Source organism: Mytilus galloprovincialis, chromosome 10 (genome assembly GCF_965363235.1).
Source record: "Mytilus galloprovincialis chromosome 10, xbMytGall1.hap1.1, whole genome shotgun sequence".
NCBI classification, from domain to species: domain Eukaryota; kingdom Metazoa; phylum Mollusca; class Bivalvia; order Mytilida; family Mytilidae; genus Mytilus; species Mytilus galloprovincialis.
In genome coordinates, this window is record NC_134847.1 from 65,465,832 (window position 1) to 65,754,189 (window position 288,358).

Below are 288,358 nucleotides of genomic sequence, written 5' to 3' on the forward strand. Positions count from 1 at the left end.
TTAACAGCTTCCCTGTGAGCATCAACCCTCTATCAAGGAAATCATGATAGAAAATATAAGCCTGGGAATATCTTATCGATTGGGATATATATACTCTGTATGCAGGCGCTGCTCGAATGGGGTTCGTGTTGTTTATTCTTTAGTTTTCTATGTTGTGTCGTGTGTGCTGTTGTTTGTTTGTCTTTGTCATTTTTAGCCATGGCGTTGTCAGTTTGTTTTAGATTTATGGGTTTGACTGTCCCTTTGGTATCTTTTGTCCCTCTTTTACTACATAGAAATGGAAAGTTCACAATGGGGAGGCTGAAATCTTCTCTTTTGTCGTAAAGTTTTGTTTCAACCGACCCTCATTGTCAATTTCTAGATGTCAAGATATGAGGCATACATAACGGTATCTGTTTGATCCTTTATCTCTAGTTCGATGGGATAGATGCGTACAATATAAACTCATCATAGATACCAGGACTAAATTTTGTATATACGCCAGACGCGCGTTTCGTCTACAAAAAACTCATCAGCGACGATCGAATCCAAAAAGTTAAAAAGGCCAAATAAAGTACGAAGTTGAAAAGCATTAAGGACCAAAATTCCTAAAAGATATGCCAAATACAGCTAAGGTAATCTATGCCTGAGGTAGAAAAGCCTTAGTTTTTCAAAAATTCAAAATTTTGTAAACAGTAAATTTATAAATATAACCATGTCAGCACAGAAAGTGCTGACTACTGGGTTGACAACATAGTCACCGAATTTTGAATTATTCAGTGAGAGAACATCATCTTTATAGCGGAAAGTAAAGTTGAAGGATATTGCTAAATTATTGTCTTTCTCACCAAGAAGATCCTGTATGTAGTCAGCCTCATAAAAATAAAGGAAGAAGTCAGCAAGAAGAGGGACATAAGGGATTCTCAAGGGAATGAAAAAAGTCCTCCAAACGTAACAAATATGTTGTCAATCAAGAAATCAAGCATCTTGATAATGTCAGTTTCATAGAATTTTTGTTTGCATCAGAGTATTCCTTACAAAGTAGGATTCATCCCTCCCCAAGACGAGATATTTGTATACGTCGGCTAATCTGTTTTAAGAAACAAAGATTACCAGCTCTTTCAATTTGTCTTTTAGTTTAGAATGGGGAATACTTGTGTAAAGTGTAGAAAAGTCGAATGTTTAATACTTCGGTGTTGTCAATATCAATTGTATAGTCAGTTTTATAAATTTACTGTTTGCAAAAGTACGAATTATTCGAAATACTAAGGATAATCTTATCCCAGGCATAGATAACCTCAGGCGTATTCGGCACAACATTTTGGAATTTTGGGTCATCAATGCTCTTCAACTTTGTACTTGTAACTATTTAGATCTGAGCGTCACTGATGAGTCGTATGCAGATGAAACGCATACCTGGCGTATTTTATTACTATTAATACTATTGCAAGATAAAAGCATCTTAGATTTAATGTACTCTAAAAGATCTTTGGAATTTAATATCTACATCTGGTTCACGCCACCTCTGGGATAGAGTTTCACAATATCTTTGAAGCCCGGGCTTTATAATATAAAAAAGAAGATGTGGTATGATTGCCAATGAGACAACTATCTACAAGAGACCAAAATGACACAGACATTAACAACTATAGGTCACCGTACGGCCTTAATCAATGAGCCAAGCCCATACCGAATAGTCATAGTCAGCTATAACAATGTAAAACAATTCAAACGAGAAAACTAACGGCCTTAAAATTTATGTTGATAATTTAGAGGTTTCGTGGAGCAAAATCAAAAGCACAAACACATCAAACGAAAGGATAACAACTGTCATATTCCACATTTAGAACAGACATTATCGTAAGTAGAAAATGGCGTATTGAACCTGCTTTGATAGGTAGCTAAACCTCTCACTTGTATGACAGTCGCATCAAACTCAATTTTATTGACAATGATATGTGAATAAAACAACTACATTAGATTTAAATGTTACAAATAGGGGAACATCTATCAACATTGTGTAATAATCTAAATTCTTAAAAAAAAAAAATAGTTATGTTACAAAGAAGCACAAAATGGCGTATTGACCTATCATATTGGCAGGACAGGAACTAAAGACAATACACAAATTTACCATAGTACAATAACTGGATGTATAAGTACAGAGCCACGTCATATATGCATCAAAGAAACATAAAAAGGCATATCGATAAAGCACAAAGCAAAAACGAAAGACAAACATACAATCATATTTTACAATAGCACAGTTATTGGGTGTATTAGTACAGGGCCAAAGTTCAATGACTTTGACATAACGAAGAATATTAGAAAATGACATGTATTTAAGGATGCATGATAAATCACGGAAAACATTAATAACTGCTTAAACATAGTGCGTTAATTTCTCATTTGCTATTTCAACCCTACAAATGTGCATATCATGGTTAGAACAATAATTAAATGATTTTTAATCTTGCAATACATATTTCGAAATATGAAGTTTAATCATGGATTTTACATGAATATGATTTATTGCAGATTGAAAATAAGGTAATAAGCTCTGTCCAAATGTAATGAATTAATGTTTGTTTATTGAATGTGAAACTTTATTTTTTAAAGCTTATTCTAAATTAAATGAATAAAAAAAGATGTGGGTTTGCATGCCATAATTAGATACGGACATCATTATGACACTGATGTTTAATTTTGACATTTGATATCTAAAAATGTAAATACGAGCTTAACGATTTGTCACTTAACACCTGTGTGATGGGTACACTATAGTTAAAACCAAATATGCAACTTAGCAATTAAGACCGAGTAGATATAGGAAGATTTGGTGTGAGTGCCAATGAGACAACTCTCCATCCAAATAACAATTTGTAAAAGTAAACCATTATAGGTCAATATACGGCCTTCAACACGGAGCCTTGGCTCACACCGATCAATAAGCTATAAAGTGGCCAAAAAATTACTACTGTAAAACCATTATAACGGGAAAACCAACGGTCTCATCTATATAAAAAACGAGAAACGAAAAACACGTATAAACTACATAAACAAATGACAACTACTGTACATCAGATTCCTGACTTAGGAGTACCTTGTTTTGTAATGAATCTCCGACTCTTCTATTTGTCTGAACTTTGAAGTTTCTAATTCAGAACAACTTTCTTGAACTTTGGTTAGAAAACCTACACATCTATCTTGCAGGTTGATTTAACTAACTTCGTGGCGCCAAATTCCCTGTATAACGTAACGGTACCCAAATTGCACCTATTTAGCAAAACTAGCAGCGAAAATCTTACAAGATTTCCTAGAGACTAAACAATTTGTATTTGATACTAAGCACATCTTTCAACATAGGTAAAACTATTTAGATAAGCACAAAACGTTCACAGTATTTATCAACAGATGAAGTATTTACTGAAAAAGCAAAATGTACTGAAACCCATGCGACGTCATCATTTTAAAATGAGCAAATACAATATGTTACAAGTATCCATTTAAAAAAATAATGAAGAGTAAGCATGGACTAATATCCAATTGTTCAAAATATTTTGAAGAAATTAAACAAAAGCTCTGTTATTAGACTTTTGACGATGTGAATTTAAGCATAAATGCAATTTGGGTACTCCTCATTTCAGAATCATTGATGGTTTGGAGGTCAGTTTAGACCAATTTTTCTATGATTCCATATGGAATAAAAATCAAATTGGTGTACCTTTATAATAAAGAAGGATACGGCTACAAAATAAACACAGAATTGACATTTTTGTCTTTATCATAAAAAAACGTAGATGAAAAAACTGTCAAAATAGGTGCAATTTGGGTACCGTCACGTTAATATGAAACGTTACGTAATGCAACTAACGCCTATTTTCATGATTTCAATTTTCCTGAAATATTTCCTTATTACCGTAAATCGTAAGCCGAGAATTATACGTCCATCAAAAACTATTCAAAAGGTAAGAATGACCCCTTGCTAAGCAGCACAATTAACACCACACTTGACCCTACACAAATAAATTTAGAATTCCAAGAGAGTAAAACATGAGGATCATTGTAATAGAGATAGAGACCAAGACTGCAAAAAATATAACAGTTTGTGAGCATAAAAACGGCATACATTTAAGAGCCAAATAATTGTAAAACTTCACAGTCGCGTTAGCCAATTCGATAAACGCACAAATTTAAGTGACGTCACATTTGAAGTTCTAAAAATTTCCCACAAAATAGGATAGAGTTCAAGATTAGGTTTGTAATGTTGATATAACATTTATTAAAATGAATGAAAATTACATTACTCATTAATATCAAATTGCGGTAGTAATTAGATAATTAATTTATTATCTAGCTATGTCGGTATTTCTTCTAAATCAAACTGTAACTCAAATATATGGTATAAAAGCAACAGTAGTATACCGCTGTTCAAAACTCATAAATCCATGGACAAAAAACAAAATCGGGGTAACAAACTAAAACTGAGGGAAACGCATTAAATATAAGAGGAGAACAACGACACAACATATGAAGTCCGAAGGAAGTTGAAGAGCATTGAGGACCAAAATTCCTAAAAGTTTTGCCAAATACAGCTAAGGTAATTGATGCTTGAGGTAAAAAAGCCTTAGTATTTCAAAAATTCAAAATTTTGTAAATAGTTAATTTATAAATATAATCATATCAATGATAATTCATGTCAGCTGACTACTGGGCTGATGATACCCTCGGAGAAATAAATCTCCACTAACAGTGGCATCGACCCAGTCGTTGTAAATAAACTCATCATATATACCAGGACTACATTCTGTATATACGCCAGACGCGCGCTTCGTCTACAAAAGACTCCTCAGTGACGCTCGAATCCGAAAAAGTTAAAAAGGCCAAATAAAGTACGAAGTTGAAGAGCATTGAGGACCAAAATTCTTAAAAGTTTTGCCAAATACAGCTAAGGTTATGTATGCCTGAGGTAGAAAAACCTTAGTATTTATAAAATTCGAAATTTTGTAAACAGAGATGCGAAAGTCAAAAACAAACCGAACCCATCATGGCAAAAAAAGAAAAACTACAGGACAAGCAGCAGTACACAAACACATATTCCCTTATTTAAATTGTATTACAGTTTTCATTTCGGGGTCTTTAGAGCTCACTATGTGGTACGGGTTATGCTCATTGTTGAATGTCCTACAGTAACCTATAGTAATAAACATGATTAACATTTTTACTCATACATGTATCTCATTTATTCTGTGGTAGAGGGTTGTCTCATTGGCAATCAAAACATCTAATGATTTTTATATTAAAAAGATTAATCAACAAAAGCCTCACAAAAATGGGTTGGTTGTATGTGCTCTGAAAGGGTAAAAATATAACTGTACAAAATCAAAGAATCAACATTGAATGACTTTCATTATTTTGTATTCAGGAGGTTGACTTATCAAAAATATGTGTTCTTGTTAAGTTCATATAAACTCTGGATGTCTTTGAACTGGGAAATTGACCATTGTCTCCCACTGGATCCAATACAGTTGGGAGTTAATCCTTTAAACAAAACGAACTTAAGTTCAACTAACTGCCAGTCCTCTCGCGAAGGCCATTGAAAAAAAAAATCCCATAGAACTGCAAAGCGACATAAATTTGACATAAGCTTGTTTTTTTTTCTATAATGTCTATAACACAACCTGGATACCAGTTATCTTGATTTGCAACAGCCACATAATCACAGTAAAATTATCGATGTTAGGTAATGGCAAATTATTGTCGTAGTCCTCCTCGTCTTCTAGTACTCAATTCTCGTTCTGTTTTTTCTTTCTTGCCTTTTTAGGTTTAACGGGTTGCATCATTTCATCATGAACTTCAGTAATAACTGATGTTTCACTATTCATGTGAATTTCCCTTAGAGTACGTCCTCCTTTTATGGCATCGTTTATCATTGTCGAACGTTCCACCAAAGGCATGTTCTGTATCCAATGCATCATGTCTTTACGATTTCTCTTCAGAAGTTGGACTGACGATTGATGGTGCATTGATGCACTAGGACGCCTTCTTTGGCTACTATCAAGGTCACCAAAATGGTGTTCACAAGCTAGATTAGTGACATGGGCAAATTTAGTGCGATTTAGTTCAGTTCCAGTATTAGCACTGTAGAATTTACCTCCTGGGAGAAAGTTAACTAGTTGTTTGTCAACACATTTAATCATATTGGCAGCAACGAGCTTAAGCAAATCAAACAGCAGTTGACGGTTTTCTTCTTGCAAGGTAAAAAGACTTGCAACATAAATGTCTTAATGAGGTACAATGTGTATATGAAGAGAATCTTCAGCAGACCAATGACAGTCCTGGTTTAGCATGAAAGCAGGATCGTCAACACAGTTTTTAAGGAAACTCTTAATTGCTATGACATGTGGATACAGTTCTGAATAGGCCACTTTACCACATGAGATAAGATTCCAATATGGTCCTGTAAGTTCTAAGTAAAATAGTCCAAAACATTCCAGCATGGCTGACACAACGGCTGATTGGAGATCTTCCATAACCGATTTAAGTTTTAAGTTTAGATTTTTTACAGTGTCCAAAACCACCAAAAAGTCTTCTTTGTGCTTAAATACCTCAGCAGCAGTTTCAAAGAGTGCATTAAAGCGATTATCTTTGTAGTTTCCAATTATAGATTTTATGCCTTAACTTGTGCAGTGTGATTCCCATCGATCGCGTGCATCATGATGGTCAGCTACAGGTCCAAAAACATCAGCTGTTGTTCTCAATACACGTTCAATAACCAATTATTTCTTGCTCCAAATTTTGAAAACAGGTAGTGAATCTCTTCCAATAGGACCGTGAACTTCAACTAGTTTTGTTTCCAATTGTTTAAGTTCAGGTTTAACATAACTATGTAACCCTAACAATACATGTATCAACAGTTTGCTTGTCACCATTAAGTTCAGCTATATTTCGTCTCGCCATTCATTCAACAATGTGTTTGCAAGTTTTTCATTGCTAGCTCTATCACTCATTGTATAAGCAAGTTTTTCCATTAAACGAGCAACATAATCAGCAGCATTTTCTCTTACGTGTTGAGGGGGAATATATTTCTTTGCGACATTTAAACCAGATAACTCAGACAAATGACCTTGAATATAGTTGCTGCAGTTTCATGTACAATTCTGTTGAGCCCTAAACTCATTAAATTACAAGAATCTAATGTTATTGTTGTATCAACAATTTTTATCTTACGTCGTGTTGTACCGTCACGATTAAGACCCCAGTTTTCAGATTGGTCTAGGTTTTCAGATATAAATGTTTTGGCAATATAGTGCCCTTCGTCAACAATTGACTGTACTGTTGTTGAACGACGCAACTGAGATTTATCTTAACCAATGTCAAATAAATGTTTGCACACTGTTTGAATAACAGGGGATATCTTTTCAACAGCAACTTCCAATCCTGATAACTCCATCCCGCACAGTCGGACACAATCAGTGAAGCTTGCATCTAGTGACAAGAGTGAAATTTGCCGCTTCTTTCAAAATGCTTATCTCTAATAATAAATTTTCAACTTGATGGTCCTTTTCTTTCAAAACAATTTTCAACGATTCAATTTCATCTTTTACATCATCAGATTTTACTTTCATTTTATTCAATTCAATTTTCAAAGAGCTTACTTTTTTGGGTACTTTCAACTTCATTTGGTTTTATCGCTCTCAACCTCTCACTTGTATTTATAATGATGCGTGAATAAAACAGACATAATAAATAAAATAGTCAAGATATGGGTAAACCAGTAGTTACTGTGTAACAATCTTAAAACAATTTTACTAAAAAGCACAAAAGCATCTTAACAAATTAAAAAAAAAAACACATTCATTGATTCGAGTGTCTGACGCCAGAAATATGAAGAAATTTTGTGGTTCAATGTTCATACAAAACAATTTTCTAATTTAACATCGGGAATGTTGTCATACAGGGTTAAAAAATCGAAATATGTTAAAATTAATTTCAGAAATAGACCGAGATTTAAAATTGTCCAGAAATTCTTAAGAATTTCTAAGAATCCACAAATGGTTTATACCACTACGCGATTAAAACAAATTTTGTCGTTTGTCGTTGAAAGTATTTTCTAAGCTATAATAGAATGGCATACAATAGAACCATAATGATGGGATTTTTATCAAAGTACAGAGTCACGTTATGAGAACCAAAGAAACACTAAAAGACGCATATACAAAACACACAAGCAAAAAAGAAAGATAATACAAACACATTGGCGGGATGTTTAAGTACCGAGCCACGTCAAATGGATATCACAGAAAACAATCCAAACAGTAAAAGTAATATTAAAAATAGTACAAAGAAAAATGAAAGAACAATATAATACGTTGTTAAGATGATAAACAACGTCAGTACGCAGAATCTAAACATCAAGACCATCATGTATTATTTGTGAAGTTGATACGGAATATTTATCAACAAGGTCTTGGTACCTTCCGATAAACTTTTTTTTTAGAAAAAGGACGAGACGTTCTTTGACATATTCCTGGTTCATCAACTTTCTGCTCAGACAATGGTGAAGTTTTACAAAGTCTTAAGTAAAAGCTGCAAGCTATTGATTATCGAATAAGTTGGAAAATGTATATCCCATATACAGGTGAAGTTGGTATATTGCTACTAAGGTGGGGAAATTTATAATTTCGAAATTAAAATGGTCTCGTTTGTCATAGATTGTGGTACTGAGATGACTGTGTATGTCAAATTCGAGATTTGTCTAAAAATGAGGCGTAGGAAGCCGTGTCTGCTTGTTTCTTTAATTTCTAGTTCTGGGGGATATATTGATGGAACCCAATCAGAAAAGTTCAGATTGTTTATGGAAAGAACATCATCAATATATGTGAAAGTGAAATTAAATAATCTGGCTTATCTTCTTGTTATTGACAAGTGTCTGAAAACAAAAAGAGGTCGGCAAGGAGAGGCGCACAGAAAATATTCGATAACATCTTTAAAATCGTTATTCCATAACTATCAACCAGCTTGTGATGACGTCCTTAAATTTCACGAAGGGATGATTTTATTAACTTCACTATTTGCAACTCTTGGATTAATAGCTTCCTTGAGAGCAGCAACGCTCTACCAAGGAAATCATGATACAAAATGTAGGAAATACAAGCCCGGGAATAACGCATCAATTGGGATATATATATTCCGTATGCAGGCGCTGCTGGAATGTTGATACCACTGTTCACACAAACGATTGATACCACTGTTTACACAAACGACCGAAAGACCTTAAGGAGGCTCGCGGGTACAAAATTTCAGCAAAAAAATTAACATTTTTTTTTTTTATAACAAGTTTTATTTATTACACTATTGGTTATTTATCATATGATACAAAAATTAACCCAAAAAAAAAAAAAACGATTCGGTTTGGCCTCGGATGACTTTTAAAATGTTTATATCATAGAAAAGCTCCAAATTATCTCCCTTTGGTGCAAAAATGCTATTTTTGGCATTAAAATTGAAATATCTTTTTTTACTCATCGATGACCTATATTTTATATTATTGTTTTCAAATACGCTATACATAAACTAAATAATTGTAAAATTTTAGCGATTTCTGTAATTAAATTCTTTTTTTATTTCGATATTAACTTTTTTTTCTCCTATTAGTTAACAGAAAAAACTACCTATACAAAAATGTATGCTTCTTTCGAAGGCAGATTGTGAGCGTATATGATCGGTGAAACCACTTTTTAATTTAATTTTTATATTAGGTATAAGATAAAGTTCATTTGTAGAAAAAAATAGCGAAATCTTATATTAAATAAATAAAAAAAAAAATGATTTAGACCCGCGAGCCCCCTTTAAGCACTGGGATTGAATAGCTTTCCGGGCAGTTAATATGTATCTTAGTATTTTTAAACAGTTATCATGAACAAACACTCGAAATATCAATTTAAAAACAAACATACCAAATATCAAAACGGAAAGTTCTTTGTAAAATGGCAAAATCGATGGCTGAAACCCATATAACAATGGGAAACAGCTACCATATTCCTGACTTTGAACTGGCATTTCGTCATGTAGAAAATGGTGATTGAACATGGTAACATCGCTAGCTAAACCTCTAACTTAAGTGACAGTCATATATAATGTCATAATATTGACATATAGTGTGAGCAAAACAGACAGACAGAATAGGTAATAACGTTTAAAACAATTAACATCGTAATATAATCTTGATCACTGTAAAAAGTAACAATCGCAAAAGTACTGAACTCCGAGGAAAATTCAATCGGCAAGTCCCTAATCCAATGGCAAAATTAAATGACAAAAGACATCAAACGAATGGACAACATCTGTCATATTCATGAGTTGGAACAGGCATTTTCAAATGTAGAAAATGGTGGATTGAACCTGGTTTTATAGCGCTAAACCTCTCACTTCGCATCAAATTTACCCTTCCGGAGCACCTGATATCACCCCTAGTTTTTTGGTTGGGTTCGTGTTGTTTATTCTATAGTTTTATATGTTGTGTCATGTGTACTATTGATTGTCTGTTTGTCTTTTTCATTTATAGCCATGGGGTTGTCATTTTGTTTTTGATTTATGAGCTTGACTGTCCCTTTGGTATCTTTCGTCCCTCTTTTTTAATACTATTGGTAATGATGCGTGAACAAAATAAACAGACACAATAAAAATGTCAAAAATAAATGTAAAAAGTCTCAATTCAGGAGGTCACACTCGCGAAAAAGGAACGGGTTTGTAGTCACGACACAAGGAACATATCCGATATCATCTATATTAAAGATATTCCATAACGGTAAATCAATCCGAGATGGTGTTCGCAAAATAAGTGGTTATTTCAGCTTCCCAATGCTTCACTATTGAAATCATCTCTTTTGTCGTAAAGTTTTATTTCCAACCGACCCTCACAGCCAATCTCTAGATATCAATCCCAATCAAGTGGCAAAATCAAGAGCTCAAACACATCAAACGAAGGGATAACAACTGTCATATACCTGACTTGGTATAGACATTTCCTATGAAGAAAATGGTGGTTTTATAGCATTAAACCCCTCGCTTGTACGAGAGTCTCATCAAATTCCGTAATAACTGTTTTAACATAGAATAACAAAATGGCATGTAGACACAGTACATAGGCAAAAATGAAAGACAAAAAACTCAAAATTGATCTGAACGAAATAACAACATGGCAGGATGTATAAGTACCGATCCACGTCCAAGGTATACAATCAAAAATTGGTTAAGGAGGCTCCTGGGTATAAATCAATTTTTTTTTCTAATATAGGATTTCGCTATATCTTTTTATAAATGAACTTTATCATATACTTAAAAGAAAAATGAAATAAAAAAATGGGGTCACCGTTCATTTAAGCTCACAATCTGCCTCCGGAAGAAGCATACATTTTTGTTAATGTCCTTTTTTTCTATTGAACTAATAGGAGAAATAGAGGTAATGTCGAAATAGAAAAATAACCTAATTACAGAAATCGCTTAAATTTTACAAATATTTAGTTTATGTATATGAAAACAATAATAAAAAATATAGTTCACCGATGAGTTAAAAAAGATATTTCTAATTTAATGCCAAAAAATTGCATTTTTGCACCAAAGGGAGATAATTTGGAGCTTTTTTTTAATGATATCAACATTTTAAAATCATCTGGGGCCAAACCGAATCGATTTTTGGGGTTGAATTTTTAACCATATCATAAAGTAATAACTAATAGTGTAATAAATACAATTTGTAATGAAAAAGTAAAGGTTCAATTTTTTGCTGAAATTTTTGTACCCACGAGCCACCTTAACAGTAAAACCGAAAATGTACAACGACGAAAATTGAAGAAAGGGAAAAAGTGACAAACCACTGTTTACAATGATACATTTCAGCCCTAACGTTTTGAATTATAATAATATTTTCGTATTTCATTTTTCATAAACAAAAGAAGATACAGTTCATAGTTTGTGCAGCTCATTGCAAATATTTTATGTTTTTCTATGAAGATAAACATAGATATCTTTCAAATTAAAACAGTGTTTTTAATCGTTTATGATTTAAGCCGCTTAAAGGAGAATAAGTTACAGCTTCCTGGAGATTTTGTAATAAAGTTATTGGAAGATTAAGATTTAAATGCAATCTCAACTTTTTTTTCACATTTGTTTGGTGTTTCTTGATTTTATGTTTAAGTTTTGACTAATGTTTTTACGAAACCGACAGTTATTGAATAAGCTTATTGTACTCACACGATTGAAAAAAGAATAATAAGTAGGGATGTCAAAAGAGCTGAAAACTGGGGTACTCGGTCATGATACTCGCGAGTACTCGGATAATTCTTCAACTTCTGGTGAAAAGTTTGGTATTTGGTTTATTACCTTTCATAAATCTAATTATATTATGATGACATCGTTTGACGTCTAAACGAAAGACATACGTATTGTTGCAGATCAAAACTGTATTACTACAAAATATAACTTGATCCTTGGTTTAGAGTATTGTTAGGTTCTTTTGTTTCAATATATCAATAATTAACGAACCAACATTTCTAACAGCATAACCTATCATAATAGGAATTATTGTTTGTGTTATCAAGAACCAAAATCACAAATATGCCAAATTCATAACGTCCGACTTGATAGATTTCTGTATAATCTGTTCCTGTATCAAGTTAGGAATATGACAGTTGTTAGTATTTGTTTAATGTTTCGACTTGTCTCATTATTTGTCAACAAAGTATGATACTTCAAATTGCTTAAACAATAATAAAGTTTCAAATTAACACTAACATTAAGTGTAGATCTCATACCAATCACGTTTACAAAGAAGTCTTGATTAACAAAGTAAGTTTACGGTTTGCGAGTTATTAAAATTCATGAAAGTGTTAATCCGTGTACAACCACCGTAACAAATGTCTCTACTCAGTTGCGAAAGGTTTCAACAGAGTGCACCTTTCTTTGGTTCTTGTTCAGAATAAGAATCTAACCCACCAATACAGATGGAAGTCTGTTATTTAGCTGTCCTGTACATGAAACAATCCTCTGGGAAGGAACGGACTATGCTGGAACTACTATATCACGTTTTACATTTATAGATAAACCTGATACAACGTTATAACACATAGAAGTCCCGAAATGATTTTACGCTAAAAATATATATATATATATATATATATATATATAAAAGTCTATAAAAACGACCAACCAGCAAATTTACTATGTACCGGATCGTCTAGAATAGGCGATACTATGCAGATAAGGAAAAAATTTTATATCAGTCTAAAGATTTGCACAACGGTACTGATATAAGATGTTATAATACGAAAATGTTGTTATTAAATCGTGCTTACAATTAAGCACGATTTAATAACAACATTTTCGTATTATAACATCTTATATCAGTACCGTTGTGCAAATCTTTAGACTGATATATATATATATTGTTATTATTATTAGTATTACTAAGGATATTTCAGAAAAGGAACCAGAGAGAGGCGAAATGTAAGGAGAGATATCAGATTTATAAAAAGATAAACGAGTATATGAGCACTGAAATTGTACTCGAGTTCTCGACCTTCCGAGCGAGTACCCGAGTACTCGTTGCAATCCCTACATACTAAAAACAGAAATTGGAATTTTGCAATTATTTCAGATTATAGCTACAATTTTTAGGCCAACAACCGTCAACTGTTAACAGATATGTAGATTTGTAATATAAGTGTCACTTATTATGTACTAGAGTATGTGACGTTTTAAATATTTAATTGATTTCGTATACTGACGGTATAGATTATGCATTGAAAACCCATTTTGTGTGATAAAAAGAAAACTACATCATATAGTTTTAATAAAAATGTAAGAAGTTAGGTTCTATAACATGCTTTCAGATGAGAATAATAAAAAGTAGGGTCATCGGACTTTATTTCTTACTACATAGTTAAAAAAGTAATTTTACAACTCTTTCTATTATAAAATCTCTACTATTTGAGATATCTCACCTTTTTTTTGAAAGTTTTAAAAACGTAATTACACAAAAATATTGTGTTGTTATAGAATATACAGTCGTTAATATGATTAAACATATAAATTTCTATATTAACATTTAAAGTCTTACTACTCTCAAAATTTGCTCATTTCATAAAAAGATTTAGACCATTTTTTCTGCTACTTCATAATCCAAGATCTGGGTAGACAACCCAGCAACCTTAACCAGTTAGGTCGTACCATTTGACAATTGAACGTTACCATACCCTTCTTGGTACAATACAATGGGAATATGAGGATGTTACAAAAAAGTTGTTGTACGAAAACACTATACATGTAATTCAAAGGTCAGAAGTTTTTGAAACATGTAAGGCACATTCAATGAATATTTAATTAATTTTAATAACATCTATCTCCAAATGTTGTTGATTTCAGTAAAGAGTTCACTTACACAAAAGGTCTAATTTTATAGGATAAAAAATAACAATGCCAGCAACTCAAATGCACCCAAAACAAAACCTAAAAATCGACATAGATTTCTCAACATAAAGACATCTAAAAATCAACAAACAAACTCCGACAATTGAAAGATAGTTGTACTATATATCAAAGATAATTGTACTATATATCAAGCTAAAACAACTGGACGTTCAGAAAGCATTAATAAATCAATCTTTAATAAAAAAGACTATCGAAGATCTGCTTTCAATACCGATTTTCCCCAAACAGACATGCACACAGTAAGAGATAACCAATCATAAGTGCTCACAATGGTGCTCACTTGTGACAGGTCTTGCCCCAAAAAGAAATAAACAAAGTGAGATATAACCAATCAAAAATTCTGACAAAGGTTTATGACCTGGAACAGGCATTCCCCCAAAAAGACATAACACAGTAAGATATAACCAATAAAAAATTCTTACATAGGTTTATGACCTGGGACAGTCATTCCACTTAAAAGCCATAAACACAGTAAGATATAACCAATCACAAGAGCTGACAAAGATCAATGAATTGGGACAGGCATTCTTTCAAAAAAAGATATAAACACAGTAAGATATAACCAATCACAAGAGCTGACAAAGGTTAATGACTTGGGACAGGCATTCCCCCAAAAAGACATAAACACCATAAATCATACAACGACATACACTAAAAACTAATACAGTACAGGAAAGGCAATTATATACATTATACAAGGTATACTAGATAGCATTGAAACAAGAGTAAAGAAAAATAATAATAAACAATATCGAAAAAGGCTCATAGTAACGGTAAAGCTATTAATATGGAATCGCATTACAATAGCGTCGAGTACATATACAGCTCATATAGCACAATTTCTTTAATCTTTGATATAATTGAGTACTATCTATCTGTAAATATCATGATTTGAGGAGACACATCATTTAGAATAATAAACATAATTACTTTTTTTTCAATACTTCAAAACTTTACAAGTTAGCGTATTAATAACGATAGTAGTTCCAACAGTAAAAATACAATTCAAGCTGTACCCGTCTGGTATAACTAAAAGTTATCATACAGCTTTATATGCTGAGCAGAAAAATATCGGTTTCTTTATTTTTCGTATTTCCCAATTCTGTTGCGAGTATTTTATCTTAATACTAATTCGATCGGATTCACTTGTTTTTCTAACTGCAAACTCATATGGCGATTTATTCAATAAATATCTTTTCGTTATAAATATTACCGAATACCGTTAGGCGTAGAAATTTGCACGGGTGGATTCACACGGATGAATTCACCCGTGCATGCTAAGCGGGAATTTAAATCATTTAACGGTTTGCATTCAATCAGTCTATACGTTTATTTCTATTGCTGAAGGTCTGTTTGACTTTTTAAATCATTTTTGTTCAATTGTTTTTGTTTGTTCTATAGGTACAGTCTTTCACACGTATGAGATTATTCTTATAGGATTGTACAATTCAATAGACGCAAATGTACACTAAAAAGTAAAATCACAAAAATACTGAACTTAGAGGAAAATCAATTCGGAAAGTCCTTAATCACATGGCAAAATCAAATAACAAAACGCATCAAAATGAATGGACAAGAACTGTCATATACATGGCTTGGTACAGGCATTTTCAAATGTAGAAAATGGTGGATTAAACCAGGTTTTATAGCGCTAACCCTCTCACTTTGATGACAGTCTCATCAAATTCCGTTATATTTACATTGATGCGTTAACTAAACAGACACAATAAATAAAATAGTCAAAGTTAAAGTATTTATTCAATTTTCTTATTTATTCATTTACATATAGTTGTGAATCTTTTTTTCATTTTTGTATTAATATTTTTAGAATGTGCATGCTGTTGATCATACTTCTAGTGAAGAGAATGTGATAAGGACTGGTGTTTGCGTAACACCTGTCATTCTGATCACATGTTGTTGAATTATGTTCCGAATGTATCATTAAACGACTTGATGCTAGAAAACTACATCTCATAGAATATTTGTGTTTTGTTTCAGTAAGCCTTGTATAGAAAAGAAATGCTTTATGTTTAGTTGAACCCGTGAAAAAGAACATACTTTAACTGAAAATATCATAGTGTGCAAAGTACTACCAATTAGTAAATATCAAATATATCCAAATTGAATACTTTTATTCCCCGCTTATTTGTACAAACTTACATCATATTATCCTCGTCTGGCCAAAGAATAGATTTGACATTATTGGATGTCTAGTTATAAAATAACATCTGTTTATTGTCATATAAGTGTTTTGCAATATTTTTTATTATCTAACATTGAAAACAAGGCAATGCCCTGTTAGTGCTTAAACAATTACAATCTGTTGCCCAATTAAAAAGTAAAAGATGAAAGGTCGCTCGTTGATTACCATTTCCTAATTCCTGAATTCTTATATTTTTTTTTACTACCGAATTACATATATATATGGTTTTGCATTTGTCTTCAAACTGATGGTTAATTTAGCTAAAATTAATAACAAATTATTACGCGATGATTTATTGACGTTGTAATGTATAATTGCATGAATTGAAAATTATTTATATTATTTACAACTTTTCTTAATTTCTATCTAATAACATTTAGTCAATTTATACTTCAACTATAATCAAATGCAAATGCATCAAGGGAGAAACTAACTGAGAGGACTTTCCAAATTAGACAGAGAAATAATTAATATACGGATATGATTCGTGTTTTATAGGCAGCGAATATAAACAGTGAGTCAAAGGTAGAATTAGGGCATTAGTCAATGATATTCGAATGAGGTGTTCTATGAAAGAACGAAACTAAAAGCACTATGAAAGTAGAAGGTTCACGAAGGTCTAAAAGAAATGCGAAAGATACCAGAGGGACAGTCAAATTCATGAATCGAAAATAAACTAACAACGACATGGCTAAAAATGAAAAAATACAAACAGACAAACAATAGTACACATGACACATCATAGAAAACTAAAGAATAAGCAACACGAACCCCACCAAAAACTGGGAGTGATCTCAGGTGCTCCGGAAAGGTAAGCAGATTCTGCTCCACATGTGGCACCCCTGTAGTTACTCATGTTATAACAATCCGGTATATAGTCTAATTCGGTAGGTCACATTCATGAAAGGGAAGAGGATTGTAGTTATGACGTAAGAAGCATGTCCGATATTATCTGTGAAACGGTTATTCCATAACGGTCAACCAACTCGTGATGGCATCCGTAAAATTTACGAAGGAATGATTTCAACTTCGCCATTTGGAACTCTTGGTTTAATAGCTTCCTAGTGAATAGCAACCCTCTATCAAGAAAATCATGATAGGAAATACAAGTAGGGGAATATCTTATCAATTGGGATATATATACCCCGTATGCAGGTGATGCTGGAATGTTGCTACATAGAAATGGAAAGTTCATCTCTTTTGTCATAAAGTTTTGTTTTCAAACGACTAAAATTGGCCTTCTTTTAGGTATATGACGTTAAAAATGAAGAAGTATTTAATAATAAGTATGCACTATTTGTGTTGTAACGTCAGTTTTAATCAAATTTTCAATAATTCTTTACAGTTTTAATAATTTACCTTAGCCGCAACCCGGGATCCAGAAAGTGTGTAAAGGTATTCAATATCATCATTGGCAAATTTTTATTACAGCACATATTAGATCCTGGTTTGCGGCCAAGGAATCCCTGCAGCTTTTACGTTAAAAAAAATCACAAAATCATCGTATTTCACCATATATCCAAAATGTGCTGCTTCTGAAGTAAAGAATAAATTCTTATGCAGAGATGTACTTAAAAAGAAGTACGTTTTTGATCCATTTAGTAGATCACTTAATTTAACATCTTTTTGATCATTATATGTATCGTCTTAAGCTTCCTTCTTTGGAATAGAACATCAACCTTTTCTTCGTGCAATAAATTAGTTTTGGTAGAAAACCAGGAAGTTTTATTGTACTTTTTGAAATAAAATACATTCAGTATTGCAACGGATATGGTCTAAATGATCTTTTCAAATATTCAAGTAAATAAAATTTGTCGGAAGAATTTTAAAAGATTGTATTTCATGATTCAACATATAATCCGATTGACCTTCCAATAATTTTTTTGTATTATATATCTATTATTCTCATCACCAAATAATTAGGTACAGATGATGATGGCGACGAGAATAGAGATATATAACAAATATATCAAATAAACTCTACATCACGACGGATATGTTCTAAATGATCCTGTCAAATCATAAAGGTCATTAATTTGTTAAGGTAATTAATTTTGTTAGTAGAATTTAAAGAAATGTACTTTATGATTAAATACACAATTTAGTTGACCTTCAAATATTTATTTTTAGTATCGATATACAAATTATAGTACAGAAACTAATACTTTTACCAATGTCTTAATTTTTATAATGATTGTTCTTTTTTTTAATTGAAATGCGATATAAGGTTATACAATTTTAAAAGAATTTTCGAGTATTTTAATTTGAAAATAAATTAACAAGAATGAAACTAGAAAAAGTTATACAATTCTTTTCTCTAGCTTCTGTTTGCAGGAAAAAATGTAAAAATAACTCCTTTTTAAGGTGGGTTTTTGTCTTTCTGATGTGGAAATCAGACAACCTGTTTGGATACAGTGAAAATAGAAAAGTTACAGAAATAATTAATAATTTAATAAATACCGTGTCTAGAATAAGAAAGAAATGTAAGTGCTTATCTTTCAAAGGTACTAGGCTTATAGTTTGATACGCCATACTTACGACTTATCAGTGACGCTCAGATAAAGTAGTTTAAGGTGGTATTGGAGTCTAAAATAAAAATGATAGAATTTGTTCATACTTTGCCAAAACGTAGTATCTATTGATATATGTTGAAAAGTATAATAAAAATGACAGGTCACCGCGAATTTTATCAAGCTACAGGTTGTGACACAATGTTACATTTTGTATGGTTTATACAGAAAAAAAAACACCATTTGGTGATTAGAAACTAAACAAAATAAAAGAATATTAAAATAAATTAAGAAAAAATAGCTTTCAGACAATGCTTTGAGAATATCAAAAGAAAAGATGGGGTCACCGTACGTTTTTTTCAGCTAAAATACAAAATAGAAAAATTCCATGTAGATTCCTTCAGAAATTGGACTGTATTAGAGTTACCTCCCCTAAAAATGCCAATTTAGAAACAACTATAAATAATTTTCACTTGTGAAAATATTAATAGTTATATTCCTATAAATTGGTTCTTTTAAATGAATTTTTTTTTAAATGAAAATTCACATTAAATATCTGCATTCCTGCATCAAATTTTGCTTTCTTGATAGACTGGACCTTAGGTTCTCTGTTTTTTACAATCCAATATGGCGAAAGACACCCATACCACCTTAAAAGCCAAAGTTGAAAATTATTCAAGACCCAAAATTAAAAAAAAAGTTGTGTCTAAGACGCGGTACGGCTAAGGTAATCTATGCCTGGGATAATGAAATCTCAGTATTTCGTATGGAACGCCACAGCTGTCTTATGTGGAATTCTGATATTACTTTATGTTGTTTTATTATTACTTAATGATAATTTGTCTTTACTTACTATGGTTTTGACATTACGTAATGATGTTTTAATATAACTCAATACTGTTATGATATTGTAATTATTGTATTTATTTATGTTGACCTGATTTGTGTTGTGTGGCCTGATAGTTGTTTACAGAATAATCTTAGAACTGTGCAGTTTAGAAATCACTGGAACAATCACAGAATGATTGGAACTTTCCATTTGAATTACATAATGATTCCAGAATGATCCTAATAAAAGATGTCTTATATAAACTTCTACATTTTACTAGAAACTTCCGTTAAAACTTTCTAGGACGTTCCATTCTAGAGTGTTCTAGAATTTTCCGTGACAACTATATATATATACAGACATTAAAGTTAAACTCACACACTTAGACTTAGACATCGATAGACATTAATATTCATAGCATTTGGGTTAACACTTTTATTCTACAATCAACATCATACTGGATTGTGACCGTAGTAGTGAACGTAATATTCAGATTGGATTCCGAAAGATATCCGGATACAGATAAAGATAAAAGATTTGACTCATATTTTGACAGTTAAGTTGACAGTAATATTTGTGTAATACTTCTTGTAAACTTTTGTATAATAAATATTGTTGAATTTTATTATTGATTTGTGTCTTTTGTTGGCTACAATTTAAAGGTAATTTCCGGCCGTAACATAGTGTTAGCGCTAAATTTGAAAAATAAAACCTTCGTGTAAGAGAAATTTAATTCACTTGGAGAATTACGCATTTTAATACAAGACTAGCTGAATTAACAGAATTTCCTCTTACGAGTTCTGGAACAATAAAGCAAAGAAAGCAAGACCGGAATTCACTTGGGGCACTTTCAAAGGAAAATGTAGTAGCTTACTTCAAGTTTTTTGTCACCAAAATCTATTGAAATAAAACCATTCATCGGTCCATAAATTTAAGTAAAATATGCCGAAAAATTCCGAATAAGATAATGATAAAGTGAATTTCTAAATATATCCATCTTAGTTTTGTAAAAGAGGTTTATTCCATAAACATGCAAGTTTAGACTAAAAGCACTATGAAATGTATGGTACATGACGTAAACATTGGCAACTACGTTCTTACAATTTATTATGTACTTCCAAATTACGATTTTAGGCAAAAATTGAGGAAATCTGGCCTTTCAAAAGATTTAGTAGATCACTTTATTAAACTTCTAATTGATCATTATACCTATCGTCTTCCTTCTATGAAATAGAACATCAACCTTTTCTTTGTGTCATAAAATACTTTTTGTAGAAAAACCAGGAAGTTTTATTGTACTCTATAGAAAATCTATAAAATAAATTCTGTATCACGACGGATATGTTCTAAATGATCCTGTCAAATCAAAAAGTTAATAAAAGTTGTCGGAAGAATTTAAAAGAATGTACTTTATGATTCAATACACAATCCGATTGACCTTCAAATCATTTTTTTTTCAGTATCGAGATACAGATTGTAGAACACAAACTAATACGTACACAAATTCATAATTTGAGTTAAGATTGTTAATTTTTTTTAAATAGAAATGCAATATAAGGTAATACAATTTTAAGGGAATTTCCGAGTATTTTATGTTTGAAAATAAACAAAGAAGGGTGGTTAACTCTGTAGTCCATACGATACAGGAATAAAATCCTGTTCTCCTGATGTTTTCACAAGAATGTGTAATCAGTATTTGTCTTTTCAAAGGGGAATTAATCCTTTTTATGTGTACATGAGGCACAAAACGATTAGATACACAAACAATACAAAAAAGAATTAAAAACCAATTCAGTATCGAGATACAGATTGTAGAACACAAACTAATACGTACACAAATTCATAATTTGAGTTAAGATTGTTAATTTTTTTTAAATAGAAATGCAATATAAGGTAATACAATTTTAAGGGAATTTCCGAGTATTTTATGTTTGAAAATAAACAAAGAAGGGTGGTTAACTCTGCAGTCCATACGATACAGGAATAAAATCCTGTTCTCCTGATGTTTTCATAAGAATGTGTAATCAGTATTTGTCTTTTCAAAGGGGAATTAATCCTTTTTATGTGTACATGAGGCACAAAACGATTAGATACACAAACAATACAAAAAAGAATTAAAAACCAATTGTTCAAAGAACAATTGAAGGTCTTTCCACAAGTAAAGATCTATTTTATTATCAATATATTAAAAATAGCAATCTAAAATGTCAGTTCCTATGGCTTTATAATGTATAAATCTGAATTTAAAGCAAAGGTCAAAATCTAGAACGTGCAAATTACCAATGACCTTGACCTCAATTTCAAGGTCACGAACAAAGGATCTCAAATCAAAACACCCTAGGTCTTTATTTTGTATGGTTAATGAGTTATATCACTTTACGCATAATTCTTAATATAAGATGGGTGAAAACTCCTATTTTTTGTTTACGCACCTTTTCAACCAAAATTTATAAGTAATGGCATGTTGCAACTAACAATTTAGTGAAAATAAGATGTTGATATGTTATAAGGTTTTGAAAATTAGTAAAAATAAGCCAAAATAAAAATTTAGAATATAACCTTGACCTTTGACCTTGACCTAATTTTAATTTTTTTTTGACAAAGGATCTCAAATCAAATGACCCTAGGTCTCTATCACAGATGGTTTACCAGTTAGAAATTCAAATCACTTATATCAAATACATAAGGGGGAATAACTCTCATATGCAGTCTCCGGATAGCTTCGGTCAAAACTAAACTCCGAATCCTGAAGATGTAACGAGCAATTTGGTAAAATAAATTTGTCGTAATCTTTTACGGTTGCGAAGGAGTAGTGGCCACAAGAAAAACAGTGTTTGGGGAGATTACTCTTATAAGTATTTAGTTGCGGGGTTGTCAGTTTAAAAGCATATAAACTATACGATATCATATTACAAATATCTAAGCGACATCTTTTGAAACAACAAAATTACGCAAGAAAATAATAAGGCGGAAGGAAAAAAAAAATAATAATAATAATAATCAGAACAAAATAAATAGGTCTTTCCACGGAAATATGGAAAGACCTAATAAATAATTTGCTTAATGTCGAGAAAAACATATGTAAAAGAGACATACCAAATAAATTGTGACATATTTCATAGATGTTTCGAACTTTTTGTTTAAAATACACTACACCCGTTTACAATCATTAATAATGCATGTAAGAACTAATCTAAATTAACACCATGTGTCTAAATAACATAATAACAAGCCCATTTATCGCGATATTTGTTTCAATTTGATATCAGATTAAAAGCAGCACTTAAAGTAATTGGATAAAGGATATAGACTAAATATGCATGTTTCTTTGCTATCGGATTTTCATTAATAATATAACTGAAACAGCCTGTTTCACATTTTAATCAGATATATCAACTTACGTAGAGGCATGTATTTGAATTGTCAAAACACAATTTAGACCTAAAACCAGATTTTAATTGTCGGTTACACGCAAACATATTTAATGTTTGTATGAAAATTGCTATTTTATAATATCGTCTCAGCGGCTTCAATTTGAAAAGCCTCATCTCTTATATTTCTTTAAAGGAAAAATAAAACAATTTTGAATGGTGCTTAACCTATTGTAATTTATCACTGTCATTCATGTATCTTTACAGAAGACATCGCATAAATTGATTTTTAAGATAAATTGATAAATTATATTGTTACAAATGGTAAATCCGCCTATTCACAACTAAAATGTTATATTTTAAAAACAATGCTCAGTCTGATCTTGCAATGTAAATATATTTTTTATATGATAATTTTATGTCCAGTTGTTTTATTTTGCTTTCTTGTTATTACGTATTGCCACTATTCCATGAGTGACCATTTCTCTTCAATGCTACAAACATGCATTTAATTATGGTTAGGCTTTGTTTGGTAATGAAAAAAGTTAAGATATTTAAATTATTGAAAGTAAAAGTAAGATGTACGTAAATGGAACAGCAATCAAATGATATAAAAACAAAGATATATGGGACAACGTTTCTTTAACTATTTCAAGCTCAGATTAATAAACAACTTGTGAGTAAAACTAGCAGAGACTATCGAGGATTAGTCATCAACGCATTTTATCTCTCCATATGTCCCAAAAACCTTTGAAATACAAAAAAAGGTATTGTCATTGATGAAGTTCCTGACATAGAGTCAGAGAAACATGTGCAAGGTAAAACAAGATTATGTTATATCTGAATCCTCTTTTTTATCTGGAACAATAAGAAAAACAAAAAAAAACAAGGGAAAATTATAAGCAAGTACAGTTATAATCAGGTCGGACATTTGAAGTCAGTTAATTCTGTTATACCTACATATAGGAACTCGTTGTATAGTGGTTGTCGTTTGTTGGTGTTGTTCATAATTGTTTCACGTATCTTGTTTTTTTTATTTTTTTATAAAACTTGGTTTTCCTGTTTGAACTGTTTTACACTACTCATTTTTGGGCCTTTGATAGCTTGATGATCGGTGTTAGCAAAGGCTCCGTATTGAAGGCCGTAATTTGACCTATATTTGTTTACTTTTTACACAATGTAACATGGATGGAGAGTGTTCTCATTGGCACTCATACAACATCTTATATCTACGTAACTACTAACTAAAAGAAAGTTCAAAGTGCATTTTTATATAAAATTGAGCTATCCTACACTGTTACAATGCTCTTTAGCTGGTCAATTTATTTCTTTTTTATTCGAGCGTCACTGATGAGTCTTTTGTAGATGAAACGAGTGTCTGGCGTAACTATTAAATTTTATTCTGGTATCTATAATAAGTTTTTTATATATATATCGGCGTATGTACTTTGTGAAAGATTGCTGACAGTAAATTTCACAAAAATAAAGGAAAAAAGATATTGTGTAATGAACATAGTTAGTTTATGCAGATAACCAACAAAGAAAACAATAGAAGCATTTAATCATGCCTAAAAACATAAATTAGAGAAATGATATAAATTCTAAAAATAACACCACAGTAATTGACTGGAAAAAACAACAACAATCACTGATACCAAGAAGTCTATTAAATGCAAGCTACCAAAACTTTTAGTAAATTACATATTGAATTACATTCAGTGTTGTTCAAAAGGAGAGACAATGTACTTTTGGATAAAACAAAGTTGTACCACAGGAATAGATAACCTTAGCTGTATTTGGCAAAGCTTTTATGATTTTTTAGACCTCAACGCTCTTCAACTTCATACTTTATTTGGCCTTTTCAACATTTTGGGATTCGAGCATCACTGATGATTCATTGTAGACGAAACGCGCGTCTGGCGTAAATATGAAATTTTAATCCTGGCATCTATGATAAGTTTATTTGAAATCCATTTTTCAATATTTTTCTTTTCAAATAGAACTAATGGCACTTTTCTGACAAAATTCAGATAAGCATTCCGTTGATTAGAAATGATTATAAAACAAGTAAAAGGTGCTGCACATCGTTTCGTTTTTTTTAAATAGTGTAGACAACGAGGAAACAAATCTGAAAACTACATTCTAAGATTTATATTACACAAATGTCATATCCGTGAATAAAACAGTTATCAGCTGGACTTATGACGGGGAATATGTCTGCACCCAGCTGAGTCACTTAAAAGACTGTCAAACAAGTTTCTCAAGTTGGTTATACGATAGAACGATAAAGCTCGATTGAGGCAAACTACATGATATTGAAACTGACAGCGCAATTTGAGTTCTGTCAATCATCTCTCCATAACATCAATAACTTCAAATTAATATTAACAATCGCATATAGACAGTGAACCAGTTGTGCTGTAATAAATCAAATGTGACAGTATTGTTTGGTTAGTGTCTGGAGTGTTGGCTATTGTCGCAATGTCACTTAGGAAGGTCAACCATTCAAAAATGTCATCAGATGCGTCAAAGTTCATAGAATATCATCAATGTAATCTCCCCGGAAATGGAAATTGGTATTTTTGTGAATAACGTTCTATTTTCATATTTATCTTTCACACATGTGCTTCAAATTAATACGAAAATCCATAACTTATATATTTTTCGATCGATGAAACTATATTAAGTAAGTAGTCATTTGCAAGATGGCAAAGCACAATTACGAATAAATAACTCGTTCGATATAAATAAATGCTTTATTTCTGTCATTATTCCCCTGTATATTATATCTAGTACAGATAATTTTACCTATTTATTCATTGAACATAAGCTGGTCCACGAATCGTATTTGGACTGGGACAGTGGGTTGATAAATGTATTGTACTGTAATGACCTTACTTTTTCCAAAGATCAGTAGAAAGAAAGAATTAAAAAAATTGTTTCAGTACATAAGCTTGAAACTGATAAAATATTTAAAAAAAACATAATTATTTTATTATCCTAGTAATCAAGAAGGAACCAATCACATTGACACCTTAGTCGTTTTGGCGTTGTTTGAATATGACACATACACATGGCATAAACTATTTTTTTCAGGTTTGAAATGAAACCCCGATGTTTTGTTTGATCAAATTACCTGTTAGTAAAATGTTGAAATGTTTACGTAACGTTGTAATGTTATGTCATTTACTTCAGATTATAACTGGTCTGGTATCCAGACTTACCACTCGACAAAACGGGTATCTTTCTCGGACATCATAGCTCTGAGCACCAATGTTGTTAGGAGCGAAATGACGATGAAAAATAAAAAAAAAAAAAAAAAAAAAAAAACCACCTGTCATCACACTAATCTTTAGTATTTAAAACAGTTTTGTTTAACCTTTAACTATTGAAAAAGATGCATACTATTTGAGGAATAAGTTTATAATTAATACTATATTTTGTTGGATATATTGGAACACAACAAGTTGAATAAAAATAATAGTTACTTTATGATTTGACTTTGATAATGTTTTGATATAAAACAGAACTAGGTTGGTAAAATATATGGATATATAATCTCAATTTCTGGTACTTACATTATTTATCAAATAGAAGTTCAAGATTCTAGATTCTCCTAAAGCACACATTACAACCTTTTACAAATTATATTTAGACTTATATAATGTAGACTATTTTATTTAAAGCCTAGGACTTTTCTGCAATGACAAAATTGAATAAAAATATAAGTGTGATGGAAAATTTACAAGTTAGTGATTAAAACAAGGATCTGAATGCCGAGGTGAAGACACATTTATGACCAGGCCACCATTATGGTAATATGAAGCAAAAGGTTTTACCTAATGAATGACCATAAATGTCAGCATATATCACTGCCGAGAGATATTTTCCTATAAAAGATGTTAATACATTCTTAACGCTTCTACACACGGAACTGGTAAATCTTACTTTATTAAATTCACGTTTTACAGTAATGGAGTATAATGACACAGGAAAGGCTATTCTGTTGCTTGCTATGCAATAGACCTTGATCAATTTATGCAGTTAGAATTGATAACACATATGATGTCTCTGATCTATAGTTGCATAAGTCGAAATCCAAGGTTCAATAAATAAAACGTTTTAAACAAAACAGATAATACAAAAAGGACACACACACACACGTGTGTTCTTTAATCTTCTTTAACAAAGTGCCCTTATATAGTGTAGTTCTAATTTCATTATCCCCTTTATAGTCATTGAATTGATTTTCATAGGTATCTTGTTTCAAGGCAATATATTCACGTATTCATATTGAGATGCAAGATTCAGTTTGGACAAACATAGTTTGTAAAGATATTTTAATAGAAGTACATTCTTAAGATGATCGGTGCTGTAGATACAATGAAGACAGTATTCAGAAAAGTGGGTAGAGTTGGTAAATTTGCCATTCAAATCGCAAAACTAATGCAATAGGATAAAAAGAGTTAATCAGTCCACATTTTGGTAAAGATGGATCTCATATCCTTTCATTTATAGTATCACCCATTCAAATGAACTGCATGTGACGAACCATTCGTTTAATGTGTTTGAGCTGTTGATTTTGTTTTTAAAATAAAAAAAATATACGTTTTGAATTTTTCTCCGAATTCGATATTTTTGTTATTTTACTTTTTAATCTATGGACATATGTAAATGGTCTTATGGTCAAATACAATTGAGATGTTTACTCTTGATAAAACTGAGAAGAATAGTGCATTAGTTTAGTCGCTGTGATAATTCTGTTGGTTTTGTGGTATTAACTCACAAAGGAAATAACTATAAGCTGAATGTGGGAACAAGTTCATCGTCTGAATGAGTTACATGTTAATAACCTGGACGTACTTTTGAAACTAAGGAGGTCAGACAGACATCGAACCTGATTGATATTCCCGACAACATTGTAGCTCATATACATACATACTCATTTATATATTTATCATGTTCCCAATTGCCATAATAGCATACAAACAATAATTAATGAGTCTCCGATGAACCAACTTGAACATGTTTAAAATAATGAATTCCGACAAAAATGTCCTCTGAATATGTACAATTTAACATTACATATCTTTAATATATTACAATGCAAATGTTTGTCTGCTATAAAATTACCAAATATTCTTTTCTTCTCATTTGTATTTTCATTTACAAAGACCTATTTGGTAGTTAATCATTCTATTAAAACCGACCAGCTGTTTAACGCAGTCTTAATTAATCGAAAAAAGCAAATCTTAAATTAATTGTTTCCATCGCCGTTATTGGTTGTTTCATTTATCTTTTGTGACCCAGCAGCTGTGATTAGAAGAAGATTAATTAAGAATGAAGTAGATGGGCTGAATAGATTATGTCAAACTACGAGTTGAACTACATAATCTATCAGATAGTAAGAAAACATTTTCTTTAAGTTTTTGTAAAATTATATTTAGAATTGTACAACGTTCGAAATCTTTCATTCAAAGTATGAAAAACAAATTGAATTTATCATAGTTTATCAGTGATCTATTTTAACTTACACAATGTTGTGGAGTAAATTTGCTCATCTAAAGCTAAAATAACACTTCGCATTTTTTTTTTAAATGCATGTTAATAATTGAACCGCGTGCTCAAATTAAACTATATAGAAACAGTTTATCTCCATAATATTCCTTTCATTGCCACTTAATAATTCGACTGTGTATAAAATGATGCAGATAAAGCAGAAAATGTCTATGTTATAAAGATTATCTGTATAGACATGTTATATATGGTGCACGAAATGCTTACCCTTCCGGAACACCTGATTTCACTCCCAATTTTTAGTGGAGTTCGTGTTGTTTTTTATTTATCATTTATAACTATTGATGTAAATGTCCTTTGGTTTTGTGAGTCTTTGTTTACTCCTTGGTTTTGATTGTTATTGTCTTTACAAACCTATCGTTCTTCACATTTTCATATAGATATAATAATATGTGGTATGAGTGCCAATGACACAACTCTCCATCCAAGTCATAATTTATAAATGTTAACCATTATAGGTCAAAGTATTTTTTTCATCACGGATCCTAGGCTCACACCAAAAAAATAAATATTTATTTTCTGTTTGCGCTTTTTCTGTATGTTGCAAAACTGACTGATTGATATTTTATTGATTGGAGCATCAGCTGTTGCACTGATTACAATTTTTCATAGATAGAAGCTCGGACCAACTTGATAAATGTTTTTCGAAGTTTACTCCTTTATAATTTGATTTGATTTATGTATATTGTCAGGGCACAAAGTAACTAAAATAAGAATGTATTTATACTACGTATATTATATTCATTCCAATATTACATAACCACGTTTAATACAAAATGAGTTATTATTGCTTTTACATTTATATCATATTTTATTCTATTTTTCAATCTTTAAGGAAGAATTCTCATTTGATTAGAACGAGTTCTTGCAACAGTCTTTGCTGCAAGGGATGACTTTCATTATTTTTTTAGAATCAGTAGGAGTGAAAATGTAATTAAATTATTGAAATAGCTGATATTAAAAATTTGCTTTCTGATTGACGTAAAAGCTCAATTTACTGTAAATTTGCTGTATAGAATTTGTCAATTAATTCCATGTTATCAAGGTTCGACGTGTTTAAAAAAGAAATGAGCTTCATAACATTTTTTCATTTTCATTTCATGTAAGCATTCACGAAACACTATTAAATGAGTCTATACGGCTATGTCAACAGCTCTGTCCAATTTTCGATCGGAGAAACTACGAAATCCAAGATGACTTATTTTTTCCAAAATGACCCGTCTCATGATGTATTTTTTTTTTATCATTCATTAAAGAGATGTAGGTAGGATTGAAATGAAACGCGTTTTCACCTCTTTTAGTTTTTTTTACAACCGTTTCCTTAGAAGATATATCTTTATCTTAACCATTCTTATTCATACTTAGTACTCATCCAGACCAGATGGTGCACTCACTATCAAATGTTTGTACTGACGATTGATTGTAATTCGCCCGGGGTGATATGTACCCAGGTGGAGACGCTTACCCTGTTTACGCACCGATCTATTTTTTTTTAAGATTCTATGCGATTTCCTCAGTTTTAATGTGTTTATCTTGATTTGCAAAGATGTATGAGAATCTAACATCAATAAGCCAATGTTGTCTAAATTTACATTCGTCAAATCTTTCAATATAATAAAAATTTCATCTAATGTATTAAACGTTTTCTTTTAGGATACCTCAACTTGAAATTAGGAAAAGCAAAATATCCCTATCAATACACCACAACCAAATTTCTCAACCTAATGATTCATAGAAGTAATTGATAAACGTGACTGCATTTCGCATAGAAATCCTATTTATTCTGAATATATTTCTTAACAAAAAGACCTGATAATTATATGATCTCTAGTAGAAATAGGTCTCGTTGACAATCATACCATATATTCTTATTTGTATATCCACAGCATATGATATAGGTTATTGTTGTATAAAATTATATTGATAAGACCTTTTCTTAACTATCCATATATTTTTATAATTTCATTAACTGCAGATCGACCTTCTAAAAAGGGACTTTTATTTGTTAACACACAATAGTACAAAAATAGGAAAAATTCAGGGTTTAGGTTGTTATATTCAATGCGTTGTATTAACATAATATATAACAACAAGCTAAGATAAGCTCAGATAAGAAAAGATTAGGGAAAAAAACCCATTTAATTTTGAAAGTATATAACATCTAACTCTTGTTTGAATGTATAAATGGAGTTACTCGCATTAAAACAGCAACACATGCAACTAAACAACATTAACCGAAACAAAAATTATCGTTACTTCCCTTATTGGAGTAATATAAAGTGACTCTTTACAATACTGTTTAACTAAAGGTACTAATCCATTGCTGTGCCACAAAACCAATTTGTCATATATGAATACAGCAGTAATTAAATGCACAATACCACAAGGAACTTAGGCGAAAAAGGGATATGCATTCAAATTAATGTTTGCATGGTGCACTCTATAGTTTAAATAAGATTGCATAACAGTACAAATGATGACGGTCAGATCATTTATTATGTAATTTAATAAAAGCTAAATGCGGTGAGATCTAAAATTCAATTTATAGACAAACAACTATAAATTGGCGGAAACATAAAATAGAAACCATATATTAAGTAAAAAGAACATTGCCGACGAGGTTCGTTTTTCATGAGAACACGTTACATTTGATCAGTCCTATTAACCGTGTTTTACAGCTCAAAAAGTTGAAAGTTAAACAACCTGTTTTCTGAGTGTTCGCGGTACAAAAAAAAGTGTACGTGAGGGATAGGTCAGACATAATTGTGCAGTTAAAGAATTCAAATGTAACAAAATCTACGAATAGGAATTATATTTCAGATACTGTCAATAACAAAGGTTATCGTGTGGGGCATTTGAAACTCGTATGTGCTTAAGAAGGATACACGGCACATCATTGACATACGTCTTTTGAATAATATTGGTCACAAATTAGGCTTTGTTGTTGAAATGTGTGTTACAGTAACCGCTTCTTTGACGTTTAGCAACTATTTATATAGTATATATATAAATATATTTGAATATATACCTTATGTTTGCACCTGTCCTAATAATGGATCCTGTTTATTCAGTGGTTGTCGTTTGTTTGTGTGTTGTTGAAGAAGGTGGTTTTTAACGATATTGAATACCCAGCAGTCTTTCTCGTTTCTCTTTTAATACATGTATATAGATTAAACTATTGGTTTTCCTGTTTGAATTGTTTAACGCTGGTAAGTTTTGGTGCCTTTTATAGCATGATGTTCGATATGAGCCGAGGTTCTGTTTTGTAGCCCGTACTTTGACCTATAATGGTTCACTTTGTATACATGGATGTCAAGTTGTCTCATTGCTACTTTACATGTAAATGTTATAGTACTGCGTTGGCTTTCGTAACGTGTTGCTTTCAAGGAAAATCACAATATTTTCGGTATGGATTACAATGATTTATCTCTGCATTAATATCTGAGTATTCTAAGATACAAGGTATGTTCGTTGATTCGTTAATCTTTCCATTACTTGGTTTGAGTAGAGGTCTATGTTGGCTGCACTAGTTACGAACCGGAAGACAAAAACAAATGCCGTACTAGTACTGTGGATTCATTAATATTGGTTGGAAACTAATTTTCGTGGATTTCGTACGTACAGGAGAATCACGAATTCAAACGTTAAACGAATTACAAATTTTCTAAAGGAATGAGTGCCAAAACCACGAAATTAAATATCCCCGAATATGTAAGTTTTCCTCCAACCACGAACATTAGTACCCACGAAAATAAATGAATCAACAGAACTTGTATAAAAGAATCCATTTTCGACAATTGCTAAAAGTACGTAATGTTATATTTAATTCCATATACATGAGGGAAATTAGTAAATTTTGCCAGTATCTTTAATAGTTATCCCACAAGGATGCGGTGTGTCAGTGTAAGATCACCCCGATGGCCGGAGGCCAGAGGGTGATCTAACACTGACAGACCAAGTCCGAGTGGGATAACTATTTTACATCCCAGCTATTTTAGATAAAACGAAAAACCATTAACAATTCATAAAATTTACTTTAGAACGCCACTTTATATATTACTATATGATGTATACCCTTTATGACCGCCGAACACGATTAGTAGATATCAAACAATGTCAACTCGCCCCACTTGCCAATCGGCCCATACAATATCGCCACTTCATAAAAAAATCGTCCCACTCTTGTTTACCGACTCGACTTTTTAACGAAAAAGGTTTAAACCCCACTGAATAAAGGTGTGCCAACTCGCCCCACTTATAAAAAGATCTTGCTTCCTTTAAGTATGTTTTACTGTTAGTTCGTATCCAGTCGTCCTGGTGTAGTGGTATGTATCGTGGCTTGATAATAAAGATAAACAAATGTATCATGGCTTGATTTGCTAAAGGTCTTGAGTTCGAATCCCAGCATATACACTGGAGTTTTTCCTACGTGAATTTTGATAGATAGTCTTTTCCGTATAATTAATTCTAAGTTTTATAGTGGATTTGACATTCCCGCCAAAATGATTCAGAACAAAGGAAAGCATGCATAACAAAGAAACTCAAACTGGGGTGATCTGGTAGGGGTGATCCGGCTCAGACCACCCTTGTTAGAACAAAGGAGCTGGGATGTAATCTTTAAAAAACTATATAATTTTAATCAATTAAATAATTTCTACTGAGTATACGGTCGATTGTGTTTTAATTCTATAAACATTATTCACTGATTTGAACAGTTGAATACGCTTTTTGACAAAATCCCGCAGGCGTTTATTTATTTCAGAAACAATTACCTTACAGTTCTTAGTAAAACAGTGTGTGACAGAATATATACCTTTAGTGTAATAATTGTTAAATAGGTAGAAAACAAATATAAAGTAATTACATTAATTGAAAATCTCAAGAAAAAATTGTTATTGGTGGTACAAGTATGATTTAATTAGATTTCCGAGCCTTAATAAAACAAGTTAACGAAAAAAGTAAAATCACAAAAATACTGAACTCAGAGGAAAATCAATTCGGAAAGTCCATAATCACATGGCAAAATCAAATAACAAAACGCATCAAAAACGAATGGACAAGAACTGTCATATTCCTGACTTGGTACAGGCATTTTCAAATGTAGAAAATGGTGGATTGAACCTGGTTTTATAGCTAGCTAAACCTCTCACTTGTTTGACAGTCGCATCAAATTCCATTATATAGTCACCGATGCGTGAACAAAACAAACAGACATAATAGGTAAAAATGTCAAAATAGGGGTACAGCAGTCAACATTGTGTTATCATCTTAATCACTATAAAAACAACAAATGTAACGAAGAAATACAAAAAGGCATACATCAAATTAACATCCTCATTTTGATTATATTATACGATTATATTTGTCTATGTAAAATGCACCCATCAAGGAAGGAGGGTATGGGTACTGGTGTAAAATTGCGCGTTTGAAATTCGCACAGGTAGACATGAAATAATTTTGTCGTTCAAAGTATGACGGGATGCACAAATACAGTCACGCAAAATAGATATAACAAACACTGACTTAGCAGTTAAAGTAATAATAATAAATAAAATAATAGTGTGGTTCAAAGTATGATGTGATACATAAGTACAGAGTCACGTAAAATGTATATCACAAAAAAAGTTGGTTAACAGTAAAAGTAATATTAATGAATAACGAGTTATTCTGCAAGAAAACACCCGGAGATGTATGCGAGGTTTAGAAAGATTGTAATAATTACGTTAGAAAAATTGTTTTAAACAACATTTATTAATATGAGTTTATTATATAGTTTTATGAAACATTTATTAGATTTCGAGTACTTTTATTTCAAGACTGCATTTTGAAGCGTAAATGATTTTAACAATATGTGAAGCTATTGCATATATCATTAACAAGAACAGAACAAAAATTGAAAAGACGAAGATTATTTCCATATTGATTAGAAATAAATAATAGTTGATAGAAATTATTTTAAAGATGAGTTTAAAATATGAAAATTTTGGGTAAACATGAACGAGTGATCACATTAAAGACATATGTACAAAAAAAATAATGATGGTTTCACTAAGGCTTCAACAATATATAGTTTGTTATATATATGGAGCGTGACCTGGAGGGTGCTAGCTTACAACTGTCACTAACTTTCATCGAAAGGAAAATATTATTGAAAGCGCTATGTCTATATATCTGTTTTTTTCTGGACACACGCTTTCTTGTTTAACTTTAGCGAAAAGTTTCATGCTATTGAAGATTTTTTTATGTGAATGATACCTTTTTTTAGAGAAAGTTTAGACAAGTGCATTTTTATTAAGAAAAGTGTAAATGTTTTGAAACACTACTCAGCATGAAAATAAAGATTTGAGTCTTGTTTACACGATAGATATTACCTAACTATCGAAGTAATGAGTATGGTGACTATAGATAAAAGATATTGGATAAAATTTTAGAGAACAGATTTTGAGAAATTGTTTTGGGGAACATCATGTTCCATTTTTTTACATGTTCAAATGAGTGAAAAAGGAAACATTTCAACAATTGAATTTATATATGTGTGCACTCTTACTCAAAAGGGAAGAAAATTGATTTTGAATTGTGGAAAGAGACATCCTGCTAGTGTAGGGAAGCCTTTGCCTTCGCTTTCATCATAAATATTGTTCAAACTCATCGAGCAAACATGTGTTAAGCTGTACTTCCCCTACCTAGTTCCATTGCCAACTATCAAACGAATGTTTAGACGCCATTGTATCTAGTTATAATCTAGGCTTTTGTAATGTATAACAAATATTTTGTTTGGATGGATTTTGGTGTGGTTTAATTGTTACGGTCACTTTTGTATTGGTGGAGGAAGCCAGACAACAAACTACTGACAATCCTGGTCAATTATGATCGGGCTCAAACGGATTTTCCCTGTGGGTGTTTAGAAGGAGAACAACTCAAACCATTTGACCAATGAGGCTCCCCGAACAAAAATAATTCAAACGGCCATGACCTGTGATTTAATAATCTTAATGCAAAAATATGAATTCTGTAACGAATGATAAGTTACAGGACCATACCATGAAGGTTTAAAATACAATTTAATTGTTTCAAAATTTGAAACGAATCCCCTATATATGGCATCAGAATTTTTCTGATCACTTTTACTTTCCTCCTCTGAATATCAAGCATATATTACTTATGGGTGCCACATGTGGAGCAGGATCTACTTATCCTTTCGGAGCACCTGAGATCACCCCTAGTTTTTGGTGGGGTTCGTGTTGCTTAGTCTTTAGTTTTCTATGTTATGTCTTCTGTTTGTCTTTTTTTAGCCATGGCGTTGTCAGTTTATTTTCAATCTATGTTTGTCTGTCCCTCTTGTATCTTTCGCCCCTCACTAAGCTTTTAAAAAAAATATTTCCTGATTTGTTTTTTGTTTTAGCCTCTGTAGTGACTTGTAATGAATCACTAATCTACTCAATTAACAAAATGTTCACCCGAGAAACCCCATGCCTTTGTATACTAGTATAAGCAGACGGTATTTGAGTCCTCGATAAACCAAATGACGCTCTTGAGATTACGCCATTACAAATTTAATAGTATTTTCTGAGGATAACTTGTATTTTGTTTTCATCCATTTGGTAAAGTAAGCAACCCGTCATGGTAGCTGAGATTTTTCAATGCAACAAATCTGCTTGAAATTTTAGCATTTAAAATTGAACACAAGGGATATCGAGTCAACTCACAAAGATCCTTTTTTAATACTGCATTCTTTAAAATTGACATTTAGAAGTTGACTGACACGGCCGGAAATATCGTGAAAACTCTCAGTGTTTGACAATAAAATTATCCCTATGATAGCAATTAATATCGACCAAAATTATGTAATCTCTTTCAAAGGCTTCAAAATAAAATATTTATCCTTTGTGCATATCAAAAGCTTGAGAAAGGAATGTGTAAATCTTAACCCCTCTAGTGATATTAATTTTACTTAATTCCCCGCAAACGAATAAAATGAATATTCAATTTTATTCTTTTACGTTATTTTAACTTCTGATATAACAAACAATAAAGGAAAAATAATACTGTTTTTTTTTCCTAAGGCTTTCACAAGTCCAGGATGAAAGCGACTTATTGTGTTTTCCATGGGAAATATACGCTAATAAAGGACAATCAGATAGTTTAAAATGAAAAAAAAAAAAAAAGATTTCAGGAACATCTTTCAGAAGGATAATTAACTTTACTTGCTTATTTGAATACGACATCGTTATTAAAAAGAGCAACGTTGATATGTCAAAGAATTTATATTTATCTATTGAATACAGAGTACAAACAGGTTATTCCTATCTTCTGATCTTGCAGTCTTCATAAATTCTGCTGTTTCTGACAAAATAGATACAAAGAAAGAGTCGGTTGGAGATTATACAGGTACCCTTATTCCAATCCCTCCTCGATTATTTTAGGTGGGTGAAATTTTATAAAATTTAAAAGCATGCTTTAAAAAAGAATCTTTAACCTAAAATTTCTGTGTTTTCGTTACAACAATTCTGGCATAGATTACCTCAGCTGTATTTGGCAAAACTTTTAGAAATTATTTTTTTGATCCTCAATGCTCTTCAACTTTGTACTTTATTTGGCCTTTTTAACTTTTTTGGATTCGAGCGTCACTGATGAGTCTTGTGTAGACGAAACGCGCGTCTGGCGTATTTACAAAATTTAGTCCTGGTATCTTTGATGAGTTTATTTATTCTTTTTAAACGTTTGCCAACATTGCTTTGGATTCAAAGACTGTTAAATTATTGAAATCTTCTGATTTAGGTGAAGTTTCAAACCTTTATTGGATCATTTTTATAATTTGAATGAGACGTGTTCTAAAGAAAAAAATGTTAAAGTGTCGTAGCGCGATCATTTTAAAACCATACTATGATGTATTGAGGATAATAATGCAGCAATGTATCAACTATTTTTTGTGTTGTAAAGAATTGGATTTTTCTTTTGTAATATTATTGGGGAATAAAACAATTGACTGACGCATAATTTGTATGAAGCGTAAAAAAAACTTTGATATTGACAATAGAAATAAAATAATAAAATTGCATTTTTTAGTGAAACATATTACTAATATTGCAAAATCAACTAAGCAATGTAGAAATTATTCGGCTGAACGTTTGTGGCAAGACAAATGTCTTAATTTATACAGTAAACAAAGACGTCGAGAGAATCACTTATACCATAAGATATTTTTACCTGACAAAGGACTTTCTTGCATCTACTACACTAGTATCACAACATATTATTGCTTTTTCAGTGTGTTCTTTTTAATCTTAAGATGTTTATTACTTTAACTACAATCATATACTAGGCAATCCTGTAATTGTAGATTGGTTATTTTGAAGTTTTGCATGTTTCTATACCAAACGTTTTGTATGTTTATAGAAATTTACATACGTATGTTATTTTGATTAGATCGTTGATATGATCATTCACTATATATATAATGGTAAATGCAAATAGCCCAACGGAAATTTGGCCACTATCTAAGAGTGAAAGGAGATATAATTAAACCAAACGATATCTTAAGGTCAGCACACGGTCAACAAAATAGACAAATGTCTATTTGTTTGATCAAGTTCTAAACCAAAGTTCAGGAACATTGTGATTGAAGTTATCAGAGTATAGTCGAGATATACAGCCATTTCAAATTTCTGTAAACACAGGCATAATTTATTTAGATTCAATATATAGGAAGTTTCGGACTTGAAATTGTAACACTAACTTGTAGCGTGAATAAATTATACCCAACAACAAAAGAAACGCACCACCTGCAGTAGATCTTAAAATATTTTGTTTTATTATTCACATAATACTATCAGAGTGATAGATATCAAATTATGTTCGATGTGTACCATCAATAAAAAAGGCTATGTAACGGAACATAAAAAAAAAAGAAAAAAGAAAATGGACTTCTGTTTGAAAACAGGTCTACTGTTTGTTTATTTCTTTTATATATAACGTACAATTATTTTATTTGGGGTAAAGGATTGGTGACAACGAGCGCAATTAACATTGAGTTCAGTTCGAAGTCCTTAAAATTAACCCTCTTTCTAAAGGATTTGTTTTTTCACACTCCTATCTTCCTTGTATAATGTTTTGTTGTCAATTGTTTTCTATTCGTCAGTTTTTGTTTGACATGCCACTTGGTATTTACTTAATAAAATTAACGGTACCAATGTGTATGCACTGTTTGCGTTTTTCGACAATCAATGTCTCTTCAGTGATAATCGAGGTCGTAAATGAGAGGTTTTTGATTGCTTTGTTCAGTCATTTGTATCTCATATTGTGTTCATGGATATTTCAGATTTATCTTGAACTTATGATTTGCCATTGTCCTATGATGTAATAAGTGTTCTTTCCTATTTAAAAATGAACACAAATATTATAAGTGATGTACGTTCATAAAAAAGGGGCAGCAAATACCAGAGGGATAGTCAAACTCATAGAACGAAAATAAACTGACAACGCCATCGCTAAAAAGAAAAAGACAAACAGACAAATAATATTACACTAGCCACAACATATAATTCAAAAGACTTAGCAACACGACCCCAACAAAAAACTGGGGTGATCTCAGGTGCTCTGGGAGGGAAAACAGATCCTGCTCCAAATGTGGCACCCATCTCAAGGTAGGATTTTTATTTGTACTAAGATATAACATATATTGTAGTAAATCATTTGTATAAAATTTATATAACTGATCTTTATCACAATAGATTGAATTATTTGAAACCATATCAAGATATAAAAGGGGAGCGAAAGATACCAGAGGAACAGCCAAACTTATAGATCGAAAATAAACTGACAACGACATGGCTAATATAGCTTTCAATTATATAAGCAGTAAATGTAATATCATTAAAAACTGTTTTTGCAAGATTGACCAATATTGAAAATTTAAGTTTAGGTGTAAAACCACCATTGTTTTCCCCTATTTGGCTTTTTCAAAATATTCTGCAGAATTTATCTTTGCTTCAAATAAAGAAATACTTAGCATAAGTAAAGTTTTGTCATGTTTAGTACTACAGTAAAAATTTCATACAACACTTCATTACAAATACGATAATAACCATGCCTGTAACTTGGTATTGCACAAGGTCTTGTTTTCTTTGGCTGTTTATGTCGTCTTTACACTAAACCCATTGGATGTTAGATGTGTACAGATTGATAGTTTAGTCTTAGTTGCATGATTTTTTTATTAGTTGTTAGTGGCTTTGAACTAGCTGTCAGATAACTGTGAGTACGCTCAGATCTGTTCATTGTGTCTTTTTTGTGTCGGGATGTATAAGTACTGGGCCACGTCCACTTGTAATTTTGTCCATCTGATGAGTTAAGCCTTTTTCAACTGATTTTTATAGTTCGTTCGTATGTTGTACTGTCATACCACTGTCCCAGGTCAGGAGAGGGTTGGGATCCCGCTAACATGTTTAACCCCGCCACATTATTTATGTATGTACCTGTCCCCAGTCAGGAGCCTGTAATTCAGTGGTTGTCGTTTGTTTATGTGTTACATATTTATTTTCGTTCATTTTTCTTTTACATAAATAAGGCCGTTAGTTTTCTCGTTTGAATTGTTTTACATTGTCTTATCGAGGCTTTTTATAGCTGACTATGCGGTATGGGCTTTGCTCATTGCTGAAGGCCGTACGGTGACCTATAGTTGTTAATGTCTGTGTCATTTTGGTCTTTTGTGGATAGTTGTCTCATTGGCAATCATACCACATCTTCTTTTTTATATCACTGGAAGTTAACCTATCAAATTCAAAACCCTTTTTTCCTCTTATAACTTAAGTAACCATGTAGCTTTAATTTCCAAAAATCTTTCTAAAGAAACACCAAATGCAATTAAACAATGGTACTTTAAAACAACCAATATATATGTTTATGATTTAGTTTTCTTTTAATGCAATGAAATTTAGGATAATTTTCCTTCAACTGTCAAATTCAAATGAATATTTTTTCTATCCTTTTCTTGTATACAACTGAGTGTTGTCAATATCTTGATGTCAACCCAACAAACGCAGACTTTGTCTAAACATGCTTGATCGTTTCAAAAATAGATTAACATGGCTGTTACAATTGGAATATCTGCGTTGAACTGCTTGAATGGTTTCATTCAATTCTCAGATAAAATATCAAATATGGGTTTGAATTGTATTTGACATTATGTTGAATTAATCTACAGCATTATACAAGTTTTGGAAAGAAGCTACACGCCATATGATGTTCATTTGATGTTAAAGTTTTACAATAATGTTATTATGATGTTATAATCTTTGTCTGCAAGTTGTCTGAAATTTTTAGGATTCCTTACGCTTTGAGTGCAAACTCGAAGTAAACTTTGAATATATAAATAAATGTTGTCTTAAGTAGACGAAACGCGCGTCTGCCGTACTAAATTATAATCCTGGTACCGTTGATAACTACTTACACCACTGGGTCGATGCCACTGCTGGTGGACGTTTCGTCCCCGAGGGTATCACCAGCCCAGTAGTCAGCACTTCGGTGTTGACATGAATATCAATGATGTGGTCATTTTTATAAATTTCCTGTTTTCAAAACTTTGAATTTATCCAAAAACTAAGGATTTTCTTATCGCAGGAAAAGATTACCTTAGTCGTATTTGATACAACTTTTTTGAATTTTGGATCCTCAATGCTCTTCAACTTCGTACTTGTTTGGCTTGATAAATATTTTGATATGAAAGAGGGACGAAAGATACCAAAGGGACTGTCAAACTCATAAATCTAAAACAAACTGACAACACTATGGCTAAAAATGAAAAAAGACAAACAAACAACAGCACACATGACACAACATAGAAAACTAAAAAAAATAAACAACACGAACCCCACCAAAAAACTAGGGGTGATCTCCGGTGCTCCGGAAGGGTTAGAAGATCCTGCTCCACATGTGGCACCCGTCGTGTTGCTTATGTGATATCAAATCCGGTAGGTCACATTCATGAAAGGGAAGGGGAGTGTAGTTACGATGTAAGGAACATATCCGATATAATTTGTGAAACGGTTATTCCATAACGGTCAACCAACTCGCTTGTGATGGCGTCCGTAAAATTAATGAGCGTCACTGATGAGTCTTATGTAGACGAGACGCCTTCTGGCGCACTAAATTATATTCCTGGTACCTTTGATAACTAATTGCAACTCTCCGCAAGAGACAAAATGACACAGACATTCAGCTTAACCAACATAACAGTTAGTCAGGCTTTTAAAAGACACTATAGTTAAATTAAAATGGTTTACATATGACTTGGACAGTGATGTTGCAACCTATCACAAAAAAAAAAAAAAAAAACATTTGGCAAGTAGTATACATCATATTTAGATCGATTAGAAAATTTTTACTGTGCTCCAAACACCCTCACACTTGGACATCGATTTAAACTATATATATTCACTTCAGCTCGATTTAATCCAATTTTAAACGACGAAATCGATCTTGAATTGGTTTATACGAAAACAAGTAATTTGAGTGTGAAAATAAAAGTATCGTTATCTATACAATATTACGTAATAAGGTCAGATCAAGTACTGATTTCCTTGAGGCGTGAATGCAGTGGTTCATATAAAGCCGATAGTGATAGTAAGGATTAAAGATAATGTGAACGCAATGTGAATGGTTTTATTTAAAAAAAAAAATGCACGAACGGAGGCATACAAACACCTTTTTGTCTGCTAATTGCATTATTTATTTTTTAAAGTATACAGTTTGTGGTGAATTTGTAAACATTAATTACTGACTTCTTCAGTGGGATACGTTATTGGATAAAAAAATCCCGCAGTCTTTTATTAATTTCAGAAAAAATATAACAAATTTCATAGGAAATAATTGTCGGATATGAGTGTAGTAATTGTAAAATACGTAGAAAACAAACATACAATAATTACTTTAATTGAAAATCTTATGAAATAAATACGGTTTATGCTGCTTAAGGTATGATTTAATTAGATCTTCATGCCTTAATAAAGCAAGTTAACGAGTTGTTCCGCGGGATAAAGTATTGAAAAAGGCCTGGAGGTTTATGCAAGGTTTAGAAAAATTGTAGTAATTACATTAGAAAATTGTGTTAAATAGCATTTATTAGAAGAAGTTTATTTGAAAACTTTAGGAAACATTATTTTAGTACAGTGCAATGGCTCTTCTACTACTTTGATGTTGTGGCTGCAAATTTAAGCGTGACAAAAATAAAAACAAAACGTCAATCTATAGCATTCATGAGTAACTTAAACAATTGAAAATACGAAAAATATGTGTAAATAGAAAATGCTCGGTATACGTAAAAAAAGACCAGATGAAATTGTAAAGAACCCCCAAGTAAAATTGCATCTTATATTTTTCAAACGCGTCGAATATTCATGTTCTAAGCGGTAATTTTAAATTAGTTTTTTACAATTTTGTCCTTTTGTCATCAATCAATAAAATGTTTTTTGTCATCTCTTGATTGGAAAATGCTATGTTCTCTGTACATTAATAGGTTTATAAACATTACAGGAGTCCGTACAAGTCCTTGAATGAATCTATGTTTACCCTTATTACCAATCGTTATCTTTCTGTGTCTATCGAAATACCATGTTGAATAATTTTGATAGATTTCAAAAACTATGTACAAATATAAAAAATATATAAATTCAAAAAAAATTAACTGACTTTTAACTAATCAGTAACATACTCGATAAACGGAATAGTGGGTTAAACCCTATGCTAATGCAAATGAGCAGACAATTAAGAGTCATCAATTGACGCCTTTGATTTTGTTTATATGCCAGAACAATTCGAGATTAATATTATTTTCAAGTGATATCTTGTTTTTAAACATGTTTTAAAGTGAGAACACTATCATGACAGAAGAGTATAGTATGTACGTCAAATACGCTTAAAATGTTGCTTTAAAATCGAAAATAGGAGATGATGACGAAAATTGTGGGCGTTAATTTTTCAATAAATGTTATGCTGAATTCTTTAAAATTGAAATTCAGAAATTTATCGCCAATAAAAAAAGTCCGGAAATAACTTTTAACCTCGCAATGTATAACGACAGATGTATCCAGATGAGAACAATTATAACGCACCTGTGTGCATATCATACTGCTACTGAAAGGAAATTGGTATTTATAACGCACCTGTGTGCATATCATACTGCTACTGAAAGGAATATGGTATTTATAATGCACTTGAGAGATTTTTTACATTATCTTAGCTTATAATAAAATGAAATGAATATGACATTTCATACTTAGAAGCTATTTTGTCTTTCGATATCACAAACCTGTACAAACATGTATAGGAAAAAAGCTTCTGTTACTGCTAAGCCTCTTTTAAAGACAGAAATGCAAACATTTACCTGTTTCATTTGCTTTGAACAATACAGGATTGAAACGTGCCACCTTAAATACTGCATGGTGAGGAAAAATGACAACCTGATATTTTAAAGACATACATTTTTCTTGAATAAAGAGTACAAATATGTTAATATATTGGTCTTTTAATCATGCAGTCTTTACATAGCAAAGAAAATAAAGTTGACTGATCGAATGAATCTTTATTGCAAAAACATAAACATGCTATGGGAAATTGACAATAAATCATGTATACCAGGATTAAAATTTTGTACACCAGACACAGTTTTCCTCCACGAAAGTCTCATCAGTGACGCTAAAATAAAAACAGTTACAAAATATAGAAGTATTACATCATATAAAACACTAATGAAAAGCAGAGAACAATAGTAAACTGCTACATCAAAATAATGTAAAGTTATATAACTATATGAACACAATTTTCATATGATTACAACATTTGATAGTGATAGACTTGTGTGAGTTGCTTGAATTTAATTGGAGAGATTATGATAATAAGGCAAAGAAAAATGATACTTCGGTAAAAATCGCACAGATGCAATTACACACATTGATCGATTTTCGCTCGAAGTATTACTTTCTCGAACAACTTCAGTATTTTACTTTAATGGTTGACTGCCTAACTTTTGTACCAGACAACAGTATTGGTAAAAGTTAAATAGTTTTTCTGAAATATTTGACTATTCTTGTTTGAAATAAATGAGGACGGAAAAACAAGCTAAAACCTGTTTATCCAATCTGACGTTTTTTCTGTGTATGTTAAATACACTCGGCTGTTATTCCGTAACCATTTTTTTTTAAAGTTTTGCTAATGATTAAAAAACTGTTAAATTATTGAAACTTCTAAAAAATCGTGGAAAATGTACAAGGCTTGATTTATATTTAGGTTCAAATCTGTTATGAATTGTCTGCACGAGATGTGTTCTGATGGACAATTGTTAAAATGTGGTAGTCACGCTAAATGTTTTACCATATTACGATAAATTAAGGACCTATTCCATAAATTCAGTATTGACTAAGACATATTTATAAAAAGTGCAGAAAACTGACATAGTGATAACAGGTATAAATCACAATGACAATCATAAGTAAAACGTTTTATTTAGATATTAAGTTATTGACAAGGCCAAACGACTTATGACAGTGATAAGACCCGGAAAATTTCCTTATTCCCTGACTATATTTGTTTACATGAAAATTATTATTGTATAACATGTTAGTGCTTTTCATATTTCATTTAATCTTTAAAGTTTATCATCTTTAACCACAATCATATCATATAAGCAATTGTTCAATTGAAAAAAAATATTAGGGCTCGTTTGATTTTATCTTGATTGTGTGCTTCTGCAATACATATATCAAAAATAGAATACATAGATATAAGAAGGTGTGGTATGAGGGCAAACCCAACAACTCGACAATTCTCCATCCAAGTCACAATTTTTAAATGTAAACCATTATAGGTCAAAGTACCGTTCTTAACACGGAACACCAAACAGCAAGCTATAAAGGGTCCCTATAATAACGAGTGTAAAACCATTCAAACTGGGAAACCAACGGTCTAATCTATATAAAAACAAGAAACGAGAAACACTTATGAACATAATCAACAATCGATAACTACTGAACATCAGATTCCACACTTAGGACAGGTGCAAATAAACTCATCATAGATACCAGGATCAAAATGTTATATTTACGCCAGACGCGCGTTTCTTCTTGAAAAGACTCATCAGTGACGACCGAATATAAAAATGTTTAGAAGGCCAAATAGAGTACAAAGCTAAAGAGCATTGAGGACCAAAAATTTTACGGACGCCATCACGAGTTGGTTGACCGTTATAGAATAACCGTTTCACAGATTATATCGGATATGTTCCTTATGTCGTAACTACAATCCCCTTGCCTTTCATAAATGTGACTTACCGAATTAAACTATTAACCGGGTTTGTAATTACATGACCATCATGACGGGTGTCACATGTGGAGCAGGATCTGCTTACCCTGCCGGAGCACCTGTGATCACCCCCAGTTTTTGGTGGGTTTCGTGTTGCTTAGTCTAAAGTTGTCTATGCTATGTCATGTGTACTATTATTTGCATGTTTGTCTGTTTTTTCCAGCCATGGCGTAATCGGTTAATTTTCGATTAATGAGTTTGACTGTCCCTTCGGTATCTTTCGCCCCTCTTTTTTAAACATGGACAAGTACACGAATACAATGAAATTTGTCATTCAAGATGTGTATCTTTTAGTTAAATCTCTTTGATATGTTTCAGTATGCGCATCATATATGAATATAAACAGAAAAAATATGAAAATAAAAATTCAAGGTGGAAATATGTTTACCCGCAAATTCTGCTCTAATCATTTTATTATCAAGAATCACAAACCAATGTTTTTTGGTGTCAATTGAATATTCTAATGTTTTAAATGTGCAAATAATCGTGCTTTCATAAACATTGATCATTGACTTCTTCCAGAGGATATGTTTTATAAAAAGGGAATCCCGCAATCTTTTTAAGCTTATAAAAAAATATTACAAATTTCATAGAAATAATTGTGTGACAGTGTCTCAACCTAGAGTGTTATAATTGGTTTATACGTAGAAAACAAACATAAACTAATTACAGTTAATTGCAAATCTGAAGAAAAAAATGGGTGTTATGCTAGAGGTAGGGTTTAATTATATCTCCATGCCTGAATAAAATAAGTTAACGAGTTGTTCTGCGGATAGATATTGAAAAACACCGGAGATTTATGCGAGGTATACAAAAACTAATAATTACATTTGAAAATTGTGAAAAATATCATTTATTAGTAGGAGTTTATTAGAAAACATTATTATAGATCATTTAGTAGAGTTAAATGCCTTTATATATTACTTTAAGCCTGGATTTCGACGCGTGAAAAAAATGATAAAAATAATTTCAAGCTGTAGTAGCAATTATTAGTAACAAGAACATTACAACAATAGGAAAGACGAAAACTGGAAAGTTGTTTACAAAGTAAAGTTTAGTGAAAGAAAAATGTTAGGTAAACATACGTTAATAGGACATGAACGTGTGTGCTTATATGTCAAACGAAAAGGAAACCGATTCTTTACTTTATAAAAAGACATGATGCAAATATAGAAAAGCCTTAAGTGCGCTTGCGTCGTATAGTGTTCAAGCTCAATCGAGCGTCCATGTGCCAAGCCCTGCTATTATCTTTTCCCCATTTTAAACCATGCTAACTTCCAACCAATCGAACACAAAATAATGTGGATTGTTAATTTTTAACGCCACTTGCACCTCCACTTGCTATTTTGTAGCAATTATTTTTTTTATTTGTGAAGAAAACTTAAGCGCCTGGAGGTAACCACAATGTATTTCTTGTCCATTATGATCGCAGTGGAATGGAACTGTCATGTGCACGGTAACAGCTAGTGATCCAGTAAACGAACTAATTAGACCACTCGGTCATAGAAGCCCCTACGAAAAATAAAGAAAACGGCCATGACTAGTGCTTTTGCTATATAAACGTAAACAATATATATATATTCAATAAAATCCCTTATTTTTTCTGAAAAAGTTTAGAATAAGGGAATATCAAGGTTCAGATTTAGCAATTTATATCCCTTTATCAAAGTAAAAAATGGAACTTCTGTTAATAGTTACAATTAAATTGCAAGTAAAAAACTTTCAAAATTTTCATAAAGTTGGATGAGGTAGATAAATACCCATATTTAGACGGTCGCCTAATTGAATATCAATGACTGTTTAACTTCCCTTTATATTTACTTTAGAAATGTAACTTTAATATTTTCAGAACATCTCTATTCTATTCTAACTAATCTATTCTATAATATATACAAACAATAAACTAAATAGAAAGTCAATATTATTTTGGACGATGGCATACTGTCTGCACAACCCTGTACCATACAGTATTAATTTTTTGTCAATTGAAAATCATAATATCATTAGTTACATAGTGTGTTAGTGACCTAATACGGTATTTATGGGGTCAGTAAATTCTATATGGGATGAAAACGAATCCCAATATGGAATTAACTGACCCCATATATACCGTATTACGGCACTAGTACACTATGTAACTAATTTATCTTACCGACTACAAATGTATATTAACGTGTGAAATTAAGACTAATGACTTACCAATATGAGCAAGTTAGCATCAAGAAACTAATTTCATTGATCCTACAAAAAGAGATGCCAACGGAAACAACTTGTTAGGTTTAAATGTTTTTTTATGAATTTATTTCAATCTTAATCGTGAATTTCTTCGTCTGTTGAAACCTTTCAGATTTTTTCTCAGTGCCGTTTTCTTTTTATATAAGGACCTAACACCACTTCTAAACGTGTATGAAATAAGCCCCGCCTCCCTTTTACCTAAAAAGGATTATAAAGGGACGTACCACCACTACTAACTGTGTATGAAATATACACGGTCTCCACGGGGAAGCTTTTAACCAATCATATTCCTCGAAACGGATAAGAGGTAAGATAAAAAAAAGATATTCGTATATCAAAATACCACGCCCGTAGTTCCTGTAATCCCTTCCAGGCAACCGTACCTCGTAGGTATAAGAGCTGTATATTTAGCTGTAGATACACAAACAGTCGAAATGGGTACATTGAATCTGATCCAGTGATTTGAGAATGCCATGCTCTCTGCACATAAAAATCTATAAACAACTGTTTAAGAAGTAACAATTTTACCCTAATTAAGAAAATACGCTATTAAAATCCAATGCTAGACTTCAAAGACTATGTAAAAATATGAAAATAAATCCCTCCAAATTTACTGACTTTTACCAATTTTAATAGTAACATAATCCATTAACAGAATTTTCACTCGAGTAGCCTTATACCAATGTAGATCAAGGGACGGTCTGCTCTGAGTAATGTGGATCAACGTACAGTCTACTCTGAGTCATCCATGATAATCCGGTTGACGCCAGTGATTTTGATTATATGTCATGACAAGGTAAATTGTCCTTTTTAATGATATTGAGCATTTTTCAAAAAATAAAAAAAAATAAATGACAAATTGATACCCTATCATTACAGATGATCATACTCTGTAAATCAAATCTGCTAGGAATGCAGGAATTAAAATGGGAGCCTAGGCGATATTGAATCAAAATCATGTAGAAAATTTACCGACGACAAAACATGCCCGGAAATAACATGAAACCTCTCCATGTATTACCATAAAGAGATCCCTACGATAGCAATTACTATCGAGTCAAATTATGTAACAACATTTGAAGGCTTCAGAATAAAACATTTATCCTTTGTGTAAATCAAATTAAAGAGTCACTGGAAGGATGTGTGATTTTATAATCCCTCTTGAGAGATTGTTACATAATCTTAGCAAATAATGAAATGAATATGCAATTTGATGTTTTGAAGTTATGTGGTCTTTTGAAATCATTCACCATAAAGAAATATTAACACACAGTTACTGCTAAACCTTTTACAAGTCAATGGATGTTTCATTTACTGTCGGAGCGACACCAGACAATTAGGTAATTTTAAGTAGATCAAAGATACATGTTTTACAAAGCCTACTTCATTTCGACATCGTTATGAAAACTTTCAATGTGATATGTAAAAGAGAATATTTTTTTTTATATTGTATAAAGAGTACAAAGATGTAACATAAGTTTACTGATCTTGCAGTCTTTATTAATCAAATCAAACACCTTTTATATCTGACATAAAATGCATATAGAATGAAAGTCGTTGGGAGAATAAGCAGGTCCGAGACCACAATTAATTCGTAGTGCCTTTTCTTTAGAACATGAATGAAAATTAAAAAAATCCCACCTGCGCTCTCTCTATGAAATTTTTACAGGGTGTTGTACTACTTTTAGGACAAATTATATCAAAATTATAGAAAACTTCATCGGCTCTAACTCAAAATATGGACAATTTTATGTTTAGGGCGTCTTGAAATCTTTTCACAGCTTCCCAAGTGCTAATTTTTAACCTTTTTCAGCTGGACCAAATCATTACTTTCCTTTGAAATTCTGGACCCAATTTTTTTTACAGTGTAATTCCCCCCCCCCCCCCCCTACTTCCAATCTGAGGCATAAAACATGGAGAAATAAATTTGAAAGGGGTATGAAAAAAATTTGGCAAGTAAGGATATTTGGTATCTATTCATCACACAAAAATCAGTACATGCACAGCAAAAAAAAAAAAAACACGCAAAAAGCAAACGAACAACGCTTATAGTGGTATTCTTTATCACATTAGTTTGGATAATCTTTTTAAGATGTACACCTATAAAATCGGGCCCGGTGAAACAAATACACCATCCCTACGAAAGCTGAGAAGTTTAATATTCAAAATTCAGAACTCAAAATTCTAAATTCAGAATTCAAAAGTCAAAAATAATTTTTGCGAAAACATAACACGTGTTTCCGGTATGATCAGAATATGCAAAAAGGCGCCAAGGAAGCAACCTGTAAGTATTAACCATTATAATTTTTAAGATTTGAAAATATACATTCCTCAGCTAAAGTTCCTGTTTTGGCGATTAATTAAAAAAAGACAAGATAGAACAACGATTCATATTCCAATACAAAAGCAGTGATAAGGTGTACCAATTCGATGAGAGAAAAAATAAAATCAATTAAGATTCCATTCTAAATGGATTCTATGGATCACTATGAATAAATATAATCTGCTGAAAGTGTTACGGCATCTGGCAATTGTCAAATACTTTACACTCGATATTATATTTTCCTCTGAAATGTTTACAAACGTATCTATCTTATAAATATGTCTATACTTTTTATGAGAATAGTGAAAATAGTTGAAAAAAGTAATGAAATGATTTAGGCTTTTCCACAATGCACATTTTAAAAACTATACAAAAATATAAACTGGAAAGGTACTGCCATCGCATGAGATATTCAGAAACACAAGGATTAAGTCAAGCTAGGAGTTGAATATAATTGTCAGTGACATATCCATCCATAGACCAAGACCATATAGCAAATACTTGAACAATAGATTATAGATAAACTCATCAAAGATACCAGGATGGAAATTTCGTATATACGCTAGACGCGCGTTTCGTCTACAAAAACTCATCAGTGACGCTCGAATCAAAAAATGTTAAAAGGCCAAATAAAGTACGAAGTTGAGAAGCATTGAGGACCAAAAGTTCCTGAAAGTTTTGCCAAATACAGCTAAGGTAATCTATTCCTCAGGTAGAAAAGCCATTGTATTTGAAATTTTTTTCAACAATCTATATGCCTGTTTCGTGTTGAATGCATGAAACCTAACAAAACATAAGAAGCGAAAGTAAACAGTGAATTGACATACATTTTATTAAACTGATACAAAGTCGAAAGAAATAAACTTTTAAATGATCTATAGACTCGTTGTCCATATCTGAAATAGTTTAATTGTCTGCTTACACAATACATTTTTAAATGAATGTGCCTGTCTTCAGCCGAAAACATGTTGCCACATTGAACGTTACGGCATGTTTATGGCGAGTAGATAAAGCAGCGTCTTCCAAACAACAGTAGATAAAACAGCGTCTTCCAAACGACAGTAGATAAAGCAGCGTCTTCCAAACGACAGTTTAAACGAAGTGTGCATTTATTATGACAGTCGATATAAAAACTAGAGACATTCTGAACCCTGTATTGGCAGGATCAGAACTCGGCGAAAACGACAAAAAAAAAAAAAAAAACCCAAATATTGACCGAGTTAATAACAGCTTTTAAACATTTGCGAACTTAGCTGTTGATTCAAAGACTTAAAAAATTGAATTCTTCTAACACTTGAAAATATGCACGAAAATTGATTCATGCATATTAGTTCCAATCTGTATTAAATTATCCGAATAGACGTAATCTAATAGACAAAAATTAAATTTCGTAGTCGCCCTCACTTTATAGCATATCATTACATATGGAGGATTAAATATTTTGTATCTAAAATGAAGAATTGATTGCCTCTTTTTGTAATTTTATTTGTGTGTAATAGCATTGACGAAATGCAGCACGTTGTAAATGAAGCGCGGAAAATTTTGATGGTGACAACAGGAAGTAAATTATACTGGAGACTGTTAGAAAATTTTAAAAGTAAATACCATTTAAAAATTAGTTACGCAATGTAGAAATAATTCAACTGAAACTTTGTGGCAAGATATTAATAATGAAATAAAAAAGACGGAACATTCCCTATTACCAATAAAATTGAGTTTCACAAAAATATCTTTAATGCATTTACCTTTGCACTACATACTATCTATATTTTTTATTTGTTCTTTTAATCTTTTATGATTATAATGTTAAAGCAGAATCATAAACAAGGCAATCCTTCATTTATAGAAAGAAATGAGTCACTCTGATTTTCGATTTTGTACCAAATGCTTATTGGTGTTGAAGTGCGAAAGATGGTTTCAATTCATTCTCACATAAAAAAAACACACACAAATATTTAATATGTACTGTATTTGGTAAGAGGTTGAATTACTTCACAGCATTAAACGAATGGTGTAGAGAAGCTGAATTCTATAATATCTACTTTTAATGCTCTATTTTACCCATGATGACATAAAGATGTTTTAATAATTATCTACAAGTCGTCTTCAATATTTTAAGCATTCTACCAGATGTTCCTTAAACCATTTGAGTACACACTCTTGGTAAAATATGAATATATCTTATGTCAGCTGATCGAGCTGTTCCAATCACACTTCTTGTGTGACATAAGAACATCGCCATTGTACAAGAAAATTCACAAATGAGAAAATCTTCAAAACACGGAAAAATAAGCAAACGAAGATACAAATTTAATGAAAGCACACTTCCGTAAATTTCATAAAGTTTAATTTCATCAAATCTTTCTATTGGTATGTAATTGTAGTTTAAATACCACATGTTAAGGTAGTTTAAGCGTGTATTACTTGGTTTATTTCGTCCTCTACTTCAATATTAATAGTATGTTTAATTACGGAATTAGAAAAGAATTGCCAACGTTGTCCTATTAGAAAAAAAAAAACATAGTTCATAGAAACTTTGATAAGTATTAATTATACCACGCCTTTGTTTGCTCTTCATATCAATTTAAAACTCGCTATCAACCGAAGTATAATATATAGCAAAAACGGTCAACTCTGTAAAATCAGTAAGCTTCGGGATGAGTATCACAACTAAATCGGGTCCGGCCAGAAAGAACCAACAAGAAAGTGTTATTTCAAACAAAAGAGTTTCTATAAATACTGTCCTATGAAATTTATAAAGGCAGATACATAATGAATGATTATAAGATTTAAAGTACATGTTGTGGTACAAACAAATGTACTACATTCCAAGCTCTGTGAACCAATACTCTCTTATATGCCTTTAAAGAATGTTGATTTTTTAAGTACAAAACACGAAATTACTTTGACACGTAGTGACTGTTACTTTATTTGAATTTGAGGAAAACGATTTGTGATTAATTGAAATAAAAAATAAATAAAAATAGAATGCAATGAGGCGATAAATTAGTTGTGTTCTCCTTGTGGTTTGCACATTTTTGTCAAGTTATATTGCAAAGGTTTTGAAAACGAAAATGAGATGTCTTAAGGACTTTATATGGTTTATCGAGGACTCAGTCATTTGTGTTTGGTTAAATATCATAAAGAAGGATCAATTAATCCGAGTGATATATGTATGAGTCCTGATTGGCCAATCTTTTATTCGTTTCATTTTCAATTTATTTCGAATTTAGAGGCACAAGATACATACAGGACAATCCTTCGCCCCAAAAGTAAACCACGACGATATTATCAACATACCACAAAACATTACATTGAAAGCTAAATGGTATGTGTGTGTTCTTTTTATTTGGGGACCCGCTGAACTGTTAACAGTTGTTAACTTGAAAGCAATGTATGAATTTGAAAATATAGCAGCGTATGTATCAATTGCATAAGTAGATTTTAAGAAATTTTAATAAATGTACACAGAGAAACAAAATCATGTTTGTTTTGATTTTATTTATGAAAAGTGTCATTATATTGTAAGAATACAGCTGATTTTCAAATGTTTACTTCTTGTTCTGATTTTTCCCTTTTTTTTGAAAAAAAAGAAAAATCTGATTTTCAAATAAAATCATAATTTACAGTTAAACATTTTTTCCAGAAGTCGGATGAGATCTTTTAGATATTTGGGCATATCCCATATTTTAACGTTCTTGTAGATTAAATGTGTTTGACTGATTATTGTTCTTAAATGCTTTTGCAGAGTAACTTCAATATTTCGAAAACTTCTCTGTTCTATTCTAGATAAGATAGATTAATTCAATATACAAAGTCAAAAAAGCAAATAAATATCGATATTAATTTGGATGATAACTCCACTGGAAATATCATATCATATATAAGTTATATTTGTCTGATGTACTGTTACACAGCTGTCCAATGTAAGGGTAGGGTTTGGACCCAGCTGGCATGTTTGGCCCCGTTGCGTTCTGTGTGTGTGTGCCTGTCCGAAGTCAGGAAGCTGTAATTTAGTGGTTGTCGTTTGTTGATCTGTTTATAATTTGTTTTCGATCAATTTTGGCCTAAAGTTTGTACACAAATTAGGCCGTTAGTTCACTTGTTTGAATGGTTTACATTAATCATTTTCGAGCATATATAGCTGACTATGCGGTATTGGCTCTGTGCATTGTTGAAGGCCGAACGGTGACATATAGTTGTTAATGTATGTGTCATTTGGTTTCTTGTGGAGAGTTGTCGCATTGGCAATCATACCACATTTTTTTTCTTTTTTGTTTATACATGTAGGACTCTGAACCGCGATGGTCACGTTGAGATGCGATGGTTTTACGCTAAAGTGCGTTTTTGATCACGCCGAAGTGCGATGGTGTTATTGTGGGTCCGTTATTGTGACGCTATCTTGTTGATAGCTACACCGAAGTGCGATGGTGGTAACGCTGAAGTGCGATGGTCTACACAAACCTCATTTGCTAAGCTTTTCTTGTCGATGTATAAGTCATGCCTCGTTCACACGTACTTTTAATTCGAATTGAATTCGAATCGAATGCGAATCGAATTCGCTAATCGCGTTCACACACTCTTCTTTTTTTAATTCGAATTGTCTAATTCGAATTAACTAATTCGCATTAGAAATACGTTTTTGTTAATCCGAATTAAAAGTTAACGTCGTTAGGACAGTAAAGCGAATTTGACGCGCATTCCAATTCGAATTAGAATTAACGTTAGAACGTTAAATGTTTCGAATGCGAATTAAACCAATTCGAATTAGTTAATGTGAATCGAATTCGAATTACGTGTAAACTCAGCACTAATGTAAAATAGAGACTGAAATGGGGAATGTGTCAAAGAAACAACAACTCGACCATAGAGTAGAATAAAACAACCGAAGGTAACCAAAGGGTTGGTCTTCAACACAGTGAAAAAAGCCTACACTTGGAGACGGACTTCAGCTGGTCAATAAAGTAAAAAGTGTACTAGTTCATTGAAAATGAATCGAACGTCATACTAAATTCCTAATCATAAAAATGAACTAAAATAAAAAAAAAAAAAAAAAAAAAAAAACAAGACCTACAAAGGCCAGAGGCTTCTGACTTTGCACAAGCGCAAAAATGCGACGGATTTAAACATGCTTAGTGAAAAATCAACCCCGTTCCCCTATACCTCTAGCTAATGTAGATTGAACAAAACAAAACAACAATAATACACACAGTAAACCTCAGTTTAAATGAAGTTTGTGTCCGATGTCAGAATAGGTAACAAAATAAACAATTGTATAAGCAAAATGACAATGATAATCTAAATTAAAAAAGGACTACTAGCAGTTACTGACATGATACGGGTCTTATAATATTTTAATACTACGTGAAACGGGGAGTATTTTTGGGTGGATAGGGGAAATCTACAAAAGGTTCTATTTAACGTACGATGGTGCATAACATTCTCTCAATACATTCGGGTCTGCAGACGAACTTTCTTCATTAAAGTGATTTTACACGAGCCACTCCTGAGAGAAACAACGTATAGGCCTAGATAAAATGATGATTTAGAATTATGTCCACATGTAGGAAATTGATGAGTACGAGCTCTCATTTAGCATATAACTGAATTAAGGACAGCCATAAACAATTATAATGGATATAAGTTAAAAACAAATATATAAAAAATTTACTTATAATGATAAATGAACGTCTGTAGAAAGGAGGTTTAATTAGCGACCATTCGTCAAATAGACAATCGCACTTCAGCGTACAGACCATCGCACTTCGGCGTAGACCATCGCACTTCAGCGTCCCCATCGCACCTCCGAGTCCTACATATATATATAATATGAGAAATTAATATTAAAAAAGGTGGTTTTCGTATCTTTTACACGAAGGGGTTGTCTGAGGTATTTTATTAGTTACAAAGTGTGGTAAAGACCTAATACGATAGATGTGGAGTGAGAGCGAAGATCGAATCCCCATATGGAATTAACTGACCCAATATACATCGTATTAGGCCCCTAGCACACTGTGTTATGAATTTATCTTACGACTATTCTCACATGTGACATTTAGAAAAGTGGCCTGTCAAAGTGATGCAGTCTTCAAAGCTAAGTATTAAAACATGCTTCTGTGTGTCTATAAACAAATTAATGCCAAAGAAACCAAATAAGCGTTAAATGTTTTCCTTTTTTTATCTATTTGAATTGTTCATCATCCATTTCTCCGTCTGAATCTTTAAGATTTTTCCTACAACACTGTGTTGTTTTATATAGGGACGCTACACCACTACTACCGTTTTTTAAACAAGCCCCGCCTACAAACTTTTATGAAATATACACGGTCTCCACGCAGTTGCTTTTAACCAATCATATTCCTAGAAATGTATAAGGGGTAAGGTAAATAATTATATAGCACTTCTTTTCTGTGTTTCTCTTCTCGTATAGAAGGACCTGTGCTTTCCGTTTGGCTTTGATGGATGTATTTATACACTGCATAAGGTCGGAATGGGAAATAGAGTTATATCCCGTGATTGGCGAACGCTATCATCTCTGGACATAAAACGTCTTGGAACAAACGTTTTAGAATTCGGCACAAATCATATTACTAAGCAACATTTTAACCCTAATTAACCAACGCTGTATAGTTAGGGCTGTCAAAATTACAGATTTAATAGTTTTGCTATGTTTCAAAGACTATGCACAAACATGAAAAGAAATACTAGAAAATATCTGACTTTTAACGAATCATTTACATACTCGATCACACAAGAAGCCCCATTCCAATGAAGAACAGTATTTGCTAGTGATAATGTACATTTTTTGTCCAAATATTCTTTTTTTAAATAGCACCCATTTTACGATCATTTTCCATAAATAAAATTTCCTAGAATTGTAGCATCTAGTGGAACAAACGAGATATGTGGTCAACTAATGACGAAAATTTGCTTGCCTTTATATTCTAATAATTTTGATACTGCATTCTTAATTGAAATTTAAAAATTTGCTGACAATAAAACATGCCGGGAAATAACTTGAAACCGCTCAATGTATAACGATAAAAGAATCCCGATGATAGCATTTAAGATCGAATAAAGTTATGTAACCACTCTGAAAGAGCTTGAAAATGTATATGATCTGCAGCATTGTATAATAGAGATTTTTAAAAGAATGTATGTCATAGAGCTTCCGAAAGGAATGTGTTAGGTATAATCCCTCGTGAGAGATATTTACCTAATCTTTGCAAACGATGAAACGAATATAGTTTCACGCTCTGGAGTTATTTTGTCTTAGCTTTTTTATGTATCATAAACACGTAAAGAAAAAAAACACATAAACCGTTACATTGCAGGCTCATCTGCATGTTCCACTAAAGATTTGTCCGTTAGATTGACTAAAATTCTGTCCGCAGTGAAAGAGGGTCTTCAGACATACTATGAAACTGTTTACTGGCGTAGTTGTATTAACCATATGTGGATTCTTAAAAACTAAAGAACTCCTGGATAACTTTAAATCTCGGTCTTTTCTGAAATAAGTTCTATCAAAACTTTTGATTTTTCAACCTTGTATTACCATCCCCCATGTGAAATTGAGAAACCGTCTAAAAGAAATAATCCACAATGCTTTTCATCATAAAAATGGTAGCATACGCTATAAATTTATTACTTTGGGATACCACAAGGCATATTTTGTTAATAGTGAACAAAAGGGTAAAACATGTTACACAGAGGAACAAGTGATCAGTATGCTGGAGTTTCTTATTGACAACATATTTGTTGAATTTGAAGGTAGACTTTTTCAACAAATTGTCGGCATTTCTATGGGATCGAACTGCGCGCCTCTCCTTGCTGACCTGTTCTTATTTTCATATGAATCGGAGTTCCTTTAGACACTTGTCAAAAACAAAAAGATCAAAGAAGCCAGGTTATTTAGTTTCACTTTCAGATATATTGATGATGTTCTTTCCATTAACAATCTGAACTTTTCTGATTGGGTTCCATTAATATATCCACCAGAACTAGAAATTAAAGAGACAACAGACACGGCTTTCTCTGCCTCATTTTTAGACTTATACCTCGAATTTGACATACAGTCATCTCAGTACTAGAATCTATGAAAAACGAGACGATTTTAATTTTGAAATTATCAATTTCCCCCACCTTATTAACAATATACCAACTTCACCTGCACATGGAATATACATTTACTAACTTATTCGGTATTCAAGAGCTTGCAGCTCCTACTCAGACTTTGTAAAACGTCACAAGTGTCTGAGCAGAAAGTTGATGAACCAGGGGTATGTCAAAGAACGTCTCGTCCTTTTCTAAAAAAAGTTCATCGGAAGGTACCAAGAAATTGATGATAAATATTCCGTATCAACTTCACAAATAATACACGATGGTCTTGAAGTATAGATTTTGCGTACTGACGTTGTTTATCATCTTAATAGCGTGTTATATTATTCTTTTATTTGTCTTTATTAATATTACTTTTACTGTTAAGTCTGTTTTTTAGATATCCATTCGACGTAACTCTGTGCTTATGTATCCTATCATACTTTGAACGACAAAATTATTTTATGATGTGACTCTGTACCTATGTATCTTGTCATACTTTGAATGACAAAATTATTTTATTTATTAATATCATTACTGTTAAATATGTTTTTTTGTGATATACATTTGAAGTGACTCTGTACTTATGTGTCCCGTCATACCTTGAACTACACTATTATTTTATTTTTTATTATTACTTTTACTGTTAAGTCTGTTTTTGTTATATTTATTTTACATGACTGTATGTATCCCGCCATACTTTGAACGACAAAATTATTTTATGTCTACGTGTGCGAATTTCAAACGCGCAATTTTACACCAGTACTTAAAACCTTCCATCCTTTATGGGTGCATTTTACGTAGATAAATAAAATCGTATAATATAAGCATAATGAGGATGTTAATTTTGATGTATGCCTTTTTGTGCTTCTGCGTTACATTTGTTGTTTTTATAGTGATTAAGATGATAACACAATGTTGACTGCTGTACCCCTATTTTTGACATTTTTACCTATTGCGTCTCTTTGTTTTGTTCACACATCGGTGACAATATAAGGGAATTTGAGTCGACTGTCATACAAGTGAGAGGTTAAGCTAGCCATAAAACAAGGTTCAATCCACCATTTTCTACATAAGAAACTGCCTGTACCAAGTCAGGAATATGACAGTTGTTATTCATTCTTTTGATGTGTTTGAACTTTTGATTTTGCCATTTGATTTGGGACTTTCCTTTTTGAATTTTCATTGGAGTTCAGTATTTTTGTGATTTTACTTTTTACATCTTAACCTCTTCCAAGTCACGAATCAAAGATTATTTGACTGTTTCAACTACTATGAACGACACACGAATACCCCTAAAAAATAAACTCAAAAACATATTTAGATCTTAGAAACATGTTTTGTAAGGAAATTTGCATTTATTTGTCTTCTCGAATACGACATCGATGAAAAATAAAACAATAATACATGTATGCAAAAGATATAAAAAAACAGCCTCTTATTTATGTTAAAAAATATAAAGAACAAAAATCAAAATAGTTGTTCAGATGGTATGTATGTGCCTTCAATCACTTTAAAATTTCGTCTCGATTATTCTTTGTGCATGAAACCGACAAACAAAAAGCTTTTAAAAGTTTATACCATACCGCGTGTTTGTGCGTCAACATTTATACGTTTGCGAACTCTGTTGATTTAAAAAAAAATGTTGAATTTTAAAACAACTTCAAACACTTCGGAAATTTGAACAAAAGTTGTTTCTTAAATAGGTTCCTGTATTTGCATTACATCATCTGAATAAGACGTGTCCAAATAGAAAAATGTTGAAGTGTCACAGCGCGATAAATTTTAATCAGTACTATGATGTATTGAAAATAAATGCAGCATTGCATCGATTATTTTTAAACCATGCAGAATTGAAAGATTTTTTTTTGTAATTTATATTGGGCTTAAAAGCATAGACTGAAGCATATTCTGTATGAAGTGCTTAACACTTTAATAGTGACAGCGGAAAATATATTACAATAATAATTTAAAAAAGCAAAAAACTATCGAAAAATCACTTAAACAATGTAAATATTTTAAACCAGAAAAAAGACGGAAGATTTTCTAATTCCAATAAAACTTACATGAAACACAACTTTCGTTCATGTTTAACATGCTATCTTAGAAAGACTTTCCGTTATATCGATGATGTTCTCTTAATTGAACTCATATATCCAATCGAACTAGAGATAAAGGATACAAGCAAGTCTGCCTCATATTTTGTCTTGCATCTAGAAATTGATAATTAGGGTCGGTTGAAAACAAAACTGAATGACAAAAGAGATGATTTCAGCTTCCCAATTTTGAATTTCTCATTCATTTCTATGTAGCAACATTCCAGAAGCGCATGCATACGAAGTATATCTCCCAGTTGATATAATATTCTCGGGCTTGTATTTCCTATCGTAATTTCTTTGATAGAGGGTTATTGCTCACAAGGAATCTTTTAACCAAGAGTTTCAAATTGTGAAGTTAAAATCCTCCCTTTGTAAATTGTACGGACGCTATCACAAGTTGGTTAACAGTTATGGAATAGCCGTTTAACAGATGATATCGGATATTTTCCTAATGTCGTAACTACAATCCCGTTACCCCTCGTGAATGTGACCTATCCAATTAGACTATTTACCGGATTTGTAATAACATGAGCAGAATCATTGGGAGCAGAATCTGCTTACCCTTTCGAAACACCTGAGATCACAACCAATTTTTTAATAGGGTTCGTGTTGCTTATTAATAAGTTTTCTATAATGTGTCTTGTGTACTATTGTATGTTACCTTTTAATCCATGGCGTTGACAGTTTATATTCGATATAGGAGTTTGAATGACCTTTTGGTATTTTTCGTCCCTCTTTTATCGCTATTTCAATCTGTTTCTATTAATATTTGATGCTGATATTAGTTTTAAAGCAGAATCATCAGCAATATGGCCTTCAAGAATTGTATCGCTCTTTCAGTAATAAAAGGAACTATGAGATATATGTATATGAAATATATATATAAAAAATAATAACCTAAACAACATCTAAAGGTCAGCACATCGTCTTTAGAAAACAACAAGCTCCTGTTTATGTTCATCAAGTTTAAACCGCCATTGTTCAGAAAAGCTGAGAAGGAGGTTGGCAGAAACAAATCAATATTTACAATCAATACAAAATTTCGTAATTACAGGCCATAAATGTTAAAATATTTATAGGTAGAAACAAACAAATTCCGAGGTCTATAATTTGAATTAGTAACGTTAACATATAGCTTGATATAACAACATGTTAACTAAACGATAGAGTTCGGAGGACGTGTTTTTCAACAGACTATCGGCATTCCAATGGGAACGAATTGTGTTCCCCTTCTTGTCGACTTGTTTCTTTATTACTATGAGGCTGACTTCATACAGGAACTTCATAGGAAGAAAGATAAGAAGTTAACAATATCCTTTAACTCTACTTTCCGCTATATAGATGACGTTCTTTCACTAAATAGTTCAAAATTTGGTGACTTTGTTGAACGCATCTATCCCATTGAACTAGAGATAAAGGATACAACAGATACAGTTAAATCGGCCTCATATCTTGACTTACATCTAGAAATGGGCAATGAGGGTCGGTTGAAAACAAAACTACGACAAAAGAGATGATTTCAGCTTTCCAATTGTGAACTTTCCATTTTTAAGTAGCAACATTCCAGCAGCACCTGAATATATCCCATTTGATACGATATTGCTTGCATTTCCAATCATAATTTTCTTGATAGAGGGTTGTTACTCACAAGGAAGCTATTAAATCAAATGTTCCAAATGGTGAAGTTGAAATCATCACTTGACCGTTATGGAATAACCGTTTCACAGATAATATCGGATACGTTCCTTACATCGTAACTACAATCTCCTTCCCTTTCATGAATGTGACATACCGAATTATACTATTTACCGGATTTGTTATCAAATAAGCAACACGACGGATGCCACATGTGGAGGAGGATCTGCTTACGCTTCCGGAGCACCTGCGATCACCCATATGTTTTTGGTGGGGTTCGTGTTGTTTATTCTTTAGTTTTCTATGTTGTGTCTTGTGTACTATTGTTTGTCTTTTTTATTTCTAGCCATGGCGTTGTCAGTTTGTTTTCGATTTATGAGTTTGACTGTCCCTATGGTCTCTTTAGTCCCCCCTTTTAAAAGAGAATAACAACAAATGTTTTTTTTTCAGTAATTGTTTTATTGATGATAAATGTCGTAAAGGTAATTGAAATGCGTCAAAATTTTGAATCTATTTAAAAGAGAAAGAGAATAAAGAAAATACACATAAATGCACCAAAACATTAACAGACAACCTATCAAATAAAATTGAGAATGGAAATGGGGAATATGTCAAAGAGACAACAACCCAACCATAAAGTAGACAACAGTTGAAAACCACCAATGGGTCTTCAATGCAGCGAGAAACTCCCGCACCCGAAGGCGTCTGAAATATGTTTTAGCTTGAAATTTCTGTTTAAAAAAACAACTATAAAACCAATAACAAGACACACACAAACACACTGGTATTTGCACGTGGTTGACTAGTTTTTTCTGCATAAATAAAACTTGCGTATTGAAATCGTAGAGAAACTTACCAAAAAAAGTAAATTCTTTAAAGTAAATCTTTACAAAGGAAAATTCAAAATGAAAATTCCCCTAATCCAATGACAAAATAAAAAGCTAAAACACATCAAAAGAGTGGATAACAACTGTCATATTCCTAAATTGATACAGGCATTGTTTTATGTAGAAAATGGTAAATTGAAACTCATTTTTACAATTGTCATTGGATTTCTACAGTTTACCGGATCTTTGAGCAAAATGTCCAGCCTACAACAACGGAATAAACGGAAACATTGTGTTGCCATCAATTACTTTAAAGATGTTCAAAATATACCGATTTATTTTCGTTACTTTTGACAATATTAAATTCACTGCTGAATCATACTTGAGCAAGTCTCTAAAGTTCGAAAGGTATCATTAACTTTAAATTTTAAGCATTATAAATAACGGAAAATGCGTCATCTGCTCATTAATCATAATACTGTAGAAATCAAAGACTTGACAAAATTGGACTTAGTAAGTGACAATTTGTATAGTTGAAAAGCATAGCTATCAATCATTCGAATATTTTGTCATTTGTTATTTCATATGATATAGGGGAACGTTAAAGAGGATCTTTTCATCTATGAAAGTCACTTTATAAAGGAAAGACATTTTTTTTTAAGTTTTGGACAACATTTTAGCTCCAGTATCACTTGTCGTTATGCAAGACGGGAGCAGTTAAGGTCAAAGTCAGACATCATCAACAGTAGCAAGTGTAAAATCATTCTGTTAATTATTTGTGTTGGTTTTAATTCAGTCCTGTACAGACAGTTTTCTTGTGGGAAATACTGTAAACAGTTTCAGACAATTCAAGTTGTTGCGTTGTACAAAGAAATTAAACTACTAAACAGTAGTAACATCGGCTGAACAGATCTTTAATTGACTGTAAGCAAATTGTATGATCAGTACAAAATTACTTTAAAGTAATTTTGTACTGATAATTTTTTCTGGTAGTGTTATTTATACAATTTTTAAATTAAGTACAATTCCGAATTGTTTTTCCTCTAAATTCAGTATTTTTGTGATTTTACTTTTTACCGCATTGCATGAATCAGAGAATTTTTGAAAAGTTTGAACATGACTCGCGTCATTTTTTGTTTAGCATTTAATGAGGAGTTTAGATCAAAATGGCCGTGTTAGGTCAAACTATCGCTTTCTGTAGCAAATTCACTCCATTGTTCCAACTTTAATTAATAATATATGAAATCAATAATTTTAATTTTAATATTTCTATTTCACAATGAAAATCTATTCGAACTTTTACGATAAAAGACACGAATTTTCATTCTATATTGCTAAGTATTATTATTATTGTTAATCTACAGCCCTTTCTTAATTTTTTTCATAGAAACAAAGATTTGTTTTGGAAGTTTGATTTTACATTTTGCAATTTCGTTACAAACTGGATTTTTTTCTGGTAGTGTTGTTTATACAATTTTTAAATTAAGTACAATTCATGAAAACTTATAAGTTCTTTGAATAAACTCAGTCTTAAAGGTTATCAATTTAACATTGCAGCCATATATTCTAAATATTTTTTTTTATCTGTAATCGTGACAAACATTGTTATTGTACGAATAAATTAAAAACATAACTAAATATGTAGTCCTTTTCAATTATGAACACATACGGTCCTACATACTATATATGTTTGAACATGCAATAGATTGCACAAAGTCCCACTTCTAAGAGTACTTATGAAGTCTGGAAACTAATTCCGCGAACTAATTGAATTTTATGTCTGGTTTATTTATTTGTTTAAATTGGGATTAAAGTAGTCTAGCTTTTATTAACAGCCATAATTCTTTGATGGTGTTTTATTGTGTTCTTTAATTTTATAACTTGGTGCGTTTGTGCTTTTATTTCAGTTAAGACCAACCGGACGAATAAAAACATTTTCATATTTATTTTATGTTAGTTTTTTCCTTATTTTGTATGCAGTCAAATCTGTTGGTGTGCATGGTCTAAATATTACAGAAAGCGGAGTATTTACTATGAAGCCATTTATCTGATATAAAAAATGTACTTGATATCTTAATGTATTCATGACAAAAGGCTACAGTGTTGCTTTCATAGTTACATAGTTAATATTGCATATTTCTGTGGATTTGATAAATTAAATTGTAATTTGATTATGGAATAGTACAACGGACAAAAATTTCTACCAGTGCAAAAAATGTTAATAATTTATTCATACATGAAAAGTGTTCATCTCTGTGAATATGCGATAAACTCGTTCCGTTTGCAATAGTTTGAAAGAATCAAGTCATTATTACCATTTTAAACATATTCAAAATCTGAATAGTATAGTTATGTGTTGATCTATTCAAACATATTTAAAAAGTATAACCAAAGTACGGAACTCAAAAGGAAAATTCTAAACGAAAATTTTCTTGTTTTATGGCAAAATTAAACGTTCAAACACATCAAAAAGTAAAATAACAAAAATACAAAACTCTAATGAAAATTCTAAAATGAATTCCCTTTAATCAAGTAGCAAAATCAAAAGCTCAAACAAATCAAAGGAACATTCCTGATTAGGTACATACATTACCTTATGTACAAAATGGTGGATACAACCTTTCTTTAAAGCTAGCTAAACCGCTCACTTGTATGAATATGGAATAAAATTCCATTATATTGACAACGATATGTGAACAAAACTTAGACATAAAAGTTGAAAATGTCAAACAATTGACCTAATCAAACAAATGGAAATCAACTGTCATATTACGGACTTTGTACAGGCATTTCCCTACGTAGACTTAGGGAGATTACAATTGATGAGTATTTACCAGTGACCAGTATTGGATATTCTGAACGACAAATTTTAAATTAGTTTAATTAATTAGGCCAAATTGTTATTATCAACTTTCCTGTGGACGGTCGGTGATTCATTCCAAATACCCTGGCTTCCTATACAACTAGTCACCATAAAATAGTAGCCATCCTGCTAAAATGGTTTAAAATACAAACAATCGAATCGACCAATCAATCCTTATTAGCAAAGTGTTATGATTTCATCGAGTAGTTATCTGAACTTACTGTATTCATCCTACTGCTTTCTATTTTGGTCTAGGTTGTCAAAAGTATAAAGACAATATAATATGATATTCCACACTAGGAAAAACGGCTAGTGGTAATACAAAAGTACATAAAAACATTGCACAGTTTTTTAGTTCTAATGTACTATAAACAATATCAAAACATGCGACTCGACCCGCAGCTAAATAATAATCTAAAAAATGTAATTACATAAAAAATTTCTAGAGGGAAACTGTTCTTTATATTACATTTGATCATATTAGTAAATAGTTATTATTACGTTTCACGCTTTCATAACAAAGGTTATATTTATTTCAGGAAAACCAGCTTGCGACATATTTCCTATAATAATGTTGGGGTGAAAACATAGAATAGCAAATTTTGGGAAAAAGGACAAATAATGTTTTGTCCGTCTGAAATAATCAGTTTCAGATAATCGTCCTTTTTTTTAAATTCTTATTGGTGGGATTTTAACTACCCATTTAATTGATGTAAAAATTAGAAAAAAATTGCTATATCAATTATGTTTTACAAATTAAGATAAAAATTACATATAGTTTTGTGGAAAAATGTTTTGCTGGCAGGAGCTAAAACACTGATTTATTTGAATGATTGGGAAATCGTTGTTTTTGTTTGACTTATAAATAAATACATCTAAATACTAAAATAACAGATTTTAATTCCTTTGCCTTTACTACTTCATCATACATCTAAACAACTGCAGATAATCTTACTCACTAAACCTCAATGACATTATCAATTTTGAGATAAGTTGCAGTTGTTTTGTTCGTATTAATCTTGTTGTTTTGGGTTAGCTGTTTCGTTGATGTACATTTGATAGTCTCTTTTATGTAATTGAAAATAAAGACATTAAATATTTGATAAGCAACGTTCCCTTTTATTATTCAATCTCTTTATATAACTCTGATAAGCTTTTTAAAAAGAAAGTTTCTATATTAATCAATGAATAATCTAGCCGATGAGTTGTTGTCCGATCAACACTACTACCTCATTATAAAAATAAGTTATTTATAAGAAATTTCCACAATGACGTGGTAGTTTAAAATGGGTCACCACATGGTCTTCGACAACGAGCAAAATCAAAATTTTTTTAACAATTCAATCTAGAATACTAACGGCCAGTGTTATTTAAAATCAATTATACAATAATTATAAACGACAAAACAAAAAAGACAACCAACTACTAGTAATTACGAACTCCTGACTTAAGTAAGGGTCAGTAAGGGCCAGTAGTGTAAACATTACAATACAAAGTCTTGATTTACAGATCGAAATACAAACAAATAGGTTTGCAAAAAGACACAAAATACTAATTTGAAAGTACTGGCAGCTACTGAAAGCTAGTTCAAAGCAGAAATTAACCAGTAAAAAAAACCAGTATCAATATCTAAAACACCAATCAGTACTCATGATACGGAATAGTGTCTCTTTTATATTCCATCATTTTTTCCCTGTCTGAAATTATCATGAATAGCATTTATATAACGTAGTTTAATTACCATTTGCTGCTTCTTATTTCATCTTAAGGCAATATGCAACCTTATAAACATTCAATATGATAAAGCGAAGAATTATCAGAGTTTTACAAAAAGGATCACTATAGAGCCAAAACATTTATTATACAATAATACCAATATAATAGAAAGTGTTCATTACAAGATATAACTTAGTAACTGAAAATAAGCTGATGGAATAGAAAATGTCAACGGCCATTCAGTTCCGTATAATCCAATTTCATAATAGTAATTTGTTGCGCTATAAATAAACAAACGTCAGGAACGTTCAATTTTCTGGTTTTATTGAAAACAGATTTGGATTGAGACGTTAAAAATTAAAAAAAGAAGGAAATATCAGTAGTTGTCATTAATTACTAGTCTTATAGTGTTGTTTTTGGTATAGATGACAGATCACGGAAAGATTTAGAGCTTCACGTATTGAAAAAAATCACACTTGTCGAAATTTTGATCGCTTTATTTGTTTTTTGTGTTTGTTTGTTAGTGGTTGTTTTAATACATATACACAGCACCTTCTTTAAATCACATATTCACATCTCGTCTCGGCATGGAGAGTTTAAGAGTTTGTTTGTTATATTGTAACTTGTCTATTAGCGGAGACCGCGTGTTGACTTTAAATATTATTTTGTATCTTATTATAGTTTGAATGCTGTTTTATTTTGTATACCCCATATCTTTCTTTGTCAATATCAACACAGTTTTGGTTAAATTGTCTTTGACATGATTCAGACTTCATCTTATCAAAATTGCTGCTAGTAAAAGTAAAATAACATATTTTCCGAACTCCAACGAAAATTGATATTGGAACATCCCTTATCAAATATCACAAAATCAAAAAACTAAAACACATCAAACAAATAAAAAACAACATGCATATTTGTATGACCATTGTCGGGAACACTTACAGCTGAAACATGGAAAAGAAAAATAACAAAAATACCGTACTCTAAGGACAATTCAAAAGGGCAAGTCCATTTACACATGGCAATATCAAAAGCTAAAACAAATGAAACGAATACAACTGTCATTTGGAAAGAGCAATGACTATCATTATAAAGAAAAAAAGGTAAATTGGAAAATGTAAACTACGAGACAACAGCTCAACAGCAGAAATCACTTAAATTATAAAACATATAAAAGTCACATTGGACAAATACAAAAAGCTCTATATAAACTAGAGGAAATAAATTGTGTTATATATATCAAAATTAAGGCGACAATTGTTTACTAATATCCAAATGATGTTATTCGTTAATCAAGGTTACGAACTATTTCCGAAAGAATCGCAAGAATTTAAGAAGGAGAGACCAGGTTAGTCGACAAGATAATACGTCGACAAGAAAAGTGTTTCATGCGATGGATGTAAGACCAGCAATGCGAATTCATACTCATTCAATATGTCAGCCAGGAAAAGGCAACAATTAAAAAATAATAAGATTACAACAAAACATAGTATCGGTAAACAAATTCTTGATGTTGGCGGTAAATAAACATATGTTTTGAAATAATTCCTTCGAAAAGTTTAGGACGCCATTAAGAAATGGTTGACACTTATGGATACAGTCATCATTGATGCAATTGATAAAAGAATTTACGCCTGACGCTCGTCTCATCTACAAAAGATTCGTCCTCGACGGTCGATAAAAAAGTTAAAAAGCCAAAAAGAACGAAAATAAAAAGCAATAAGCAGACAAAATTCCGAAAGATTATACCAATTACAGCGAAAGTTATTCCTGGAATAGATAATCTTTAATAGTCAAAGTTTTGTAAACAGTTACTTAATGCATGATTCTGACCATATCGCAGATGACAATAGAATTGTCGTAACCAAATCACGTGCTTTTATAATATTGAGCTTTCGAAATAGATTTTTAGCGGTTTTAAACTAACATGAGCCACAAATTGCACCTGAGGTCACTTCCGACTTTTTGTTGGGTTTCGTGTTGCTCAGTTCTTAATTTTTGTCACATTCTGTCTTTTGTATACTGTTAATTTTCAGTTTGTTTTCAAACAAATGAATTACAATTTAAGTTGGTTTCTATCGTTACTTTCGTCTCTCTTGGAGCAAACTATTCATAAACAAGAATATGCTTCTCGTCACTTCTCGAAGTAGCTGTCACTGTTTTAAATGAGTTTTGGTTTACAATATATATCTATTGCAACCAGACTGTTATAAACAGAATTGTTATCAATAACGGAAAGGTGTTATACCTTTTAAAATAGTTTTTAAGCTTTGATAAAGAAACAGAAAAGAGGCTTCATAGAATAAATTGAAGTCCCAAAGGTTTATGAATAGAATATTACAAACCATCCATATTCGCAGTGTCAACTGCAGATTGGGTATATGTACGATGACCGTGACATCTATTCCGTCGAACAGAAGTGTTATTTTTTTTTAATTTGTTGATATCCATTTCCTTGGGACTTTAGTCTAGACAAAATATCTATACCATCAATTTTGTATTTGCATCCATTAGTAGTCTCAGTTCCCTGCTCCTGGATCATCCAGACATTTTTTCTTTGTAAGAAATATAGTGTACTCAGTATTTGATCATTTGTTGAATGATAGATTTGAGCTTTAGTTATATCATGAATTTCTTAAAACAAAGGCATAGTCAGCACTTCTGTGCAGACATGAATTACCATTTATATGGTAATATTTATAAATTAACTGTTTACAAACATTAAAAAAATACTAAGGCTTTTCTGCCTCAGGAATAGATAACCTTAGCTGTATTTGGCAAAACTTTTAGGAATTTTGGTCCTTAATGCTAATCAACTGCGTACTTCATTTGACCTTTTTAACGTTTTGGGATTTGAGCGTCACTGATGAGTCTTTTGTAGACGAAAGGCGCGTCTGGCGGTAATACAAAAATTAATCCTGGTATCTATGATGAGTTTATCTATAGTCATGCTGTTCAAAGTGTTTATATTGAAATGTATTGTCCCTTTGATCATTAACATAAGATTAGTGATAATTCATTTTTTTATTCAATCTTTGACGTGTTCCAACTTCGTAGATCAGTCCATATAGAGTACAAACATTTCTGTAAACAATATTTAAAAAAGTTCAAAGTAGCCCCTTCACACCCATTCATTGGGACAGTCACTTGTAAAATGGCCATTCTTGAAGCATTTACTTCAAATAAATAGAGTGTTTACATCTATCTCTCGAGAGTGTGAAACCCTAGCTAGATATTTCCCGAATAGCATTGTTTTGAGTAATAGTTTTTCAAATGTCTCACAAAAGAATACAGTGTCTCCTGTCTGTGATGTTTTTGTCTACCCTCAATCTTTCTCTGTATAATGAGATAACTTTTATGTTTCTCATCTCTAATTCTCTCTGTATTTTTGCCAACACAAGCAGACAACGGCACATTCTTAACTCTGACTCTGAAATTGCTTTTGTACGTTTGGATTGTTTAGGTCATGAAGAAGAACGGTGATAGCCTTTCCTTTGAGAACTTCTCCTTTACTTCAGGTCCTTATCACCACATGTATTGTAAAATGTGTCTTCTATCCTGCTATTTTTTAACAAGTGTATCCCTTACTTAATCATATTTTCTTGTCAGTCCACATTTTATAATGTTTCCGTTCAGTTTCTTTAATCCAAATTGGTATATTTTTTTTTACTTTATTTTAATATTGAGCAAGTACATGATGTGAAAAGGAGACGTGCATAAAATAAAAAAGTAAACAAATCACACTTAACAAGTACACCTACACATTGAAAAAAAAAACCCGAACCACATCGGTTTGCTTGGATGTAATGCATCATCTACATTGTAAACCAATTTAGACATTAAACGAAGTATTAACTTTAAATATGCAGTTATTATTGGCTCATAGACGATAATCAACATCATTATTGATGATGGCGTTTTGTTTACTCTTGTAGCAAATATAATTTTCTGCTTTATTTGCACTCGTTAGGAAATGTTAACACAACTTTGTACCTCCAGCATCAATTATAAACAACATTTCCTAATGGCAATTATTTTCTTTACCGTGAAGGAATGGGCGCTCCAATAATTCAGACATTTTTATTACCAAATAAAGGTTTATAGTGATGTTTGATTGCGATTTAATCAAAAAGAAGCCATGATGTGTAATGGATACGATTTTGCACTTTTAATTACGGTGCGGTACAAATGGAAGGTTCAATGGCATTTCTCGTTTCAGAAATAAGTCGATTGTGTTGAAGAACTTCAGCATAATATAAAATGGTAAAAACTTTAAAAAAAAACAGTTTCAATAATTTATTTTTACTTCCGATGTGTTTCATGAGACTGTTGTCAACGAACATCCTCCTTTATATTTGTTTTCCAAAACAAAATGTGTTTGTTCCTAATCCCGTATAATTACAGTAAAATAAGGAACATTATTTAGGATGCATGCTCCTTATCGTTAAAATATGTGTTTGTTTGTTCATCTTTGAATACTTTGGTTCCATTTTATTTATGTATTCTTATGCATTACTTTCATTTTGTATTCTTTAGTTTAAGATTAAATTCTGCAGGTGTCAATAATTAATTGTTCGGAGGAGTTGGTTGATGGTTTTTGATGTGGTCTGCAGTGTGACTTAAGCCAACCCCCACTTATCCTAACCATATCCGTTCATTCATTTATTTGCGCGTGTTTTACTTAATCTCTGAAAGGTTGCTTTGCAAAAGTTCTTCCTTTAAATTGTATATGACAATTTCCCGGTAAATTCTTATGTTAGAATACCATCGTTTTCCGTGTTTTAATGATTTCAATGGTTATTTATTGAAAGTTTAGTTATAAATCTTTTTGTTATGTCTATCTATCAAGGCAGATGCAAATTGACTACTGAAGAAAGCACTTTTTATCAGACAATTTATCATCGGATGCAATGTTAACCGACATCTTAATCTAGCCATATTAACTTTTTCTAGTGCATTTCGCAACGTGATATACAGACAAAACTTTAATTCTCACGAAACATATTCAGAGTAAATCATTTAAAGACTGAGATAAGTGAACTTTTTATGCCGAAAGTCTAGAAGATTGAAGACTTTGTTATGGTTTATTTTAATGAAGTTTAGTTTGGTATTCTTACCTTGGAGGTGAAAATCATAACATATTGTAGTAGACAGCAGAGTTAGACTTGCACTTGACTTAATTTCCTTTTGCAGTGCAAACATTTTCTTTATGGTCATAATGCAGACAGTCACTACTATGATTTTTGTCTTGCTATCTATAAGAGCGACTGTACCGGACGTTCGACTTTAAAAATAGTGTCAGCGTTGGAATTATACCTGGTTTGTATTGTATATTCTTCTTTAAAATAATCCTTTTCAGACTTTTCAAATATTACAAAGTGCACTTGTACTTTCGACTTGAAATATTTTTTTGTCAGTCTTCCTGCATGCTGGCTATTCACAAAATTTATCGAACTCGGAAGAAGGCGTCTCAGCTACTATGAATTATTTTTATTGTGTTAATGTCTTTTAAAAAACATGTACTTTAAAAAAAAAATAGAATTTAATTTTTTGATCTCTACAGTACAAATATTGTAAAATAAGAGCATATAACTTTAGGAACATGATATCTTTTCTAGCTTGATGTCAAACAAGGGTGTCATTGCCGCCCATAACCTGAAACCAAAATTTTGAACAACTAAGATAACTTCGGAAGCTTTAAGGTAGCACAATACAAAGATTTTGTCACTCCCAATCAGACAACTTTAAACTGATGTACCAAAAGAAAGACGAAACATTAATCTTTCAAATTGTGATAATTTCATTATGACATAATTATTATATAATTAATTATTATGTAATTAGTTGCTATATTGTGGTGTCCACACTTGAATGAATTTAGCTTCTTTGTTCTTCATAGCATCCCAAAATATTTTATATATTCTTGTACAACACAGCTTGGCCTCCAAAACTGTGTCTCAGATTTCCAAAAACATCAATAGAACAAATTTTATACCCAATTGAATTTAGTGGTCTCTTATGAATTGATGTTGCAAACTTCAATACAGATTTATGAGAGAATGAAATACAATAGAAAAAATCTGAGACACAGTTTTGGAGGTCAAGCTGTGTTGTGGAAGAATCTATAAAATATTTTGGGATGCTATGAAGAACAAAGAAGCTAAATTCATTCAAGTGTGGACATCACAATATAGCAACTAATTACATAATAATTAATTATGTAATAATTATGTCATAATGAAATTATCACAATTTGAAAGATTACTCTTTCTTCTTTCTTTTGGTACCTCATTTATAAAATTTAAAGAAATATAAGTGGAATTACATCAGTTTAAAGATGTCTGATTGGGGATGAAAAATCTTTGTATTGTGCTACCTTAAACTGAAACCTTGACAAAGTAAAACAAAAACAAAAGAAGTCAGTCTAACAGATGCATTCATGCACGGGACACCCTATTAACAAGTTGCCATCTTACCTCGTAATTTTCCATAAAAATTGTATCCAATGAATCGATATAATTATATAATTAAGAGTTTTGAAAAAAAATGCAATAGATTTTTGATCTTCTTTTACTGCTGTCCCTCTTTGATCAATCTATAATTAAAGACGATATTCCAAAATCATTAAGAAGAACAGAGTAATTACTTTTTATTCTATAACATGATATCACGTGTCTCTTACATCTAGTATGTCATGTCTTGTTAAGCATTTCAGGTCTCAAATCCTCGTAGTATTAACAATGCTATACATTTAATTTGTACCATCCTCCATTTTTTTTCAGATATTCCTTAAAAAAAGAGCGAACACATTGTAAATTCATTTGACATTTATATTAGGCAATATTCCCCTTGATCAATTTACCCAGGCAGTGATTCCCCCCTGTGTGAACCGATTAGGCCGCAGACGCGAAGAAGAGATATCAAAACTGGCACAAATAGTATCATTTAAATGAGGTATTATATACATTGTCAACGATTCATTCCTTGTGGGGATTTGTCGACATGTCTGAATATATAAAGTAGATATATAGTATTTAGAATAACGTGCGTAGAAAACAAATGTACAGAACGATTCAGACGGGAAATTCAAGCGACTCTTACAAAAAGTATAAATATATTACATCCGGGTTATATTTGAGTATTTGAAAAAAAATCCTGTTTCCTTTTTGAAAGTACATAGGCAATGGTTATTCAAGAGGTAAAAATATAAATGAAACAAGAAGTGATATTAATGTTATTTCATTGTATCATTTTATACTAATGATATACTCACTTGTTAAAGTTACCATGATTTGACGAGTTGTGAACGTTTTCTCGATTCATCCTCCAACCATTCAGTTATTCAGAGGACCATGCTTTTGTTAAAGTCAATTGATTTGACTATGTTAGATCGGAAAGCAGTACAAAGTCTAACAAATATGACAGAAGACACAAATTACCAATCTATCATCTTTTGATAAAATTAAGACTTTATTATTAATCTCACATAACAGTTTTCTTAATGAAAATTTTAATGTTAAATGCTGTTTAAACAACTATCAGGAGAAATAATGTAATGCAAATGGTTTTACCCTCATAAACATCTGACTGGCATTTCTTGTTCTAATGTTCAATTATGTGATTGAATTTTACCATTAGTTTGTTCTTGCCTGAAACGTTTCAACTTAATCACTACCGTATTATTAACCCGCGCACATTCAAACTCTGTATATTACACAATATGTCAGTATACAATATGCAGAAATGGAATGTGTGCAGAATTACAAAACTAAACTGAATTATGGTTTTGAAGTACAGAACAAAAAAGGCCTTGTGTTTGACTGTCAAGGTATACACTGCTTCAAATGTAGTTTTCTGTTTACGCTTGTAACATATTTTTCTTACGAAGGATGACCTTGAGGGAATCCGAAATTATGATATCCATGAACATTTACGCACCACTTTCGGTATTTCACTACATGTTGAAAAAATACCTGTTATGATTGCGCAAACTTATCTATGAATTTCATGATGCCTTATTTCCAATGCAGATAGAAGTACTGCTCACTACATAGAATTTTGCAAAAGAACATCAAAAGATAAAAAAGTTGAAGATAAATTGACAACGCCATGTCATAGTGATTCATGTGATTGTGTCTAGCAAGTACCCATCAAATATACTTTCCGTGTATTTTTATTCATTGCATAATTATTTACTAATGATAAGACTATTAAAATAGAAGCGAGATATAGCAGAGCGACATTCACAGTTATAAGTTGAAAATAAAATGTAAACGCCATGGCATAAAAAGACAAATGGCCAACAGATTAACAACAGTACACAAAACACAACATAGAAAACTAAAGACTAAGCATAACGAAACCCACCAAAAATATGGGTTGTCTCAGTGGTTAAATAACATAAGTGTAAATCCTTAACTTAATAGTCATTAGTATGTAAAATAACAGAATTCGTCATACGTTTTAATAAAAGTTAATTGCATGGTCGTTTTAATGTTACATCATCGATTGATCTGTGAAATATCACTTGATATGTGGTATTTTCTGAACGTAAAATTCTCCTATCAATAATATATTATTACCATTTAATCTCCTTCACAATAATGCACGAATAAGCAAATTAATAAAATTATTTGCATTGTTTTTATTATGTTTTGATTTCTTTTATATCATGCATTTTCCTGTGCAAGGTTTATTACCTTACAGTTTAGAGTCGATCTTCAATAACACAATTTACATCTATCATGTCTATTGACCCCGATTTACTCATTTTTTATAAGTATACGACGTGGGAGTATAATTGGAATAGCCCAAACTAGTCATGACGTTGCCCATCTTCAGTCATTGTTTGAAAAGTAGAAAATTGGACAAGTTGTCATTATTAGGTATATAACAGAATTCGTCAAGCATTTAAGTGAAGGTTAATAAATTGTGATTTTAATGTTACCATTGATTGAGCGATGGAATATCACTTGTTATGTGTTTTTTTTTAATATAAAATTCTGATATTAAAAATGTATGATTATCATTTTTTTTACCATTATGCAAGAATGCAATGGCTTTTTTTAACATAAATTAGTAACAAAATTATACAATTTGGAATATCAACATAATTTGACATGTTAAGATAATGTTGAATGATTATGAACATATAATTTTTGTGTGTGTTACTATTGGGAAGTGAACTAATCTTTTTTTACATCCAACTAGAACTGTTCAATGCAGAAGATTGTATCGCTCCAAACAAGTTTTTTGTTTTTGCAAACCACAAATGATTACTAAACAAATTAATTAAATTCTTTCCGTTGTTTTGATCATGTTTTGACGACTTTTACATTTTCTTGTACAAGGTTTATTATTACCATACAGTTTAGAGTCGATCTTCAATAACACAATTTTCACAGATTGATCTTGATAACCTAATTCTTCATAAGCATACAACGTGGAAGTATAATTGGAACAGCCAAATCTTGTCATCACGTTGCCAAACATCTATAAATTCGTAATTGTCCAAAGTGTTTACTCAAAAAGCGCGAGAAACGTCATACTAGAATCATGAATATATTGTTATATCTAGATAAAAACATGACTCGTTAAAGACAGTGAGTCCAATTCACTGTTTACATATACATGTAATAACATTACATAAAAGAAATTAAAGTAAATGCGTAGAACATAATGAACGATAGGCAAAATATACCCAAGTGACATTCAAACTAAGTATTGTTCTAAATTGTATTGGCAAATGATTTGTGTAATGAAATATAAAGGATGTGTTATCAGTACATCATAACCATTGGCGATGGTTTCTTGGTGCAGATGCATTTTACGTCAACTTCCATTAAAATTGATTTTTACGATTGATAATTGAAACCTGAATTTGAGACTCAAAGACAAAGATAGGGCAAATATTCCCATGTGTTAGTTTCAAGCGCAGAGTTGAATATAAAACTATTTGATATAAAAATTGTTTTGAGCTATCCTCAGGCATTCATAACTTGCTCATGTAGATTCAGCTATAATATTGAGAGAACACATACGGACATTTTTATACACACCAAGGATCTCTGATATTGTAAATTAAACTAAAAAAAAAAAAAAAAAAAAAGAAAGACAAGACTACTTGAAAATGGCTATTTGTTCAAAATCAATTCATTGAAAATTGACCGAACCTCTTTGATTTTAAAGTTAAATCCACATTTGGCCTCGAGCATCTCTGAAGAGAAATTGATTGTCGAAATGCGTATCTGGTGCAGAAAAATTGATACTGTTTATGTAATTACAATAGACATGTCTACTTCAAGTATTGAAAGATATCTATCATCTATGTCAAATTCTACATGTCTCTTGCTCCAAGTATCACAATATAGTTTAGCTCCAAACAAAACTTAATAAATATGAGCATAGATACAGTCACATATGATTTTTTTACAATATTTTATCAAAAGAACAAATTTGTCGAATTTTACTTATGTATATTTAAGTTAAGAATAGTTGTTCTGAATAAAGGCTATCCGAATGAAATGTTGTAAATCAAAATATAATAATCAAATACATGTAGGGCTATACCGTAAATATTTTCTCGCAGCTATCCAGAAATTTCAAATTTACACTCATAGAAATATTACATTTCATAAAGAAAATTCTAAAGATGGAGGAAGATGTCAAGCACACACGCTGTACTAGTCCAATCAGTTTGAAAATTTTTGCAGATGTTTTCACTAGGTGCACAAAATACGGGAAACCTTTCAAACTTATCGAAAAATAGACCGGCGACAGGTGGATTTATTTAAAAACGATATCATCAATAACTAAATACAATTGAGATATTAGACCAGCAGAGACATAATCATTATGAAAAGTAAAATAAAAAAAATACCGAACTCCAATGAAAATTTAAAACGGCAAGTCCCTAAAGCCTCGGTCACACCTTAACGGATAGCTCGAACGGATAATTTTTTTTCAATCCGTTAGACGTCCGTCCATATCCGTTTCATATCCGTTTAGATTAGGTTTTATCCGTCGACGTCCGTTCTGTACGGTGGAAAATGTTTAGCATGTTCAAAAATTTAAACGGACGTCCAACGGATGAAGTGTCCGCTGAACGTCCGGTAGACGTCCGATTTGTACGGTACTCGTCAGTTTCTTTTCCGTTTTGTATCCGTTACTTGTCCGTTATACATCTGTTGGAGGTCTGGTAGACAAATTCACCAACGGACTTCTACCGGACGTTTAACGGATAACACGGATGATGGACGGATCTGAAACGGATAAATGTCAATTGAAAATTTCGCGTCAGGTATGTCAGATTTCTTGAGGTTCATGAATTCATGAATTCTTATTATTCATAATCGATCTTATATTAAGGGCACATCTTCACTATCAAGCAGCTCTTAGTCAGGCCAGACACTGCCCTATGGCAGCATTTTGAAGAACAAACCAAAACCAGTTCATTTATCACGTTCACTTACGTTAAAATCATTAAAAATGGCTTTTGAACAAGGTATTGTTCGATTGTCGTGCAAATAACGCGTGTTGGTGGGATCACAATCATTTGGTTCAACCAGAACCATAGGTTTTGTAAGCCAACATTTTACAATAAAGCCAAAGTAAAAACATATTCAGTCTTTGTATGTAAATCGTATTACTTCGAGTGTCTTGTAAAACAATTAGGAACACATGAGCACTCATGTAATCTAACGTACAAAAGTATATCATGGGACAATGATGAGGTTTTGGCAAATCATAAGTTCTTTATGGCTTCAATGTACATTAAATTGAACAGCAAATCGGAGGACTTAAGTTGTTTGTATTGGATACCTAAACTTCACAAAATTAATTGTCAGCTCATCTGCATTTGTCCATTAAATTGACAAAAGATTTGTCCGTGGTGAAAAAGGGACTTCAGACAAACTGTTTACTCGCGTAGTGGTATTAACCATATGAGGTTCCAAAACTATCTTAAGAACCTCTAGACTATTTTAAATCTCGATCGTTCTCTGAAATTAGTTCTATCAATACTTTTGAGGTTTTAACCCTGTATATGATAATTTCCCATGTTAAATTGAAAAAATCATCTAAAAGAAATAATCGACAATTCTTTCAACATAAAATGATAGCATACGTGTTTGTTAGAGATACCATGCGGCATATTTTGTTAATCGTCAGCAAAAAGGTAAGACATGCTACCGACATATTATTGTCATATGAGTCGGGGTTCTTTCCAGACACTTGTCAAAAACAAGAAGATGAAAAAAGCCAGATAATTTAATTTGAAGTTAAGATACACTGATGATGTTCTTTTCATTAAAATGTAAAAGTTTCTGATTGGGTTCCATTTATATATCCTCCAAAACTAGAAATTAAAGAAACAACAGACACGGATTTCTCCGAATTTATAAGCAGTACCAGAATCTATGACAAACGAGACGATTATTATTTAGAAATTATCAATTCCCCCTAGCTGAGTGGCAATATACCAATCTCACCTACATTATCCAACTCATTCGTTAGTCACTCAAGAGCTTGCAATTGCTACTAAGACTTTATAAAAATAACACGAGAGTAAGTGTTCTTATTAATGATGTTAGTCTTATTAAATATCACTTTTAATCTTTTCTTCTAGGGAAATCAAATTGTCCAAGATTTACAAATTGTCATTCATCATAAAGACTGTGTTTCAAATTATGTAAGTACAGTGAATTGGAGATCAAATTATAATGGAGCTAGACATTTCCATATTTTTATGAAATGATCATTTATTTTTTTTCTACGCGTAACTTTTTTCAGAGAAAATTTAATTAAAGCTCCATAATAGTCTTTTGTAGACAAAGTCATTGAATCAATAATGACTGTTTAAAAACACCTTAATTTGTTATTTTAGCATTTAAAATCACAAGCATGATATCTTTATGAGTTTATTTAAAACTACTGGGTTAATGCCATTGGCCGAGATTTCCTCTCCATGGGTATCATCAGCCCATGGACCTTAGTCAGCACTTCTAATTTGACATACATTTTCATTGATATTGTTATATTCATAAATCAAGTGTTTACAAAACTTTGAAATACTGGAAATACTTAGGATTTTCCATTCGAGGAATAGATTAAGGTGTATTTGGCAAAACCTTTCGAAAAATAATGTCGTCAATGCTTTCTAATTTCAACCTTAATTTGCACTTAAAATTTCAATTTGTTTTTTGAAGCTTCAATAATGCGTCTTTAGTAGATGTAATGCGCGTTCTGAAATATTTACTATCAGCCTCGTTCTGAAATAGATATTATCAGCCTCGTTCTGAAATATATATCATCAGCCTGTCATCTTCGATGAGTTTTTGTTTCATTGTTTATATATGATATAAAAATCAAAATAAATCAAATCGATTCATAAAAGATACCGGGTTTATGGTTTTGTTCCTCAGAAAATCACTAATATTTCCGTATCATTTGAGGCTATTGTTATATACTTAGTTAGCTTCTTAGTGGTTATTTTTTTGTCTTTTATTTAGATCTTGGTAATATAACAGCATTGATTAATCTAAGACCTAGTCCGGAAACATGTCTGTGCAACATGTCGTGTTCTTTGAATTAATATCTCATTAAATGTCTACAAATAATTTAGATTTTAACCATAATCGTATTTCAGTATAATAAGTACAGAAAGTTTCACATTTCGGCTTAATTCTATTAAGTCGGTGTTTGCTGACTGGTATTTAACTTTATTCAAAATCAACATTTCAGAAGCAAACTCATTCATGACCTAGATTTTTGTAGTTGAGTAATGAATTTGTTATTCTATAATAGCAACGTAAGCAATACCCCCGGAGGACATTTATTAATAAAGCATAATTCAAGGTCACGGGATCCATTAACAATAAGATGAAATATTCAATGTTTACACAACAAACTGAATTTCAAAATAGACGATGCTGAATATTTAAAATCTTAATTATCAACTTCAGATTTCAGGATTTTATATAACTGTTAACAAAAAATAGAAATATGATATTGCGGTATAAAAACCATTAGTGATTTTTTTGTATACAAAATCTTATTCCTTGTTAAACATTTCTAACGAAAGAAAATTGCTACTTGACCAACATAATGATTTTTTTCTGAATATGTCAGTTCATTAATTTTTTCTCATATATGTGTATTCTTTAATAGGTGAATTCATTTCTATTGGCAATTTTTCCCCTTGATTCAATGCAAAAATATTTATATTCTTCTTGTAAGAAACATATCACACATAAAAAAAACTATCATTTGATAAGGGCCAGTTTCCCATGACGACTCTTATAGACATTTCCATTTAGACTACAACTACATAGCTTAGTGATTTACTAAGGCATCGAAAATAAGGTCATCTGGACTTGATTTTGGTACCATTAAAACATTTAAACCCGTTGCAATTGTTTGCACCTGTCTTAAGTCAGGAATCGGATGTTCAGTAGTTGTCGTTTTTTGATGTCGTTTTTAAGTGTTTCTCGTTTCTTGTATTTTATATAGATAAGGCCGTTGTTATTCCCTTTTGAATGGTTTTACGCTAGTAATTTTTGGGGCCCTTTATAACTTGATGTTCGGTGTGATCATAGGCTCCGTGTTGAAGACCGTACTATAACCTATAATGGTTTCCTTTTATAAACTGTGACTTGGATGGAGAGCTGTCTCATACCACATCTTATATCTATCAACACGTTTGTTAAAAATCCTAAAGAAGGGTCTCCGTTTGGTTAAGTGGGTAGATAAATACATAGCAACGACAGTCGCAATGGTGACGTTAAATTCGATGCCATTTTCTCTCCTTGTGAAACAATCATTGTACATTGTAACAACTCTTCGGCTTGTCTGGTATATCAAAAAAACTGTACAGTACCTACCTAGTTGTAAATGTGTTCTAGTCCTGAATATGCTTGACGTAAAACTTCCCATTTGACGTTAAGCAATCGACAATCAATCAATCTATGAGTTATATCTATATTTCTTATATTGCCATTTTTGTCAATTATAACACCTTAAGGATATTCAAATAAGTTAAACGATTTCTATTCAAGCAATGTTAATGTTTGCAAATTAAAAACTGTCTCGGACACAAGCTAATTCTTCTCATAGAAAATCATGTTAGTATATTTCAGGCAATATAAATCATGTACGAAGCATTAGAAATAAGTCAATTAGGTCTTGATGAAACTTGTTCATCCGGAACAAATCTTCGAACGCAGCAAATTTAGTATTCACATGATATAGAACTAAATAGACTAATCTGGTAATGTGATGTGGTTGGGGATAATACATAATAAATAGAATAAATATGACAAAAAACTTCAAATAGATGAAAAATGAGTCGCGAAACAACTGTTAGTTACATATATACTTCATTTTTCCGTCACGTAATCCAAGTCAAATTATTTTACTTTTGGCAAAAGTGGCAATTTCTAACCCTTAAATATCCACAAAGATTGATGTTTTTGAAAGACGTTATTTCTTTTTTTATGATTTATTTATAAATGAAGAAATTGGACAATATATTGTGGATATGATAATCGTTTAATTTAGAAAGTGTGAAGTAAGTATTTTATTAATATCAGTGCCTCACTTTCAGACTGTCCAAATTAAAATAATATCTTAATTATATATATATATATATATATATATAAAAAAAGAAAGCAAAAAAAAAAAATATTTCAATACCAGATAAACTTATTTCAGAACTGTAATGAAATTATGTTAACAAATACTCGAGCATTGGCAAAGAGTGTGTTGTGGGGTTCTTAATGATGTAGCTCTTTGAAGTGCAGCCACTTTTGGTAGTTGATGAAGTCATGCATGTGCACAGTGTTATATTTTGAAGAAAAAATCCTTTTAAAGTACAAATTCTAAATACATTCAAGTACCGATATTTATTTTATGAAACGTACTGTTAAACTGAAGGATACATTTTTTTGTGAATTGCGAATTACGTTGGTCACACGTGCATGTTTTAAACTCATGTTTACAAACGTATTGAAGACAGTCAAGATATTGCGACAGCTTTTCCTACGTAATGTTTTACGCAAGAAAAAATATTCTTCTATATAATAATAACATATTTTATATGCCTAAATCATATAATATATTTTGCTGGTGTTATAGGGATCTAGTAAAGTACTAAATTAATAACTGAAGTGTCTGATTTCATCTCTAATAATGATAATAGAAAAAAATATGTTCTTTTAAAGTAACCGCCTTATACCAAGACAATACAATGTATCCAATTAAATGGAAAATCTGCTCAGTATAGGAAATCTATTTCCTTGCAATTACGAATAGTAGAGAAAGCAGAGACCGAATGAACGGAACTTATTTCATAGAGCTGTATCATCGATCATTTAGGTATTTGAAGTTTTCTTTTTATTATAACTCTTTTAGGATTATGACATGTTAAATAAAGATTAAGGATGATACATTTTGGAATAAAAAGATATCAAATGCTAATTAAACCCTGGTAAGTAGCTTTCTTTGTATTGTGGTAATGTTGGATTGTGATAACGAATAGTAAGATGGTTTTAGGATTTATCTGTAAGGAATTTTCTTATAACCTGAAATTAATTGGCAATAGAAAAGTTGAATGTCCACAATTGTTTTGGTTATACATATGACTAGATGATTTTTCTCTCTCGCAAAATGTGACTATTAATACCTGGCTATAGACGGTAAGTGATTTTTTTTTAAAGACGCATGCAATACGTTATAGAACAAAGGCAAAATCATCTTTATCTCAACTTTAAAAACCTTATTTACTTTGTAACTATTTTCGGTACTTGATTTTCATGATTAGCATACAAACTACTAGTATGAAGAGCATCTTAAATCTATTGAAAGTTGAAAAAATCTTGATAATTGATTTTTCCAATTAAAGTTATATAAGAATCAGAAGTTACTGTATATTGAGCTACTTTAATCTTGCTTTCGTCACGGTATTGCTAAATTTTAGGTTTGATATCTTCTAAACCGGTTTTTCTCATTAATAGATTTGAGTAAATTCCTTCAACTAATATTTAATTTACGTACCTTTTATTACTTTTTGTTATTCGACTGATCAGGAAATAAAGAGATATAACTTAGATACCATACCACTATTTTGGCGCTGCAACTTGTTCATGGGCCTGTCCGTATTCAAGAATTTAGTCTTCGTCGTTTGGTTTTTCTGTTATAGTATCGTATTGTTTTTTCTTCTTTCATTTCATTTTAAGAACTTTTGTTGACGGTTGTTCTTCTAGTTAAATGTATTTATATTAAAGTTCGGGCGGACAGTTGTGTCTTTGGAAATCATACCACATTTATTTATTTTTATATTTTTTTCAGACATCAGCTTTTTGCTGAAGAATGCAAGTTTACTACTTTATTTTTTGTCGTTCTGTTAATGTCCCATTGAAGCGTCTAGTTGAGAATCCTACATAAAAATGATTGATTTCATTTTATTCATCCATTATTAATGAAAAATAACGACTATGAAAAACGGATTTGTATGAAATCGTGTATTGCCAAGTATGTTTTGCTGTTAAGGTGATGATGTCTAAGTTTGAAAACCCCCATTATTAAAAAAAAAAACCACCAACAAACATGTAAAACAGAGTTCATAAGGCAGTGGTATGTATTTTCGTCCATTTTGTATCCATTAGAATTAAGAAAATAGAGACAAAAGATACAACAACGAGTAGATAAGTCATAGTCGAAGAGATCGGAAAAGTTACCCCCCTCATTGAAAAAATAATCAATAATAGACAAAAAGACAAACAACAATATGTATTATGATAAATCTTACAAAAGAATTAAGCCTCTGCTCATCATATCACATCTCCATATTTTACATAAAAGAAGAAATGAACAATGCATTTATTTGATAGGGTTAATTGTTCCATTGACCGATTGTTGAATATTTGGACATCGAATGGGTCTAACAGGATCGAATTCATGGAACTTCTTGAGAACTATCAAGTTTAGCGATATACGTTATATCACAGGAGATTGGGTTGAAACTAATTAGCATTAAAATATTATATGTATTAACAATAGAAATTTGAAATATTAATATAACATGTACCTTTTCAAAGCAAAAGAGGCCCAATGTATTCATGTTTAGTTAATAGATCTAGACAATTTATTCATGCCGTCTTAAAATTAATTTTTTATTTAATATTGTTAATGTAATTTCCGTCAATCGTCGTTGTTAGTTACATGCTTTCACAAATCTAACAGAATATAGAAACATTGAAGGTGCGTTAAAGTAACATAGATGTTATTAATTTAACATACAAACTACTAGTATGAAGAACATCGTCAATTTCTTCTTTCTCTTGCACTCATACTTTAAGCTAGATCTATTGAAAGTTGAACACAATCTTGCCAATAGATTTAACAAATTAAAATCAAATAATTGAAATCAGAAGTTACTTTATATTGAGCTACTTTTATACTGCGTTTGACTCGGTACTGCTAATTTGTGTTTAACATGATGTTTTGTGTTTGCTTTCTATTATACCAGGTTTTTTTAATAGAATGAAGTAAATGAAGTGATTTCCCTTTAACTGTTTTTTTATATACGTACTCTTTAGTTATTCGACTGATCATGAAATGAAGAGATATGGTCAAGATATCATACCACTATTTTGGCCCTGCAACTTGTTCATGGGCCGGTCTTATTTTTTTTTTTATTATTCTTTTCCTTCATTTTTGGAATTTGTGTTTATGGTAGTTCTTCTAGTATGTTAAATTTATTTATACTTCCAGCACGAGGGATTTACTGATAATGAAGCAATTAACTGTATTTATTATGCGTAATGACATGTTCCGTGAAGTTTTTCTGTACATAAGATTGAAACAAAATTAAAATGATACAGTATTCAGTTTTGTTTGGCTGTGTATGATGTGTGATGCTATAACAAGGCACAATTGCCCTCCTAATTTAGAAAGAATGGAAAGACATTTTTTTTTAACTTATTATAACTTTCATCTAAAGTGATAGTTCAATTTCCAGCCCTCATTCAGATCGATACACATTGCAGAACCTAAAACTATTTGATTAACTTCAAATGTGTTCATGAAATATTTGCAACTGGACGTTAATCAAACAACAATTATTCTATGTATAGCCTACCAATTCATATCCGATGTTTAAATTGTAGAAAAGTCCAGATGCTTTGGAGAGTTTATGGTGACGGTATCATCCTTGTCAATTTATTCTTTTGCTTTTACGAGTTTAAAAAAGATATTTTAATGAATTTTCCATAGCTCTTCATCCTTTACATAAGCTTTGGATTTCAAATATTTTGGCCACGAGCATCACTGAAGAGACATGTATTGTCGAAATGCGCATCTGGTGCAAGAAAAATTGGTACCGTTAATTTTATTACTACCACTGGGTCGATGCCTCTGCTGGTGGACTATTAGTCCCCGAGGGTATCACCAGCCCAGTAGCCAGTACTTCGGTACTGGCATGAAAATACGGATTTTTTGTGTTATCAAAATTTGCTGTTACAAAATATTAGAAATTATTATAAATTAAGGAATGTATCTCCCTCATGCAAAGCTCTGATTCCTTTTAGGGATTTGGCTATACTTTTTGGACCTTTTGGATTATAGCTCTTCATCCTTTATATAAGCTTTGGATTTCAAATATTTTGGCCACGAGCATCACTGAAGAGACATGTATTGTCGAAATGCGCATCTGGTGCAAGAAAAATTGGTACCGTTAATTTTATTCCATCCGTCATATTGGAATGTCAGTAAATCAGTTTAACCCGGTTTGTTATTGCACTATACGTTTAATCTGTATTTCATAACATCCATGGTAAGCTGAACAACTAGATTTAATTAAACACACATGATTTGATATTACCTCAATAAAAGTTCTCACTATAAATCAGAGATTAGACCGGTCTTTGACTTTCAGTGTTGATTGCAGAACATAGTTGACTTTTTGGCTGTTATTAGCATTATTAAAAACAAATAATTACAAAGAAAGTGAAGAGTTCTTTTGAAATTGCATGAGTAACTGATCTTAAGTCCTCTATAATTAGCAGTTGTTGATAGTTCAAAAGTATCTTAGCAATGAAAAGTCTTGAAAGAGTAAAAAATATGTTCAAGACGAAATGTTCAATACGAGCTACCACTTTCCCCATGGAACTTTTAATTACGAATAAAAACATTTTTATTTTGAGTGTTGAATGCAGTATATTTCACTATCGAGGAGGGACTATCAATAATTATTAGTCAATAGACGTTCGTTAGTGTCTTATCTAAACTAATGGGCAGTTTAGCCTTATTTTGATTACATTGATTATTTTGTATTTATATTTAGGAAACAGCTGTGTGAAAAAGGCATCTCAACCTAAATTTAGAATATTTTTGCAGGATCCAATGAAATATAATTACAAACTATGTGACATGAATACTTTGTATATAGATTGATCAATATGGAATACATTTCATAATCTCTCGGAGCAGCATGCCGTTAGTTTTCTCGTTTGAATTGTTTTACATTGTCTTATCGGGGCCTTTTATAGCTGACTATGCGGTTTGGACTTTGCTCATTGTTGAAGGCCGTACGGTGACCTATAGTTGTTAATGTCTGTGTCATTTTGGTCTCTTGTGGACAGTTATCTCATTGGCAATCATACCACATCTTCTTTTTTATGTTATCAATAAAAAGACATAAATTGATTAAATTGTGCATGCAATATGCATGTTTGATTTTTTAAACTTTCTGATAAATTTATAACAAAGTAAAAAGCCGTTGTTCATGAGCATGAAATTAACCGGTCAACAAAAGTCAAATCATTAATGAGTTTAGCAAGGTTAATGATACAAAATTAAAACAAAAACTAACCATTTTTTAATACGTTGCCTTGTACAAATAACGGCGTTGACACTAATTGGTTGCTCTCTCGTTGACGTATGCTCTACATCTTTTTTTTATTCATATGGGAAAAGAACATTTATCTTAGAGTCATTTATAGTGCTATCTTTACAGTATAAACATGATGGAAATAGAAATGCAGCAAAAAGTATATTGATATTTTTTGGTCAAAAATAAAAACAGCTGTCTTACGACTTTCATACACAAAAACTCTGATGTATAAAAATGACATCACCAATGTCAAAAATTTAATGCAACTGGGAGAGTTTAATAAGTGTTTTTATTCATTCTGGCACATAATCAAACCGGTGCATTACGTTTGCGCGCATTTTTATGACAGGTAAACTCAGGTAAAATACAGGTAATAATACTTATTTATTTATAATTAGTTCAATTATTTACAAGTATAACTACTCGTTCCGTTAGTCTTGGTCCCCTACTCACCAATGTTGAGGTGGAAGTGGGATTTCGAGCAAAATAAATCCGTTTTATTATGCACAAGCACTAAATCCTAGAAATATGTACAGATAAAAATGTTAAAATACTAAAACATAGCTAATCTTAAAGGTAAAAGTATTGATAATTTCATTGTAACATGTAGGTACGTGTTGAAACTATTTGTGCATTGGTGTAACTTTACAAACTAACTTAAATGAATGAATTACTTATTTTAAAAACGATCACTATATAATTCGTTTACATTCACTCTGAAATATTGAAATATTCGCAATGAAGTTACATTATTAAACTACCGAGTTTCTAATGATGACTTTATAATTGGTTTCATAATTCAATATGAACAATATATAATTTGAATTAAGAAATATTTTCAAAATTGATAATTGATATAAAAAAATATATAGTCAATTATAATTTAATTTCATTTTTATTTATATTTTTACCTAAGTTTACCTGTAAAATGAATGCGCGCAAATGTAATCAAAAGTTGCGCGCAAACGTAAAACATTTTAATCCCCAAATGCGCGCAAACGTAGTGCGCCCAATCAAACAGACAATATTTGTTTACCAAAAAAGGGCCATGGACAAGATCCTGCTTATTTCATTTTACATTATAACTTTCCCAAACTCTTGCAATCTCTCCTATACTTTCAAGTACGGCAGCTTCGTATGGGTACTCTGAAGTTGTAACACAATTATTTAGTAATTTAGATGATCTTTTTAAAAAAAAAAAGGCAATGCTAAAAGCTTAAAGAATGCTGAAAACTTCAATTTAATAAGACGTTGAAATTTTTTAGATATAGATATTCATCTCACAAAATTAAACGACATTCTTAACCCAAAATCCAAGTCTTTGTGGACGTTTTGCATATGTATTTACGTTAGATACTAGGAAGTTCTATTGTTTATATGGATTTCATATTTTCTTCAACAACAATTTAAAGCGCGAAATTAGTTTATGATTTCATGGATATATATATGTAAAGTTGTTCAATACCTTTATAGTATATTGTTTGGACACTTTCATTTTCAAATATCATTAGATTTTCTTCGACCTTAATTCTTTTTGCCAAACAAATGAACCAATTTGAAACATCAGAAAATTGATCATTATATTGAGGTTTCAAAGGGGGAGAAATCGAGACAATTTTTCTTCTTCAAATTATAATTTCTATGTATTTAGATTTTGTTGATTCAAATGACAGTTTTTTTGGTTTATAAAGTAAAATGGATGTCTACACATTGTGAGAGTTTGAAAATATAACCTGATAAATCTAGTTAATTATATTCATTCTTAACTACGTGATGCTCCAGAAATTCACATTGAACGTAGCAATTATGTTCGTGCAACTTTTGAGTTGAAACTACTTTTTGGCGGTCAATGATCACCCCGGTAATCTGCCGTACAAGTTTCTGTCGCTCGTTTAGATATTGCCAATAGTTTATTTATTGAAATATCTTTGAATATATTAGACTGTTCTATTTTTTGTTAACTGTTAAAGATTTTTGGTCTTTCCGTTCTGCCAAGAAATGCAACTTAACTGTCCCCACCCCACCCCCAAAAGGTACTTGGTTTTTGTAACAAAAAATCAAATCAACGATCGAAACGAAATCGTCTCGAAACGAAATTAAAACCAACTTATTTATTGATGTACCAAAGAAACTGAAAATGGTGACGTTTATTACTTTAAGCCGGTAAAAACACATTTCGTTCATTACTTTTCATCTAGACAAACATTTCTCCTTTCAAATCATCTCAAGAATTATTTTAAATAGTTCGTGTTTGTATAATTCTTTATAAGACTGGTTGGTTTTATTTAATCTACTTTTTAAAACAAAAGACGGGGGTATGACCCGGACACTTTTTACTCTTTTGAATTTTGAAAAAACTGAAAAATATGATATACGATTATATTATTCAGTCGGAAACCCGGTTGAAATAGAACAAAAGAATCGAAGCTCTTTGTTAGAGAAGGCGATAAATGTTTACTGTAATGTTTACTATAGTGACAAAAATTTTAAAAGTTAATAGAAACAAACAAATTTACAATTTTCTTTTCAATTACGAGGTGTTTTATTTAAAAACACCATTTACATAAGTTTTCAATTTATCTAGTACATAGTTAAGCAGAACAATTAGATTTCATGTCGACGACATGGGTATCTTTCAAGTTGGATGAAGAAAATGCATAACCTCCGATTTTTTTGAAAAAATTACCACGGACGGAAAACATATCAATCTATTAGTTCAAAAATGTTCGTGTCTGCCCTGCCATTATGTATCTCGAGAAAAAATTCCAAAAAATGGGTAACAATTGTATCGAAAAGAGAAAATCGAGTGCACCTTTTTATGTTAGGGCGTGTTTGAGTTGAATATTTTGTCTTGATATCGTACAAAGTAAGATTATTTCATACATCGTCTCGCTTCAGATTCTATTATTTTTATATATCAAAGCTACAGATTGACTTTTTAATACAAAAAATAACAGTACTAAAAGATAAAATATATGGGTCAAGTGAAATACCTATCTAATGAGTCACAAAAACAGAGAAGGTGTGTTCGAATAGCTATTTTTTTTTACTGAAAGTACTTGACGACAGTCTTTCAAGTTGGATGATGAAAATACATATCTTCGAAAAAATATATTTTTTTGTGTGTGAAAACTAGGGTTTATAGTCTTTATACACTAAAAAAATCAAGTCTGCCCTTCCACGAAATTTTTAATTAGAATTTTTTTAAATGTTTATGAATTTTCGAAAATTTCACCTGACAACCGATCAGACAATAGTTTTAAGTTGAATCAATGCAGAAAAGATCATTAACTGATGCTCATTAGCTAGTTGACACATTTGTCTTTTAAAATACAATTGACATATAAGGATCGTAATGGTGCAATGTGGATAAATTTATCGGTTTCCATGAGTAAAATTGGTAGCGCGTCATCCCTACAATGGCTTCCATTTCTACGATTGTGAAAACGAACTGTCGTAATGGGGAGATAATTCTGACGAAGTAGAATCCTGACTGTATTCAGTAGACTTCAGAACTTGTCTTAGGAGTTTGGTATTTTTGACATTACATTTTTTTTATGCAGTACTCGGAATAAATAAACTAAGTCTGGATTTACGACCTTCTCTCTTATCCAAAAAAACAGTAGCCAAGACAAAAATAATATATATAACGAGAAAAACGAATACATATTAGACAGACAGATCAAGAGATTATGACACAAAAATAGCAAAATATAAAAGATCAGCAAAGTTCTTATAGTTACTAACTGTGAGCTCACGATTTAATTCGTAGGTCATGATCTCCATCATCAATCAAAATTGATTTTTCACTTTACTTGATGTGTATGTAAAAACACTGAGGAGAATGCAAATATGGTACTTTAGAATTGAATATTGTTTTAACCTTAAACAAAAAAGATTTAAATTTAAATTTATACTCAAAATTTACATTTTTCAGATGTTTTCTGTATGAATTTATAAAAGATCATCCATAAATGATTTCTTATAATTTAATCTTTTTTTATCTTGATGAGTTCAATGGCATTGTGGTAATAAAAGTTTGTTTTCGTATATCTATACACATGTCAATTCCCCATAGGTCTTAGTATAGGTTTTAAGTTTTTCTTTCTTGTCGGGATTTTTTTTAAAAATAAATTCATTGGCTTTGAGCTTTACTGAAAAGACGTCCAATATCAAAATACTCACGTAGTGCAGAACAATTATTGTGAACAATATTTTATTTTGAAAATAATAACATTTCGGTTGTTTTAATAGAAACTAATAAGTGACCTATAGTTGTTTTAAAATTCTACGTCATTTAGTCTTTGGTGAAGAGTTGATTAATTGGCAATTAGACCACACCATCTTATTTCTTATTCAGATTGGAGAACGGAGGCTATAGAAAGCCAGTGGTTTAAATAATAATGACAAACAGACTGACTGATATTTGTCTGATCTAGAAATAATTTTAAGAGTCAACCATATTCTCCCTACATTATATACTTTATAAATACGTTTTAAGATGACGTGAGCGTGATTTTTTGTTCTTTCGAAAACTGATGGGATTAAGAAAGCATTCTTTATCTACATGTGCTTGACTCAAATATACCGTTTGAATATCAGATAGTTATTCGATTAATGCTCACAATCCTGTATGTTATATGTGACGCCGTGTGTGACATGTTAAACAGATCTACAGCCTGCTAACTCCTCCGGTGCACATACGGTTATCCCCGGCTTTTGGTTTGTGTTGCTCCGCCTTTAAATTTCTATGATGTGTTTTGTATTCTTGTGTTTGTCGTTTGGTCGTTTTTGTGCCCCATCTACGATAGTAGAAGGGCATTATGTTTTCTGGTCTGTGCGTCCGTTCGTTCATTCGTCCGTCTGTCCCGCGTCAGGTTAAAGTTTTTTGTCGAGGTAGTTTTTAATGAAGTTTAAGTCCAATCAACTAGAAACTTGGTACACATGTTCCCTATGATATGATCTGTCTAATTTTAATGCCAAATTAGAGATTTTACCCCCTTTTCACGATCCACTAAACATAGAAAATTATATAGTACGAATGGGGCATCCGTGTACTATGGACACATTTTTGTTCGACTTTCTTTTAAAGATGAGAACTAACTAACAACCATAAAATAGCCAGTTTCTGCAGTTAGGCCGCTGGAATAAAGAAGGAGGACATTAGGAATGCCACTAGAAAGAGAGTAAAATTATGTTGAATGGAACAGTAACAACTTCTTCTTGCGGCGGACCACGAATCGTTCTCTCAATAAATTGAATTCTTCAAACATGTAATACCAAACTTTACCTGAAACAGGATGTGGGTGCGTTTTCATACATTCCATAATCTCGCTACTAAAACTAATTTGGTAGGGTGTTGGTGTGCTTCAAAGATTTGTTCATGCACAAATCTACTATAATAAATGTTGCATAATAATAATAATTCTTTATTTTATGAGGGTTACACAGTTAGCTGTAAAACTAATATACCCTGGGGCCTTCATGAAATGCAATAAAAGAGAGGGACAGAAGATACCAAAGGGACAGTCAAACTCATCAATCTAAAACAAACTGACAACGCCATGGCTAAAAATGAAAAAGACAAACAAAAAACAGCACACATGACACAACATAGAAAACTAAAGAATAATCAACACGACCCCCCCCCAAAAAAAAAAAATAAGGGTAAGCAGCACGGGGGGGGGGTAACTTCGATATTTTCTTGGTAGGGGTGTGCCATTTTTGCCTCAAAAAACGTACCCATTTTAATATAACATTCACTGAAATTCAGTACCTATAGTTATATAAATATTTAAGAAAGAATGACGTATACTTATATACAATATTTAAAATATGACCCATGCTTATATATGCACTGCTTATTTAAGAACTAACTCACCGGGGTTCATTTAGGAACTTATTTGAAAGCACTTTGTTTGAAAGGTGAACTTTCAAATGAATTGATTTAATTTAATATAATAATTGACCATTAATAATGTATGATTCTCAATAGCATATTTATATATGATATGTAGATCATACCCCGAATCAATATATAGTTATCAAACGTAAATGCATTTTAATATAGGATGTCATTAAAAAGGAGGGTCATTTTTATATAAAATCTCGCAAAATTATGACCCATATTTTTGGCACATCCCCGTATACCCAATAATAGGAAGTTGACCCCCCGTGGTAAGCAGATCCTGCTCAACATGTGGCACCCGTCGTGTTGCTTCTGTGATAACAAATCCGGTAAATAGTCTAATTCGGTAGGTCACATTCATGAAAGGGAAGGGAAGGGGATTGTAGTTACGACGTAAGGAACATATCCGATATCATTTGTGAAACGGGAAATGTAGAAAACATTTACATAATAATCAAACAAACACGCATATATGAAAAATGAAATAAAAACTTGTTATGAAATATACAATTTTCAAACCAGGTAAGAATCACAAATTCATATAGTATTGGCATCATTCGAATTGCCTCATTCCCCATACTTTACATTATTATAAATGCTTGCGTGTCCAATACAGCGATATAAAGAAAAGAATAACTTACGTACGTATACCTATGCTCGGAAGTATTTTAAATGATAAAATTTACACTTGTTTCTCTTAAAAAAAACCTGCACATTACAAAGAGTGAGACTATGAATGTTATCTTATTAACTGTCTCAACATTTAACTTCCCCCTAAGCACCGTCGTATCAAATGAAAAGGGAGATAGCAGCTATAGTGCAAATATGTAAAAGAAAAAAACCTTCTGCTGAGTGGTTTCGTTGGGACAGCTGCAGAGGCAATATTTGTTAGGGACCTTAAAATTAATTATTTGGCAATAACGCTCAAAAGTGTTGACGTGAAAGTGTTATATGTCTATATTTGTTAGATGTGCAGGGGGAGGTTGAGCGATTATAAAGCCTGTATATCCCCGCCGCAGTGAGTCCTAAGTCAAGAACCTCTATTTTTTTTATTAAATTTTGGTTCATTTATATGTTTCGGAGCATATAATGGCGTTTATTTTTTTGATCTAGTGTACATTTGGATTCCTCGCTATGTTGAAGACCCATTAGTGGCCTTATTTTGTATTTTTGGTTGGGTTGTTGTTTCTTTGACACTGATCCCATTTATACATGAAGTAGTTATTTTGTAAATAAGACAAAAGTAAAATCTCAAAAATACTGAACTCCGAGGAAAATTCGAAAAGACAATCCCTAATAAAATGGCAAAATCAGACGAATAAAATGCAATTGTTATATTCCTGACTTGCTAGCTAAACCTCATTGTATTGACAACAATTTGTGAACAAAACAAGTAAACAAAATAAGTATAAATGTCAAAATTAGGGATACATCAGTCAACATTGGGTTATCTTAATTACCATAAAAACAAACATTTACCCTTGCACAACATAATGACGAGATGTATAAGTTCAGAGCCATGTCAGATGTAACTAAAGAACACACTAAGGAACATAGACAAGGCATATAAGAAATAATAGAAGATTACAGTATAATAATCATATAACAATAACGGGATGCATTAGTACAGAGCAACATCATTGCAACATAGAAACAAAGCATATTAGCAAAAACGAAAGACTAGAATACAGCTAAATATCATATTGCAATTACACAATGACTGGATGTATAAGTACAGAGCCACGTCATATATGAATATCACCAAAAACAAACTAAACAGTAGAAGTAATATTCATTAAGATAAATAAAAGAATACTACAACACGTTATTAAGATGATAAAGGCCATCGTGTATTATAATTTGATAGGGAATATTTATCAACAATGTTTTGGTACCTTCCGATGATCTTTTTAAGGAAAAGGACGACACACATTGACATACCCCTGGTCCGTCAACTTTCTGCTCAGACACTGGTGACGTGTTACAAAGTTCGAGAACTAACTGCATACTCTTGATACCAAATAAGTTTGGAAATGTATATCCCATATGTAGACGTAGTTGGTATATTGTTACTGAGGTTGGGGAAATTGATAATTTAAAATTTGAAATCGTCTCTTTTTTCATAGATACTGGTACAGAGATGATCGTGTATGTCAATTTCCAATACGCAGTATTGGAACTACTTATTTTTTAAAAATAAACCCCGTGTTAATCACACCCAAATCAGTAAAGTGAACATAGGAATAAAAGGCTGACAAATATAACACTTTTAATTTTTTTTCACACGAAACTGATTGTGCAGTAGATGGGAAATTGATTAAATAAAGTTTTAATTTTCTGTATCTTATTTTTACATGAATATGAAAAAAGTGACGTTTTAAAGAGTTGTTAATTATTTGAAAATTATTTGTAACAGAACAATTCAGAGAAATTAAACATTGACCAATGAACAATGAAATATGGTCAAGGTCAGATGAAGCATGCACGACATATATATTTATATCAGACGATGTCTGACTTGCCAACAAATACTGAATACTCAAACATTTACTTGCAAATCCACTGGGTCTGTGTACACTATTTTTTTGTAATGTAACTTGCGAAACCCAGAATGTTGTATACCTTCTACAGTGTCGATGTGGCATGCAGTAACTTGGCGAGACAGAACAGCCAATCAACAAACGCATGAATGGTCATCGTAGTGACTACACCGGCAAGCCCGACCTCCTCGTATTATAAAGTCGTTATTTGAGATCACCTAGGCACGCCCAAGCTGATCTCGAACACCTTACCATCGCAATCATAGATCACAACGAGGGTTGGTCAAGGGCCGACAGACTTGCTCGGGAAAGGTTTTGGATAAGAAAACTTAGGACAGTTTACCCAGAGGGCTTTTTATGAAAAAACATAGAACGAGTCACTCATTTTCCTGCCATCACTTGTTTCCAGTAACTCCGGCTTTCAAATTTCAGGAAGTTTAAATTACAGGATTAGCAGGGATGTATAAGAACGCAGTCACGTTCAATTATTTACCCGAGTCCAAATTATTGCTCATTTTTTCTAATCATTATCAAACTGCTTTTTATTTGAGGTGTTTAAATGCACAGTATCTGTTCCAATCGCTCTACCGTTGTCAAATTTGAAATTTTAAACCAATTTAGATGGGTCAGGGATGTTTATTGGGACTGTTTTTCCACGTAGTTGTAACATCTAAACTGCCGTCACCTTTGGAATTTTAGAGTTGTGCCAGTTCATATCGCAAATTACTGTTTTTATTTTGGCATATCTTTGCAGTTTTTGCGTCGTTTTTGGAAATATTAAAACTGTTCCAGCATTTCTCATGTTCGCTTAAACTGTTTTTTAGTGTTTAAACTTCAAGATTATGATAGTTTCATAATTATAATTGATTGACATGTTTCATTTTACATCATGATCATAATTTATTTATATGTTAAGCCCTAAGGAATTTTCACTTATGCTAGATAAATGTAGGCAAAATCTTTTTCAAGAAGTAGAAAGTATAGTTCCAGATTTCACCAAAATGTCTGATGAGAAAAAAATTATATTTATGTTTACTTTTAATGAGTATGATTTAACTAAAATTATTGTCAAGGGAGTTAATGATTTATATGTATTAAGAAACAGCCTAGCTGATAAGAAAAAATAGTCGATGTAAAAAGATTATGAATATTTTATATTTTCTTATAGTATTTGTAATGATATATTTTATAACAATTGCATTAATATGAATGTTTGTACTTGTACTTTCAAATTTGCAAAGGTATCACCTCCTCCAAAACTTTTAAATATATACTTAGTAGTCTTATCAGAATATAATTGTGTTTAAATTTAGATATTATATGTTTGTAATGATTGTCATATTTGTCTTGGTAACAATCCAATATTTGGATTACACCAATAAAATGATTTGATTTGATTTTACTGATGAAGGATATCTAACATTTGTTCGTTGTATTGTTATTTTTGGTGATGTTGTAGCATTAAATGTATAGACTTGTTATATATTATATTTTATAGTGTACTGTATCATAATTATATGATCCATTGCCCCGTAAGATTTAATGTTGGCTATTATTCAGTCATACACACCTTACAATCATTCCTTAAACCAAATATAGTTCACTTATTTCTTATAATATCTTAAAAACAGACAAAGCAAGAAAGGAATATTGAACAATGGACCATGAAAATGAGGTCAAAGTAAGATGATTACTGCAAAACAGACATGTACACCTTTCAACCATTCCATACATTAAAATATAATTATGAAAAAAAAAACCCAAAACACATAAAGTTAACTTTGACCACTGAGTTTACCATGGAAATGAGGTCATGGTCATACGACACCTGCAATTTTGTCATTTCATATATACGAGCATCTGTGAAGTGGGGTCATAGTCAAGCGAAAACAGTCTGACGGCCATAAAGACATTGCAAGATACGTACATACTAAATACAGTTATCCTATTTTTGAAATTAACAGAACAAAAAATCTTATTATTTTTCAAATATTCACTGAAACATGTAAATAAAGTCAAAGCAATTGGTCATAAGTTTATGAGATAAGGCATATATATATACAAATTTGAATCATCCAGGTCTTCTACCTTCTGAAATACTAAGCCATTTAGTCACATACCCAAATGATGGTTTAAAACTCTTTGGACAAAGACAAAGTGACAAACTCGTGTTCAAATTAAACCGGTAAAAGATTCAAGACAAACCAACGTTTACAAAAGGCAGCATCACGAACTAATCATAATTTGATTTCAATTGGTTTGGAAAGATACGTATATTTGGTTCACCATGTGAAACGAATCGTGTTGATCATGATTTACATATTGACAATGCGTCTTTTGTTGCTCCATGTGCAGGATAAAAGATGAAACTATGGTTAATAACACTGTGGTATTGGTTGTGTTTCACTGTGAACCAGCTTTCAGTATTTAGCCGATAGAAAAATAATTGGTTGTTTATGTCTTTGGTAACTGTTTTGAGGAGAATTAAAATAAATAATAATCTACTAGTATGTTACCAAACCATCATACACATACATATAGGTTTCTGTGTGGTTAATTTATCTCATGATTTTTCATGGAACAATAATTTATTTAATTATTTACCACAGAGAGCATTCATTATATTGCAAGGTAATTCCAAATTTCCTGCGAGTGTTTATCTGCTTGTCTGAAAGAGAATTAGTAACTGTTGCCACTTTTTTCCTTGCACAATCAAGTTTCAAATGAAAGTAATTAGCTTGTAAGGCCTTAAATACAGTGCTATTTCCATTTTTTTCTTTATACCTTCTGTAACAGTAGTGTTATAGAATCAAGTCATTAGGTTCTACCTTGTGTTTGTTCTTCCGCATTCTAACATGAAAAGGTATCGGTCTTTCTGGTGGTAATGGTCCATGCATTTGCATTTCGATTTGTTTCATGCCTTTTTTCGATGGAGGTCCTTCTGGGGAACGATATTTGAACTTTGATAGCACAAAACAAGATGTATTCTAACATGATGGTTCTTCTTCTCTGTCCATCTCAGCTGCATAAGATTTAGCCCTTTTTATACCAGCGTTATATTCTTTAGCCTTTCCGTACGGTATACATTTAAGAAAAGGAACAATGTCGCTGTCAAGAATGAAATGTAAGCGTGCGTGTCTTTCCAACATATAGATTCTTATAATTAAGTACCAAATAACCTTTTCGATAGATTAAAGGCCGCTAAAACATGGACCCGTGTTATAATGGTAGGAGACTTTATAAAATTGAGAATGGAAATGGGGAATGATATTATAATAAATTGTATTCTGTGTCTATAATCAACGTGATAAAAATAGCATATAATCTACACGTACTTTTGAGGATTACTATTTGACAAAATGGACAACAACAGAAGGCAGTGACGAATCCAGAATTCCTGTGTACTCTATTATTTAATTTTTATGCGACAATTCGTTACTTATATAGACATTTTTCGCTGGAATTTACTGATTGTCAAAGTCATGTAATTCGCTATGGTGGAGTTGACCAGTGCTTCGAAAAACGTCGCTCAGTCATTTTAAAATTCAAATTACAGTAACACATTGCTTAAGCTGAGGATGACAATCATGACACCTTCAAAGCGACATAGGATTGAGCAAGAACGTATTGACTTCTATTTCACTATTCTACCAAACAGGAAGTAATACTCTATAGACTTTAACACTCTCATGTAAAAAGTTCCATGGCAATATTATTTACCTACGAAAACATGTTTAACCCCAAACGCCATTGTCATGATTGATATGGACTATATAAAATTGCTGTTTAGTGTGAACCGAGCTTTGCGTTGAAGACCAAACTACAACCTTTAATAGTTTACTTTTATAAATTGTGACTTGGATAGACAGTTGTCTTTGGTATTTACATGTATATGAGATCCTGTAATATCTATCTACAAGATTGAGAACACATTCTTTTGTAATGAATTTAAAACATATTTAATTCTGTAATATCTGATAATATGTATCAGTTATTTGTGATTTTTCATTTGATGTGTACTCTCTGGTAATGTCAGTATCAACATGATCAGTTGAATGGTTGTGATAAAAAAAAAAAAAAAAAAAAATGGGGCAGTTTGCAATTGTCATGTGCAGGTACACCACATGTGGATCTTCTTTTCCCTCTCATTTATAAAATTGTGCATGATATTTATCACAGAAACGCACCAGTATTTTGGTGAATGAAACACTTGTCATATTAAATTAAAGTCAGAGGTGGAGTTTTGTTGTTTTTATAGGGAATCACTCAAGCATGACTGGAGTTGGCCCCTTTGTAGGCAGTCAGTGGGCTCCCGCTTATGAAAATTTCTGGATCCACCACTGAAAGTTTGAGTAAAGTTAGATAAGAATTTATGACAAATTATGTTGAAATTTGCACAGATAATGAATGAAAAATCTAGTAAATTAAAAAATAGGCACTATTATTAAAAGCTTTCCTTGCTTATTCACAATCACATATAATATCCTCCATGCTATTCCGATCTGAGTTTTTATTCATACATACATGTAGTCTGGTGCTGTTCCAAGTAGTCTTCTTTTTTCTGTTTCTTGAGAAGTATTTGTTTTACCTGTTCAGTCACTGTAAAGTGTTACAATTTATATTTAAACGCAACACATAAATAGTGACCAAAAAGGTACGGCTATCACATGAGAGAAGCTAGAAAATAGTAAAATGTAAACATTTTAAACATTTTTGTGGGACCATGAAAATGTGGTATAAAGATAGATATGCATAGACCATAGAACAAATAGGCAAACAAATTCAAAGGAGATGTACATGTAAGATGAATTATGAAAAAAAAGAGGCATGGAAATAAATATAGCCTTTGTTAGAGGTGACCCAGGTCGCCTTTCTCTAAATCAGCTATATTAAAGGTAACCACATATTTCTGGGCCGGGTTGAAAAATAAATGAAAATAACTTTGAAAAAAGCTAATAGAAATACACCAAATTTGGGAGACATCTATTAAAATGTTTGAAATAATAAGAAAGTTGAGAAGAACTAAGCTTTTTCAGATAATATACAGACTATTGCAGTCAGCCTATAAAAGACTCTTTGCCTCCTGAAATATTTGCTTATACACTGTGCTTTCCTATGATGATTTAAAATCAGTGTGATAGTTTTCATGAAGAACACTGAGGTATTATGTCAAGATAAATGTTGTGTTACGTGTATCTACCCAAATAAGTAAAATATAAAAATTCTTGACTTCTAAAACCAGTGATTGATCTCCTGATTTATATCTCATCACTCTATGCAGATGCTGTGCGAAAAAAAAACAATTGACTTACCAGTATGCTTCTTTCCATTGAGTTGATTCAGTGTATGTAAAGTGCGGATCCTAAAATATCATTTTTACTGTATATGCCATAAATGTCTAATGTAGAATGATAAATAAACAGACGAACTTTTTTTAATTTTTGAAGAAAAATAGTTAAAATGTATATGTTCAGAAATACATAATACTAATAAAACAAAGTAAGAGATGCGAGCGGGATTTATCGCGCTTAAAGCCATCCAACTGTGAAATATATACCAAAATAGGTGAATTTTTAGGACATTTCACGAACAGATCGTGCAGGTGCTTTATAACTAACAGGTGAGATGTTGTTGCAGTAAAAAATATTCATTTTAATACAATTATTAAAGTTGTATAACGTAGAATATGTTTTGTCATTCAGTTTCTTCATATTTAACTAAATTCCACTATGATGATTTCGTAATGCTAGTCATGTTTACTGTCGAATAATGATACTATTCTTTCATTTTAACTGTGGAGTGAATCATTAGTATTGTATATGCGGTGCATTTTCACTGTATAATTATTATTTTTTTTTATCTATTACAGCTCATTTCTTTAAGCATGTAGAGCAAGACTTTAGTTGATTTGCTTGCTTTTTTTATTGGATAATCATTATGATAACACCCAATTTAATTCAAATATTAAAAATACAGGTTAAACTATGCCTATTCATATTGTTTAAAAATGTCAATCTTATTTACAAAGTTTGTATAAACAATTATACAAACAAAGCAAGCAAGCCAACCAAAGTTTTGCTTTACATGCATTAGGAAATTAGCTGTAAAGCCTTAATTTAGCCGACTTGCTCAAATAATAGATAAAGTAAGAGAAAGATTTGATAAAATTTAACTTACGGATAAAAGTTTGGTTTTAAAACACTCTACTAAATTCAATAGAAATAACATTTATTTCAAATGTATTCCATTTTTCTTATAAAGCGTATAGAGATCTTTATCCTTATTTTTTTTATTCATTTCCATGACACTTCACCACTAATTACGTACATCTTGATATAGATTGCACCTTTGTTTTCCCGTTTAAAAGGTTTTACACTGGAGCCCTTTATAACTTGCTGTTCGGTGTGAGCCAAGACTCCATGTTGAAGACCGTATTTTGACGTATAATGGTCTACTTTTATAAATTGTGACTCGGATGGAGAGTTGTCTCATTGTCACATACGACATCTATATGGCTCAAAAACGAAACGAGACAGGATAAAAAGGGATGAAAAAATCTACGCTACTTTTTTAATATATTTATAATGGGCTTTATATGAGTCAAAATAGAGTAAAATAGTGGGTCACATTTGGGTATAAGCGTCACGCCGGATTGCCGATTTTTTGCAAGCGTGACAGGTGAAAGTCAAATGATTGTGTAGAGAAAAACGGGAAATGAAGTCTAGCGGGACACGGATAATTACAAAAAATTAGAACTGCATAGTATAAGCGGGATACGGGAATCTGACAAAACAATAAGCGGAATTTTTTTTTATGTTTGGATATATCACAATTGTCGAATCCCAGATTCGTCAAGGTAAGTTATATTTACTATGTAGTAAATATATTTTTTAATTCAAACTCTTACTTTAATTTTAAAATATTTTTTGGGTTACAGTCATGCCTTCAATAACAAAAGTATCCGATGCATGCATTTTTTCATATTTTTGGTCCCTTTTTCAATTTTGTGGGGTCCAAATTTATAGACAAAAGTCCTTTAATATAGATATTTGGAATTCGTTGACATGCTGAATCTGACCATGTATCAAGTTTGGGGATTTTTTGCCTAGTTGCTGAAATAGCCCACATAGAGTTCCAAAGGGTCTAAAATCAACAAAAATGAATTGTAGCATGCATTTCGTGTACAATAACCCAAATGTGCATGGTTTTACCTCTGTGGTAGTATCCATTCGCGGATCTAGAATTTTTCATAAGTAGGGGCCCACTGACTGCTTAAGAGGGCCCGCTGCTGTCACGCTCCAGTGATTCACTATATAAGTTAAAATCAAGGAGAAACGTAATCTGAAGAATACAATATGACATTTTGAGAATCGCTTTTGTTACAAGTTTGAAAAGCTATATATTTGATGAAGAATGAATGAGGAGTTTGTATTTCAATTGGAAAATACATGTATCATAAATCCTAAAGTCATCAACTAAGTTTTTTTTCATTTGTTGCAAGTGCATTTATCACATAATTCTACAATAAAAATTCCTCGCATCTTTGAAAATTCTACATTAATAATGACTGCACTAACAGTGATAATTCATCGCATCTATAGTTAAAATGGATCGCTTTCAATAATCGATATGCTATATTATGATGCTTTTATAACACTTATTTGAAGTTTAATGCTATGTTTGTATATTATAAAGACATATCACAATGAAAATATGTTAAAACTTAACTTAAAATCCTTTAACTTGATATTTTCAAAACGTAAACAAATACAGTTTTCCCATGATCCTTTATTCTACAATAGACATACCCGCATATAACAGTAAAAATGAACTAGCTGGATTCGCACTTTATATACACTGATTTATTATTAATTATTTTGCTTTATTTGCTTTGAATACACCTTATTGCTACAATATGTATATGTCCGCCATTACAAACTGTACATGTACATCACAAATATTTCATGTAAAATTTTGATGTTTTAATACAAAATATATGATGCCACAATGGAAAAGTAATTGTTGTATGACGTTAATGGTTAAAGAGGGACAGATTCTTAGGTCAGCTGGGACAATAGCGCGGGGGGGGGGGGGGGGGGGGTGACTTCTCCACTCATGCTTCAGTGCTTCCCTACATAATCAACCAAATAGTAATGTTCATCACGAAAAAATATACTAAGTGTAAGACCTGATGATGTGAATAAATTGAAATCAGACATATCAAATAGAGTTTTCAGTGCTTTTGATATATCAATGAGCAATCTGATGAGTTAAGCCTTTTTTGACTGATTTTTATAGTTCGTTCTTATGTTGTACTGTTATACATGTACCACTGTCCAAGGTTAGGGGAGGATCGGAATCCCGCTACAATGTTTTACCCCGCCACATTATTTATGTATGTGTCAGTCCCAAGTCAGGAGCCTGTAATTCAGTGATTGTCGTTTGTTTACATTTATGTGTTACATATTTGTTTTTCGTTCATTTTTTTATATAAATAAGGCCGTTGGTTTTCTGGTTTGAATTGTTTTACATGTCATATCAGGGCCTTTTATAGCTGACTATGTTGTATAGGCTTTGATCATTGTTGAAGGCCGTACGGTGACCTATAGTTGTTTTAAAATGTCTGTGTCATTTTGGTCACTTGTAGACAGTTGTCTTATTGGCAATCATACCACATCTTCTTTTTTATAATGACTGCTGATCACCACTGTGTCCATACTGGGACTATTATGGTCCAACAACCAGTGGCGGATCCAGAAATTTTCATAAGTTCAGGCCCACCAAATTTCCCAGAAAAGGATGGCATGCCCCCTGGCCCCCTTCTAAATCAGACTCCTGACAACTCCAAAGAATAAAACATCATGTACGAGTACATCAAAGATCATCAAACTGTCTACCCCACATGCAAACATCTTTTTCGGAGTTCACTGTGTTGCAAGTTTTTTTGGTTTGAAGGATCGTATAAATGATTGCCTTGGGGGTCATTGTCAAATATAAAGCTAAATTATATAATTTGCAACAGCTGACACTATAGTATCCTATAGTGCACTGAAACCCTTGCCAATAACAATACCGTGATGCTTGGTGTAGGCTTCTTTGCACATAAGAAACCATATTGCTCACCTTGTAATTTTTGTATTCTTCTAATCAGTAGCGTCGGGTTTGTTTATTTACACCAGAAATCAATGAAGCGATGAAAGTGTTGGAAACGAAATTACATCTTCGGTAAATTCCGTGATTTTAATATTTTCTATAATCAATATGTCCAAGCAATGAAAAATAAATGGTTATTATTTTTATACATAGAGCATACGTTTTGTGTATTCTAAGCTGACGAAGAAATCTAACACAAAAGTATCTCAATCATTTAACCGTTTTAATACGAAGTTTAAAGTGTAAATTATACACATTACTGTCCTATTTTTAGAGAATAGCAATAATACATAAATGTACAGTTTCTTATCAAAATAGCAACATAATTTCAAGATTAAATCATCACATTGTCACATGATTATATAATCTGCACCAAATTGACAGTTTGACGTGAGTTATCATCATAACTAATAACTATAGCAAATGAACACTTTATCATAATATGTACCTATAACCTAGTATCATGATTTCAATCCGACCCCACTTACGGACGCGTAGAACATATAATGCATGCCACTCATTAATAGCCAATCAGACGTTAAAATGACCTTCATTTCCCCCAGAATCATTCCGGAAACAGCCACGAAGCAGCCATTAGATAGTATTTATAACCAATGAAATAACAGAAATACCGTTAACAGATTTACCCGAACCTGACGTTTAGCCTCTGACTAATCAGACCGTATCACCATGGTGATATCACCATGGTGATACGGTAATCAACGTTATAAAAATGATCACTGATGAACAATAACACTTAATAAATGTCGCGCTGTGGAAGTGTTTTCTGGATTTAACTTCATATTTATCTTACAAAAAAGTTGATATTCTGTTATATTTTGAATATTAAGAATTTTTAGAATTTTTAGATATTATGTTATAGATATTCGTTTACATTAATTGTTAATAAGTTCTTGTCACCAATATGCATGAAATATGCCACTGAACATTTAAGTAATGAACAGTTAAGCAATTAAATAGAAAATCATATAATTCTACAATCAGTTATTTACATTGTTTCTAATGGCTGATTATTTACTATCATGATATTATCCATAAAACCTGAAATATCTACAATCACTTATAATGCATATTTATTTGATCTATAAAGCAATATCAAAATGACAACTTTCTCTAATTAAAATCATCATAACGCTATACATTTAAAGTAAAGAAATAGCCAATTATTGAATCTTATTCCACTCAAATTAACCTTTGCATTTCCTTACTAACATGTAACTTACATTGTTATTGTTTACCCGTTGTATTGTGCGAGTGTGTTAATGTGGTTTTATTTTGTATACATAGTGGTCTTGTGCTGTTTTCTTCTCTTGTGTCGGCTTGTTGTCTCTTTAACAGATTCCCTTTTTCCATTCTGAATATTATATTGATATACAACTGTTTGAAATTCATTCCGGCAATTAGATTTATAAATTAATAATTCCTTATTTCCAATTTTTCTCTGCTTTTGTTAATGGACTGCTCAAATGAAACATATCACACGATATAACCTAGAAGCATATTCAAATAGACTAGTATGGAAACATTTATTGTAAACTACAGGTTAATAATACAAGATTAAAAGCAGTTAAACAAATATTTAAAAATATATTATTTTTCTAATATGAAAGGATAGTTTACAAGTATACTGATAAAGTAGGCCTATTTCAAGACACGCTTTCGGGTCATTCTCGTTGATTCATAGACATTGTAACTAAAAATGCAGAAGTTCATTGTTCCCTGTAATTATGCTTACAAAGCACGTAACTTTATACAGCTATTTCAACAGAAAAAAATGATTCTTACACAAAAAGAGTAGCCTTACACTAATGGAAGACATCTTTTTCGGTATTATTAAATTATCTGTTGAAGGACAAAAACACAATCAGGCACAGGAAACTCTAGTGATTTATTTATTAATACGTCGAACATGTCATTACGAAGTCCTTTGTAAACTTTGATACTTCCGTACCTCATCCTTTATACATCCAATGAGCTGTAATAATTTGATTTGTCTAACTAGAACTATGAATAATATTACAAGGGATTCTAGTCTAAGAAAGTCGTAAGAGAAAACGGACATAGTAAAGCCAATTATTTTCGAAAAGAAATATTCTGATCAAATCATTAGTTAAACGTTAAAAATATATTTTCCCAACTGGTTAATTTTCTTTCACTGTTTACTTAAAATTCCTTTTACTGTTTAAGCTTTTTAAAAAGTTTTAAAATCCGAAGATTTCAGTTGTGAAAATCGTTGCTTTTTTAAAATTTTTGATTTCAATTTAAATATTCAATTTTTTTCAAGTTGAGATAAAAGAAAAGAAATATCTTATAGTTAAGAATTCATGAAATTACAACAAACTTAATGTTTGAAATTCGTGAAAAAAGATTGATTATACGATTTTAAAATCATGTTTTGTATGTTGTGCATTTAGTTCACGAGGGACTAATCCGCTAGTTCTTTTCATTTGACATGATTAGATGACACAACGTGTCTACATGTTTTCTGTTTATTATTTATCATAAAATTTAAATAAAAGTAAAATTGAATCTCCCTCAAGCAAAGAAGACCTTAGCAAGTTTTTGGAAATCCTGTTTAAACGCAATGGGTGTTCATGACATCACGTATTATATATTCCTGGCTTGCAAAACGAAAAACGTTTGTACGAGTTCTTCTTCGATGGAACAGTATCTCACAAACTTGTGTCGTGCGAATAGAAATCAGCATCGTACGATTTTGTACGTACACTATACGATAAAAGACAACTTTTGAGTTCGATGTATTTCCGTCAAAAACTTTTTTTTGTGAACATCATTCGTGCGTTTAGGGGCGTCGTCAATTCCATTCAAATGTTGAGCGAGTGGTTGGAAAACCATAAAGCTATATTGCACGAATTATTCGACAAATTGAATTTCATAACTATCTTTCAGTACTGCTATCATTATGAAATTGTGATTAAGTACTTACAGAACCAATATTATTTCTAGTTTAACTTGCACATTCACGATCACTAAGACGCTTGGTGAACGTTTATTGTACAGGGATACAGACAATCCCCTCTATTTGGTGAATGACGTCATAGAGGCGCGCATAATTGACGAGATTTTTCCGGTGACGGACAAACTCGAAAGTGGTCTATTCATTAGAGGCACTTTATAGAAGTTAAACGAAACGTGTCCACATTCCGGCTTCATTTGGTTAAAAAAAGGCAACAGTAGTATACCGCTGTTCAAAAGTCATCAAAAGAGTGAGAGAAAACAAACCCTTGTTACAACCTAAAACCGAAAGAATCACATCAACTGTAAAAGGAAACAACAGAACACTGAAGTGCAACAAAAAACAAACGAGAATGCAACATACATAGAAACGAACTATTAGAAAACAACAGCCATATCCCTAACTCAGTACAGCACATTTTAAGAAAAAATGGCAACCCATAACAAACTACGCGTAATGAACTGTTTTTATTACCGCTTTTAAAAGTAAAAGGAAACTGAAAATGTTCTCACGATCAATTTGTCTTTTGACTATGCAAATCAGTAACTTAAGGTATTTTTTTTTTCGGCAATAGCTCAATTTTTAAAAACTACTTAAATTTACAATAAATGTAGAAAAGTTCATTGACAAAAATGAATGAATAATGCAATATTTTCAATTTTCTGACGTGTTGACCAAAACGGAAACAGGAAGACGAATAAAAAGCAGAGAACATACTTGAAAAAAAGTTAAACACCAAAAATTAGTTTTATCAATTTTTCTTTCATTTCAGAAGATCACTGCCAATAGATGATGCAAAATAGTTCACTGTTCACATTCGTAGGCCAGATCATACTAAATGGAAGTGGAAACGAAAGTTTTTACACCTATCAGGATTTTCCAAGTATCCCAGATGAACCTCTGTTTCACCTTTTATCAAAATTAGAGCAATATGGATTACCTACTTTATTTACAGTCGGAATTATTCTAAATGTTTTATCTGGAATAATTATATCAAAAACTGAATTGATAAAAGTGACGCCGTTTGTCTATCTTATGGCCTTTTCAGTGGTTGACTCCATGTATTTACTAGCTAAGATTGTGCCGTGGGCGTCAGCAAGAGTTTACAATGTCTATGTAATTGCTGGAATGTGTCAAGTCTTCTATTATCTGTCATTTCTTACCAATTTTCTGGAATGGTGGATAACAGTTATGTTATTATGCGAACGTAACTACGTTCTATTCAGACCGGATAACTCAAGAAAGTATTGTAGTCCATTCCGCACTAAATGTGCTTTAATTGTCATATCAGTTTTTGCAATAGTCTGTCATTTATATCTGACTTGGACAAGTGCGGTCATTGAGCACAATGGTATAAAAATGTGTATTGTAATTCCCGAGAACGTAGAGGATATTAATGTTCTGAGGAAAATCGATACTGCTTTCTCTTTCATTGTTCCAATTTTCGTGACATTATCTTTAATTGTTTCTGCCTTAGTCAAATGGGCTATCGGTCCAAGTAAAGCTAGAAGAGATATACGTGGATTTAGTTCAGCGTCTGTTGTAATCAGACGACAGTCAAACGATTACCAGAGTATTAAACAAAAGCCTGAATATCTGATTGGATTTAACCCTAAATTATTTACTACAAGACGAAGGATAACTTTCAAAATCATTATTATTGTTTTGTTTATTCTTTTAATTTGTCTTCCACATGACGCACTGAAAGCTAGGCTGATACTTTTAAATGGTGGCCATACGGCTACATTACAAGAAATAGGATGGCTTCGGTTGATGAGTGAAATTTACGCTATAAATTTTGGACTGAAAGGAGTTTTATATTTTATAATATTTCCAGAATTTCGGATGGCCGCTTGGAGGCTGATACAAGTGAACTTACTATCAAAGTGCAACAATGAAGAAAAAGAAATGTGTACAGAAGTTTAAACTTATATTTTGAATAAATTCTACCTCCCCCATATACAACAAAATTGAATAGAAGGGATGTGTTGTAATAACTAGTCAAAACATTTTAACGCGTGACACAACGCGAAGTAGTTAGACAGCGCTTTATTGTTGTTCTTTATCTTATTTTCTAAGCTAACTACTCACTGTGATATTTTTTGCAAGGGCAAAATTCATAAACTATAGACATTATTAGTTGTAATGGATAACTAGGAGGTAAAACAATATTACAATGAAATAGACAGCACCATTCCATAAAGAATTGTTCAACACAATTTCCCCAGACCAAAAAAAAAAAAATCATCTCGGGAGAATGAACATTCTACCCAATACTAAATTACTAAATCTTGAAGGAAATTGTAGTGTTGTTGCTAGCTCGTTAACGTGTATCATACATCTCCTATTTTTTTTTTATATTTACAACATGGCAGTGAACTAAGCCGCCTGTCTCAAACCAGGAAATCGTAATCGAGTGGTAGTCAGCACTTCGCTGTTGACATGAAAATCAATTATATGGCCATGCCTTTTTATAAATTTCCTGTTACAAAACTTTGAATTTTTCAAAAAAAAACTAAGGACTTTCTTAACCCAGGAATAGATTACCTTAGCCGTATTTGGCACAATTTTTGGAATTTTGGGTCCTCATTGCTCTTCAACTTTGTACTTGTTTGGCTTTATAACTATTTTGATCTGGGCGTCCCTGATGAGTCTAATGTAGACGAAACGCACGTCTGGCGTATTCAATTACAATCCTGGTACCTTTGATAACTAATTAATCCTGTATTACTGTCTGTTAATGTGTTTAGGTGGATGTTCTTTTAAAAATTAGGCCGTCGTGTTTCTCTTAAATTGTATTAATTCCCATTTTGTTATACTGCGACTATTGCGGATTGTCGGAGACAATACGGTGACCTATAGTTTAATAAGCACATTATTGTAATGTTGTCTTTGACAGATCGTCATTGCAATGACCATCACACCACATTTTATTACTGTTTTATTTAAAAATAAAATTCAGCGAATCTTATAAAGCACCTTCATATAAATTATACAACGAACACGAAACGAAATTAAAATAAAATGAGACTTTAAGCTAACCAACTTCTATGCCCCGATTAGATATATAGTATGACAAATGGTTGTTCTGTACAATTAAAAAAAGGCGGTAGATCAAATACTAAGGAACATTTAAAACTTATGAGTCTAAGGGAAGGTGCCGTTAAGTTAGGATGATCTCATATGCAACTGATAGGTAGACAGAACCGGCTCCAATAGAGGCACCAGCTACGTTGCGCATGCTTAATACATATTCTGTGATGTCACAATAAAAAAAAAAGAGAGAAAGTGATGTAGTAACATCATTTGCTACAGTTGTATTTGACTCAGTTATTCAATAACTGTCTACGAACTCGTAATGGCGTCCGTAAAAGTTTAAAAGGGATGACTTCAACTTAACCACTTGGACCCCGTAGTTCAATAGCTTCCTTGTAATCAGCAACATCCGGTCAAGGAAATAAAGACGGGTAACACAAACTCAGGAATATCGTGTCAACTTGGATATATATTCAATACATATCGTTTATATATTAAAAAAAAAATTAAGAATGGAAATGGGGAATGTGCCAAAGAGACAACAATCCGACCATAGAGCAGACAACAGCAGAAGGTAACCAACAGGTGCATATTATTGTTTTGAAAATCTGCTTTAAGATGTAGTTTTGGCAAGTACATGTTTCAAAATATTTACTGTTTTGAAACATGTCAGAGTCAAATATTTCATTAATGTCCAGCATTAAAGGAAATGAACAAAACTGCTTCTAGAGTGCGTTTACAAATATAATGGAACTATTAACAACTGTCATACAAGTACCAGGCTAGCTACAAAACCAGGGTTAGCACGCAATTGCTTGTACAAAGTCAGATATATTATTGTTCCGTTGGTTGATTTTTTTTTTCAGTTCCTACAGATGTCCGATTTTTGAATTCACACTGGCGTTAGGTATTTTTGTCATACTTTTTCCATATTTTCAGCTTCTGCAAACTTTTATAGTGGTAAAAGCCCTTACTTTTTTGTTTTGTTCTGATGCGTATTGTCTCTTTGTCAGGTATACATGAATACTACATTAATCATTTCAAATACTGTATCATTTTATATATATCATGAAGTTTCTTGGTCTGGACGATTAATTCTACATAATCAATTTAATACCATATTTTAAGACTTATGATTTTGTCTAAATAATTATCACGGTCACTTGAAACAACAGAACAACGTTAACACAGCAACTTTTAAAATTGCACTTTGTTTTAAAAACAATTTGTTGATCAAATGTTATCTTAATTTTGGAATAAAATGTTACTATGGTAGGGTTGTTGTCTCTTTGACACATTCCCCATTTCCATTCTCAATTTTAAATTTTACCGCAATATAAGTCATTCATTTTCTTAAGTGTTTACAATTTGCAAATCCATTATTCTTATAAGAGATCGAGAGATAAAAAGGAAAACCTTGTTGGAATAATATCATGGCTAGAGTTAAATGCATTCATCATTCATCAAACCTGTCATTGACAATGTTTTGACCTTCTAAGCTTGTTGAAATGATACAACAAGAGGTTTTCTCGAACCAATTATTTACAATTCCTAACATTATGTTACTGGACGACAATCAATCTATTCACATTCAGAAGTCTGATTCAAACAGGGTATTATTATTGGTTATTATAAGACAAAATAAATACGAATAACAGTGCCTGCATGCTATTTGTTTCTAAACTCAATCAAGTATCTTTAGTAAAACAAGTTTGTTATGAATTTAGATCTTTTGTATCGATCAGATCGGAAAGGAGAAAACATTGCATTCCATGTAACTTCGGCAATCCAGATTTTGGTTATCTTAAATTAGTTTTTTTTCATACGTTTTTAGCTTAAAGTTCATTCCAGAAGACATTTGTTCAGAAAAAAGTATTAAGGAAAAATAATTAAGTTCCGCTAACAATGAACAATAAAAAAACAAATATCGCACTTTAGAAACAATAAATATATTTAAATACAGGTCGTCTACGTTTAAACCATTGCGTTGACGTCAGCCTATTCATTTACCAAGGTTTCATTTTCTAGAAAGCAACGCTTTCTAAATCTGTCTCTGAAATAGACTCATTAAATTATATTGAATTATGTTTTTTATGTTCTCAAATTTATTAAATTAGAGAATTTAATAATTTCTGATCACTTGTGGAATTTAATGAAAATATTTCCTTAAACATTGGTAAATTTTATATTCCTTCACTGGGAATCGAACCCTTCCTTCAAAGATGTTATGTGTGATTAACTGTCGGCTGTCCATGGGATGCAATTAAGATAAAATTATCTATTTTAAATATATCAATGGACTTATGATACACATCGGTACAACAGACATACAAAGCTTTTATATACATAACAGACAATCGTATTGTAGAAGTAGGTACATGTAGCCAAGAGCTTTAGATGAATGAGTTATAGAGTCATGTTAACAGTAGAGATTTGTTAGGTTTAGGTTCGATTTCCTGTTTTCTCTTTGTTGTCCCTAGTATTTATTGTGTATGGTATTGCAGATTTTTTTTATAATAATCATGATAATAGCCGATTTGTCAGTTAATTTTTGGAAAATTCTACGCCAACATAACCCGGTGTCTATACTGTTGATTTTAACAAATAATATTCCTACATGTAGAAATGCATAGGGGGAAAGTTAGATAAAAATATGTTCACTCATGGGTATTTTTTTTGGACCGGCAGTTAAATGCTTGTCAATAATTGACTAAGCGGGATGGATAGATTCGAAAGTCAGAATTGGGACGTTAAATCCAATGACTGGTTAGGAGAATAAGCCTCCGCCTCTGTATGCTCAGAACCTTTGCAACAACTCGGCCTTTAGACAGTCACCTTCTTGGTAATACTTCATATATAGTATAGCCTAAATTTCGCATGACCTACATATTGGTTGAAAGTAAAATCACAAAAATACTGGCCTTTGAGGAAAATTAAAAAAGGAAAGTACCTAAACAAAATCAAATACATGTCAAACGAATGGATAACAACTGTCATATTCCTGACTTGGTCCCTACATTTTCTTGTGTCGAAAATGGTGGATAGAACCAGGTTCTATAGCTAGCTTAACCTTTCACCTGTATGACAGTGGCATTACATTTCATTATATTGACAACGATGTGTGAACATATCAAACACACAGAGGTAAAAATGTCAAAAAATAGGGATACAACAGTCAACATTTTGTTATCATCAAATCAACATAAAAACAAACAAATGTAACAAAGAAGCACAAAAGGGCATTCATCAAATTAAACAACTTTATTTTGCTTTTTTATTTTACGATTTTTTAATTTGTTCCCGATCCGAAACTTCATTAAATATTTGTAACAAAACGTTAGACAAACAACCAATCAATCAATCAATCAATCAAAATTTTGTGAAGACTCGTAAGGAAGATAATCTGTTTATAACAAAAGACCATTCATGTAGATGGCATGTTTACCTCCGTTAACGACAAAAGCAGGTTTATTGTATTGAGTAGATTTAAAAAAAAGTTTTCATGACTTGTGTGCAGTAAAGAGATTAGATTTTGGGGTTTGAGCTTAAAACGTTTTAGTTGCAGCTACATTTTTTGTACATCCTAATTAGGGATAGTTTGAAATTTACAACACTCATAGTACAATCAATTTTTGTCAACATTTGCTTGGTTTCTTTGGATGTTAAAGATTTTTATTCAGTCAGCAGCTTAAAGGATCTGCTTACCCTTCCGGAGCACCTGAGATCACCCCCAGTTTTTGGTTGGGTTCGTGTTGCTTAGTCTTCAGTTTTCTATGTTGTGTCTTCTGTACTGTTATTTGTCTGTGTCTTTTTATTTTTATCCATGGCGTTGCCTGTTTATTTTCAATCTATGAGTTTGACTGTCCATTTCGTATCTTTCGTCCCTCTTTGATAATGCTGAGAGTTTGAGTGTGTAAGTACTTTAAACGTCTGTCGTGCTTTATTTCCTGTTTGGCGATCATTATAGCTTACCATTTAGGATTACTTGATTACTTATTCCTTGTTCGGTACTCCCCCTTTTTTTTCTAAATTTTAGACAATTTATGACAAAACCAACAACTTTACCTTTTTTCAGGGCGCAATCATCCAGAAATACGTGTCCACGACATTGACACAGAAGTACAAAAAATACGCCTGTACATACTACCTAACACACGTAAAGTATAAACTAGAGGGTACATTGTAACTATGATTACATAAAACTAATATTTAGATATAAGATGTGGTATGAATGTCAATGAATCAACTCTCGATCCAAGTAACAATTTGTAAAAGTAAATCCTTGTCTGTAATATCTTCAATTACATCTACAGTATTAGTCTGTATCCAATGTGTCTTTCAGTATAGTTAACACAATTGACAAGCAGTTGTCAAAAAGAAAGTGCACTTTAAAAGAAACTGTTTTCTGTTTGTTTCTGTTTTCTAAACTACCGTATTGTAGGTGAATAAACTCATCATAGATACCAAGACTAAATTTAGTATATACGCCAGACGCGCGTTACGTCTACGAAAGACTCATCAGTGACGCTCGAATCCAAAAAAGTTAAAAAGGCCAAATAAAGTACGAAGTTGAAGAGCATCGAGGACCAAAATTCCTAAAAGTTTTGCCAAATACAACTAAGGTAATCGTGCAAGCTGAAATAAATCTCTCTCTATATATAGCATAAATGTTCTTGTCTTATTTTTGATAAGATGATTTTCGACAAGGTATGAGTCTGCTTATAATTAAGGGGCAGGAATACCGGTATGGTATACCCTTCTGTCGGTATAACCGTTACCAAAGGAACTGTTCGGGAGGTACAATACTTAGCCATATCCGATTAGAATATGGACTTAAAATTTAAATTAAATGCTTGTGGAGGTGCTCTTTTTACATTTAACAACAATTGTCACAACTATTTTTCGGGATTATGCGGTCATTGAAATGATAAAATCTACCCCTATTAAGCATGCAGTCATAATGTCCTCTATTCATCCCAACCAAGAACTACCTGTTGCATCTGTGGTCGATACTAGTATCTTCTTTTTTAATGTTAACTTGTTCTCGACCTGAACATGCATACAATATTTCCCACTGGACGTTAAGCAAACACCGATCAATCGATAAATACTATTATGATAAACAGTTTTTGCTTACAAGAAATGTTATTGAAGCAAAGGTTCATATCTTTTAAGGAGATAGTTGGTTTTATTTTGTTTTCCTTTATGATTTGGTTTCTCACAATTGACTATACAGTTGTTATAATCCTACTCTAGAAGCTTATATTTGTGAATGGAAAACATATAATATGAATCTACGCTGTGTTTGAAGTGTTTATATTCTTACTTTTCGATTATCAAATAATTTTCCTTGAGCATCCCTGAAAAATAGTTTCAAAAACTGTCTACATGCACATTGTGTGCAATAAATAGGTACCTTTCATGTTATTACTTCCACTGGGCCGATACCGCTGTTGTTTAACTGTTAGTTATTAGCTGATGTTTTACTGTTAGTTATTAAAAGACTGATATTTTTGTGCTATTGAAATTTACTCATTGTTAATGGTCGTACAGCACCCAATAGCGGTTAATTTTCGTGTATAGTTTTCTAATTGGCAATTAAAAGAACATTCGACATTTCCTCTTTAAATAATTAAGTAAGCAGATAAATCTGTTTCCTATGAGTTTTTCCCACATCACACCGGGTTTTCGAACTTTAATATTTGTGCCATTTATTTAGTCGTCACAGAAAATCAATTTTAACCTTTTAGAAAATCAATGTATCTTATAAACCTTGAGGTGTATTACATCTAAAGATCACTCCTAATCTCTTATAAAAAAAGACAGCAGCAACCAATTATCTTTGATAATTTAAACATTCCTTATCAACTGTATTTAATTCAAAATACAACTAAAAAGAAAACCTTTTTGTCGTTTCGAGACGTGTACCCCATGTCCTCCTGTTTTTGTTAGGCGTTTTCCCATTGTATCGACTTGACAAGTTAAGCCTTTGTCAACTGATTGTTATAATTTGGTCTCATGTTGTACTGTACTGTTACACCGCTATCCAAGGTTAAGACGCGGCTTCAAATAACCTTGACCCCGCAACAATTTTTTTGAAAAGTGCAAATTTAAAAAAAGACTAATAGGGACAAAAAAATGGTGGTATTACACCTGTAGTCTAGTTTTACCATTGAAATAACACCGTGACCAGCTTATCAAGCCTTCAACACAGTTTCATATACACTTGACATTGACTGACTAGTTCGTTGCATTTAACTTACTAGTTCGTTTCGAAACTATTGTATAGGTAGCTAGCTAATTGCTTTCGTTCAGTTGCAATGTAAAGCTTTTGATCTTCCTTACCTACATATTCTAATGATTATAATACTCATATATCAACAGCACCTTCTTCGTGCAAAATATATCATCTTTCAATGTTGACCGAATAATAAGCTTGTTTAGTAAACAAAACCTTTGTACTAAGAAGGTCATTCGTTCTTGCTGTTTCAATTCATTCTCACTTAACATAATTTTTTGAATTGATTGATTATTTTGTATCCCATTTTGTATCCCAAGTAGAAGATGTGGCATGAGTGCCAATGAGACGATATCCAACCAAGTCACAATAAGTAAACAGTAAACCGTTGTAGGTCAAAGAGCGGCTTTCAACGCGGAGCCTTTGATCACACCAAAAATTAAGCTATAAGGCATAGATTTCCTTTTTTTTTGTTTTTTGAATTATTGTTATTTTAATGATCCTTATGATGACCTTCCAACGGCTTTGATTGAAGCATTACTAGAGAGTCAGATGTAGACCAAACGGGCAATTGGCGTACTAAACTATCAGTGTGGAGTCTGAGATGTCACTGCTGGTTAACAATAAAGATAAAAAAAAACTGCTGGTTAACATTTCTTACTCGATGGTATCTTAGGCTCAGTACTTATATGAAAGATAAATTAAATTCATGTACTGTTTATTAAATATTCAATTTAAAACGAACTAACTTTTGTTTACCTCCACGCCTAGGTTTGGATCGAATTCTTTTATGTTTTAGTTTTTAATGGTTCTAAATTCCATTTATTTGGTCTTCAACTTGTATCGTTTATGACATGTCTCGTGTTCTTATAAATAAGCCTTGTATCTTTGATAGTGTTTTTTTTACAAACATTGGATGAATTCTAACATGTAAAGAAAGCAACAATACTTAAAAGTTTACACTAAGGGTTTATCACGTATTAGTCTGATATAAATTATATATATCCAGTGCGCTTGGTATTATAGAAGTTCAAATGCATCATATTTTGACATTTTGAAATGTTTCCCGTATGTTTTGTTTTGTTTCATAGGACATTTAAACATATATCTATTGTTCGTTATGTTGACAATTGAAATCCCTTTATCGTTACGCCACGGAAATAAATGTCGACAACTTTCTGATGTTGACAATAGCAATCCTTTAATTATCTTGTTGTGGAAATATATGGCAAAAACATTCTGATTAAAATCCCTGAAGTGTCAGTCTTGACTCTATAGTATAACAACAACAATTTTTACTTTGAAAAAACTCGATTTTGTCTTGTTGAAATAACCAAATAAACATACCAGTTTTTATGAAAGGAGTAGTTCCGCTAAGACCCCTTTTTGGCCCCAAAATATAGCAGTTTTACAAAATTGTTAACATTTAAATTTTTAGTTATTTATTAGAAAGTAGAATGCTTCTGCTACATAAGTATGGGCTGTTTTTGACAATACAATGCACACATATTGGGTACCAGCAGCAATATGTCATGCTTAATTACTAAAATTTTAGCATTTTAGTTAAATTTTAGACGGTTTCCGTTTTTTTCATATTTAAGCTTGAATCGGAACGTTTTTAATGAGTTACTCAGTTAAAATCTTTCACATTAACTAATTGAATCAACTGAAATAGACACTAAAGTGTTTAAAAAGTGTCCAAAATCTTTCGTCAAATGAACCTGAAATTTGAGGCCAACATCAGTCCTTACCGGACCTACTCCTTTCCCGTTACTGAAGGATTTCGATTTTTATAAATTGAACCTCAATTTATATCCGACATCAAAAGGGTCATCATGTTTGCCTAAAAAAGAAAAAAATGCATATATACCTTCAAATCCAGCTTACGAAGAAGTACATGACTTGAACTTTATGTTCATTTTCACTTATTGAATTATTTAAGATAAATTAAAAACAAAACAAAAGATAGATATAATTTTGTTTAGACTACAAAACGTTCTCTAACAGAATGGGATCAATCATAATCTTTTTTTGTAGACTGAATTATAACTTAAAGCTGGTTTCTGTCACCAGGGAAGCTGAAATTAGAGAAACAACGGACACTGACAACACATTGTGTCAGTAACAGTTTGTAGCTTACTTTTTATAATAGTATGCCTGTCGTGTACAATCTATTATTTGCGATACAAATTATACGTTTTGACGAGTATAACTATTACACGATGAAGGGAAAAATACATATATTATCGACATACGATCAGAAATTTCAACTTCATTTAGAGGTTATTGTAAATATAAAAATAATACAAAGAGGCTTGCATTAATTTTTCCTTTTCATTCACGCTCCCATCATACCATACTGTCTATCTCCATAATTAAACGTTTCTTAAGTTGAATCTTCTAACGAGGATGAATCTAAATTTACAAAGTGTTGTTTTCATTTGCGTTTAATATTCAAGTTTAACATGTAGTAGATAAAATATTTCACTGCTTTTCTATTTAACAACTCTTAGCTCGTTTGGTCAGATGCAATTTTAGTCTGGCGTCCTTTGTCCGTCGATGAGTCATTCATAATTGATATTCTTTAGAACCATTGTGCAGAATGAAACGTAACTCTGTTAATGTTATAACTACCACTCGGTCGATGCCTCTGCTGGTGGACTGTTAGTCCCCGAGGGTATCACCAGCCCAGTAGCCAGTACTTCGGTACTGGCATGAAAATACGGATTTTTTGTGTTATTAAAATTTACTGTTACAAAATGTTAGAAATTATTATAAATTAAGGAATGTATCTCTCTCATGCAAATCTCTGATTTCTTTCACGGATTAGGCTATACTTTTTGGACCTTTTGGATTATAGCTCTTCATCATTTATATAAGCTTTGGATTTCAAATATTTTGGCCACAAGCATCACTGAAGAGACATATATTGACGAAATGCGCATCTGGTGCAGAAAAAATTGGTACCGTTAATGTTATTTGTTTCTATATTACATGTAAGGACTTGCAAGACAGTTGTTACTTGATGCCGATGCCCAACACACAGTAGAGTTAATATTTCTATTCGAAGTTGAGCTATAAATGAGAAAAGGAAGCAGCATTATGAGAACGACAAATCGAACATACTTCAGTCATCAATGATAAAGATAGTCCGTCAAAGTCAGAAGATCATTCGGGCACACTTAATTATCTGTAAAAGAGACTATCATTCTTGGTTCAGTTAGTTCTGTTAAAGATATCTGTCATTCCAAAAAGCCATGATCTATTATAGTAAAACCGTCATATAGTATGTGAATATTTATACTGTAATGAAATGTATAATCTTATAGTCTTCAAATAAATGATGTAAAAAGTTCGACTTGCAGAAAAAAATAAATTATTCTATACACTTGTAGGTTTCTTGACATACCAATTTCTGTTGATACGGTATTATATTTCACAATAATTCGGAATCATAAACCACTATAATTCGAACTAATGCATATTACTGCAATTTATTTCCGTTGAAAAAACATGTTAATTTTAACCTTTTGCATCGTAAGTTTTTTAATCCTTCTAACATGTCTAAAATATCACTTACATAAATCCTGTTGCGACATGATAAAATAAATAACCATTATATATAGCATCGCTTTCGGCGGCGCGATTCCTGTGTCTAAATATATTGCAGATGTATCCTTTAAAAACCGAGACAATCTGAGGAAAAACATAATTAATCTTAAAAAAAAAAATTGCGACCAATAAAATTCCGAGAAATGGAAATACAAATATTAGGTAAATTAAACACCTAGCCCAACGACAGACTAAATCACTGCTCTTGGTTATACAAAAGTCCAAAATGGTAAAACATATTACCTTCAATAGGGTGTTGTTTTATAATCATTTAGTCATACAACTGTTTACCAACACAGATATTTGCGCCGTTTTCTATATTATTGCCGTGGTAACTTCCGGTTTTAAGACCCATCAGAATTGACAGAGATGACCTATATTCCAGAAACCCGTATTACGTATATGTGATTTTACAACCAATCAATACGTTAATTTGCTGGACACAATTATCCATATAGTAACGGACACACTTTCTGTGTCCGCGGATTTCCGGCACTATATAAACTGCTGTAGCAGACAATTCCAGAACCGCGATCACTTTAGTTCTACATACCAAATTACCAGAGCAAACCACCTGTGAACCATAATCTTCAGATAAACCCTGTAATATAGCTGATGTCACCTGTATTTAACGAAGTTTAAGAGAAGTATTGAATGATTATGACATATTTCTTTGGGCTCTTACCCAATCAAATATTGATGCTATTGGTGATTCCCTTAATTTGGTTCTGAAATTAAAAGCTTTTGATTCAAGCCATAGAAAATCAAATTTTAATGAAACTTGCAGAGGTCAGTGAAGTTAGTACCAATTAAACTACTTCGAAAAGCCATTTTAAAGGTCGGAATTTAGAAAAAGAGGCATGCTATTACTGTTGGAAACAGGGATTGGGAAAAACGCATGATTGACAACAATCAATTTATTCAGCAAATGAAAAGTGGCTAATATAATAAAAACCAAAGTTTTAATCAACCAAATAACCAAACAATAAGTGAAGTGTTCATAACAATTTCTCAAACCAGGGAAACTGTTAGTTGCTTGCAGAGAGGTTCACCTCCTAGCTGAATCCTTTATTTCGAAAAAAAACCCAATATTTTAAAAGTGATCATGATGTGTTATTCACGAAAGTTGAAAATTTTAGTAGAACCATTCATTGTTTTATTGATACTTGGGCATTTAGTAGCTTATATATATATAGTGTTTCAACATTTTTGATAGTTTACCTGAACATTTCTAAACCAAGTTACAACCATATAAAATTATTAACTTGAAAATGGCACAATTAAGTTACCATTATCAATAGAAAATCAGTGCATATACAAAATGTGGTGGTTGTTGATATTGACATACATGTTGTACTAGAATATACTTTCATGTATCAATGTGTGATTGCTGTACCAAATAACAATCTTTTATTGCATAGTCAAACTGTGGACTGTTATCTAGAAATTCATATACCTAGTTTGTTATAAGCTTAACTATCAATTGAAGAGCAGGTAACAATACCTCCCAATAGTGAACCATTACATGATTTTTGACATACCTGTCAGTCTTTTTAGAACAAAGGTGCCCTTGTTGCAAAATCTATTTGCAAATTCACGGGAGATAATTTACCTTTACGTGTCATGAATATGACGAATTTGCTGACATTATATAAAAATACTTGTGCTTGGACAACTGAAACTGTATTATCAGAAAGTTGTTCGTAAGAAAAAAACCAGTCAATTCGTCTGTGTATAAATTGTCGTTACGTCAACTATATGTCTATGAAAGACAATTTTCCCTTACCTAGAATATACTTCTGTTTTGGTGCACATAGAGGAAACCAATGGTGCAGTACTCTCGATTTGGCTAGTGGTTATCAACAAGTAGACATGGACCCTCAAGACGCGGCTATATCAGATTTTGTTACCAAGAAAGGCCCTTTTAAATTTAAACGTTTTCGTCTGTGTAACGCTGGTTTATCACCGTTTCCAGAATTATGCAATATATTTTATCTGGATTACAATGAGACATGTGTGTAATCTACCTAGATGACATAGTTATGTTTTCTTAATCATTTGAGGAGCACATTACCAGGCTCCAAGAAGTTTTCGATTGAATTCTTTATAGAAAATGGGAAAATACCACAACCAATGACAGAAATTTACAATTTGTTTTACCAAGTGCAGATAGACAATGTGTGTTACTACTGTTAAATAATGGTGAGTTAAGGGTCATTCAGCGGTTAAACGTACTATAGCTAGAATGAGGCATAGGTCTTATTGGGCTGGGTATACCAATTTTGAACAAAGGTGGTGCAAGCGTTGCATGGAGTGTCGGAAACGGAACCAACCTTCTCATCATACCAGGGAACAAAGGAAAACATATATTGCCGGGAACCTTTAGAAAGGGTATCATTTGATATTTAAGGTCCAGTGACATGAACCTTTAAGCGCAATAAATATGTCATTGTTGTAACAGATTATTTTACGAGATATGTTGACCTGAAGCGGGACAGACGGACGGACGAACGAACGAACGCACGGATGCAGAGACTAGAAGACATAACGCCCATAAATGGGGCATGAACATTTATTGTTGAAGGGGAAAGTAGTGATTTGGCAAAAATGAAAGTAGGGTAGTGATTAAAGGGATACATGACCTTTTTCCGGACGTCGGGATCTGGTGTTTTTAAGCTCGGGATTTGGGGATTGATCCTTACGGGATCCGGGAACATATTTTTCGATTTCGGGATTTCGGGATATGAATTTCTTTAACTTCTGCATCTCGGGATTTCATGTTTTTAAGCCCGCGGGATCAGGACCCCTCCGCCCACCCATCAAATTAGCCTAAGTCGGTCTTAGTCATTTATACAACATTCATATCCTACCATTCTGTGGAATATTTATAAGGCTCTCAAAAGAAAAAGCACTGTTTGATTGTTCTAGAACATGGCATATTATATTAGGCTAATAATGGTCTATATATAAGCAGTTACATTTATTTCATGTTTGAAGCGGTGCAATTTTTTTATTTAACCAAAAGATGCATTGTAGCAAAGTAAAAGAATAATTGTGGTCTGAGGCCAGAAACACGAAAGTAATTAAATTTAACTGAAAGGAAACAAATATCGGACTTTGGAAAAAGGGAGAGGACTTTTGATACCTTTTATGAAATTCTCCATATACAATATCTTTTATAAAAAAATCACCCTACAATAGTTCACAAGCTGTATATGCCCGCGATTTCGCGGGTGTGTTCTAGTATGTATTGATACAGAACCAAAGTGGGCCATTGTGTTTAGAAAACTTTGATTTTATATTTTGTAGTATGAGTGATTTATTGAAAACAGATTTTATCTACCCTTACCATTTCTGTGCAGTCAATGAGATTTTCAATTAGGGACAGCCTCCAAATTAACATCAGGGTCCCACAGCAAGAAATTTATAAAGTGTCACTGGTGCCTTTATTCACAATCTAAGCTTGATGGTTTCCGGGTCAGGCAGCCTTAGAAATACCATGAGAACTACACCAATCTCATTACAGAAAGAAATAACTGTGTGTGAGAAGGAAGAATATATGCTAGACCTCCAATACCCACTGAGAAAACAAGACAGCTCACAGAATTTCTAGATGCCAGCATGACAGAATTCTCCGACCTGTTTAATGTGGAGTCCCGTACTCCTTCACCAATGAGTCTGCTATTGAAGAATCACAACTGGAAGTGTCATTCCCGCAGACCAGCTTTTTGCAAAACATCTAAAAAAGAAATGTCACCAGTAATTCACGAGACAATTTCTCTATTGACTTGAAACCACAGGAACCATCTGAATCTAATCTTATCTTAATTCGAACTCCACGCTTTTTATTTCAGAACCAACACCTTTAGACTCCGTTACTACTATGACTGATAAACAGGAACCAACAAAACTGCATGTATCTGCTACAGAACACATTTTAGATTTATCCGTTACTCGACCATTGTATCAACCTAAGAAATTACCACCTCATCAAACACACAAGAATGTACAAAAGGGCCAATTGTAATTAACTATGAGCTACCATTGGATTTGTCTATGAAAATCACAACTAAATTGAACATTGAGATTCCTACAATACCGTTGACACCAATCATCGATTGATCTACACCTACAAATATTTGGAATATAAAACCTGAGACGAACAACAATGAACATGTATGTCTGGACACCAGAGTACTTTTGAGTTGGGCCCCATCACAAGATAGAACACACATGTTAGTTAACACCTTGAAGGAAAAGGTCATACTCTGTAGATCTTCACAGAAAGCTAGGTTTGCTTGGTAAGTACGTCTATTTGTTAATATGTTAAAAATTGGTCGTCAACTCATTCATTCACAACTTGCTTTTGTTTATTTAGTACTTTCTAACCTATCTTATCCTTCCCTACCGCTATATCAGCTTCCTCAACATATCCGTAAAACTCGTATCCAGTTAGCACTTGCAAGTGAGGAGACATATCAAGTGAGCAGGACTTGTCAATAAATTCTCCCAACATATTGCCTTGTATTGTAATGGTGATAAGTCACCAAATATATTCTCCTAATAAAACAAATTACACTTGCAGTACTTATTTACAAATTGACCATTTCTTTTTTCCTAAAATTACTTTACTTTCTGTAACGAGATGTTGATAAAACGGTGTCGACGGCAGTCTTGATAAGTTCTGCTGGGACTACTTTTTTCAGAACTGAACTATTTGACCTGATTTGAACTATTGATCTGACCTCAATATCAAATTCACAGTAAAATTAATAATAAAAATTGATTAATTAAATGCACATGTTATATACACTCAAGATTGAACGTTTCATTTTAAATAAAAAAAAAATGGAAAAAAAATCTACAGCAATACAACAACCCCTTTCTGACAAGTCTAAGGTCTTATTTTCGTCAGACATTTTTGACATCAATTCGGGGGAAATTCAGCACATGAAAGTCAAAGTCAAACTGATGATGATGCAATATGGGAACCAGAAGAAGACACAAATGAACACTTAAGTGAAATGGATAGCCCATTTTACAGAACATTACAATTTATGTTGGGGGGACATAACATTAAAGGTGGACACCAATGGAGATGAATATCTCCAGTATTGTCGCGAACGACAAACAAAAACAAGGCAGGGTGACAATCTTTCCCTTTCCAATTTACGGAAGACAGGACCCATTGCAATGGAGAATAAAAATGACCACTCTAGATGTCCAGTATTCGCAAACAAACTTTATAGACAGAAAAGACCAGAAACAATGAAAAAAGATGATACCCCATTTTATATACAAGCCACAACATTCCAAGACGATAATTATGGCTCAAAATTACTGTGGTACAAAGGTCAAAGGCTCGGTACAAAATCAATTTCAAAAATAATAAAAAGTATGGCAACTGAAGCACTGCCTAATAATGACAAGAGGCTCACAGGTCACAGTGCAAGGAAAGGGTATTTACAAAAACAAAAAAGATGCAGGAGTTCAGGACACTGAAATTGTTCAAAGGACAGGACATAAAAATGTGAACAGTCTCTTATCATATTCAAAAACTAGCTTAGAGCAGCAGAAAAAGACTTCATTAATTTTATCAACAAATAATCCAAAAATATCAAACAGTAAAATACATACTATTACTAAACCTGTAGAAACAATAACACAGTCTCAGTCAGCAGAAATTATTAGTAACAGTAACAGTAATCAGTCGATCTATCATGGGAATTTTAATTTTCCTAACGTGCATCCTGCAATGAGTGGTCTTTTTACAAATGCAACCTTTCATAGTGGAAATTTTAACTTTACTTTTACCAATGGAACATCATCCGATCAGCAACCATCTAATAAGAACAACTTGAACAAAGTGAACAAACGAAAACGTACATGTATTATTGACAGTGATAGTGATAGTGATAACTAAAACCGAAATCATTCATGAACATTGGATTTTACTATATTCTATATTTCATTTATGCATCAGTATAAAAACTGATAATTTAAAATACTTTGTTCAAATCTGAAATTAAAGTGATATCAATACATTAATTTAATGTTCACCTTACTTGGTTTTCTATGATTATCAATAAGCATATATAAGTTGTCAGGTTTTCTATTGATACATGTATAAAATATAAGTTCAAGTTACAATGTGAAAACTGGTGTAAATCATATTTATATTGGCTATATATGTACATTGATCATTCACCTGAGATAGACTCAAGTAGGCAAAATATTAATTGATGAATACATGTTCAACATGTTTAGATTCCATTTATAGTATTTAACTGTTTCAGTGTAACTAAGTTAGGATTTGAACCTAAGACCTTCTCATAGAGATGCTCTGACCCCTGAGCTACCTAGTTGAATACACTGAAAGCATATATACATTTGTTCAAGAATCATAAACATGATATATCTTATCAATTATTCTCCAAGTTACCTAAAGAATGATACAAGTCATGTATATTAATGTACATGGACCAACAGTATGCAGCGAAGCAATATTGAAAACACATTCCAAAATTTCAGGTGATCTGGTTGTTTTTGTTCCTCAGTGAAGAAAATACCCCCGGAAAATATGTTTTTGTCAGTGATGACATTAGGCAAAGCACGTATAGGAAATAGTACTACTCAATAACTTGAACCAAATACCGTCCCAATGCAATTTGGTGGGGAAGTCGGTATAAAAATAACACCTACCTTCCATGTCTTCTCACGTACAAATGGCGGGTACAAGGTGCGAGATGTCGAGGTATTGCATACAAAAAGGTCAATTTACTAATATCCGTCTTTCTCAAATTAACTTCTCCTTAACGAATTACGACTACTAAATATTTAAGTACTCTCAGACTTAATACAAACAACATTTTGATGCGATATTTCTGGATTTGTTTTTGTGAAGCGTATGCTTAAAAGTTGTTCGGCAGTCAGCGAGTAGATATTTTCTTCTTCTGGTGATATGAAATACTTTTGTTTTTCAATCTTTCATTAAGCCGTGTTTCTTTTTTTTTTCGTATCATCTTCAAATATTATACACCCATATATGAATTATCATGTACAAAAAACATTTTTCTTCATGTAGTTAATGGGAATATTTTACCCTGCGTATTTTGGCCGCAAGGTGTTCCGCGGTTTAATATGTCGATGACGTGTGTTGCCTAGTTACAACAGAGACACTCCGGTAATAACAATTCCCGCAAAATTATTAGAAAAAGGAAATTTTGATTAAAAACATTGCTTTGAAAGATGATAAAAATCTTATCTAAATGTGTAATGTATAGATATTGAAAAATATCAGCCCACTCGACAGAATATGAAGCTAAATGGCTCGTTCGCTACGCTCACTCGACATTTAGCTTCATATTTCTGGCTCGTAGGCTGATATTTTTCTATATCTATATATCCACACCCAGATAACATGTACATAATTATATAGCTGACGTTCTAGCGCATTTTACTTAAGGTTAGACAATAACTCACTTATTTATAAAATAAAATTACTTTCGTGCAAACCCCTAAGCAGTGATTTTGATTTCTGTTTCATTTTGTAGAAACTTAAAACAAATAATTAGAAAATGAAATTGAATATAAAAATTCTCTCCAGTCATCCATTTTTGTAGCAAGGTTTAGCTTTTATTATAGATTTTGCAACTTCTATTCATTTATTTTCATAAAATCATTAAGTTTTTCTTTAATATTTTTATTACTAGAAAGAAAATCAAAATAAGTCAAGAAGGTATTTACAAAATGAAATTGAAAATAAAAATTCTCCCCAGTCAGCAATTTTTGTCACGGGGTTTTGCTCTGATTATAGAATGAGCAATGCGACTATTGTTTATTTAAATGAAAATATTTGGATACGAAGAATCATTAATATTCCCTCCACAAGAATATCCATCTCCTCACTCGAAAAGTCAGCTCGAGGTTTTCTCGGACTTTTTCGTTTGTATTTCCATTTATATTTTATTGTAGTGTTGTTTATTTTCGTCTGTTAAATTCTATGTCATATACCTCCAATGAAAAAAGTGTTGTTTTCCTGGATTCCCGTTCTATATATATAAAAAACGAAGCAATAGTCTCGCGATACACGCTAAAATCTATGTTTATCGTAATTATAAGCGATTGTTTAATGAAAAGCGGGCCAGAAGTTATCCCCACCGCTGCGCGTAAAAGCCCCCCCCCCCCCGTGTTGGATTCCCCATAAGGGTTTTGCTGTAAGGAAACATTTTCCCCTTTACTCAACCGATCCCCATTTTCGAAAGTAAGTTCAAATTTCCCGTCTTCAAGTTGGCCGACCAACACTTTGAAGAGCATATCTGTTTTATTTTCTATTAATTTATTGTTATAGAAAAGCTCTGATGCATCTGGACGTCAAGTAAACAACTATCAACATTTTGAAGGTACAAATGCAACCTACCAATGACTGACATATGGTTTAGAATAAACACCAACTCACTGAATGCCATCTTAAGAAAAAAAGGTTAGATATTTTGTAACTCGAACTTCAAGTCAATTCGAAGTTACTGATGAATATGTTGGACAATGTCAATGGCCTTTGGATTTTTTGCATGAACATGTGAATAAGCACAAATAAACAGGTGTATTAAATAACAGGAATATATACATTTAGGTAATATGCTTCGTAGTTAATTCTTTTTACTTACAAGATGACATGACTGATTGCAGATCATGCATGTTGCATCACAACTTTTTAATGAGGTTTTTTTCCATTACTTTCTTCATTGTTTCCTGTACACATGCAACACGAGTGGAAAATTTTTGCACATATTATCTCTATTTATATAGCATTGCACGCCTGTTAGATTAAAATTGAAATCTGACAGACAATTATTAATTAAAATGTTTGAAATGTTCTCTCAGCATCAACTGACATTTCAAAAACCAATCGACGATATTGATATATTAAGGGTACATTAACACAGAAAAACGAACATTTCATTTCACCTGTTTGTCGTATGGCATTTGGGGAGAATCTAACTTAGGATCAAACGTAAAGTTTTACTTAAATGTTAGATTAGAGAAAGTAAAACCGACAAGTGATCGTATAGATTATTCTCAGTAAATGAGTAACCATCTGCTCAACAGCAAATGTGGTATTGGAATGGTTAAAAAAAAATTGATTTGAAATATTCAGTAGATAAATATTATTTGATCTTAAAATGCTTTGCAACTTCCTCGGGCAAAGTGGTCCTTGGAGGATTTTAGATGTTGTAGGTTATGTTTGATATCAGAACTCGTGGATTTATGTTTCACAATCAAGGATAATCATGGAAATGTTACCAATGTACTTATAAAATATGTTCCCATCTTCAACTGACATTCAAAAAACTTAACAATAAGCAAACATTTTTTTTTTAATTATTGTAAGCGGTACTTTGACGCAGAAATACGACTTTTTCGTGTTTGTCATTTGGCATATACATCTAAACTAAGAAACGTTCAAAATTAATCAATTTTAATGTAAAATTTAAGATGAAAGTTGAATTATCTGGGTTAATGAATGTTGTTCAAGAAAAAGGTTTCTGATGTATGAAAACATGTGTATAATATAAGCATGTTTAATTAAAGAAATGCAACAGTCAACCTTCTTCTGATAAACATATGTTTGTAAATAGATAGAAAATAATAATGATTAAATCAATTTAACTTGGCCGTCATTGTACACCATTCAGTGCCTCATGAAAACCGCCTTACACCAGCAAATCGAAACATTAAAATACATTTTAACATCGCATACCAACAGATAAAAGCAAACATTGAATATTCATCTACGCCTTGTTCTCCGATTTCTATTCTTACTCACATTATTAATTAAAAGACGACATTAGGTATTTGGAATGTGGATAGCTACCCAATGCAATGACAAATAGACATTTAATCGTAAACCAATGTCCGTAATTCCTTACAATGATTCAGTTTTTACCAAGAGCACAAGCACATATCATAAATAGATACAAAAAACAAAACAAATGAGAACACCACGACAATGAAAATAAATAATAAAAAACAAACTATTCCATGATTTACAACATAGGAACGATGATATCAAAATAGTGGTGAATAAATTAAAAAGAACCAATCAAAGAGGTCAGAACGAACCAGAATAACTAGAATGACAAAACACAAGGACATTAGCCAGTCGTAGATTTGTTTAAATAATTGATTAGTATGTTAATATCTATTTTCATTGTACAGACAAAATACATACATAATACAAGAAGAGAAAACCCATGTGCAAAGATATTTAATCCTACTTATGAGTTATGAAGTTGACAATACAATTTATCAATAGATATAATAGTCAACCCAATGCAGTATACAAAAGTCTTTGATCATAATTCAAGAACTAGTGATCTGTTGAACCCGTAATAAATTTAAACCTGAAAACTCAATACAATTTTTCAAGTCATATTCCCATTTATTATGAATATTCATATACCACAATAACAAGCATTAGTCGACATTTCCTGCAATATTATTGTGTTTAACAACAACTGTCTACAATGTTGAATTGTTTTGTTCTTGTAGCTCACTTAGTATCCAGCAGACATGAACTTTTCACATCAATAACGTTGCATGGCAATACATAATCATTTAAAGGAGAAAGTAATAACATTGTAAGATACTTTTAAGTGTTAAGTTTCCCTCCTTTTATATCATCATTTTACTGCTACGCAACACTTTGTCAATTTTTCATGTTAAATTCATTGCTGGTAATATGAGCGTGACTGGTGAGTCTTATGTAGACGAAACGCGCGTCTGGCGTACTAAATTATAATCCTAGTACCTTTGATAACTATTTTAGGATGATGTAATCAAAATATGTTAAGCATTTTTTTGTATAAAACGCTTAGTTTTGAATAAAGTTAGAACTTACATGATACAGGTTATGTACTTCTCATATATTTTTAACGGTATGATACTAAATCCCTAACGGTAGGGATTTTATTATGATTTTGATATGATGAAGACATAATCTTGCAATCGTTTACTAATAAAAGACGGGCGAAAGATACCAGAGGGCAGTCAAACTCATAGATAAAAAAAAAAACTGACAACGCTTTGGCTAAAATTACAAACAGACTAAAAGTCACAACACTTAAGACTAAGCAACACCAACCCCACCAAAAACTGGGTATGATCTCAAGTGCTCCGGAAGAGTAAGCAAATCCTGCTCCACATGTGGCACCCGTCGTGTTGTAGTAATTGAGGTCGGGAGTTATTGTGTCAGTAACTGCAAGAAGTTCCTTTGTTAATTTATGTAAACTTTTCATTTTGCTTAGTTTTTTTTTTGGTAACTTATTTGGCATCAAACTCAGACTTCGAAATTCTTTTAAGCAGTGTTTTTTCTGTGCTGTGTGTGTTTAACCTACATTGACTAGAGATATAAGGTGTAATACCACCAAATCATGGTACGTCACATCCGGTTGTATACGAAAATAGGTCGAAAAAAATATTCCCTTGAATTTGACTGTTGTAGGTAATTAATCCTACATTTTATTGCAGTAAAATATTTCTGTGTCATAAACATATGTCTTTGGTATTTCAAATCACTATTATTTTTTAGTTAAGGTTCCTATACATGTAGTATATTTTATAAACTTGTGGCTACATGGTTCCTTAACCTTGTACAGAGGTTAGATAAGGGGATAAATTTGATTGGATAACTTCCAGTGATGGTTATTTTCTTATATGCAATGAAATGTTATGTGATTTTTTTCCATAGTACTGGCCAGGATAAAACTTTACTCATGCCAAGTATTTTTTTATTTGAAACATAGATAACTTCTGCACATTTTTTGAAAAGTGCAAATTTAACAAAGACTAATAGGGGATCATCAATGGTGGTATAACACCCAATATGGGGAAGCTGTACATGTACCTATGACCTTGTTAGTGTGTTAAAATTACTTGCTATTTAAGTGAAATATTACAAAAAAATAAATATTCTGAGTGGATTGAGTCTCCAAAACATATTTTATGAGAAAATTTCGTTGAAATAGGACTCATGAATATTCATCAGTTGACAGAACAAGCCATGCTTAGTGTTTTGAAAGCTTTTCTCCTTATTACTTATATTTAGCTATGATAGGACATTTTCCTAGGAAATACTTTAATAAATATATAGTTATAAGTAAATGAAATTATTTTTAATGCTGTAAGAACAAATTATTCACTAAAAGAGAAGCTTTTATTTTGTCTAATGCTTAGTTCGTTTCTGTGTGTGTTACATTTTAATGTTGTGTCGTTGTTCTCTTATATTTAATGCATTTCCCTCAGTTTTAATTTGTAACCCGGATTTGTTTTTTTTTCTATCGATTTATGAGTTTTGAACACCGGTATACTACTGTTGCCTTTATAAAGTCCCTCTCTGGAACGAGGCGTAAATTCATTTTTTTACGTAAGGACTTATTGAAACCTCCTTGGAGACAGTAAACTTTTATATGGATTGTTCATTCTGCTTGAATTTCTCATTGTTTTTATAACATTTCTGTGATAAATGAGTGAAAGTTACCCCATTATTTTTATTTTTTGGCCTGAAAATTTGACATTTTGAGGAAATGACAGGTATAAATTGACCAAAATAGACCTTATAAAGAAGACAAAGAAGTCCATCAGTGGTATTTATCTTCCTAAAATCATCTTTTGTATCGTATTTAACTGTTTTTAAGCAGATGAGATAAATATTTGATCATTTATTGGTCCACACTATAGTCTATCTTGATGCGGTTTGGTTTTGATATGTCGAAGAAATTTTGCTCGAATCGCTGTAAATGTCATCTTTCATTATACTAGATTTTTCTCAAACTATTGAACTGATTATGACAAAACATGACAGGAATGCTTTTATTACAAAGGAAAAAAGTCACTCAGTTTATTAAACATTAATGTCTTCTTTATATAATGAAGGGTTGAGATCACAAAAATAATGTTTAACCCCGCCGATTTTAGCACCTGTCCCAAGTCATGAGCCTCTTGCCTATGTTTTTTGACGCCTATTTTCACTGATCTAGTACACATTTTTGTTTATAGGCCAATTGAAGCACGCTGCCATGATGGGGGTCTTCTTGCTATTTTGAAGAACAATTTCTGGCCTTTGGATGATTTTGCTCTTTGGTCGGGTTGTTGTCTCTTTGACACATTCCCCATTTCAATTGTAATTTTGATTGTGGTTTGTTTCTTCTTTTGTCAGACCAGTCATGCTAAAGTATGCTAGTGAGGCATATGCATTATAGAACTGATTCAGATTAAACTTGACTCTCCATTTTTGTCGACATGGACCTGTCTTTCGTGTGAGTTAAACAAATCAAATACAAGTTAATATACTCTGAAACTGACATTATCAAGATGCTTGATTTCTTGATTGACAGCATATTTGTTACGTTCGGAGGACGTGTTTTTCAACAGACTATCGGCATTCCAATGGGAACGAATTGTGCCCCTCTTCTTGCCGACTTGTTTTTTTTTATTATTATGAGGCTGAATTTATACAGGAACTTCTTAGGAAGAAAGATAAGAAGTTAGCAATATCCTTTAACTCTACTTTCCGCCATACAGATGATGTTCTTTCACAAAATAATTCAAAATTTGGTGACTATGTCGAACGCATCTATCCCATTGGACTAGGGATAAAGGATACAACAGATACAGTTAAGTCGGCCTCATATCTTGACTTGCATCTAGAAATGTACAATGAGGGTCGATTGAAAACAAAACTTTTCGACAAAAGAGATGATTTCAGCTTTCCAATTGTGAACTTTCCATTTCTAAGTAACAACATTCCAGCAGCACCTGCATACGGTGTATATATCTTCCAATTGATACGATATTCCCATGCTTGCATTTTCTATCATGATTTTCTTGATAGAGGGTTGTTGCTCACAATATAAAAAAGAAGATGTGGTACAGAGATGGGTCCGATTACTTTCAATGTAATTGATTAAATTACAATTACTTTTTCATTTGTACGATTAAATTAAATTAATGATTACATCATTTCTGAAAGTATCTGATTAAATTAATGATTACATTGGCAAAGTAATCATGATTACATCTGATTACAATGAATTTAAAAACAAAACATTTTGAATAACGTGAATGATAAACGTTCAATATTAAACTATAGCAGATCTCTGAATTATTTTGAATTAAATTTAATAAAGATATATCATAATCAAGAGTTTTTTTGTTTGTCTTCTGACCTCTTTCATAATTTATATGTATTCCAAGTTGCAGTTTATGGAAGTTTAAATATGGATGAAATAAAGTTACCAGTTAAAACTATGTTTAATTTTAATAGAAATGTTTAATCAAATTGTAAACAATATGTAAGTACTAAAAATCATTGGATTTTACATGTCCAGTCCAAATACAAAAAAAAAATAAACAACATATTTGTCCAACTTTTAATTTAGTTTGTGCTAATTAGATAAATTTTCATGTCTGATTTATCTTTTATCATATATATTTCCCTACAGCTATACTGAATTGGTAATTGCAATAAAAACAAACCTTAATTAGTCTCCTACCTGTCAATTCAAAGTTGACAAAAATCACAAAAATTAACAAAAGATTATAATTCAGGGTTAAAGAAAAGTATTACTTGAATATATAACAGTTATTATCAAATATTAATATGAAGATCATTATAAAACGATGAATATACATGTACGTACAATATCTTTTACCAAGATAAAAGGTAAATAATTGTATTATATGTCTCTGCTTAGGCTCATGGTGACTTTTCAATACTGTAACAGTTTATTTTTTTTACTGAAGTAGACATGCTTAAAGTAACCAAACCATTTTAGTATGTTTAAAATTCATCAAATATGAATAACAAAGAGGTTCATTTAATGACCAATCAACACAATTTTAGATTTTTTTCATTGTAATCAAAATGTAATCAAAAAGTAATCATGATTACAGGGTATTTTGAAAAGTAATTGATTAAATTAAATTACATTTAATCAGATTTTTGGCTGATTAATGATTACACCGATTACTTGAAAAATTGTAATCAATTACAGCTGATTAACGATTACAATTACAATTACCCCAAGTCTGATGTGGTATGATTGCTAATGAGACAACTGTCCACAAGAGACCAAAATGACACGGACATTAACAACGATAGGTCACCGTACGGCCTTCAACAATGAGCAAAGCCTACCGCATAGTCAGCTATAAAAGGCCCCGATAAGACAATGTAAAACAATTCAAACGAGAAAACTAACGGCCTTATTTATATATAAAAAAAAAAATGAACGAAAAACAAATATGTAACACATAAACAAACGACAGCCACTGAATTACAGGCTATCTATCAAATCAAGAGTTCCAAATGGTGAAGTTGAAATAATCTTTTCGTAAATTTTACGTACGCCATCACGAGTTGGTTGACCGTTATGGAATAACCCTATACAAATGATATCGGATATGTTCCTTACTTCGTAACTACAATCCCCTTCTCTTTCATGGATGTGACCTACCGAATTAGACTATTTACCGGATTTGTTATCTCATAAGCAACACGACGGGTGCCACATGTGGAGTAGGATCTGCCTACCCTTCCGGAGCACCTGCGATCACCGCTAGTTTTTGGTGGGGTTCATGTTGTTTATTCTTTAGTTTTTCTATGTTGTGTCATTTGTACTATTGTTTGTGTTTTTCAATTTTAGCCATGGCGTTGTCAGTTTATTTTCGATTTATGAGTTTGACTGTCCCTCTGGTATCTTATGTCCCTCTTTTAATAGTTTTTGTGGGTATAAGAACAAGTGGATCAATTATAAACTGCCAAATATGAAATAGCGAAACTTTGTGAGAACTATAGTTGCAAATTAAATCAATATCAGATAATCTTTATTTTTATACATGTTCAACTTTTTAATATATATTACTTTACTAATATAAGAGGCAATCCAAATGGACATTGAAAAAAACTTATTTTTACCTAAAATGTTCTGTACCAAGTCAGGATAATGACAGTTGTTAACTTATAGTTCGTTTCTGTGTGTGTTGCATTGTCTTTTTTGTTGTAGTGTTTCTGTTGTTTCGTTGTTTTCCTCTTATTGTTATGCATGTTATGCATGTTAACCTCAGTTTTAGTTTGTAACCCGGTTTCGTTTTCTCTCGATCGATTTATGACTTTCGAACAGCGGTATATTACTGTTGTCTTATTTATAACATTATTTTTTCTAAAAAAAAAATTACGTAAAAATATATAATTTGTTGGCATTGAAAAAAAATTGCTGAAAGTTGGGAAAATCTCACAATTTTAAAGATCTTGAATAGGAAACATGTTATTTTAACTGTCAACATAAGATATCAATAGATAGCCGATTGCTTAAAGTATATTCTAGATCGACATTGACCTAAGTCTAGAAATATAATATATTTAATAGATATTATGAAAGATCTGCCAAAAACACCAATTCCCTAATGAATAAAAACAGTCTGATAAACTGAGACAACTACTGGCGAGACTTGGATTTCAGACGGGCACATTAATAAAATAGAGAAAAGAAATGGGGAATGTGTCTAAGCGACAATAACCGGACCATAGAGCAGACAACAGCCGAAGACCACCACTGGGTCTTCAATGTAGCAAGAAACTCCCGCACCCGGAGGCGGTATTCAGCTGGCCCCTTAAAATATGTAAACTAGTACAGTGATAATAGACGTCATACTAAACTCCGAATTATACACAAGAAACTAAAATGTAAAAAATCATACAAGACTAACAAAGGCTAGAGGCTCCTGACTTGGGACAGACGCAAAATTTTGGCGGGGTTAAACAGTCATGTTTATGAGATCTCAACCCTCCCCCTATACCTCTAGCCAATGTAGAAAAGTAAACGCATAACAATACGCTCATTAAAAGTCAGTTCAAGAGAAGTCCGAGTCCGATGTCAGAAGATGTAACAAAAGAAAATAAATAACAATAACAATAATACATAAATAACAACAGACTACTAGCAGTTAAGTGACATGCCAGCTCCAGACCTCAATAAAACTGATTGAAAGATTATGTCTTCATCATATGATAGATTACCAGTAGATATTGTAAGTGCTCAACCCTATTTGTTTACAGAATTATAGCAGTTCATCGTCTGAAGCTCCACACGAAACGGAAACTTGGCATTCTTTTAAAAGAAACATATTAATTGATTCGTGCGTCACTGATTTCTATTGTAGACGAGACGCGCGGCTCGCATACATAAATACTCAATCCTTCCATTTATACTGATTTTGTTTAGAACATTAAAACCTGGATTTCTGTAATTGCCATGCTAGTTTTGCATTTCTCGATCAGTGTGAGAAAAATATTTTTCATCTCAACAGAATATTTGTCATAGGCAAATGATTGGTAAAAATTCAATTATGATGCCGTTTTTTTCATGTTCTTCTGAATGTCATAGAGTGAGGTCATTTTGTGTAAGGTTGCATTTTCAGTTTGTCTTTTTTAAGCATTGATGGAATTGTCGGTTTATATGTTTTAATGACTCTTTGGTATCGTCGTTCCTCTCGTTTTTACTGTAGTTATCTGCTTGAGACGATCAATTTGATATAAAAAAATGCTCTTTGCGGCGAAAGATTGAAAGATTCATAAACATGTACTATGTATTCTTTTTTTGGCTGATTATTGTTGCATACTAATGATTTTCTACCTCAGGAATAGATTAACCCTACATGTAGCTGTATTTGGCAAACTTTAAGGATTTTTTTGTCCTTAATACTCTTTAACTTCCTGCTTTATTTGGCCTTTTAAAAGTTTTTGATTCGAGCATCACTGCTGAGTCTTGTAGACGAAACGCGCGTCTGGCGTTAATATACAATTTCAATCCTGGTATCTCTAATGAGTTTATTGAAATCATAATCAGCTTAGTCCCGTACGTTTATTTCAATTCACAGAAGGATTTATGCTACATATCTATAAGGTACGTTAATTTGATGTACTTTTATAGCCCTTTTATTTAGACATTTTGGAATAAGATGGAAATTTATATAGCATCGGAATGAAGTTAATGGCGATAATTAGAATTTTACTCTGTGACGTAATGTTTTTCGTCGGGCACCTCACCTGTCTATGCAATTAAAATATTTAAATTTGATACTTTTTTAAACATATAATTGTAAAGTTTGATTATTTCTAATACCAGGTAACAGGCTGCATATAATTTTGTAAAATATTCGGTCACCTGTGTGTTTAATTCAGCAAATTAGCATATTGCTTCTTTTATTGTAATCCAATTAAAATAGAATTACTTGTACATCTTTACAATTAATTGACAATATGGTATGTATTAGTTTTCTCCACTATATCACTACACCAAAGAAATATTGGGTTATTTACAATAAAATCGTAAGATGTGCAAAGATTTCTTAAATTTATAACCTTGTTACTAAACATTCCGCATCAACTTCATAAACAATACACAATGGTCTTGAAGTACGTATTATAGGTACTGACGTTGGTTAATGTCTTCATAACGTGTTATAGCATTCGTTTTATTGTCTTTCGTATTGCTACATGTAACGCGCTTTGTCTATATATCTTTAATGTTTTCGTTGTTGACATGATTCTTTTTTACCTTATTTGGATTCTTACACAATGATTATTACTGTACCCCTATTTTTGACCTGTTTACCGATGATGTTAGTTTGTTTTGTTCACACATCGTTGTCTATATAAAGGACTTTTGAGCTAGTGTCATATAAATGAAATGTTTAGCTAGCTTTAAAATTAGATTAGATAACCATTTCCTTTCTAGAAAAATGACTAACAAGTCCGGATTTGTATGAACTTCGAGTTTGCCATTTACCTACGGACATTTCGTTTAGAATTTTTAGAATTAAGCGTTTCGCCCAGTGGATGGAAATATATGAACAGTCGATATTCTTGCTGCTGTACAGCAATACAAAAATACTAAGGACAGCGTACAACCACCACAAACCGACGTTGGCCAAGAACAATTGTTGGTAAACAACTCACACCAAGTAAGAGGTGAACTAGTTATTATCATTACGGACATTGTAATTAGACCGTCCAACTCACCTTATATACTACACTTCGACTGCAGTAATATAAAATAAAAAAATAGTCATGGATAAAATATATCTCACTTATCATACGCATGAATACAAATGTTGATACAAGATTAAAACATAGTTTGATGGTTTACATTACATTTACACTGAATATAGGGTTTTTTGTGCTCTTACTAAATAATATTGATCACATAAAATCAAACATGCCCGCAAACATAGCTTCAGGAGTATAGATTATGTAATGTGTCATAGTATTCATTTATTTGTCTTTTAAAATATAACTTTGACTGTTTAGCCTATTCATTGTGATATCCATTTTACGTTCCTCATTACTTATACATTCCGTCATTGTAATCCGTAAAATTTAGTATTCTTTCATTTTTTTTTGAAGTGTCTATATGACTTTCTGTTAGTCTTTGTTACATATTTGTTTGGTTTTTAAGTGGTTATAACACAATGATGACCGCTAAACCCCTTTTTTGACATTTTTATCTATTATGTCTTATCTATTATTAAAAAGAGTTATGGTTTTAGTCGTAGATTCACGATTTATATATTGGTTGGTATTGGCTTTGAACTAGGCTGTAAGAGTACACTTAGATCTGTAATAGGTGTCTTTTTATTGTGTGGATGAATAAGTACCCCGTCACGTCCCCTGTTTTTGTTTGACGTTTTTCTGTATTGTTCCGATCTGATGAGTCGAGCCCTTTTCCACAGAAATTTATATTTTTATCTTGTACTTTTACACCACTGTTCTTTTTTAGGGGAGGGTTAACGCGCCTTGAAACATCATGCGCTCATCCTTTTTCTAAAAAAAGTTCATCGGAAATTACCAAGGCCTTGATGATTCAACTTCACAAATAATACATGATTGTCTTGATGTTTAGATTTTGCGTATTGACATTGTTTATTATCTTAATTCCGTGTTATAATTTTTTTTGTCTTAGTTCTATTTAATAATATGACTTTTGCTGTTTGGTCTGTTTTCTGTGATATCTTTATGACGTGGCTCGGTACTTATACATCCCGACAATGTGTTTGAATTATCTTTCATATTTGCTGACGTGTTGTGTACGTGTGACTTGTTGTGTTTCTTTGTACTTATGACGTTGCTCTAGAAAAAGATTCCCACCATTATGTTATTGTACTATTATAATGCTATTATGTTATTATTCTTTCATAATTTTTGAAAATGCTTGAACGCGTAATTGTTTTACTCGTGTAATGGTACAAAAAAAAATTTAAAAAATGTGTTTACCATATGTGGATTCTTAAAAATTCTAAAGAACTTCGGATAATTTTAAATCTGTCTTTTTCCAAATTAGTTCTAACAGTTTTTTTTATTTTTCAACCCTGTATACCACCATTCCCCATGTGAAATTATAATTTTGAAAATACTTTGAACGACAAAATTATTTTACTTTTCTTCCTCTGTGACGTTTACATTTTCTGGTATCAAACACGTGACTACACTGAAGAGATAATGTGAATGCAGTCACAGGACTTCAAATATTTCAATCCTTTATGGGTTGATTTATTAACGTACATACAAGTAAGCAATGAATTGTGGTTGTTAAATTTATATATTTCCAAGAAGCGATAAGGTGTATTAAGACAGTTGCTTTCCATTCGTTTGATATGTATGAGCTGAAGATATTGCCACATGAAAAGAAACTTGTGTCGTTTTGTATTTTCCTTGTAGTTCGGTTGTATTGTTAAGTCTGCCATTGGAAAACGAGGATATATTGGATAGGGACAGATATTCTGCTTGCAGGAGTACCCATTATAATCGAACGTGGCTGCGAACTTGTGCATCCCGCTCAGCGCAGTTAAACTACCGACCAACTGAAGCAAACGGGATACTGCCGGTAAGACCGAATTGATTTATTTTTTCTCTGGTTAACCTTAGGGGGGAATTACGATGACAAAAGACAATAACAATCAAAACCAAGGAGTAAACAAAGACTCACAAAACCAACGGACGTTTACATCAACAGTCATAAATAAGAAACAACACGAACTCCACTAAAAACCGGGAGTGAATTCAGGTGCTCCTGAAGGGTAAGTATTTCCTGCATCGTATACGGCACCCGTCGTGTTATTTCTTTGTTTAGTTCGGTAATGATGGAAGGTTATTATGACTGAGGAAGAATATCAGATATGATTTCTGACACACTTTTGTCATAATGGCCAATCAGATCATGATGGCGACCGTAAAATTTCGTGAGTGATGACCTTAATTTAATTGATTCATAGCCCTGTCTTAGCAACTTTTGAGAAAGCAGTATTCCTCGTTCAACTAAATCAACGTACTTTGAGCTAGCTCTAGAGTAACGTATCAATCGAGACACAGGTACTCCATATGCTTGTGCCGCTGGGATGCTGCTACACAGAAATGGAAAGTTGTCTATAGGAAAATTAAAATTATCGCGTGTGTAATAAATGTTGGTATTCAACCTACCATCAGTAGTCATTTCGTGAAAAAGGTCTAAATTTGAAGCAGATTTATCTGTGTCGGTAGTATCTTTAATTTCAAGTTCACTTGGATATATTAAATGTAAGTTATCACTGAATCTATTAATATTAAGAGACAGTACATCATCAATATACCGAAAGGTGAAAGTAAAAGACTTGGCTAATTTCTTTTCTCCTTTCTGTACAAGCCCTTGGATAAATTCTGATTATTAGGAATACAAAAACAAATCTGCAAGTAGAGGAGCGCAGTTGGTACCCATTGGGATTCCAATAGTCTGTTGGAAGACTAAACCTCCAAATTCAACAATCATGTTGTCAATTAAAAAGTCCAGCATGGCAGTGATATCCTCTTCAGTATATTTTTTCCCTGGACTATGATTTTTCACTAAGTACATGTAAGCTGAATTCCTGCCCAAAACTAGATATTTAAAACGTCTAGTGCCCTTTTTGTTAAAGAAACATAATTTGACGAGTTCTTTCAGTCGTGCTTAAAGTTTAGTATGTGGAATAGTTACATAAAGAGTTGAAAAATCAAAGGTTTTAATGATTGAGATTGTAAATTCAACAATTATAACTCTTGAATTTTCAGTATCCACATCTGATTAACACCACCTCTTGAATATGCCGTTTCGGAATATTTCTGAAGTCCTTCTTTGACTGCAGTGGGTATGACAGTAAGAACTTCAGAAAGGGGTTTAGTGGAACACTTGGAAGAACCTGCAATATACCTTTCCTTATAAGGATTCTTGTGAAGCTTAGGAATCCAATAAAAGGATGGAAGATCCTGGTCTTCATCCTTTGGATTAACACCAAAGGAGATTAGAACCGATTTGTGGTTTTCCGAAATCTCCTGCTTCATAAGCGTACTCGGTGTATATGTAGGATATCCAAGTGTGTCATTTATCCCGAGTTCCTTAATCAGGCAGTCAATGTAGTGTAATTTGCAAACAAAAACAATATTGTTTGAGGCTTTGTCAGCTGGAACGACAACATATTTGTCATGGAGGCAAGACAACACCTCTATGACCTGAGGGTCTTTAAAGACAGAAAGAGCTTTGGTGCTCATTGACCCTTTTACCTAATTACTCTTATCTGAATCAATGACCTCACTGATTTTACCCACTCCGAAAGAGTATCAACCTCAACTTTTTCTCTTTTTGCCCAGTCTTTTGCATAACCCTCAACAGAATCCATTAGTAGTTTGAAATTCTGCTTCCAATTGATTGGTTTTGGCTCTCTGTATTTCGGACCCTTGGACAAAAGTTGTCTCAACTTGTCTCAACTTGTAGTTATTAACTATGTTTAGGTATCCAGAAATTACATGGGCAGCAGGATTATACAGGAAATGGGATTGTGAACAGGCACAATCAGGTGGTTTAGCTTTGAGGTCATCAATATTTAGCTTCTGCAACACTTTTCTGTGATTAAAATTTTTTGAAGCGACAGGGTTGCAGGTTAAGGTTCAACTGTGAAATTTTCATGAATTAAACATAAACATCAGAAGTTTTTGACAATATATGTTTACTTCTCTTAGTGGGGGCCATTTTACATAACACTGTCGAGGAATGACACAATTTCAGTACCAAATAGCATGTTTAGTTAATATTTGTAATTTCTTGGCATATGAAATGATTTATTGGTGCCATACCAAGATATACATTAAGCAAGTGAAACGTCACGTCCTCATCAAGGTTGGCGGTTTTTAATTAAACAAAGTAAAGACCTTTTGTAGTGAGGTGTAGAAAAACGTTACTTATTTATCAACGTAACGCAACCACAAGCAACTTCAAGTTATTATGTTTACTTACTCATGCTTTAAATTGTTTAATTAAAAGAATAAATATTTATTCATTCAAATGTCATTAATATAAGATGGAACATGTGAAAACATTGATCTTTTATGTCTGGCGTAAATACAAAAATTAATCCTGGTATCTATGATGAGTTTATTTATAATTCTCATGGCATTTTGTTTATGGTGGATGTATGTTGGCATTATATATGGTGGACGTATGTTATCTTTTAGTTTAGTTTAAACATATTGGGAAACAAGTTTTGCAACTTATATTAATCCCTTTCCACTTTCCGGGTGCAAGTGGAAAAATCCCTTTTCCACTTTGTGGGTGCGAGTGTATAAATCCTTTTCCACTTGCGGGTGAGAGTGTATTAGTCCCTTTCCACTTTGCGGGTGAGAGTGCTGCCTTGTAGCGGCATAAGTCTGCTCTTTTTCGAAATCTACAAGGGTGTCACCAGCCCAGTAGTCAGCACTTCTGTGTTGACTTCAGTTATCATTGATATGTTCACAATAATTATAAATTAACTGTTTTCAAAATTTAGAATTTTTGAAATACTAAAGCTTTTCTTGTTCAGGAATAGATTACCTTAGCTGTATTTGTCAAAACGTTTAGGAATTTTTGGTCCTCAATGCTCTTCAACTTCGTACTTTATTTGACCTAGTCAACATTTTTAGTATTCGAGCATCACTGATAAGTCCTATTTAGACGAAACGCGCGTCTGGCGTATATATGAAATTTCAATCCTAGTATCTATGATGAGTTTATTTTTTTACGTGCAAGAGATATGGCTCTCTCTTAACACACGGGTCCGGGTCAGCCATTCCCGTAAAAAAGTCCCATAAAATCTTACTTCGGGAAGACTGTAAAAATCACCATTTAAAATTCGTATGGAGATTTGCATTAAAAAGGGAGATAACTCCGCAAATAAGGCAGAAAAATCAATAATAATTTTACCCCTTCTATTCATCAGAATGTATCGATTCTTGATAGTTAAGCCGTTTTTAGAGTATAACAAACAACTCTAAAGGTGTTTTCATATCTTTAATCTGCAATCCAGATAACGTAGTTCATTGGTTGACCATTTATTGAATTTGCAACATGTCAAGACAAAGAATCTCAAATTTGATAAAAAAAATTAAGCATGTATTCTTCTTTTTGTGGTTTAAAGTTTCTTTAAACAAGTAAGATGCTGAAAAAATATAATAAACAGAAATAAACAATAACAAATTTTACATTATTTTTTTCAAAATGGTCTCAAAGCCACAAATTTGCAATTTCGGTAATGAAAAATGCACAACAAAAATAAAAAAATACCCATAACACTTCGGTTTTGTACATTTCATGAGCTGAAGATTTAGTCACATACGAACATGTAACCCCATCAAAGTATCATACTTAACATAGATTTTATAATCAACCAAACAATGAAAAAAAAAAAATACTCATTTTTTTCGGAGTTATCTCCCTTTCCAATGTCAATTTCCATAAGAAATTAAAAATGCTGATTTTGAGTTTTCCTCAAGTTAGATTTAATGGGACTTTTTTTCTGTGTATATTAAGGGCTAAATGCTTCAGATTAGACCTAAAACACTTTCTGTTGCAATTAGTTTGAGGTTAAATCTTAGTTGGACTGGACTATATCATCGTTTCCTCAAGACCACACTCGCAAATGGTGGTGTCAAAGAAGAGCATAAAATTCAGTCCTGAAATTTTCATCCCGAAACTGGAATCGAACTAGGAACCTTTGTGTCGGTAGTCCGATGCACTAACCACTTCACCAAGGCTCTTTCTAGATATTTATCTATATAGATAGTGTGTCTCTATTTTGTCACAACAAAACAAAAAATACTTTTTTTTTTGTTTCAATGACAGTGCACACTTCGAATCGTTGCCCATCGTATATTGTATATACACCCACGTAAAAAAATCCACAAGTTTTTTATTCTTCCTTTTCGTGTTGTTTGAGTATATGATATCACGTTGTCCGAGTATATGATAATCTTTCAAACAATTTCCGAGACAGAGGCGTCTGCATGTTTTGCACCAATATGCAGATATCTAATACGTTCAGGTATTTAACATCCAATCTTTTATTGTAGTATTCTTTACCAAGCTAAAAACAAATGTCAGCATTCATCAAACCTTTGAAATGACTGTTTAAGAAGGGATATAGTTACAATAATGTTGTCAGGTCAATAAATGTGTGACGAAAGATGAAAGATGGTATATTTTGGTGTTAATATTGATTCACTCATAGGGTCTTTGCATCGGAAATAAACCAATTCTAAAAGCAGTTTACGGGTTATGTTCTATTTTTTTTTTTTTATGATTCTATGATAATTATGCTTGCTTTTTAAATGTTAAATATAAAAAAAAAAGATGTGGAATGCTTGCCAATGAGACAGTTCTCCACAAAAGACCAAAATGACACAGAAACGAACAACTATAGGTCACCGGATCCTGACCCTCCCCTAAACCTGGGACAGTGGTTTAACAGTATAACAGAAGAACGAACTATAAAAATCAGTTGAAAAAGGCTTAACTCGTCAGGGGGACAAAAATACAACAGGACGTGGCCAGGTACTTGTACATCCCAACAACTAAAGACACTAGGTACAGATTTGAGAGTACTTGCAGTTTACAGACAGTTAGTTCAAAGCCACAAACAACTTATAAAAAAATCATGCATCTTAGACTGAATTAACAATACGTACACATCCAATGGATTTAGTGTAAAGTCAGAGTATAACATGACCTTGTGCAATACCAAGATACAGGTATCGATAGATTGTAGATCCATGAATATGTAAATGTATATAACATACTAATAATAGTTAGTTTTCTTTTAATTTACTGATAACAAACCCAATATTTAAACCAATAAAAACTATTCAATGATCTTGAAGAAGTAATCCTTCAAGTAGTTTAAATGAGGTCTGGAGATGGTATTTCAGTAACAGCTAGTTTTCCATTGTTAATTTATGTATTGCTATTTGCTTACTTTTTTATTTACCTATTCTGACATCGGATAGGACTTCTTTTAAACGAGTTTTGCTGTGTGTTTGTTTTTTCTTCATTGGCTTGAGGTATAACATAAACATGTTGAACCCCGCCGTAATCAGGAGCCTCAGGTTTTTGTAAGGGTTGTATGATTTATAATTTTAGTTCATAATTATGTTTTCGAGTTGAGTATGGCCTCACTTAACACTGAAGGTTGTACACATTTTTTAGGGGGCATTAAAGCACTTGAAATGGTTATTTTGGTTTCCGGATTCCACAGTCTGATGAAGCTTTCATTACTTCATTTTAAACTTGACACCAAATCTGAAGTTCATGGTTTCAAATTTCAGCATGTGGATTTATTTTTCTTGTGCAAGAGTACCTACCACATTATCTGGATAAGTCATCATAGGAATATCAACTGATCCTAAACAATTTCCCAAAAATTGTTGTCAAATTCAACATGGGGGTTGCGGAATTCGAAAACTTCCAGGAATTTGTAATTTGTCCTTCAATCTTTGTCTATTTGACATTCAAATTGAAGAAATGATTTAAAACAATCAAAATGTACGTATATGATTGTATTTATTCAGTAAATATAAATAACTATTCAAAAAATATTATTTAAAAATATCGGCTGCTGGTCTGGCAGATTTAAAGATTTGCTAATTCCAAGCAGTAAACACACTTGAGTTTGGGTCCTTGATGATTATTGGTCGTTTCGCTTTTGAAAAAAATAACATACTGCAGGCAGTAGTTTCCTGCTATGTAGTATATCAAAACTTATAATGCCCAATATGTTCCTTGGTACATGACGATTATTTGACCTAAAAAATCTCCAACCGTGTGTCGTCTTGGTGGGGTTCGAGTTTCTATGTCCCGAAGGAGGGGCAAAAGTTACCAGAGGAACACTCAAAATCATAAATCGAAAATAAATTGACAACGCCATGGCTAAAAATGAATAAAGACAAACAGACAAATAATAGTACACAAGAAACAACATAAAAAACTAAAGACTGAGTTACACATTAGTTATCAAAGGTCCCAGGATTATAATTTAGTACGCCAGACGCGCGTTTCGTCTACATGAGACTCATAAGTGACGCTCATATCGAAATATTTATAAAGCCAAACAAGAACAAAGTTGAAAAGCATTTAAAATCTAAAATTCCAAAAAGTTGTTCCAAATACGTCTAAGGTAATCTATGCTTGGGAAAAGAAAATCCTTAGGTTTACGAAAAAATCAAATTTTTATAAACAGGAAATTTATTAAAAAAAGACCAAATTATTGATATTTATGTCGACACCGAAGTGTTGACTACTGGGCTGGTGATACCCTCGGGGACGAAACGTCCACCAGTAGTGGCATCGACCCAGTGGTGTAAATAGTTATCAAAGGTAACAGGATTATAAATTAGTACGCCAGACGCGCGTTTTGTCTACACAAACCCCACCAAAATATGTGGGTGATATCAGGTGCTCTGGAAGGGTAGGCAGATCCTGCTCAACATGTGGCAATCCCAAATGTCAACGTCTGACTGATAAAAGTGATAGTTGTACATTTTTCGTCACCTTTATTTTAAATGAATTATGGAATACAACTAATACTTAAGCTAATAACCTGAAAATATTAATTACCAATCACCTATTTATAACTGAAAAATGCACAGTTCCTCAGATAACTAGTACTTTCTGTGCTCTGTACTCATGCAGCTCTCTTGTGTTATTCATTTGTTCACTAAGGGGTTTTGCATTGATCAGCTACATTTTTGAGAAATAATCACTTTATTGGTTCATTTTGTTTCCCAAAAACTTAAAAAATGATGTCTTCATGGAAGTAAAACGTCCATTGTTCTATCGGGAACTTTTTATTCCTTCGGGAAGTGTTACATCTTTAAAGATCGTATTTAAATATTCGAGTAATGAAACTAATAAATGACTCCCGAATAAAGTTGACAGTTTTTTTTTACAATATCCAACGGATCGGAAGGACGCAACGTGTTAGAGAGGGAGGGGTTAAACCTGCCAACGTAGTATCAAACGTTGTATTTTGTGAAAATGAAACCCCGTCAGACATAGGTATGATTAGAATTGAAGCTTATTACGATGCAAATACTTTTCTCTGAACGTTCAATTAATTGCATAAGATAAACAGCATATTTTGCAGAATAGAACGTAAAGGGTTTTACGACGACGTTCTTTAAAGTTTTGAATCAAATACAGTATTATTGTTCGGGAAATTATAGTTTAACATGATAGCAAAAATAACGTACAGATAGTCTTATCTTATCATATAGATGCCTTTCAATTAACTGCGGTATTGCTAGCAACCAATAATGGGTACTAGTGAGAATCTATTGCGAAGATGTTTCTTGGTGATTTGCAAAAAATATTGGTTGAAGAAAATAAAAAGTTTCGAAGAAATTTCTTTCAAAATGGTTAAAAGGATGGACAAAAACTCAAAAGTTAAGAAAACAAACAAAGACACACCAAAGACTTCAGTACACTCAATGAATTAAAATAAAACAACTTTAACAGACCATCATATTTCACGTCAAATTATTTTGAGAATGATTTTGTATAACTATTAAATAAGTATAAACATTTCACAACAAATTGAGAAATGCCATAAATGATTTCCATTGATTTATTGTTCAATCTTGCAGCTGCACGTTGGAAAATTGCACGAAAACTGCACAAAACTTGCACTTTTTTTAAGAAAAAGTATAAAACCCGAACACGCGAGTCTGACGTCATTCTGGCCAGCGACGTTAATAAAATAATAAGGAGATATTCTTTGAAAGTAAGAATAATAGATTTACTTTACTTTTGTAAAGTGTTTAACATTTTAAAGTGCACATAATTGTTTGAAAAACGATTTACGCAACTATTTTACTAAAATTTTAAGGAAAACTTGAGGAAACTAGGAAAATTATGAATTTTTCATTGTTGAAAATAATGGTTTAAATTGAACTACAATACATAAACCATAGAATTTACGTATACATATTTTTCTTGATGAGAAATTTCGTACGTTAATATTACTTTTTGTCGAATCACTGTCTGGAGTTTTCATATAATTGAACAATTTTTGTTTCTTTTCATAAGAAGATTTGATAAACATAATCGAACAATTTTGACAAAACTTGTATAGTATATTTATGTCACTGGTAAAGGGTATTCGGTAAATTTAAGGCAAAGTCTTTTGCACTAGTTAAAAGGTTTTAATAGGGTTTTCAGGCAATGAGCTAAACAGAAAAATGCACATTGCTAGTAAAGGAAACTAGAACAAATCTCCTGTATTTTTGGGTCGGAAGACCAAAACATTTTTTAGTCAATCATTTAGTATAATTATACCAGTCATCATTTTTGTAATCAAATATCTTAACATTGGATAGTCACAATTTTAAAAGAACATTGTAGTAAAACAGATAATTGTACTTCTTGCCTAATGTATTCATTTGTTTCTGGTCACTTTTGAGACAATCGTTTTAGCCAAAGTATACTAAAACAATCTGTCAACAAACAATATTGTAATTAAATTATAATTCTTGATTTTCACTTCACTGAAATTCACTGTTAAGCATAAAGGTTAGACCGGGAAAAGATGAGACTTACGTTTTTAGTGAAAGGAAGCTAATAAAAAGTCTCTACTAAATTGTATCATTAAAAACTTTCAATAAATCACATAATTACCTATAGGTTAACTTTGTAATAACCAAGTTTGATAGTACGAGAAATAGCAGTAATGGTGAGAAGAAGAACACATATACCACCAGTAGGTAGTGGGGATGAAAGTGGAAGATAAATCATTTCAGACGACACTGATGACTATCAGACAGAACAGAATGATACGACAGAGACAGAAGCTACTGGCCAAACAGATCTGTCCGACTCAGAAATCGAGCAAGCTGAACAGACTATGGTTACAAACACAAGGAATTTACCATAGAGCACACTAAGTACTAGTGAGATACAAAACAATTTTCAGACTTTAGATTTAAGACGAAGTTCCAGGTATACAACAAGAGACAAAAGTGTAATGAATCACAGAAAGAAAATTTGTTGCAGGAGGCACGTCCTGTCACCCAGTGTACATACCGGCATTTATGCTACACTTAAGAATGCCATACAAGATATGACTTACCAGGTTATTATAGCGATACAAGCTGCTTTTAGTAGCAACGTTATCGCTCAACCATCCAGTACAAATACTATCAAATCAAATAAAGAACCACAACATAGGAGAAGACCTCAACATGTAGGGCAACTAGGAAGTCAAGCATACAGATTAGTAACTGCAGTGGTTCCAGCTCAGAGAAAGATTGCCATGAATCTGTGGATTCTGATTGCAGTGTATCTATCGATAGAATAACACAGTCAATTCACATAATGTCAAGCTTCCATCTTTTACTGGTCAAGAGAAGTGGGAGGTTTGGTTCAATCGATTCGAAGCAGTTGCAAAACTTAAATCTTGGAATGAGGAAGATACACTTCAAGGGTTGTTATCCAGGTTACAAGGAGACGCTTGACGAATTGCCAAAGACTATCAGGAACTACAAAAAGTTGGTAAAGTTGGTACAAGAACTAAAAAATAGAGTTGGAGTCATAGAGACCACTAGAACATATAGGCTTCAATTTAGTAGAAGAAAACAGTTAAACGGAGAGACGCCAGAAAAATTTGCAGCAGAGCTAAAAAGGCTATATGACAAAGCCTACAAAAACAGATGTGCAAGTACACGCCAAGAAGATCTACTGCAGATATTTCTTTTGGGACTCCTAGATTATAAGGCCCGTATTCATATAGAATTAAACAAAGATCCTGAAACAATAGAAGCAGTGCAAGAAGTCATTACATACTTTGAGACCATGAAAAATTCGAATCAAGTGGAAGAAAATTATAAGAAGGCAGTACGACAAGTGAAAGGAGGACAAAAGAATGAAAAATTTACTAGAAAGGATAATGACAAAAAGTCAATTACAAGGGAGGAGAGAAAACGTCTGTTGAAAGCAAGAATGAAGACAAAAATAAAAGTCTGACTATTAAAGAAGGAGATTTGCAATCTTTATTTAACAAGACGTTTGAAGACAAAAAACAAGAATTACAGCATAAGACATATGATAGACCAGGAACCAGTCAGACATCATTCCGTTCCCATGATATCCAAATGAAGGGTCAAAGACGGAATGAATTATGCTATTACTGTGACCAACCTTGACATTTTGCAACAATTGTTTTACAAATCCAGATGGAGTTGCAGACAGATTTCCGTAAAAAAAAAACTCTCTTTAAACCACAATGGGGACAAAATAAGGGCAACCTTGGTCCCAACCCTAATAGGGTTACCACCACCAGGCTTTCCATTAAACTAAGGGTGGGCATCTCTGATGACCGGGAGGTGCCCATACAGTTTAAGATGTTAAAGGTCAAAATAGTTCAATTTCTGAGAAGAAAAGTTTAAGTACACAAAAGGGGGGTCTAAATAAAATAGGTATTGATAGTTGTTCAGTTTTGAAACCCATAAGAACAAATGAGGAGGTTGAGCATTCACCCTTGATTAGAGGTGATAGTCCTCCACTGAGTCACAAGAGTGAACAAGTGTTTGAGCATTCACCCTTGCATAGAGGTGATAGTCCTGCTGACACTCGTACTGCGGAAGTATCAATGAAATCGTCTGAAGGCCTAGATGATGTTCAAAGATTTCCACCAGTTGAAACTCATATTATTGGAAGTTTTGAGATGTGAAGGAGTATATCCAAGGAAGTATTTAAGAAATTAGTGTTACATTTACTGTTGATACTGGTTCTACACGAACTGTTGTTTCGACTAAAACATTTAGAAAAATACTTTCGTCAAAAAGACCAAAACTTTAAAAATCTAGTTCTTTGGCTAGCACTGATGGACAACCACTGAAAGAGTTGGGGAAAGCTGTTTTTAATTTGACACTGGGTGAGTTGCCCTAGAGAAGAAACTCATAGTTGCTGAAATAGAAGATGAAACCCTTTTAGGTTTAGATATCCTAATGAAGAGAAATCAAGGCCCAGCCGATATAAAACTGAAGGAGTTATCTTGCTTAATAGTACCACTATCCCTTGTATCCAAGTTGGACAGACGGAACCAATAAGAACATTTAGATCAGCTGATCATTATGTCATACAGCCTAGAAGTGATACTTATTGATGTTTTTGTTGACCGTTTCGATAAAGATTTACACAACTGCCCTCAAGACTACCTAATAGAACCTTGTCCACCATTTGAATATACTTATTCATTAGTAATGGTCGCCTGTCTTGTTGAAATTGGAGAGGAAGTGACTAATAAGGTCCGACCATGAACCCTTTTGATCAAGAGGTAAAGCTGAATCAAGATGCAGTATTGGAATTGCAGAAAAATTGGATACTGATCCAATTACTCTATTTTTACAGGAAGACCGTGAGGAGTCCCAGAACTTTAACTCTATCCGACGAATAAGATTAACAGGTTCCAAACCTGTCAGATGGCAGACAAATGAGGGAATAATTAGGAATCTAGCAAATAAAGGAACAACAGACGGAGGGAAAAGTGGTGTCGTGCCAACACATTTACGTTTTTTGTATCATGAGGCAGCAAACAACCGTCCGGAAGTTGAACAGGAGGCTATAGTTAGTCTTTTGCAAAAATATTCGGCAGCATTTTCAGTCAGTGATACAGACCTAGGGCTGACACAACTAATGGAACATACAATTGACACCGGTGAAGCCAAACCAGTTAAACAACCACAACGAAGAGCTCCACTTGCATTTGCCAATGACGAGAGGAAGGCCATAACACAAATGTTAGACCAAGGGATCATACAAAAGTCAAATTTACCATTGGGAAGTCCATTACAGCTAGTTGTTTAAAAAAACGGGAAGATTCGCCCATGCTGTGATTACTGCTTTTTGAACGCCCTTACTCGGCTGGACTCGTTTCCCCTCCCGAGAATACAAGAGTGTCTGGATGCCGTAGGTGGCGCCACCTTGATGTCGACCTTCGATCTGACCAGTGGATATCACCAAATTCTCATGAAGAAAGATGATATTTCCAAGACGGCCTTCGTAACCAAATATGGTATGTATGAGTTCAAGACGATGCTATTTGGAGTCTGCAATGGTCCAGCTACCTGTCAACGATTAATGGAACTTGTTCTCCATGGCCTTCAATGGCAAATTTGTCTGATTTACCTAGACGATGTCATTGTATTTAGTAACGGTTTCGAAGAACACATGTTACAGTTTTAAACAGAATTTTGGAATCTGGAATGAAATTAAAACCAGAGAAATTTGAACTTCTGAAGTCAGAGGTCACCTTTCTAGGTCATGTGGTTTCAGATGAAGGAATTCGTCCAAATCCCGACAATACGGCAAAACTTTTATCTTGGCCAGTACCAAAAACTGTCACTGAAGTACGACAACTTTAAGGCATGGGTAGATACTACAGACATATTATTAAGGACTTGTCAGCCATGGTAAAACCCTTACTGACCTGACCAAGAAATCTAAGTCTTTTGAGACAAAGGAATGCCAAATTGCCTTTGAGAAACTAAATCAAGCTTTCACTAGCAGATATTATGGCTTTTCCCAGAATTGAAGATGAATACTCTCTGGACACAGATGAATGCTAGAACGTAAATTCTGTGTACGGACTGATCACCAGGCTTTAATATGGCTTTTTAGCATGAAAGAGCCTAAAGGCCGCATAGCTAGATGGTTAGAAATTCTATTCAATTTCGATTTCTCCATTGAATATCGCCCCGGTAGTAAACATGGGAATGCTGATGCTTTGTCTAGATGTTATAATCCAAACGATTGTGAGTGTGCGGATGTAGACAATTTGGAGTACCTAAAATGTGGTCCCTGTAAGAAGTGTCGAAATCATGCCATAGAAATGCAGATTGTAAGATTGCTATCGCCATAAATCCATGAGGAAAATAATGAAGATCAAACTAAAAACCAAGATGGTGGAGAACCTATACAGATTTGCTCAGGAAAAAACAAGACTTCAGATGATAATATATGGACAACATGGAGTAGTGGACACTTAAAGGTGTCAGACCACCAATTAAAAATCCCTATCTGTTCAACCAAATTTTGAAATTTTCACAGCTTTCTAAATATTTAACCTAAAGTTTAACTTTATAGAAACCAGGTATATCCTTTATTGTACATGTATCAGCTTTCTACATGCAAATAAAGCCTTTAAAGCCTTCTAACAAAATAACTGACCTTCTAACAGAGGTACACCAAAAAAAAAAAAACCCTGGTTTTCTGGAAATCTAAAATTAGTATACTATGGAGCGCATTAATCCTCAATTTTTAATGCAAACTCATAGACAAGTAAATTTTGGCTCAAAATGATCTAGATATATTTCTCTTTAACCAAAAGTTTCATTTCTGCAAATTTGTTGGTTATTTTAAGTTAACAAGGACATCAAAAGCACTATTTTGTGTCAGAGTAGGGCTACTTTTACATACGTTCTAAATTGGAGGGAGTAATTGGTGGTCTGACGCCTAAAAGAAGAATTAATAAAATTACAGGAAGATGACACAGATATCAAATCTCTCTTACAGTGGAAGGAGGGTGACACTCGACCTAATTCCAAAGAAGTAGAAAAATACCAGACACTACTGGCACCTATGGGAATCAGTTGTGAAGAAAGTGGGGCTGCTGTTTAAGCAGTACACTCGAGATGGTTCAGGAGATTACAGACAATTTTTGGTTTCAGACAAGATGAAAGAGCATAAACAAAACAAAGGAAAAATTAGCTCAACGGTATTACTGGTACGAAATGAAAGAAGACATACAAAGTTGGATAAGCCAATGTGACATCCCTGGGGCCAACAAACCTCCTCAAAAATTCTTAAGGGCTCCGTTTGGAAAAATGCCAGTTGGAGGGCCCCTCGACAGACGTGCCACTGATCTCCTTAGGCTGTTGCCGATATATCTTAACAGTTGCGGATTACTTTACTAAATGGGTTGAAGTATTTCCAGTTCCTGACCAAACAGCTACGACATGCGGTAATATTATCTTGAATGATGTAATTTGTCGTTTTGGTTTCCCTTTGGCCATACATTCCGATCAAGGTCAGAATTACGAATTCGACATTTTCCAAGAATTGTGTAGTATCTTAGATATACACAAGACGAGGACAAGCTCCCGTAATCCAAAGTGAAATGGTCAAGTTGAACGTTTCATTATTACTTTGGTTTCTATGATAAGTTCCTATTTAAGAGGAGAGCAGACACATTTGGGTCTTAATCTTGGATGCCTTGCTAGTGCATATAGAGCTTGCCTACATGATACAACTAGTTTAACTCCCAATGTAATGATGTTAGGCAGAGAAATTCGTTTTCCCTATGAGCTAACTAGAGAAGGAACAGAATTTGTGTCAGAAACTGAAGAGGGAACATGGGGAACCCATGCGCTTAAAGTATGAGAGAGATTACAGAAAGCACATCATGTAGCCAGAAAACATTTGGAAGTTAACCTTAGAAAAAGAAAAAATCACGACGCTGTCAAAGCCAACCTTTTCCAATAGCTCAAGTTTGACAAAGTGTGGTAACAAAATGAAACGGAGAGAAGAAATTGTTTCAAGTTGCAACCTTTATTTGTTGGTCATGTCTGATAGTAAACAGATACAATGACCTAAATTATCAAATACAGATCGATGCAAAAGGAACCAAAAAAGTGGTCAACCATAACAAAATAAAGCCATATAAAGGGACTAGCAACCTTAAATGGATAAAATAAGTTGAATAAATGAAATTAAATGTTATAAACTTAGATAGGACAAAAGTGATATGCATATATAGTTGTATTTATCAAGTATTTTACATGATTAGGACAAAAGTGATATGCATATACACTTGTATTTATCAAGTATTTTACATGATTGCTTTTTTTATGTGTGTAAATTCTGTATGTATTCAGAATTTTTCTTTCAAAATGTATATAAACTGATAAAGTTGTCCATTGATTTGAAACGTGATAAGAAATAGTCAAGCTCAAGATTTTACTCAAGTTAATTTTTTAATTAAATGTAGGAATAAATATTTTTTTATAGCTAAATAGTCTCCGAATAATATTGTTCTTAACAAAAATAAACAAAAAAATAATAATCTGGGAACATAACTATGTCCTTTAGTTTTTCTTTGTTTATAGTTATGTACACACTGTTTGAATTAGTGTGTAAATATAAGCCTTTGTAAAAAATAAAATAAACATTAGGATACTTCCTAAATTGTCATTTAATATTTTGTTTTCTGTTTTTGAGTTGCTGTCACAAAACGGAAAATGCGTGATCTCCCAAGCCTTAACATAAATAGAGTGTATTAAGGTTCATCATAACAAATGGACAAATATGGCCGTATTTTCACCTCAAAAATTACTCTGTGTACAGACTTACCTCTGCTGTTTGGAAAGTTTTAATGCCTAGCATCCACTAGATATATAAAAGTTAAATGCATTTTGTGTTTAAGTAAGATAAAATCTTTGTTGGTTTTTGATGGGCATTTTTTTTCCTTTCTGCAGAAGGTGTAAAAATAAACAAACACCTGAATTACTTTGACACTGTCCACTCACTGACTCAGATAAACTCTTTAACTCACCTATAGTTGTGAAGATACCTGTGGTCCATGTCAATTAAGGACAATCAAAACAATACAAACCGGTTTTTTACCTGAGGGAGCATCTCATAGTTGTACCACAACTTAGTTAATTTTCACACCTTTTGCATGAAGGAAAAAAAATGCCCAGCAAAATCCAAAGGAGATTTTATCTTTCTGAAACACAAAATGCATTTAACTTTATTATATCTAGTGGATGCTAGGCATTAAAACTTTTCTAACTTCACAGGTAAGTCTGTACTCAGAGTAATTTTTGGCATGTAAATACAGCCATATTTGTTCGTTTGTTATGATGAACCTTAAGAATTTAAGTAAAAATGACAAACAGTGGCAAGATTTAGTACAATTTTTATTTTGTAAAGTCACGTGGTATTAAATAAAAATAATGCTGTGCTATGCCGAATTTTAACATATAATATACAAAACTACATCTATAAAATAAATAAATTATCAATGTAGGCAAAACCTCAACCTTAACAGAAGGAACGTCAAGTTTGGAACCTTATATGTTTTGGTCTACCTTATTAATAAAGTGCAATGCCACTGTCAACATACTTTATATTAATTATTTTAAATACAAAATGACAGACAATTTGAACAACAAACAAATAAGAAGACTGTATCGCTGCCTCAAATGTATAGACAAAGATGGGTACGTTGGTCAGAAACACCGGGTAGAAGGCCACATCTGGAAACTGCATGTTCCGTTAGAAGTGGTGCCATACTACTGCATACTATGACTATTCAGATGTGGCAAGGAAAGTGATATGCTGAAACATGGTCAGTATTTCCGACCTCACCAAATCCAGAAAGCAGAAATGATTAGCAGGAGTCAATATCAGGCAGACAGAGCCCACATCAAGAGGAATCCTTTACCTTATAGATCTGTAATAGGCTTGGATCTGGAAAAGATGACTAGTGTTGACTCCCTGATGAGGATCAGACCTAGGACTGCCAACGGATATACTCCAACATTTGGGCCAACTCCTGTTGTACAGCAAGCTGAAGTGGTGGAAGCAGTATATCAGGTTGAAGTGGTGGAGGAAGTATGTCAGGTGGAAGTGGTGGAAGCGGTACAGCAAGCTGAAGTGGTAAAAGCGGTACAGAAAGCGGAAGTGGTGGAAGCGGTACAGCATGCAGAAGTGGAGGAAGCGGTACAGCAAGCTGAAGTGGTGGAGGAAGTACAAGAACCAGTGGATACACCACTTTCATCACCTGTGAGGAGATTTATCGCGCGTAAAAACGGAACTGGAAGAAGAACAACAACCAGACGAGTTTGTGTTTGACCAGACGAACACAACTTCAACAACCACACATCCAGCAGAAGAGTGGAATATAGTTCCTACAGGTAATTCAGCATTGAAATCAAAATCTTCATCCTCCTCATCGTCGTCGAGTGCATGCTCACATAAGGTTTTGTTAGAGAAATTAACCGAACAATTCACCAGCTTTACAAATACAAAAATGGAAATAATGCAGAACGAAATAGTAAGATTGACAAGTCAGGTAACTGGACTACGGTCTGTTGTCCGAAGCAAAAACTAAGATAACAGACGCATGAATACTTCCCCAACCCGTCATTATAACAGAAACCGCTATTCGCCTTACCGTCCAGCCCAAAGAAGAAACATTACACCTATGGCACGATTTTTGTTGGAAATTTATGAAATTCATATGAGAGAAAAATTTCACTTGTATATTTAGTTACCATTAAATCATATTGTTATGTGGCTGTCAAACTCTTTTATCTTTTGACTATCATAACCAATTTGTAGGGACACCAATTCTAAAAGGGGGTAATTTGACGGGTACCATTTTTCAATTTTATTTTAAAACTTACTTTTCTTAAAACTTCATAACGTGTATATTTTGTATGCTGTTCATTTCTAAATTTCACTCTGCTATTTAAGAGACAAAAGATAGAATCAGTGCATTCCTTTTCAGGATTATTAAGATTTTTATTCAAATAACTAATAAATAAATTTGGTCCTCTGATTGGTTAAAAGTGTTTTTTTTTTATTTTCAATGTTGTCAATTTTTATGGCCACACGCCCACTCTGACGTTGTGTATTCATACGCCAACATGTGTGTACGTTGTTATTGTTAATATAAATAATATAAAAATTTCTTTGAACCTTATTTTTGATAGAAATTTATTTATAATGAATGGCAATAGTTTATTTTGAATTTATTGAACCATAAAATTAATTTTTGACTCTTTCTTCACATTGAATAATCCGCGTCAAAATTATTTTTCGACTCTTCACATTTAACATAATGCGGATTATTCAATGTGAAGAGTCAAAAATTAATTTTATGGTTCAATAAATTCAAAATAAATTATTGCCATTCATTAAATAACTGGCAGAATAAGTTATAATGCAGTCATTTTTATTATAGGATTGCATCTACTGTTTACTATGGGGAGCTTTGGAATTATACCTGTTATTTACTGTTATGAGATGATCCCGTATTTATTTACACTCATTGAAGCGAGTGTTGTTTTTACTCGTATGTACATTTTTTTATTGTGTCATGTGAACCTACCTATCGGTACAGTTTCCGCAAGTCATTTCGGTATAGGGAATTACAAGCTTTATGTCAGAACATTTTGTTAGACTACATAACTTGTCGAAATTCGTTGACAGACAAGCACCTGGCTTACATTCAGCGCCATCTTCAGTTAACGGTACTGAAGCGTTTTCATTGGTCGAACAATTACGGAAGGTCACGAGTATTTTTAGCTTATCGAAAAAAAAAATTATTATTGTATTAGTTACGGAACAAACATTTAAGCAAATATAAAGTTACTTGAGAATGATTTTGTATAACTATTTAATAAATATAAACATTTCACAACAGCCGAAGTGAGAAATGCCTTAAATGATTTCCATTGGTTTACTGTTCAATCTTGCAGCTGCGCGGTGGAAAATGGCACAAAAACTACACGAAAACTGTTGAAACTTGCACTATTTTTAAGTACAAGTATAATAATCGAAACTGCTAGTCTGACGTCATTCTAGCCAACGACGTTAATTAAATAATAAGGAGACATTCGTTGAAAGTAAGAATAATAGATTTACTTTACTTTTTGTTTTTAACATTTGGAAGTGCACATAATTGTTTGAAAGACGATTTACGCAAATATTTTACTAAAATTTTAAGGAAAACTTGAGGAAACTAGGAAAATTATGAGAATTTTTCATTGTTCATAATAATGGTTTAAATTGAACTACAATACACAAACCATAGAATTAACGTATACATATTTTTCTTGATGAGACATTTCGTACGTTAATAATCCTTTTTGCCGAATCACTGGAGTTTTCATCAACAATTTTTGTTTCTTTTCACAGTGGTAAAGGGTGATTCAGTAAATTTAAGGCAAAGTCTTTTGCACAAGTTAAGGGTTTTAATAGGGTTTTCAGGCAATGAGCTAGACAGAAAAAATGCACATTACTAGTGAAGGAAACTAGAACAAATCTTCTTTATTTTTGGTTGAAAGACGTAAACATTTTAGTCAATCATTTAATATAATAATGCCAGTCATCATTTTTGTAATCAAATATCTAAACATTTGATAGTCACAATTTTAAAGAACATTGTAGTAAAACAGATAATTGTACTTGTCATTTTTTTCTTGTCACTTTTGAGACAATCGTTTTAAGCTAAAGAATACTAAAACAATGTCTCAACAAACAATATTGTAATTAAAGCAATATTGTTTAAGCAAAATTACACTTCTAGTTCTCAAAATTATAATATATATTTTCTTGAGTAATTCCCACTAAAATTAGCGTGAGGACAGATGTACTTTTAATAAAATAATACCCACTATTTTGTTCAGTGAGGTCGGATGTACTTTGATACAGGAGTATATATAATATTTTTCTCCATACAGATCTGCTCATGTTCTCAACAAACGAGAGAACATAGCAGTTAGTGTTACAGTAGTTATAGTATTTTTGATCAACCTTTTAAAAGATACCTTAGGCAATAGTCTCGTCTGGAAATTTACTTAAAGGTGTACTGATTATTAATATACACAAGTTGTTTTTCTTATTGGTCCTGAGCTTAACTAAATTGTGATATCTAATATATGCCACTGTTATGTTATTGTTATGCTATATATAGATTTACTTTTGTCAAAAATAAAGTATTTGCAACTACAAATATGAATTGTTTGCTGTCAGTATAAAGAACCCCTTCTTTTAGTTCGTTATAAGAGTTTTAACAGAGGTTTAGGTTATGTCGGGATTTTATTTCCAAAGTTTCTGTGTATGTGTTTCTGCCGCTGCAATATTATAACACAGTCAACGCTGATTGGGCGTCCAGATCTATCAAATAAGTCACAGTATCAGTAAAACATCTACTGTCTTTAATATACCATAAGCAAGAAAAAAGAAAAAAATCTGTCAGCTGTTACTCGTAAGCATCCATCATTTCAAGGCAATCTTCTTTCTTACTCTCATTTTGAATATAATTGGTAGACTGTACACCATCCTGTTTATAAACATATATTCAGTGTATCTGAGATAAAGAATATTAAAAAAAAAATAGGGACAAATGGAATAAATATACACATTCGCATGCAACTTGTTTGGATTATAAACAAAAAAAAAATTCTAAAAACATTAAATGCTTTTGTATCTTTTAATTATGTTGGTGTGCCTTTTATCACTTAAGGAGCCATTTTTGTAAAATTTATATATAAGTAACTGTAAGTCCAAATAAAAACAATATATTTGATTGAATTATTGCATTCGAAGATAAAGGTACAGAAAAATTACCCCAAAAAAGTGATAAAACACATTATTTCTAATTCACCTCGTACTGCAGAGTAATTAATGTTGTACTGATACTGTGTGTAGCTTTATTGAAATCCACTTGCAGGTTTCAATAGGAAAGGTTAATGAAGGACAAATAGAGTGGTTACTATATTCCCCATATAAATTGCAAGGCAGTTCCATTACATGTAGGTATATGTATTGCTAGTTCCTTTACTATCCAATTAAAAACTCCATTATCAGTCTTCCAAGAAGCATTTTCTTTACATCTTTTGGTGTTTTCTGTAATTCTTAGCCTGGTTTGGTATACAAAATTCTGGATTGATGTACAAACAGACATTGAATAAATCTTGAGAATACATTTGGCTCTTTTTCTTAACCTCTTTCTAACTTGCATTTAAATAATTTAACTGTTACTATAACGAGCCTACATGTTGTAACACTACTTACAAGAAGTAAATATGAATTCACAATACAAATATTTTTACTAGCAAAAGTGTAATTTCTGATGTGTTTTACCTGTATTTTGATTTGAATAAACCAGTTTTTTTTTAGTATATCTGTACATATATAAGAAAAAGTTAAGTAAAGTCCGTATGCTGGTAACATATAAGAAAATTATTAAAAGATAACGGTTTCAATGCATCGCTTTTTTACTAGTTCTTTCGATCTGCTTTCGCAGATCTTCAGGTAATGTGACTTGTATATATATAAAACAATTGGTTGACGTTAACAATAGTATGACGCAAACAAATACAAGGGAGACTACTAATGTCATTTTTTAAAAGTCTTAAAAATGTTATGTTAAAACTAGAATAGCATTTATCATTTAATCCGGGGTTGATAAAGTTTATAAATAACTCTTCTTTCTTCCTCCGGAGAAAATCATTTTGACGATTGACCATATACAATGGAAATATTTTAAATCGTCCATTAGAACAACGATGGAAATGGTCGTTTGCTCTGATGAGTGTTAAATCTTCATGGTTGGTTTGCTGTCTATGTAAAGTCATTCTAGTCCGCATTTTTTGTCTCTCCAACATAGAATTCGTCACAATTTGAACATATGAGAGAACAGATGACGTTTTAACTTTTACAAGACATATTTTGCTTAACAGTAAAATGCTTTCCATTTTTGAAATAAATTGAACTTTTTTCTATTAAATCTTAACAAGTCATACATCGTTTATCGGTACATTTTTTTTTCAATTGGCACAGTTTCATTAAGTCGAATTTTGAAGATGTAAAATATCGTTTTAGACTTTTTGACTGTCTTTTGCTGTTGATTATCTTCTTTTTCTGTAAGACTTTGTCCATTCTTTCACTTTTGTGTAAATTTGTTTCAATTTGTCGCATGAAACTAATAAATATGTCATAATCACGAGGATTATAAGTTGTGACAAACGGAATAATTTTGTTTAAATTGTTCGATGATTCCTCGGTAGTTTTGGATCGCCGTGATTCTGTAAAAATTGGTCCTTTTGTCAGTGCCTTTTGAATTCCGTAATTTATTACTTGTTCCGGGTATTGTTGCTTCTTAAAATACGCTTTTAATTCTTCCAGTCTTTTATTGTGTAATATGTCTGTACTTGTAATAGTAATTATTCTTGACGCTAGATTAAAAGGTATATTTAACTTTACATGTTTTGGATGGTTTGAGTAAAAATTTAAATACATATGTGTATCAGTGTCTTAAGAGAAGATATCTGTGACAATTTCATTTTCTTCCGTTATAATTTACCAAAATATCCAAAAACGGCATTTCCCTGACCTTTTTGTTAATAGTGAAACAATCGTCAAGAAATCGTTTCCAGTTTTTACGTATGTAAATGGCAAATTCATTTCCGTACTTGTGATTCATTTATTCGTATAATAATTGTTCCAAATATCCAATTACCAAAGTGGCACATGAAGGCGCCATTTGAGTACCCAAAACTGTTCCTTTTTTCTGATGATGTATGTGCCGTTAAAGTAAAAAATATTTCTTTCTAGTATAAGTTTAAAAGATGCAAGGATAAATTCTTTTGTCAATCTGTTTTCAATGACGTTTTCCGTATTTCCTAACCAATATTTTACGGCTGTAATTCCTAATTCATGAGGAATATTTGTGTATTCTGTAATTCCTAATTCATGAGGGATATTTGTGTATAATAAAGGCAACAGTAGTCTACCGCTGTTCAAAACTCATAAATCCATGGACAAAAAACAAAATAGGGATAACAAACTAAAACAGAGGGAACGCATTAAATATAAGAGAACAACGACACAACATTAAAATGTAGCACACACAGAAACAGACTAAGCATTATCCTTTCAGAATAACAAATATAACATCAAAACCAAATACATGAATTTGGGATAGATAAGTACCGTGACACGTCTTACAGGATTGTGAATTCACACTCAAAAATAAGAGAAAACAAACGACACAACGGAAACACAACGTTAAAATGTAACACGCACAGAAACGAACTACAATATAACAATGGCCATATTCCTGACTTGGTACAGGACATTTTAAAGGAAAAAATGGTGGGTTGAAACTGGTTTTGTGGCATGCCAAACCTCCCTCTTTTATGGCCATGTGAAATATGAAATTAAAATAACAACACAACATTATAGGACTACAATATAAACACAATTGACAAAGAAACACACGAATAAAAGCTAGCAAAAGGCAACAACTTTAAAAATGTTAATACGCCAGAAGTGCATTTTGTCCACACAAGACTTACCTGTGACGCCCAGATACAAAAGTTTAAAAGCCGAAACAAGTACAAAGTTGAACAGCATCGAGGACCAAAAGGTAAAAAAGGGGGCGTGCCAAAAATGACGCGGACCTTGCAGAAGACACCTATTGGCTCAATATTTCTTAATTATCTTGTATTGCTATAAATAGCATAACTATATTGGATATTAACAGCAAAATTTTATTTTATTTTCACAATTTAATAACTACCCAAAACATTTCATAGAACGCGGTTTTCATCTCATGAATATTATTGACGGCTAGCCTCATGAATATTAACGCCGGCTAGCTTCACACTAGTGACTATGGGGTATGGGATTTGCTCATTGTTGAAGGCCGTACGGTGACCTTTAGTTGTTAATGTCTGTGTCATTTTGGTCTTTTGTGGATAGTTGTCTCATTGGAAATCATACATCTTTTTTATATTATGTTAAAAACTTTCATTTTACGATGGTATTTTGACATTATACGATGTAACTTTGACATTATACGATTGTAATTTGACCATATACGATGGTACTTTGACATAATACGATGGTACTTTGAAATTATATGATGGTAATTTGACATTATACGATGGTACTTTGACATTATACGATGGTACTTTGTTATTATATGATGGTACTTTGACATGATATAATATTACTTTGTCATTTTGTAAAGACAATCATGGGAAATTAGAAAAAGCTAGAATGTGCACCCAGTACACGGATGCCCCATCCGCACTATCGTTTACTATGTTCAGTGGACCGTGAAAATGGGAATTTTGAGACGACCACGTCAAAATACCCATATGGTCCGGAACATACACATCAATGTTTATATTATTATAAGACCGGAGTAAATTTGTTTTGACAATCAAACATTCCCTGTTAAAACACGCGGACGTGACATAAGACACCATTATGTATCGTCAACAGTAAATAATGGATCGAAATATATGGTAAACTATTTTTTAGCTCACCTGGCCCAAAGGGCCAAGTGAGCTTTTCCCATCACTTTGCGTCCGGCGTCGTCCGTCGTCGTCGTTAACTTTTACAAAAATCTTCTCCTCTGAAACTACTGGGCCAAATTAATCCAAACTTAGCCACAATCATCTTTGGGGTATCTAGTTTAAAAAATGTGTCCGGTGACTTGACCATCAAATCAAGATGGCCGCCATGGCTAAAAATAGAACATAGGGGTAAAATGCAGTTTTTGGCCTCTAACTCAAAAACCGAAGCATTTAGAGCAAATCTGACACGGAGTTAAATTGTTTATCAGGTCAAGATCTATCTGCCATGAAATTTTCAGATGAATCAGACAACCCGTTGTTGGGTTGCTGCCCCTGAATTGGTAATTTTAAGGAAATTTTGCTGTTTTTGTTTATTATCTTGAATATTATTATAGATAGAGATAAACTGTAAACAGCAATAATGTTCAGCAAAGTAAGATTTACAAATAAGTCAATATGATCGAAATGGTCAGTTGACCCCTTTAGGAGTTATTTCCCTTTATAGTCAATTTTTAACCATTTTTCGTAAATCTTAGTTATCTTTTACAAAAATCTTCTCCTCTGAAACTACTGGGCCAAATTAATCCAAACTTAGCCACAATCATCTTTGGGGTATCTAGTTAAAAAAATGTGTACGGTGACCTGGTCATGAAATCAAGATGGCCGCCACGGCTAAAAATAGAACATAGGGGTAAAATGCAGTTTTTGGCTTATAACTCAAAAACCAAAGCATTTAGAGCAAATCTGACATGGGGGTAAAATTGTTTATCAGGTCAAGATCTATCTGCCATGAAATTTTAAGATGAATTGGACAACCCGTTTTTGGGTTGCTGCCCCTGAATCGGTAATTTTAAGGAAATTTTTCTGTTTTTGGTTATTATCTCGAATATTATTATAGATAGAGATAAACTGTAAACAGCAATAATGTTCAGCAATGTAAGATTTACAAATAAGTCAGCATGACCGAAATTGTCAATTGACCCCTAAGGAGTTATTGTCCTTTATAGTCAATTTTTAACAATTTTCATAAAATTGGTAAATTTTTATTAACATTTTCCACTGAAACTACTGGGCCAAGTTCATTATAGATAGAGATAATTGTAAGCAGCAAGACTGTTCAGTAAAGTAAGATGTACAAACACATCACCATCACCAAAACACAATTTTGTCATGAATCCATCTGCTTCCTTTGTTTAATATTAACAAAGACCAAGGTGAGCGACACAGGCTCTTTAGAGCCTCTAGTTTAACATAACTTGATATACAAAAATGGTTTGAGTCTAGATATATATGTTTTTTATACCAGATAATTCACCTTTTAAGTCCATAGCACTCTCAGTCTAGAAGAAAGACAGTATATTATTGCTGAAAGACATAATCTTCCGTCTTATCATATAATGGTTATCTGACGGAAGATACACGTTAATTTCCAAGCTTTTTTAAATCTATGTCTCCATACAATATAGGAGATATTTGTGGAAGAGTTGATTTTATATAAAAACCCAGGACTCGTATACTTACTTCATCTTGGCATCACAAATGGCTTGCACATTCAAGCTGTGGAAATTTTTTCTGCACACAAAAATCTGCTCATCCTCACTTGGTCTTATTATGGGAATCAAAGTTCCGTCAACTGCTCCAACAACATTTGGCATACCAAACATAGCATGAAAATCCTGCTTAATTTCTCTCAAAGAAGGCTGGTCAAGTGGGAATTTTATTTTGTACATGAGTGTGGAAACCAAAGAAATTGTAACTGAGGATATTATCCTGCTAACAGAAGAACGGCTTATACCATGGATGTCTCCTATCTCGGACAGGAAACCCCCCTTTGCATAGTACCTTAAAGTTGTCAAAACTTGATGCAAAGGGGGGATGGCGAAGTTTCTAAGTGTTGGTCTCTCTAAATGAGGGGCAAGCACATCTACCAAATCAAAAATACTACGCCTATCTAAACGGTATCTGGAAATGAGTTCAATATCATTTAAATTGTCAATAATATTGGTCCTATCTCTGAAGACTCTTTCCCTCCGCATTGCCTTGCGTTCATTGTGTCTGAGTATAAGTAATGCGACGGCCATCTTTGCGGACACTGCGATTAATCTGCGATAGGTTCAAGTACACGCTAACAACGTTCGCGATTTGCACGCAATGTACGACCATCGCAAAGTACGTTTGTTTTATGAAACGGAATTTTAGCGTTATGTTTGGTTAATGTTCAAACGTACGCTAACGATCGTTTTATGAAACGGCAGCCAGGGTTTTCTGTTAGATCCCAGAACATCCATATTATTTAGAACAATTTCTACTTTTGCAAACAGTAAATTTTATAAAATGCCTATACAAAAGATGTAAATGATAAAACTGAAGTATTTGCTAATTACAGGAAACAACCGAAATACATTACATAAACCGACAAAATGCAACACATCCTAATAAGTTTAAACCTCAACGCCAAGTGACGTCATATTTTAAATTGTAAAAAACGACAAAAATATGACGTAGGCTGACAATACCAAAAGTAATGAGTTCTGAATTCGGGTTAACAGTTTTTGGTAGATGATTCCAAATCGTCTCGTATAAAACTTCACAACATAAAGGTTTTAGCACAATGTCTATAAAATGGCTTAAATTCCGTGTAACGTTGTTGGGTCCGCCCACAATTGGTCAAAATTTTATATCATTTGGTCTTAAAAGTTCGATGTATTCACTGTTTTGTTCTGATACCGCATTTGAAATTTCCTCTCTTTTGTCAATTTTTGGTAAACCTAAGAAATAGTTTTCTGAAAATTAGAATTTTAAATGTAATCTATCTCTTTTTCAAACAATTCCGTTTTATGTTTCTTTATTAATTTTTTAATCATTGTACTTGTTTGTCGGTCCAATTTTTTATCTGTCACCTCATAAGAAATTTCATCTTGTAACATATTTAAAATAATATCTCTGTAATACTCACGGTCCATGATTACAACTGCATTACCTTTATCCGCTTCTTTTATTATTATTGATTTGTCTGATTTTAAATTTTGCAAAGCTGTTTTCTCCTCGCAGGTTAAATTGTCCTTGACATTTTTATTGCTTGTAAGTGAGTTTGTTTTTAATGTTCTAATTGTTTCTTCTAAATCTTTTATCTTTTGTTGGTTTTGGAATCCAGTCTGATTTATTTCTTTCCAGGGGTTTATTTTCTTCTTCGTTTTCTTTATTATCCTCACTAAAAATATAATTAATCCTCAATCTTCTGCCAAATTTATCAATGTCGGCTCCAATTTGTGTTTTATCCTCATAAGAAGTTGGTGTAAATTTGAATCCTCTTTTTAAAAGATTTACTTTCCTCAATTGTAATTCTCTTTGCGACAAGTTTGTGATTCTAGGGTGAATTTTTCCCGTGTTTGTTAGGCTTTTTCCTTTGGGAACGTCTCCTCGTAAATCGTGTTGCCTGATCATTGAATTTGGTTCCGTATACTGCGGTCTGTTGTCCCTCCACCTTTGTCGTTCATCCTGCGGTGTCCTAAAAATGATTCTGTACGTTTTTCCCTATGTATGTAGTTACACAGACCAGAAAACATAATGCCCCTCTACTATCGTAGGTGGGACATAAAAACATTCAACTCCTACTCGACCCAAGATCTAAAGTCATGTAACCGATTGCAATGCTTAATACATATTTTAGTGATGAAAAGTCTCTCATTTTGTTTTTCTAAGGACTGGCCTGAGTAATCCAGGCGTGTCAGATAAAAAGGCATTGGATGCAAAACAGTGGATGTCTTTATTATCCTTATCTTGTTTTTAGTGGTTGGTCTTAATGTACATGTCTAAGTTGTCTCCCGTAATCTTTAAACTTACACTAAAAGGTTCTTAGTTTCTCCTGCTTTTTCCATATTGCGTAGTTTACTTGTGCACAACAATGATATTCCAATCTGATTTTTTTGGTTAAACTTAAAATATAATGACTTTATAACTACAGTTTTCTGCATTTTGATAATAAATATCGTTTAAATAAAATAAAAAATATAAAACATTCATTTAAAACCTTTAAGAAGCTGTCAGAATTGAAAAAAAATGTTTACTACATGTATATATGGGTTTTGAATTTGAAAAAAAGTATAATTATTATTATTCATTAAAAAGTATTTGTGATTGTGTTAGCTGGTGTGTAGACTGTTGTTTAGATTGTGATGTAGGTAACTTTTGAGTTGACTAGCGAAGAAGAAGGTAACTGTGTACAATCCAGAATTTCGTTAACTATTATCTTGTTGGATTTTTTTTTTAAATCTGTGTCTATTTTTTGCATTTTGATAGTAAATCTTGTACATTTTTATCCAGAACAATTGGTTTACCGTTTACATTTATATCTATTTATATAAAAAAAAATCGTCTTTCTTCTTCATCCTTAGATCTTTGGTCTCTATAAAAAATTCTACAAATACATTGCCTTCATTTGGATAAATATCTGAAAGAACAATGAAAGGAATTTAAACTGTTTGTGATGTATTTTAGTTAATTCTTAATCACATTTAAAACCTTTTTATAATTTATCCAAATACCACTGAATTCCATGCGGATTTTATATTTCTTTCTGGCTTTTAATATTTTTTTAAACGATGTGTGATTAGCTCAATCTCAGTAATTAATTATGACGTCAAATTTTCCATTTCCCTTTACGAATCTCTTCTTTAAAGAGCTTAAAAGTCCACCATGTGTGATGACATCACACAGAAAGAACACAGCTTTTAGCATATATTGAAAGAAAGAAAGATTTTTGTGTACATTTTTAACTTAAACCAGTATATCATGTCAACTGTCAACTCAAAAGTCATGTTTCTGATTCCAATGCTTAACAAATAAAATTAAGTGAATGAGGACAGGCCTGAGTTATTAAGACGTGATAAAATGTCAGTGGATGCAAACCAGTGGATGTCTTTATTATCCTTATCTTGTCGTTTGTGGTTTGTCTTTATGTACATGTTTAAATTGTTTCCCGTTATTTTCATTCTTGAATTGGTCTTTATTCTTTTTACTTAGAGTCCTTAAAAATTTCTCCTGCTTTTTCCATAATGCGTAGCTTACTTGTGCACGACAATGATATTCTAATCGGGTTAAGTTTTGATATAAACTTTAAAAGATGTAACAACTTTACTCGGTACATATATTATAATTTTAATCAACTACAGTTTTAATTGCATTTAAAAAAAAATTCGTACCAAATAAAAATATAAAACATACATATAAAAACCTTTCAGAAGCTGTAGAAACTGTATACACTGGTAACTATGTCTCTTCATTGTCAATAAAAATGAACATTCCACACTTTATATAAACTGAATGAGTTTCCTTACTCAAGAAAAAAACTTAACCTGTCTTTTGAGGTCCAAAACCATCAAATTGAAATTTGATTTATTAAAAAAAAAGGGTTGGTGTCCATTAACTATCCTCTCTGGTGTACCCAAAATATGATTTCACTCTCCATTTCTTCACACATTTTTAATGTGTTTGCGGTTGTAAAAAATACTAGATAAGAATGTGCTTACCTTATACAGAAAATGTTCATAAATGTCTGGCCTGATCATTTAAAATAGTAACATAACGTGAACCATAAAGGCACAACATCTTCATAAAAATCGGCGGTGTTGGGGCGGCTGGAGGGTCGATTTGAATTTTGCACTTCTATACTGCTACTAACTATCAATGCAACTGACTGAATAAACCTGACAAAGATTGAAAAATTAACACGTGCACCAAGTCATGAGACGGTTAAGAAAACATTGCCGTCTCTACCACAGACATCATAAATCTAGTAATAAAATGTGTATCGTCCACCTAAATAAATAATGATTTTAACAGAAGCCGAGTCGGACAGAACATATGAAACATTAATATAAACATCAATTAAAAATTTCTAATCTATACAACATGTTTCAAACATAATAAATACACATCAAGCGTATGATCCAAAGTTAATACCGACATAGCAGACCAAAGCCAATTAACTAATAAAACCTCAATCGTTGATCTTAATAGACCTTTGATAAGAGAATTACAGGCGTGAACAATAATTAGAGATGTACAAATAAATATAAATTAACCTTGACCGCAGATAATTGATAGCTTTTAATGACCGTCTATAAGAACGATCACAGACAATATACCATAATTACGAAAGCAGTTATTGTTGATATAAAGCCTGTAAACGTCCAGCAGGAAGTATTTCAAGATACTCAGTCTGATTTGTTTGAGTACTGAAAACATATAAAACATAATAAAATAATTATTTTTATTATACAAATATTTGGGCTTAAGGGCAAAACGTTATGTTACAGAAAACTTCCTTGGCGTCAGTGAATAAAAAGCGATGAATGTAAACTAACTGACGCCAACATTATACTTAACTATCCGAGCAGTGTGCGCGGCACACTGTGAATGCTTGAGGATATTTTTTCTCTAGTATCATGTAATTCACTCAGTTCTGTCATATTGTAAATCAAGAACAAAACAAATTACATGCTACCTGCAGTTGACACAAAACACACAGTATGTACATAAAATGATAGTGTGTTCTCAAATAACTAAGGATAATTTGCCGCTAAAATACTGTGCCTGAGCTAGCCACATATCTTTGACAGAAATGCGTCACCATAGGGGTATTTGCATACACGTGTGTGTACGACTACCAGTCTACTTGTCTCAGAGTACTTTAGCAAGCCGTTCCCGAGCGGTATAGCCTTACTTGATTTTCCACGTGGTACCGCATAAGAGTAAATCTTTGTGGGCATAGACCGACGTGAAATAGAGCTGTTGAGCAATCAAGATGAGACTATTCCTCGTTATGGCACCCTAACTACTTAGAAATGGTTTGGGGAAACGATATTATATTTGGCCAAAATAAAAAGCATACCCCAAAACGAAATATGTAACGTTATGTTGCCTGCCCTAGTTGCATATTGAGTAACCCCAAAAAATTGAAGATGTTGTGCCTGATGAAGCCTTGTGTCTTGGTAAAATTAAAGTTGATCTAGTGAAATATTAATGTCAATATGAAATTCCGTAACCACAATATTGAGATCAACGTGAGAAGAAAAGACACAAGGCTAGGATGGATGACAAGTTACAAAGTTATAACCGATTGTAAAAAACGTTTTCTGCATTGTATCTTGTTAAGTCTCCCAAACAAAGTTTGGAGACTTATTGTTTTTGGTCAGTTCTTATTATTTTTATTATTCTTCTTCTTCCTCTTCCTCTTCCTCTTCCGCCACTTTAAAAAAATGAACTTGTCCGCAGCGTTTCTCCAAAACCGCTTGTCAGATTGACTTAGGATTTCGTAAAATGGTAGACTAATATGTCTAGGTGAGCCATCAATCGTTCGTTTGTGCATTGGGGTCTATTAAGGGCTATTTTGGGGGGTAGAAAGAAGGGAGGGTTTTACTATAGAACCCTATGGGATTTTATTTTCTAAAAATTTCAAATGAATATAACTTGAAAACTGTAAGTGGTAGATACATGCAGTCTTCAGAAATGATTATAGAACAATAAAACAAATCACATGAAATATAGGGGGAGTCCCTGGGAGTTCATCCCCACCCCCTTCAATTTGAGAATATGCTTATATCTTGTAACCGATCCAGATCCCCACCCCTAAACCATATATATTCCTGATTGGGACAATAAAACAAATCAAATGCAATTAAAGGGAGGTCCCCGGGGGTCATCCCCACCCCGTTCAATTTCATAATGTGCTATTATCTTGTAAATGGTCCAGATCCCCACCCCTAAACCATATATATTCTTGTAGGGGACAATAAAACAAATGAAATGAAGTTAAAGGGAAGTCCCTGGGGGGTCACCCCACCCCCTCTTGTTTGAAAACTTGTAAACGGTCAACATCCCCACCCCTAAACCATATATATTCTTGTAGGGGACAATAAAAAAAATGAAATGAAATAAGAGGGAAGTCCCTAGGGGGTCATCCACCCCCTCTTGTTTGAAAACTTGTAAACGGTCAACATCCCCACCCCGTAACCATACATATTCTTGTATGGGATAATAAAACAAATCACATGAAATTAAATTGAAGTTCCTGGGGGTCACCCCCACCCCGTTCAATTTGAGAATGTACTATTATCTTTTAAGCGGTCCAGATCCCCACCCCTAAACCATATATATTCTTGTAGGGGACAATAAAACAAATGAAATGAAATAAAAGGGAAGTCTGGAGGAGGTCACCCCACCCCTCTTGTTTGAAAACTTGTGAACGGTCAACATCCCCACCCCTAAACCATATATATTCTTGTAGGGGACAATAAAACAAATGAAATTAAATTAAAGGGAAGTTCCTGGGGGTCTTGAATGCATCGGTTACGTCACACTTACATAATTGACTTTTAATTCCTGATGACTTAATTATTTTCATAGCGTCGTCAATTCTTACATAGGTTAATGATTAGTCTTCCTTATTTATCAAATCATTGATGCTGTGATGCTCATCATTGTTGTGAGGAGCCGAAAGGTCTAGAATAAATCGTTTCTTTTTTTAATATTTTCCTTCAACAATACCTATCGGACTAATTCTATAAGTATCAAACGGAGGTTTTGTAAATGGTCTAATAAGGTATCCTTTACGAAGTTCGTCATCTACCAGTTTCGTAATATCATCGGGAAATTTCTTGGTAGACAATAAATTCTTACATTCCAAAGATTTACTTGGTAGTACTTTTATGCCTGTGTCAAAACCGTATCGAAGTCCTTTAATTTAATTAAAAACAAAATTTTTATCTGGATAATGTGTAAGTTCAAATGCAAGTTGATCGATATCAATAGGCGTAGACACTAGTCAATTTTTTGCCTGCGTTTGTTCTTGTGACGGCCTACTGTTCGTAGTAGCACCAGTAGATGATCTAGTATTGACATGGGCGAATGAACATTTTGTCCCCTTGAAACATTTTCCTGAAAAGAAATTGTTACACACTTCCCGACCACGAAAGAAATGAACAGGGCGTCCTCGTATATCTGTATTGGAATCAACACGATCGTTACTCCCAACTTGTGATTCTGAAAATGAGTTTGATTATAAGTTGGTTTGGATCGATTATTCGATTGACCAAAGCTTGGTAAAGTTTGACAAACAATTGTGAGATGCCCAAGACTACCGCATGTTTCACATTCCTTAATTATTTGTCCACTTGTGATGGATGAATAGTTTTTCGTCTCTAATGGCCCAATCTACAACTTTACCGTGGGTCAGTTTGATAGCAGCTACCTTATTTGCGAAAGCCTTGTGATACTCGTAGAAAACGGGACCTTTATATCTTGCAGAGATATCAATGACATCTTGAATATACATATCGAATTCGATTCGTCGGTCTTGCTTTTCACAAATAATATTTTTGTAAATATTAAAAGCTTCTAGAAATTCTTGTATAGACAAGTTTCTTTGAATGCGGGGATCGCGATGTGTGATTAACAGAACGGACCCGTCAGATTCATCAACGGTTTTGTAATCTTGTACGTTTTCTTGATTGTTAAGAAGGGTAGCCAGATTAATGTACTTGCCTTCTAAAATCTGCTTCCGAACGTTTGGCGCCACTGCTTGAACATGCGGAAACATGCCTGAGGAAACCTTGGTAGTGTGATAAGATCCTGTATCATGATGTACTCCATTATTTATATCACCAACGACTGCAGGTTGATTCTCGAACTAAAAGCGACTGAATTAAAGTTCCTTGATTTTGAACAGTTTGCTCCATGTTGTTTAAACTGGTGGTAAGTTGAGTTAATGCTGGAATTTCGGGCATAACTGTATTATCCTGTCCTGAATTCTCATTTAATAGTTCCAATAACTGCTCTTTTTTGAAAGTTGATGGAGCCCTGATGCCTTGCTTCCTTAGTTTTTCTTTAACTTCGTCAAATGTCAATTCTGTATTGAAATTCTGTACAACTGGTGTGTCACTTTTCTTACTTTTCTTACTGGAAACATGAGAATTATATCACATCATCAATTATAAAAAAAAAAAAAAAACAACAACAAAAATAACAAAAACGAAATATTCTAATCGGAAACTTCCGTATCATAAGACAAAAGCTCAAACACTTCAAACAAATCGAAAACAACTTGTATTTACTGACTTGGTACAGGCATTTCCGCATGTAGACAATTGTGGTTAAATATGGTTTTATAATTACCTAAACCTTTCATCTGACGCGAGTCTCATACAATTCTATAATAATGACGTAAATAAGCTAAATTGAAAGACAAAAATACTAAATGGAAATTACCACCGCTCAATGGCACTATGTATAAATACTGAGCCATGGCCGAAATGTTGATAATTTGTTGTTAAGAAAGACTAAAAGCTAAGTTTATAAGAATTAATATTTCCTTTAATTTTGAACCTCAGTACTATTTGTACTGACCGATGGGATAATTATGTTACAGCAGTTAAAATATTTTTCGTCCTTCCTGGATCATTGCAAGTTCATTTTATGTCGCTCAGCTTATTGACTTCTTGTCTTTTAGGGGGTTTAATAATAATGTACAGTCTTTTAGGGGGTTTAATAATAATGTACAACCCATATGTTTTTACTGTCACTTGTATTCAAACCAAAGAGTATTTCTGATACATAATCTTAAACGCCTCCATGGTGACCTTTTATTGAATGTTAAGTAACTGGCATCTGGTAATCCGAACCCTCTGCACGAAAACATGTCGAGATTTTAAAGGATATATTAGGAATAATAAAAATAATGAGATATTTTTTTTTATATAACCTTGAGTAGATTTTTTCTGTAGTCAGTACGGATCACCATTACCAATTAATTATCACGATTAATATGTAAGCCGTTCTGCTCGTTAAAGACTCAAAACATATTGCTCATTTCAAAATACTACATTATTACAATACACCATACAGATAGAGATGTTTATTGTCCTCTATTAATCAACAGATTTTAGTAAGCAGTGAAAAATATGCATACTATTGTATGTTAGTGTTCATTTTTGTTTGTGTACTATATTTTTCTAAATAGTATGAAAGAGGGGCAAAAGATACCAGAGAAACAGTCAAACTCATAAATAGAAAATAATCTGACAACGCCATGGCTAAAAATGAATAAGACACAAGTATACAAGAAACAACATATAAAACCAAAGACTAATTAACACCATTCCCCTATTTGTGAAGATTTTAAAATCTAAATAAAAATTTATTAATAAACCATACAGAGAGAGAAGTTTGCAAAGATCGAATTTACGCGTGTCTATTCCGTGTTACTTTAAGTATAAATAGAATGTAAAAGTCTACTGTATAAATGAAAATAAAAAATGAATTGTTCTCTTTCAATCAAAAGTTTTAAGTGAGCAGTGAAACATTTGCACATTAATATAGTATATTAATCTCCATTTCAATTGATGTGCAATTTTTTCTTACAATGTATACAGATTTTTAAACCATAAATCAATATTTATAAATGAAACCATTATTATTGTAAAGTCGGTTCAAATGTTTTGAAAACTTTTTTTCTCGTTTGAAACCGACAATCTAATAAAAAAAATCTATTAGAAAATATTTCTACTAAAATATCTTAAGTTGGAGTTTGTATAACGTAAACCGACTTATTTGATGAGAAATTCAACCTGAATTATACCAGACAGTTTTTATTTCTTAAATATCTAGGCTAATTGAATTTGAGATTAGAAAGTACCTCATTATCAAAGCAATTTATAATCACCGTTTTCATAAACCTTTATTCGCCTTGTCTAAAGATAGTCTGTACAATGATTCAAAAGTTTTAATAACATGTAGAGATGGTCTGCAGAGGAACAATTTCTCGATTAAGATACCAAAGATTTAGTCAAATTGTTAAGTGAAAATAATTTACAACGCCGTGGAAAAAGAAAAAGACAAAAGAAAAAAAAAATAGACGTATAAACACAACATAAGTCTGATCAAATATGAACCAAAAATTAAACCTTCAATTAATTTTTATAGTTCTTATGTTGTACTGTTACAACACTGAACCAGGTTAGGGGAGGGTTGGGATACCGCTAACATGTTTAACCCCGCCACATTCTCTATGTATGTGTCTGTCTCAATTAAGGAGCCTGTGATTCAGTGGTTATCGTTTGGTTATGCGTTACATATTTGTTTTTCGTTCGTTTGCTGTACATAAAAAAGGCCGTTTGTTTTCTAGTTTGAATTGTTTTACATTTTCATTTCGGGGCCTTTTATAACTGACTATGCGATATGAGCTTTGCCGTACGGTGACAAATAATTCTCTTGTGGAGAGTTGTCTCATTGGCAATCATACCATCTTCTTCTTCATCTTACAGAACAAAATTATATTATATACTTTTGTCAAAGAATGATATAATGTATCGAGAGATATGAATATCTTCCCTAAGTCTTAAAAAGATACAGATTAGCTATTAAAATTACATTTTTTGTATTTATTTATGGTAATATTTAGACTATATATTCTAAATTGAAAAATTAGATACCCAACATATCCAGAAATTTAAAAATCTTATAAAGGTTTGAAAATATTACTTTCACTTAGGATAAGGGTATAATATTCAAACTCAATAATCGGACACAATTTGACCAGCTCAAATGCAAAACCGAAAAACGACCAAAAATAAACCAAACAATAAAGAAAATACTTCATGAGCAAAATACATTGAAACTTTCTAATTTAACAAGATTTTACATAGTTTTAATTTAATGGAATCTGTTTTAAATAACGTGTATTTTATTATGATAGGCGAGGCTCACCAATGAAAAAAAATGGTTGACATCGATCAATGTCGAAATTTACAACTTTAACAATAACTTTCAGTTACTGACAAATTACAAATCAATTTAAAAAGAATGGATAGGGAAGAACAATTAACATTTCGATTGACGACCTATATTACTTTGTACTACATTGTACAAAACAAAATCGATCAAAGTGAAGCATTTCTAATGCTATTTTGGTGACAGAAAGACAGCGTATACCATCTTGTTCATTTAATTCTTATCTTTGGGTTAACCATTCTTATAATAAACAGATAATAATAAAACATGTAGCTATATATCAGTGGTGACATAATTTTGCTGATGTCAATATTAATAAATCAATTTATGATACACCAACAAAAAGAAAACAATCAGAAATAATCTGTGTTTGTTCTCATTGTAGCTGGTGATGTAAAACTATTGTTTTGCGATCTTTTCACCGAGAATAGAATTTATCGGTACACATCTTCATTGTTTACTTAATATATTATGTTTTTGAGGATAATTCAATTATTGAAACATGCTGAGCAGCAATAAAAATGTCATTTGGTTTATTTTCAGTATATTTTGAGTGAGAATATTCTCAGGAATGTTTGTACTTGATAACCAAATACAAATCATTGTGGCACATTTGTCAGCCTAATCTTTGTGAATAAGACGGAAATACTTCAAAACTTTTTTTTATATAGATTATGTATTAAAGGACTAGTATATTTTAAAGATATGTTTGTCTCATTTATGCGAAACATATCTAGTTATGTGTAAGCTTGTAAAGACCATTGTCGAAATTTGAAAATACCTTCACCAATTTTAAATAAAATATATCGAATATGTGATAAATTACACAGTTAATATCAATGCAAAATATGGATTGGAACGAACAATTAACATTTCGTCTGATGTTTTGTGTTACTTTTAAAATACATAAAACTGATGCATTGCTGACATTATTTAGGGCTACAGAAAGACAGGTTTCACAATCCTATTTATTCCATTACTAACTGAGTCTTTTACTTAACTATTCTATTGATACTGAAAAAAGAATACATGTAGTTATACATATGAAAACCAGATATTGTACCAAAAAAAGTGAAAACACCAGTTTGCCAATGTTTTAGCAGTGTAAATCTATTAGGAATAAATAGACCAATAGCAAGACATTGGAGGTAAACAAACAAACGACGTAAGGCTGCTATTAATGCATTACGTATTATCAAATTTATATTTAGTCAAAAACGTCTTGAACGGGGAAATGTGACAAAAGTGGTTTTGTAAACATTAGTGAATCCTTCTAAAAAAATGCCCTCCATATAAGTTATTCCAGCCGCACCTGCATACGGGGTATATATCTCCCAATTGATACGAAATTCCCGTGCTTGCATTTCCTATCATGATTTGCTTGATAAAGGGTTGCTGCTCACAAGGAAGCTATTAAACCAAGAGTTCCAAATGGTGAAGTTGAAATCATCACTTCGTAAATTTTACGGACGCCATCACGAGTTGGTTGACCGTTATTGAATAACCGTTTCAGAAATGATATCGGATATGTTCCTTACGTCGTAACTACAATCTCCTTCCCTTTCATGAATGTGACCCACCGAATTAGACTATTTACCGGATTTGGTATCACATAAGCAACACGACGGGTGCCGCATGTGGAGTAGGATCTGCTTACCCTTCAGGAGCACCTGAGATCACCCCTAGTTTTTTGGTGGGTTTCGTGTTGTTTATTCTTAAGTTTTCTATGTTGTGTCGTGTGTACTGTTGTTTGTTTGTCTTTTTCATTTTTAGCCATGGCGTTGTCAGTTTGTTTTAGATTTATGAGTTTGACTGTCCCTTTGGTATCTTTCGTCCCTCTTTTATTCATTTAACCGCAATGTCTTATCTCGAGAATGTTTACGAAATGATTGACTTGAACATTAATGAGCATCAAGAGGACAGTATTGGATTGAACAGCAAATCATTCTAAACAAAAGTAAAGATATGAGGTTCATCACCTTAGATGTCTTATAACTTTACAGCGACAAACTGCAAAATAAAACAAAATCTATTCATTAATCCCTACAAAAGTGTAAAGTTTGGATGAAATACATCCACGAATACTGTCAAAGATTTGTTAAACAGGAATGTGTCCTAAGTACATGGATTCCCCATCCGCACTATCCTTTTCTATGTTCAGTTGACAGAGAAAATGGGGGGAAATATCTAATTTGGCATTAAAATTAGAAAGATCATATCATAAGGAACATGTATACTAATTTTCAAGTTGATTGGACTTCAACTTCATCAAAAACTACCTCGACCAAAAACTTTAACCTGAAGCGGGACGAACGGACGCACAGAACAGGAAACATAATGCCCATAAATGGGGCCAAAAAAATGCCCTGAATCCGAGGGTCCAATTTCAGAAATTCGTATGGTAAGGTTGTTGACAAGATTTTGACTTCTCTTTAGTTGTATGGATACCTCTGATCGCAGCTTGGCGTATTTTCTTCTCATCTTCGAAATCGGATGTCTCGGCTTTGTCTTTCAAACTGTTTGATGAATCAGCAAAACAAATGTTCTTGTTTCGGCCTTTTAATTGTCTGCAAGGTCAAGAACCTATCTACAGGCTTATGTTTTGGAGTATGGGAAAAAAGATACAGTTTACTTAGTTTCTTATAAATCCTCGTTAACTGTGCGCTCCATTCTGTTACATTCACCCTTGTAATTTAATTAGACGTTACTTACTCCTAGTTTTAAGACTGTCCCACTGTGGGATGACTTTCGACCTAAGTTCTCCTAATTTATTGTTTAAGATAGTCGTGAAGTGCTTAACGATAACGACTAAATTAGACGACTTTTCAGCTGCTGTAAACATCTTAGCATGTGGTATATCTACTGGAAGCAGTAAGTCTTTTTTCCAAATCTAGACGATTCAGATATATAACTAGTTGACAAATTTAAAAAACGATTCGGTATTGTTAAAAAAGGACGACCAATGACAAGCTTTAAGTCGAGACTAACTATAATATAATTTAGCGCATGAAATTCTAGCGTGATTAAAAGTAATTTTAAAAGGTAATAACATGTTTGTCCAATCAAATTAAATAAAAACGTGTTTTGGTTTAAACACACCTGCTTTAAGTTAACAAACACACGTGTTCCGAGTAACCTTTATATCTATGATCTAAGATTTATAGAACTAGTTCAATGTTTTTCTGCGGTAAATAGAGCTATGCGTTCAGGTACCTTTCATCCTGAGCTGTAAATTTTGGTTTCGTACGCAATAAAATACAAATAAACTCATGTGGTTCATAAGTGTTTCTCTTTTTTTATATATAGATTAGACCGTTAGTTTTCTCGTTTGAATGGTTTTACTATAGTAATTATAGGGGCCCTTTACAGCTTGATGTGCAGTGTCCGCCTAGGATCCGTGTTAAAAATCGTACCTTGACCTATAATGGTTTACTTTTATAAATTGTGACCTGAATGAAGTGTTGTTTCATTGGCACTCATACAACATCTTCTTTTATCTGCCATCATAGATACCTGGAATAAAATTAAGTTTTATTTTCACTTTCCCACGACATTTCGATTATGTTAAGTGTGTAATATTTTGGCTCTCTTCGAGTTGACAAAAATGACAGAACATTTATTACATAGATCAAGAAAGGATATGGTTTGATTGATTTGATTGAACGCTCAATATCAGACACAAATAAGGAATTGAGTAATGGAATGAGGTTCTTCGATTACACATTGTTAAACGCTATACTTCTTTTCATCTAGTGATCAAATATCTCGATCAATGACGTGTCCGGTAATTCAACATTTAACTAATATCCATACTTACGTCAATATACCTTTGGTTTCTTTTACGGGTTTAAAGTCATTATTAAAAGCTTAAAAATAAAAAGACACAAAAGAAAACTAGGATCATTTTTATTAACCAAGTATAGTGTTTTTATTTCGAATCGATTTCGTACATTGTACAACAGACAATACATTGTTTACATGGTTGATATGATAAATGAATTGAAAAGTTTCAACATTCAATCGTTTACAAGTAGGTAACTTGTAATTGTATATTAAACCAGTGACTTCTCCCTAACTTCATCGACACAATAACCTTCCGAGCAATGCTGGTGAAAATACACACAACGATTTACTGTTAAGCTCTTCGTCTTTGTTTGGTTTACTTGCACCCTAGTGTCGTTTTGTTATTTTCCTCTTACATTTGATGTTTTTCCATCTGTTTTAGGTTTTAACCCAGATTTGTCTTCTCTCAATCGATTTATGACTTTCAAACAGCGGAATACTACTGTTGCCCTTTTTAATATCGAAAAAGGCTATTGTTCAAAACAGGTATTTGACAGGGGCAACATATCTATTTCTTTATTGGAATAATACTGTCATCTTAACACAAACATTCTTTAACTAATGCAAGTATAATTATAATTCTAAGATAACGTGCTTCTTTCGCTTTTTAAACAACACCGTGATGAAATTCTCGATATATCTATACTTAGCGCAGACTCGAGATATACATAATAATGGCTTTTATAATATAATTCCCACGTAAATCCATATGTATTGAAACCTATTTGCAAACCCTTTGCCGATTTTATTGCTTTAACAATTGCAATTAAAAAAAAATAAAATATTCGGAACTATTCGGATGCATAATAAAAAAAAAGTAATACACAAGAGTTCGAAGAAATCACCAAATAAAATAAATTTAAATTCCGCGCATTTAAGTCATTTCAAAACATGACGTCATACAAAAAAACACTAGAGTTTAACATTTTCTGTTACGTGAGCCATCTAAATTCGTGTAATATTGTATTAAAATTGAGTTTTAAGGTAGTATTTGTTTAATTTCCTATTGTGTTGCATTATTGGAATATTGCTGATTTCAGCCAGTCAACATGGCGGCTCCTTAGTTACGAAATGTCAACTTTGGATTGGACGGTAGCTTACGATAAAAACATGTAAATTAAAAATTGCAAATGTTGGGTTAGAGAATTAAAAGAATTAAACAGATTTTTTTCTAGCGGTTATTCACGAAATAATTCATGCAAGCTATAGATTTATTAGAATGCTTGAGATTTATCTAACTGGTAGTGAAAATGAACAGCCACACACACAGCATAGCTTTTCTCGCTTCAGTTTTTTATTGACCGTATTTGTCCTATTAGAATCCAAATAATTCATGGAAGCCATAGATTGTTGAAATTTAGACATGGCCTTGGCTGCGATATTCGTTAATTTTATCCCTCGCTAACGCTCAGGATAAAATTCGAATATCACGGGCAAGGCCATGTGTAAATTTCAAACACTCTATGGCTTCCATGAATTATTTCTTAAACCATATTTTGGGATGTTTCAGAATTTAGAGACATGCAGCTATTATGCATGCATTATTGTTGTAATTGAAAGTGTGATTGCATTTAATCATATTTGTGTTATGGGTTTTATTTATAACAAAATAGATTCCAGGTGTGATATTCGCCTTTACCTTCACAATTGAAAAGTATTTTTGAAGTCAGCCCCTCTCAAGGTTTCCGAATGCAATCATGATTAAATTTTGATTGACCGTTATTCATTATATGTATCTTAGATGTTAACATATAAGATCGAATAGTTATACCCACAAATTCGTCCACTAGCTTCTGACATAACTTTTTTTGTAATGAACAACAAGAAGTTTGCAACATGGTGAGCAGGTTTTTCATAAACTTCAGAAGCATTTGGTATTTTAAGAAGGGTTCTTTTTGGTCGGTTTTTTTTTTAGTTGTTAATGCAATGACTTGTAGACTGTAGTTTGTCTTAATTTCGGTTTTTGTTTTGTATACCACCGCTTTAAAAAAAAACAGTGGCATTATACTGTTTACCTCTGTCAGTCCATCCGTTTGTCTGTCCCATGAATATTTTTCATCGCATCTTTCTCAGGAACAACATAACAAGGAGTTTTGAAATTTGGTTTCATGGCTTATATAAGTATATAAGTCAGCTACATCGTGTGATGCGTTTTTAGATTCATCGCTCAAAAACTTCATGTTTACCGAACATCTACATGTACATGACTTAACACAAGAGTAGCCAAGTTGAAAATTTCGTTACATTTACCTCAGGAACTACAACACAAGGATTTTTGACTTTTGATTTCAGGGTTTATATAAATCAGCTATACCGTGTGGTGATGCGTTTTCAACAACTTCCTGTTAACTGTCTAGTATTTGGGCGGTGGTATTATCAGTGAGCAGTAGCTCGCACTTTCACTTGTTTTGGTTATTTGACATGTATTTTTTTTTAAAACAAAAATATATATAAAAGGAAAGTTTGCTAATTGAAAATTTCATTTCTTTTGAAAATTAAATAAGTCGTCTTTATATAAATGGTAGATATTTTAGTATAAAATTAAGAAGCTGTAATATGATTGCGAATTAATCAACTTACCACCAGAGATGACATGAATTAATCATCAGTCGGTACTCATCCAACATCCAATGGACCGTAAAGACGCCCTTAACAGTCAAAGGAAAGCCATTACTTCATGCAAAGCCAACACATAAGGATCGACAGATTGTTGGACCGTGATTGTACAAAAACAATTATAATTTATACTATATTTTAAAATTTATTGATAACATATCAATACTTTTACCGATACAAACATTATTTAAAGATCTAATTGCAGTATTGAATAGGTATATTTTTAGAATAAGTTTATTTAAACAATCGATCACCTTACCCGGATCGTATCCAAATTTAACAACATCTTCATAAAGTAACGGATGTGTTACCCTTTTTTAAAAAAAGTTTGTTTTACAGATAAATGTGTATTCAAACTTTGTAAAGGATTTAGTTAACGTTATTTGTAATTTAATTGTTACGAAAGTCTTGGCTTTATAATTGATCAGTAATAGATAGATTCCGTTCCGAAGCGTCTAAACAGACAGCAGAAAATATTAGATAATGTTTTTGTATTTTTGTTCAATATACATGTTACTATCTTGGTGATTTGGTTCTAGGGTGCTTGTTTCGAGGTCATGGTATATATTTGATGTAAATAATCTTAGTACGTACGATGCACTTTTACTATATTTTCTGTTATCATAAACGCTGAAAATCAAACATACATCATTTTTATTAGTTTTCTATAGTCAAAGAATGTAAGAAAATGAACGTATGATGTACAATATGGAAAAATATCTTTATTTTGTTAATGTCATTGAAAGAAATTCCTTCACGTAATCAGTTTTCCACAAATGAGTATGACGTCAAGCGCATAAAAGAAACATCTGTGTTCATTGTTTTCTTTGGTAAAATCGATATTTCATCTTTAGAAATGCTCGGAACGACATATTGGATATCCAAAAATACACAAAATTGAACCTTGTGACAAAGGAGAACACAAATATAGGGCAAATAATTAACAACTTAAGCAAGCAATGCAAACGATGAGTTCGGTTAAAATGTATCTATTTTGTCAATTTCACATGTTTTTAATTTTATTTTCAAATTTTAATATATATTAATGATATGCTATCAATCGTACTTGCCTTTTTGTTGATAGGTTGCCATCGATTGGCAAAAAATGTTGTTCATTAATAGACTAAGAAAAAGGGAAAAGGTTTGGATCCATTAAAACGTTTAATCCCGCTGCAACTGTTTGCAACTGTCCTAAGTGAGGAATCTGATGTACAGTAGTTTTCGTTTGTTTATGTAATTTATACGTGTTTCTCGTTTCTCGTTTTTTTATTTGATATAGATTAGACCGTTGGTTTTCCCGTTTGAATGGTTTTACACTAGTAATTTTGGGCCCTTTATGGCTTGTTGTTCGGTGTGATCCAAGGCTCCGTGTTGAAGGCCGTACATTGACCTATAATGGTTTACTTTTTTGACATTGTTATTTGGATGGAGAGTTGTCTCATTTTCACTCACACCACATCTTCCTATATCTATTAACATTGTTATTGAAAGAAAAGTATGATTATAAAGATTACAAGAAGAATTCAAGAAATGTTTCGGATCCATGAAATGTTGGCATGTACACAAATTCAAGTGAAAATTTTTCGTCGACCATAAGGCTATCAATGGCTCTCTCAGTTGTTATCTAATACAGAAAAGTGTAACGTTAAATTGTTCATGCACCAAGGGTGATTGAATGAAAATAATATATATTATATCTATGTTTTTTTCTTTTTATGGTTTCACGTTCTACTTTTGTTAAGGAAAAGTAGTATATAACTATTGTATAAAAACGACAGTTAATGAAGAAAAAAAAACAATATTAAAATAGAATCATCATAGATACAAGGACAGATAAATAAAAGACGAGAGCATTAAAAATATCTCTCAAAACATGAAAAGAAATTAAATGCTTTGCTTTACGTAGCTCATGATTTGCTTAAATGTGACGAGAGGTCGTATTTGTAAACAGGATGCCGATCCCAACGCCTCCAAAGTTTGATTGCAATCTTATAATGAATTTCAGTTTAATGTAAAAATATAACGTTACAGTAGACAATTGATGTTCAATTTTCGAAAATTCAGTATGAATATACAATTCAAGTAAAAAAGACAATAAAGACGAAAAATGACATGGTGTGTCGAAAACTAAAATTATTTCTTGTGTCGTGAGGTTTTGTATTCAACCGACACTCATTGTGAAATTCTTTTTTTACATAAATAAGGCCGTTAGTTTTCTCGTTTGAATTGTTTTACATTGTCTTATCGGGGCCTTTTATAGCTGACTATGCGGTATGGGCTTTGCTCATTGTTGAAGGCCGTAAGGTGACCTATAGTTGTTAATGTCTGTGTCATTTTGGTCTTTTGTGGATAGTTGTCTCATTGGCAATATTGACACTATTCTTACAGTTTGAAATAAATACACTATTCTTACAGTATGAAATAAGTACACTATTCTTACAGTTTGAAATAAGTACACTATTCTTACAGTATGAAATAAATACACTATTCTTACAGTATGAAATAAATACACTATTCTTACAGTATGAAATAAATACACTATTCTTACAGTTTTAAATAAGTACACTATTGTAATAAATGAAGCAACTGATCAACAAGGTCAATGCCCGCAAGATGGGGAAAAGATCGTTACCTTAAATGTGCCTAATGTTTGAAAAAAAGAGTTCTCAAAGAGAGAAGTATATCGTCAATATAAGTTCAATACGTTTAGGTAATTTAAGTTTTAAAGAACGTCTTGTTTGAATCAGTGGCATTTCATTAAATATGATTTATCAAGTCTAAAAAACATAACCGTATGGACGATCTTTATTTTCTGATGAAACAAAGTTGGTTACCCTTTGCAATTTTTCTTCAGTTTATAATGAGGAATAGAAGGTATAAAAGTCAAAAGTTTTATACTACTAGCATATAATAGAAAAGTGACGTATATTCACTGTACAATATTTGGTTGTTTTGCATTTAGTATGTATATTTTGATAAATAATTTGTAAATATTATCTTAAACATCGAAGATAAAATGGAACTTAAACATATAAGGTCTATTTCACTAACAAAAATATTCTACGTAAAGTTAAATCCCCAGGAAGAAGTGTAAACAGAAAAGACTAATACATCATTTTATTTGGAAAACCAGGTGAAACCGTTTACATATAGACTGTCTAGAATCAAATTAAACAAAATATGTTGTCACACGCAGACACTATAAATAGTATGCAAATACGTGATAATACTCGAATGTTATATTGATCTGTAAATAATGCCATCAATTAAAATATAATTCATCGGCTAAATATAATTTAGTCTTTTTTCAGACAATTTAAGTACATTAAGGATGATTGCTACTCTGCTTTAAAATAGAAAGCTTTTTACAAGACTGTTATACATTGACAGTATATAAATAAAGGAACATGCAGAAATAAATATGGTTCGTGTGCATGTTATCGAGATATAAGCCAAATTTGTCGAGAAATCATTTTCTTTAGAGTTTTTCATACATGTTACACTGGCACTTTTCCCTCAACAACTATGAAAAAACCCAAGGATTTTAAAAGATTTTCATACGATTTTCCAAACTGTATTTAATCAAATTATGAAAAGAAACGTAAATATAATTCATCGGCTAAATATAATTTAGTCTTTTTTCAGACAATTTAAGTACATTAAGGATGATTGCTACTCTGCTTTAAAATAGAAAGCTTTTTACAAGACTGTTATACATTGACAGTATATAAATAAAGGAACATGCAGAAATAAATATGGTTCGTGTGCATGTTATCGAGATATAAGCCAAATTTGTCGAGAAATCATTTTCTTTAGAATTTTTCATACATGTTACACTGGCACTTTTCCCTCAACAACTATGAAAAAACCCAAGGATTTTAAAAGATTTTCATACGATTTTCCAAACTGTATTTAATCAAATTATGAAAAGAAACGTAAGGGGTTGCGTGTAAACTTGTAATGGCACTACATTGGTAAAACCAGAGGATTCTGCAAATCTGGCAAAAATTCAAAAGAAAGAAGAGCCAACATCCGTACGATTATTAAAACAGTATAGACTATAAAAAGTACGAAAAATCTATGCTGCAATTGATATGAGAGTAAGATGTTCATGCAAAGTATTGTTTTTAATATTGGTGATTTCAAAAATTTACATTTAGTCTTATTTAATACCAGAAGACTTGGCCTTTTTTTTTAACTTTTGAATAGTTTTATGATTCGTCCATTTAAATTGGTGAATATATCAATGGTTGAAAAGTAGGTAGGTGACTGACTTATAATTACGTATGATATATAAAGCTAATGTAATATAAATATGATGCCTTAACTTTTATACCAGGCCATATCATTGAATACTAACCGAATATAGTTTTACAATTGAACGAGCTTAGCAGATTAAAAAGAAACAAAACAGGTTTTAAATAGATAGAAGAAGATGTGGTATGAGTGACAATGTAACAACTGTCCATTCAAGTCACAATATATAAAGTGAAGCATTGTAGGCCAAAGTAAGGTCTTAAACACGGAGCCTTACTAACCCCGAGAAGCAAGCTATAAAGGGCCCGAAAAGTACTAGTGTAAACCATTCAAACATGAAAACCAACGGTCTAATCTATATAAAAACGAGAAACACTTATGAACCACATCAACACACAACTACTAAATATAAGTTTTCTGACTTAGGACAGTAGCAAACAATTGCAGCAGGTTTAAACGTTTTAATATGTTCAAAACTTTACCCTTATCTGAAACAAGAGTGTTAGATCACAACAAAGTACATTTGAAATAGGTCAGTTCATGAAATATAATTTTGTGGCTTTCAAGCAGTCGTTACATCAGAAATTTCTAGTCTAAAACATGACAAGTAAGAAATGTTAAATACGTCAGAAGCTACATATTTACATGGTTCACAAAAACATTATAAGAATAACAAAATCAATCTGAGAAAAACGTTGCGTAAGAGACCTAAGTTTCTAAGTTATTGCTTATTCATTTTATTAACGGATAATTATAAGATTTTTGTTATTAATCAATTAGTTAAAGGTAGTTAAATAAAGTGCATTTGAACAATATCAAGTCATGTAGTTCGATTTTTATATAATGTAATCGTATAATACCATTCATATTTCTTTCTTTCTCTATTTACCTACTTTATATTTTGACAGGCCAATAAATTTAGAGGTATCAACGCGGAAGTTTTCAGCTTTTGGTAAATTACACTAGTTTGGTATCAATCTCGATTAAAGTGACTCGAACGTTCAGAATAAAGACATAGAAATGAAGTGTTTTAACATAAAAGTATTTTTGCTAGTGCTTTTTCTTTTCGTTTGTGATATATACATGTATTCATCTTACAAAGTATGGAGTCCAAACTCTGTGAACAGGACCGATTTGCGATGCCCGTCTGATTGTTACAAAAAACGCCCAGATGATGTTCATCATTGCTGTGTTTGCAGAGCTATATCCGAATGGCATTTATCGCACAATTACACACTGTTGTCACTAGAGTATACTAAACGCGATGGCTCTGCAATAGTTATTGATGATCAACATAATTCTCTTCCTGCTATTCTAAACCATCGGGATGGATATCTTCAAAGACTGCCAACGAATCTTTGTGATTTTATTAACATCCGGGAAATTGATCTCAATAGGAATAAGATAAGTACAATAGGCTCTATTTCATGCTTGTCAAAGTTAGATAAATTAGACTTAAGTTATAACAAAATATATCAGATATATAACGATACATTTTCTCTGTTGACACACTTACGTATACTTATACTTACACACAATGGACTTACAAAGCTGGACCCGTTTTCAGTTGCTGGAACATCGTTGTCAATAGGTCATCTGGATTGTTCATGGAATAATCTGACAGATATTGACATAAGCAATATTATTCCAGAAAATGATTTCTGCGAATACAAATTTAATTCCAATAAAATCACCGAAATTGTAAATACCGGTGGATTTACAATTAATCTCGATAAAATTTACGAAGGAGGACTTGTTGAATTGACTGGTAACTTATTTACCAAATTTATTGATTTTGAGGAATTAGGAATTAAAGACATTAAAGTTTTAGGTAAATTAATGTCATTTGGATTTGTATTAAGTGATGCAAAGTTTGACTGCGACTGTCATATGGAACCATACTTGGAACTAGCGGAGCCAATTTTAAAAACGATATGGCGTGACTATTTTAATATGTCGTGCTGGAAACCGCTTGAATATCGGGGATTGTCGATTCCAAATCTAGTTTTAGAAGACAAGTTAGATTTATTCATCTGTAATATAACTGAGAAATGTAAATGCCCAAGACATTGCAGATGCTACCATCAGCCACATAAACGAACGACAATAGTCAACTGTACAGACGTAAATCTAGAATTTTTACCCGACTACGTTCCTGAGGCATCAAACTTGACTCTTTTATTTAAAAATAACAAAATTAAAAAATTGGAGTCACGTGACTACTTCGAAAACGCAACTTTTATAGACATATCTGGTAATGGATTTAATGAAGTAGAAAATAATGTCAGTGTACAAATACGCAATGATATCAATTTCCTAATGCAAGATCATAATCTTCATGAAATACCTAGAGGTTTTCAATTACTAAATCCTTGTTTTGCACAAATTGGAAGAGCGGAAATAAAGTGCGAGTGCAAACATATGTGGATAAAAGACTGGCTTCATAATAAAAACGCAGCTCAATGTGAAAATAAAACGTTAGTTATTTGCGTTACAGATAGTGGACAAATTCCAATTTTGTCCATAAACAGGGATGATTTATGCGTGACCTCAATCATTACTTATCAAACTCTCTCGATTATATTGTGTGTTTTATCAATTTTAATGTTTGTTGTATCTGTCATATCATACTATTACCGGTATGAAATATACCTTTTATTTCGGCATATAAAATCAAAGTCAAACAAGATCAGTGTGATAAATAAATATGACGTCTATTTCTCATTTGACGACGACAACCCCTTTTTGAGATATTGGGTTTTTAATTATTTGGATTTGAAACTTAAACAGGCAGGCTACCGGAATTTTATTCCATGTCGAGATACATTACCTGGAGCAGTACAGGAAGAAAATATGATAAATACAATCACCAATAGTAGGAATTTTCTTGTAATACTTAGCAAAACGTACGAAGACGACGACAATATTTGGACGAAATTAGAATGGAAGTACATTTGGCACCACTTCTATAATAATAGAGATCGCAAAATAGTAATCATTAATTATGACCTTATAGATCGCCCAGTTGACTTGAAGCTCAAAGCATTCATCAGACTCGGTTTAGATGTAGACTTTGCTAATAGAAGGCACATTCTCATGGATGAGGTTAAAATAAAACTCGGGCTACCGTATTGTGCTCAACAAATTTATATAAGAAATGCAAAACCGAAATTTCTATCGTCTAAACTTTCAGTCTTTCAACAAGGAGAAAAATATGAAGAAAATAAAAAAAGTAAATTAGCTATTGTCAGTTCTTCTTCTGTGTGTTTGGAAGAGGTTATATGACTATAAACATATTATGAAGAAGCTATATATACAGTTATCAATGTAAACCATAGTGCTAATATTCAAATACTATTCTCATTGTACAAGGTTCAGAAACACCATACATGTCGATGATTTGCAAAGCAATTTAAAAAGTGCATTCGATTGCCCATATGATTATTATTAAGTAAAACTTGGCTTCTAAAAATGAAAATTAACTGTATATTTCAAACTAATATTTATTAGTTTTTTTTACTTTATATAAAAAACCTAAACATTGCAATATTTTCGACGGTATCGTTTTTTTTTTCTAAATAGAACCTACATACATTTGATAAATGAAACTAGGTAAAAGTGCGAAATACAAAATTTACTTATCAGTTTTGAACATCGTTTCTATAATTTCCTCACAATTGTTCATTTTATCAGGGAAGTCCATATGTTGTATGATATTTTAAATTTCGGTGTTGGGTTGTTAATTACGCTATATTTATACATCAATTAAAGATTCTTGGGGCAATGTTCGAAAATGTCGTAGCTGATATTAATTGCATACAGGCAGAAACATGTATGTTGTATAACCATCACGTACAGTGAATAAGGATACTAAAAATTTATAAATGTTGTTTCTTGATGAATGCAATAACAATTCTCTTTAAACTGAACTTGCCAGTCCTTCCGTAAGTGTATATCTATGTTAGTTAGATAGTTTATATATATGAGTATATAAAATAGGAAACAAGTCCTCAAAATCTTTGTAGAAAATAATATAAATTAAAAAGTCAATTGTTCATAATAGTTGGTCCAATAATTTTGAACCCAACATAAAAAAAAATGTAGATCTGGACAAGACACACATTTTCTCCGTTATATTTCATCAGCCATCTTTTACGGTTATTGAGTAAATCCGAAAACAAGCTAAGGTCAAAATCTAGGTCATGACCTTGACCTTTGACCTTAGGTAAGTTTTGCTAGTCACGTAAATTGATGATCATTGGTGAAGATCCTAGGTGGCTACAACTTACGGTTTCTGAGTTTTAGTGGCCAACCGACATCGGTTAATTTTCGAAGAGGCATAACCCTACCAATGAGTCGTTGAATCTTTTCGATCCATATGTAACGAAGAACCAGGGTCTGTTCCTGAAAAAATTCCACCCTTTGTTTTTTTTTCTACCTATTATGGTTACGGAGTTAGAATGATAAAAAGGTTTTCGGTGTTATGGGAGATAGCCCCTATAAAGGAAATGTAACGGGGTCACCACAAGTTAGCTTTTGGTCAACCGATACTAGATACCTAATATCATTTTAACATGTCGCGTACTTTTGTTGGGAAATGTCGTTAAAGTTTGGCGGAAAGAATAATAATAATAATAATCAGAAGAAATACAGTAAGGTCTTTCCTTATAGAAAAAGGAAAGACCTTAATTAAGGTATATACTACCGGTAATGCACATGTTAATGTTTCTCTTGGCGTCTAATGCATTTGTGTGTCAGAATACGCTAAACGGAACACCTTCCTGCGGGTGATATTTAGTTTGATTAATCCTGTTACCCCCTCATTGTATTTCATGACGGGAAACCTTACAATATTTATTCTATAACATATCTCATATTTATGCTATAAAGTCGATATCATTTTTTGTTGTCTGCCTAATTTCCTCACTAGGAAGACAGGTATTTGGTTTGGGGTTTACTCGACCGACAAATCCCCTTTTTTGGATCATCTATTTAATTCGGATAACGGTACAAAATGTAATTAAATTAAACTTGTTTTGTTTTTGACAAAAAGCACATGCACTACTTTTCATTTTTAAATGTTACAGAAAAGACAGTTTGTAAACACCGAAAACAAACCGACAACTCTCTATTGCCTTATATACGTCTTCTACCTTATAGTATCTATGCGCATTATTTTTGAGTAGATTTTACATGGCCACTTTGACAGTGGTGAAAAAACATGAAAATATATATGCAATATGGAAAGTACGCATATCAAATTGTTTTTGGTGGGGTTCTATTGGTTAGTCTTTAGTTTTGTATGTTGTGTCTTGTGTGCTGAAAAAGACTTGATTTTGGTTTAATTGTTAAATAGTCAATGAAATCAATATGTAATCATTTATATGAAATTGAACTTATTTGTGTACTATTATTTGTCTGTTTTGTCTTTATATTTTTAGCCATGGCGTTGTCAGTTTATTTTTGATCTATGAGTTTGGGTGTCCCTCAGGAATCTTTCGCCCCTCTTGTATATACAATTTCAATCAATGAAAAATAAATTCACATTTCAGTCGTGTTTCATGCTTTGAATACTCGAATTAAGATAGATAAAATAAAGAATCAATACAAAATATTTTTATATTACGAATGAACATGTAGCCTTTAGCGTTGAAGAAATTAAAATGAATATTAATTATTATACTTGATTGCTTTATAAGTTTATTTATATTTCTATTTTCTTTCTTTTTCATATGACTTTGTCATGTTTGTTTGTAGATTTAATTATAATAAAGTGCTATTTGAAGTGTTTCTTAAAAACTGGTTTGTCTGAATATACGTTATTTCAACTTTGAAGGGTAAATTACTTTAGAATGTGTTTTAAACTATGTATTAGCTGTTTGATTTAAGATATATTGAAAGTTTTATAAAAGTTATTGTATCCAAATGCTTTTATTTAGTTTAAGATTTCTTTTTTTTCAATCATTTTTATTTAGCTTCTTCAAATAAAAATTTAAAGGGATATCTTTGTAAAAATCCATGCAATCTATTTAACGAAAACTGTTTTGATTTATTTTAAGTAATACATTTCATTTTTACCCTGATTTAATCATACATTGGTCAAAGTGTATTTATTTTTATCGTAAAGAGTTATAAATTTCGCTCGGTTTTGGTTTGTAACATGGATTTGTTTTTATCTCAATCGATTTATGACTTTTAAACACCGGTATACTAATGTTGCCTTGATAATCATGATTTAACAAGATTGGGGTAGGAAATATTCAAATCAAAAGTAAATAAGTCATTTAACTTTTACCCATCGATTTGATTGGTTGTCATTTTCAATAAAGGCATCGTGATACAAAATTTGTCGGCCTGGAACATGATGTGGTATATATTTTATTTTAGATAACGTTTAAAAATAAAACACATGTAAATTAAGTCCAGCTTTCTATGAAAAAAATATAATTTTAATGGACAAAAAAAAAATTTCAACTTTGTAACTGAAATATATAGCTGACTCTTGATATTTTATAAGAACAAATAAATAATTGATTAAAAATACATCTGAAAAGGTTAGGTACATTGTTTATCTTATCAACAAGATAATTTTAAAACCGTTTTAACTTGCAAGATCAAATTACTATCTATATAATAATCTAATAGGTCTTTAAAAATATTTTGCAGAAGAAACAACATTCATCAAACGTGTAACATTTTAGTTGATGTGTTTTCTTAAGTTTGATTTTTGGCCCGGATTTGTGTCCTCTTAATTGATTCGTGGCCCTGATTTGGTTTTTCTCAATCGATTTGTGACTTTTGAACAGCGGTATAATAGTGTTACATGTTTGTATGTAAAATATCATGTAAATTTGCATTATAGTCATTAATACAAGTACATGTAGTATTCAAATAGTGTAAATGTTTTTTTTAACAAACTGTAAATAAAATGTAACCATAAACAATTTTACTTGTTTTATGATTATACTGTGTATGCTGTATGATATGTTGCATGATTTATTTCTGATTAAATAATTGTTTAAACGTAAGGCCACACCAAATTAATTTCTTGTTCTACGGATTTTTGGACTCCAAAAATTGGGGCGAGCGAGCGATTTGAAAATTTAAATAAAAAAATATTTAATTTGCAAATTTTTGAGGCGAAGCTTAAAAAGTTAAGGCGAGCGATTATATTTTTTTTTGTAAACATAAAATAGTAGGTTTTCACTATATTAAAACTTGATTTATCACTTGTACCTTGACATTTCTTTAATTTATGAAGTATTTTTCCCTGTTCAACAAGAAATAATCAGATAATTGAATTATTAAATTTGGTCTAGTATGCATGTGTGACTGATAATGAGACAATTCTCCATCCAAGTCATAATCAGGTTCAGAACAACCCCTTAATGTTATGAATATCCCTTTTATGAGGGGTCAATATAAGTTATAATATATTTTTTTTTGTAAAAACACTTTTAGTACTAAGGGCTAATATTTTCCCAAAGAACTATAATATCTATATGGTATTAAATGGTCAAAACATGTCCAAGAATTTTACTGGACTATTATTCAAAATAAGTGGACCCCTCTTTTAGAAAAGTTGTTTAAAACTCTTCTTTTTGAGTAAAAAATTCTAAGTTTTCAAAGGTTTTGTATAGTAGCACTATACAAATCCTTAGTATTTCCTGGGAACAGTTAATATATATGTTCCTGGTATTTCTATTTTCTTTTCTACAACAGTAAACATGGTAAAATGACCCCTTCAAGGCCCTTGTCTGAGGGATAACCTGATAATAACAAACATAGGTCAAAGTACGGCCTTTTACACAGAGCTTTGATCCAGACCAAACAGCAACCTAAACCTGAAAGGGACCACAACTTAGTATTGTACACAATTCAAACAGGAAAACCAACGATCTAATTTATATTTCCAAACGGGAAAGACACCCAACAACAAACGATAACTGCTGAACAACAGGTCCCTGAATCAATCAGGACAGACACAAACCTGCAGCGGTTATGACCTTCAGCATACATTATAATTGCAGTTGAAGGCAAATCCTTCAGAAGTTCTTTGTACTTTATTTTAACAACGAACATTTTTTGATAGGGAATATAAGTCAGGGGGAAAGAAACTAATGTTTTGTTCTGTACAGGTATTCCCGCTGTTATATATTTTCATCGGAGCACTCCCACTCCACTCATGCTGAAACAAATATTCTCACAGATATTTACAGTGTTGTGGGGTGCTTATAGGTTTAAAATCGTTATATAAATGTTATACTGTGATTTTAAAAACAAATGTTGAGATCTTTTTATAATACTTACAAAATAAACGATGCAGGAAATGGACATGATTACATTTCCGGATGCGGAAAGCGGGAATATAATAAAAATAAAAAAATTCTGTTTTGAAAAAAATAGGTGCGGGCGGGTCCGTCGAACAAGGAATTAAATTGGTGTGGCCTAAGCTTACATTTTCTTTGGATAATGTTGAAAGGTTCCAGAAGATGTGGTTGGACATAATGTACAATAACGTCCTGACTTAATTCGTTTATGACTAGCAGACAGTAGGCAAAATCAAATTGAGCTGCATCATTTGCCGTTGGCTAAGTATATATTTCTTATTTGAAATGTCTACAAAAGTAGAAGATCTGCTTCGTATCTTTATCTTTTTCTCGGTATTGACTCAGTTGAACGACTTCAAACTGAATCCTTCTTGCCACAAACAGTTGTTAACGAGGAGTTTTGTACCACTCATTGCCATCTTAACGTTCAATCGTCCCATAAAGAGGGACAGTGGTGTTACAGCACAATATACGAACAATCCATGAAAATCAGTTGAATAGGCTTAACTCATTAGATCGATACAAAGGAAAACATCAAACATAAATAGCCAGGACGTGACAGGAAATGCAAATAGTATAACTCTTACGATTCCCAGAATCCAGGGTTTAATGTTGATCGTAGGTTCATTTTGAGTGGTCTATTTTCGCTTCGAGAGTTTACACTTTGGTTGAAAATTGTCATATGGAAAGGTTCTGAGTAAACTTGGTTTCTTTGAAGATCAACATCAGGAAAGATAGAAAGCTGTGGATATCAAAAACACGGTTAAGTACAAAGAGATTTTGAATTGGTGTTTTCATACCTTAAGTTGACAGCTCAACTGGATTGTCAACAGAGATAAGGTCATATATGAGTACTACGGTGAAACATTTTTTGTTAATTTTCTTTTTCAAATTCATCTCAGAGATTATCTTTTATGTGTTCACACTAGTACAGTAATACAATACAATATATTTCGTAATTCCACATCAACGATACAAGGACTACAATTTAATAAAATAGATCCGCGATTCGTCAATATAAATTCGTCAGTATAATACTAATTAAGACTGACCGGAAACCCAAATAGTTCTGAACGTGCAGAGCAATGACAACCAAATGATAGAAATAACGTGCAAAATCTGGCTAAGGCTATGAATGTATCTGGTATAAAAAGTTATTGTTTCCGATGATTTTAACATTTAATTAAAAGTAATTACATTAGATGTATGTTTCATTAGAATACGTTATTCTAATTGCAGATCACGTGTTATTCCGTAAGCAATTGCACTACTCTATAAAACTTATCATTCATGATAACACGAGGTCCCACAATAAAATGCACAGGTGAATTAAATCAAACAAATTTACAAAATCGTGTTTTCATTATCCTAGCTATAAAATTTAATTATAAGTATTGAATGCTTCTTTTTGTAACTTCATAGGGTTGTAAAAGCGTTGACCGTTGACCGTGCGTACATTTTTAGAATGAATCGCTTCATACAAAATGTACTTCGGTAAACGCTTTTACACCCCAATAAAGTTACAAAAAGAAGCATTCAATTCTTAAATAAATGTACAGACAAAACATCTTACTAGCAGTATAATTCGTCAAGGACACCAGATTTGCAATTTAGGACGCCGGACGTGCGTCTCATCTAGAAAAGACCTCGTCAGTGGAGGTCCAATGTGACCATGATTTGTAGGTGTAGGGATCTAAAATCGTTGTATGCTGAATTACAACAGATTACTTTCATTTAACATTGATATTGCTGCAAGCCACTGACAGTTACCGGATACCAAAAAGATATTCACGTAATTAACAAGACATCCCTTCACAGTTATTTATCAAAACTTACTTATAGCTGCGTAAACAAGTCGAGTAAACAATGACGATAATTCTAGACTGATGACATAAGGTCGTGTTATATGTCTAAGAGGCTTGATACATTACAACATCAATAAAATGTGTTTTTATCATTGTCGCAAAAATGACTTTCGTTTTAATTATTTTTAATTAGTGCTGAACAGCAAACAATAAAAGAAAATAATATTGTTCAAAGGTCAAATGTTTGTCATGCTTAATTCGTTGTAAAGATGTGTCGTTCAACATGTTCAATACATAAAACAAAACTTTAATTTTCACTGCTACAATTCGTAAAAGAAGTCTTTTATATACAATATAGTATAAACATTTTAAACATTTTTGATACAGAAAAAAAAGATTAAAACATTACCTATTCTTATGTTCATACTTCATTGACATCAATTACCTCTGTCAGTGTATTATTCAAATTCTATAATTCTAGATGTCATAATTTTCGTGAAAAAAGTTTAATTACCAGGGGGCATTATAGCCAATTTTAGCACAGGATGAATCTGTTTGCTTATATTTTCAATACCCCGTTGAATAATACTTTAATATCATACTGAAACATCAAATTTAGTTAGTCTTAAAATTAATTTTTGTTGGCTTAATGTTTAAGTTGTTTTGTATTACAGTTTGGTTAATCATGTAAATAACGTTATACTTTTTTTTTCTGAATACAATCATCAAATTGAACACAACAACATTTGTCAAAATATGTACACTTCAATCTAGACCAAAATAAAGAAAAGGTCAGTTCCTACTCAAATTTTCTGAACATTATTACACAGTTTGGGGGGGGGGGGGGGGGGTATATCAAGAGTCATTTACGTACGTTCTCTATGATAAAAATTAGACTAGAATGTACTTATGTTCATTACTTTAGGAATATTTATCAAAAAGTAGTATTTTAATATTCAGCCCCATTCATCTATTTAGTCAGACGTCAGTCGCTACCTTGATATACCCTATCTTTTGTTAAATTTGTCGGGTAATTTATGACAAAAAGCGTTTGTCGTCTTTAGCCGAACAGTTTTCTCATTTTTACATTATTCAATCTACTTTGTTCTGGTTCATATTCTGGAGGCCAGGCGCTGCTCCTTTCTTATAAAATCCACATACCAAAAAACATATATGAAGCTTAGAAATGGAAAAATATTAAATACTAAACTCGTTCAAAGGGTATCTACACGTCTCAATCTTCCAAATCGCTTATCTAAAAATACTACCATCGCTAACAAATTTTAACAATAAAAATCGTGGTTACCCTTCTATCGATAAGTGTCAGCCAAAAAATGACTTACATGTCCCCGTCTTTCCACCAACAATACGGTAAGATCCACGTTTAATGGTCGAACATTTCTTTAAATTTTGAAACAGATATTAATTGAAAATCTAACAGTATTATTTATTTTACTCACATGAAACAAACCGGGATGCGGTATTCAGTACGTAGGTGAAACTGGACGATATTTAGTACTGGGCTATAAAATACATGATCCTATGTATCACGATATAAATCTTTTCCTAACTATCTTAATATATTCAATCCATAAAAGTACTCATATATCAAATTATAAACAAAAAGGCATAGACGCTTATGCAGTTTTCAGAAATGAATTTTTAAACACATACGAAATTAACAAATATATTAATGTTGAAAATAGCAAATTTTTAAATGATGCAAAAAGATACATATGATCATGAAAAGTTAAATCTAAAATACTTTCATGTATAGAAAATTTTAGCAAAAGTTGATAATGTATCTGAACACGTGACAATAAACCAAAACAGCATGCTTACTGTAAACGAATGTACAGAATTCTGTCTCCAAACTCATTTATGCATAATTAATTAAATAAAGGTTCAATTAAAATGTCGAGACTTACCATATACAAATTTTAACTAAAGTTTTAAAAGTTGTTCATGAGATTCAATAAACATGATAAAACACACAAATTAATCAGGACAACGGCTTTCAACAAAAGGTTTAGGTCAATGATCACAAAGTTTTAATCTTTAGAAACAAAACCGGACAAAACTGTACACTTTCCGTAATCATGAAACAATATATTTTTTTTTGTAAAATGTATGTCTCTGATGTATGTAACACCTATGAATTGTAGAATTAACAAACTACCTATAGATATGAACTCACGGAATAAATTCCCTGGTTATCCAGTGACTAATTCACAGGGATACTCAGCCAACTGCTGTAGGTCGAGTAATTAGTCAAAACAGCAAAGAAAAGTGCAATAAAGATATTATTTTAGAAAAAAAAAAAAAAAAAAAAAAAAAAAAAAAAAAAAAAAACAGATATTTATCTAAACGCACACAAGAACACCTGTATCGTTTTAAAAGACCCAATAAATTCAAAAGTATCATTTATCAACATCTTAAAAAGCACAATCATCCTATTAAATATTTAACTGTTCAACCTTTAGAAGTAGTAAATAAGCAGCCTGGTGAATCTCATTCAAAGTTTGTACGATCACGGAAAATACCCTCTCGGTCTAAATGATAATATCACGGGAATTGGTAATATATCAAGAACCGATTCTGTTAACATTTTGGATGTAGTTTCTAAAACTGTTCGTAAAAATTGTTCTCATGACGTAGAAAAAATAGCAATCAAAAAAAATTTCGGACCAACCATACAAATATTTCGGACCTAATTTCTATTTCAAAAAAACAACGGCAGACATTATCTGTTAACCAAGCTCTGTTCTTTACCTATAAATAAATTAAATAAAATTTTAGAGGATTGCAACACAATTTCATATTACTGTCCTAAGTATGAAATCGTTCAAATTATAATGGCATATTGTTATTCTAAACTGTTTCCCAAAATTGATCGCCTTGAAGATAATAAAAAACATTTTATCAAAATAAAATATGTCAATAAAGGTTTTGATTTTTTAAGTATTGCCGGTATTTTTAACGACCATTCTGTTAAAGACCAAATTCCTGGTTATTTTGATAATACTGAACTCCCTCTTATTTGTTATATTTACAAGAAATCTACCCGGAAATATTTGTTTAATTATAGCCATATGTGTAAAGATGTAAATATCATTGAAAATACATCTATGTCATGTAATTGCAGTAATTCCGAATACACTTGTGGCCCCATTTCCCATATCATAGCAGGAGACCTTAACAACGTTCGCGACCGAGAATTAAAATCATTCCTCAGTAAAGGACCTAAATATCGTCCCCCGTCAATTATTAATTGGAATGAGTGTCGTAATGTAAACCACGACTCACTCCGTACCTACTGTTTGAAATAGGTAAAACGGGAAAAAGCTGACAAAAAATCTTTGGAATCTTTTTTTAATTCAGTAATGAAGATAGTTGATATTCGAATACAACATTTTAAAGAACATGTTACTCTTAACAACAACCATAAAAACCCTATTTCGCGTATCAAAACATAAACTTAAAGAACTAGCCAAGGAATTTGTTTTTGTCCCGACTGATAAAGCTGCTAATAATATCACTATTGTTTGACGTAAATTTTATATTGGCATCTGTTACAAACACAAACTTTTAGCTACTTCTTTACAAGCAGAACCAAATACAATGAAAGTCCCAACTATGTACTGGCCTCCGAAGCTACACAAAAAACCTTACACATATATATTTATTTCATCTTCAAGCCATTGTTCCACTACTAAATTGTTTATTCTACTTACTAGTAAACGTGGTACAATCAAAAACCTGATAATAAATTGTTCAAATAAGGCCTTTGAAAATAGTGGAATTAATTACTTTTGGAGTGTCAAAAACTCATTTAAGGTACTTGATAAATTGCATGCATATATTGGTGATTTTAAGTCTGTTTAAAGTTTTGATTTTTCTACCCTATATACCACTTTGCCTAATATTCTTATTAAGAAGAAAATCACATCCCTAATTAACTGGGCAGTTGAAAAGTCTGAATGCGAGTACATATGTTCAAACTCTTTTATGTCATTTTTTAGTAGCAATAAACAAAAGAACTATGTCAATTGGACATGCTTTGATACTATATATGCGCTTGAATTTTTACTTGATAACATCTTTGTTCGCTTTGGAGATTCCGTATATCGTCAAGTTAATGGAATTCCAATGGGGACTAACTGTGCACCATTTATTGCGGACCTGTTTTTGTATTGTAATGAGTTACAACTTATGACTAAAATTAGCAAAGACCCATCGAAACAACATTTGATACAAAAATTTAACAATACTTTTAGATATTTGTATGATATATTGGCTCTTAATAATGACGACTTCAATATGTATACTAAAGAAATTCATCCTGTTGAACTTACTTTAAATAAAGCTAATACTAACAATGACCACTGCCCTTTCCTCGATCTTGATATCTATATCATTAACGGGAAGCTAAATACAAAAAAAAAATATGATAAAAGAGATGATTTTTCATTTCCTATCGTTAATTACTAGTATCCTTTTTTAGATGGTGACGTTCCCTTGTCACCATCCTATGGTGTTTATATATCTCAACTTGTACGATTCGCACGTGTTTGTAACAACGTATTAGATTTTTGCGAGAGAAATTTATGTATTACTGAAAAATTATTACACCAGGGTTTTCGATATCACAAACTAGTCAAAACATTTACTAATTTTTATCATCGGTATAAGGAAATAATTGTTAAGTATAACTCAACATACTGACATCTTATACGTTAAGGTATTTTACATACAACCTTTTAAGGTAATATTCTTTACAAAGCACAAAAATGTCAGTATTTACCTCAAAAGCTTACAAAACCTTTAAACAGGCTTACTAAGAAGGGATATAGTTACGATACTACTGTCAGGTCATTAAAGATTGCATATTTTGGCATTAATATTGATTCACTTATAGGGTCTTTGCATCGGAACTAAATACATTTATTTAAAAAACAGTTGTTGGCAGAACACGGATTATGTTGTTCTCATATATTTTATGATAGTATAATACTAAACCTAAATTGGCTAGAGGTATAGGGGGAGGGTTGAGATCTCATAAACATGTTTACCCCGCCGCAATTTTGCGCCTGTCCAAAGTCAGGAGCCTCTGGCCTTTGTTAGTCTTGTATGATTTTTAATTTTAGTTTCTTGTGTATAATTCGGAGTTTAGTATGACGTCCATTATCACTGTATTAGTATACATATTTTTAAGGGGCCAGCTGAAGGACACCTACGGGTACGGGAGTTTCTCGCTACTTTGAAGACCCATTGGTGGCGTTCGGCTGTTGCCTGCTCTATGGTCGGGTGGTGTCGCTTTGACACATTCCCCAATTTCAATTTTATTAGTCTCTGATGCATGATTTTTTTTATGCCCCACCTACGATAGTACAGGAGCATTATGTTTTCTGGTCCGTGCTTCCGTTCGATCGCCCGTCGTCGGTCCGTCCGTCTGTGCATCCATTAAGGTTAAAGTTTTTGGTCAAGGTAGTTTTTGATGAAGCTGAAGTCCAATCAACTTGAAACTTAGTACACCTGTTGCTTATGATATGATCTTTCTTATTTTGTAGCCAAATTAGACTTTTTACCCCAATTTCACGGTCCACTGAACATAGAAAATGAAATTGGGAGTTTCAGGTTAAAGTTTTTGGTCAAGGTAGTTTTTGATGAAATTGAAGTCCATTCAACTTGAAACTTAGTACATATGATTTCTATAGTATAATATTTCTAATTTTTATCCCAAATTAGATTATTACCAATTTTCACGGTCCATGGAACATGGAAAAGGATAGTGCGAGTGGGGCATCCGTGTACTTTGGACACATTCTGGTTTATTATTATTTGTCTTTGACTTTAAACAAGCTTTCAGTAACTGCGAGTACTCTCAAATCGTACTTTCATGTTAATTTGACCTGTTGATACAAATGTTATGTTTTCTTTATTTAATGTTTCTTTTTTTGTTAATATAAACCAGCTTTGATAAGGTATTTGTTCAAGTGTTTAGTATGACTATAAATTTTCACTTCTGTTTCTCGTGCAATGAACAACAAAATTATTTCCTTTTTACCTGTGTGCAATATTGTATTTTGCGGCATGGTCATTTGTTCAAGGTTATACTTTCTGTACTATTTTTTAACATTTCACAGCTGTATACCACTGTTGTCTTTATTTAATCACACTTATTTAATTTTATTGATTTTGTATTTACATTTTGTCATATATCAAATTCATTCGTTCAGTGTATGTTCACTTGTGTTTATATGTCTTTTGATTGAGTTAAGCAATTTCTATTGACATTTAATAGTGTGTCTTTCTTTATTTCGGTTAAGGGTGAATGTTTGTACCTATTTAAAACGTTTTAACCCGCTGCATTTATTTCCACCTGTCCAAAGTCAAAAACCTGATGTTCAGTAGTTGTCATTTGTTGATTTGGTTCATAAGTTTTTCTCGTATTCTACTATCCCCGTTTTTGGTAGGGTACGTGTTATTCAGTCTTTGATTTGATATCTTCTGTTTTGTGTACTTTTACTTTTCTGATAGTATTTTTCTCTTTTGACCATGACGTTGCTAGTTAATTATCGACTTATGATTTGAATGTCCCGTTGGTATCTCTCGATTCTCTTCTACTACCTTTGTCACTGGCAATGCATGATATATTTACCCCTTATACACCTGATATGTTCAGAATTTATGAAACTCAATTGTACAATCTTTCGTTATCACTGTAGTTTGGTATTTCCGACCCATTGATTTTTGCGGGATGTGTGGTGGCTTTGTCTTTTAGATAGGTTATATCTATCATTTTATACGACAGACATGTTAGTGTGATGTAAAGTTAAGTAGTTTAATACAAAATTTTTACATAAGGAAAGGTCGGTACCATGTCAAACACATGACAGTTGATTTCCAACCGTTTCATCTGCTTAAGCTGTTTATTTCCATTTGATAGGAATACTTCCGTTTTAAATAATTTGGTTTTGTTCTTCTGGTTGGCTTTGTCTTGCGTCGAAAAATCAAATCGGTACTAATCTTCATAGCAATCAATCAAGGTTGGCACAAGAATGAACTATCGTAAAAATATCATTAAACTTGTCTGTACCGTTTTATATATTGTAGTTTAATTCTCGCTTATATATGTAATGTAGTTAATCGTACACATATCACGTTTAAATAAGTTTATAAAATATCTTATTCAATGAACCTCAAATATGACTTTCTGTTTTGAATTATCCTTTGAGTTTGGTTAAAACAAAATGTATGTTCTCCAAAATGTTTGTTCAGTTTTTTAGTACCATTTAACCACGTAGACGTAAAAATGTATGTAGTCGGGTGAAATCAACCAATCGTGAATTTGTAATTGATACCAAAAATCAATAGGATATAATTTAAAGAACACAATTAGCTAAAAGTATTGATAAGTATTTGAATTCCTTTACAAGATATCTAATTCAAAAAAGAAACAGGAAAAGGCTGACTGTGACGTTTACCTTATATTTAAAATTGGCATTTTTGGGTCTCAAATTGAAAAAAAATAATATCTAGAATCTGCTTATATTTTGGTAAATGACTTTAAAAAGCTAATTAAGTCCTATAAAAAGAACAAAACAGAAAAATGGGTGATACGGGGCAAAGCTTTTACCCTGTATCGAAGGAAAAATCACAACGAGTTCGAACATGTTACAAAATTTCCTAAACTTGACATGACTGTATCCTTAAGGATGGACGATGTGCAATAAAAGGGGATGTAATGAAGTTGCTAACGTAAAATAATATTTTTCGGGAGGTTAAACTGCGACCGTTCTCGAGTGATTTTATATCATTAGCTTGAAAACGAGTACAGTCTTTAAAAAAATGACATTTGCATTTGTTCTGTATGAAGATTACTTTTTTAGTTTTACTTTTTATGAAAAAAATCACCAACGTTTTTTTAATTAAATACTATTAATTAACAAAAAGGAAAATTTCAATAAAAATGAATAGTTTCTAGATTTGCACAAATCAAACGCATTCATCCATGTAAGTAAAGAATATATTTAAAAAAAGATAAAAACAAATCCTTTTGTGTTAATAAATGTTCAAAAAGCGAAAATTCTAATTAAATTTCTAAAATTTCGTCCTCATTTTTCCGAAAAGTAAGCGCATAAAGTTATATTTTCTATTACATACAAGTATTTGAATTGACTAAGTAAAAGAATAGCGTGGATAAAAAATTTCGTATAAAATCTCCTTTGGATTCAAACTGTAAAGTATGCCCTTAAATCTAAATAGCACTCATATCAGAAATTAATTTCTCAAAAGTACAAGCTGAAGAAAATAAAGCAAATTTTAAATAGGCAATACATGTGGACGTTTAAAGATAATACAACATGAAAGGAAGTCGGTAGATTTTATGAAAGACAGAATAGTGTATGTTCAACGGGTATCAGCATTCAGCAATAAAAAAATCTTAGATTATTTGTACATTCAATACTTGAAAGGAATGAGTGCTGATTACAAAATTAGGACATCAGAATCACTAAAACGGTGTAAGAATTTTCCCCTTAATCATCGATAACAACTTATTTGATCACTCTTTGTTTAATTAATCAACTGTTTGTTTGTAAGCGAGGGTATTAAACTCAGCAGACTACCTCAGAAAGAAAAATAATAACAACAGTCTTCCCATGTCTCATTTACTTTGCTAAGTTGATAAAGAATCTAATATTAGTTAACGATTCAATCTGAAAGAAACTACTTTTTATTACGGTGTATGTATATGTAATTAATACCGAACGTAGAATGTAATCAATAAAGCCAAGGAAATGAACGAATGGGTCTTTTATAAAATGTAATGTTGAAGGACATATTCTTCTGTTAGTAAGTCCTAAGTAATGCGTTAATTAGAGAATAAACTCATTTAGTAACAGGTCTTTTATATATTGTACATAGAAAGTAGCTAACAAACACTAATACATTTCCTTTTCCTTGTTTACCTGATTTGTTGCCTTGATATTAACATGTTATACATTAGTTCATTTCCCGTGCTTTATTTGAAATGACCATTCGGATGCGGTCGTAGAACTCAATAAACTAGAATAATCGTCTGATCTATGACTTGACCGAATGTGAACTTTTGACTGAGTGTGTAATTTCACACGAGTTCGCGGATGACATGTGCATAGCAGGAGATTCGAAGTCTGGCTCCTTTTGGCGTTCGTCTGATCCTGTCTGATTATTTGCTTTGATTTGTAGTCTTAAATTCTCAAAGATAACACAAAAAAGGGTACAGATTAACTTCGATTGAATTTTTTTTTAATTGAAGTAGCAATTTTTTAAGTTGGAAGAATAATAAAATAAAAATATATTGTGACATTATTACAGCACTGCTTTTGGAAAAGGTAACTGGTTAAAATGCTCTTACAATTCCGTTGTGAAAATGTTCAAGCAACATAAGATTGTTGCAATTTCGACGTGTAATATTATTATTTCTTAAACAGTGATACAATATAATCAAAGTAGATCAATAAACACTAAAATGTTAAACGAATGAAAGTTATATGTAATTTCCGTTTCACCTAGGGCTATCCCTTTCGATAGATTTCAGATTGAAAGAAGTGCTCATATACATCTGATTAGCCGCTCCTCACAACAAATATGTCATATATATCATACCAGTCTTAAAAACTTTTCAAATGTACCGGGCTTTCAAATATCAAAGGGGCCTCAGCATTCAAATGCATCATATAAATATATATATCATCAGTTTGTCTCATTCATTTCTAACAGAAATTTGCATTTAAAAATAAAACTTTTAATCCGGATTGAGCAAAGAATTTATACAATAATACTCTTTGGAAATTCTAACAGAGATGGCCACAAACATATCGATGTATTAACAGGGATCTTCTCAATGATAATAGTATTTGTTGCTAGGATTATAATTTGGTACATATTCTGCAAGTTGTCCTTGATTTTTTATAATTTCCTTTATCTTAATTATCCGTGGGAAAGTTCCTTTTAACGTAATTCAAGGTTCAATTTAAGTTAAGAAATAAGACCAAAGAAGATGAAAATCTGGTAAACTACTTACAATAATTGTTCCCTGAAGTCTAGTAAACGCAATTATTTCCAGCATCAAGTGGTCAAATAATTTAGTTATCCAAAGAAGTCGTTGAAGTGATAGTTAGTAGAACAGATGGCTGTAATTGATTCCTTACTATGGCATATGTTTTTAATTCCCATTGACTGAATAACCAGTAAACTTGTGAACCTAATTCAATTGATGAAATTTGATTTACCCTTCAACTAAAAAATACGACCATACCAGTACTATACTCGACCCTTATCTGCACTATACTCAACAGTCTCGTTTACATTTTAATCAAATGCAAATCTGCAGTGAACCTAATTTTTTTAATCTGTTTTCATGTTTTATTAATAAAAACACATCCAGATTGAACGTGTATGCCAGACGCGCGATTGATCTAAAAACAAGGACAAATTAGTGACGCTTTAATTAAAAGATTTAAAAGGCAAAAAAAAAAAAGCACGCATTTCAATGATCTTAAATAGCATTTAGAACAAAATTCCGAAAGTGTTTGACAAAAAAACATTCATAAAAATCATCCGTTCCAAGTATAGTTCTATAGTATTATAAAATTCAGTTTTGCAAACAGATACTGCTCATTTCAAATGTTTTCATTTCTATTTCTGTTTTTTTATTTTTTATTTTAGGTGCGAAAAAAAGAAGGATCACAAAATAATCAGTAGCAAGCATTATTGCAGAGGTTTTCAAAAAATGTAAAGGATTAAAAAGACCGGACGTTGGGTTAGGAAGAATAGTTACACTTTAAAAGTTAATCGTCCTCAACAGTTCTATGTTTAATGTTTCTATCGGGTGGTCAGCAGATCAGACTTTACCTTTTTTATGTAAAGTTCTGTCTATACAAGTATTTTAATCGAAATAGCGACTATTTACATGTTTTCAGGATCGTCTCTTTTAACGATGCTAGTACGATGACATGAAAGCTGATGATTTTTTTATTTTTTTTAAGAGCAGCATATTTATACTAACAGTTTTTTTTAAACAAGGTCTTAATTCGAACAGAAGGCTGACATTTTGATTGACTGTAAATGTAAACCGCTAGTTACGAGTCTCTAGTTTGAAAACACGAGACAAAATACATGTGCATCAAAGGATCTATTACCCGAATTATTAAATATCAGTTTTCTATATGTAGATGACAATATGATTGATTTCAATGCTATGAAACGCAATAATGATCGGTGACGTCTAACGTATCATAAGAGTTGCAAATTAATAAGAGTTCTGAATTAACCGAAGAAAATTTCATACCTGGAATAACGATGACTGATAATGTTACATTTACTAATCAGTCGGGCAGATACAAATAGTTCAATAAACTATCATTAAAAAGTGTAACGACCCTTGTCATTTTAGTAAAAGGTTTTTGTATTTCTCAAATGATTGTTATTCACTTTCATTTATTGATTTAGGATTTCAGCAGTTGTGATTGAAACATTGTTTTGGTCAAATATATATATAATAACTCTCTTACATCGAGTAATACACTTTCAATCGTTTGAGATTTGAAAACAAATTTTGGGACAAGGATTATGTTACATAAAATAGACTTTTGTAGTGTTATTAATTATACCTCTGATGTAAACGAGGGATGTTATGGTTTATATCTATATTTGTCGGTCATTTAACCGTTAGTCTATTCAATATTATTATTTCTCCTTCTTAAACAGCAATCCGAGCTTTCTGCAAGATATTGACATCAAGCTTCATTGATGCATGTTATACTGTGTAATGCATATTACGATATACCATTCACCAAATTCCTGTTTATTAATTACTTACAAACAAGGCAATATTTCGACATGCGTTATAGGAATAAAGCAACTAAATGGTCTAAATTATCTTACCTACCGTAAATTTTCTAAGAATATGACCGTGCATATTCCACTTTTGTTTATTCATGTCAATTATCCCTAAATCCTAGAGATGAAAGACCTTAAATGATTCAAGATTCCATGTGCATTAGAGTCTCTATGTTTAGACAAAGAACAGATAAATGTCCTGAATGTCTCTTTCATACTATGCACGTCCCTATTGAAATACTAATAAGATAGTGATACATCAAAGTTTTGACTAACTGCAAATGTATAAAAATCTGAAGAAAAAAAATATAAAAAAGATGTGGTATGAATGCCAATGAGACAACTCTCCACAAGGGACCATAAGAAATCAAATCCTCAAAGAGGTTCGGAAAATGTAAATTTCTATACAAATAAATGGTTTCCTCGTCAGCATACAAATAGCTATTAAAATTACTTGCCTTCAAGCTCTTCTCATTCCTTACAAACAAACCACCACTGCTTAACATTCACTTGTTTGAGTCAGCACTAGCTCATATATTTTATATTCAATTGGGCAATGCTAAAATGAAAAAAAGAAACAAGTAGGCCAATTTGCTTATTCAGAGTAAAAATATTTCTCTTCTAAAAAAATAATAATTACCCAAATACATTGTACATATTCATTTGTACAACAATACAATAATGAATAAAAAACATCAATGTATAATAAAATGGAGTTATCCTTCTTTTAACATACTTGGAAGTGACATATATCGTTTTTTACAGAAGTTCCTATATTGAATTACACATATGACAGTGTTTCCATTTGTTTGATGTGAATGACCTTTTAATCTCTATTTCTTAAGGTGCTTTCCCTTTTGAATTTTCATTTGGGGTCATTATGTTTTACTACTATTGAAATATGTCCAGATATTTTTAGTTTGCATGTTTTGAAAGAAAAATATTGTAACATTTTTTATCAAAACAGAATTTTTGTAGCATGAATATATGGGTTTTTTAAGGAAAATCTATGGAGTACCAAGTCAAGAAAAATAAAGTTGATCTTTTATAACTGAGAATTTTTATTATTTTTATTTTTGGCCTTCTTTTTCCAACTATGTAAAAGGTTTTCTCATTGTTGAAGACTATACAATTAATTGTTATTGCATACATCCACTACATCTGAACTTTGATTGATATTTTAATCAAATTGGCAATCATACCACATCTCCTTATTTTTATATTTACAATACTTATGTTACAGCTAGTTTAAACCTATAAGTTTCGATATAGAGAAACTACAGTCCAGATAAACTTAAACAATATAGAAAGAAGACATGTTTTCTTTATTTTAAAACTCATCAAACTCATCAAACTACGGTTTAGTCAGACAAATTTTTTTTTTATAAATTTTATTAGTTTCTTAAAAAAGAAATTTACTAAGCTGAACTATCGGATTTAAACGCGTGTAACATAATATAGAACGTAGAATAACCGAAAACGGATGTTGAAAAACGTAGATAAAACAAAATCGGATGCTTGCAGTTCTAAAAAGAAGAACAAATTGTCATTAGTTACAGAAAATGAATTGTGATCTTGACTTTTATTGCTTTTCTAGCATTTTATACAATAATTACAGGCTTTCCGAGCACTCACATGCACGAAAGCATTCTCGTAAAGATGGTTTGTAAATGTAATTATTCGTTGTAAATTACTGGCTTAATATAATTGATAAAGTACAAATGTTTTTGTTTGAAGTGCACTTTTAAATTACATCACACGGTTGTTTATATTGTTAAATGATTTTAAGATGAGTTTATGATGAAACAATTAAACTAATATGAGTTATTTTTATTAAACCAACCATTGATTGATTGTTTTCCGCTGGTATTGATTTAGAATAATGCAAGATATGTATTTTGGTTTTTACAAAATACCTTAATGTAAGGCACGCTTCCTAGAACTCTTAACCCGATTGAAAAAGTAATGACATATTGAGATTTTCGAATGGTACATTACCACACTAAACGAAAACAGGGCTGAAGATATATACTCAATATAATAATGTTTCGTACTTAAAGTGTCTAAAATATAAACCTAACAGTGTTAGAGTTTATCTGATTTTTAACTTCCTACCCGAAAGGGGTTGGAACCTGTACGTTTCATTTGTTGCTTCTACGGTAATACCGCCTAGCATTGTGCAGACGACGTATCTCCTCATTTTAGCTGATACAAACATAATAATAATAATAATACTTTATTCCAAAAGCAAGTACAGCTTATAGGATATACATTCAATATTAATTTTTGACAAATTAATTAAACATGCACCATATTAAATAAACAGACATATAATAATAAAATATTAACTACATTGAAATACATTAAATTATACAATAAACTCATCATATATACCAGGGTACAATTTCAAGTATAACGCAGAGTATGAAATTCATAAAATTATTTAAAGTTAACAGCGTAGTTTCTCCACTAATTTTAAGTATTTACCAAAATTGTTCAGTTCTTTAATATTCTGTACAGATAACAATTGTATCAATTTATAAGTAGAGAGGTGTCTCCAATTATATATTTATTACATTCCAATAAAAAATGAAATTCGTCTTCGTCTTCAATGTAACTTGTATTACAATAAATACATAATCTCTCTTTCCTATCAATATTATAATATCTTCTTGTCTCTATATTCGTATTATGTGCACAATGACTAGAGATATAGGGGAGGGTTGAGATCTCACAAACATGTTTAACCCCGCCGCATTTTTGCGCCTGTCCCAAGTCAGGAGCCTCTGGCCTTTGTTAGTCTTGTATTATTTTAATTTTAGTTTCTTGTGTACAATTTGGAAATTAGTATGGCGTTCATTATCACTGAACTAGTATATATTTGTTTAGGGGCCAGCTGAAGGACGCCTCCGGGTGCGGGAATTTCTCGCTACATTGAAGACCTGTTGGTGACCTTCTGCTGTTGTTTTTTTCTATGGTCGGGTTGTTGTCTCTTTGGCACATTCCTTATTTCTATTCTCAATTTTATTTACAAATACGGTATTTACAAAGATAAGGTTTATACATATAATTCACTTGTTTGTCTTAGTAAAATTGTAAAGTATGTGTACAAAAATATATTTATATGATTGACATTTGTTTGAGACTTCAAAGAAAGCATTTGCTTCGCATATAAATGTATCAACCATTCTCTCTTTTAATTGTCTCAGAAAAAAATCTACATTATCTACCTTTTGACTTAACCAAAGGAAGTTAAAGCCATATTTACCTAAAATGTCTTTAATTTTACAGCACCAGTTCTGTTTACCATTTGTATTTTATTACAGCTACTAAACATTTCATCATAACAGTTTTTCAATATTCAATTATCAGTACATAATAATTTTATCCAATATTTTACAATTCTGTATTCTCTCTCTTTACACATAGGTATTCTACCCAGTTCACAATAAACCATGTTATTAACAGTATTCTTTTTTTACTTTCAGTATACGTTTCAAAAAAATATAGATGAACCCTTTCAATATCTGGTGCCTTATGATACCCCAAAATTTCACAGCCATAATTCAAAATACTTGCAACATAAGTTTCAAATAAAGTCAATAATGTTTCATGGTTATAATAGTCATCCTGTATTTTAGTAAACATACTATATACTGTTTTGTTTTTCCTTGTTCTGACAATCTCTTTTGTGTATTAACAAAATTACAAGTGTAATTAAAAGTAAGGCTAAATACATCAACGCATTACCAATACCAATGGAATCACCATTTAAAAACCACTTTTCTTCCTGTTTAGATTTGCCCCTATTTCTGAAAATTACAATCATTATTTTTGTAAAATCAATATATAAAATGTTTGCATTTGAGTAAGTGTTGACACTATCAATCATATGCTGTAAATCTTGTATATTTTTACTAAATAAAACCATATCATCCGCATACATCAGAAAATATAAATTTAATATTTTAAGCTCATAAGGTTTACTTTTGTGATTTATCAACTCTATTTCCATGTCATTTACATATAAAGAATACAAAAGAGGAGATAAAGATTCCCCTTGCATAAGGCCAACAGTACGGTCAAAAAAGTCAGATAATTTATCATTCATCTTAACACATGATTTCAAATTCATATACATTGATTTAATTACATTAAATAACTGTGCTGATTGGTAGATAATGTACGTAATAAATAGTTTGTGATAAGATGGAACAAAACTAGTTTAAATAAAGATGAAAATTAATGCCGATTGCTCTTACCTCTTAATTGTCTGAAAATCTATGTGGGAGTTTCGTGAATACTGAAGACTTTATATGATGACCTATAAGTGTTTCGATAAATTCTGGTGTTTTGGTTTCGAAATTTGATATTTTTTTAGATTAGCATATAAAACTAGTCATTTCTGCCAGTTATTTCAGGCTCAGCGTTAAGAGCATCAGCTGGCTGTCGTTTTCTGGCATTTGCCTCCACGTTAAAGCTAAAACGGAGAGTCTTATTATTTTGTAAAAAGTAGACGGGCGTTTACGTCCGCGTTAACGTGGAAATGGTGCGTCTTCTATTTTTGTAAAAAGTAAACGTTAATGCAGATTTACATTGTATCTTGGATATACTGAACTAACATATCACATGACAAGGTGAATCAAAATGACCAACTGTCCATTTTCGATTGACGTATTGACGATTATAGTTAATGATATGACACCTCTTTAATGAATTGAAAATTATCATCTGCATGGAAACAAATTTTTGTAGGATATGTCATTCAATTTATGTAGTGAAGCATAACCAAAACTTAGTTAAACCTGCCGTAAAGAATATCTAAAGTTATTTGAACTTGATTTTTCTTGCAATTAATAAAAGTTAATATTTCGAATTAAAAGTGTTTTTGAATTGTTACAGTTTTAAACCGTGTCACGGTACTTTTCTATCCCAAATTCATGTATTTGGTTTTGATGCTATATTGGTTATTCTCATCGAATTTTGTCTAATGCTTAGTCCGTTGCTGTGTGTGTTACATTTTAATGTTGTGTCGTTGTTCTCCTCTAATATTTTTAAAATGCGTTTCCCTCAGTTTAAGTTTGTTACCCCGATTTTGTTTTTTGTCCATAGATTTATGAGTTTTGAACAGCGGTATACTACTGTTGCCTTTATTTAAACAGATAACCGTAAAATATAAAAGTAATTTTAATAAAATAAAAAAAAAAAAAAAAAAACACTTTTAGTTTTTTTAATTTACAGTCATTTCACAATAAGTTAACGTGAAAAGTAAACGCGCGTTTACTTTCAAGCGCACGTAAGGAAAAAAAAACACTTGTGAAATCTAAATAAAAAAAAAAACGCTCGTTCACTACTGACTTACGGACACATAGGGAAAGCGTTAACGGTGAAAATTGAAGTTAACTAATGAATTATGTGCAAGCGTTAACGTACGTTTAATTCATGTAATGCTTGGTCTGCACCCAACTGCAAGTATTTTATCAATTCTGAAGGTGCGTCATTAGTGCAGGTCTTATTCCTTCACCAGATCGGACCTGGTGCAATGCATGCCAATGAATACAATAATATTTCTATTCATCTTAAATGCTATAAGTTAGTGTAGCTTGGTTAATATTCATTACTTGATAAGTTTAATTTTAATTTTCTTTCCAGTTTATAAGTGTAAGGTAAATTATCGGAAACAGAAATAATGAGGTGATGCTTAAAATATTGTCCATGTTAATATTGACAAATTAAATCATTTGAAAATATATATATATATAATTTCTTTAACTAATACACAATGGTTATGTATTTTGCATCAGTAAATTCCTAAATAATTAAGCTTAATTAATAAAAATTGCGATGCTTATTCAATTGAAGTATGTTCATATATTTCTTAAACCGGTTACGGGATTTAGCCCAGACTATTGGAGTCATTATTCTTTGTTAGATTTATCATTATTAGTTCGTTCTTATGTCAGCTATAAAGAAATGTACGGAAATCAATCGGAAATACTTTTACGTCTAAAGCCATTGAATTGTGTTATGATGTCCGGTGATACTAACCTACTTTAGGCAAATTACCTTGTTTTATTTTACACTTTTAACCTTTTATGTACACGTAACATGCGTTTGACAAAAAAATATCGATATCAACATGATTTCAATCGGCCGTTTCAGAATCTAAAGGACGATGGGTAATTTCATTGTTCGTACCCCAAAATGAAAATAACGTCACGACATTGGTTGAATTTCCATTGTTTTGGACGTTTTCAACCAATCATGACGTTTCGGTGTACATTTTTGAAAATATTACCCAGAATGCATTAGATTCTGAAACGGCGAATTGTAGTCATAAAACTTGTCAAGATGCACCAACATTAGAGTTTTGATGTGTGTTAAATGGCTAGAACTTTTATGTTATAACGGTATTTTTTTTTATAAAATTGATAGTGTCAGGTCTTGGTCAGTAACAAATGTAACTGCTTGTTTATATTCCTGTACATCGAAAATTAACATGGTTAACCCTTGTACATCGGAAGTTAATATATTGGTGGTTGTTATATTTTCTTCATGCGTATACATACCATAGCGAATGTTAGAAATTAGGTTGATATTTGCAGGAATATTTTATTACATTTGCCCACAAAGACTGTGTTGCAGTCATCAAATTGATCAGGTTGTCTTGTCTGGATAAACTGACTTTAATTACTGGATTAGATAACAAATATTTTATCGCGTCGTCTTATCATTGATTTGCAGTTAATAGAAGATTTTGATCCAAATCAATAGTCAATCTTTATTTAATTATAACTATGTAATATAATAATGAACAATTTATATCATACAGTAGCAGTAAATGTTTAAGTATCAAAAATGGAAATGAATTACGAAACATCTATAAACTACTAAAGGAATGGACCGTTTCATTTAGCTGCAACTCCTCTGAAATTATACAAAGTTGAATATATTTGTGATATGAAGTACAAATGTAGTGTTTTGTACTTTCTAAATTTGTCTCTTTTTTTTTAGAAAATATCCGAATTTGGAGACCGTTATCGATCCATGTCTTACACGCATTTGCGCATGCTTAGTCGACTTACTGCCCGTCTTTTCTATCTTGCTTCTACATGCACAGAAAGCCAGTAAAATCGGCACTAACACATTTTGTTAAATTTACAACGAAATTTGTACATTTCTGGCTGTGAACTAATTACGGACTCTGACTTGGAAAAACCATACAAATTTTTTGTCACATGTTTTTTAATTGTACCACGATCTGTGAACATTTTCTAGTAGATCATAATACAAAGCATAAGTTGAAGAGGGACATATAGATGCATGACGGAAGCGCAACAACGAACCATAAATAACAGCACACAAATACTTTATATTTATACATGAACATGCACCTGCAATAAGCAACTGTTATTAAGTGTCGGTCGCAATTTTACTGTACTGATTTATATTCTATTTATAATGTACGTTTAGCAAGTCCACCGGCTAAGTTTCAGGGAAACTTGAGATATAAAAAATTAGTCTTAAACCCGTCATATAATAAGGTGCTTGGCCCATGCCCATAACCTTGTATTAACTTGGTTGACTTATGTCATATCGAAATATTTTTTTCTGTATAATGAAAATTTGGTGAAGATTGCAGATTTTACTTATTTTTAGCTTTTAAACTCTCAAACCTGTAGAGCTTCGTATAATATGGTAACGCTTTTTCTAATTTCTATAAATTTATTTTGCCCTTTTGTATTTTCGAGTTTGTCTTGTTGACGTTTGACCCATACTGCCTGTAATTCGTCTATCCAACCCCCCCCCCCCATAATATTGATTGATTTTAAAATTAGAAAATATTTAATGATCAACAACGCCACCTTATTGTGTATTCATTTTTACCTTACATAATTATAATAAAATTTATTTTTTGTCAATAAAGCATGATGCAGTTACTGATCAGGAACAATATATTTATCCATTGTTACAGTTTTGTAATTATTGCTTAAAACAATTAAAACAATTATGTAACATTTTTAACTTGTCAAACACATTTTGTATTCAAATGTGTAATGTATTTCTTTATTATTTTTTTGTTAATTCGATCGTCACTGATGATTCCTTTTGGAGATAAAACGACTCATCCAGTAGAAAATCTTGAAAAAAAACTTTACGACAAAAGAGATGATTTCAGCTTCCCAATTGTGAACTTGTCATTTCTATGTAGCAATATTCCAGTAGCGCCTGCAATCTCCCAATCGATACGATATTCCCGGGCTTGTTATTCCTATCATGATTTCCTTGAAAGAGTTCCAAATGGTGAAGTTGAAATCGTCCGTTCGTAAATTCTATAGACGCCATCACTAGTAAGTTGACCGTTAAGGAATAACCGTTTCACAATCATATCAGATATGTTCATTTAGTCGTAACTAAAATACCCTTACCTTTTCACGATTGTGACCTACCGAATTAGACTTTTTACCGGATTTGTAATAACATAAGTAACACGACGGGTGCCACATATGGAGCAGGACCTGCTTACCCTTCCGGAGCACCTGATATCTCAGTTTTGGTGGGGTTCGTGTTGCTTAGTCTTTAGTTTCTATGTTTTGTCTTGTGTACTATTATTTGTCTGTTTATCTTTTTATTTTTAGCCATGGTGTTGTCAGTTTATTTTCAATCTATGAGTTTGACTGTATCTGATATCTTTCGACCCTCTTTTTTAATCCTGATATCTTCAATGAATTCATTATATAATTGTTGTCATGATTACTGTGTATTTCAAATAAACATTGATCTGGTAAGTGCTAAGCCATTTAAATGATCCATTACATTTCAGTATTTTGGGCATACGACACATCTTTAAAAACAATAAGTTATAATTATAAAAAGAAGATGTGGTATGATTGACAATGATACAAATCTCCACAAGAGACCAAATGACACAGATATTAATACTTATAGGTCACCATTCTTTGTGAGATTAACATTTTATTCTCTTGCCGTCTTGGGAGTTTTTAAAGCGGATAAGTCAGCAAATGATTGACATTTCAGACAATGTAAAAAGGCATTATAATGGACACTTCTATTCCCAATGAAGAATTTGACAGACTTTTTCGATCCATCTTCGTATTTCCGACTTTTGAATTATATATATATCACAAAAGAAACGTCCTGTTATTTTGTTAAAAACTTTGTTATATTGTTGTGTTGTCACTTTTTCACTGTTTCAATTGAATATCTGTGACATTGTAATATTTTATGAAAGAGGTAATTTTAAAATTATTCGGTCTTCAATGCTCTTCAACTTTTTATCATGTTTGCTCCCAACGTCAGGGTGAGTCTATTGTAGACGAAACGCTCGCCTGGCGTTAAAAAGATAATCGTGGTTTCTATGAGTTTTCCTCAGTTTGTTTATATAAGGGACGACATCAAAAGCTAAATTTAGGATAAAAAAAACTTAAAATAATTTTTTCACTGACCCTCCTACCCCCCCTTCCCTTTTCTTAACTTAATTCGGGAAAAATTGGTTGACCAATAAGGATATATATAAAATAGATGTCAATTAAACAAAACGTGCAGCAACTTTGACCCCCACCCCCAAACTATTTGAATTAAGTTTTTTTTATCCTTCATTGATTTTTTGATGTCGTCCCTAAGAGGTTTGTAAATTTGACAAAGGGTATATTTTCGTCATTGGTAAAAGTCAAACCTTGGTGACTTTATCATTTTTGGAATTTTAACTTCTTCATTGTTCAATTTGACATGACAGTTTTTCATTATGTAATTTTGTTATTGGTTATACTCAACATTGTGTTCCCTCTTATTTTTGTTTTTAGAAATTCTTATGTTGAGTTGTATAACTTTCTCACTGGTTATGTTCGGAGATCGGCAGATTTTTTTGTAAGGTTCAAAGTTAGAAACATGTTATTTTCTATTTCGATGTTTTGATTGAACGGAAGTTTATTATTCAAAAATTTCTCCTTCATCAATACATGATGTAGGGGAAATTTTTCAATTTGATCGTTCTTTTGTCCTTTTAACTTGACAAAGTTCTTATTTTTCAATATACAATTAAGGCCCGTAGAAAAGGTGAATATTCAAAATTGTCAAGACGAGTAGGTTATTTCACTTAAGGGCTACAATTTATATTATACATAACTAACAGTGGAAGTGATTTTTGAATCATTGACAAAACACTAACCTTACTTAAGACTTTAGTAAAAAAGTAAACACAAGTTAACGTTCGAAAATACATTTGTGTTTTAGAATTTCTCGTATGCACAACAAAGGTACAATATTTTTGTAAAATATTGATGGGCACTGAAAAGGACCGTTCATAAGAGATAACACTAGTTGCCTGTCCAAATGATTTCTCGTCTCTCGATGGGCTTCCTGTAAGGAAAGATTTTAAGGGTTATTCGTCAATCCTTGCAATTAAATGAAAATTAACTGAATTATTCCATTCACGTGTTAACCAATATAATTGTTTGTAATATATGTTAAGTATAATAATCAATCTTGATTCATGAACCACACTGTAGTGTTGTCTTAAAAGATTGGCTCATTCTATGTTATAGCTTCAACCGGACATCATATTAATTAACCTTGATCTGGTTTCACCTTAATCTGTCTTTCATCTCAATATATATGTCATGGTGATACAACAAAATGAATAAGTAGCGACCCCTGATGTATATTTCGATTAAATTGTGTTGTTCGTTTTCTTCTCATAACGTTCACATCCATTTGCTGATTATTATTCTTCATGTTTATAGATTTACGCTTTATTGTAGCAAAGTCAATTGATAATATACAACTACAAACAGAATTTTGGTATATTTTTAGAATAAATTATCTAGGTTCGTTCGAATATGTGTCTTAGATAGGGTTACTTACGCCTTCCATTATTTATAGATATCATTAACGATCAATGGTTGTCTTATTACTTTCAAGCTGACGATTCTATTAATCTGATATAAATCACCTGTTTTCTAAGACAGTTTATCTCTTAAGAAGGTTGTGAAATAACGTTCATAAGTAGATGTTTATCATTTAATTTGAAAAATGAATGTCCCAGCGGTTAATTTCATCGTTTTGAAGACTGTTATCTTATTCATTCAGTTGAATTGCACATGCTATGGTAAGTATGTGCAGACATTACATTTAATATATCCAAGTGATTAGAACTTGAAATTAAAGATACTACCGACACAGATAAATCTGCTTCATATTTAGACCTTTTTCTCGAAATGACTACTGAAGGTAGGTTAAATACCAAAATTTATGACAAACGCGATGATTTTAATTTTCCTATAGTCAACTTTCCATTTCTGTGTGGCACCATACCAGCGGCACCAGTTTATAGTTTTTTGTTGAACGAGGACACACTGCTTTCTCAAAAGTTGCTAAGACAGGTCTATGAATCAATCAAATTAAGGTCATCACTCAAGAAAGTTTACGGTGACCATCATGAGCTGATTAGCCATTATGACAAAAGTGTGTCAGAAATCATATCCGATATTCTTCCTCAGTTATAATAGCCTTCCATCTTTACCGAACTGAATAACGAAAAACACGACGGATGCCGTATATCGTGCAGGAAATGCTTACCCTTCCGGATCACCTGACTTCACTCCCGGCTTTTAGTGGAGTTCGTCTTGGTTCTTATTTATTGTTTTTAACTGTTGATGGAAATGTCTTTTGGTTTTATGAGTCTTTGTTTACTCCTTGGTTTTGATTGTTATTGTCTTAGATATCACTAACTTAAAAGTAAAAACGAATGATCATATTAATGATATTTCATGTCAATCATGTCAACATTAGTGTTTACCATTGGGTTGGTGATACCCTTGCAAAAATATTCCACCAGCACTAACATGGACAAAGTGGTCGTTAAAACTCATCACAGGATGATTAACATGTAACTATGTACCTGGTTATTTTTCTACATAATCGGTGTTGCATTAGAAAAACACGGTATATATGGTGGAGCCATGACAGTATATTTAGAAATCGTTCTTTTTTTGCCATGTGTTGTTTTTGTTGAATTTAACACTTTCTATGTACATTGGTATTTATTCACACATGATTATAGCAACGAGTTTTACAAATAGATGTACACTTAAGATTGGCTGTCTGATAACTAACATATTTCACCAGCTATTCATTGGCATTTCTGTGTATAATACGAAGACGGAATATTTATAAACTAGTATGCAAAATACTAACTAAAATAGTTCCGGCGATCCAAACTTTAAATTAACTACAAGAACGCAATATATTCCACAATACATTTTCGATGCAGACTTTTATTTGTCATTGCTGTTCGGTGTGAGCAAAGGCTCCGTTTTGACGACCGTTCTTTGACCTATAATGATATACTTTTTAATCCACCATGTTCTACATTTAAAAATGCCTGTACCAAGTCAGAAATATGACAATTGTTGTCAATTCATTTGATGTGTTTTATCATTTGATTTTGCCACTTAATTAGAGACTTTCCGTTTTGAATGTTCCTCGGAGTTCAGTAGTTTTGTGATTTTACTCTTTTATTTTGAAATTGTTTTAATCATCTCATACAATGATATTTGCGTTGAAGAAAATATTTGGAGCTCTGCAGATTTGTTACGTATCTCTTATATTATACCAATATCGATTGGAAACTTAGGAAGCTAACTCGCGATCATTTTGTTTTTGGAAAACACGACTTAAAGTATAAACAAATAGTTCAATGACATTTTAAAATAGAGAGTCGAATTCCCAAAATGAATTGATATACCACACTAACTGTTTTTATTCTGATTATATCGCTTTATTTAAAATTATTGGCTTAGATGTGATTCTATTTCTGTACACGATCACACAATTATTTCATCGCTTAATAAAAGGATAACAGACACTATAGAATCAGGTGTATCTGAATTACGCAGGCAAAAGAAAACAATGGAATCTTAATAATTTTATCAGAATGATTTTCTATACAGTCAAATGACTACACAAGACAACAGACTCAAGAAGTAACATCGGTGAAAATGCTACAAGTAATAGTGATCACAATTCATAAAAGACGGATAAATAAAAACAAATGACGTTGAAAAAAACTCATGAAAGAAACCTCGATTGCAATTTGTACGCAAGACGCGTGCTGTGGCTTTATAGACACAATACGGATCTTTCATTTTTGCTTATGTGATTTGTCTATATGCCATTTTGTTTTCTTTGTTGACATATTTGTTTGTTTTATAGTGACTAAGATTATTACGCACTGTTTACTGCTGTACATGTAAATATTTTTTAAGTATCTGTTTGTTTTGTTTATACATTGTTGTCAATATAATGGAATTTGAAGTGGCTGTCATGTAAGTGAGAGGTTACGCTAGATTTAAAACCAGGTTAAATCCAAAATTTTGAACATAAGAAAATGCAGAGCTATGATGGTTGTTTTCCATTTGTTTGATGTATGCACATTTCATTTTGCCATTTGGTAATTTTAATAAGGCCTTAAAAGGATCTCCCGTTTTGAATTGTCATGGAGTTCGGTATTTTTGTAAATTTTACTTATCGCTGTACGTTTTAACGACCCTTCTGGTACTTCATGTTTTAATACATTTAAGAATCATTTCCCCCCACATTTGTTGTCTAGGTCTTCTGCTTTAGAGGTTATACATTTTGTCTAGTTCAACTGTCTGAGATTTATACCTATTATCAGATATTAATACTTACCCTACATGGTAACTCTAATTTCGAATTCAATTATTTGGTATCAATGGTTCTGATAGGGTGCCAAAAGCGTACAAATGTCTTTCTCCATGCTGTAACTAATGAAGTTTTTAACTATAACATTTAATTCTAACAGTATTAACCCATGTGTTCTAAATCGGTAGCAAAACCGATACAAAGACTGGGAATTATGCAAAATACCTTTGCTAGCCATTTCAGGGTCCCTTCTTTGGTATGTGTAATTTGAGATAAGTGCAATGTTTTCTGCGAATTAGTTAAAATCCTAAATCAGTAATGGAGATATTTCTAGAGTCTTTTGTCATGAAGTTATTTGTCTGTATAGAAAATCATTTTGATAACATTATTAATATTCAATTGATCTGTATAAGTTTTTTAGTCAGATATCTTCCAGTTCTAATCAGTTGATTTTCAGAAACTATGACGTCAGAATAAACTTATATTAGGGACACTTCCATGTGTAATCGAGAAGGTCTATCAATTCTTTTTTGCGAGATTGATTATATACATATTACATTTTAATACTATATAATGTTAAAAATGAAACTGAACTGAACTTGTTTGAGTGCAAGCTATTAGTTCAAACAATCTTACAATCTCAACAATAAATGCTTTTTCTGACTCATTGAATGGACTTTCAGATTGCACTCCAATTGAAATTAGATCTACCTTCAAAACTCGTGTGTCTTGAGTATGCGAATATGGCACACAATTTTCGAACAATTGAATTAATGACTCTTCGGGGTCACACCTACATAAATTTGTGATCGAGGTGAAAATAGTAATTGATGAGTTTTTGTCGTATCGATACATTTTCAAATAAACAATAATTTCCTATGAAGATAATACATCAAATCCGCCAGGCAAATAATTTGAAAATAAGTTTAAACACAGATGTACTCGGCGTTCATTTAAAAAAACCAATTTCCTTGTAGGAATAATATATTGTAAACAAGATAATAACAAACATGCTGAGCAAATTTATTATTAGAGTTGCATTGTTTTTGTTTGAGAAAATGGTGATTTCAATATAATTGGATTGTCAAATATCATTTAGAAAGATGAAACTTAGAATTAATAATTCGGTCTGTTTAACAAGTGAAATTACAAAGCAGCCATCAAATGTTTCAGACACGTTTGTATTGTCTGTTATTTAAATTTCAGTCAAACGAACTTTTTGAAAAATTGTTCGAATGTATCACGCAACGTTTAGCATAATATTCTCATTACTAACAACAGGAATACAGATATCATAAATCGGTAAATTTTTATATCCTGTTTATGGGCATTATGTTTTCTGATCTGTGCGTTCGTCTGTTCGTTCGTTCATTCGTCCGTTCGTCCGTCTGTCCCGCTTGAGATTGATGTTTTTGGTCGAGGTAGATTTTGATGAAGTTAAAGTTCAATCAACTTGAAACTTAGTACACATGTTCCCTATGATATGATCTTTCTAATTTAATGCCAAATTAGAGTTTACTCCATTTTCATGGTCCACTGAAAATTGAAAATGATAGTGCGGATATGGCATCCGTGTAATGGGGACACATTCTTGTTTTGCTATGTTTTGTCATTACAATGTGTATTTCTACCTGCAGTGATGTTTTCAAATCCATCTTTTGTTGCACCGTACTGTATATAGCTAGAAGAGACATTTTAACCAATCGACATAGTTATGTGCCTGCATAAAATCAGAAGACATGTAAATAAACTCATCTTAGATACCAGGACTGAATTTTGTATATACACCAGACGCGCGTTTCGTCTAAAAAAGACTCATCAGTGACGCTCGAATCCAAAAAAGGTTAAAAATGCCAAATAAAGTACGAAGTTGAAGAGCATTAAGGACTAAACTTCCTAAAAGTTTTGACAAATACAGCTAAGGTAATCTATGCCTGAGGTAGAACAGCCTTAGTATTTCAAAAATTCAAAATTTTGTAAACAGTTAATTTATAAATATCACCATGATTATTCATGTCAGCACGAAAGTGCTGACTACTGGGCTGGTGATACCCTCGGGGGAATAAATATCCACCAGCAGAGTTGTATTTAGACAATATACGTAGTGTCTTGAAATGTGAAATTTATTTGTACGAGGCTTAGAAACGGGGGAAATGCGAGGTTTTACCGAGCATTTCCCCTGTTTCGTGCCGAATACAAATAAATTTCATATTTCAAGACACTATACGTATATTGTTTTGATACTGAAATCGATTAAAAATAAAAATAAATTTAAAAAATATGTAACAAATAGTGATTGGAATTTCCCTCTTGGGGTACCATTTTGGGGTATTTCCATATGAGCGTAGTCCAGTCGGTAAGACATTGACATTATAAGGAATTAGAAAGGAAAATGAACTTAATTAATAAAATTTAATAAACATGGTATATAAACTACCAATTTGAAGACATAACAAGTTTAAATTCATAAAAGTTTGACCTTTGTTACTACACGTTGTCATGGTTGTGACGTAACGGTGTTGATGAAATACAATAGTTCCGGTAAGTAGGCGGGGCTTACACGTTAGTTGAGGTCATTTACGTATAAAGCTAACGTTTATACGTATAGCTTTATCTGTAAAGTAAAATAGCTGATTGCAGTATAATAAGCTTTGTCTGAAAGTTGTGATCAAATAAAGAATCCGACTTTGATGTATGGTTTTTGCAATTCTGTATTAATATTGAAAAGATGCTCATATGAAGCATCAAATAAGTATTTTATATTTCTACTTCTACGTACTTGTTCACTAATGGTGGACTTGTAGGTCCCAGGGTATATCACAACCCTAGGAGTTAATATTTCATAGTTTCGCGATACCACTTTGGAATTGGCACAAATGGAAATTTTAATCAGAAAAAGATAATTATAATATTATCCTTATATTGTGTTCGAACTTTTGATTTTGACATTTGTTAGGGTACATTCTGTTTTCAATTTTCCTCGGATCGGCATTTATATTATTTTACTTTTTCGAACTGTATGTGCATACATACAAAATGTTTGTACTAGACGATCTCGCTAGTTCAAAATGTGCGGACAAATCTTTATAATGCTCTAATTTTATATAGGATTGTCTGTATTATTTTCTATAAACACTGCGTCATCCGATAACCCAAATATAACCCATAACGCTTTCACTAATAAAACTTGTCGGAAATCATCCTCAAACTAATGCAACATATTTCGTCTTTTTTCAGGAGAGCATTTTAAAAAATCTGACTTTCTATTTACAAAAACGTTCGCCATAATTTAAATAATGGTTTCACAGAATATTAACTTTCACTAACGTCCCTTCTCTAATTAATTAAGTTTACGTGCAGTTTTAGCTGAAACCGAAATAAATAGACTATTAATAGTAATTGGTTTATTTGTGTCAACGGTTGCCATTCTTATTGCAATGATTAGACGAAAGAGTTATTATTTTGAGCATTTGTCTAAACATTTGATATTTCGGTCATTGGGAGAGTCAATTTACCCATGATTCGGATGTCATTCAAAGACAGTTCATATACCCCGGAGCCGTAGCAGTGCAACAGTTGTGTTTTGAAAACTTATATGCATAGTATAAAAATATTCAAGCAAAAAAAATTAAAATATTGAATATGAAATGGCACAGCTTACCAATTATTTTTCAAAGACGAGAGAAGATTTATACATTCAATCTAACTAAACTATTGCTGCTGATGAATATGTATGCTATACTTAGCTACGCCTTTTCATATGTTTCCCGTTCAACAAACTTAATGTGACTAAAGGAATAGATAATACGTCAACAAGAAGGCAACAAGAAGGCAACAACAAAGCAAAAAAACAGCATGATATTATAAAGGTCAACATATTTTTTTCTAACGATAAAAAAGTTAATTTGATTTTTAATCATGCCATGAAAATCCTTAAAATTTCTTAAACGTTCTATTGTCATTATTACAAATTAAAATTTGAGCTTTATATATTTATGGTGTCGGTTCGTGCATGTGTCTGTTGCTCACAACTGCTGGAAAAATAAGCGACATAATGTAAGCCTTACTAAGTTTCAAAGATAAGTCTCTTTGCTTTTTGTTCTTATCAAGATAGATATGCTGTTATCTTTAAAATACATAATAAAAGTATGTACATTCGGAGCACAATAGTTATCAAAGGTACCAGGATTATAATTTAGTACGCCAGACGCGCGTTTCGTCTACATAAGACTCATCAGTGAGGCTCATATCAAAATATTTATAAAGCCAAACAAGTACAAAGTTGAAGAGCATTGAGGATCCAAAATTCCAAAAAGTTGTGCCAAATACATCTAAGGTAATCTATGCCTGGGATAAGAAAATCCTTAGTTTTTCGAAAAATTCAAAGTTTTGTAAACAGGAAATTTATAAAAAATTCATTCGGAGCACAAGACCGTATTAATGAGACAGCAACAAAGCGACATTTTAAAAGGAAAGAGAAAAATCCCTTAATCAACAACTGAAAGTGTTGATATTGGCAAACTTTAATCCGCCTGCGATTAATTTGACATAAAAATATTTACTTGTAAACTATTACCAATGTTATATCAACTGATCGGGCGGAGCTTAGTAAATACGTTTTAATTTGCATAGGGACAGTCTATTTAATTATTTGTGTGATAAGGATGATTGCCGTTATAATTATTACTGATTTCTAATCACTTATCAGTGTCATTAATAGTTATCCCACGATGACGTGGTGTGTCAGTGTAAGATCACCCCGATGGCCGGACGCCAGAGGGTGATCTAACACTGACACACCAAGTCCGAGTGGGATAACTATTTTACATCCCAGCTGTTTTAGATTAGACGAAAAACCATTTACAATTCATAAAATCTAGTTTAGAACGCCACACAACCGTTATACTATACTTTATACATTACTATATGATTTATACCCTTTTTGACCCCCGAACACGATGAGTAGATATCAAACAATGTCAACTCGCCCCACTGGCTAATCGGCCCAACCTATATCGCCACTTTATGAAAAAAATCGCCCCACTCTTTGTTTACCGACTCGATCCACTTTTTAAAAAGTGTAAAATCAAACTGAACAATCACTGACAACTCACTTATTAACGAAAAGGGTTTAAACCCCACTGAATAAAGGTATGCCAACTCGCCCCACTTATAAAAAACATCTTGCTTCCTTTAAGTATGTTAAATTACTGATAGTTTGTATCCAGTCGTCCTGGTATAGTGGTTTTGTCGTGGCTTGATATGCTAAAGGTCTTCGAGTTCGAATCCCAGCATATACACTGGATTTATTTCTACGTGAATTTTGATAGATAGTCTTTTCCGTTTAATTGTATATTTAATTATAAGTTTTATAGTGGATTTGGCATTCCCGCCAAAATGTTACAGAACAAAGGAAAACATGCATAACAAAGAAACTCAAACTAGGGTGATCTGGTAGGGGTGATCCGGCTCAGATCACCGCTGTTAGAACAAAGGAGCTGGAATGTAATCAAAGGAATTTACAAAACAATGACTGGACACTTCATTAATGAGTTTATCTATAGATGGACTGGTTTATTATGAGCGAACCGGTTAAACTCCGCCCAGTCAAGTGGAATAAATCCGAGTAATACCAAGATCTGATTAAAGGTTCAAACCCACTCATGGCAAGGTGTGTCCGACTCTGATCTTCGCTAAGGATTACCAGTTTTCCTGTCGAAAGGTCTGCGGTTCGCGTCGGCTTCGTCTGGCAATAACACTGATCGCAAAGAATAGCAAAGGTCGCTGAAAGTTGCGTTAAAACACCACCAACAAATAAACAAAGAATAGTATGATATCTACAGAAACTAAAAATGTAAATGAATTTCTCATTATGATTTGACTGTAAGTTTTGTCGACTTGCCTTTTTAATTAAAAAAAAATGTATCAAATTGGAGTTAAGACATTTAAGACGCCATTAATAAATTGTGTAATACATGTGCTTGAATCTTTAACTCCTTTCATGTTTATAAGAATAACTTAAAATACATTTTTATACAGTACATTTAGTACCCAAAGTTCAACTAAAAAAAAACGGTTTCCTCGCAGGCAATATGTTTATAATTACAAGACAATAAAAACAATCTATTTAGAAAATTTATTATTTGGGATGCATTGTTCTTATATGAGGTAATAATGATCATGTTAGATTTAATATAAGTTGGTCGACATTGCGAAAGATGAAACTAACAAATAAAACTATAAAACTAGTAATATCACCATTCAATATTATAGGATCGTTATTTGAAACGTTAGGTTTTGCTGTTACATTTTGAGAAGTCGTTTAAATTTTAACAAGTCGTTCAAATGTATCACGCAATATTTGTGCATATAATCTATATCGAGAAAATATACAGATTGGACTCGACCTCGTCAATTTTTCATAATTAACCGTAAAATCTATGAAATAATTAAATTCGAAAATGACATGTTTAATATCTAGGATTGTTTTTATTTCATTATTAAAACATCACGGCTTAAGGCAAACAATCTTTTTCTGTTGAAACCATTAATGCTTTTCACCTCTTATTATATTTACCAACTCATTATATGCCTGACTAGATGATACAAATTGCAATTTGGTAAACAAAACGAAAATAATTCGGACAGCAAAGACACTTAGGAATTTTGGATTTTCAATGCTATTCTCCTTCGTATTTATTTGGTTTTTTTTAATATTTTGTATTTGAGCGTCGTTGATTAGTCTTTAATAAACGAAACGGGAGTCTGTCGTACTTAGTAACATGTATGCAACAGTAATACGAGTGTTTTATTTGTTTAAAGAATATGCGTGTATTGTATATCATAGTAACTTTTTTTTAATGTCTTATGTTTTAAAATTTTGGATTTTACATGCCAAGGTTAGAATTTTAAAAACTATTTTCTTGTCCGGTTATTATAGTAATTGATTGCTTTGTATAATTCAATTTTATTTCAAAAATACAACTTAATATCGCCTGAAATATATTTTTTGTGTTTTAAAGTTAGATATATATATATATATATATATATACCGGTATTTTGTTTAGACAATCTTTTCCTTCAGTTTCTAATAGATAAAAAATTCACTCTTCACAGACCGATATTATATACTTTATGTACAGCATATATATCAGAAAAAAAATGTTAGTTGTACTTTTGTTTTATATTTAGGTGGTCAATTCGAAATTTCAGGGTCAAAAATTTTGATATTGACGGAATCGTGAAACAAAAATGCAAATATATATTCAATACTATGGAAAGCCGCAGTGACCCCCCGTATTGTTCCCCCCTTAGACAATGCATTAAAAATAATTAATCGACTGCCTTCAAATTCCTGCCCGCAGATTATTTTTTCTCTCTTCGTTTTGAGTCGACGACAGATTTTTTTACACAAAGCTAAAGAATATTTTTCGCCAATAAAAAATCTTCGGGCGGGAATCCTCTAAACCAAAAGTTTGCGGCGGACCGCCAATTTAAAAGGTTTTATTAATTCTACCAACAAAAAAAAACTCCGGGCGGGAATCCTCTTAACAAAAAGCTTGAGGCGAGAATCCTCTAAACCAAAAGTTAGCATTGGGCCGCAGATTTGTGAAGATTTTTTCTCAACCACCAAAATCTACGAAATCCTCTTTTCAGAAAATCTAATGGTTATAATTCAAGTTACCGCCTTTGCAAAGGCGAAACGGACAACACATACGAGACTCTCTTACTTTGCACATCAGGTTTCAAATAAAGATTCATTTTAACTACAGTCAGCCGCAGAAGTGTTAAAAAAAGACAGGATATTTTTGTTAGATTTTAAGATTTGTAAGAACAGGCATATGTATGGCAAATTGTTAGAGTGTGGTTAAGAATTAACTTAAAAGCATGACCCAAAACAATTAATAAGGAGAACTAAATGCATAAGTTCCAAAGTGGACAAACTGTTCTGCCATTTAAAGGTGGAATCTGAAATTTTGTTAATGGTAATCAAGGATCGTTGTTGTCAGAAAATCATGCCCAACTTTATTGTTTCCAAATGTCTGAAAACTTATTAACCTATTCGTCAGGTACAATGAATTTAACAGAAAACTCTGATCATGTAATTTTGTTCTGGCTAGATATATTGCAGTTTGAAAAAAAAAAAAAAAAACTCTTCATATTACAATGTAGCTCTTGGTTGGTAGTCATCAATTTGTGTCTTTGTTCCCTCTACTTCAAAAGGTTTTAAACTATAGGGCAAATAATGAAAGTTAGGAAGTTTTGTTCAATCTGGATACGGTCTTGGAATTTGTTGCACTATGTCATTTATACCGGTATAAGATGATGTGCAGTAATCACACACATTTCCTGATAAACCACATGACTGTTTTCTGTATTCCATGTATCTATGTACGTGCTGATGAAATCAAATATTTCTATATGGAAACACAAGTTCCACAACACTGCAAGTGAAAAGAAGATAAAACAAGAACACGTCAAAATAAGTGGAAAATAAAGAATTGATCACGAAAACAATTAAAGTCTAGTATGGTACAAACATTTACCAGCTTAGGAGGAGATCCAATCGATAGAAAAATGTCTCCATCATTTGGAATTAACCTGATAACAGAAATTGGACAACATGCTCTTAACAGTCTTTTTGGAACAGAAACAAACAGTCTTTTTGGAACAGAAACATGCACAAGAGACAAACTATGTTTGCAAAAATCTTATAGCTGAAGGCTGTTTTCGTATGGATGCACTGAATACAATTTCCAATTACGTACAAGATTAGATTTTATTGAATGTTTTGTTAGTATAACCATAGAAGTGGTTATTTTTTTTTAGGAGCCAAATTATAAATACATTTGATATTTTACACACTTTCCTGGCACCAGTCCCTAAACTCATATATTGACGATCACAAATGTTTGGCTGGTGTGAAATTTTGGGATTAATATTATATTTAGTAACTTCAATGGTGTTCAAATATTGCAGAATTGAAATATTAGTTCCCCACAAAAATAACCACTTAATATATGGTACATGTATATGAATTTATTTATACAATAATATTTTTTAAAAGTTTTCCATGTGATCAAACAAAGTTATAGGTAAGAAGGCACAATGCACAACACGAAGGGGAGTGCATTATGCCTTCGAACCAAGAACTATTTTTGCATATCATATGGAACACATACTATAACTGTTATTATTACTCTGAATGTTCATGTGCAGAGATGTTTATGAATTAACATGTCAATTATCCGCCTACACATACGTGTATTCATTGTGATTATATAATATATAAACCGCCCATGGTATATTAAAATCAATATAACACCTGACTGTGGATATAACCCATTTGATATTACGATGGATATTATTGAATCCTATTTATTCCTTATAAAAATGTGTCAAAACAGTAGAACTGCAATCCTAATAGAAGATTCTTACATGAAGAGTAATACTCTACAATAGTGTTTTATGAATGTAAATTTTTTTTTAATTTATATTTTTTTATGCCTTTTGACTTTGTTTCTCTCTTAATTTTTTTCAGAATGTCTTACTGTTGAATAGTTCAACTAATTTGTAAAGATGTATATTTTATTTTAAAATACAATCTTTATTTAATGATTTGCATTTGGTTAATTTGTACCACACTGATGGCAGTATATCATATCACTTATTTAAAGCTCCATCAATGTTTTCTTTTTACATTTGTTTATTTTGTTTTTGCTAATTTTATGGTGTTTTTTTATTATTTATTTTTTATACATGTATATTGTTTTCAACCTTTTTAAAAATCATTACATGATTGTTCTATAAACATAATGATAATGTCTAGCCTTGAAATTGTATTTCCTTTGTTGTTACTTGTTTCTTCCTCAATTAATCTTGTTTATTTAAGAATTGAATGCTTCTTTTTGTAACTTCATTGGGGTGTAAAAGCGTTGACCGAAGTACATTTTGTATGAAGCGCGGAAGATCTTTTACAACCCTATGAAGTTACAAAAAGAAGCATTCAATACTTATAATTACATTTTTTAGCAATGATCATGAAAACACGAATTTTATTATTGTTTTATTTAATTCACCTGTTAATCCCTTTATTATGGGACCACGTGTTATCATGAATGAAAAGTTTTATTGAGCAATGCAATTGCTTACGGAATAACACGTGATGTGCAGTTAGCCAATCAGAATAGAGTATTATAATGAAACATATATCTAATGTAATTATTTTGTTGTAATTAAATTTGTATACCTTATTTTCTACATTCATACATATGCCATTAAACTTTTGCTGTCCCATCAGTGCTGAAAACTGAAAAAAGCAGAAGTCCTTTCAAAAATTAAGTTAAAAAATATGTATCCTACTGCGTTTTGCATCCCCTTTCCCCCTCAATAAAAATTGACCAGTCCCTAAAGGCTATTTTATTTTATTTTGATGACGAAAGGCGTCAAAGACAACAAAACATTAATAATAAAACAGCCTTTCAAGATATCATAATTATTTGGACAAGCAAGTATGACCCTTTGACAGTTGTAAAAATAATAGGAATCTTAAATTCACGGTTATAGATATGTAGATGAATAACTAACTCCATTTCTTAAATAACACACAGTATTACACATGAATTATTCAAATAATAGATATTGGTAATGGTTTTCTAGATTGATGTGTCCGGTGCCTATACAATGCAAAATTTTTTAATACGAATATACAGAATAACTTGCGTTTCAGAAAAATTGCATCTGATTAAAATTTACTTTTGTGTTATTTCACCTTTGAATAAGGTCATTTGTATTAAATTAAGCCTTGATACTGAGTTATCATATTGAATATTGATAATTTATCTGCGTTTCCATGTGTCAGGCTATAAAAATGCATGTCAACTATTTTTTGCACCTTAACCTTGCCACTAATGCACGGTTAATGCGGCCATTTTGAATATGGGCAGATTTCCCAACGAAGGTAAAAAAAAGTTTGAAAAATATGAGAAAACATAATTTAAACAGAACAGTTGCTTGGAAACATGCAAATGATTTCCTGTACTTTCATACTATTACTATTTTCACTAGCCTGGCTCGATCTAGGACCCCAGGCTACATTTCCACCTCTAATAAAATTCCTCTTCCTATTCAATAAGATAATATGGCAGAACTAAATGCGAAGTGGCCTTTTATGATGTATCAAAAGACCATTTTATTATAATATTTCTGTGACGCCTTCCTTTCCTTTCCAGGAAGGGAAAGGAGATCTTGCATGGTCGTATTGCTCATGTTATTACAAACCCGGTAGATAGTCTAATTCAGTAGATCAGATTAGTGAAAAGGGAAGGGGATTGTAGTTACGACATAAGGCACATATCCAATATCATCTGTACTGTATGTCATTACCATTTAACATTTTTTGTCCAAAATTGATATCTGATTTTATGTATTTTAATATTAACAGCAGCTATAATGTATTGCCCAGTGGCGGATCCAGAAATTTTCATAAGTGGGGGCCCACTGACTGACCTAAGAGGGGGCCCACTCCTGTCACGCTTCAGTGATTCCCTATATAAGCAACCAAATTTTTTCCCAAAAAGGGGGGGCCCGGGCCCCCTGGCCCCCCCCCCTTAAATCCGCCTCTGCTGCCGACATTGTGCTGAAAATCTTTCCCCAACAACTATGTTTTACACGTGATGTCATTGCAGCAGGTAAAACATGTTCTTTGATTTTTGTTTGACTACATTATAAACTTTTGTTTGACTACATTATAAACTTCTAAGTTTTTCCTTATCACTACATATATTTCTCAGCTTAGTCCTCTTATTTCCCTTATAATTATATCCCTTCTAAAGGAGGATGGCAACTTGATATTCTTGGGCAGTAGGTTTTTTGAATTTTGTAAATGCATATCCAGCATGTGTCATGCATGCCATGATGGTTGGAGTTGAAATAAATGAACTGGCATACGACACTTTAAAAATGAAGATTCCATTCTCCACATGAATTTCATTAAATGGTTATCACTAGAAGGCATATAGACAAAGCATAATTATTAGCAGATATGTAAGACGAGTTTATAAAAAAAAAGTATCAAAGAACAATATCACAATGACAGGATGTTTAAGTACAGAGCCACATCATATATATCAAAGAAACACATAAAGGCATATGGACAAAGCACTTAGGCAAAAATTTAAAACAAAAACTATCATAGAACAATGACGGGATGTACAAGTACAGAGCCTTATGAAATGGATTAAAAACAGACTTAACCGTAAAAGTAATATTCACAAAGACAAATAATAGAATACAACGATATTAAGATAATTAACAACGTCAATACCAAACATCTATACTTCAATATAATTAAGAAGATGTGGTATGATTGCCAATGAGACAACTGTCCACAAGAGACCAAAATGACACGGACATTAACAACTATAGGTCATCGTGCGGCCTTCAACAATTAGCAAAGCCATCTATAAAAGGCCACGATATGACAATGTAAAACAATTCATAACTAACGGCCTTATTTGTATAAAAAAATGAAAGAAAAACAAATATGTAACACATCAACAAACGACAACCACTAAATTGCAGGCTCCTGACTTGGGACAGACACATACATAAATAATGTGGCGGGGTTAAACATGTTAGACTATCGTGTACTATTTGTGAAGTTGATATGGAATATTTATCAACAAGGTCTTGGTATCTTCCGATGAACTTTTTTAGAAAAAAAAAATTCAAGGCGTTCTTTGGTATACCCCTTGATTATCGACTTGTCGCTCAACTAAGTCTGGTAGGCGCTGCGAGCTCCTTGAAAACCGAATTGAGTAGGAGCTGCGAATTCGGGAATGTATATCAGAATTACAGAGCAGTTGGTACAATATGTATATTGCTACCAAGGAAGGGAAATTGATAATTTCAAAATTAAAATCGTCTCGTTTTTCATGGATTCTAGTACTGGGATAACTGTGATGATAAATTAGAGTCTAAAAATGAGGAGGAGCAAGGCGTGTTTTTTTGTTTCTTTAATTTATAGTTCTTGGAGATATATTTATTGATCCCAATCAAAAAAATTCGGATTGTTAATGGAAAGAACATCATCAACATATCTGAGTTCGAAATTAACAAACCTGGTTTTTTTGATCATCTAGTTTTTGACAAGTGTCTCAAGGAACTCCGATTCATATGAAAATAAGTGGTCGACAAGGAGAGATATTTGTTGAAAAGTGTTGCTCCAAAAACAAAGGTGTTGTCAATAAGAATCTCCAGCAAACTGATCACTATTTCCTCATTAAAAGTAGCATGTGTTACCTTCTAGTTGTGTAACAGGAGGGTCGGGTATCTATACGTTACCGTTCCCTGTAGAGTATTTATGTGAACCTAGAATCGCCAATATAATCCAACACCAACAAAACTTCGACCTTTGCCAACGTAAATGTACTTTTATTCCATTCTCTAACCAAAAATGCGGTAAACGACGGATGCCTTTAATATTGGTCTCAATGGCAAATATTACCCACAAACTTCTGGGTTAGCAATTCAGGTTTCTCGTTCGTTCCTCTTGGAGATTGTGTTATGGTAGAGAAAACTCAAAATTTATTAAGTTCAGACACTTTATATAGAAATAACATAAATCAACATGTAACAATTAACAAGTGTAAACGAGATCCAACATCAATATAATTATATTAAAAAGGCAAAAGAAAACTATTTTCTTCAATTTAACATCAATAAATCGGTACTTTGTTTACAAAAAAATAGTAGCTATCTAAATATTAGGCTGTGTTCAGGTGAAAAACTCTAGTTAACTCTAGTGTAGGGTTGATCTAAAAATAACCTCATTATAATATGCGCACGATCTATTTCGCCAAAACACTTTACTCTAGAGTAGAGTCTTAACAAACACGGATGATCCTGTTCTCATAACAATTTTGTGTGAAACGTTTTTAAATGAAAATGACCATTGTACACTCCCGATTCAACTATTATCACACAATAATGTTATGGGAGCCCTTTTTCAGTTACTGCACGGGAAACGCTGGGATGTACCTCGTATTGAAGGCTATTCGGAACGAGTTATTCCAAGGTTCATTAGTGAGGACTACAGGGTACATTTTAGAATCAGCAAGGACATGTTTGAAACCATTCATGAGGCAATTCAACCGAAATTAATATTTGAACACAGAGGAGGAAATGAACAAATATCGCCACGAAAACAGCTCTTACTTTTTATGTGTTACATGGCCAACAATGAAACATTCAGAGAGCTTGGACAGTACTTCGGAGTCGGGAAATCTACTGCACATGTTTGTATTGCAAGGGTTTTGGAAGCCTTTTGTGAAATCTTTTTAGATGTATGTATACAAATTTTAGTAGGAATAAGATGTATTTTGTTTTTTCATCGTGTCCATTGATTTTTTTCCATTTTTTTCCTTCCGTGATAAGTAAATATTTATATATGATTTACAATATATTCAAACTTGTGTTATTACATGTGCCTGCTCAGCGTGTACATGATCTATTTATGAACAAAATAGGAATTAATGAAATGAAGAAACCTCATTGATATAACACAAGTTTGAGATACAATGTACCCCTAGATTTTTATATTGATAAAACAAAAGTATCAGTATTAAATTAATTAACTTTATCAGAGACATATAATACAAAAATGACCACAAATTTTATACAGATCTACGTATACACATCCATACCAATCTGATTTGCTAGGCAACTATAAATGCATAGACCATAGTGAAATTCAAATTCATATTCAAAGTTTTATTTAAAGTTAATCATGTCAATATTATTATTCAGCAAACATTCATAATACACAAGCTCTAATGAGCTACATGTATATTACACACAAATTGCATATCAACACAATTAATTCATACACTACAGCGTATTATCGTTGTTTAACATATTCATTTATCATGATCATGTGTTTATCTGTATATGGTTCTATATGTATACTTGTGATATGTGTTGAATAATTTTACTTATTCAATGCCTTGTAAGCTTAATTTAATGTAGGTAATGATCACTAAATTCTTTGCTATTGTCTTGTATATTTTCAGATAATACAGTGGCCTAGTCTCCAGAGGCAAGATGAATTATCAAGAGAAATTCAACTTCTACATATGCTTCCAAACATCATTGGGGCAATAGATGGAACTCACATAAGGCTTAGTTCTTGTCCTTCTAATGACAATGACTATTACAATAGAAAGGGGTTCCCATCAATGCAGCTGCAGGTATGATAGTCATCTGAATTAATGCAATATCATATTCAAGACAAGACAAGACAATTTATTCTTTAAAACCACTGTATACACATTGGTACAAAGAAACACTTATTGCCGATTTTTAAATTTTATCATCTCTTGACACAAAATTAAAACATACAAAATATAAAAGTTGCAGCAAAGGAGCTGTGTTCTGTGTCAATACTGAATAAGTTACAGATTTGAAATCTAAAGAAAAGAAAAGTTGGACAGTGTAACACACAAACACAAAGATACATTAACTAAAAGATTATAAAAAAAGTACAGTTAGCCAACCAAAAATAGAACAAGACAGCATATATACTGAACTCCCATTGAAGGGCACAATTGGTTTGTCCTCTCAGAATCCCCATCATACTGCAAGTATATAGTATATACCATGTGACATAGGTTACTAGCAGTTAATTTATTCCAATAGTATTGAAAGCATTGGATGCATCCAGGTTAAACATAAAACACTAACATGAGTAAAATTAGAAATACAATACGTGTACTGGTATATTTATATCACAATATTATGAGATAGAATATATAAATAAATGTCGCAACTCTGTCTCCTGATATCTCACATAAAATGTTCATTGTAATGATGTACATGTAAGCAATATATTGTTATGAGTTTTTCCATAATTTTTGTAAATAAAAAGTCTATTTTTTTTATAGCTAGTTGTTGACAACACCTTGAAAATTTTGGATGTATACAGTGGATGGCCAGGTTGTACACACGATGCTAGAGTTCTACGAAATAGCTCCTTGTGTAGAAGAGCTGAAGGTGGAGAACTTTTTGAACCAAATAAAGTTATAGTAGGAGACAGTGCTTATCCTGTTAAAAATTGGCTGATAACACCGTTTAAAGATAATGGTCACTTGTCAGCAAGACAGAGAAGATTTAACAAAGCACTTTCTTCCTTTCGTCAGGCTGTAGAGAGGACTATTGGCCATGTAAAAGGACGTTTCCGAAGATTGCGGGAGTTGACTATTCATGAACCAAAACAGATAGTTCTTACTATTCTGGCAGGATGTATTCTACATAACTTGTGCATTATTGCTCACGAAGACATTGACCTGTATATTGATAGAGACAATGACAATCACCCAAATAATTATGTAAACATTTTCCAAAATGATGTAGGTGGAGTTGAAATCAGACAGCAAATGATGGCCAATCTACCATAATTGTAATAAATAAACTTCAACTGTAACATGTGTAATGATTTCGTTTTGTTTAATGTTATCTGCATTAACTTGTTCAATTTACAATCACACCTTAATGCAGTGAGTCTTGATTTATCCTTATAAATGTAAAGCTATATGCAAACAAAAACAAAATTCTACACATTCTAAGTACAAAGAAATTTGTTTAACATTATCACCTCAGTTGTGTTTTTAGTATTTTGTTGGAGTGTCAAGCTTATAAAATTTTGTGTTTATTGGTTTTGATTTTTATTGTTTTTATATTCTTTTAAACCACTGGCCTAGGATTGAGAGGGAGGGTTGAGTACTCACAAACAAGTTTTAACACCATTAAATGTACCAAGCCTGCATCCTGTATTTTCAGTGGTTATTCCATGTTGTTATATTTTTTATGTGAAATACTTTATTTACTTTAGCATTTGTGACAGTTTTTGAATATTTGACATATTTCCTTCGCCATTAAGTGCTCTTTATGTGGTATGGGCTATTGCTCACTGTTGAAGGCCACATATAAAAAGAAAGGATTGATTGGTTGTTGGCTGCTTTACGCCACATTAGTAAAACGAAAGGACATGGGGGTAAATGTACACGAGACAATATCCCATCGTTTCAATATTAAAGTAAATATCTGAAAGACACTATGTTCTTCAACCATGAGACTACCTGTACATTGAAGCAAGCTCACTGATAAAGCAAAAATAACTATCTAAGAACAAACACACTGAAACGATAATAACACATACCAAGAAGTTAAGAACAAAACAAAGATATCCACTGAGAGGCAGTTGACAAGATCTGTACCATACCCTTATGTTCAAAAAGTGGAAACACTAAAAAAAAAATAGCAAAGATACAATAATAACCAATACAGAATAAGAGCTTATTCAGCAGGTAATATCATAGAACCATCTAAGACAAGTTTGGTTAAAATATTCATAGTGGTTCCTTGAGTAATTAGGCCCAGTTTTAAACTATGCTCATCTATGGCGACCACCTTGGTTCTTGAACAGGTTACGGTACACAATTCTGAAAGAATGCCACCCTAAGTATCCTTCATGCAAAGTTTGGTTCAAATTAGCACAGTTGGTTCAGAAATCAATTGTGGACAGACACAAACTGTGATGGGGTGATTACATGCCCTTTTTCATGTTTGGCACAGGAGAGCTAAAACAAATATCTAGTACACTACAGCCCCAACTGGTATGGATAAATTCTGTCAATGTTATTCCATTCTGCTGTACATTTTAGATTGCATATATGTAAACTTTACATTTATGAATGCAGAATCTGCTTTCCAAAATTCCGTATAAATGCACTGCCAATGTATGTTAAGCATCAATTAATCTTCTTGATAAATGATCAAAGGCCAGTAATGACCCCTGTACTTGAAAATCAAAAGTGGTTCATCCTTTCTAGTGGTGAACTATTGTACCAAATTTGAAGCTGATCAGATGCAAGATCTTAAGGGGCTGTAAGATAGTTATGGACCAACAGTATGGGCTTTGCTCATTGTTGAAGGCCCTATGGTTACCTAATATTGTTACTTCCTGTGTTATTTTTGTCTCTTGGGGAGAGTTGTCTCATTGGAAATCACAACACCACTTTTTTTTCATATACACTCATACATGAACCAATGTACTACTACATCACCTTCATAATATTGTTGCCTGTGTGTAATAAATAAATTTTATAGCTCCACAAGAAATGCCTTAGATACGAGCTAAAAAATATTGAAACAAAATTGTTAAAACTTTTATTTTAACAGAAACATAAACAAAAATTGTAAATTGGTACATACCATTGTACATTTTAAAAATAAATTTGTAAAGTAACAATAAAAAAAACATTTTGTATATAAAATGTATGTTTTTGGCGTATAAAAACACAAACAGTAAAAAAACAACTGTAGATGGCGACATTACAAACAATGTCCATCCAGCACTACAAAGCCCTTATCAATTCATTTTTTACGGTCCAAATGTTGGAACTCTTCAAAGAAATCTGAAATCCAAAGCCTTACTGCATATCTACACATCATTTGCACAAAGTAAAGAACAATGCCATAAATAAATAAAATTACTGAAACAAAAAATGAATGGAGATTTCAGAAGAAGAAAAAAACTAGTAACATGAGTAATTCGACAATTTTTATCTACATATAGTATTAAGGAACAATACTTTATAGAAATAAATTTGCTGAAACAAAAAATGAACAAGGAGTGATGGAGACAAGGTAATCTACAAATGTAACACATGGAGGGACAGACAGACCGATTACAAATATCTCTGAACTTCCTTTGAACATGTACAGTAAGAATAAAAATAGCACTAAACATTGCATAATGAAATATTCAGCAGATTTACAGCTTGATAACAGTTTTACATCTAAAATGCAAAAGACCCAGGACCTGACAAAAAAAAAATCACACCCAAGTTTGAGAACTATAAATTTTACTCAGCTGAAATAAGTAAAAATACCCTGATTTTTTTAAATTCAATTTATGATTACTTTTCTAAAACATGTAAAAGGACAATAGCTATAAAATGGGTCAATGATCCTTTTTTGAAAATTTCAGTTATATGCTTATCATCTGTACCCGACAGATTTTTTATATTTCATATTTTTAAATATTTTCTAATCATAAAGCAAACCCTGATCTTTGATCTCTCTGATCTTATTTTAGACATGTCTTTTCTGTTCTACAAGAAGAAGAAAAATTGTAAATTGATACCAATTATGATTATTGTTATTAGAATTTTTTTTAAATTATCAAAAAGGTTGATATAAATCCCATGAAATATTTTGGAAACACCTAATATTTAACGTTTTGAATAACTGTTATGTGAAATAAGACAAATGGCAAAATAGAAAACGATCAGAGTTAAAAAAAATTATAAAGATATATTTGATGTTACATCTACATCTGTTGTTCAGGGTGTTACCATTACAAAAAAACAATTATTTCTTTTATTATAATATCAACCCCTATACAACAGACAATATTAAGGATTATGTACCCTTTAGAGCCCAGAACTTCAAAAGTGAGATTCAAACAACATTTTAAACAATTAAATTTGATTCATTTAAAAATTTTGATGAAAAAGCACCAAAATTATGAAATTACCTAACATTTTATAAACTTATAATATGCACATTGTTTTCAATATAATTATGAATAATTGAGAAACATTAAGGTGGTAATTTACACTACAGGGAGATATCTCTGTAAAATCAGCAGAACGTTTTAATGCCGTTGTGTTCTTAAGGGAATATTAAGCTTCTCAGTGATCAAAATAAATGTTTGTCAAACTGCTATATAACCAGTGTAATTTTTCTGATTAAACGGTTGGTTAAATTTTTTGGTTTTTTTTATATTTTTGTCAAAGGGTCAAAGTAAATCCTTTGTCAAAATTTTAAGAAAATCAAACGAGCCAAATTACTTTTAGTTAAGGTGTTAGGTACCACCTTAATTTCATTAAAATCTGTCGAGTATGAATCTCTCAACATTTGAAGTCCTGGGCTGAAAAGGGGTATATAATCCTTAACCAAAGACAATTCTCACAAGACTGCTTCTCTTTCAGCAAGGTGAGCTCAAAATGAAGTAACGGTTATCAATAACAAACAAGAATCAATAAGACCTTATATTAAATATCAACATTGGTAAAAAACAATTATTCTTTATCTATGGATTTCTCCAAAATGTCCAAAAGTCTATCCATCCTTTTAATTCTATCACCATGCTGTTCTTTCATCAAGTTCACGACATTGTTATTTGTGTCTTGAATTTCAGTTATTATTGTTGAAATTCTATCAGATTTACATTTTGTTTCCTTCTTCATTCTCTTCACACTCTCTTTTCCAGGCTTGGTAGATGATGATGTACCAGGGGCATCTTCATCGGCCTTACTAAATTTCTCCACAACAACATTTCCACTTTTTTTACTAGTATCTACCATCACACAGGGCATTGTTGAAGCCTTGTTTCCATATAGCCTGTTAAATTCATCAAAATGCTTCCACGTACATCGGTTATTGCCTGTGTGATTGTTCGAATCCATTACTTCTTTGTATTTTTTTTAAAGATTTTTCCATTTATTGATAACCTGTTTACTAGAAACAGTTACTCCTTCCTGATTCATTTGTTTTACTATTTTTCCCCACAGTGTATCATGTTGTTTTGTGCCATTGAATGCATCTTTCATATCTCCACGAATGGTCATCAATAACTTCTCTTCTTTTTCGGTCCAATTGTGGATCTAAGTAAAATATAAATAATTTAATGGCATATGATCACTACCAGAAACAACATGTACAATTTTGAATATATATATATTTTATTTCAACTTAGTTTTTCCATTAGTATTTTATGAAATTCTTCAAAATTTAAGACCAGTGAATCTGTTATCTGTACATGATTCACTGGGACAGATTGGAGTCCGTAGGCAGATTCAATACTTTGTAAGGTACTGACATTATCAGAATTTGAAAGAGACGAAAAACATACTGTTTCCTCATCGGAATAATCAGGGGTACATTTTGTAGCATGGATAACTTTTTGTCTATATAAATATAATTTCTCATGTGTAGCAATGTTTGCGTTCAGGTTCCTTTCCATCAGTTGTTCTTTTGAAAGACCTTTTATGAATTTCTTGGTCTTTTTCTTTATCTTCTTTTTTTCTTTTTTCTTTTGTTTCTTATCACAGATATTTAAATTGTTTACCGAATCAGTAATTTCCTGAACTGGAGGGTTTTCAGTTTCTGCTGGGCTCTCAGGCTGAACATTGGTGCTTCCAGGCTCATTTTCTGGGTTCACAGGTAGAACTGCTTGCACGGTATCAAAGGGATCTTCATTTCCAGTGTTTCTTATAATGGCACCATATACTACTTTTTTCAATTCTGGATCTGTAATTAATAATTCTATACTCTTAATATATTAAAACCACAAGTTAAAAAGAATTTATACAATGTATATAATAAAATAAAACAAAAATGCCTATATATCATGTATATGATTTTAAATAGTAATTAGCACCAATCAGTTTTTGTGAAAACAGACAGATTGTTCTAGCAGATATGATCTACATGCATATGTCAAAAATATCATAAATACTGGTACGTCCATCATGCAACAGTCTCCAGGAAAAAAAATTCAACTTACATTTTAAAAAATTTCTTAACATCAAACTGGCTTGATATTTCTCATTTTTTGGAAAATTTTGAAAGCCTGACCATGATTTATCTGACCTGGGTCGTCAGGCTAGTGGCCAATTCAAATACAGCTGCAGGGAATAAATCAGAGGCAGGCTCATTTTAGAAACCTGTATAGCTCACCTGAAGACAAAGTGATTTTTTACAGAAGAGTTTAAATTGACTTTTTCATAAGGTCTTCTGTTAGTTTGTTTCAAATTGGTAAAGTGGGCTCAGAAAAAGATCTTAGTGGTTTTCCTGCAGGTTCCTTTGTTTCGGATTTGTCTGTGTTTAAGCACTAATGCACATTTGAACATTTTATTATTCTACACATAATTTTGAATGAAGTTTAACCCTACTATTTTATAAAATGTTAGATATTGCCTTGTATCTTTGCAGGTGTGATGCTGTCTTCTCAAACCGGTACTACAGTCATTGCCAGTGTTGAAGGCATCTTGAACTTGCATTAAGACGAGAATATTTTCTATGTGTAGAAGATCTCACTTCACATTTCAAGATGAAGAATAGCAATGAAAGTGCTGTTCCTTTGCTCCAATATTCTTCTTGTACATGTAGTTTCCATTTTATGTCAGGGTCATGTACACAGTCACTATTTCCTTCCTTACACATTTAGTATACTAAAATAATATTGATCAACTTAAACTTACCACAATCAGGAGCGTTTATCATAGCAGCCAACTCTGTAGTTATATTGCCTTCATAAGTTTTATTAGGGCCTACGATTTTTATTTTCACACTGAAATTGAAAATTTACATTTTAATTCTAGATTCAAAAGTGCATCATAAATATTTCTCCTCTGCTAACCATATTTTACATTATATATAAAGTCATATATAAGCATCTAAAAAAGAAGCAAAACACCATAAAAAATAAAGCGCTGCAGCATGATAGGATTGAATTTTTTGACAAGGGAAAGCTGAACAAGTCTGTCGAGAGCAAGTATGGACATTTATTCGTTCATAGTGTATTAATCAACTTTTTTTGATGGAGTTAAGCCTGTCAATTGAAATTTTATCGTGTGGTTTTTCTATGTTGTGAACTCATGCTATTGTTTCAGAAAAAGGGAGAAGGTTTGGTACCATTAAAACGTTTAATCCCGCTGCAAATGTTTGCACCTGTTCTAAGTCAGGAATCTGATGTACAGCAGTTGTCGTTTGTTTATGTAATTTGTATGTGTTTCTCGATTTTTTTATATAGATTAGACAGTTGGTTTTCCAGTTTGAATGGTTTTACACTAGTAATTTTGGGGCCCTTTATAGCTTGTTGTTCGGTGTGAGCCAAGGCTCCGTGTTGAAGGCCGTACATTGACCTATGACGGTTTACTTTTTTAAATTGTCATTTGGATGGAGAGTTATCTCATTGGCACTTACACAACATCTTCCTATATCTATAGTACTTGTTTAAAATTGTACCTCTTGTAAAGAGAATCTCAATATGGTCAATGAAAAAATTACATCCAAATTCGATGCTGAATGGCAAGCTACTTTTCAGGTACTTTGCATGCATGATGGAGTTTGAATGGTAAACAGGACATTTTCATTTTGATTGCCCCTTGCTATCGATTTTATTGATTGGGTGTATTCATTTGTTAGTCAAACTAGATTAGTAGATAGCCTTCCATGTCTGATGTTCAGGCCTATGCTTTAGCGTACATCAAAAGCGTTCATCAATGTTATAATAGTGAACAGAAATGCCTATGATATGGAAATCTATGTGATAATAAGAAATGAGAACTGTAACTGTGTAGATAAAGTGTTGGTGGGGTATGTACAGTGTACAAAGTTTTGGTTCAACCAATATATTTTTTTATCTAACAAATCATTGGCAGATCCAGAGGGAAGGGGGGCTTCCGGGGGTTGGAACCCCACTTTTTTTTTGCCGATCAATGCATTTGAATGGGAACTTATAGTTGGAACCACCCACCTTTTTAAAATGGCCGGATCCGCCCCTGCAGATTGTATTAGCAGCTGATTAGTGCACCATTGTTATTGTGACCGTGTATCTATAAAATGGCAATAATTCATAGTATTTTAAAGAGTATAATTCACACTGACTTAAGACAACAGTGTCAGTGGAATCATCTGACAGAGTTGGCAAATACATGAATACAATACCTGGAGCCAGGGGGGGGGGGGGGGGGGGGGGGGGGTTGGACGAGTTTGTGAGTCAAACCAACCCCCCTTTGGAGATTCCTGGCTACGGGCCTGAATACAGGATAGGTACATGTATTTATAAAAAAAGGTATAAACATTTTGACTATTCATTTGTATGAAAAATGACCGCCTGCTGATTTCAAATAATTCAATTCATCAAGCGTTTTCATGAAATTGTTGTTATTTATGTCAACGATGTGATGAAAATCTTTAAACAAGAGTAAAGTTCTTTTTTACAATCTGCAACTTACATATTACTTCCACCGGTCGCCATTTTGAAACTCTTCCAACCCTGACAAGAATCTGGGTTCCACGAGTTAACGGGTCACAGGTCACATTACGTCACGAGAGTACGGATCTTACTTGTCCAGGTGTTGATCGAGTACCTAGAGTTAACTCTAGAGTTTCACCTGAACACGGCCTAAGTAGTGAAATATCGGAACACACTTTTCACGGAGGGTCAAAGTGCACCGCGACACGTGGATACAAATAGCTAATCTATTTATAAATTAACATCGAAAAGTTGCCAAATAAATCTAGAATCAGAACACACTGCGGTGAACGACTGAAAAGTTTTACCAAATAAAATTCTACATTTTTTTTTAATCTTAACCAGTCTACTTAGATGGGGACAATATTTAATCAAACTTTTAATTACTGACAAAATCTCGGCTATTAATAGAGAGGAGAGAGAAGTAGACCTTACTTAAGTCACTGGCCAAGAGACAAAGTAAACTTCGAAACGGCCGCTTTTATACCACCGTTGACAAATGAAATTAATTATTCAATTTTATTTCTTTTTAACTCAAAATTAGCCAATGAAAATCGCGGTATCAAAAATCATTCGGAATCAGTGCCAATATGGATGACATAATAACATTTGAAGATTTCAAAAATGAAATATCGGAACTATCTTCATAAAATCTCAATTTAAACCCTAAAATATGTAAGACCAAGTTAAACTATGTGAACACGAACTATAAAATTTAAATTATATACGAAAAACCGGCAAAAGATATTTTTACAGGCAATTTTATCAAAACAATTACACGGTGTAGAATGGTAACGTACTTATCGGGTTTTTATCGGCGTTTCCGCACTAATCGGGTTCGGCAACAGACTTATCGCGGATTTTTTTCAGACAGTGTGACACAAAATGAGCCAAACAGAGGAAAAGACGTTGTTAGTGTTTATGTGTATATAATGACGGAAGGCACCGATGATCTAACTTTGCAAAAGTTTTCATTTTGCTTCGGTACCACTCTTGGCTTTTTCAAAACGCTCCACACTGAACAGGACAACAGGCCGAACACAGCTACTAATGTTGTGTTTTCCGTTCAAATACACAATATATTAGAACGTGGACTTTTTGTGCTCCTTTACTTCATGCAAAATACATATTAGAACCGCTTGTGTGCATTCAAATACTTAAAATATCGTAAATTAAAGCTTTATCAAAATGGCTTGGCAGCGGACTAACCGGGTTTCCCTAAACTGACGTGTTTTTTGGCACCGAACTGTTGAGGTTTATTTAGCACAGGACATATTGTGTTTTTATTATTTTACCAGGGTAAAAAATGATTTTTTGAAATGAAATATAAAAGATTTTATTGACCCTATGTATTTGACATCGTGTGCTAGCTATAGAATATACAAGTCTGGAACCTCTCACGGACATGTGTTTTCGATCTTGATTTTTTTTTTCTACATCGGTATGGGGCAATATCACATGCAATGCCAAACAAAACACAAATGGTCTATTTCTGCTCTATCCCAGATTAACATGTGAAGGTCTTTTGACAGATGTTTCGAAAAGACACGTTCATTCCGGCGTAAAAGAAATATTCATAATGATGCATGTATGAGTGAAGCTTTAAGTGTCAGTCCTGAAAAAATGATTGTTGATGGAGCCAGTGAATAACTATAACAACCTAAATTATGAACCCATTTAGTGCATGTTAGATGCATGATTTTTGTAATAATTGTAAGTGACTTTAAACGAGTTGTCAATTAACTGCGAGTACTCGAAGAACTGTTCCTTCTGTCTTTTTGTTGTTGGGATGTACAAGTATCCAGCCACGTCCACTTGTATTTTTGTCCATCTGTTGAGTTAAACCTTTTTCAACTGAATTTTATTGTTCGTTCTTATGGTGTACTATTATATCACTGTCCCAACTAACATGTTTAACCCCGCCACATTATGTATGTATGTGCCTGTCCAGTCAGGAGCCTGTAATTCAGTTTAGTTAAGTGTCACACATTTGTTTTTCGTTAATTGTTTTTATATAAATAAGGCCGTTTGTTTTCTGGTTTGAATTGTTTTACATTGTCATTTCGGGCCTTTAATAGCGGACTATGAGGCATGGGCCAAATGCTTATTGTTGAAGGCCGTACGGTGACCTATAATTGATAATTACTGTCTCATTTTGGTCTCTTGTGGAGAGTTGTCTTATTGGCAATCATACCACATCTTCTTTTTTATACCCACTAGTTCAAATAACTATCACGTCTTGAAAGGCTTTCTTTTACGCCTTACATCGTCGCAGAAGGGCGTCAAAGCAAGCATTGGAACTAAACACATTTATTTAAAAACCAGTTGTTGGCATGACACGGGTTATGTTCTCATATATGTTATGATGGTATGATACTAAACCCCTCACGGGAAGGATTGTGCCTGATATGTATATGATGAAGACATAATCTTTCAATCAGTTTAATTGAAGTCTGGAGCTGGCATGTCAGTTAACTGCTAGTAGTCTGATGTTATTTATGTATTATTGTCTTTTTGTTTATTTTCTTTGGTTACATCTTCTGACATCAGTCTCGGACTTTTCTTGAACTGAATTTTAATGTGCGTATTGTTATGCGTTTACTTTTCTGCATTGGCTAGAGGTATAGGGGAGGGTTGAGATCTCATAAACATGTTTAACCCCGCCGCATTTTGTGCCTGTACCAAGTCAGGAGCCTCTGGCCTTTGTTAATCTTGTATTATTTTTGATTTTAGTTTCTTGTGTACAATTTGAAGTTTAGTATGGCGTCCATTATCACTGAACTAGTATATATAATTGTTTAGGGGCCAGCTGAAGGACGCATCCAGGTGCGTGAATTTATCGCTGCATTGAAGACCTGTTGGTGACCTTCTGCTGTTGTCTTCTCTATGGTCGGGTTGCTGTCTTTTTGACACATTCCCATTTCCACTCTCAATTTTATTTAGACGTCATAATTATTTGGACTAGAACCCTCACTGCTATGAGGCCGAGATACTGATAGAATTCCACACAGTTGCTTGTGGATTAATAAAATGTATTATTGTGTGATGTGTGATCCGTGAATGTATAAAGTAAGAAGTGTTGAACAACCATGCAGGCGTAGTAAACACATAGACTGAGGCTAGAAGATATGAGTTATATATCGCACAAAAGAGTCCGGTGCTACAGATTTTTCAAATTAACCATCATTTAAGACCTTCGTAGTGCATGAAACAGTTCCGAAAGGGAAAATGTCTACATTTAATGAATAATAACCAAATATTTACTTGGAGAAGAAAACAACAAGCTTAAATCACGCTTCAATGGGACATCTTTCCATGCGAAATGTTTGTTTTCAAGTCGGGGTACCACATTGGTGGAAACAATTTAAAATAAATCGTAGCTTCCCACGAATATATGACTAGATATCCAGTAAAATAAATAATTTTCCTATTCCGTGACATCAACCTTATTTGGAAATATCAATTCTGCTTTAATACAAATTGAATGAAATAACCACTTACGTCAAATGTTGTCACCTGAAAACCCGATTAGTGCGGAAACGCCGGATAAAACCGATAAATCCGTTTCCATTCTACACCGTACTTGTACAATACTTGTTCACTTTTATCAAAATATACCGTATGGTATCCCACAGTAATGATCATAGATACTAGGATTAAAATTGTATATTTGCGCCAGAAGCGCGTTTCGTCTAAAAAAGAATCATCAGTGACGCTCGAATCAAAATGTCAAAAAGGTCATACAAAAGTACAAAGTCGAAGAGCATTGGGGACCAAATTTTTAAAAGTTTTCTCATATATAGCTTATTAAAAAAACTATGCCGACTTGTTTTTTTAAAGCATTATGGATTATTTCTGTCAGACGATTTTTCCATTTCACCTGGGAAATGATGGTATACAGAGTTGAAAATCAAAAGTTTAGATAAAACTTATTTCCGAAAAAGATCGAGATTTAAAATTATCCCGAAGAATGTGTCAATAATACACAGATGTCCCACTCGCACTATCATTTTCTATGTTAAGTGGACCGTGTGTCAAAACTCGTAATTAGGTATTACAATTAGCAAGATCATATCGTACGGAACACGTATAAGTTTCAAGTTGATTGGACTTCAACCTCATCAAAAACAACCTTGACTAAACTTTATCCTTACGCGGGACAGACGAACGGACGCACATACCAGGAAACATTATTCCCATAAATGAGGCATTAAAATCGCCTTTTTAATCCCATGTTTTCTTCACAATGAACGATTTAATTAGTAAAATCATGAAACAAGTCTTAAAAAGATTGTATGCCTTCTCCGTGTATTTTTATATGAGGCATCAGTTTACATTTACTTGCAGATTCTGTTAATGTCGTCAGTAGTTTTATCTAAAGCGGAGACTAGCATCTCAAATAATGCAAACTTCAGAACAATTTAAATTAACACACGTATTCCCTAATCCAAACTAAAAGACAAATTGAAAGATTAAGCTTTGTTTCATGAAAAAGATGAGCCAACGTAAATACAAGTATCTTGTCTTACAGAGGGATAAATCCTACTTTTTGAAAATATCACTTTGATTCAACTGTGTGTTATGTACTAATTATTTAATTTTGGATGTAACGCGTCTTCTGATTGGCTGACGTTATTTTGTTATGAGCCCATAGACATAATTTAGTCATGTGACCGTGACGTCATCAACGTTTTTCATGGTTTTAAATTAGGTGTACCTTTCTGCGGGCGGATTAGACGATTGTCATCATTTAAAATGGTTAAGGGCAACTATTTCCTTTTTCAACTACGTGAACCAATGCGCAACTAATCAGTGAGCATGGTCCTAAAATGCATTCCTGGTCAGCACTTTTATTAGTTTTAATGGTCATTTCTGAGTTTGGCGGAACTGTGATGGTTCGTTTTATGCAAACATGCTGAGTTGAAATCTCGTTTCGACTGTTAACAGATGCTGCATTTATCACTTAATTGTTGATGTTAAGTACTCAGATTTATCACTGCGCTCAGTGTCCAAAATATCTAGCCTAAGTAGAACATCGTCTGATAATGGCTCTTTACACACACCCCATCGTATGTTTACTTTATCAATGTCGAGAGTCGTTCTTTATAATCTTCCCAAAAGCAAGGTGTTCACAAAAACCACGTAGCGTTACGGTCTCCAGATCTCCATTCTCTGCCGGAATTTACCAATATTATAATTGCAGCAGTGTCCACAATCATGCTCACATTCTGGTCATGTATAGTACATGTACCTCGTACTGCTAAGCTTTTTCAAATGGTTTGTCTGATGACAACATAGGACGAGGCCGCGAGCCTCTGTTCCATGTTGTGATGAGGTGATGTTTCATGGCCAATAGACATAGGAGTCGAGCGCTGGCCTGCTTTGCCATTAGACTTTATTGTTGGGGTTGCAGCTTGATTTGCTCTTTATCCTGGTGAAGGTGACCGTTGTCTGAAATAACCGGGATTTCTGGAGTTTGTCCGTGGAGATGCTAACCGTTGTCCTCAGTGGCTATATCTTATCTGGCTTAGTGGGGATGTTGCTGGTAGATAGGCATTAAACTTGGTTATATTTCTATCTGGCGATCTATCGCGATTGTATTTATCAGGAGATCTTCCACGTGTATATTGATCAGGTGATCTTCCATTGAACTGGTGATCTTCCATGTTTTATTGATCAGAAGGACCAATGTTATATTGATCGGCCAATCCAGGATTATGCTATATTATATTTTGACAATTTGTGTGAGGTTATGCACCTCATTTTCCAAAGGACTGCTCATATTTCCTTTATCGGTCGGTGATACTGCGCCATCAGCAACGTAGACTTGTCGATGTGCATAATTGGCGCTACTTCATCCATATATCGCCATCTGATAGGCTATTGAGGTTTTCAATTGTTTAAACGCCTTTTTGAATGTTTCTGGGTTCTTCTCTATTACATGTCTTGCAGAATCTGTCTTTGCATCCTGGAGGAATGCTTCGGTTCCAATCTGGTTTGATCGTTTCTTTCTTTCTGAAGCGCTGCTCAAATGCTTTTCTGAAGGCCTTGCAATCATCATCTGTCTTTACCTTGCGAGCGTACTCAAGGCCAACATCGGCCTGGCAATCTGGGAGTCTACACACATTTTTCCTGTTTTCCCATTGTCATCTACCGGCAGTTCGTTCAAATTAGTAAATAAACGCCTCCCGATTCAAGGATCCTCTCTAATTGAGTATTTGCATTTTTGGAGCTGTGGGCTTAGTCTCCGTTCCCTTGTATCAAGATTTTATTGCCATCGGGTATATTCTCTCTCCAATGAGGAGTCTGAAGAAGAGCTGTTGCCACACTCTTTTAGTTTCCTCTGCCCTGTCCTTGATCGGTCAGTGGAGTCCGCTTGCTGTTATGGGAAGCCTGTTAGAGCTCCAGGAGCTGACGAGGTTGTCATAATTAATGTGATAAATGTGGAAGGAGGATTTGCCATTGACTTGACGGGGAACATACCGTAAGTAGGCACTGCAGTCAGCATTGGAGAAACTTAATAGATTCACTTGCAGCCAATTGTATGTTCTTAAATGGATGTTGTTGAATAATTTTAACTGTCTCATGCAGGGCCCTGACATAGGACTTTCGACTTTAGGTGAAGACACCTTCAACGGAGTTGGCTTGGTATAATGGTTCAGGCGAATTATAATTGGGGATAGACCCAAGGCAGGAATTTTGTTGTTTACTTTTGGTAAACTTGCGTTGTACCGACTTAGGTCAAATTTTGGCTTAGATGATGTGTCCATTGCTGGAATTTTAATTTCTTTATTTCGATTGTCCATTAATTCACTTACAACAGGCAACAGATGCCAGTTGTTGGAAGGTATCCTGCTGTACAAATGCACTTTTAAATTGAACTGTGTCTCCTTCCTCAGTTGTTGTCAGCTTGTCCATCCGTTTCACCACAACATTGAATATCTTATTGGTCTGACCATCAATTCCGCCAAGCAATTCACACTAGCCTTGTGGTCTATTCTGTCTTCAGACTGCTGAAGTTGCTGAGGTATTCCTCCCATCTGTTCGTTATTAATATTCATTGCCTCATTCTGTTCAGCTTGCATCGTAATTAGACTGACACATATTTGATCAATTCGCTCTGTTTTATATTATATTGCGGTAAATCACAGCTGTTCTTTGAGCGTTAGATTTCCTATCTGCTAAAAATTCTTGGTACAATTGTTCAATGGTCATTTCTGAAAGCGTTTCTCCAGATCCCCAAGTGATTCAGTTTCTGCCATTTCATTGATATGTGTTTAAATGATTCTCAATTCACAGTATAATATCTCAAATTGCAAAATATTGCAACCCAAGAAATAAGATAGGCACTGAATAATATCTTAGGGCAAATAAATCCTAAATCACAGCTTTTAGGTCTGACCCAAGACAACAAATAGTGCAGCTTTTAATGAAAGCTACTACTGCAGCTTTTTATGAAAGCTACTATTTTGTGGTTGAAATGACAAGCCAGGCAAAATAAAAAAGGACAGAACTGCGACAGAGACTAAATGACACTATAGATCAATAAAATGCTTTAATTCAGGTTTTATCTCAATAATGAATATTTGCTTATTTTTCAAGGCGGTCATTTTGAAAATAGCCGCCATTTTAAATTTCAAAGAAATATCGAACAAATCACCAATTCATTCAAATATGCTGATTTTTGTGCTTCCCGCATCAAATCCACTGTGGTTTGTTCAATACTGGAAAATATTTTAAAATTGGCAGGCATCTTGAATGTTGAAGGTGGGTCCATAGCTAGTATTGCGCAATACACAAAAAATGTACCATTATGCAAAATTTGGTGCTTTCCTCATTATTTGATCAATTTTTTTTCACCGATCGGCAGGACTATTAGAACAGGGTCGCTATTTCATGTCCTGCTTGTGAAAACAGGGTCTTTTTTAAACAAAGTATTTGTCTAGAACAGGATCGCTTATTTAACTGTTTAAGATAGAGAACAGCATCTATTTTATACAGATATAAATTTCTGAGCAAGTCTAGAACCACGGTGGGTATGGTTGTCCTGCGAGAGAACGTTCTGTGCTGGTGATTCGGTCCTGACGGGTGCTGGTGATCAATGAAAAAAATGTAAACAAAGACGAAAATGATGATTTTTGACGTTTTCACTAATAAAAAATGGAAGAAAACAGTTGAGATTTTTCAATTTTGTTTCTTATGGGTTCATATGCAAACCATTACAAAGTTGACTCTCTAAACTGTTTCAGTAAGCGTAACACAAAAATGCTCATTTTCAGAAAATCTAGCACTGAAAAAATAAAACAAAAATGCTCATAGAGTCCGCTTTCTACACCGCAATCCACACGACAAAACTATTTTGTGAAAAAACATTGCAATTTATTAAAATTTAGAATTTTCTCAATTTATTCATGTCCTGATACTGTGCTGGTGGGTCCTGTCATTGTGCTGGTGGGTCCTGATACGGTGCTGGTGATTTCGGATAAGAAGTTGGTCATATTTGAAACAAATGTTACAAAATCAATAAATTTGGGCAGATAATTGTTGTCAATAGGATCTATGACTCCCATTTTAGCTCTTGTGCATCCATTTGGCTGTTTAATGTGTGTTTTCAAATGATCGTAACTTGTATTACATAATTACATAAAAGGGCAACATCTGTCGTCCAATATCAGATAACAATATATAGTATCTAAAATAAGAATAGTTTTATTAAGATATTAAATGCCCCTTGCATTGATGCTTCAACAATGATCAAAGCCCATGCCGCATAGACATGTTTGTTAGCGCTCCGCATACCCCTCCCCACTTCCACCCAACCAACCCTCCTCATTTCCTCCTTCATTGTTACAGTGGTGTACCAACACAACAATTTATCACATAAAATAATAACACAAAGACACACATTATTGAACAACGAATGCTCGCAGATACTGAAAGCTAGTTCAAAGCCGCATTTTCAACTAATAGATAAACCATGTTCTCATATACAAAAATCCTAATCGTGTCGATTAAAAAAGTCTTAAAACTTAAGTTCACATTTCAATGTTTGATGAAGCAGAACTTTAAAAGTGTGCAGTGAATCTTGTGCTCACAACAGTCATTGTCATTATTATGTTTACATAAGACTTATAAAGGAATTAAGAAGGTACCAAGAAATATTTTACAGTTCAATTTAATGATCATGAATGGAAGGAAATGGTACGGAAGTTTACATAGAACAAAAAGAAATTGATTATAGTATTTTTTGGCGAAAGACTTAAACGCTTCTTTGCATTATATAGTACAGCTCTTTTATAAAAGCATGCAAAAAAAAAAACTTTGATTGACTTGCTTGCTATGTTTGCTTGGATGTTTTCAAACAATAGGTAGGCGGAGTTTCAATACATACTGGGATTTGATTGGACAAATACAAACTGACAGGAATTGTTTTCTTGTTTTTTGTTTATTGTCCAATCAAATTCTAGTATATAGTAAACAGACTACTTACCTGTCGTTTACAAACATCCAAACAATCATAGCAAGCAATTTTAGCAATGGTTTGCTTTGCACATATTAATGGAAGAGCTGTAAATTCTAAAAAAAAATTCTTGTTTTCGTAGATGGTTAAATCCTCAACAAAATCTCAATAACTTTGTTGGAACGAATAAAGGTTTTAAATCAAATTTTCGTGGACTTTTTTAGCTTCCACCCTGACGAGGCATGTTAGCTGTTCGTATGCTGTTGCACCTGACGCACGGAAACTTTCACATTTCCATCTTCTTTTCTTAAATATTTTACCCAGCTCATACTTGACAGGATTGTTATCCTAGTAAAAGGTGTAACCAATGAATTGAACACAAGTTAAAAATTCCACAATACTATATAATCCATTTTATGTGTCAATTTGTTCGAAAAAAGTCGAAAAGAAGAGAGTTTTTTTAATGTCATGATTATAGTCAGCACTTAATTGTTCACAAACAAATGTGTTTTAAGCTGCTAAAGACATATGATTCAAACGCTTAGATAGTCCTTTGTTCTATATTTTTGCTCTCCATTTTTATGCAAAACCTTTTACATTTTTATTTTATGAGTTATTGTTGAAGGTCGTACGATGACGTATGGTTGTTAACACATACTTCCTTTGGTTTCTTATGGAAATTTGTCCATTGACAACAAACATACCACATCATCTACTTTATATAAATATTGTATAAATTACAACGTATTTTGGTGATCTTGCAAAATGATCGTAATCCCGAAAATCGTAAACATATTTTCTTATCTTAAAAGGGGGCAAGAAGGGTTCCATTAACAGGCCAATAAATAAGATTACAGTTAATTTAAAAAAAATAAAAAATAGGGGTATTTTTTTCTCTCATAATAACAGTAAACAGATTCACAACAATGTCAATTTCAAGAAAGCTGACAACAGTTAATTAGTCAATAACAGTACAGCATCAATGATCTTGAATATATGCCACTTTTAACTAAAATATAAAGGCACAGAACCTGGACCGTTTTTCTTATCACCAGCACAGCGTCAGGACAATTCCGTTTAACGAACTTGCACGACTTTTGCAATATAATATTGTTGTAATATACTTTGCATGGTACTTATGACGCATCAGAGAAAAATTAAGCAACAAAACAGTCGTTTTATTGCCGTTCTGATACAATGTAAACAAAGCCACCAGCACAGAATCAGGACCCAACAGCACCTGACAGGACCAAATCACCAGCACAGAACGTTCTCTCGCAGGACAACCATACCCACCGTGAGAACAGGGTATGTTATTCAATATTTCTGTTTAGAACAGGGTTTGTTTTTCAATATTTTCTGGTTAGAACAGGATATGATTTGGCAAGTGCTCTTGACACAGTTATACCCGAAAGGATAGTCAGTTACACCCCACCCCCCCCCCCCCCCCCCCCCCCCGGACTGAAGGTAATCAAGGTGCTAGGGATCAGAAAGCAGTTCATATATATAATCTATTGAAATGAAGCGTTTAAAACATTACAAAATCTGTATCAAATGCCGTATCACCCTTGACCAATATCATTCCTGTGGCCGATATTGGTTTCTCCGGATGAAACGGCATATGATACGGATTTTGCCATGTATTATTGTCTGTTACAAATGGCTGATAGCGGCATGAATTCACAGAAAGATCGTTTTGGTGTTTAAAAATTGCATTGCATACTGGGGTATATTAGTATAAAATTTATTTATAATAAGCATCGTGATAAAAGAAATGGAGCGCAATAATAAGAGATACGTACTTCTTTTATAAATAAAAATCGAAATGATAAAAATTAACACACCTGAGTGCATCTGTGCATGCAGTAAATATTGTTTAAAGGAAGATTTAAATAAACAAATAATTAGCTCAAAATTTCGGATTATTTGTACATTTAAAAAAAAACAATCATGACATTCAGAATTTTTTTGAACAATTCTCATACCTGATTTAAAATAATACAAACTAAAGGAGGCAATAATTAGTACCGGAGAAGAAAATATTATATTTGCCGACTGTACTGATTTGCAGTAAAAAAAAAATGATTTGATTCATGTCAGAAATAGCAAAGAAGACATTTGCACTTTATATTCAAGTAATATAAAAAATAATATATGAAGTAACATGGACAACATATGATTTCTTAATGAGACAATTGATGGGAGAAAACGGATGCTTGAGGAGAGAGACAATACTATATCAGGAAAGGGGTGCGACTGTACTACTAATTTAATTGAAAATAATAAATTTGTATAAGTTTTTTGTTTACATTAAAATACTGGTGCAAACATTTTGAGGTTGAATTATCTTTTACAAGTACATTTTTCTAAACAAAAACAGTATGTTCCTCAATTACTATTAATGTCTAGATACAATTTAAGCGTCAGTCATTGTTGTTTTTAACAGCAGCTGAAACTTAATATAATTTTCAATTGGGTAAAGAGCTCTGTTTATAATTTTTTTTATTTTTTTTAGAATATACACTTTAAAAAAAGGTCAGGATAAACATGCTTTATTCCTTTGGTGAATTGGGCTTTTAAAATTGCTTTGTTTGCAGGAAATTTGAGTACTCTTGAATTGACACTTTGTGTTCTCTCTTTTGCTTTAAGTACCAATCTAAGGATCATACATGCCTTTTAAATTTCATTTTTAGTTTTTTTTTGTTAAACATAATCGCAGGTGTGGTGGATAACATGATAATGATGGATTGCTGGTTAACGCGCAGCGGTAATTTACTTTTCATGTTCAGGACGAGAATATGTGCATGTAATATGTACATAAACCCTGCTTTGCTCTAGACCGACTAGTCTTTGCTATTATCTTAATGCCGCGTGCTAAGCGGGAAAACAAACCCAAATTGAAATCCTTTATATGACCCGGTCGAGGTTTCGGACACACGATGTTTACATCCTTGTCCATTGCGTATATGATGAATAACTATCTGTTTGGCAATTTGACAAAATATCCTTCGATTTATTGTAGCTGGTTACGCTCGATTCTTTACAACTCGACATTATATTTTCATCTAAAGGTTTATCACTCTACAGGTGACACCCATTACTAAAGCATGTTATATACATATACTTCTCATGAGTCCCTAAGCAAATGGCAAAATCAAAAGCTCAAACAAATCAAACGAAAGGATAACAACTGTCATTCCTGATTAGGTACAGGCATTTTCTTTTGCAGAAAATGATGAATAAAACCTGGTTTAATAACCAAGATAGGTACAGGCATTTTCTTATGTAGAAAATGATGAATAAAACCTGGTTTAATAACCAAGATAAATACATTAATTTTAAAAAGAATAAGACAACAATTTACCAAAGCACAGTACATTTTACATAACCCAATGACGGGATGTATAAGTACCGAGCCACATCAAATGAATATTATAAAACATGCATTAGGAGGGTTTTGATTCCGCAGGCATACCCAAGTCAGGAGCTTATAATTCAGTGGTCGTCACTTGTTTTTCGTTCATTTTTGGTACACAAGTTAGCCTGTTTTCTCGTTTGAAATGTTTTACATTGTAAATTAAGGTCCTTTTATTGCTGACTATGCAGGAAGGATTTTTCATTGTTGAAAACCATACGGTGACCTATAATTGTTAATTTCTGTGTCGTGTGGTCTCTTGTGTAGAGTTGTCTCATTGGCAATCATACCACATCTTCCTTTTTATATGTAGACTAAACAGTAAAAGAAATAATTTACAAAGTAAAATAAAAGAATATCATAACACGTTATTAGTATGGTAAACAACGTCAATACCTAGAAATATAGTTTAAAAAAAGCCATGTGTATAAAGAATAAACCGTCTCAGACTAGATAGATAAAAAAAAACCGCCAATCTGTTCAGATTTATGAGAAAATGAAAAATATATTTCACAGAAAATTATGTCAACATTTTTTAAAACTATTTGGTCTGCTGAAAAAAAGAAAGCAGATCTTAGTAACCATTCAACACTAGTTATTTCGAAACAAATACCCAATTAACAGATTCAGATGCGATATTTTACTTAGTCTCACTACTAATAACAAATGAATATACAGTAAATACAAAGCATATACACAATAGATAAATACATAATCTGTTAATAATTATGATAATTAATCTATGTAAGCAAATTGAATGACTGTCATATTTTTTTATGTCTATGAAGAAACAACATAAAATTGTTTTGCCCACTTTGAAATAACCCGCATTGAGGATGTTATTTCGATTCGAAGACAGAAAAAATGTTAGTACTTCCTTATAATTTTATTCTAAATTCCATTTTAAAAAGTATAATCACAAAATTACTGAACTTTAAGGAAAATTCAAAACGGGAAAGTCCCTAATTAAATGGCAAAATCATATTTCTTACTTGGAACAGGCATTTTGAAATATAGAAAAAGGTAGATTGCAGTCAAAATTTAGTCCTGGTATCTATGATGATTTTATTGAACCTGGTTTTATAGTGCTAAAATTTTCACTTGTACGAAAGTGGCATCGGATTCAATTATATTTACAACGCTGCTTGGACAAAATAGACATAATACTAATAGGTAACATTGTCAAAATAGGGGTACAGCAGTTGTGGTAAGGTTACGTAAGCTAGACATGACGAGAGAACCAGAGAGGCCAACCGGAGTGTTTGCGGAGTAATCGTCCTCGTGTGAAGGACAGTTGAAGTAGTTATCAAAGGTACCAGGATTATAATTTATTACGCCAGACGCGCGTTTCGTCTACTTAAGACTCATCAGTGACGCTCAGATCAAACTAGTTTTAAAGCCAAACAAGTACAAAGTTGAAGAGCATTGAGGACCCAAAATTCCCAAAAGCTGTGCCAAATACGGCTAAGGTAATCTATTCCTGGGATATATATATATATATATATATCTTTATTTCCTCCAAAAATGAAGAGCATTAGTTAGATCGATAGTTAAAGTAAAGTTGGAAGATAGGACAGTATATTTACATACAATATATCAAAATTAACCTTTATACAAATATATAAACGTGAAGAATGCGTAACAAGAGAATAAAATTAAATGTTTATCAGCCTAAGAAAGTAGCAATGTTCACACAGTAGAATCTTTTACACACTGACTAATTGTCTAATATGTAGAAATTGTTCTATTCATCCAATTCAAGTCGCACACATCCAGTATATGTTTGTGATGCAGGCCTTTTGAAAGTCCGTTCATCTTCGTTTAGATCAAAGTCTGTATGACGTGATAAGCTGCATGCTAAAAAGTCTTCGTCAGATAAACTATGTAGATAGGCACTGAATTCGATTGGACCTATATCTATTAAATCACACCAAAACTTGTCCCTTTTTGACTGGAAAGTTTCACAAGAGAGTACGATGTGAATAGTTATATCACCGAAAAACCTTCCGCACTTGTCACACAGAAAAAAACGGTTCTTCATATGGACGGGTTAAGGAACATAGATTGACAATAAAACGGCACTGTTCTATAAGTAATGGATGTTTTCGGCTAAAAGTCCAAGCAGGATGAAGACCTTTTGAAAGTGTATGTATACGACTGAAGAATTTAAAATCTTTGTCTATTTGTGTCCTGAAACGCCACAACGATTCCTCGGTTTCTTGGACGGCAACTTTAACTGTTTTCTTCCATTGAATGTAAGTTGGGAAATGACCTGTACTCAGGTAAGTATCAAAGTCTGACAATCTATAATTGACCAAAATTCTATGTATATCAGGAATAAATCCAAGCTGGTGTTTAACACAGTTATATTTAAATTCCATAGCTCGGGTAAGAAATATCTGCTTTGGAAGCATTGAGTCTTTCATTAATACTAACTTTCCAAGAAATTTATTATAATAATTTCCGTTCATCTATGTATGACTCGGCGGACTTCCATCCAATCAACGCATTTACCATATCAGATCTAGTTTGCCTTGGTAGTCCCTGTATAGATTTACACACATATCGCTGTGCACGTTCTAGTAATAAGATCTCGGTGTTGGTAATTTCGGTCCACAATTCACATCCGAAAAAAGCTTTCGTGAAACATACCTGACGAACTATACGGTTACAAGTGTCAATACTGATAACAGAAGGATGTAAACCTGATTTGATCAACCCTAATGCTGAAGATCTTAATGTTTTGCAGGCTTGAAGTGTTCTGTCCATAGAATTAAGGTTACTGTTCAATAGGACTCCTACGTGCCTAGCGGAAATTTCCAATTGTATGCTGCTGTTGTACAGTAGAATATCCGTATGTTGTTTTGATTTGAAAGTTTGAAAAAATTTGTCACGGAAAAAATAGTTTTCACCAAAAATCGGGCAAATTAGCCACAGTATCCATCATTAGACGTTTTGTTTTTTACCATATCACCGTGGTCAAGTTCACTTGAAACTCTCGAGTTAATTTTACTTGCTCGGGTTTCAACAAAACGATTTTACTTGAACTTCTCGAGTTAACCCCTCGTACCCTGGTTCCAACTCTCACCGAGCCAGGGTTAAACTCAAGAAACTCTTAAATGACCACAAACCAATGAGAATATTTTATTTTCTTATGCTTAGTCAGGGCCTTTCCCTAAAGTTACTTAAAGTTGTTCCGAATATCAACTCTTGTGTGTTCACGTGAAAATCTATTAACTCTGAAGTCGATTATAGAGTTTCAAGTGAAACTCGACCCGTGAGAACGGTCAAATGAGCAAAAGTTAATTTGTTTTGGATTAAAACAAAACAAGTGTTCAGGGAACAATTTATTAAATAGGACTTTAATTTTTTTTCCTAAAAATTGGATATTAAAGTGATATTTTTTTTTAAATATTAAAGGTGAAATATTAGTGTATAAAGGTTTGCATAATAAATCCTGAGTGAATTTTGAGTGTTTATTGAAAATAAAATTAATTAAACAAAATATCTTATTTAGAACGTGACATCAATATGGACAAAGTGCGTGTTAATATATGTGGTTATGATGAATTGTTGTTAATTCCGTCCGTTGGTCAGATTACCGCAGACCGTATTTGGGAATTGCGTACACAAGGGGATATAACACCAGAAATGTTAGTGACTATCCCGCATATAAGAATGGATGTTGTCCACCAATTCATTGACTACACCACTCTTTGTGATTGTAAAGTGGTGGACCATTATGAGGATGAATTGGAGGATTTTGCTGACAAGTGTTCCATCTTTTCCGGCGAGGAGCTAAATTTATTTGGGGGAGAGTGGGAGACAAAATGTCTTAATTTGCGGACAATTATTGAAAAAAGTGAGTCCTTGATACCACCAAAGGCATTAAGTTTTCAATATCCACAAATGCAGCTGGGTCAAGAATCTCAAGAGAAGAAGATAAAATTTGATCTTGTGCAAAATCCCGTGACAGCGGGCAAAGTTCTGGATAGTGTACCAAAATCTGAACAAGTGGCTCCGAGAAGCTATTCAGGTCCGGTAGACAGGCATGAAATTAAACCAACATTATCATTCCGACCAAAAGCAGTAAGCACATGCATTGCTTAGAGAAAGCGTAAAGTGGGACAGTCAGTAATGCACCCTGTCGCAACCCCACAGTTTTCACCACAACTACAAACTAAGTTGCCAGGTTCAGTTTCAACAGGGAGTAATATGACAGGAATGCCAAGCACATTATGGAGTACTCAGAGACAAGCATCAACAGGTACTTACTGTTACAATGCCCAACCAATCATTACACCAGCTCCAACAATGACAACTTTTCAACAACAATTTGGTTATGGAATAGACAGTCAATATCCTACGTATAAATTTATAATCCTGGTACTTTTGATAACTATTTACACCACTGGGTCGATGCCACTGCTGGTGGACGTTTCGTCCCCGAGGGTATCACCAGCCCAGTAGTCAGCACTTCGGTGTTGACATGAATATCAATTATCACTGTGCTTAAACGGCTGTGGGTAACTTAAGTTACCCACATCCCAAGATGGAGCCGCCTTGCGTCGGTTAGATACTTTTCTTCTATAGAATAACAATACCACGAATGCATCAATTAAACATCTGAATTTAAAAGTTGTATCAATCGTTTAGGGAAACCCCTAAACTGGAAAGATGATTAAATTCTACAAAATAAACGATCACAGCACGATTTTAAAAATCACTTAGGCTGTCCGTAACTTCAAAACAACTTGTCCGTAACTTTTTTCATCATACCAATAGAGATGTCCGTAACTTTCAAAGAATCGACATACGCGGATGTAATGTTTAAACTGATGATAGAGATTGCATCGAATACATATTCACAAAACGAAGTAGATGTCTAGTATGATGTAATTTATTGTATCGATGGACGACAAAATTGGGAATAATATGAAAAAATCACGATAAATCCTCAAAACTCGGGTCTCATTTTGTATAACGTCGGGGTACTCGAATCGCCTAGTTCGGAGGGTTGTTTCCGATCATAGCAGATAAACTGTTGAAACATCATTGTTCGTTTTTATTTTTGAACAAGTAGACTACACAAGTATTTTTTACACATACATGTAGCATGTATACACTTACTGATTTTCTGCCAGCAACGACAAGCCGGGTAGCGTGAATTCGGGATTTTGGAGGGGAACCCAAATTGCCCAGGCATGCAGTGGATAGACTATACGAGACTTAAGTGCACAAACTGTTTCCGTCTTTTTGAAAAAGGCAAAAACACTTTTCTCTCATCCCTACAAAAACAAATCCCATCAGCATTGACAGTAAAATAAAAGGGATGTCAATCTGGACACACTGGGACGTTGCGCACGGTGATATTGCGGCACCCTGGCCAAGATTTACAGTAAATGGGAAAACTTAAAAAAGGACATATTGTATAAATGAATAAACCTAGTTTTACAGCTAGCTGCATATTTCATTTGTATGCAAGTTGTATTAAATTTCATTAAACTGAATAAAACTAAAAGACACAATAGGTAAAAGTCAGTGACAATAAAAGGAAAAGAGCAGTCAACATAGTGTAACAATTCGACATAGTATATAAAAATATAAATAACTACGTAGGACAACAGGGTAATGTAATAGTCTAACAACCCCTGATAACATACAAAGAGAGAAAAAAAAAACATACTAGGAAACATATTAAAAAAATCATAACACTATAACTAACTGGTGGGATGTATAAATACCGAGCCTGGTCAAAGAGTATTCATCAAAATACACATAGAAAGAAACAGAGGTGAAGGTAAACCGCAAACATATAATTAAACTCAAAACATTAACGAGTATGGAAAAGCCTTGGTCTGACAAGCGAAAAACGTCGATAAGACGCACATCAATAAATAAAAGTTCAAACCATAACCAGGATGGAGTACCACAAACCCCACATAAAACTTCTGTGGTGTAAGTATGATTGCGTTAATAAAATCACATTTGGTGGTGAATGAGTAGTATAAACGGCCGCGAAGGTTACAAATATGATATTAATTGTCTTCTAATTGTTGAAATTATAATTTTAAAAATTTTAAATCAAAAGTTACCCACATCTAAAAATAAAGTTACGGACAGTCTGCTTAGTTTCGATCAAAAAGTTACGGACATCTTATGCATTTTTTAAAGTTGACCTTGCGCTTTAGTGAACTCTATATTAACAAATGTATGGTAATTTTTAGTCATTTCTTTATTCAATAATCCTATAAATATTTACATTCTGCATGAAAAACGTCGCAAAAGGTACATTTTGTATGAATTAAATATCAGCGAGTTTAGAGTCCGCCATCTTGGGCTGTGGGTAACTTAAGTTACCCACAGCCGTTTAAGCACAGTGAATTATATGGTCATTTTGATAAATTTTCTGTTTACAAAAATGTGAATTTTTCGAAAAACTAAGGATTTTCTTACCCCAGGAGTAGATTACCTTAGCCGTATTTGGCACAACTTTTTGGAATTTTGGGTCTTCAATGCTCTTCAACTTTGTATTTGTTTGGCTTTTTAACTATTTTGATATGAGCGTCACTGATGAGTCTTATGTAGACGAAACGCGCGTCTGGCGTATAAATTTATAATCCTGGTACTTTTAATAACTAGCCAAACATTACAGCATCACCCCGTTGAAATCTCTCAAGTATGATGGCACAGACAAGGGTGATGATTGGGTATCTTTTTTATGCAAGTTTGAAATGTATGCAGATGTTTGCAGGATTTAGTGAACAAGATAAAAGGGTACATCTGTGTTGCGCAGTAACAGGAAATGCAGCAAGATTTTGCTTAGGGCGTGTGCGCCGTAATAAGGACATCATATGCTGAACTGGTGAAATGTATGGAGAAGAGATTTAATTTGAGAAAATTAACAGAGACAGTAAAAATCCAGTTCCAAAGTGCAAGACAGTCCTCTGGAGAAGACATAGACGATTTGGGCAGAGTGTCTTTTGTGTTTGGCAGACAAAGCATTTGGAGAGTTGCCAGAAGAATTTGTCACAAATGAGGTTATCACAAAATTGGGGCTTGGTACAGTGGAAAAGCAAGCATGCAGGAAGTGTAGCAGCATCTTTTCGACCTAAAACAGTAGATGAGGCATTGTAACGAATCAAGTGGCAACAATACATTAACAAAGCTTTGTTTGGTCAGGATGGGCGTACTCGTAATACACCGGAGATCCAAGAGCCAAATAGTGAAAATTTTGAGGATAATGCATTCCAAGTGAATAATGTGAGGATGGATTCTCAACAGCAATTAGTCCAAAGCATCGATAAATTGAGAATGTGGACCGTAATTTGAAGCACATTCAGTCAAATATTGGTGATGTTCAGAACAGTGTTGATAAAGACATCCAGGCTGTGCAAGCAGAAATGAAAGGGATGGAGAGAAAATGGAATCTATGAAAGACACCGTGAATCAAATCAAGAAAACCGGAACCAGTGGTCAAGATAGGTCGCAGTACAGACCTCGCCAAAATCAAGGGAGAGATAGATCGACATGGGAGTGCTACAATTGTCATGAAATGGGACATATTGCAAAGTTTTGTTCAAAGTCTAATGAAGCACCAAAAGAGGATTTAAACTTTAAGTGGTCGGGCTAATTGGCGTTGGTCCGTCCCGCACTGTTGAAATTCGCCAAAATGAAAAGATCAATTTAAACAAAACAACATTTAACGATGTTGATACCGAAAAAAACATTGAACGAGGTTAAGAGTGTATAAACATTTAACGATGTTCAAAGTGATAAAATTTTAACGACGTTCACACAGATAAAACAACATTTAGCCACGAGCATCACTGAAGAGACATGTATTGTCGAAATGCGCATCTGGTGCAGGAAAATATGTACCGTTAATGTTATTAACGATGTTGACACCGATACAACAGTGTGTGGAAAACCAGTAGTTCGTGAGGAGGAAAGTGTTGGAAATAAAGTTGACAATGTTTTTGAAATTATTCAGTGGAAAAGGGACAAAAAACAACTGTGAAAATACCGTTAACTACGGTTCATCCCTCAAAAGGAATAGACGTAGGTAACCAGGTGGATATCAGTAAAACAAGTACAGTGACTGATGGCTCCGAGAGGATATTCACAACCATGCAGTTGGGTAATTCATCTCTTTTGAGATTGAGCATCGAGTTAGGAGGTACACCGTTGGTGGCGGCTGTAGACACCGCTGCGGAAGTGACCATTATTTCAGATAAAGTTTTTGAATCAATGGAGAAGAAACCGCCAATGTTGAGAGAGGCGGTTATGCATGCTGCCGGCCGGGGAATGAAAATGAAGACCATAGTAGTGGGTCCAGTGAAATTAAGAATTGGTACAAAAAAAACAGATGTTTATGTGGCGCCAATAGATGATGACTTGTTGTTAGGTTTGAACTTCATGGTTGCGTATGGTGTAACGGTTGACCTAGAAAAGCTCACTTTCAATATAGGAGGAGAAATGTTAGAAATGTCTCCTGGACCGAAAAGAATTATACCTGTTGTATCCAAAGTAGTAATTGGAAAAAGGACTGTAGTTCCGCCACATTCAGTTGTACATGTGCAGGCGAAGTTAAAACCAACTTGAAAGGTATATAATTGAACCATGTGATGAACATTTGCCAATTTTGATTCCAAGGTGTCTTTATAACCATCAGGTTAACGCTAGTGACAGATACTATACACTCAAGAAAAATTCTGTAATTGCAAAAGCGAAAGTGGTTAATGAATTTGAACCCTGTGTGTCAACTAATCAAATCACCAAAGTTAGTGAAGGAGGGCAGGTAGAGTTATCTCCTGAAATCAGACCGTTATTAGATAGCTCTAGTGTGAATTTATCAGAAAATGAAAAACAACAGTTAGAAGCGCTATTGTCAGCATACACCGACATATTTTCAAAGGATGAATTTGACATTGGAACATTCAGAGGAGTAGAACATAGTATTGACACGGGACAAGCACAACCAATCTATCAACGAATGCGAAGAACACCACAACAATTTATGGAAGAAGAAAAACAACAATTAGCGAAAAGGTTAAAGTCTTGGGTGATTGAACCAAGTATGTTTGAATGGGCGTCAGCGCCAGTTTTGATCAGAAAATCAGACGGGAAGGTGCGCTACGCAATTGATTACAGAAAACTCAGCTCTCTAACAAAAAAAGATGTTTATCCGTTACCATTAATCGAGAATGTCTGCATACACTCGCCGAAAATGAGTTGTTTTCGAAGTTAGACGCTAATAGCGCGTATTGGCAGGTAAAAATGACAAAGGAAGACCAAGAAAAGACCGCCTTCATAACAAAGTATGGACTGTTCCAGTTTACACGAATGAGTTTTGGACTTTGCAATGCACAATCCACGTATACACGTGCTATGAATTTGGTATTGCGGTATCTTACTTGGCAAATTGTACTTTTGAACGATATTCTTGTCATGGGGAGTAATTTCAGTGATCATATCCAAAAATCTAAGGGCTGTGTTTGAACGCTTCCGTGAGTACGGACTAACGTTGAAACCGTAGAAATGGGATTTGTGCGAAAGGGAAGTAAGTTTTTAGGCCAAACAGTCAACAAACAGGGTATGGCAATCGGTGAGGAGTATGTAGAAGTGATAAAGAATTGGAGAATACCGAATAACACGAAAGAAGTAGAGCAGTTTCTCGGCTTTAGTTTTAGTTGCATGATGATTTTTTTATTAGTTGTTAGTGGCTTTGAACTAGCTGTCAGATAACTGCGAGTACTCTCAGATCTGTTCATTGTCTTTTTATGTCGGGATGTATAAGTACCGGGCCACGTCCACTTCCATTTTTGTCCATCTGATGAGTTAAGCCTTTTTCAACTGATTTTTATAGTTCGTTCTTATGTTGTACTGTTATACTACTGTCCCAGGTTAGGGGGAGGGTTGGGATACCGCTAACATGTTTAACCCCGCCACATTATTTATGTATGTGCCTGTCCCAAGTCAGGAGCCTGTAATTCAGTGGTTGTCGTTTGTTTATGTATTACATATTTGTTTTTCGTTCATTTTGTTACATAAATAAGGCCGTTAGTTTTCTCGTTTGAATTGTTTTACATTGTCTTATCGGGGCCTTTTATATCTGACTGCGGTATGGGCTTTGCTCACTGTTGAAGGCCATACGGTGACCTATAGTTGTTAATGTCTGTCATTTTGGTCTTTTGTGGATAGTTGTCTCATTGGCAATCATACCACATCTTCTTTTTTATATTTGTCAATTACCATCGGAATTTTATAAAGAGCTACTCTTAAATAGCTAAACCATTGACAGAGATAACAGGAAAGAAACCATTCAGATGGGACCAAAGTTAACATGAGGCTTTCGACGTACTAACCACACCAGTGTTAACGTTACCAAATTCAACTGACCAGTTCATTTAAGATACGGATGCCTCTGACATGGCCATAGGCGCTGAGTTATTGCAAGTGCAAGATGGTAAGGAACGTGTTTTGGCCTATTGAAGCTTTGTCACCAGCTCAGCGTAGATATTGCACCACGCGTAAAGAATTGCTGGCAGTAGTTCGATTCACGCAACATTTCAGAAACTATTTATTAGGCATAGTGAGATCCGATCATAGTAGTTTACAATGGCTGATAAATTTTAAAGAACCACAGGGGCAGCTAGCGATGGCTAGAGGTTTTAAGTCAATACCATATGAAAATCCAACATCGCCCAGGAAGGCAACACGTTAACGCGGATGGTTTGTCTCGACAGATTGCTGAAAAACCATAAATGTCAATTTTAGTAAATCCAGAGTCTTCCGTGAGGAGGATGTAAGTATTGTGTTAAAGTTCATAAACAGTGGCAGGATTTCTGAACAATTGACAATGTGATACCGTTAGCTGCGGTCCAACATGTCAATAGATCAGGAGTGAAAGAGTACCCCGGTAGTACATCTGGTGTAATTCAGGGAGCTGAGGAAGGTTCTAGGGAGTGTAATGGAACAAATATTGCTTTAGACGGAGTTTTAGCGAACACCACAACTTTAGCAGAAGAAAGTGTGTTTGGAATTCAGTATACAACTGACCAGTTGTCAGCTGAACAAGCAATGGATCCAGATTTGCATTTGATACTACACTGGCTACAAAAAGAGGAAGAACTACTAGATAATATAGTGTACACGACAGGACCAGCAGCTAAGAAATATTTAGAACAGTTCTTTATAAGGCAGTAGTTTTTAATAGGTCAAAGAGTGATCAGGTTAGATTAGTTGTTCCAAAGGCATATATTCAGGAGGTATTGAGTCTAAATCATGACCTTCCAATAACTTGACATCAAGGTATAGACCGAACAACATGTAGAATTGAAAAGAAATTTTATAGGTACAAATTGGGAGACATGATAAAAGAGTATGTTAGGACCTGTAATGTCTGCAATAAGAACAAAAAGCCAACGAGAAAAGCAAGATGTGCATTGACTCAGTATCATGCAGGAGCAGCCATGGAACGAGTCCATATATACTTCTTAGGACCGTTACCGGAACAACAAGGGGAAATACAAATATATTGGTTATGGAAGACCAGTTAACTAAATGGGTAGAAATTATACCTTGACATCACAAACAGCTGTGAATGAGTTTTTCACACATTTCGGGTGTCCATTCTCTATACAAGGGAGAAATTTTGAGAGCAATCTGTTGTAATCAGTGTGTAAAACTCTACAGATACATAAAACAAGGACCACCGCTTATAGACCATCTGCAAATGGTCAGATAGAAAGGTATTACCGGACTCTGATGGACATTGTAAGATGTTTCGTGAACAAATCACAAAAGGATTGGGATGAATATCTCCCACAACTTAGATCGTCAGATAACAGAATGACAGGAATGACACCTAATAAAAGGATGCTTGGAAGGAAAGTAAACATGCCAATAGATTTAGTTTTTCGACCAACAACAGACGAGAGTAATGAAAAAGAGGAGGCATATGTCAGTCGGTTGATTGAAGAGATCAGAAAAGCGCATGAAATCGCACGTCAAAAACTTAAAACTTCGCAGGAACATATGAAAAGTGACTATGATATTAAGATGAGAAAAAATGAATATGTTCCAGGTGACTTAATGTATATCATAGATACTGCAAGTGTCAAAGGACGGAGTACGAAACCTGACCCTCTATAGAAAGGCCCAGGTCTAATAGCTGAGAAAATTACGTCATATGTTTATAGAGCAAAACTAGAGAAGTCAGTAATCGTGATAAATCATGACTAAATGAAAAAGTGCAATGATCGCAATATTCTGGTTTGGCTGAAAAGAGCGCAAAATCAGTTACGGGATGGGGAAAATATTGCATTTGTAGAAAAGGGGATCAATGTGCGTTCATGATACAGTGCGACCTTTGCGACGACTGGTATCATGAGACTTGCGTAAATGTCACTCCAGAAGTGGTCGACTTTCGCGACGTATCACTGTCCGAAATGTCAAACACCGAATGATATATAGTGGGCCGTGCAAAGTGAAAGTGTATATAGGAGTTATAATTATTGTATTCTTTATATTTCACGATTTATCCAGTTTTGACTGTGTTGACATTGACATTTTATTGACTTTTGTTCATATATTTGTGTGCGTTTGCGTTTTTTTTTATTTTATTTTGCGTAGATGTAAATATATATACTAGTATACGGATAGTTTGATTTAGTAATAAGTGCTTTACCGTGAAGACGGTCAGATATTGCATTCGAGGGAAGTGGCAATTTTTAGTATGGACAGTGATCAGGCGGAAATGTTTTTTTATGACATTTTTAGGACATTTCAAGTTCGGAAGACACATTATTAGATGCAGAGAGCATCGGGACAGATTCTGTGGCGGATATGGATGAGTTTGATGATAATTCTCATATTGGCTATGATGAAACCACTGGAGACACTGTACATGTAGTGAACGAACAGATTCCCAAGTCAGATTTACCATCTGAATTACTAACATGGACGTACGAACAAATCATTCAAAAGGAGCGTACATGCATTTTTAAGGAAGTCTTGACCAATATTAGAAATCAATGTGAGAATATTGAGTCATCAGAATCTGAATCAACAGAAAATAAACTCATCATAGATACCAGGACTAAATTTAGTATATACGCCAGACGCGCGTTTTGTCTACAAAAGACTCATCAGTGACGTGGTTTCCAAAGATGGCAGAGAATATTGAGATAAGAACGTTCAAGCTGGATGCGATTGAGAGTGATAGCGACTGGGATGACAGCTCGAGGGATGATAATAACAACTCGGTATATGAAGAAATATCAGAAGGTACATGTAGCTTACATTTACAACAAGTTGAAGAAAAGAAGGATGATCCTCGTAACTCACCATGTCCATTTTAGGGATGCGATTTTGTTGGAAGAAAACTAAGTTTCATGTGCAGCATATCCACCTGCCAAGCATAATGTGGGACAATCCACAACCACCAGTGAGGCGAGACAGATTAGCAGAGGTCCATCAACTGAGGGGTAATGTTTTAGAGTATCTTTATGAGTATCTGACTGGACACAGTTCAATGACTGAGCTTATAAGATGGGCAAATAACAACATTGCCAGAATGATACCCAATAGAAGTGAGATCCTGTCTAATGCAAGGATCCAGATGGAAGGGCTTTGTGAGGAGCTAAAATGGCGCAAACAAGACAGGTATGCTCTTGGCCAATAGTGTCGCCTTGTGTACTAGTTCATTAGAGATACCAGATTTGTTTAGCCAGTATTTGATGAATATGCCAAGACATGCTCACTCATTGCTCGAGTACGTGCCATGAGAGAAGAATTGAATGTCGACATAGATGGAGAAACAAATGAGATAAAACCACCGACAATAAAAGGTACACTGGTAGGGTAGAGTCCGAAAGAAGAATACTGGTACGTATTAAAAAGAGAGACATCAGATGAACCAATTATCCCTGTTAAAAGGTCCAAACAGGACACTTCAGTGAACTACGGGTACAGAAGAGGAGTGTGCTTGATGTTTTTGATTCCCATTTTCATCTGGATCGTGCAAGTACAAGAGTATCTGGTAATCCGACCGCTATTACCATAGAGCAAATGGAAAGACCATCAGTAGTGCCAGTAAATATAAAGGGTGGCCTGTTGATATTTTGTGACCCAGAAACATATTCGGAAACAGGTCAGTTTGATTCAAAATGGAAAGTGGCTATTGGACTTCACCCCAAGAAAATATATGAAGCATCACCACAGTCAGAAGGTAGATTGTTTGAATGTGACCAACTCGCGTGTTTCAGCAGTAGGTCAGATGGGGCTGGACAGCAGCATAAATCCTGACAGGGCAAATTTAGATAGACAAGAACAGTTTTTAAAAGAAATAACCAATGAATTAAACCAACAATGCCACTTATTTTACAAATTAGAAGCAAAAGAGAAGATGTATATTCCAAAAGGCGGTATTACAAAGCTTTACATATTTTTAAACACCGTTGTCATCCGGATCATTTTTTTTATATTTCACTGTATTACGAGCGATAAAGAGACAATAACTTCATGGCTTTCTAATTTTAGAAACACATTTTGGATTTACACACCTCATAACAACATTCAACCAACAACCGATCCAGGCTCATCGTTACATCCCTGTCAACAGACTACTGGTAGAAACTGATGCACCGTACATGCCACAGAGGAGAATACGAATAAACACCCCGATATATGTTGGAGAAGTGGTTGAGAAATTAACAACACTGAGGTATGTTGACCTCCAGACAATAGCATCACCAACCTAAGACAATGCTATGGAAATTTTTAAATAGCGGTATAAATATAATGTGTAAATATGTTTATTGGATTATCATGTTTGTGTAATAATCAGTGGACTAAAAGATATAGTACAAGTGAACAGTCCGAGCTGAAACCAATAGTGTTTGTTTGTAAATAATTCACATGTATAGGACAATACATTGTCATTGTTGGATTATTTCTGTTTTTTTTTTTTTTTTTTTTTTTTTTTTTTTTGATTGGTTAATGTGTACAGTGATTTAAAGTGAATCGTATTCGTTAAATGATGTAAGTTTGTGAAATGTACCCGTTCACACGTGCCCCTCGTTTTCACTGCTGACAAAGTTTACGCTAATTAATCCATGTTCAGTGCGATAGGAGCAAAGGATGAATTGTATATGTTTTGTTAAGTATAACGTTGAAATGCAGAAATGTTAGGTATTTGGCAAGGGGAAAATAAATTTCTTTGCATTGGATTTTTTTTTTTATCCGTTTCAATTAAATGTGACAAGTAGAAGATTTAATTTTATTTCTAGTGGAAAGCTCTAGTGCTCATAGTGTTCATATAGAAAGTCTGTTTAAGAAATAAAAGAAGATGCAGGAGCATCCCTCCGTCTTTTAAAAGGGGGAGGGTGTGGTAAGGTTACGTAAGCTAGACATGACGAGTACGGACTGGGACGAGAGAACCAGAGAGGCCAAGCGTAAGTGTGTGTGCGGAGTAATCGTCCTCGTGTGAAAGACAGTTGCAGACGAGTGCCATAGAATATATTGCAGAGACTAATTAAGAGAGTGTGATAATACTTCAACCTAGGACCTAAAGCCTTGCCGATCACAGCATAATTGGTAAGTTAGCTTAAATATACATCACAGACATCACCGTGTCACAATCTCAATTAGATAAAAAAAAAAAAAAACGAAAAAATATTTAACAATGAAGCACAACAAACATCTATCATATTAAACAACCACATTCATTGCTTACTTATTTTTTATGTATTTTAAAAATCAACACTTAAAGGATTGAAACATTTGAAGTCTGTGACTGAATGACAAGGTTCGCATCAACTCGAGTGTAGAGTCGCGTGTTTGGCGTCAGATTGTAAACGTCACACAGAAAGAGATATAAAATAATTTTGTCGTTGAAAGTTATTTCAAAATTATAGAACAATAACGGAAAAAACATTGTCACACTTGATATATTGACATCTACATGCAGAAAAGCTTCCGTCGTTTATCGCATTTGGGTTGAAGGATTAAAATAATTGCACTTCACGGTACCTAATTTTACATGAGGGGCACGGTGTAGCATAGCCACCCAACATATGTTACATATATATGTATACTTAATGTTGTAATTCAATATAAATTTATTAATATTAATAGTTACATAGTGTGCTAGTGACCTAATACGGTATATATGGGGTCAGTAAATTCCATACGGGGTGAGAGCAGAGCTCGATTCCCTGTATAGAATTTACTGACCCCATATATACCGTATTACGTCACTAGTATACTATGTAACGAATGTATCTTACCGACTATCTTAACATGTGAAATTTAGACTGGTGACCTATCAAAATGAGCCCAGTCTTCGATACTATTAGCATTAAGAAACTAGCTACTTCCATTGATCCTACAAAAACAGATGCCAAACTTGTTAGGTTTAAATGCGTTTTATGAATTTATTTCCATCTTAATCATCAATTTCTTCGTCTGTTGAAACCTTTAAGATTTTTTTATCAGTACCATTTTGTTTTTATAAAAGGAAGTAACATCACTACTAACCGTGTATGAAATAAGCCCCGCCTCCCTACTAACCTAATATCAAATATACACGGTCTCCACGAGGACGCTTTTAACAAACCATCTTCCTAGAAATGTATAGGAGGTAAGATAAATAGATATACATGAATAGATATGAATAAAAAGAAAAATGTATGCATCAATGTGACAGCAACACGTTATAAAACTGTGTTTTTTTTTCGATATCAGTGAGAGGTGTAATACCATATGCTATTAAAACAATGTTACAAAACTTATTTTGATACAAATCAATACACAGTATTCTGCTATCAGCAACTTATTATTGTAGCTCAAATTTTGTATTAATTTTTTCAGGCAGGTTAGACAGGGTTTTTTTTGTCGTGATTAATAAATTCTTTTCAAAGTAGAGAATATAAAAAAGAAGATGTGGTATGATTGCCAATGAGTCAACTGTCCACAAGAGACCAAAATGACACAGACATTAACAGCTATAGGTCACCGTACGGCCTTCAACAATGAGCAAAGCCCATACCGCATAGTCAGCTATAAAAGGCCCCGAAAAGACCATGTAAAACAATTCAAACGAGAAAACTAACGGTCTTATTCATATAAAAAAGGAACGAAAAACAAATATGTAACACATAAACAAACGACAACCACTGAATTACAGGCTCTTGACTTGGGACAGGCATATACATAGATAATGTGGCGGGGTTAAACATGTTAGCAGGGTTCCAACCCTCCCCCTAACCAACTTGTTTACTATGGTTTTCTGAACAAAGCCTTTAAAGACACCTAACTATGGTAAGCCTTCATTTACAATTAATATCAATGTTTAAAACACACAGATGTTACTCTGATTAGGTGATTTAGTATCTTAAAATTTAGATATTGTTACAAATTTTTAATAAAGGAAAATTATGTATATGCATGATCAATATGCAATAACAGAACAAACACATCATATATATTTATAGACCATATAAGCTTTAATGTTGTTTTTTCAGTGATGAAATTGGTGGATACATTCTTAAATCTACTGATTAGTGATATGATACTACAATTTCAACATGAATTAAGTGATTACCAGCTAACACCCTATGACGAATCATAAAATGCACTTCTCTTAAGACTGACATTGATTCGTTTTGTGGGTGAAATGTTGAGTTTGCAATTGGTACATTTAAATTGGCCTGTCTGTTTTGTTTTGCCATACAGCAATGCAGACAGCGACAGAGCTTTCTATTCAGATAAAAAAAGCAGCAAAATTCTCATTGATAATACTGAGTTGTGTGGTTTACTGTTATGTAAAATCAACACGTATTTGAATTGTTTTGAACTCAAACTAACGCAGATCTTATGAAGAATGTAAATAAAATCAACATGCAGTAGTGTAACGATGTTAAATAGTAAGAACATTTTGGTCTCTTGTGGACAGTTGACTCATTGGCAATCATACCACATCTAAAATTAATTGAGAGAAAACAAATCCGGGATACAATCTAAAACTGAGGGAAACAAGTCAACAATATCATACTGATCCCGTCAGTATGATATTGTTCTATTATATGTCATTATGATATATTTCTATTATGAATTAGAAAATACGTTGAACCACAAACGTCCAAAATTATTCAATCGCGTAGTGGAATGAACTATTTGTGGATTCTTATAAATTCTTTATAAATTTTGCACTATTTTAGATTTTAGATCTCGGTCTATCTCTGAAATTAATTCTTACATATTTTTGATTTTTTTACCCTGTATGCTAACATTGCCCATTAGTCAAGTCAATCTAGCAAAAAGTTGACTCTAACCTGAAAGTAATTGCAACAGAAGATTTTTAAGTTTTTATCTTTAGCATTATACCCCAGAAAAAAAGTCCCATAAAATTTTAATGGAGGAAGAATACAAAAAATCACCATTTAAAATTCCTATGGAGATTTGGATTGTTTTCATATCTTTTATCAAGCTATAATCTAGATTTCGTAATTCATTAGTTGACCATATATTGAATGTTTCAACATGTCAAGGTAAAGAATCTCAAATTTAATAAAAAAAAATAAATAAGCATGTATTCTTGTTTTTGTGGTTCACAGTTTCTTTAGACAAGTAAAATATAAACAATACCAACTGTTCACATTATATTTTTCAAATTGGTCACAAAGCTTCAAATTTGCCATTTCTTTAATGAAAAATGCACCAAAAAAAATAAAACTACCCACTTCGGTTTTTATACATTTCATGAGCAGAAGATTATATAATTTTGTCAAATACCAACTTATAAACCCATCAAAGTATCATACTTTACATAAATTTCAAGGAAATCAACCAAAAACTGACCAAAAAAAGATTCATTTTTGTGGAGTTATCTCCCCTTCCAATGTCAATTTCCATAGGAAATTAAAAATGCTGATTTTGAGTTATCCTCAAGGTAGATTTTATGGGACTTTTTTCTGTGTGTATATGTATATAGGGCATAATGCTATAGATTAGAACTAAAATATTTTCTGTTGCAATTAGTTTGAGGTGAAATTTTAAAAATTGTTTGTATATGCATTGAACGACAAATATATGTGACGTATTAAATTTTCTAACGTCAGACACTTGAATCAATAAATGTGTTTGTTGATAGATGTTTTTTGTGTTCTGTTAAATTGTTCTTTTTAAAATTGTTACACGATGATGACTGCTGTACCCATATTTTGACTTTTTTATTTATTATATCTGTTTCGTTCACGCATCTTTGTAAATATAACGGAATATGATGAGACTGTCACCAAAGTGAGAGGTTTAGCGCTATAAAACCAGGTTTAATCCACCATTTTCTACATTTGAAAATGCCTGTACCAAGTCAGGAATATGACAGTTCTTGTCCATTGGTTTTTTATGTGTTTTGTCATTTGATTTTGCCATGTGATTATGGACTTTCCGATTGGATTTTCCTCTGAAGTATATTTAAACAAAACGCATATGACTAACAGGTCGAACAACTGATGTAATATATACACAAGTTATTTTTTTTCTGTTTAGTATTAAATTTATATTAAGATCCATTTTGTTACATCTTGTGATCAATTTTATATGGCAATCGCCAATGGCAGTCAGCAGGGTTAGAGAACATCAGTTGTTAGACCTGTTAGTCAAATGCGTTTTGTTTAAATATACTTTTTCACTTTTTTGGTCTTTTGGAAAATGTTGTTTGTGCTGTTTTTAGACCCTTCTACAACGAAATTTGTTTTACATGCACACGTGTAAAAATTGCGGTTTTTATCCAACGCAATCATAAGTTTGAACGTAGTTTTCAATTTAGACTCGTTTATATTTTTTCGTTTGGGCTTGTATCATATTTTCCCTCCGGTTTATATGATCCGTTCATCCTATATTGACTCTTAACATCCAAGAGTCTATCTAAAAATGAGGGTACTTTTTATATGGCCTTCCAAATACCGTTTCGATCCCTAACATCACTGAAGAGACATTTATTGTCGAAATCCGGATCTGGTGTACTAAAAACATATTGACACCGTATGTTTGTGGCATAACATCGTGGCCACAAGTTAATTTTTTTCTGTTTAGTATTAAATTTATATTAAGATCCATTTTGTTACATCTTGTGATCAATTTTATTTGGCAATCGCCAATGGCAGTCAGCAGGGTTAAAGAACATCAGTTGTTAGACCTGTTAGTCAAATGCGTTTTGTTTAAATATACTTTTTCACTTTTTTTGTCTTTTGGAAAATGTTGTTTGTGCTGTTTTTAGACCCTTGTACAACGAAATTTGTTTTACATGCACACGTATAAAAATTGCGGTTTTTATCCAACGCAATCATAGGTTTGAACGTAGTTTTCAATTTAAACTCGTTTATACATATATATATTTGTGTAAGGGCCAGTTGATGGATGCCTCCGGGTGCGGGAGTTTCTCGCTGCACCGAAGACCTATTGGTGACCTTCTGCTGTTGTCTATTCTATGGTCGGGTTGTTGTCTCTTTGACACATTTCCCATTTCCATTCTCAATTTTATTCAATGTGATCGACAGTGGAGACTTTTCCTTCCTGAAATCAAAGTTCCACTGTAGACACAAAAGTAAGTGGTGTTTTATTAAAAGTACATATTTTTACAGACGCATACATCTATCTAAATATCCGAGGAAAGACATGACAGCAACCCACCTATCTTGTAGCATTGATAGTATCAGAACATCCTTCGATTTAACACTATCATATATTCCAGTCATATACACTTTCACTCTATACAAACGTAGGTTGCTATCAATACATAAAGAAAAGTTTTATTGGAATAAGGCTTTCATGGTAAAAAAATACACGAATTAATATTTTCGATAACAAAGTATATCGCGTTGTGACACCGTATATCATATACAATGACGAATCCGAAAGCCAGAACACATTAGATAAAGTGAAGGAAATCCAACAGACTCATTACAAAATTCTGATCATTTTATTAGCAATTATGTTGCTATTAAGTCCTCGGAATTTTTTGGATGCATCATCAATACTATCTTTAAGCCATAGTTGACATTTGCGATAGTTGTGTTATTAGTCCAAAACCTTACTTCTCACAATGTTAAAACAGGTTTTATTTCTTTAATGAGTGAAAAAAATGTAACCAATAAAGTTCGTCCTCGCTTTCTGAAAGTTATACATTCTAAAATAGCTGGCAATCACTGAAATGATGGGCAAGAGTGGAAGACAGTAAAATAAAGCTACATATTGTATGTACCAAAGGACCGAAGAGATTTTGGAAGGAGAGTTACCTTTCAAAAACATTTTCGAAACAAAGTGAAAAAGTTGTCTGCGAATTTGTACTGCAAGGACTACAATCTCCAGTTTGAATAATGATTCTTGATATTTGCAACCCAAACAAACTACTTTTCGTAGGCTGCAGTCGACTCTGTTGACATCATCCATTACAATAGTGTTGTTTTATGTCACTAAATAAGCATATTAAATAAATCAGTCTTTGGAACTTCGCCAAAATGACGACTTTAATTAACTGAAATTACATTTTTTATTAGGAATACTATTACGTATTGGATTTTTTGTAGAAACTTCTCGTTCAAGTTTGTGCATGATGTTAGGAAACATTTCGCGAATTAATGTTTCTCAATATCACATCGTTTATCGTTGTACATGTAAAATACCACTATATCAATTCTTCATTAAACTAGATAGCCAACATAATCTAACTGTTTTTCATTGTTTATTTTGCAAACGTATATTTTCATTTAAATTAGTGTCAAGGCATGACGTTTTCGTAAAACAGGAATTAATGATAACGGTTATAGCTGCAATTATCAGTGCTTTTAACAAACCTAGTTTGCATTTTATCTACTTTGTTTTAGATGATCTTCTTTTGTTACGGAAGTTTTGTTTAATCTCGAAATCAAGTTTTTGTCAACTGCTGTGATTTTAAAAGTATTATAGTTTAATGATTTTGTATTCCACCACCCACAAGGGTGACTTGGGAATATAAACATGGTCATTTGGTCTTTTCCGACCGTTAGTAAAACGCTTGCCAAAGTCGGGCGTCCGTTTGGCTGTGCGGATTGAACAGGTGTGCAGCCACGTCCTGTCAAAATGAGAACGTTTAATACGATTCCTCGTGTAAGAAGAGGGCCACGTGTTTAGCACACTAAAAACCCTGGCAACAACTCTTTGAGGGGTCCGTATGTGGCATGTTGCAAGGCAAAATGTCGGTCCTTCGATTTTCTTTTGTTACATCTTCTGCCATCGGACATCGGACTTCTCTTGAACTGACTTTTAATGTGCGTATTGCTAAGCGTAAACTTTTCTACATTGGCTAGAGGTATAGTGGGAGGGTTGAAATCTCATAAAGATGTTAAACCCCGCCGCATTTTTGCGCCTGTCCCAAGTCAGGAGCTTCTGTCCTTTGTTAGTCTTGTATTATTTTTACTTTTAGTTTCTTGTGTATAATTTGGAGTTTAGTATGACTTCCATTATCACTGAACTAGTATATATATTTGTTTAGGGGCCAGCTGAAGGACGCCACCGGATGTGGAAATTTCTCGCTGCATCGAAGGCCAATTCGTGACCTTCTGTTGTTGTCTATTCTGTGGTCGGGTTGTTGTCTCTTTGACACCATGTTCAAATTTTTTAATGCGTTGGATCAAAAACCGTAATTGTTATACGTGTGCATGAAAAACTTTAATACGTGTGCATGAAAAACAAATGACTTGGTAGAGGGGTCTGAATACAGCACAAACAACATTCTTCAAAAGACCAAAGACAGTGAAAACGTATATTTAAACAAAACGCAATGGCATTGGCTATTCTCAATTAAACGAATTACCAGATTTAACAAAATGGATCTTACTATTATTTTTTTTTTTCAACCAAGCTGAAAACAATAACTTGCTGATAAAAAGGTATACCGCAAACATGAGGTGCTAAAATGAGTACACCATATCCGGATTTCGACAATTAATGTTTGGAATTGAAACGGTATTTGGAAGGCCATAAAATTAACCTCAATTTAGGATAGACGCATGATTTTTGAAAGAGTCGAAATAAAATGAATGGATCATATAAATCCGAAGACAAATATAATACATGCCCAAACGAAAAATATAAACAGGTCTAACTGGAAAACAAACGTACAAACTATATTGCGTTTGATAAAAATCGCAGTGTTTATACGTGTGCTTTCAAAACAAATTTCTTAGTTTAGAGGTCTAAATACAGCACAAAAACATTTTCCTAAAGACCAAAGAAGTGAAAAAGTATATTTAAACAAAACACATTTGACTAGAAGGTCCAACAACTGATGTTCTTAAACCCTGCTGACTGCCATTGGCGATTTTTATATAAAAGTGCGTATAAATTAAAAAAAAAACATAACATAGACAACTATTTGAGTGTGGATTAATCAGTACAGAGGTTCCGATTCAATTACACAAATAAAATTATAGATTGCATAAGAATGTAATTTTATCACAGTATTTAGTAAATATGTAAATATTAGAATTTTTTATTATATAAACAAAATAAACGCAATTATTATGCTTCATGAAGCGTGCATCTATCCAGGTTAAATCGGATGAAGTTAAGAAACTTTTGCACATATTGCACATGAAATTAGCTGCCTCGTTAATAATTGACCAATGGGTATTGCAAACTTAAACCACTAGCTAATTTTGGAAATAATCTTGAACTCCATATATACTCATTTGAAATATGACAAATAAACATTGACACCTGTGATACTGGATATATTTTTTTGTACTGTTGGTTATTTGTGAATATTCATTGTAAAAGGTGATTGGGACGTGATATGAACAAATGGTTCAACCATGAATGTACATATTCATGATATTCTGAACGACCAATTTACTATATGTTACCATTACTGAATTTATTCCTCGGATCAGTTTTAAATTTGTTATGAATTTAAAGGTTTGACATCTACTTAATTGTTTTCTCTTTTAATGAAAGTACATTATAAAAGAATGTTTATCTTTGGCAGTAAAGGTTTTTTCCACATTTGTTTGTCATAAAATGTTCACCTTTTGTTACACCTCTTTAACACAATTGTGTCTTCTTCTTTTTTTTATTTTAATAGTTACATTAGATGTATGTTTCACTATAATACGTTATTCTGATTGGCT

The 288,358-nt window shown here is 32.5% G+C and overlaps 1 protein-coding gene and 1 pseudogene across 1 annotated transcript; both read right to left on the reverse strand.

Moving 5' to 3' along the window:
- Window positions 1–6,920: 6,920 nt before the first annotated feature.
- LOC143049553 (uncharacterized) lies at window positions 6,921–129,187 on the reverse strand (annotated as a pseudogene).
- A 118,423-nt stretch (window positions 129,188–247,610) lies between these two features.
- On the reverse strand, window positions 247,611–251,456 carry LOC143048143 (uncharacterized). The gene is made up of 4 exons (XM_076221647.1): window positions 251,291–251,456; window positions 249,533–249,621; window positions 248,398–248,579; window positions 247,611–247,933 (listed from the first exon to the last, which is right to left on the reverse strand). Exons 1-4 carry the CDS (start codon window positions 251,311–251,313, stop codon window positions 247,754–247,756), a joined length of 474 nt encoding a protein of 157 aa, XP_076077762.1. The 5' UTR covers window positions 251,314–251,456; the 3' UTR covers window positions 247,611–247,753.
- Between the last annotated feature and the right edge of the window lie 36,902 nt (window positions 251,457–288,358).

Excerpts from the sequence above, each read along its gene's own strand:
- LOC143048143 (XM_076221647.1), bottom strand. The coding sequence starts at position 251,313 with ATGGCGACCGGTGGAAGTAATAT. Across the intron at positions 249,622-251,290 it reads GCGACCGGTGGAAGTAATAT|TGTGAAAATAAAAATCGTAG; the intron begins GTAAGTTGCAGA and ends TTTCAATTTCAG. Across the intron at positions 247,934-248,397 it reads TTCAGGAAATTACTGATTCG|ATCCACAATTGGACCGAAAA; the intron begins GTAAACAATTTA and ends TATTTTACTTAG.